The sequence below is a fragment of the Balaenoptera physalus genome (genome assembly GCF_965194825.1).
Source record: "Balaenoptera physalus genome assembly, contig: HAP1_SCAFFOLD_690, whole genome shotgun sequence".
Classification (NCBI taxonomy): domain Eukaryota; kingdom Metazoa; phylum Chordata; class Mammalia; order Artiodactyla; family Balaenopteridae; genus Balaenoptera; species Balaenoptera physalus.
The window spans coordinates 266,507-516,474 of record NW_028126069.1 but is presented as its reverse complement, the minus strand read 5'-3'; the positions used below and the strand labels follow the sequence as shown (position 1 = coordinate 516,474).

The 249,968-nt window shown below is 38.7% G+C and overlaps 1 protein-coding gene, 2 long non-coding RNA genes and 2 pseudogenes across 5 annotated transcripts; 2 read left to right on the top strand and 3 right to left on the bottom strand.

Annotated features, from left to right (window-relative positions):
* Window positions 1-2,375: 2,375 nt before the first annotated feature.
* Window positions 2,376-5,898, top strand: LOC309653622. The gene is made up of 2 exons (XR_014259282.1): window positions 2,376-4,171; window positions 4,942-5,898. It is a non-coding gene; the product is annotated as an uncharacterized lncRNA (long non-coding RNA).
* Window positions 5,899-73,214: 67,316 nt separating this feature from the next.
* On the bottom strand, window positions 73,215-77,694 carry LOC309653619 (UDP-N-acetylglucosamine--peptide N-acetylglucosaminyltransferase 110 kDa subunit pseudogene; annotated as a pseudogene). Its single transcript has one exon. The product of its transcript is annotated as a UDP-N-acetylglucosamine--peptide N-acetylglucosaminyltransferase 110 kDa subunit pseudogene (transcript).
* Window positions 77,695-78,590: 896 nt separating this feature from the next.
* Window positions 78,591-91,143, bottom strand: LOC309653618. Its single transcript, XR_014259281.1, has 2 exons — window positions 88,764-91,143; window positions 78,591-88,728 (listed from the first exon to the last, which is right to left on the bottom strand). It is a non-coding gene; the product is annotated as an uncharacterized lncRNA (long non-coding RNA).
* A 3,828-nt stretch (window positions 91,144-94,971) lies between these two features.
* Window positions 94,972-229,358, top strand: LOC309653613 (glucocorticoid-induced transcript 1 protein-like). The gene is made up of 3 exons (XM_082478496.1): window positions 94,972-96,023; window positions 135,328-135,472; window positions 222,370-229,358. The coding sequence occupies exons 1-3, from the start codon at window positions 95,452-95,454 to the stop codon at window positions 222,466-222,468; spliced, it is 816 nt and encodes a 271-aa protein (XP_082334622.1). The 5' UTR covers window positions 94,972-95,451; the 3' UTR covers window positions 222,469-229,358.
* Window positions 189,995-196,302, bottom strand: LOC309653611 (UDP-N-acetylglucosamine--peptide N-acetylglucosaminyltransferase 110 kDa subunit pseudogene; annotated as a pseudogene). Its single transcript has one exon. The product of its transcript is annotated as a UDP-N-acetylglucosamine--peptide N-acetylglucosaminyltransferase 110 kDa subunit pseudogene (transcript).
* Window positions 229,359-249,968: the final 20,610 nt, after the last annotated feature.

Below are 249,968 nucleotides of genomic sequence, written 5' to 3'. Positions count from 1 at the left end.
TGGGGGAAATGTTCCAATTTTAACTATTTTGCCACTTTTCAAACATGTAGGGTCACTGATCCCATAGTAAAAATAAGATCTGTGAAGTCCAGATAAAAATAGTTTTGTGTCACCCTGACAATCACATAACACAAAAGAAAAAACTATTATGAGATAAATTTTACTGAGTTTCATACTTATCAAGAAGTGTTTCTATGTTAAACTTCTGAGTCTTATTCTACAAGTTCTTTAGGAACAAACACTTCAAATATATTCATAGAAAACCCTCTTTATTTATAATTTCATTCTTCCAATATTTATAGTTACTATGACAGGCCATTTCTCCATGTCCCATCCCATGATTCTCTGCTCCCATTGAACATTTGGAAATTGGTGGCATGAGCAGGAAAGTGAAGCAGTTTTTGAGATTACTGAATAATGTTGACGTTATAAAGACTGCTTTCTTCCACAGTTGACAAACTTATTGTGGTACCGATGGTTGGATACTACTCTTAGAGATGAAAAAGGTCTTAAGGAATCTTCCATATTCCATTCACCAATCTGTGTTCTTGTTCAAAGCAAAATTAATTCCTTTCAAAATTCACATATTAGCTTAATAATAATTTTTAATCTTAAAATAATCTATCTGTGAGAATGGGAATTTTTGGTGGGAAAAAGTGACAGAAGATGGGAGAAGAAGAGAATTCATAGAAAGACAAAACAGAATTTTTTAAATGGTGGGTACAAACTTCTGTTTCCAACTATATCAGTTTACCTTAGGAAAACATACTAGAAAGGCCAGATAAATCATAAGCAACATTTGACTGTGAGCGTTAGAAAGCTACTGAGGTAGCCATGACCTAGAAGAGTAAAGTAGAGAAAGAAACTCACTGAAGTGAGAACAATATTGTGCACATGCTTTTCTAGTCCAGTCATTTAGAAACTACCGATGAAGAGCAAAAGTCTGAGAAACCAAATGTGACTCCTAAGAGGCAGAAAAGCCAGTAGATCTTAGGACAATGTCATAGGACTAAGGAAACCAGAGTTGGAATTGAGAAAAAACAAGGCAGCTAGAATTTTAAGGACCAAAATCACAGAGAGAGTAAAGATTCAGAGAACTGAGCTGGATTCAGCAACAGTGTTCCCTTGCAGTAGTTTCCATGTATAAGTAGGTAGACAAGGCAAGATGCTAAGAAGTCAAACAAAAGCTAACTGAAGTCAAAGCAAAGACTTAGTTGGCTCATAATGCTGAAGAGACAAAACGGGGGTTCAGAACCTATGAAAGATTTCTGGCCCAGTGGAAAACTAATGATATGAACTAGGACATTGAAAGTCTGTACATATGTGTGTGTGTGTGTGTGTGTGTGTGTCTGTGTGTTAGGAAGGTTGATGCAACGTCTACATTGAACCTGATAAAGAAGGAAAATGAGTATGAAGTTGGTCCAGTGACTGAGGTGATCGTCCCCTCTGCTCCCTACCTAAGAATAGGAAATTCTCTCCTCAAGAAAATACAGTTGACCCCTTGAACAATGTAGGGGTTAGAGACGCTGACTCCCTGTGCAGTCAAAAATCCACATATAACTTTATGGTCGGCCCTTCTTATCTGTGGTTCTGAATCTGAGGATTCAACCAACCACAGATCATGTAGTACTGTATTACTTATGGAAAAAAAATCCATGTATAAGTGGATCTGTGCAGTTCAAACCCAGGTTGTTCAAAGGGCAACTGTAATGTCATTCAGATTCTCTACAACTTGTCATATCCCAAGTCTGGTATTCATTCACTGAAGAACCACCAAGACTACCAAGAAAAGGAGAATTAAATGAATGAAAAACAAAACAGAATCAGAATCATAGATGACCTAAACATTAAAGTTCATACATATTTTGGTAAATGTTATCAAGTTCAAGAAAATAGATGACAAGGTGGAGAATTTAACTTGACAACCAGAAAGTAGAAACTGATTGAAGTTGAACTGATAGAAATAAAAATTATACGAAATTTAAAACTCGGTAGTGGATTGGACACAGGTAAAGAGAGGTAAGTGAACTGGAAGATAGAGTAGTAAAAATATTAAGACTAAAGCATGGGAAACGAAAAGAATAAGAAGTACACAAAAGCGCATTTGAGACATATGGGCCACAGGAAACATTTTTATCATATGTGTAAACTGGAGTCCAAAGAAAAAAGGAGAGAGAGATTGGGATGAAAACAGTATTTCAGAAATAACAGCTGAGAGTTGTCTAAAACTAAAAAGAATATATGGAGCCATACATTCAATAAGCACTAAAAAAAATGCAACAAGAATAAATACAAAGAAAACCACACCTAAGATCACCACAGTACAATTCATGAATAACAAAGAAAAACATGACATCTTAAAAGCAGCCCCAGGAAAAAAGAGATTCCTTTCAAAGGAACAACAGGATTAAGATTACAGCTTACTTCTCAACGAAACTGATTGGATACTAGAAAATAATGGAATAACATTTTTAAGTGCTAAAGAAAAGAGCTGCCCATTGGGAATTCTAGACGCAGAGAAAATGTTGTTTGGAAGGAAAGATGAAATAAGGAAATTTGCAGACAAACAAAATTTAGAAAATATGTTCTCATCAGAACCGACTGAATTAAATTATAAATGGAGACCCGCAGGCAGAAGGAAGGTTATCACAGATGAAAATAAGGACTTTATAAAGAATTATGTATAACAGAAAGGATAAATAAGTGGATAAACCTAAATAAAATCTAACTGCACAAAAGAGTAATAATAAAATATATCAAAAATTAGAATGCATTAAAAACAAATGGAAGAGGAAAAAAGTAGTCAGAAATTTAAGATCTCAGCATTGCTTGAGAAGCAGTAAAAAAGCTAATAAGTCATGGTACATGTGTAACTGCTACTTATGTAAAAATAACAAGCTAATACAAGGGAAAATGGAATTTGAAGAAATCTAAAAGGAAGAAAGAAGAGCAAAAGGAACATAACAAGGTGGGACAAATAGTAAACAAGGAGTAAACGGTCTATAAGAAAATACATTAACTGTAAATACTCAAATTAAAGGACAAGGATTATTGGAACAAACAAAAAACCTAATTCTATGCCACTTACAAGAGACAAGAGTCAGACTGTAAATTAAAGGATTCAAAAATTATGTCATAACAACAATAAATACAATTGAAGATTTTTTAATGTTAACACAGATTTGAAAGCAAAAATTATCACTGGCGATAAGGCAGGATAATAAAACCCACTGTTACTTTACAAGGAATATATTATATATCTAAACTTCAATGCAGTATATGAAGGGAAATTCCAAAAAACTAAGTCGAAATAGAATAATCTAAATTACCTAGATCAGTAACATAGAACCACAACAACAAATCAGCAGGTGATAGAAGATCTGAATACCATCATTAAAAACTCTGGCCTAAATTTACATAAAACCCTGCACCAACAATGATGGAATATATATATTACGCAGAAATTTTTAGGTGCACGTGGCACATTTATAAAACTGACTATATGCTGGTTATAAAACAAGACTCCGAATAAGCAAGAAATTAAAAAATATATAACCAATATTTTACCAAATAGTTGGATATTAAAAACATACTTCTGATCATTATGTAGGTCAAAGATAAAGTTGCAATGGGAATTAGAATTTTATTAATTGAATGATAATGAAAATATGCCATAACAAAACCTGTGGGTTGCAAATAAAGCTGTGGTCACAGAGAAGTTTATGTATTCAAATTATGTTCTCTAAATGTAAGAGGGAAAGGAATAAAGCAACTAGAAGATAACCTGTCACCCTGAGGTAGGCAGCTCCTGAACTGTACCTGGTGGGGAAGGCAGGGCAGAACTTCAGAAGGCCAGCTGAGAGCACGGTGAACACCATGTCAGGAGCAGTCTCCAAGAAAGAGCATTTAATGTACAAAAGGATGACTAAAATATATTTAAGAGCTAGCACCCTGACTCCTCTTAAGGATGACTTACGTTGCCGGGGAAAAAATAAGAAGTGCTCAATGTAGAAGGTGAATAACTTTGTAATTCCCAGGAAAATCTTGGTACCAGGACCGCAGAATGAAGAACTTGGAGTCCCCGTGGCTAATCCAGCGGAGGGAAAAGGAGAAACACAGACGGGAGAGAAAATAAAGGGAACCCTTGGTGCTGCTGCAGGCCCAAGTCCAGGTATGTGCTCTCTATCTCCACATCTTAAATAAAAGCCACCATGTTCCTCAGTCTTTCAGGTACTTAGAATTTCTCTTTAGAACCTGAAAATGGGGTCAGGTTTCCTGTCTGCATTGCTACAGTACAAAATAGAGGCAGGATGCTTGAAATAGTTCTCCATCTGGCAGAGGAGGCCTTGAAGCTGTGAGCCACTCACTGGGAACCAGCAGGACATGAAGGATTCTTGAGCAGATCTGAAGCTACTGGGAGGCCTTTCAGGAGTTAAATCCCATAGTAAATACTGTACCTTCAATGGCCCCTTCTCCCTCTCTGTCCAGTCTTCCTCCACTCGCGTGGGGGCCCAAAGGGGTTAAATGAGCACTCTTTGACTTGTACTTGGTGGTCCCAGAACTTGACTTGGGCTTGGAGACTTCCATGAAAAGTCTGCCTTCCATCTGCTGGCTTGCGTTTCTTGGTCTCTCTGCTCCAGGCTAATTCCTTCAACCTGCTTTTTCTATTTCTGCCAATACTCCCCCTCTCCAGACCTTCCTAATGCTCTTCTGGGGCGGGAGGAGGCTTACTGAGGGCAATGTGTATTTCTAGAGGGAGAGGTGACCACATGACTTCACAGTGCTCGTCCCCTTGATTATTCAGTTTCTGTCTGGATTAGTCGTGGGTGTTTGTGCACCCCAGCCTCACCCCCAGGAGGCTTTAGAACACTGTCCTTATCTCAGCACTGAGCCTCTCTCTAGCCTCCTTCCCTCTCTCTCCTTACCCACCTTTACCCACAGACTCGCAGGCTTTCTGGACCTCTGAGGAACAGAAGCACTTCACAGAACCTCTGCTACAGAACCAAACATATTGAAATGACTCTTTACGAAGATATTGAAACAACAGGAAAAGAATACATGACGATTGTTTCTCCTGAGAGTTCAATTACCTAGGGGGCCTTTAGCAAACTTTGATTGATACATCTAACCCTTCCTTCCTTGGCAATAGCTGATCACACTGTGAGGAAAACAAATTAGAGAATGGAAAAATAATATTTGGATTTCAACGAAATAATAAAAATGCAGGGAGTATCTTTGACTTTTGCAAGGTGAGAAGAGAGTTTACATTTTGATTATTTGATGGCAGGAATCCCTTTTAAAACAGGGCCAGTCTGCATGATGCATTTAAAAATCAACCTTTTCAAATATAGCCATAACCCCCACAAGATTTCTTGATTTCTCTGGGGTCAGATAAACCATCACATATCACAGTGGTGCCCTGTACATGAAAGTGATAAACATAATCTGGAAGCACAGCAGTGGCTAAAAATATGGAGCTGGCAGCCATTCGCTGAAATGATTTTTTGCTTTTAATTCATTGCATAAAATGCTCATGTCCAAATTCAGGCAGGTAGATCTTACCAACCATCAAGAGCTTCAACCCTGCTAACAGTTAAGTATGCACTTTTAAACCCTACTTTGACTGCTCCAGAAACTTACTGGGTTTCTTTAATGCCTCTGTTACTATTTCCTTTGTGTCATTTTGTTTTTCTTTCAAAACATAGCTGTGTGACCTTGGGGAAGTTATATTATTTCCTTGAGACTTGGTTGCCTTCTCTGTGAATATCTGGGTATAATTTTAGTATTGCTCAATAGAATTTTCAGTGATAATGAAAATATTCTATATCTGTACCATGCAATGCAGTACTCAGTAGCTACATGGAGCTAGTAAACATCTTTGAAATATGGCAAATGCAATTGAGGAACTGAATTTTTAATCTTATTTTTAAATTTGTTTAAATATAAATAATGCCATGTGGCTAGCATCTGTTGACAGTACAGATCTACATAATATTTTAAGGACACTCTCCACTCAAAAACTCTACCATTCATTAACTCAACCTAAATATTTTTGCCCTGTGACAAACAGAAAATAATTTATGCTTCCCTTGAAATTATCTGTCAAGACCTTTATCAGTTTGGGGTCATTCTATTCTTAAAATTGACTTGGCTTTATGAAACTTTAATAATGTTGGAGTTTCCTGCCCTTGGTACCACCTTTGTGATGATGGGAAATATTGTGGATGATCAAGGACCATTTCAAGAGATCATGGAGAGAAACCTCCTCCTGGATTTAATTTCATTATGAGGATGTCAAAATGCTAAATTACTTAAAATAAAACCCGTACCGTTTTTATGCTAAGTTATATTCTACATGTAGCTGGAAAAATGTTAAAAATATTTTTAAAGAACTGCACATCTATTTTTGAAGCTGATTTGGCTGTTCAAGGCTTGCTAGCACTTTATCCATCTCAGTACTATTTCACTTCGTAAACAAATGCAGTTGCCATAATTGCTGCATATGTGTCTGTGTGTGTTCCCTTCTAGGTTATATGTTTTTGAAGTTGGAAACTATACTTATATCACAGCCCCTATGTAGAGCACAATATCCATTGCTAATTCAGATTGTGTTTTAAGATATGAGACAAAATTTAAGACTTTTATTATAGTCATAAACATCTAGCAAACCAACCAGAAAATAAAAGCTAATTTTCGATTGGTTGGCCAAGAACAAAAAAGAGAGGAATACCTAGTGCAAAACCATATCTCTAATAACTACTGTTGGATTTAGAGCACACACATGCTAATAAACTTATTTTAAAATAACTTCTTATCAAAGATTTGAGGTTGGACCTGAAAAATTATATCAGAAGTGAAAGTAATCATGTGGGCTGACCAGCCAGGATCACACAAAGTAAGTGTATACTATATATAAAATAGATAAAACTACGAGGTCCTACTGTATAGCGCAGGCAACTATATTCAATACCTTGTAATAACCTATAATGGAAAAGGATCTGAAAAAGAAATATATATATCTGAATCACTTGGCTGTACACCTGAAACACAACATTGTCAGTCAACTATACTTCAAGTAAAACAAAACAAAACAAAGTAAGTGTAAAGGGAAGTATAGTTTTATAAATTCACCTCTGATATCCAATGGACCAACTGAAAGACAACAGAAACTACCACTTTCTAGGAGACAGGACACGGCCAGCAAACTAGGCCGTTACCCTCGGTAACGGTCATACCTGCCAAAAAATATACAGACTAGCCTGCATTCATGAATACATAGGAATTCTTCATTTATCTGGCATTATTAGGCAATGAGGTATTGTATGTTAGGAGAAGTTTTTTTTAAATGACAACTTTAAGAGGAGTTATTTTAACCTTCACTCGGTAATTTTTTTCTAAAATTAAGAAATGTATCCACTGGTGTATCTAATATTTCCTTGATAACTCGGGGTCATCAGTTCAATCAACATTTGCATGAATAATGCGAATGGAAACAAGACAGGCATGCTTACTGAAACTGAAAATGACATAGCACTGGCTGGAATAACTGATGAGACAGCAAGATAAAAACAAAAATGAAAACAAACCGTGATCAAGAAACAATCAGTCAGGTTCTGACTTTCTGTACTTCGTTTCAAAAAGCGATACCACAAATCCCAGCGAGAGACTCCAGCATCATTAGCTTTCTTTCTCCTTTGTTTCCACTTTCCTTTCCTTTTTCTTCTACCCTAGATTGTTCCAGGAAGTGTTTATAGTTGCTCGCCAGACAAATTCTACTACTTGCTTTCTCTCACGCAAACTTCACCATATGTCCATGTGATAAACAGTGTGGAGGTAAAAGACAATTCATCACAGGGACATCTCCTATGAAAAGAAAATTAGAAACTAGCTTCTAAACATGCAGAGAGAAGGGCATGGTGTCAGGCCCTAATTTCCTTGCGAATTCCTCTCCCTTTCTAATAGACGTTCTTATTTACCCAGATCCCTTTTTATTGGAGTCCTATTCCAGACTGCTCCACTCCGCCCATCCTCATCCTGTAAAATACATTCACACTCTTTTGTGACCCTACTTATTTGCCCATTAAATAATCAATCATAGAACTGTCGGAATTAAATAGAGAGAGAAATTAAAACACTGGAGTCACTTGGAGGGTTTAAGCAGCTCCACCAGAAAATACCGGGCATGGATGTAAAGAGGCTGCACGGGACTTGCGCTTGTCCAAGTTCTTTCTCAAGAAGTACCTGAAATAAGCCTAAATTCAGAGTTAATCAGATTGGCCTGCTTTCTCAGGTGAACTGGAATTCATTGCTCTTTCCCCTCAACTCCCTGATGTCAGTGGCACTTTCTGGAGATGAGGGGGACTTCTCTGCCTACTGCAGAAGCTCAGTTCCCCCCACCGGGCCCACTCCCTGTCTGAAATCCCACACTTGAGGCCAGATGCCAGCCTTCCCAGAACATTCGTGGTCTCCTTTCAGTTTTTGAACTGCTCAGATTGAGTCCCTGTAGACTCTTTCTCAGCCTGAAACCTGATCTTCAACCCCTTTCCCTGACCTCGATGGTTACCTTCCTACTTTACGCCTCAGGTGCTTTAGCCATAAAATGATATATTTGCCCTTAATTCTAAAGTCTTCTTTCTAAAGCTCTACAATGTGGTGGCTCCTTGAAAATGTTTCTCTTGCTGGTTTGAATTCTGTAGAGAATTAAAACCACAGCTACTCTAAAAGACAGTAAGTTACGTTGGATAAGGAAAGTGTGCTTTTGTAGTTAGAGTAACAGGGATGGAAGACGACTTAGTATGTTTTAAGATACTTCTAATCCATTCTCATGAGAGTCAGGGGAAGAAGGGGAAGAGAGTTAATAAAACACCAAACGATTGTGACAAATTAAGTTCACCAAGATGTAGCTGATCAGTTACTACTTGAATAAGCCACACATATCCAATTCAAGTTTTCCTTTATTTTTCTGAGAAGGGATCCCAGTGAACTGAGTCCCATGTTCAGTAACTCCACGTTCAATGGCTTAGTCTTTAAAAACTGTTATGTTGCTGGAAGAAGAAATATTGCCCATCAGTCCTAACTGATGTTTAGCTATCACACACATTTGAAGTAAATTTATTACTTTGCCTGATCTCAGGGTAATACATTCCAAAGGGGCAAAGAGCACACGAAAATTTATGGAGTCTCCATCTTCTACACTAAAGTGTGCAATAAATTACATATTATTTGGCCGTGAAATTCACAAGCCATAGGAACCACACCATTAGCAATGTATACAGTGGTCAACAGCAGGTAATGATAATGATATAAAACAAAATAGACTGTGTATGTTGGCACTGCTGCCAATAAAGCAATCATTAAATGCATTCATACGCATCTACGTACGCTAGGTAAGCTCTTTGAGGGCTATTGCTATGAATTCGACATACCTGTCAGGATATTATAGCCCAGTTTCTATGGCCTGTACTCAAAGACGCTGAGAAAGGGTTCCTGTGGGTAAATTCAGACCTTTTCTCAATATAGAATTTGGTCAACATGCATTCTGAACAGCAACATTTCACACTGCTTTCAATTTTCCTACACTAATTGCCACCTCAACAAATGCAGGATTAAGTATAATGGATTATAAGAAGTTAGGAAGGAAAGATGGAAGAAGAGAAGGAAGGTAGAAAAAAGGTGGGTATGGAGTACTTCAACATTTATGTAAAGAGTGGACCTAAAACTAACCTGAGGTTACCCTCAACTATTAGCATATGCTATAGAAACTTAAATGAAAAAATTTTAAAAACCTGCAAGGGAAACTCAAAGAGTCTTTGTTTTTTTTTACTTTACTGCATATACACGTCCATTTTAAATAGTCTATGTGCTTATATCCAATAAGAGAGCATTGTTTTGCAAGGCTATTTGGGTTCTATCAGCATGTAAAGGTCGGACAACTCAACTTGAGCAGAGTTAGCCTTCAGATGAATAATTGCTTCTTTCAGGTTGTGAGCATTTGAATTTTCCAGAAATGTTTCCCAAAAATTTAAAACTAAAAGAGTCCTAGGACAGCGTCCTTTAGAAGTTTTATAGTATCAAGGTTTTTGGGGGAAGAGTATCCTTGTCAATTATCAACACAATGATTCCAAGCAGGTCAATTTATGCTGAGAATATTACATAACGGAACCCACTTCACCTCCAGTATACTGACAATGATCTTCCTTACTTCAACCTTGTGCTTCTTAGTAAAGTTGAAAATACTGAGCCAAGAACAGACAGTGACAATGCCAGAGACCCAGATGTACCTGTAGGTGCCTTCAGACAAAATCAGCCACCCAGGCTGAAGTCCTGGTTTAAAACATCCCAACATGAATGAATCTCAAAAACCATATGCTGAGCAAGTGAAGCCAGATCAAAAGGGCACCTACTGTATTATTCAACTGACATGAAATTCTAAACTGGGCAAAATTCATCTCTAAAGATAAAAAACAGATCAGTGGTTGCCTTGGGGTGGGAGATGGGGATACTTTTGCAAAAGCCTAGGAGGAAACTTTCTCGGGTTTTAGAATTGTTATCTATCTTTATGGGGGTGGTAGGTATACAAAGGTATACATTAATTAAAAGCCACTGAACCGTTAGCTAAAAATGTCTGCATTTTGTTGTATGCAAATGATACCTTAGTAAGGTTGACTACAAAATGAACCCAAAACAAAACAAAGCAGAAGAAAAACCTCTCAAGACCTCAAAGGAAATACACTGTTTTCTTCCAGGGTACCAGATTGGAAATAAGGCATTGGTCTGTTCTACCCTCAGATTATCCCTAGGATTATGTAGTCTATTTTAAAGCACTAGAGTCCCCTATCAGAAAAACTCACCCCATGTTTAATTACTTTGATTTCTTCTCTGCCTCTTCTCCCAACACAGTGAAGTCATTTACGGAAGAAAAACCAGCTTTTTCCAACTTTGCATCATCACATATTCTTTCCAAAGCTATTATTTATGGAATAAAATTTGGCTACACTTTGTAAAAATCTAGCTTTTTGAGCCTTACAAATCTTAACGGTTAACCTATTGCCTCCATTGGAATTTGGGGAAAAAATTATTTTGCAAATGAATAGCTGAGATTTGACATTTTTGTTTTTTTGTGATTTTCTCTTCCCCTAAGAGAGAAGTGAGTAGGAATGAGAAACACATACATAAAGAAAAAAAATTATCTTGCTGCCTTTGCATGGTTATAATTTATAGGAGGCCCTCTTCAACAATAATCTATCATCAGAATCAATAAAATATAATCTCCATGAAGGCCAGGCCAGGATATTTGTCTCTTTTTCAGCAGATTGCAATACAAACCACATTCATGGATATGCTTCGTGATGATCTTTGTAATACTGTAACGGTTGACCATTTCCTCATGCCTTTTCACCTTAACTTAAACCTGCTTTTTCACTGATGACCTCACATTTCCTTCTCTATCACTTGGTTGTCGGCCTCTTTTCCAACTCCAACTCCAACTCGCATTTCACTCTGGAACCAAAGGAAGACTCACACCTTCCTGCTTTTTAGTGATACCTCAAGGTCATTACCGTATTGTGATCACCCTGAAGAATAGCCAGACAATTGTTATTTCAGAGCCATCTGACAGTTTGTAGCTCTAAAAATTAACTAAGGACTGCATTTGTCAAAAATATCCTAGTTTAAGATTTTGGTAATACAGCAACAGTAATTCTGAAGTCACTGATGACAATCAGCGTGGGAAGCACCCTCCTTCGGGAAGATCCTTTGCCATACAACACTCTTTCCCTGTCAGATGATAAGGAAGCATGGCCGCGGAAAGTAACCTTTTGTGGAAAGAAATACTTGGCTTCAAGAAGGCTTGAAGTTCATACATTTTTCTTGAATTAGATTCCCCATTAATTACTTGATCCACAAAGAGGTAATTATCAGAATTATGTAAGCGATTAAGGAGATGCTACTCCACATTCTTTCAGCTTGTTGACCTTTCTCACCTTATTTCATGTGGCTATCTGAAACATCAGTGATTTACATGTCTTTTTTTTTTTTTTTAAACAGATTTCTGTGTGTGTGTGTCCCCCCCATGATGAAAACATCATTACAATAAAATCTCATGAATAGACTCAAGAAGCAGAGTCTACTTGAAGTCCTGGAAAATGTGAAAGCACTAATATTCATGGCCAACTCTACACTCTGAAAGTTACTGCAAATTTTGTTGATGTCTATTTTGTCTAGGAGTTTTTCAAATTTTCTACCACGATCAATTGTTAGTTTTATCATTACATAATAAAGGCATTACATCATACAATCTTTTGTTATCCATTGCAGTTTTAAAACTATTCCTTTCCTTGTCCTCAGCAGATATGTCATAGATTATTAGTACACAAGCAAACACTTTCAACGTAACAGTACTTTATAGTGAGAAGAACTATACTGAGCTATCTCTATCCTAAGACAATGCACTAGAAAAGCACTAGGAATTCTTAAGCACTAGGAATACAGAGACGATCAAGGGGCAAGTTCCTTGCCTTCGAGTATACATAATCATTATAGCAAATGCTTAAATAGCACTTAGTATATAACTCACCACAGCAGTCTTATTATACTCCTTTTTAATAGGTGAGCAGAGGAAGCCACAGGGAAGTCATAGGGTAAAGCCAGAATTTGAACCTACGTAGACTAGTACACTCTTCATGGCTTTAACTACTACGTTAAAATATATATATATAAAAGTTATATATATATATATATATATATATATATATATATATATATATATATATATATAACTCCAAGTATTCCAAAGTTACAAAACACTTATCTACCAAAATTCAGAAAGGAGCACACAAACTTGCATAGAAAATAAACATGTAAAAGTTCATAAATAAACCACAATATAACCTGCTCCACATAATATACTGACTGCAGTGTCCTGGGCCTCTCCCATCCTTAGGTAGCCGGAAATTACAACAAAATAATACTTTTCACCTTTGGAAGCCACACCATCTCTCATACCAACCAACCAATTACTTGCTTAGGGAGAAGAGGAAATTAACCTGAATATCATATATATATATATATATATATATATATATATATATATATATATATATATATATATATATATATATATATATAGCATTACTGATGTAGAATCATTGTTTAAAGACAATAACTTCAATAGCAGAAGGAACTTTACCATTGCAGGCTTCAGATTAACTCTATATTTCTCAGATTTCGTGCTAAATCATAAGATGCCATATTGTGTCCGAAGCTATATTTTCAATACTCCATTTTCTTAAATGGACTAGCAAAGCAGTAAATACTGAGGAACATTTTGGCTCCCAAATCCTAAAGCCATTCTGATTATGCCTGGGTGATCATGGGGACATCATTGGAACTACCAGAGGACTGGCTGAAATACCAGTGTTCTGGCCAGCTTATAAATTAGAAATTATACAGAATCCAATTTTAGTTTTTTGTTAAGTAATTCCTATGAGGCTTTTGGGCTGTCAGTGTAAAGTCCTTTGATGTGTAATCTTTATCGATTAGATAGGGAACAGTGCCAATCCCCGGCATAAATACTTTCACAATCTGACACTGAAAACCCACTGTAGGGCATAGGACCTGCAAATAGGATATGAATCACACACATCCACTCATTCAGACAATCCACAAATATTCATTTTTAAGTCTACTATATGCCAATAATGTACTGGGCTCTAAGATGCTAAACCATGCTAAATGCTGAAACAGACATACTCAGTTCTGGCCCTCCTGGAACTTATTACCTACAGAAGTGCCTTCATTGTAAATGGTCAGGTCTCAGCCAATGCTATTATCAGAAGGTGACCAAATGATAGAGCTTGCTTTCTAAACAAGCTCCACACTCTTTGCTTTCAACATTTTTGCTTTCCTTCAAGGCACATAATCCAGTGGTCAATTTCTCCCAGTTTGGGAGGTTTGGGGAAAATTTACCCAGTGAACAATTCCTTGTGGCCTCACCCTTTCCTCACGCTCTCATCTGTGCTCTTGAGCTAAAGAGACCTGGATTAAAGTCACTTGCTCTAACCTTATTATTTTAAAATACGGCTGCTCCTGCTTTGAGGATTTCCACTGGACCAACACGGTAGCAAAGCAGCACTGAATCAGAAGCAGGTAAATTTCAAAATGACAGCTCTAAAAAGATCCACTTTCCTTTTGTTCTCCTCCTATCCCTTTGCTCTGAACACCTTTGCCCTGAGGCTTTGCCTTTACCCTTCTCTGATTACTGCTCCAAAAGGGTTTCCAAGAGCCGGGAGTATTTATGGTTTCATTTGCTCCCAAGTCCTTGGTAGAAAAGGATGCTTGCTTCCTGATTCTTACTAATTGTGGAATTCACATCATGAACACAAAAATCATCATTTAAAAAAAAAAAATTTCCTCAGCTTCCTATTTCTTCTGGGCCAACACTGAAAGAATATTTTCAAAGAAACAATATCCTCTCTCCTTTGCTCTTCTGAGTTTCACGTTCTTACCTCTAGTCTCATTTTCAACCCTTATTACGGGATGCATCACAAAAATAGAAGAAAGTTCTTTGTGCTTTCCCTGTACCAGCCAATTATTCTAATTTGTTCTGTCTCTAACGAACAGAATGCAAAATCAACACAAAGCCTGATTATGCGACCTCTTCCAAGGGAAAGGTCTGAGAGTTGTCTATTTACTAATGAAGCTCAGTGTGTATTAAGGGTTGACTGAAGCAATCATCAGGAATTTTCATCCCTTAAATTAGTGTTTTCCACCAGATGCACATCTTTCATCTAGGATAATATAACTTTTAAGTTCAGGAGACAGCTCGAGAAAAGAAAAGAACAAAAGGTAACCAACACAACATTTTAAGTAATAACACAGTAACAGCTATCATCCTTCCCTGAGGAATTCAGCCTACTTTATGGACACAATTTAGTACAAACTCATAAGAAAGCTAACAAAACCCAAAACCACTTCACAATAGCGTAGAGAGGTAAAGGTAAAAGTGTGCCTGAGAACCTAAACATACCCATCTCACAGCTTAAGATTCTGTTGCCTAAAAGGAGCAGAAATTCTGTTTGGTTCCAGGATTTTCTTGCCTTACACACATATTTTTCAATCAACTTATATTTTTCAAAGCCTAAGAAATCAAAAATTATATACACTCACCAAGGAAATAAAATTTCAAACTGCTAAGGGAAACTAGAGTTAAAGGACTGAAATATCCAATAGATAAAGGCATCTAAAGAAAAGAAACACAAATATTCAAATCAGCTCAGATAAGAAGCCTGCTTGCCCACAGTTAAGAAAGAAAACCCACATTCAGAAAGTTAAACACATTCCCAAGCTTGGGGTCTAGATACCCAGGTTGAGATATAACCCCCAAGGTGGGTCAGTCCCTGGTGAAGGAGGGTAGGGACACCTGAGCAGTCACTGCAGAGAACTCTACTCACATTCTCACAAGTGAGGAAACTCTCAGGCAGATTCAGTTTAAGATCCGACTCAAACTCCCAAATTCGTAAACTTTTTGTCCAGGAGACAGAACTCCTGACCACAGACTTTTTTAATACACAAAATACACTCCGAGTGCACCTATATCATGGATGCAGAACTCAAACATAAAACATCTAGGCCAAAGAAAACCCCCCTACTGCCGGCTCCAGATGGGAACTTTAGTTTGGAGTCACTGGCCTCAGGCCTCTGCTCCAGTCACAATACTTTGGATCACCATTGGTAATTTAAATGACATAAACCCAGTGTTTCAATAATCCAGAAAAATCACTCAACCCAGTGTTTACGTGTAAAGGAAGAGAGAAGACTGTAAGGCAATTTTATTTGTTCAACAGGAAAATCCCAAAACATCTATTCCTATCGGAAAATGAAGATGTCAATGACTTATTTCCAAAAAAAGAAACTGATTTGTAAACAATCGTATTGGAACACTTCTAGATTTTGCAAGTCTAAGTCCTGATATGCCATTGGAAATCACCCAAAAGACTTCAGAATATTACTACATCCACTCAGGGTGAAAAAAAAGGGAAACAAAAATTTTAATACACAGAATGTAATAATGAAATATTTTTCTGAAATTCACCTTTCTTGCCTCTTTGGAACAACTTTATACTGTCTCCCCAGGTCTACTGAATAAATAAAATTTACATTTATTGAAAAACTGAGTCTCAAATAAGTGAATAAATCTTTTCAAAGAGAGAAACTCAGGAACAGAGGCAGTGCTGAAAAAAGATCACCCAGGAAAGTTTCTCAAGAGGACCCTTCACCCAAAGGTCTTCCCATAGGTTGTCCATGACCAAGAAAGATTTTGAGAGGAGAGGCACAAGCATTCCATATAACATATTCCAGGTGGTGGTTCTCTGCTTTCCTCTCAAGTAAAATAGCCATAAAAATAAATCTTTAAATTAAAGAGCCATCCATGGCTCTGTTGATAAATGAGTAAACAATTAAAATACTGCATCGGTTTGAAACGCACCATGGAGAAAAACAGTTAATAGTGATACTATGAACTGCAGAGGGGAAGATGGCATTTGGGAATGCAGGGAAACATCTGTAAATTTAGGGATTTATTGCCAGCCCTAGGAAGAGCTAGGCTGGGGGGACAGGGTCGTGGATTTGAGATCTTGCTCCTCAAACATTTTAAAAAGTGAGAGTAAAATGATTCCCCTGGAGAGAAAGGGGGAACCGGACACCCCCAGACCACAGCTGTTCCCACGCGTGTACCCTGGAGACCGAGTCAGGATTGCCCCTAGTCCCTCCCTATGGCCACCACGCCATGTGGGGGTGACGCGGGTTCACAGGGACAGGACAGGACACCCGGGGGTCCCGGCTGTCGACCCAGCCCTAGGCTGTGTGGCGCACCACCGGCTGACTCGGGTCTGCAGACTCTGGAGTTGGCCACATGGGAGGCCTGGTTCCATCAGTCCCACCGACCCCCTCTCCCAACAACCAACCCCGCACACTCACCATTTTTCGGTTTCTGGAGTTTCCGGTTGTCCACCCCATGACCGCCGCGGCAAGTGCCGGTCACAGTGACACAGAATGCGGCATAACCACCTGGAGCCTTAAAGGGCAGCAGGAGCTGATGCGGCCACTGCCAGAGCCAGCGGCACTGAGCATGCAGTCCGCGCCTCTGCCGTCATCGGAGCAGCGCCGCCACATAAAATAATCGGCGACTCCCCTGATCGGACAGTTCACAGGGCCCCGCCCTCCCATGCCTGAGTGACAGGAGGTCGGAAGTCGCATCTTTGAGCCGACCTTGTCCTGCCAGTGGGTGGGAAATGTTCTCTCCAAGGACCCAGTGTCAAACCATAAGGCCACTGAGGCCTGGCACAGAACTGTGACCCTTCACAAACATGGACACTTTTGTGTCCTCACTATTCGGTAATAATGAGGCTGTTCCAGGATTTCCCTGGCCGTCCAGTGGTTAGGGCTCCGTGCTTCCACTGCAGGGGGCACAGGTTGGATCCCTGGTCTGGCAGCCAAGGTCCCGCAAGCCCCGCAGAGCAGCTCCCACCCTCTCCACCCCACCCCCAAAAAAGACTGTTCCACTTTCATCTTTCACCATTTCCTTCAGGAGAATTCTGTCCCTCCCTCCCCACCCCCACTCATTTGGTTCTTTAAAAAGTCCCCTTGCCTCAGGGGCACTTGGCTCTGGTGGGAGGATGAACCCCACAGTCCTAGGCCAGCCCTGAAGCTCCAGACACTAGCATGTGTGAAACACAGGCAGAGAAACCACCGGAAAACCTTTTCAGTGGAATTCCATTAATACTCGTTTGTTGAAAGGTCAAAGGAGGTAAAACTGAAAGAACGCTGCTGAGTGAAAAATAATATTTAGATGGTAAGGGTATGTAGATAAACTAAATATCAGGACAGTGGTCATGAATGGGGCAGGATGGAGATGAGTCAGGGATGGGAAGGTCCGGACACTCTCATCACTGCCCACAGGCCATTTAAGAATCTTCAGGATGATTCTAAGGATGTGTATATTATTACTAAGTCTTACCACAAAACATTTTGTACATTTTTTCCCTGAATATATTTTATGATAAAAATTTTAAGAAGAAATTCAGGGGCTTCCCTGGTGGCATAGTGGTTGAGAATCTGCCTGCCAATGCAGAGGACATGGGTTCGAGCCCTGGTCTGGGAAGATTCCACATGCCGCGGAGCAACTAAGCCTGAGAGCCACAACTATTGAGCCTGCGTGTCTGGAGCCTGTGCTCCGCAACAAGAGAGGTCGCGATAGTGAGAGGCCCGCACACCGCGATGAAGAGTGGCCCCCGCTTGCCACAACTAGAGAAAGCCCTCACACAGAAAGGAAGACACAACACAGCAATAAAATAAATAAATAAATAAATTTTTAAAAAGAAGAAATTCGGAGGAGGAAACAAGATGGGGGAGTAGAAGGACATGCTCTCACTCCCTCTTGTGAGAACACCAGAATCACAACTAGCTGCTGGACAATCATCAACAGGAAGACACTGGAACTCACCAAAAAAATACCCCACATCCAAAGACAAAGGAGAAGCCACAATGAGATGGTAGGAGGGGCGCAATCAGAGTAAAATGAAAACCCATAACTGCTGGGTGGGTGACTCACAGACTGGCAAACTCTGATACCACAGAAGTCCACCCACTGGAGTGAAGGTTCTGAGCCCCATGTCAGGCTTCCCAACCTGGGGGTCCGGCAACGGGAGGAGGAATTCATAGAGAATCAGACTTTGAAGCCTAGTGGGAATTGATTGAAGGACTTTGACAGGACTGCGGGAAACAGAGACCCCACTCTTGGAGGGCACACACAAAACAGTGTGTGCATTGGGACACAGGGGAAGGAGCAGTGACCCCAGGGGAGACTGAACCAGACCTACCTGCTAGTGTTGGAGGGTCTCCTGCAGAGGTGGGGGGTGGCTCTGTTTCACCCTGGGGACAAGGACACTGGCAGCAGAAGTTCTGGGAAGTACTCCTTGGCGTGAGCCCTCTCAGAGTCTGTCATTAGCCCCAACAAAGAGCCCAGGTAGGCTCCAGTGTGGGGTTGCCTCAGGCAAAACAACCAACAGGGAGGGAACCCAGCCCCACCCATCAACAGTCAAGTGGATTAAGGTTTTACTGAGCACTGACCACCATAGCAACAGTCAGCTCTACCCACCACCAGAGACTCCCATCAAGCCTCTTAGATAGCCTCAACCACCAGAGGGCAGACAGCAGAAGCAAGAAAAACTACAATCCTGCAGCCTGTGGAAAAAAAACCACATTCACAGAAAGATAGACAAGATGAAAAGGCAGAGGGCTATATACCAGATGAAGGAACAAGATAAAACCCCAGAAAAACAACTAAATGAAGTGGAGATGGGCAACCTTCCAGAAAAAGAATTCAGAATAATGATAGTGAAGATGATCCAGGACCTTGGAATAAGAATGCAGACAAAGACCGAGAAGATGCAAGAAATGTTTAACAAAGACCTACAAGAATTAAAGAACAAACAAACAGAGATGACCAATACAATAACTGAAATGAAAACTACACTAGAAGGAATCAATAGCAGAATAACGGAGGCAGAAGAACGGATAAGTGACCTGGAAGACAGAATGGTGGAATTCACTGCTGTGGAACAGACTAAAGAAAAAAGAATGAAAAGAAATGAAGACAGCCTAAGAGACCTCTGGGACATTAAATGCAACAACATTCGCATTATAGGGGTCCCAGAAGGAGAAGAGAAAGGACCACAGAAAATATATAAAGAGATTATAGTTGAAAACTTCCCTAACATGGGAAAGGAAATAGCCACCCAAGTCCAGGAAGTGCAGAGAGTCCCATACAGGATAAACCCAAGGAGAAATACGTTGAGACACATAGTAATCAAATTGGCAAAAATTAAAGACAAAGAAAAATTATTGAAAGCAGCAAGGGAAAAATGACAAATAACATACAAGGGAACTCCCATAAGCTTAACAGCTGATTTCTCAGCAGAAACTCTACAAACCAGAAGGGAGTGGCATGATATACTTAAAGTGATGAAAGGGAAGAACCTACAACCAAGATTACTCTACCCGGCAAGGATCTCATTTAGATTTGATGGAGAAATCAAAAGCTTTACAGACAAGCAAAAGCTAAGAGAATTCAGCACCACCAAACCAGCTCTACAACAAATGCTAAAGGAACTTCTCGAAGTGGGAAACACAAGAGAAGAAAAGGACCTACAAAAACAAACCCAAAACAATTAAGAAAATGGTCATAGGAACATACATATCGATAATTACCTTAAACGTGAAAGGATTAAATGCTCCAACAAAGAGACACAGGCTTGCTGAATGGATACAAAAACAAGACCCATATATATGCTGTCTACAAGAGACCCACTTCAGACCTAGGAACACATACAGACTGAAAGTGAGGAGATGGAAAAAGATATTCCATGCAAATGGAAATCAAAAGAAAGCTGGAGTAGCTATACTCATATCAGACACAATAGACTATAAAACAAAGAATGTTACAAGAGACAAGGAAGGACACTACATAATGATCAAGGGATCAATCCAAGAAGAAGATATAACAATTATAAATATATATGCACCCAACATAGGAGCACCTCAATACATAAGGCAACTGCTAACAGCTATAAAAGAGGAAATTGGCAGTAACACAATAATACTGGGGGACTTTAACACCTCACTTACACCAATGGACAGATCATCCAAAATGAAAATAAATAAGGAAACAGAAGCTTTAAATGACACAATAGGCCAGATAGATTTAATTGATATTTATAGGACATTCCATCCAAAACCAGCAGATTACACTTTCTTCTCAAGTGTGCATGGAACATTCTCCAGGATAGATCACATCTTGGGTCACAAATCAAGCCTCAGTAAATTTAAGAAAATTGAAATCATATCAAGCATCTTTTCTGACCACAACGCTATGAGATTAGAAATCAATTACAGGGAAAAAAACGTAAAAAACACAAACACATGGACGCTAAAAAATACGTTACTAAATAACCAAGAGATCACTGAAGAAATCAAAGAGGAAATCAAAAAATACCTAGAGACAAATGACAATGAAAACACGACGGCCCAAAACCTATGGGATGCAGCAAAAGCAGTTCTAAGAGGGACGTTTATAGCTCTACAAGCCTACCTAAAGAAACAAGAAAAATCTCAAGGAAACAATCTAACCTTACACCTAAAGGAACTAGAGAAGAAGAACAAACAAAACCCAAAGTTTACAGAAGAAAAGAAATCATAAAGATCAGAGCAGAAATAAATGAAAAAGAAACAAAGGAAACAAGAGCAAAGATCAATAAAACTAAAAGCTGGTTCTTTGAGAAGATAAACAAAATTGATAAGCCATTAGCCAGACTCATCAAGAAAAAGGGAGAGGACTCAAATCAATAAAACTAGAAATGAAAAAGGAGAAGTTACAACAGACACCGCAGAAATACAAAACATCCTAAGAGACTACTACAAGCAACTCTATGCCAATAAAATGGACAACCTGGAAGAAATGGACAAATTCTTAGAAAGGTATAATCTTCCAAGACTGAACCAGGAAGAAACAGAAAATATGAACAGACCAATCACAAGGAATGAAATTGAAACTGTGATTAAAAATCTTCCAACAAACAAAAGTCCAGAACCAGATGGCTTCACAGGTGAATTCTATCAAACATTTAGAGGAGAGCTAACACCCATCATTCTCAAACTCTTCCAAAAAATTGCAGAGGAAGGAACACTCCCAAACTCATTCTATGAGGCCACCATCACCCTGATACCAAAACCAGACAAAGATACTACAAAAAAAGAAAATTACAGACCAATATCACTGATGAATATAGATGCAAAAATCCTCAACAAAATACTAGCAAACAGAATCCAACAACACATTAAAAGGATCATACACCACGATCAAGTGGGATTTATCCCAGGGATGCAAGGATTCTTCAATATACGCAAATCAATCAATGGGATACACCATCTTAACAAATTGAAGGATAAAAACCATATGATCATCTCAATAGATGCAGAAAAAGCTTTTGACAAAATTCAACACCCATTTATGATAAAAACTCTCCAGAAAGCGGGCATAGAGGGAACCTACCTCAACATAAGAAAGGCCATATACGACAAACCCATGGCAAACATCATTCTCAATGGTGAAAAACTGGAAGCATTTCCTCTAAGATCAGGAACGAGACAAGGGTGTCCGCTCTCACCACTATTATTCAACATAGTTTTGGAAGTCCTAGCCATGGCAATCAGAGAAGAAAGAGAAATAAAAGGAATACAAATTGGAAAAGAAAAGTAAAACTGTCACTGTTTGCAGATGACATGATATTATACATAGGGAATCCTAAAGATGCCACCAGGAAACTACTAGAGCTAATCAATGAATTTGGTAAAGTTGCAGGATACAAAATTAGTGCACAGAAATCTCTTGCATTCCTATACACTAATGATGAAAAATCTGAAAGAGCAATTATGGAAACACTCCCATTTACCATTGCAACAAAAAGAATAAAATACCTAGGAATAAACCTACCTAGGGAGACAAAAGACCTGTATGCAGAAAACTAGAAGACACTGATGAAAGAAATTAAAGATGATACCAACAGGTGGAGAGATATACCATATTCTTGGATTGGAAGAATCAATATCGTGAAAATGACTATACTACCCAAAGCAATCTACAGATTCAATGCAATCCCTATCAAATTACCAATGGCATTTTTTACAGAACTAGAACAAATCATCTTAAAATTTGTATGGAGACACAAAAGACCCCGAATAGCCAAAGCAGTCTTGAGGGAAAAAAACGGAGCTGGAGGAATCAGACTCCCTGACTTCAGACTATACTACAAAGCTACAGTAATCAAGACAATATGGTACTGGCACAAAAACAGAAACATAGATCAATGGAACAAGATAGAAAGCCCAGAGATAAACCCACGCACCTATGGTCAACTAATCTATGAGAATGGAGGCAAAGATATACAATGGAGAAAAGACAGTCTCTTTAATAAGTGGTGCTGGGAAAAGTGGACAGCTACATGTAAAAGAATGAAATTAGAATATTCCCTAACACCGTACACAAAAATAAACTCAAAATGGATTCGAGACCTAAATGTAAGACTGGACACTATAAAACTCTTAGAGGGAAACATAGGAAGAACACTTTTTGACATAAATCACAGCAAGATCTTTTTTTTTTTTTTTTTTTAAAACAGAAACTATGCTGGCTATTTTTTTTTTAATATTTTATTTATTTATTTTTATATATTTATTTTTTTTTGGCTGTGTTGGGTCTTCGTTTCTGTGCGAGGGCTTCTTCTAGTTGCGGCAAGCGGGGGCCACTCTTCATCGCGGTGCGCGGGCCTCTTCACTATCGCGGCCTCTCTTGTTGCAGAGCACAGGTTCCAGACGCGCAGGCTCAGTAGTTGTGGCTCATGGGCCCAGTTGCTCCGCGGCACGTGGGATCTTCCCAGACCAGGGCTCGAACCTGTGTCCCCTGCATCAGCAGGCAGATTCTCAACCACTGCGCCACCAGGGAAGCCCCAGCAAGATCTTTCTTGATCCACCTCCTAGAGTAATGGAAATAAAAACAAAAATAAACAAATGGGACCTAATGACTTCAAAGCTTTTGCACAGCAAAGGAAACCATAAACAAGACGAAAAGACAACCCTCAGAATGGGAGAAAATATTTGCAAACGAATCAACGGACAAAGGATTAATCTCCAAAATATATAAACAGCTCATTCAGCTCAATATTAAAGAAACAAACAACCCAATCCAAAAATGGGCAGAAGACCTAAACAGACATTTCTCCAAAGAAGACATACAGATGGCCAAGAAGCACATGAAAAGGTGCTCAACATCACTAATTATTAGAGAAATGCAAATCAAAACTACAATGAGGTATCACCTCACACCAGTTAGAATGGGCATCATCAGAAAATCTACAAACAACAAATGCTGGAGAGGGTGTGGAGAAAAGGGAACCCTCTTGCACTGTTGGTGGGAATGTAAATTGATACAGCCACTATGGAGAACAATATGGAGGTTCCTTAAAAAACTAAAAATAGAATTACCATATGATCCAGCAATCCCACTACTGGGCATATACCCAGAGAAAACCGTAATTCAAAAAGACACATGCACCTCAATGTTCACTGCAGCACTATTTACAATAGCCAGGTCATGGAAGCAACCTAAATGCCCATTGACAGACGAATGGATAAAGAAGATGTGCTACATATATACAATGGAATATTACTCAGCCATAAAAAGGAACAAAATTGAGTCATTTGTTGAGACGTGGATGGATCTAGAGACTGTCATACAGAGTGAAGTAAGTCAGAAAGAGAAAAACAAATATTGTATATTAACGCATGTATGTGAAACCTAGAAAAATGATACAGATGAACCGGTTTGCAGGGCAGAAGTTGAGACACAAATGTAGAGAAGAAACGTGTGGACACCAATGGGGGAAAACTGCAGTGGGGTGGGGATGGTGGTGTGCTGAATTGGGCGATTGGGATTGACATGTATACAGTGATGTGTATAAAATTGGTGACTGATTAAAAAAAAGAAGAAGAAGAAGAAATTCAGTTTGGAAAATAACATAATTTGTATATGTTTGTTTGCCCTGTAAGGTGGCAATCTGAGTTTTCATTCATGGTTTTGGCAGCAAAAATTAGTAATATCGACTGAAAAAAGTGCCCAATATAAAAGTTGAGAATTATGTTTTATTTGGCGGACTTTCTGAGGACTCAAGCTTGGGAGGCTGTCTCTCAGGTAGCTCTGAGGGACTGCTCCAAAGAGGTAAGGGAGAAGCCAGGATATACAGGAGTTTTGAGATAAAAACCAGGTAGTGGAACATCAAAAAATTACTGTTAATTAAAGAAAACCAGATATCTCAAGTTAATGAATTTAGCGCTTTTCTACACGTGGGAAGATGCGAGAATCTGGGCTCACTGAAAACATTCCTTTGATATGCACTTTAACTATCTAGGGCCAGTATCCTTTTTTCCACCCTGAATCCCCTCAGGGTGCACAGTTGGGGATGGCTTGATGGCTGATGACTTGATGGCTGCACATCCTTTGTTTATTGATATGGCAGGCAGCATTTTTCATCCACAGTAACAGCCATGTATCTATTGGGTTGGTCAAAAAGTTCGTTTGGGTTTTTCCACCTTATGGAAAAACCCAAACAAATATTTTGGCCAACCCAATATTTAGAAAAAATGGATTACATAAATTCATCATCATATGTACCTTTTAAAAATAAAGGGTGGCATGCATTGATACGTAAAAATCTGGAGTATTTATCAATAGAACAATTAAGCAAAGTGTATTGATAAAGATACTGAGAAATAAAATATTGCCTGCCATATCAGTAAGTAAAGGATGTCACAATCATCAGCAATTGCAGCATCGCAACAGAGAGCTGGTGAGCCCGGAGGAAACTCAGGATGTGAAAACACAGGATACTGGCCCCAAACAGCTGAGATGCATATCAAAGGAATGATTTCAAGTTGTTTGGCATAGTGTGTCCAGCACTGTAGCTTGCTGGTCGCTAAGTGAAGCTGGGTCTTGGTGTTGAGATAGAGATCTCTGGGAGATTTTCGCCGTTTGGTATTACGTGGAGCTGGGAGGTCTCTTGTGGACCAGTGTCCTGAAGTTGGCTGTCCCACCTCAGAGGCACAGCTCTGATGCCTGGCTGGAGCACCAAGAGCCTTTCATCCACATGACTCAGAATAAAAGGGAGAAAAAATAGAAAGAAAGAAAGAGGATAAAATAAAATAAAGTAAGATAAAATAAAATAAAGTTATTAAAATAAAAAATAATTATTAAGAAAAAAATTTTTTAAGTAAAAAACAAAACAAAACAAAACAAAAAACGGACGGACACAACCCTAGGACAAATGGTGAAAGCAAAGATATACAGACAAAATCTCACTACAGAAGCATACATGTACACACTCACAAAAAGAGGAAAAGGGGAAAAAATTATATATCTTTCTCCCAAAGTCCACCTCTGCAATTTGGGATGATTTGTTGTCTATTCAGGTATTCCACAGATGCAGCGTACATCAAGTTGATTGTGAAACTTTAATCTGCTGCTTCTGAGGCTACGGGGAGAAATTTCCCTTTCTCTTCTTTGCTCGCACAGCTCCCGGGGTTCAGCTTTGGATGTGGCCCCACCTCTGCGTGTAGGTCGCCTGAGGGCGTCCGTTCTTCACTCACACAGGACAGGGTTAAAGGAGCCGCTGTTTTGGGGGCTCTATGCCAAACAACTAGCAAGACAGGAACATAGCCCCATCCGTTAGCAGAGAGGCTGCCTAAAATCATAATAAGGCCACAGACACCCCAAAACACACCACCAGATGTGGACCTGCCCACCAGAAAGACAAGACCCAGCCCCATCCACCAGAACACAGGCACTAGTCCCCTCCACCAGGAAGCCTACACAACCCACTGAACCAACCTTAGCCACTAGGGACAGACACCAAAAACAACAGGAACTACGAACCTGCAGCCTGCAAAAAGGAGACCCCAAACACAGTAAGATAAGCAAAATGAGAAGACAGAAAAACACACAGAAGATGAAGGAGCAAGGTAAAAACACACCAGACCTAACAAATGAAGAGGAAATAGGCAGTCTACCTGAAAAAGAATTCAGAATAATGATAGTAAAGATGATCCAAAATCTTGGAAATAGAATAGACAAAATGCAAGAAACATTTAACAAGGACCTAGAAGAACTAAAGAGGAACCAAACAACGATGAACAACACAATAAGTGAAATTTAAAATACTCTAGAAGGGATCAATAGCAGAATAACTGAGGCAGAAGAATGGATAAGTGACCTGGAAGATAAAATAGTGGAAATAACTACTGCAGAGCAGAATAAAGAAAAAAGAATGAAAAGAACTGAGGACAGTTTCAGAGACCTCTGGGACAACATTAAACGCACCAACATTCGAATTATAGGGGTCCCAGAAGAAGAAGAGAAAAAGAAAGGGACTGAGAAAATATTTGAAGAGATTATAGTTGAACACTTCCCTAATATGGGAAAGGAAATAGTTAATCAAGTCCAGGAAGCACAGAGAGTCCCATACAGGATAAATCCAAGGAGAAACATGCCAAGACACATATTAATCAAACTATCAAAAATTAAATATAAAGAAAACATATTAAAAGCAGCAAGGGAAAAACAACAAATAACACACCAGGGAATCTCCATAAGGTTAACAGCTGCTCTTTCAGCATAAACTCTGCAAGCCAGAAGGGAGTGGCAGGACATATTTAAAGTGATGAAGGAGGAAAACCTACAACCAAGATTACTCTACCCAGCAAGGATCTCATTCAGATTTGATGGAGAAATTAAAACCCTTACAGACAAGCAAAAGCTGAGAGAGTTCAGCACCACCAAACCAGCTTTACAACAAATGCTAAAAGAACTTCTCTAGGCAAGAAACACAAGAGAAGGAAAACACCTACAATAACAAACCCAAAACATTTAAGAAAATGGGAATAGGAACATACATATCGATAATTGCCTTAAATGTAAATGGATTAAATGCTCCCACCAAAAGACACAGACTGGCTGAATGGATACAGAAACAACACCCATATATATGCTGTCTACAAGAGACCCACTTCAGACCTAGGGACACATACAGACTGCAAGTGAGGGGATGGAAAAAGATATTCCATGCAAGTGGAAATCAAAAGAAAGCTGGAGTAGCAATTCTCATATCAGACAAAATAGACTTTAAAATAAAGACTGTTACAGGAGACAAACAAGGACACTACATAATGATCAAGGGATTGATCCAAGAAGAAGATTTAAGAATTGTTAATATTTATGCACCCAACATAGGAGCACCTCAATACATAAGGCAAATACTAACAGCCATAAAAGGAGCAATTGACAGTAACACAATCATAGTAGGGGACCTTAACACCCCACTTTCACCAATGGACAGATCGTCCAAAATGAAAATAAATAAGGGAACTCAAGCTTTAAATGATACATTAAACAAGATGAACTTAATTGATATTTATAGGACATTCCACCCAAAAACAACAGAATACACATTTTTCTCAAGTGCTCATGGAACATTCTCCAGGATAGATCTTATCTTGGGTCACAAATCAAGCCTTGGTAAATTTAAGAATATTGAAATCATATTCAAGTATATTTTCCGACCACAGCGCTATGAGACTAGATATCAATTACAGGAAAAGATCATACAAACACATGGAGGCTAAACAATACACTACTTAATAACGAAGTGATCACAGAAGAACTCAAAGGGGAAATCAAAAAATACCTAGAAACAAATGACAATGGAGACACGATGTCCCAAAACCTATGGGATGCAGCAAAAGCAGTTCTAAGAGGGACGTTTATAGCAATACAATCCTACCTTAAGAAACAAGAAATATCTCAAATAAACAACCTTACCTTGCACCTAAAGCAATTAGAGAAAGAAGAACAAAAAAACCCCAAAGTTAGTAGAAGGAAAGGAATCATAAAGATCAGATCAGAAATAAATGAAAAAGAAATGAAGGAAACGATAGCAAAGATCAATAAAACTAAAAGCTGGTTCTTTGAGAAGATAAACAAAATTGATAAGCCATTAGCCAGACTCATCAAGAAAAAGAGGGAGAGGACTCAAATCAATAAAACTAGAAATGAAAAAGGAGAAGTTACAACAGACACCGCAGAAATACAAAACATCCTAAGAGACTAGTACAAGCAACTCTATGCCAATAAAATGGACAACCTGGAAGAAATGGACAAATTCTTAGAAAGGTATAACCTTCCAAGACTGAACCAGGAAGAAACAGAAAATATGAACAGACCAATCACAAGCACTGAAATTGAAACTGATCAAAAATCTTCCAACAAACAAAAGCCCAGGACCAGATGGCTTCACAGGTGAATTCTAACAAACATTTAGAGAAGAGCTAACACCTATCCTTCTCAAACTCTTCCAAAATATTGCAGAGGGAGGAACACTCCCCAACTCATTCTACGAGGCCACCATCACCCTGATACCAAAACCAGACAAAGATATCACAAAGAAAGAAAACTACAGGCCAATATCACTGATGAACATAGATGCAAAAATCCTCAACAAAATACTAGCAAACAGAATCCAACAGCACATTAAAAGGATTATACACCATGATCAAGTGGGTTTTATTCCAGGAATGCAAGGATTCTTCAATATACGCAAATCAATCAACGTGATACACCGTATTAACAAACTGAAGGAGAAAAACCATATGATCATCTCAATCGATGCAGAGAAAGCTTTCGACAAAATTCAACACCATTTATCATAAAAGCCCTGCAGAAAGTAGGCATAGAGGGAACTTTCCTCAACATAATAAAGGCCCTATATGACAAACCCACAGCCAACATCGTCCTCAATGGTGAAAAACTGAAACCATTTCCACTAAGATCACGAACAAGACAAGGTTGCCCACTCACACCACCATTATTCAATATACTTTTGGAAGTTTTAGCCACAGCAATCAGAGAAGAAAAAGAAATAAAAGGAATCCAAATCAGAAAAGAAGAAGGAAAGCTGTCATTGTTTGTAGATGACATGATACTATACATAGCGAATCCTAAAGATGCTACCAGAAAACTACTAGAGCTAATCAATGAATTTGGTAAAGTAGCAGGATACAAAATTAATGCAGAGAAATCTCTTGCATTCCTGTACACTAATGATGAAAAATCTGAAAGTGAAATTAAGAAAACAATCCCATTTACCATTACAACAAAAAGAATAAAATATCTAGGAATAAACTTACCTAAGGAGACAGAAGACCTGTATGCAGAAAATTATAAGACACTGATGAAAGAAATTAAAGATGATACAAATAGATGGAGAGATATACCATGTTCTTGGATTGGAAGAATCAACATTGTGAAAATGACTCTACTACCCAAAGCAATCTACAGATTCAATGCAATCCCTATCAAACTACCAATGGCATTTCTTACAGAACTAGAACAAAAAATCTTAAAATTTGTATGGAGACACAAAACACCCCAAATAGCCAAAGCAGTCATGAGGGGAAAAAACAGAGCTGGAGGAATCAGACTCTCTGACTTCAGACTATACTACAAAGCTACAGTAATCAAGACAGTATGGTACTGGCACAAAAACAGAAATATAGATCAATGGAACAGGATAGAAAGCCCAGAGACAAACCCACACACATATGGTCACCTTATCTTTGATAAAGGAGGCAAGCATATACAGTGGAGAAAAGACAGCCTCTTCAATAAGTGGTGCTGGGAAAACTGGACAGGTACATGTAAAAGTATGAAATTAGAACACTCCCTAACACCATACACAAAAATAAACTCAAAATGGATTAAAGACCTAAATGTAAGGCCAGACACTATCAAACTCTTAGAGGAAAACAGAGGCAGAACACTCTATGACATAAATCACAGCAACATCCTTTTTGACCCACCTCCTAGAGAAATGGAAATAAAAACACAAATAAACAAATGGGACCTAATGAAACTTCAAAGCTTTTGCACAGCAAAGGAAACCATAAACAAGACCAAAAGACAACCCTCAGAATGGGAGAAAATATTTGCAAATGAAGCAACTGACAAAGGATTAATCTGCAAGATTTACAAGCAGCTCATGCAGCTCAATAACAAAAAAACAAACAACCCAATCCAAAAATGGGCAGAAGACCTAAATAGATATTTCTCCAAAGAAGATATACAGATTGCCAACAAACACATGAAAGAATGCTCAACATCATTAATTATTAGAGAAATGCAACTCAAAACTACAATGAGATATCATCTCACACCGGTCAGAATGGCCATCACCAAAAAATCTAGAAACAATAAATGCTGGAGAGGGTGTGGAGAGAAGGGAACACTCTTGCACTGTTGGTGGGAATGTATATTGATACAGCCACTATGGAGAACAGTATGGAGGTTCCTTAAAAAACTAAAAATAGAAATACCATACGACCCAGCAATCCCACTACTGGGCATACACCCTGAGAAAACCATAATTCAAAAAGAGTCTGTACCAAAATGTTCACTGCAGCTCTATTTACAATAGACAGGACATGGAAGCAATCTAAGTGTCCATCATCGGATGAATGGATAAAGATGTGGCACATATATACAATGGAATATTACTCAGCCATAAAAAGAAACGAATTGGAGTTATTTGTACTGAGGTGGATGGAGTTAGAGTCTGTCATACAGAGTGAAGTAAGTCAGAAAGAGAAAAACAAAAACAGTATGCTAACACATATATATGGAATCTAAGGAAAAAAAAAAGGTCATGAAGAACCTAGTGGCAAGACGGGAATAAAGACACAGACCTACTAGAGAATGGACTTGAGGATATGGGGAGGGGGAAGGGTAAGATGTGACAAAGTGAGAGAGTGGCATGGACATATATACACTACCAACCGTCAAGTAGATAGCCAGTGGGAAGCAACCGCATAGCACAGGGAGATCAGCTCTGTGCTTTGTGACCACCTAGAGAGGTGGAATAGGGAGGGTGGGAGGGAGGGAGATGCAAGAGGGAAGAGATATGGGAACATATGTATATGTATAACTGATTCACTTTGTTATAAAGCAGAAACTAACACACCATTGTAAAGCAATTATACTCCAATAAAGATGTTAAAAAAAAAAAGGAATGATTTCAGTGAGCCCAGACTCTTGCATCTTCCCGTACATAGAAAAGCGCTAAATTCCTTAACTTGAGATACAGTAAGTCCCTGCAAACAACCCTTCAAGTTTCGAACTTTCAAAGATGCAGATGAGCGTTCCATCAACGTTAGGTGTGAGTGAAACTGCAGCTTGCTCTCCACCTCCTATTGCTGACGATCCTTCAGCTCTACAATCTCCCACCTCCTCTCCCTCCTCCAGTCAGTAACTCTTTTTGCCTGTTCACTCGATGCCAGCCCCTGTATGCCAGCTGTTCTACTGTACTACTGTACTTTTCAAGGTACTGTACTGTAAGATTAAAAATGTTTTATTTATTCTTTGTTTTTTTATGTATTATTTGTGTGAAAAGTATTATAAACCTATTACAGTACAGTACTATTATAGCCGATTGTGTTAGTTGGATACCTAGACTAACTTTGTTGGACTTACAAACAAGTTGGACTGATAAACGTGCTCTCAGAATCAGAACTCATTCTTATGTACGAGACTTACTGTACCTAGTTTTCTTTTATTAACAGTAATCTTTTGTTCCTACTACCTGCCCCTTGTTGCAAAACTCCTATATATCCTAGCTCCCTGCCTCGCCTCCTCAGAGCAGTTTTCTCAGGGTTACTTGAAATGCTGCCTCCCGGACTTGAAGTCCTCAGTATGTCCACTGAAGAAAACACAACTCTCAATTTTCAGGCTGTGAATATTTTTTTTCAGTTGACAATACCTTACCCCTTCTATAACTGTTATGGTAACCTACTGTGTTAGGTGGGTCCCTACCCTAGGTTTGATTGACAACACATTACTGCCAAGAACATATGAAAGAGTTTATTACTTCCATAATGGAAGTGTCTGGGGAGGGCAGGGAAGGCCTCTTAAGTAGGTGGGAAGTGCCTTGACAGAACAAGGAAAGGAGCCTGGCCTGAGTTTTTTGTTTTTTGTTTTTTAAATTTTTATTGGAATATAGTTGATTTACAATGTGTGTTAGTTTCTGCTGTACAGCAAAGTGAATCAATTATACATAAATATATATCCACTCTTTTTTAGATTCTTTTCGCATATAGGTCATTACAGAGTCCTGAGTAGGGTTCCCTGTGCTATATAGTAGGTCCCTATTAGTTATCTATTTTATTTAATTAAAAAAATTTTTTTGGCCGCACCACACAGCACATGGGATCTTAGTTCCCAGACCAGGTATTGAACCTGTACCTCCTGCATTGGAAGTGGAGAGTCTTCACCACTGGACCACCAGGGAAGTCCCCCTATTTTATATATGTTAGTGTGTATATGTCAATCCCAATCTCCCAATTTAACCTTCCCCACCCCCCTTTCCCCCCAGTAACTGTGTTTGTTTTTCACATCTGTGACTCTATTTCTGTTTTATAAATAAGTTCATTTGTGCCATTTTTTTAGATTCCACATATAAGCGATATAATATATTTGCCTTTCTCTGTCTGACTTACTTCACTCAGTATGAGAATCTCTAGGTCCATCCATGTTGCTGCAAATTTTGGCCTGAGGTTGTTTGTTTGTTTGTTTGTTTGTTTGTTTTAATTGAGATTAGGAGGTGGGCTAGTGTGAGATATTGCACACAAAGGCAGGGGCTACCACGGATTTAATCTCTTACCAGCACCAAAGAAGTAAGCACCCAGGGCTTCTTGTCATCTTGTACCGATGTGGGGCACCAGGAGAAGGAAGGATGAGGCTTTAAAAGTTGTCAGCAGTCAAACATTAAAAAATGGAGTCAGACTTCTAGATTCTCATCTGGCATGTAAAGAGCTTAGAAGGTGACATTCCTATAATCCTCACCAGAAAAAAGCAAACAAACTTAAAATTAACGACTCGGATCTATCAAACCATTAATCACAGGGCCGACTGCTGTCTCCAAAATTGGAGAGACAGTGAAATAGAAATTGTGAAATATGCCCACAATATTCTGCTCTTAACAATGCCTGTCCTCAAAAGATTCTGTTTTACCAGTGCCTAACTGACATGGTGGGAGGGTGAACTAGGAGATAGATGGGCCCCTGGGCCAGACAGCTGGTGTTTGTCAAGTGGAGCAAAACTGAAGTTTTGTCCTCAGCCAGACAAGAATGATGCCCGTTTCCCTTCCTCCACTGATATGGAGGGAATGAACTGGCAGTGGGGAATTTGTTGCAGCAAAAATAGAAATGGAGTTTTTCCTCTCCTGAGAACAAGGAAAGTAAAGGGAACAGTGATCAGCCTAGAGGAGAAACCAACAGGCCTGAAAGAGTTAATCACTCCTAGCTATATTTTAACTGTTACTAATCTGTAGTGTCTGTAACTAGATTCATCCTTCACAAAGCTAACCTATCACTACCTGACACTATGTGAATTACATCCTGCACCTATCACCCCCTAACTCTGTGTGATGTAAATTACATCCTGCACCTGGTGTTTAAGCTCCCTGCACTCCCTTGTAACAAGTCACCCCTTGTCGCTTTTTGCATTTCAGAAAGAAGGTCACAGGCCAATAAGCCAGAGACAAACAGGCCCAGTTACCGGGTCGGGCCGCCTGACGCCAGATGTGACTGTTTTGAAATAATGCAAGAAGAAGAAAAATGCAAGACCTTCATGACTTCGATCCTTATCATACACCCCCGGACTTCAAGCCCCACCTATAAGATCTCCTCTGATTCCTCGGGAAGTGAGGGCACAGTTCTTGAGGCACTAGCCTGCTGTGTTTTCCCCTTTGCCTGGCAAAGAATTAAAAGCTATCTTTCTTTTCCTCCAAAAACTCTGTCTCCATATTCCTGTTCAGCATCAGTGCACAGAGAGCCAAGGATTTTTTGGCAACAGGGGAAATTGCTAACTTGAGTCTCCTCCAGCCTTTCTGCTTGACCTAAGTTGAGGGAGAGAGGGACCTCAGAAAGAGTTGTGAGGTTGAGAGTTTTGTTTTGTTTTGTTTAAACCCCAACAGCAAACACATGGTGTGTTTTCCGAAACCACTTCACCAGCTCTCCAATTCCAACTGGGTGTCTTACAACTCAATTCTACCACTAACCAAAATTAACACCAGATTCCACAGTTGAAGGGCCCAGTCCTGTTGTTGGGGGAACCTCTGACCATAACTGCCCACCCTGGCCAGACACGATAGTAACCACTTGCAATGAGTTATCTTACAACAGGAGGTTCTGGTAAGGAATGCAGAACTAACAAGCTACCACCAACCGTAAGAATTCGGGAAAGGTCAAAAGGAGAGAAGAGGTGCCAGTCCATATATCTTACCAACCTCCCAGAATCCTTCTCACTGGAATCCATCTTGGCTGAGCGATGGGCGTGCCACCAGGAAGGACCCTGAGTCAGAATGATCGGCCAGAGACAACCCAGACACGAACCCCATTACTATAAAACGTGAGACTTTGAGCTATGTGGCAGAGCAGTTCTTCTGGGTTCCCTTACCCTGCTGCTCTCCACCTGGGCGCCCCTTCCCAATGAAATCTCTCGCTTTGTCAGCATGTGTGTCTCCTTGGACAATTCATTTCTGAGTGTTAGACAGGAGCCCATTCTTAGGCCCTGGAAGGGGTTACCCTTCCTGCAACACCACAAGACTGCCCCCATGTCAGATGCCAGCTGCAAATGCAAGGCCCAGGCCACACACATTTCTGGATGGCTGACTACAAATTCAGAAGTTCCCTATAACCCCTCATGTTTGTTCATTTGATAGAACGACTATTAGAACTAAGAAAAATGCTTTACTTATTATTATCAGTTTATTTTAAAAGATACAAGTCAGGCACAGCCAAATGGAAAGGGTGCACAGGGCAAAGTAGGGGAACAGGGGTAGGAAGGTTCCATGCCCTCTCCTGGCATGACAGCCTCCCAGCACAGTGATGTGTTCACCAACCCAGATATCTCTGAATCCCAAAGTTTAGGGGTTTTGATGGAGTTTTCAACACTGGGGGCTTGAGGGTGGGCTGGGCTGGAAGTTCTAAGCCTCTAATCATAGCTTGTTCTTCCTGGTAACCATCCCCCATCATGAAATCATCTATGGGTCTGGAAACAGTTGCCTCATTAGAATGTAAGATGTTACTATCACATGAGAAATTCCAAGGGCTTTAGGAGGTCTTTGCTAAGAACCATGGACAAAGACCAAATATCTTTCTTATACCATAGAAGGTCACAGTCTATGGTCACATACTGAGACCCAATCATGGGACTATAAAACATTTCCTTTCCACCCTCAACGTACCACCACATCAAGAAGACACCTAATAACAGTATAAAACACTGACAGAACTGTATGTTTCAGAACTTATTTACAAGTCTCTATAGTACTCCTAAAGATGACATGGGAGACAAAAGCAAGGACACCTGAAGATATTTTAGCCTCTGACAGCCACAGCAAATAATAAACAACTCCAAACCCTAGTCAGATAAACCTAAAATCTCATACTACAGGCCTAAAAACCTCAGTTCCTTTTCACGGTACGTCATGTCTGGTATTCAACAAAAGATTAAAAGGCACAATAAAAGACTTAAAAAACACATCTCCTAAAAAAATAACCAAAAAAAGGAGGGGAAAAAAAGAGAGAGAAAAAAAAAAAACCCCAACACATCTCTGGGATTAGGACAAGCAAAAGAACCTGATTCAGATGTAGCAGATATATGCTGGAATTATCAGACCAGTCATTTAAAGCAACCATGATTCATATGCTAAGTGCTCTAACGGAAATAATGGATGACTTGCAAGAACAGATAGGTAACATGTGCAGAGCTGGAAACTCTAAAAAAGAACCAAAGGGAAAGCAAAGAAATTTTTAAGAAAACAAAAGAACAGAACAAAAATAAAGAATTCCTTTTGGGGGGGGACCTGACCATTACAGTGGAAATGTGTGAGAAAAAAGAATCAGCAACCTTGAGGAGCCGTCACTAGAACTTTCTGAACTGAAATGCAAAGATAAGAAAAGGGTAAAAAGACAGAACAGAAATCCAAGAGCTTTGGGACAATTAAAAAAGGTGTAACATATACAAAATGGGAATACATGAAGCAGAAGAAATAAACAGGATACGTAAAACAATGATGAGTGAGATTTTCCCCCAGATTAATAATGGATACCAAAATAGAGATGTAGGCAGCTCAGAGGTCACCAAACAGGATAAAAATCCTAAAAATGCACACCTAGAAATATATATTCAAACTCAAGAAAACTCAAAAACAAAAAAAGTCTTGAAATGTCAGGGAAAAAAAAACCTTAGTTACAGAGAAACAAGGATAAGAAGTAAATTGGACTTTTCTTTTCAGAAACCATGCAAGCAGGAAGAGAGTTTTGTGGAACACAGTGTGTTGAAAGAGAAACCACCCAACTAGAATTTTGTGTCAAGCAAAATTATCTTTCAAGTGAGGGAGAAATAAAGACTTCCAAAAAAATTGAGGGAATTTGTCACCAATACCCCTGCTTTGCAAGAAATGTTAAAAGAAATTCATCAGGAAGAAGGTAAATGATAAAGGTTAAGTGTTAGAGAAGGAACAAATGAAGGTAATAATTAAATTGTTTTTGTTATTCTTAATTAATCTGACATAACATTTTGTTGAAAATAATAATAGCAGCAACATATTCAGTAATTATAGCTTTTGGATGAGTGAAATGAATGACAGAAATGTTACAAGGGGCAAGGGAGAGAATTTGCACATCCAGTGAAATGTTATGGTATTACTTCAGAGAGGAGTTGGGTTAGTTGTAAATGTATACTACAAACTCAAGGGCAATGACTAAAAATGTAAAAAAAAAAAAAAGTTATAATGATATGCTAAGAGAAGAGAAAAAATGGAATCAAGTAAAATGTCCCCTAAAAGGTAGAGAAGACAGAAGAAAAGTGGAAGACAAAAGAGAAACAAAGAACAAGGGCAACAAATAAAAAATGGTAAAAATATGGTAGATATTAATCGAGCTATATCAATAATCACTTTAAACATCAGTGGTCTAAATACAATAAGTGAAACAAAAAAAACCTGTCACAGTGGATTAAAAAACAAAACAAAACTAAACTGGGCTTCCCTGGTGGCACAGTGGTTAAGAATCCACCTGCCAATGCAGGGGACATAGGTTCGATCCCTGGTCCGGGAAGATCCTACATGTCATGGAGCAACTAAGCCCGTGCGCCACAACTGCTGAGCCTGCGCTCTAGAGCCCGCGAGCCACAACTACTGAAGTCCGCGTGCCCTAGAGCCCGTGCTCCGCAACAAGAGAAGCCACCGCAATGAGAAGCTCACGCACCGCAATGAAGAGTAGCCCCCACTCGCCACAACTAGAGAAAGCCCGCGTGCAGCAAAGAAGACCCAACGCAGCCAAAAATTAATTAATTAATTAATTAAAAAAAAAAAAAAGAATACCAAGGGGGTCAGCATGGATGAGTGGCTGGAAGGCTGGTACCAGGAAGTCATGAGGACTCACACCAACCAGGGCTTGGAAATCCAAAAAAGGGCTGCAGACCCTACTAATTGCTCGCTAAATGCATCAGGAGCCTTGTACACCAGCTGCTTGGGATACTCTGCCTGCAGACACTTCCAACTGGCCCATGGGCACACCCAGTGCTCCATATACATCAACCCACACCCTATGTCTGGCTCCTCACATGACCCCCAGATGAGGAGCGCAAGACTGCACAGTAAACACACACCTGTAGCTCATAAGCACACACATGTAGCCGGCTTGACTAGGTGGGATTGGGAAGACATACAAACGTGAGCATTTCAGGGGAAGCAAACACAGCACCCAGCCTGGATGTGAGGGATCAAGGAAAGGCATAGAATCTTAAGAATTCTGTCCAAAAGAGGGAACAAGAGACATGAAGTGGGCATCCACAGAAAAAGCCTGAGAGAAGCTCAGAATATCCATCTGGGTTGAATGGTGAAGGTGTTTCTCTCCCAAAGCCAGTCAGTAAAAAGTGGAAGAGGTGACTGTTTCTTCAAATGCAAAGACAGCAACACAACACTTCGTGGAAAATGAAGAAGGAAAAAAAAAATGAAGATTGTAAGGCATTCTACTAGCTCAACAAGAAAAGCCACAACATGGACATATATACACTACCAAACGTAAAATAGATAGCTAGTGGGAAGCAGCCGCATAGCACAGGGAGATCGGCCCTGTGCTTTGTGACCGCCTGGCGGGGTGGGATGGGAAGGGTGGGAGGGAGGGAGACACAAGAGGGAAGAGATATGGGAACATATGTATATGTATAACTGATTCACTTTGTTATAAAGCAGAAACTAACATCATTGTAAAGCGATTATACTCCAATAAAGATGTTAAAAAAAAAAAGAAGAAGAAAAGCCACAAGTATCTATTGATTCCAGAAAATAATGATGCTGGTTATTATTTCCATGGCAAGAAACTGTTTTGTAAACAATCATACTTGAGCACTTCTGCTCTGCAAGCCTAAGCCCTGGAATTATTGATACATTCGAAAGCACCCAAAAGTAAGCAATAGACTTCAGAAACACCCGCTAAGGGCAGGAAAAAAGGGAAACAAATTTTAACACAGGCAATGTACTAATGTTATATTTTACTTTTCTGAAATTCACCTTTCTTTAGTTTACAGTTACTGTAAAACGGTGACTAAAAAGTGAATAAAACTTTTTAGGGTGACAAACCCATGGAGGAGCAGGAACATTTCTCAAGGGGTAGCTACACCCAAGGGCTTCCCATAGGATACGGATGTCTGTGCCCAGGAAAGACTCTGGGGGAAGACACCCAAGGATTTCATACAGCCTAGTTACAGGTGGTTATTCTCTGCTTTCCTCTCGTGGTAAAGTATCCACAAACCAAAAACTACACCTTTAAACATGAGCCATTCATTGGCTGTGGGAAAATGACAAAATTCCGCATCCCCCTCTGCCAAAGAGTAGCTGTGGGACCTTGTGTAAGAATTTAACTTCTTGGATCCTTCAATGTTTGCTTCTAAAAAGTGAGCTTAATATTTATTAGGTGTTAGGATTAAATGAGATCTGTGTAAGGTGTATGCACAGTCCCTGATATATGGTGAGCATTAAATAATTTTTATTTCCATTAATAATACTATTGATTTTATTACTAAATAAATGAACGCATAAATTTTCCGCCCTGGAAAAAAAAAATACCGCGTCTGTTTGACATGCACCACGGAGGACAAATATTTGATAATGATGCTGTGAATTAGAGACACAGTTGGCTTTGGGAAGGCGGGGAGGGACCTGGAATTTATGGATTTAATGCCAGCCCTAGGAAGAGCTAGGCTAGGGCGACAGGTTCGTGGATTTGAGACTCTGCTTCCCCAAACATTTGGAAAACTCCGGAGAAAACGGGTCCTCTTGGGGAGAAAGGTGGCACTGGGGTCCCCACAGACTAAAGCTCCACCCACACTTAAAGACCAGACACAGAGTCTGAAGACTCTACCCGAGGTCAATGCACAATCTGAGGAGAGACGGGTTGCGGGCGCAGAGCTGCCCAGAGAGGCTCCGGGACCAAAGTCACCACGCACAGTGATGGGACAGGACGCCCGAAGTCTCGGCTGCTGGCCCAGCCCCCGCGCTGAGAGCTGGAGGGGGCTTAGGTCTGAGCTGAGCCCCGGGCGGACTTAGGTCTGCAGACTCCGGAGTTGACCGCAGCAGGGTTCGGGTCCCACAGTGGCAGGTTCCGACTCAACCCCTCCTCCCTGTCCTGGGACACCTGGCCCCTCAACTCACCATTTCCTGGCTTCTGGGGTCCCCCTGGGGTCCTCCCTTCCACTCCTGCCGCCTCTGCAGTTCACAGCATCATATACGCTGCAGAGAGACACCTGGGAACCGGGAGAGCAGATGAAACGCGACACTGAGCACCTCCAGGAGCCCCTATGTGGTCGGCTAAGTGTTGCCCCACCCACCTTCCCATGCTGCGCCCCTGATTGGACAATTCATGAGAACCCACCCCCTTTCCCTGAGTGACAGCAAGGCAGAAGGTCACGTGGTTGAACATAATGAGTTTCAGCCAGTGGGCTGGAACTTGCCCCCTCCAGGGAAGTTTGCTTTTAAACAAGGCTTTTTCATAGGTGTTCCTAACCAATATTATGCATAATCACACAGTGAAAGCCACAGGGCTTATGGGAAAAATGGGATTGGGTGGGGTTCAACACTCAAAACTTGTCACTGACATTGAAAAAGAAAAGGAATCTAATAAAAGAGCATCTTACCTATATTGAATGGTTAAGAAATACAAAAGCACTACAAGAAACAGAGCACTTTACCTTGAAAGAGGCCTGTCCTTTGCTTGTAGAAGTGATCATTAGAAGTATTGACACTTGTGAGTTATAATGAAGAGGTGGAAGGAGAGTTACCTAAAATCACACAGAAAGTCAGAACCCAGATGGATATGGGGATCCTTCATAACACCTGAGAGGCACTGAATGAGCTGGCAGTGTCTTGAGCTGTGCGCATGTGTTCTGTGTATTTCTGAGCAGCTAGGTTCACCTGGGTGCAGTTTTCTGCAGTTAACTCCAGTTTCTCTTGTGTGCCTTGCAGATGAAATTGCACATAAGCAAACATAAAATTTACATTATGTTCAAATTGTTTCCAAATTTATCTATATCCAGAAAAATATCATGTTTTCAAAAAAGCATTATAGCAGAACTGACTGCATGTAGATGTAGATATAATTTTTTTCTGAACCATTTGAAAGTTGAAAATATCATGACACTTCACCATTAAATATATCAGCATGAATCACCCAGAATCAGGACATTGTCCTGTGTAACCATAATACCAATACCACGCTTCAAAAGTTGAGACTATTTTGGTATCATCTAATATTCAGTCCATATCAAACCAAGCAGAACCTGTGGGGACTTTACAGGGATACCCCTGTATCCCCCACCTGATGTTTATATTGTAGAAAATCTTTAGCCTCCTAGGCCTTCCCGGAGTTCCAAAGAGCAAATTTAATAAGAGAAGGGGGAGAATGCTGAAACAAAGGAAAAGGGTCAAGCAAGACAAAATAATAATAGTTTAGCCAGAAAACAAAGTCAAGGACCTGAGTTCCTCCTCAAGGGTATATTTAATAATCTGAGCTGTATCTTTGAGTTGTTTTTCTGATAATAAAACTCCCACCAGGTGGAAGAAGTTAACTGTATGCTGACCACAAACACATGGACCCCAGAGTGGCTGGAACCAGAAAGTTGATGCTGTTAACTCCTGAAATACCACCCTGTTACCTCACCATCCACTAATTAGAGAATTGTGCAGCATGACCCTCTTCCTCACTTTGTCTATAAAACATTTCCCTTAAAGCCACTGGGGAGTCCAATTTGTTCATAAGTCCAACAAAGTTAGCCTAAGTACCCAAGTAACACAATTGGCTATGTAGTACTGTACTGTAATAGATTTATAATCTTTTACACACAAATAATACATAAAAAACATCTTTTTGCCTCCACTCTCTCAATTATTTTCACTTTTTTTTTTCATTTTTATCCCTTGGTGCTTCTTTGCTGTACCAGCTACATCACCGCTGCTTTTACACTTGCTTCCAGACATCTGGGCTTGAAATAAAGATGCTGTGCTACTGTACTCGATACGGTACTGTACAGTAAAGTACACAAAAGCATAACCACTTGTAGAGGATGCACGCACGTGACAATGTATGCCAGACACGTGAACTAACTTACATGATTGGACATGCGAACCCATGTTTGTATCTTTGAAAGTACTCAACTTCAAGGTTTGTGTGTAGGGGACTTACCGTATTCCAATATTTCCTTTTTGTAGGTGGCTTTTTTCAAACTAGGATTCAATCCACCTTCCTATAACAATTAGGTTATTGACTTTTTAGTGTCTTTTGATTTAGTCCTACTCAGAACCTCACCTCCCCCCCCACCCGCCCCGCTGTTTTTTATTATGTCATTGACTCTTAAAGACGCCAGAACAGAATCTGGCTTTGTCCGCTTGCTTGAAATATACTCTTGAATAAAACTATACTTGAAAGGAATTATTCATAGAGTAAGTCTTATTAAATGAGAAAATTGGGTAAATTGGAAAAAAATGTTAGTGGGCAAATTGCTCCTCAGGCAAGTTCTCAAATGAGGCATTGAAGGATAAATGTGCCCAGGAGTGTCCTCAAAGGTGCCCTGGTAGGAGGAAGAAACGGGCTCAAGCCAAGACTAGTTGTTCTTCCTGACTACCTATTTCTCACATGTTCCCATGCCAATCCAACCCAGCATAAGGGTTTTGAAATATTTCAGGGTTGAGCAAGAAAAAAGATATGACCACACACAAGGTGGCAGCAGCACACACAAGGTTTACTAGGCAATACTTGGACCAGTATGCATGCAGGGGAAGTACCTGGGAGTATGACATTTTGAAGAGGTTATGGCATGGAAATCACTACTCAGAAGGGTAGAAGGGCAAGGGAACTCTCACTAGAGAGAGGGGAGGTGGTCAGTGAGGAAACTTACATGTCTAGTTGATGTCACTCAGCAGCCTCGTGGGGATCTCTGGCTTAGATAGCTCTAAAGGACATCAGGGATTAAGGCATTTTACAGCCACAGGGTTTATCTTTTTTATGGAATCACATGTTGTGTGCAGTTTCACAGGGTATGCAAAGCAGGCAGATTCTAAACGAAATGGCAACTTTATCAAACAGTAAGCCTCTATATTAACAAGGGATTGAGTCTAGAGCCTCTGTATTCTTATTCAGTATTTTGGTTTTTTCCTCTGATAATGAACTCTGGAGATTATTTTGGTATATTACTATTTTCCATATTCTCTCTCATGTTCCCCCACCTAAAATGTCTTAGTTCTCCTTGAAAAATTCCCTTCCTTGTGAATTTGAGAATCTACATCTTTACTTCCTAAAAATTACATTATGGTTTTAACTATATTACATTAAATCAAATATTTGGGGTGAAAATCAGCTCTTTCCAATATTGTAACCATTGATAAAGATGGTATGTCTCTACTTAATCAGGGATTTTATTTCCTGTCATATTACTTCATCATAATGTGTTCTCTTTTCTCTATTGTATTTGTTAATTTATTTAAAAATATTTATTTATTTGGTTGCTGGGTCTTAGTTGCAGCAGGTGGGCTCGTTAGTTGCAGCTCCAGGTCTCCTTAGTTGCAGCTCCAAGGCTCCTTAGTTGCAGCACATGGGCTCCCCAGTTGCAGCATGCAAACTCTTAGCTGTGGCATGCATGTGGGATTTAGTTCCCTGACCAGGGATTGAACCCGGGCTCCCTGCATTGGGAGCACGGAGTCTTTATCCGTTGTGCCACCAGGGAAGTCCCTGTTGTATTTGTTTAGAATTCATTGATTTGTCATTATTTTTATGATTACTTTCCTTCCAATCCTCCAAATTTACTCTTCTCTTCTTTTTAAAATTTCCTAAGGCGGAGCTCAGATTATTGATTTCAGACATTTCTTCTCTTCTAACATAAGCATATAGTGCAATAAGTTTCCCTCTTGGCACTATTTTATTTCCATTCTACAAACTTTGAAGTGCTGTATTTTCGTGTTCATTACTTTTGTCTATTTAAAAAATTTTTTTTGAGGGTTTCAATTTTTACCATAGGTTATTTATAAGTGTGTTGAATAATTTCCAATTATTTGGAGATTTTCTAGTCATTTTTATGTTATTGCTTTGAAATTGGTTCCATCATGGTCAGTGAACATCCTCTGTATGATTTCAATTCTTTTATATTTCTTGAGTGCTTTTTTAATGGCCCAGAATATGTTCTATTTTGGTGGATGTTTTATGGGGGCTTGACAGTAACGTGTATTCTGATGTTGTTGAATGGAGTGTACTATAAATTTCAACCCAGTGTTCTATAAATGTCAACATGATACTGATGTTTGATAGTTGCTCAGTTTTCCTATATTCTTGCTGACTTTTTGTTGAGTAACACTGTCACTTCCTGAGGGGGGGTACTGAAGTCCCTAGTTATAATTTTGGATTACTCTATTTTTACTTTCAGTTATGTCAGTTATTTTTTTAGATTTTGATTTTATCGTGAATATTTTCAAAAGTACAGAAAACCTCAAAGAATTTTAGGTGAACACCTGCATACTCACAACATAGATTTTACCATTTTTAATACTTGCTTTGTCTCATAGCTATGAACAATATATCAATGAAACCATGTTATGTTTTGATGTGTCTCACTCTTTTTTTCCAGCTTTATTAAGGTAGGATTGACAAATTCAAATTATGTTACTTAGGTTGTACAATGTGGTTTCTTTTCTTTTTAAGATACACAATATCATGATATATCTTTTTTTGTTTCGTGTATTGGGTTGGCCGTTCGTTCGGGTTTTTCTATAAGAGCTTACAGAAACCCAAAGGAACTTTTGGGCCAACCCAATATTTTGATTCTCTGTTGTAATCACTATGTTCTTGGTGGATTGACTTTTTATCATCAGGTAATGTGCTTTTTTGTTCCTAGTAATTTTTTTTGATACAAAATATACTTTATTTCACGGATACAGATACTCGGGATTTTATTATTACTATTGGGTTGACCAAAAAGTGACTTTGGTTTTTAAGTAAAAATAAAAGACACATTTTTCATTTTCACCAAGGACTTTATTGAACAATGTATTCACCTTTTTGTTCCACTACCCTCTGCCATTTTCAGGCAACTTCATAATTCCATCTTCCCAAAACTTTTTATCTTTTTGAGCAAAGAATGTTCCAGGTGCCTTTTACAGTCTTCCAGGGAATTGAAATTTTTTCCATTAAGAGAATTTTGTAAAGATCGAAATAAATGGAAATCCAAAGGTGTAATGTCTGGTGAATACGGTGGATGAATCAGAACTTCCCAGCCAAGCTGTAACAGTTTTTGCCTGGTCATCAAAAAAACATGCGGTCTTGCGTTATCCTGATGGAAGATTATGCGTTTTCTGTTGACTAATTCTGGACGATTTTCGACAAGTGCTGCTTTAAGTTGGTCTACTTGGGAGCAGTACTTGTTGGAATTAATCATTTGGTTTTCCAGAAGGAGCTCATAATAGCGGACTCCCTTACAATCCCACCCTATGCACAACATCACCTTCTTTGGATGAAGACTGGCTTCTGGTGTGGTTGGTTCATTTCGCTTGCTCCATGATCTCTTCCATTCCATGTTATTGTACAGTATCCACTTTTCATCACCTGTCACAATTTGTTTTAAAAACGGAACATTTTCATTATGTTTAAGTAGAGAATCGCATGTGGAAATACGGTCAAGAAGGTTTTTTTCGATTAACTTATGTGGAACCCAAACATCAAAGTGATGAACATAACCAAGCTGGTGCAAATGATTTTCAACACGTAATTTGGATATTTTGAGTATGTCGGCTATCTCCTGCGTGGTATAACATTAATTGTTCTCAATTAATGTCTTGATTTGATCGTTATCAACTTCAACAGGTCTACCCAGCCGTGGAGCATCATCCAGCAAGAAATCTCCAGCACGAAACTTTGCAAACCACTTTTGACATGTTTGATCAGTCACAACACCTTCTCCATACACTGCACAAATCTTTTTTTTTGCATTTCAGTTGCTTTTTTACCTTTCTTGAAATATTAAAGCATAATATGCCGAAAATGTTGCTTTTTTCTTCCATCTTTAATATTAAAATGGCTACACAAAAATTCACCAATTTTGATAAGTTTTTTTTTGAATGGACACTGATATAACAGCTGTCACAATACAATCTAACAAAACTGTCTCGAATGAAGTTAAAGACAACCAAGTGCTACTAGAGCCATCTTATGGAAAAAACAGAATGAACATACGGCCAATCCAATATTATTATTGTTTACATGTTATAACTTTTCCAATACATACAGTAAATTTACACTTGTTAAAATTGAAATTAGATTTGAAGAAAACCACGTTCCATTTATTTTTGAGGGGTATCCCACTGTAGTAACGGGTCCTGTTGATTATCCATTCATGCAGTGAAGGATGTTGGAGTACCATCCAGGTTTTGGCAATTATAAATTGAGCTTCTAAGAAGCATTTCTACCTGCAGTTTTTCATGAATGTAAGTTTTTATTCCTGAAAAGAAACTATCTTGAGTGGGAAAGTTGCATCAATTGTTGTGTGATATAATAGTATAAAAGAAAATACTGCACCGATATCTCAAGTGATTGTACTATTTTGCACTCCCACCAGCAGTGGATGAGAGATCCAGTTGCTCCATGGCTTAAACAGCTTTTAGTATCGTCAGCAATTTTCATTGTGGCCATTTTTATGGGTATGTATTATGCAATTAATGTGCTTCTAATATGGAAGTTTGAAGGCATAAATAATATAATGATTCCATCCAGTAATCCCACTCCTGGGCATATATCTGGACAAAACTATAATTCAAAAAGACACATGTACCCCAATTATCATAGCAGCACTATTCACAATAGCCAAGTCATGGAAGTAACCTAAATGTCCATTCACAGACAAATGGATAAAGAAGATGTGGTACATATATACAATGGAATACTTCTCAACCATAAAAAGGAATGAAATAGTGCCATTTGCAGCAACATGGATGGACCTAGAGATTATCATACTAAGTGAAGTCAGTCAGAAAGAGAAAGACAAATACCATATGATATCACTTATATGTGGAATCTAAAATATGACACAAATGAACTTATCTGGGAAACAGAAACAGGCTCACAGACATAGAAAACAGACTTGCAGACTTGTGGTTCCCAAGGGGAAGTGGATGTGGGGGAGAGATGGATTGGGAGTTGTGGATTAGCAGATACAAACTATCATATAGAGAATGGATAAACAATAAGGTCCTACTGTATAACACAGGGATCTATTGAATATATTCAATATCCTATAAAAAAACCATAAGGAAAAGAATATAAAAAAGAATATATGTATGTATAACTGAACCACTTTGCTTTACAGCAGAAATTAACACAATATTGTAAATCAAATGTACTTCAATAAAATAACTTAAAAAGAACATAATGATTCTACATTAAAAAGGAAGATAGGATAATATATTTTGAATGTTTCTATTTGTGAACAGCAAGGAACTGTAAAACTGTCAGAAATTCCTAAAATTTAAAAACTGCAATGAAAGTAGAAGGACGTGCTCTCACTCCCTCTTGTGAGAACACCAGAATCACAAATAACTGCTGGACAATCATCAACAGGAAGACACTGGAACTCACCAAAAAAGATACCCCACATCCAAAGACAAAGGAGAAGCTACAATGAGGCTGTAGGAGGGGCGCAATCACAGTAAAATCATATCCCATAACTGGTGGGTGGGTGACTCACAGACTGGAGAACACTTATACCACAGAAGTCCACCCACTGGAGTGAAGGTTCTGAGCCCCACGTCAAGCTTCCCAACCTGGGGGTCTGGCAACGGGAGGAGGAATTCCTAGAGAATCAGACTTTGAAGCCTAGTGGGAATTGATTGCAGGACTTCAACAGGACTGGGGGAAACAGAGACTCCACTCTTGGAGGGCACACACAAAGTAGTGTGTGCATCGGGAACCAGGGGAAGGAGCAGTGACCCCGGGGGAGACTGAACCAGACCTACCTGCTAGTGTTGGAGGGTCTCCTGCAGAGGCGGGGGGTGGCTGTGGCTCACCATGGGGACAAGGACACTGGCAGCAGAAGTTCTAGGAAGTAATCCTTGGCGTGAGCCCTCCCAGAGTCTGTCATTAGCCCCACCAAAGAGCCCAGGTAGGCTCCAGTGTTGGGTTGCCTCAGGCAAAACAACAAACAGGGAGGGAAACAAGCCCCACCCATCAACAGTCAAGTGGATTAAAGTTTTACTGAGCTCTGACCACCACAGCAACAGCCAGCTCTACCCACCACCAGTCCCTCCCATCAAGCCTCTTAGATAGCCTCCTCCACCAGAGGGCAGAGAGCAGAAGCAAGAAGAACTACAATCCTGCAGCCTGTGGAACAAAAACCACATTCACAGAAAGATAGACAAGACAAAAAGGCAGAGGGCTATATACCAGATGAAGGAACAAGATAAAACCCCAGAAAAACAACTCAATGAAGTGGAGATAGGCAACCTTCCAGAAAAAAAATTCAGAATAATGATAGTGAAGATGATCCAGGACCTTGGTAAAAGAATGGAGGCAAAGATCGAGACCATGCAAGAAATGTTTAACAAAGACCTAGAAGAATTAAAGAACAAACAAACAGAGATGACCAATAAAATAACTGAAATGAAAACTACACTAGAAGGAATCAATAGCAGAATAACTGAGGCAGAAGAATGGATAAGTGACCTGGAAGACAGAATGGTGGAATTCACTGCTGCGGAACAGACTAAAGAAAAAAGAATGAAAAGAAATGAAGACAGCCTAAGAGACCTCTGGGACAACATTAAACACAAGAACATTCGCATTATAGGGGTCTCAGAAGGAGAAGAGAGAGAGAAAGGACCAGAGAAAATATTTGAAGAGATTATAGTCGAAAACTTCCCTAACATAGGAACGGAAATAGCCACCCAAGTCCAGGAAGCGCAGAGAGTCCCATACAGGATAAACCCAAGGAGAAACACGTCGAGACACATAGTAATCAAATTGGCAAAAATTAAAGACAAAAATTCTTGAAAGCAGCAAGGGAAAAACGACAAATAATATACAAGGGAACTCCCATAAGGTTAACAGCTGACTTTTCAGCAGAAAATCTACAAGCCAGAAGGAAGTGGCATGATATACTTAAAGTGATGAAAGGGAAGAATCTACAACCAAGATTACTCCAACCGGCAAGGATCTCATTCAGATTCGATGGAGAAATCAAAAGCTTTACAGACAAGCAAAAGCTAAGAGAATTCAGCACCACCAAACCAGCTCTACAACAAATGCTAAAGGAACTTCTCTAAGTGGGAAACACAAGAGAAGAAAAGGACCTACAAAAACAAACCCAAAACAATTAAGAAAATGGTCATAGGAACATACATATCGATAATTACCTTAAACGTGAATGGATTAAATGCCCCAACCAAAAGACACAGGCTTGTTGAATGGATACAGAAACAAGACCCATATATATGCTGTCTACAAGAGACTCACTTCAGACCTAGGGACACATACAGACTGAAAGTGAGGGGATGGAAAAAGATATTCCATGCAAATGAAAATCAAAAGAAAGCTGGAGTACCTATACTCATATCAGATAAAATAGACTTTAAAATAAAGAATGTTACAAGAGACAAGGAAGGACACTACATAATGATCAAGGGATCAATCCAAGAAGATATAACAATTATAAATATATATGCACCCAACATAGGAGCACCTCAATACATAAGGCAACTGCTAACAGCTATAAAAGAGGAAATCGACAGTAACACAAAAATACTGGGGGACTTTAACACCTCACTTACACCAATGGACAGATCATCCAAAATGAAAATAAATAAGGAAACAGAAGCTTTAAATGACACAATAGACCAGATAGATTTAATTGATATTTATAGGACATTCCATCGAAAAACAGCAGATTACACTTTCTTCTCAAGTGTGCATGGAACATTCTCCAGGATAGATCACATCTTGGGTCACAAATCAAGCCTCACTAAATTTAAGAAAATTGAAATCATATCAAGCATCTTTTCTGACCACAACCCTATGAGATTAGAAATGAATTACAAGGAAAAAAACGTAAAAAAAACAAACACATGGAGGCTAAACAATACGATACTAAATAACCAAGACATCACTGAAGAAATCAAAGAGGAAATTAAAAAATACCTAGAGACAAATGACAATGAAAACACGACGGCCCCAAACCTATGGGATGCTGCAAAAGCAGTTCTAAGAGGGAAGTTTATAGCTATACAAGCCTACCTCAAGAAACAAGAAAAATCTCAAATAAACAATCTAACCTTACACCTAAAGGAACTAGAGAAAGAAGAAGAAACAAAACCCAAAGTTAACAGAAGGAAAGAAATCATAAAGATCAGAGCAGAAATAAATGAAATAGAAACAAAGAAAACAGTAGCAAAGATCAGTAAAACTAAAAGCTGGTTCTTTGAGAAGATAAACAAAATTGATAAGCCATTAGCCAGACTCATCAAGAAAAAGAGGCAGAGGACTTAAATCAATAAAATCAGAAATGAAAAAGGAGAAGTTACAACAGACACCGCAGAAATACAAAGCATCCTAAGAGACTACTACGAGCAACTCTATGCCAATAAAATGGACAACCTGGAAGAAATGGACACATTCGTAGAAAAGGTATAACCTTCCAAGACTGAACCAGGAAGAAATGGAAGATATGAACAGACCAATCACAAGGAATGAAATTGAAACTGTGATTAAAAATCTTCCAACAAACCAAAGCCCAGAACCAGATGGCTTCACAGGCGAATTTGATCAAACTTTTAGAAAAGAGTTAACACCTATCCTTCTCAAACTCTTCCAAAATATAGCAGAGGGAGGAACACTCCCAACTCATTCTATGAGGCCACCATCACCCTGATACCAAAGATAAAGATTTATTCCTCAGATAAAGATTTAACAAAAAAAGAAAACTACAGGGCTTCCCTGGTGGCGCAGTGGTTGAGAATCTGCCTGCCAATGCAGGGGACATGGGTTCGAGCCCTGGTCTGGGAAGATCCCACATGCCGCTGAGCAACTAGGCCCGTGAGCCACAACTACTGAGCCTGCACGTCTGGAGCCTGTGCTCCGCAACAAGAGAGGTCGCGGTAGTGAGAGGCCTGCGCACCGCGATGAGGAGTGGCCCCCACTTGCTGCAACTAGAGAAAGCCCTGGCACAGAAACGAAGACCCAACACAGCCAAAAATAAATATAAATAAATAAATAAATTAAAAAAAAAAAAAAAAAAAAAAAGAAAACTACAGGACAATATCACTGATGAACATAGATGCAAAAATCCTCAACAAAATACTAGCAAACAGAATCCAACAGCACATTAAAAGGATTGTACACCATGATCAAGTGGGGTTTATCCCAGGAATGCAAGGATTCTTCAATATACGCAAATCAATCCGTGTGATACACCATATTAACAAATTGAAGGATAAAAACCATATGGTCATCTCAATAGGTGCAGAAAAAGCTTTCAACAAAATCCAACACCCATTTATGATAAAAACTCTCCAGAAAGTAGGCATAGAGGGAAACTACCTCAACAGAATAAAAGCCATATATGACAAACCCACAGTCAACATCGTTCTCAATGGTGGAAAACTTAAACCATTTCCTCTAAGATCAGGAACAAGGCAAGCTTGCCTACTCTCACTACTATTATTCAACATAGTTTTGGAGGTTTTAGCCACAGCAATCAGAGAGGAAAAAGAAACAAAAGGGATCCAAATCGGAAAAGAAGTAAAGCAGTCACTGTTTGCAGATAACATGATACTATACACAGAGAAGCCTAAAGATGCTACCAGAAAACTACTAGAGCTAATCAATGAATTTGGTAAAGTAGAAGGATACAAAATTAAGGCACAGAAATCTCTTGCATTCATATACACTAATGATGAAAAATCTGAAAGAGAAATTAAGGAAACACTCTCATTTACCACTGTAACAAAAAGAATAAAATACCTAGGAATAAACCTAACTAAGGAGACCAAAGACCTGTATGCAGAAAACTATAAGACACTGAAGAAAGAAATTAAGGATGATACAAACAGATGGAGAGATATACCATGTTCTTGGATTGGAAGAATCAACATTGTGAAGATGACCATACTACCCAAAGCAATCTACAGATTCAATGCAATCCCTATCAAACTACCACTGGCATTTTTCCCAGAACTAGAACAAAAAGTTTCACAATTTGTATTGAGACACAAAAGACCCCAAATAGCCAAAGCAAACTTGAGGAAAAAAAAAAAAAAAACGGAGCTGGCGGAATCAGTGCCCTGACTTCAGACTCTACTACAAAGCTCCAATTAAGAAAATAAGTCATTAAGACAACATGGTACTGGCACAGAAATAGAAATATACATCAATGTAAAAGGATAGCAACCCCAGAGATAAACCCACGCACATATGGTCACCTTATCTTTGATAAAGGAGGCAAGCATATACAATAGAGAAAAGACAGCCTCTTCAATAAGTGGTGCTGGGAAAACTGGACAGCTACATGTAAAAGTATGAAATTAGGACACTCCCTAACACCATATACAAAAATAAACTCAAAATGGATTAAAGACCTAAAATGTAAGGCCAGACACTCTATAAAACTCTTAGAGGAAAACATAGGCAGAACAATCAATGAAATAAATCACAGCAAGGTCCTTTTGACCCACCTCCTAGAGAAATGGAAAGAAAAACAAAAATAAACAAATGGGACCTAATGAAACTTCAAAGCTCTTGCACAGCAAAGGAAACCATAAACAAGACAAAAAGACAACCCTCAGAATGGGAGAAAATATTTGCAAATGAAGCAACTGACAAAAGATTAATCTCCAAAATATACAAGCAAGTCATGCAGCTCAATATCAAAAAAACATCCCAATCCAAAATATGGGCAGAAGACCTAAACAGACATTTCTCCAAGAAGATATACAGATTGCCAATAAACACATGAAAGGATGCTCAACATCACTAAGCATCAGAGAAATGCAAATCAAAACTGCAATGTGGTATCACCTCACACCAGTCAGAATGGCCATTATCAAATTTTACTTAATTTTTAACTACTACAAAACTATATATTTTTTTAAAAAGGCATATTCAAGTGTGTCACATACAAATGTTACTACAGAAGAGGCCAACAACATGCTTACTGGCCTCGCCAGGTTAACTCTCTTGGTACAGCCCTCAGAACAAATGAAGCTTCCCCTTGTTACTTAGAAATTGAATGGTATCCTTAGATCACAAGGCAACTTGTTTAAAAACTCTATTTTTTACCATTTCCAACAGTTTATCATTGTAATCAAGAAAAATCTTGATAATATGCAAGAAGTTAGAAATCACAGAAATCAATTGGTTGCTGAAGCTCACGTAAGATAATTGTCATTAATCCCCTAATTTTAATTATTGGCGTTCATCAAAACAGGCTCGTTTTTTCATTGAATTTGAATAAATATGATAAATCTGAACTAATACAATGTTTACTAAAAATATTCTTCCTATCTGTTTTATATATTTGTGATTCTTCATAAGAATCCTTCTGAAAAGAGGGTTCTACTCCTAAAAAGTCTTTTAAAAAACTGAATGTAAAGTGTTACACTCCTTCTTTTTCTACTGACTTTCGTTTCTGAGATTGTTAAGCAAATCTTCCATTTATTGGACTCATTTAAGATTCTAAAACCATCTTTTCTCTCTTCTCACACACATCCATATTTTTCTCCCTGCTCCCCACTTCTCCCTCTGAGCTTGGTGTTTGTGTAAGACAATAACAGGAACAATCTGATTTGGCAGGATAATAATCAACCAAAATGTGCCTCTTCTGTTTCTCATTTTGCTTGATTACAACATCAAAATGCTAGAATGGGTGAACTATTTTGAAGTCTGGGCTTTGAAAACACCTGTTTAGTGATGTGGATGTGTGAATTTTTCTATTGAACAATAATAGCAGCTTACTCTGTCACTTTCACACTTTGATTACAAAAACAGTGGTCTGGACATATCCTGGCAAAATATATTCGGAGGGTATGTTAGCAGTTGAAATTCTCATGGAAGAATAAAAATGTGCATTAGGACAATTTACACTTATTTTACTTGTTATACAATCTTATATAAGCAATGATCAACTCCTCTGTCCTAAGTAACTTTTTAATGTGTTATGTGAGCTTCATCAGCAGCTTCTTGATTGGGTCTCAAGCACTAATCAGGCCCCTCACAAGTACATTGGATGCTTAGACGTCTTGCCTCCATCACGAAGAGTAAGTAGGATCATAGTGACTAATCACATTAGCATGATTTAAAAATGCAGAGCGTGAATAGCTTTTCCCCCCAAGATTTGTAGTAAAAACATACACACGATAAGACTGCAATAATTCATTACACCATTGGCTTGTTTATATTATAACATATTTATGTGCCCAGAAGAATGAAACCAGAAAACCACCATTAACAAGCAGAGGAAAGAGATTGTTTTTTTAACTGAATTCAGGATGAACATATAAAAAAAATATTTCAAAGAAGGGAAACTGCTCTCTTGTTATGTCCTCTAAGACATTACAAAACCCAGTCTCACTAAAGATCTTTTTAGTAACCTATATTTTGTACTTCCCACTAAGAACCACTTTCTGCCCATAAAGCCAAACAGTGAGTTCCAGGTGAAGTCACTGCAAATCACAGAAGCAGGTCACTAAGGGAAAATTCATTCCCGTGAATTTTCATGGGAAATTTCCTATGTTTCCCATGAAAGCAAAAACCCTTACCTTCGGGGGAAGATATCCCATTTACAAATAGTATATTGCCACCCAAATGGATGTAAATTCACTGACTCCCTCTCAGGACTTGGGGTGTCTGCTTTAGGGCTGAATTGGTCTGCTAAATATTAGATAGGTACTGAGCAAGGTGCCTTAGATGCAACTATGAAAAATGACAAACGGTTCTTGCCTTCTACAAGCTTACCATCTAGTGAGGAAGGCACTAGATACTAATGATAGTATCAAGAGTTCTGTCCTGGAGGGTGTAATGACAGTGTTGATACCTGGAAGGTAACAGGAGTTCAGGGGAAAGGACATAATGATGCACAGTATTCCAGGCAAAGTATTCCATTACAAGGAATGTTTAAGGAAATGAGAATAGTTTGTGATCAAATGATTATTGAATATTTGTTGAGTGCATACAGCTAACCTATAGATTACAAGGGAGAAAGTGGTGAAAAACAAAGCCAAAAGGGATTCAGGGGCCAGATTTATCAACTTAAACATTCAGGGGCCAGGGGCCTATCAGTGCAAAAGATAGACATGGTATCTGCCCTCAGGGAGCTAATAGTTTAGTAGGAGAAAAAGATTTTTAAAAATCAACACTAATGTCAAATTGTGATGAATACAATGAAGAAAACAAATGGGTGTGAGGAGAGAGTAACAGGAAGAATCTGCTTAAGATGGGCTCAGAGGAGACATCTCTGAGGAGGTGAGATTTGCAGGATGAAAAAGGGTCAGATCATGAAGGGCCTGGTGAACCTGATTAGTGAGTTGTGGGTTTTGTGGGGGTTTTTTTGAATTTTGTTTTCTTTTATACAGCAGGTTCTTATTTGTTATCTATTGTATACCTATTAGTGTATATATGTCAATCCCAGCCTCCCAATTCATCCAACCACCCCCTCCCACTTTCCCCCGTGTGTCCATACGTTTATTCTCTACCTTTGTGTCTATTTTTGCCTTGAAGACTGGTTCATCTGTACTATTTTTCTAGGTTCCACATATATGCGTTAATTTACGATCTTTGCTTTTCTCTTTCTGACATACTTCACTCTGTATGACAGTCTCTAGGTCCATCCACGTCTCTACAAATGACCCAGTTTCATTCCTTTTTATGGCTGAGTAATATCCATTGTATATATGTAGCACATCTTCTTTATCCGTTAGTCTGTCGATGGGCATTTAGGTTGCTTCCATGACCCGGCTATTGTAACTAGTGCTGCAATGAACATTGGGGTGCATGTGTCTTTTTGAATTATGGTTTTCTCTGGGTATATGCCCAGTAGAGGGATTGCTGGGCCATATGGTAATTCTATTTTTAGTTTTTTAAGGAACCTCCATACTGTTCTCCATAGTGGCTCTACCAATTTACATTCCCACCAACAGTGCAAGAGGGTTCCCTTTTCTCCCCACCGTCTCCAGCATTTGTTGTTTGTAGATTTTCTGACGATGCCCTTTCTGACTGGTGTGAAGTGATAGCTCATTGTAGTTTTGATTTGCATTTCTCTAATAACTAGTGATGCTGAACAGCTTTTCACGTGCCTCTTGGCCATCTGCATGTCTTCTTTGGAGAGATGTCTATTTAGGTCTGGGAGTTGGGGTTTTATCTTGACGGTTATCCATGTTTAAAGGTTTTAAGTAGAGGAGACATGCAATCAACTTGTATTTCAGACAAATCATTCTGGCTGCTATGCAGAGTCTGGAGATGAACAAGGCAGAAGGAAGAGGTAGGGAGATCAGCTGGATGGCTTTTCCAGTGAACTGGGTGATAAAGAATTTCCCAGTGCCAGAATATTTTAGTAACAGTGCTATTAGGTAGAGGTAATATTAAATTATTTAACAATCAGTTTGGCATGAGCACTAACTCATCAGGATGGATGGTAGCTTCAGCACTGAGCAGGGTCTGCAGACGTCTCTCTGCTGGGCCAGGCTGGATAGACAGGTGGAACCCAGAGGTGAGGCCAACACAACTGGGGCGTAGACTAGCAGCTCTTTGCAACCAGTATGGAAGTATTTCAATATTTCAGCACCAGACGAAACTGTAGTAGTCTGGGAATTTGGTATAGCGAGCCAGGGAAAGATTCAGGAGATGGTCAGGAAAGAGAAGGCTTACATGTGGGGAATGCGTGAGGTGAGCAAAAGGGAGGGGTTAGCGATTAGGCTCTGGGCTCTGCTTGGGCAACCAGGGAAACTCATTTATTTATTCAGCACTTTATGTTTAAGACACCTGAGAGATTTGAAATGTCAAGAGGGCCGTTGGATATGTGAGGCAGGAACGCGGGAAAGATGTGGGCTGCAGAAATAAATGTGGGAGTTTTCAGTACATCATTTGAAGCTAAAGAGTGGATGAATCCCCAAAGGAGAGACAATAGAACCCAGGATGGAGGCCTGAGCAACTCTGCCATTTAGAGTTTGTCAAGAGGAAAAGGAGCCTTTGATGGCAGGAAGAGTGGCTACTATTGTACAAGGAAAACGAATCCTGTGAGGTTTCGGAAGCTAAGAGCGGAGAGTGTTTCCAGGAGGAGGGAGTGGCCGGCTGTGTTCTAAGCTGCGGAGAGAGTGAGTAAGAAAGAGAGGACTGGAGACTCTCAGGGATTTAGCAGCACAGAGATTGTTGGTGACCTTGATAAGAGCAATTTCAGTGGGCGGTGAGCACAGAGGTCAGACTGTCTAGCACTGGAGGTGAATGAGAGGTGGGGAGGTAGAGATGGTGTGTCCAAGACAACTTCTTGCAGTGATGTGGGACTTGGATTTTTTTTTTTTTTAAACGGAAGAGGCTTAAGCAAGTTTAATTGCTAGTAGGAGAAGCAGTAAGGTATTTTAATAGATTCCAGGGGTCAGCAAACTAGGGCTACTGCTTGTTTTTATAAATAAAATTGTATTGGAACCCAGCCACTCCCATTCATGTATGTATTATCGATGACTGTGTTTATGCTGTCACAGCTTACTTACTTTAGTAGTTGTGAAAGACACCCTGTGACACAAAACCAAAAATATCTACTCTCTGACCCCCTTACAGAAAAAGTTTGTTAGCCCCTGGGTTAAACTAAAGTATTACATGCCCTTTTAATTTCCACAGAAATGCAAATAAATACAGACCATATATAAATGCATACATAATGACATACACTAACAATTTCCCAAGTCAAAAGTGCTACGGAAATTCTCCTTCATTAGTTTACCAATTTATCAATTAAAAAAAAAAGACAAAAAGACGTAGCTACTGCTCTTCTGCGCATACTACATACCTGTTGTTGACAATATAAAGTAAAGACATTTTATTCACTGCAGCACACCTAGTACCTGGCGCTGAGCCTGACATGTGGTAGGTGCCCAATAAACACTGGTTGAAGCAAAGAAGAGAAGGAACCAGGTGCTGTACTAGGGAATTGTCTGGGGCAAGGGGTAGGGGAGCTTTTGAGATTGGGGTAAATAGCAGAGGATTCCCTGTGTACATGAAATTAGAACCATCCCAGTGAGGTTTGTGGGGGCTGGAATAGATCACATTCCTCTAGAATTAATCTGGAAAGTGAGGGGGAAATGGCCTGGGGAGATCTGGCTAAAGCTGAAGAGTATCCTTGATGTGAAAACAAAATCACAAAGTGGCAGTTTGTAGTTTGGCAGCAGGAAAGGGCAGTCTGCACAGTTCTTTATTTGTTGTGATGAAACAGAAAGTAGAGATGAGCTGAATTTATGTACAGTTCAAGCCAACTTATTCCTCAGGAGCATGTGTTGCTCTGTTACAAAGTAGATTAAAGTAACAAGTCAAAAAATGAAAATTTCCAAAAACATTTTGTTTCACTGAAAACAAGCATATATAAGTTGCCCAATCTTTTGACACAGGAGCAAGGCTTTTGAGCACAGGGCATCACTCTTGAATAAAGAACACCCATAACATTAACTGAGATTTAAAGTATGGGTGTCTTTAAAGGAGAATGAAAACTTATAGATGAAGGGGAAGCGATCTGAGTGCAGAATTCTTCTAGAGTTTTTCCCACAATCTTTTGCAGCTATATCGCTCACACTTTAGGAAGCTTTTGACTTCTTCACTAGAAAATACTCTTTGTCTTCATATTTCATCTATTTATGTAATATTTAATGATATCACATCATTAAAATAACAAAATGAAAGTGTCCTAAACAGACGTAGGAAACAACTGCTTCACAGGGAGGATACAATTCATATCAGAAGGTAACCTACTAACCTTGTTCTGTGGTGGGAATGCTGGGGTACAAAGGGAATAGACGGTGATTCTGGTGACTCCAGGAAAAAGAGGCAAGTTAAGAGGGTTTCTCAGGACTTCCCTGGTGGCGCAGTTGTTGAGAATCCGCCTACCAATGCAGGGGACACGGGTTTGAGCGCTAGTCTGGGAAGATCCCACATGCCGCAGAGTAACTAAGCCCATGTGCCACAACTACTGAGCCCACGTGCCACAACTACTGAAGCCCGCATGGCTAAAGCCTGGGCTCCACAACAAGAGAAACCACCACAATGAGAAGCCCATGCACCACAACGAAGAGTAGCACCCGCTCTCCACAGCTAGAGAAAGCTCACGCGTAGCAACGAAGACCCCACGCAGCCAAAAATAAATAATAAATAAATAAATTTATTTTAATAAAAAAAGACTGTTTCTCTGTGAGTGTGGTACAAGCATGTTACAGGGCCCCAGCTGGTGCTCCTTGAGTCACTGACAAGCTGCCAGCATGGCTGGGTCCCCTGATTATTGACTTGGGGCAGCTGTCCCAAGTCATCACACTCTAGGGACTGTGCAGTATTGTGCCCTGGAAAGCATGCATTAAACACTTGCTTTAGCTTCTTCTGGAATGTAGTATGTGGAATAATAGATGACTCCTCTTAACAATGCAACTACCAGAGAATTACAACTGATGAGAGACCAGCCTTATATATCCCATAGCAGATTTAGCTTTGCAAGGCACATTTAACGTTCTCAAACTGCTGAATCTAGAGAGAGACAGTAAAATCTCTGTAAGCATATTCTGGCAGCAAGTCACCGGGTAACTAACAAAGAACACCCAAAATAGCAGGCAAAGATGACTGAACAATATAAAAGTCGAGAATCAAAGCAGTGGTTAATATATTACCATGAACTGAGACTGGGGAGCCCACGTTTTGCAGCAAAGGCCCAGCCAGCTTTCTAATTTATTTTATGCTAAAATTGGGTTGATAAAAAATGACCCTATTCTCTGCTGTCAATACTTTGGAAACATTTTCCCATAGTTTGGAAAGGAGGGAAATAAGATTTCCCTGAGAGAGTTAACTGTAAAACCAAGAATGTCATTGATTACATATAGATATGCAGTCACTCAAGAGATCGAGTATTTCCAATATGAAACCTTTTCATATTGTTCTCTATCAAGGCCTAATTAATGGTAGAACTTGAAGGGGCCTAAAAGGTTCAAATGTTAGGACTCAGAAAGGTTACATGATATGTTCAAGGTCCTAAGGTCAATTATGAGTTAATCCAGCCTATGACCTAGGTCTCCCAGGTCGTAGTCTCATGTTTTTCTCATTATAACACCCACCTTCTAGTTGGAATTTTCTGATTAGCTGGGGTCACTGTATCCTTAGAGATATGGTTACTATAGCTGAGGACCAAATTACCCTACAAATCAATGAGGTAAAACAACTGTTTATAATGCTTATTGGGTCTGTGGGTCACAATTCAGACAGGGGCTGTGGAGATGACTTGGGGCTAAGATCCCCTGAAGACTCACTCACTCACTCACTCACACGTCTGCTGACTGATGGTGGCTATTGCTGGGACCTCAACACCTACAAGCAGCCTCTCTATGTAGCCTGAGCTTCCTCACAACATGGTGACTGGCTTCCAAGAGTGGGCATCACGAGACAGTCAGGCAGAGGCTCTATTGCCATTTATGGCCCAGCTGGGAAGGCATGCAACATGACATCCACCCCATCCTCTTTTTGTTGGGGCAGTCATAAAGTTCTACCCCAGTTCAAGGGGAAGGGAATAGACTTCACCTCTTGACGGGAAGTGGCAAGGTCCTGGAACAGCGTGTGGGGTCAGAAATATTGCTGTGGCCACTTATGGAAATGACAATCTGCTACAACTAGAATTAAATGCCTTCTTTACAAGAAAAAATTAGAGGGAGAAAAGAGGCAGCAGAAGAACAACTAACAAATCACACCTGAAGTCTGAGTATGCCTGCTCCCATTTCTCTCCCTCTGGGGAACTTTGCAATCTGTGCTTACTGCAAATTGAATGGGAATAAAGCATGTTAACTCAACATGATTGAAGCTTTTATTTCATTTAAATATCTAGTTTGGTGTGTTGGAAAGTATGTTTCCAGCTTTTATGCTAGGGATAAGATGTATCCTTCACAATGAGGAAAAGGGGAAAAACTATTTTAATTGAAGAACTTATTTTTTAAAATAGATCATGTACTAGACTATAAAGAAAACATCAACAAATCTCCTAAAGCACAAAGTGCACAGACATTCTCTGACCACAGAGCAATAAAACTATAAATTAGGAACATTTAAACAAAAATTTCCCACCCACTTGGAAATTCAAAAATACCCTTCTCTATATCTCTTGGGCACAACAGGGGAAATATGATTGCAATCATAGAATATTTAGAAAATAAAAATAATGAAAACACTACAAATCAAAACTCATGGGATACGGCTAAAGCTATATTTTAAGAGGCACATAAATCAGTAAGGAATGAATAATGACAAAGCCAGCAGGAGCAGCAATGGCTAACACGTTCTATTCTAGGAACCTTATATGTATGGACTCATTTAATCCTCACAGCAACCTACAGGTAGATGCTATTATTTTCATTCTCATTTTACACAGGAACAAATTGTGACACAGAAGGGATGAGTGATTTGCGCGAGATCATGCAACTAGCCCCTGTCATTCCAGGCACTGGGGTTACACAGTGACCTAGAAGGCAAAGTGTACGCTCTCTTACAGCTGTGAGCTCCTCATTACTGCTGGGCAGGTGTGGGAGTGCCAGCTTCTCACGAGGCCTTCACGGATGCCTTCCTGGATGGGAGGGGCAGAAGTGCCTCGTTACCGCCGGGTGGTGGCAAAAGCCCTGAAGCTCCCCTAGGCCTTCTCTGGCAGTACCCCATCTGGGATGGGGAGAGAGGCCTTGTTACTGCCAGTGGGGGTGGAAGTCCAGGCTCCCCGTGTGGTCTCCACTGGTACTGTGGAGAGGGGAGGGAGGAGAGTGTGTATCATGCCTGGTGGGGATGAAAATCCCAGCTCCCTATGTATCCTTCTCTGCCACCACCTTGGCAGGTGTGTTGGGGTGCCTTGGTACAGCCTAGCGGAAGGCTGAAGTCTAGTCTCCCCTCTAGGACTTGGCTGGCATGGGTGGGAGTGGGGCCACAGTTTTGTTTTGCTTTTTTTCTGTGGTTTTTGGCTGGAGTAGAGCTGCTTAGATAATTCTAAAAGTTTTCTATTTCACTAGGCTGACCTATTCTTGGTTCTCTGGCTAAGCAGAGCACGCTTTGGTTGAAGGTTTTTTGTTTTTTTTTTGTTTTTGTCTGTGCCTGTTGGCGTTTACAGGTTGCTAGCTTCTTCAGCTCCAAGTCTGGGATATATGAGGTAAACAAACAAACAAGGTAGGAACTAACCATGTGTCATTCCTCAGGTCTCAAAGTCGCTAGCTGATCTGCCTTCCTCTCTCTACCTTTCAGCCTTCTTATGTTTCTTTTATATGTAATGTCCAAGGGTGTTAGTTTCACTTAGCTGGAGGAATATGGGAAAGTACATCAACTTCATCTTCCCAGAAGAAGTTGTCTCTTATGTTAAGAAAAAAAAAATCTGACAGGATGTGTTCATTCCCAGAGCAGGAGGAGAGTCAGAATGACAGAGAACCACTGATAGGGGTGGAGGGGAGAAAAAGGGGGTGGGATCCTGTGCACAAGTGGAAAGGATGGCCGTAGATGTGAATATGGAGAGTTCATCTGAAGTCACAAGAGGAAAAGTTGAGCATCTATTAAACGTGCAGGGAGTTTGGTGGTGAGTGGATGAGGATGTCTCCATGGAATAAGGGAAGCCACCAACTGAGAAAGGGGGCCGGGGTCAGGGAAGGCTGGGGATTTGCAGAGAGAAGCTGCTTTGAAAGGTGGTGGAGAGAACTGACTAGAGGAATACAGAAGGATTTCTCTACATCCTGAAGCCACATAAATTTAGAAGGAAACCAGTTATCCTAGTTGCTTGTTTTCCTCCAGAACTAGGTACAGAGTAGGCAGATAAATGTGGGTTTAATCAATAACTGCACCAGATCAGATGAGAGAAGCAGGAAGAAAAAAAAAAAAAAAGACATGGAGGGTGAGAGGGCAGACAGCAGAAGCAAGAAAAACTACAATCCTGCAGCCTGTGGAACAAAAACCACATTTACAGAAAGATAGACAAGATGAAAAGGCAGAGGGCTATATACCAGATGAAGGAACAAGAAAAAACCCCAGAAAAACAACTCAATGAAGTGGAGATAGGCAACCTTCCAGAAAAAGAATTCAGAATAATGATAGTGAAGATGATCCAGGACCTCGGAATAAGAATGGAGACAAAGACCGAGAAGATGCAAGAAATGTTTAACAAAGACCTACAAGAATTAAAGAACAAACAAACAGAGATGACCAATACAATAACTGAAATGAAAACTACACTAGAAGGAATCAATAGCAGAATAACTGAAGCAGAAGAACGGATAAGTGACCTGGAAGACAGAATGGTGGAATTCACTGCTGTGGAACAGACTAAAGAATAAAGAATGAAAAGAAATGAAGACAGCCTAAGAGACCTCTGGGACAACATTAAAAGCAACAACATTCGCATTATAGGGGTCCCAGAAGAAGAGAGAGAGAAAAGACCAGAGAAAATATTTGAAGAGATTATAGTCGAAAACTTCCCTACAATGGGAAAGGAAATAGCCACCCAAGTTCAGGAAGCGCAGAGAGTCCCATACAGGATAATCCCAAGGAGAAACATGCCGAGACACATAGTAATCAAAGTGGCAAAAATTAAAGACAAAGAAAAATTATTGAAAGCAGCAAGGGAAAAACGACAAATAACATACAAGGGAACTCCCATAAGGTTAACAGCTGATTTCTCAGCAGAAACTCTACAAGCCAGAAGGGAGTGGCATGATATACTTAAAGTGATGAAAGGGAAGAACCTACAACCAAGATTACTCTACCCGGCAAGGATCTCATTTAGATTTGATGGAGAAATCAAAAGTTTTACAGACAAGCAAAAGCTAAGAGAATTCAGCACCACCAAACCAGCTCTACAACAAGTGCTCAAGGAACTTCTCTAAGTGGGAAACACAAGAGAAGAAAAGGACCTACAAAAACAAACCCAAAACAATTAAGAAAATGGTCATAGGAACATACATATCGATAATTACCATAAACGTGAATGGATTAAATGTTCCAACCAAAAGACACAGGCTTGCTGAATGGATACAAAAACAAGACCCATATATATGCTGTTTACAAGAGACCCACTTCAGACCTAGGGACACATACAGACTGAAAGTGAGGGGATGGAAAAAGATATTCCATGCAAATGGAAATTAAAAGAAAGCTGGAGTAGCTATACTCATATCAGATAAAATAGACTTTAAAATAAAGAATGTTACAAAAGACAAGGAAGGACACTACATAATGATCAAGGGATCAATCCAAGAAGAAGATATAACAATTATAAATATATATGCACCCAACATAGGAGCACCTCAGTACATAAAGCGACTACTAACAGCTATAAAAGAGGAAATTGACAGTAACACAATCATAGTGGGGGACTTTAAATTTATTTATTTATTTATTTATTTTGGTTGTGTTGGGTCTTCGTTTCTGTGCGAGGGCTTTCTCCAGTTGCGGCGAGCGGGGGCCACGCTTCATCGCGGTGCGCGGGCCTCTCACTCTCGCGGCCTCTCCCATTGCAGATCACAGGCTCCAGACGCGCAGGCTCAGTAGTTGTGGCTCACGGGCCTAGCCGCTCCGCGGCATGTGGGATCTTCTCGGACCGGGACACGAACCCATGTCCCCTGCATTGGCAGGCGGACTCCCAACCACTGCGCCACCAGGGAAGCCCAATAGTGGGGGACTTTAACACCTCACTTACACCAATGGACAGATCATCCAAAATGAAAATAAATAAGGAAACAGAAGCTTTAAATGACACAATAGACCAGATAGATTTAATTGATATTTATAGGACATTCCATCCAAAAACAGCAGATTACACATTCTTCTCAAGTACACACGGAACATTCTCCAGGATAGATCACATCTTGGGTCACAAATCAAGCCTCAGTAAATTTAAGAAAATTGAAATCATATCAAACATCATTTCTGACCACAATGCTATGAGATTAGAAATGAATTACAGGGAAAAATACGTAAAACACACAAAGACATGGAGGCTAAACAATACGTTACTAAATAACCAAGAGATCACTGAAGAAATCAAAGAGGAAATCAAAAAATACCTAGAGGCAAATGCCAATGAAAACACGACGACCCAAAACCTATGAGATGCAGCGAAAGCAGTTCTAAGAGGGAAGTTTATAGCTATACAAGCCTAACAAAAGAAACAAGAAAAATCTCAAGTAAACAATCTAACCTTACACCTAAAGAAACTAGAGAAAGAAGAACAAACAAAACCCAAAGTTAGCAGAAGGAAAGAAATCATAAAGATCAGAGCGGAAATAAATGAAATAGAAACAAAGAAAACAATAGCAAAGATCAATAAAACTAAAAGCTGGTTCTTTGAGAAGATAAACAAAATTGATAAGCCATTAGCCAGACTCATCAAGAAAAAGAGGGAGAGGACTCAAATCAATAAAATCAGAAATGAAAAAGGAGAAGTTACAACAGACACCGCAGAAATACAAAGCATCCTAAGAAACTACTACAAGCAACTCTATGCCAATAAAATGGACAACCTGGAAGAAATGGACAAATTCTTACAAAGGTATAACCTTCCAAGACTGAACCAGGAAGAAACAGAAAATATTAACAGACCAATCACAAGGAATGAAATTGAAACTGTGATTAAAAATCTTCCAACAAACAAAAGTCCAGGACCAGATGGCTTCACAGGTGAATTCTATCAAACATTTAGAGAAGAGCTAACACCTATCCTTCTCAAACTCTTCCAAAAAATTGCAGAGGAAGGAACACTCCCAAACTCATTGTGTGAGGCCACCATCACCCTGATCCCAAAACCAGACAAAGACACTACAAAAAAAGAAAATTACAGACCAATATCACTGATGAATATAGATGCAAAAATCCTCAACAAAATACTAGCAAACAGAATCCAACAACACATTAAAAGGATCATACACCACGATCAAGTGGGATTTATCCCAGGGATGCAAGGATTCTTCAATATACGCAAAATGTGATACACCATATTAACAAGTTGAAGAAGAAAAACCATATGATCATCTCAATAGATGCAGAAAAAGCTTTTGACAAAATTCAACACCCATTTATGATAAAAACTCTCTAGAAAGTGGGCATAGAGGGAACCTACCTCCACATAATAAAGGCCATATAGGACAAACCCACAGCAAACATCATTCTCAATGGTGAAAAACTGAAAGCATTTCCTCTAAGATCAGGAACGAGACAAGGATGTCCACTCTCACCACTATTATTCAACATAGTTCTGGAAGTCCTAGCCACGGCAATCAGAGAAGAAAAAGAAATAAAAGGAATACAAATTGGAAAAGAAGAAGTAAAACTGTCACTGTTTGCAGATGACATGATACTATACATAGAGAATCCTAAAACTGCCACCAGAAAACTGCTAGAGCTAATTAATGAATATGGTAAAGTTGCAGGATACAAAATTAATGCACAGAAATCTCTTGCATTCCTATACACTGATGATGAAAAATCTGAAAGAGAAATTATGGAAACACTCCCATTTACCATTGCAACAAAAAGAATAAAATACCTAGGAATACACCTACCTAGGGAGACAAGAGACCTGTATGCAGAAAACTATAAGACACTCATGAAAGAAATTAAAGATGATACAAACAGATGGAGAGATATACCATGTTCTTGGATTGGAAGAATCAACATTGTGAAAATGACTATACTACCCAAAGCAATCTACAGATTCAATGCAATCCCTATCAAATTACCAATAGCATTTTTAACGGAACTAGAACAAATCATCTTAAAATTTGTATGGAGACACAAAAGACCCCGAATAGCCAAAGCAGTCTTGAGGGAAAAAAACAGAGCTGGCGGAATCAGACTCCCTGACTTCAGACTATACTACAAAACTACAGTAATCAAGACAATATGGTACTGGCACAAAAACAGAAACATAGATCAATGGAACAAGATAGAAAGCCCAGAGATAAACCCACGCACCTTTGGTCAACTAATCTATGACAAAGGAGGCAAAGATATACAATGGAGAAAAGACAGTCTCTTCAATAAGTGGTGCTGGGAAAACTGGACAGCTACATGGAAAAGAATGAAATTAGAATACTCCCTAACACCATACACAAAAATAAACTCAAAATGGATTCGAGACCTAAATGTAAGACTGGACACTATAAAACTCTTAGAGGAAAACATAGGAAGAACACTCTTTGACATAAATCACAGCAAGATCTTTTTTGATCCACCTCCTAGAGAAATGGAAATAAAAACAAAAATAAACAAATGGGACCTAATGAAACTTAAAAAAAAAAAAAAGACATGGAGGGTGTGTATAAAGGAGTGATTATGATGATGAAACACAAAGTCAGTACCATAGCATGGCACAAGTACAGAAGGCACTATTTTTATTGTATTTTGCAACACAGAGACCTAGCGTAGACTCTAATGTGGATGAGGAAGAACCTGAGTAAAGGGCCAGTGAATATTTGGGGGTGATTGAATTGGGAGTCCTAATAGGGCTGGAGAATTGTTAAGGTGGGACTGGTAAATTAGAGGCACCCAAAGATAGGAGATGATGGCCATAGAGAAGATATTTGAAATTGAGATTTAGGAGGTGAAATAGATATTGGAAATGAAAGATCTAGGATATGAGAAGGTGTAGCTGAAGTGAGGTGGGGGGTGCTTAGGTAACTACATGCCCTTCACAAACTTCCCATTGAGAATAACTAAAAACAATGAATAAAATATAGAAATATATATATTTTTAAAGGCATCAGGGACCTGCTAATAAAGTAAGGCCAAAAGGAATTCTAAGCAGGGCCCAAGTGAGATGACCCAGGCACTGCTAATGGCCTTTGCACTGAGGACTTTTGACAAATCAGGGGATCTTGAGATCCAGTGTTCACAGCCTTGTGAAATATGGATGATAGTTGACAAAGCCTAGGTCCAGCCCAAAGAGGGCAGCATAAAAGACAATCCTACATAAAGCTCGAAGGGGTATACTAGAAATAAAATTGCCCCCATTGCAGACAACAAGGACATTTGCTTATGTTAAAATTTGGCGCTGGTAAAGGAGAAGAAAAATCTTTCCTGAAAGTTTCTAAGTACAAGCTAGCCCTCACGTGTGAGTTTTGTTGCCAGAGTTGCACTACCTGGGTGGTCTGGAAAACCTTCAAGCTGAGAATTTAGTTTAAAGTGGCCCTCCTTCAGTAGTACCCATGAGCATCTGGCAGAAACACATGCAAATCCTTTTTAAATGAACTCCCTTCTATCTAGGCTTCAAAGAATTCCCATAGAAATATGAATTCACAATTAGAAAAGAAAAGCATCATGAGCGAGACCCAACAAAATAACAAGCAACTCACATCACCCACAAAAAGTCAATCAGGTGTTGGAAATATCAGATAGTATAAAATTTATATACAATTTATAATGATTAGAGAGCAGAAACTAGGGAGTCATCTGCAGGAGATAAGATTTTTACATATACATAAAAATACATATTAAAGATGGGGACGTTGCTGGTGTAGTCTTTTTATAGGTTTTATAAACCACTTGAGCCTATATCAGTCATTTTAGTGTCTGACATGTTTGGAACTATCAGTGCTTTGTTGGTTTATGGCTTAAATTCTTTTTCTGGTCCGTTTCCTTCTTCCCTTCCCCCCACTTTAAAAATTTTCCTATACATAAAAATAGAATTAAGATTTTTTTTAGTAAAGTTGATACTTATAAGGTCAATATTTTAAAAATGCATTTCTATATACCAGCAACAAAAAATTAGAACGTGTAATAAAAAACAGATGCCATTTACAGTAGTATCAAAAATATTAATTACCTAGGAAGAGATTTAACAAAATATGAGTAAGACCTATATACAGAAAATCATAAAATGACTGAGAGAAATCAAAGGAAATTTAAATAAATGGAAAGAGATACTATGTTTATGGGTAGGAAAATTCAATATTATAAAGTTGTCATTGCTTTTCCAATTGATCCATAGATTTCTTTTATTACATTTCAAATCCCAACGAAGTATTTATTTTGACTGGTGGGCATTGAGGAATGGATAGTGGAACTTGGCAAGTTGATTCTCAAGTGTATCAGAACGGACACTGAAAATCAGTTGAGAAAGTATGAGCTTTAAATAACTGATGCTGAGACAACTGGGTATTCATATAGAAAAGAAGGTATCTGAACCCCTACTTCACACCACATGCCAAAAATCAATTCTAGGTGTCTAAAAGACTCAAAATTAGGTAGAGTTTTTAAACTTTTTGAAAGTAATAAAAGAAAATGCCCTTTTCAATTAACGGATGAGAAGAATCTCTGAGGCGAGACAGAAAAGCACAGGGAGTAAAGTAAATTACTATTAAAGTCAATTACATTAAAGTGAAGAACTTCTGTTCATCAAGATATACCATAACAGAAGTGAAAAGGTGAGTCACACACTGGGAGAGGGTATTTGCTATACCCATATGACAAAGGGTTAGTATCCAGACCATATAAAAACTATAAGCCATTCAGAAAACTACAACCTAATTTATTTTAAAGGGGAAAAAGATTTGACTGGGCATATCACTGAAGAGAGAACACAAATGGTAAAATAACATATGAAAATATGTTCAACTTCATTTGTAATCAGGGAAATGCAAATTAAAACCACAGTGGCATATTATTTCAATCTCATCAGCTTGACAAAAATTTTTAAATGTGGAATACCAAGAATTAGAGATGTGGAACCACTGAATTCTTATACAGTGTTTGTGGGAGAGTCAATTTATTTCAACCATTTTGGAAGATAATTTGCATTATCTATTAGGTTGAAGGTATGCATGCCTTTTGACTCAGCAATTCTACTCTCTGATGTTTGGCCTAGAGAAACTCTTGTACACATGTAGTGGGCGGTAGGTACAAGATGTTCATAGTAGCATATCTGTAAGAGCAAACACTAGAAATAACCAAGATATTCACCAACAGTAGAATGGAGTAAAATTCTGGTATATTCATATAATTGAATACTATACAGAAATAAACATGAATAAACTGTAGTTATTTGCAACAACGTGGATGCATCTCAGGAACATGTTATTAAGTGGAAAAAGTATGTCCCAGAAAGACCCATATGGTAAATTCCAATTATCTGAAGTTCAAAAGCATGCAAAAATCATATATACATACATATATAGGTATATATACATACACACATACACACACACATATATATATATATATATATATATATATATAGAATGATTAGGAAGGATGGGATTGGAGAGGGACACATAGGGGCTTAAATGTTCTATGTCTTAAATGGGACAGTAGGTGCACAAGTGATCATGTCATTGTTACTTTTCTTATCCTTAAACATTTATTTTATAAATATTCTTTTGTATATATCCGATACTTAATAAAATGTCAAGGCTCTTTGGAATTGAGGAGGTAAAAAGAGCTTTATCACAGAATGATTTCATGCTGGAAAGTTAGAAACAACAACAACGGTCCCCAGTAAAGGTCTGGTTAAATAAATTAAGGTACATCTGTATAACAGAATAGCATCCAGCAATGAAGTGCATACACTGACATGAGATGTTCCTTGTATAGTAGATGAAAGAAGTTACAGAACAGTATGATACCTCATTTACATAAGAAATATAAAAATACACATACATAAGAATATAAAAAGCGTTGAGTGAGTACACCAAAAAGTTTACTGGAATCTGGGTTTGACTATTAGAATTATATTTAGGGTTTTTTTTCTTGATTTCTTCTCATTTTTTTCTACCAGAAACATATATTACTATTATACCAAAAAAAGTCAGAGAAAGAGTAGCAAAAAATATCTAAGAAACATCAGAAAGAAGAATGTAAATATAAAATGTTTGGAAACGACCTTCACAAAATATATTAACATATTATTTGAAGAAAATGGTTACACTTTTATTAGAGTTAAAAATGAGATTTGAAGATAAATGGATTTATCTATCTATCTATCAAGTTTCTGGCTAAAAGGCAATATAATAAAGATTTAACTTCTTCCCAATTTAATTTACAGGATTAAAATAATCCCAAACAAAATCACAATGAAGTTTTTTGTTTTTTGTTTTTAAGGGCAAATCATTCATTTATTGTTTAAAGATTGCAAGATAACATCTGAATTTCTGTAGCACAATGTAAATGTTTTACTTTTTTGATAAAGCAGAGTATAATAGAAAAAACAATTAGTTTCCAGTAATATCTATATCTCTATTCAGAATTAAGCCTTCCACAGACATGTTACCTGGAAACAAAAGCCTGTTACAATAAGCAAAGCTTCAACCAGAGCGGCTATTTTCGGGCAGGGAAAGGTTCATCCCTCTAGGGGGATGCTGTGCTATGTAAAATGGCTGCAAGGTCACAGCCTTGAGGGCGCTGGAAGTCTATTCTCCACATTAAGTAGTTTGGTGAACTTCAAACGTCCGTTCATCTGCAACCAAGCTGGCAACCTTTAACTGATTCTTTCAAGCAGGTAAAAAATAAATTAAAAGAAATCCCTACACTGTTGTTCCTTGATTTACACTGTTAAATCGTTCATTAACATGTAATTCTGGCTAAGAATTACATTTGAGACTCCTTGCTCAGATTTTGGTTAACAGTACAAATCTTTCCGAAATTCAAGTTCTTATTAATCAATAATTTGTCAGCTAGGATACATTCAGGCATCAGCTGCAACTACAGAATAGATGCACTGCCTCAGCACTTTGGAAAGACAGAATCTAGAACACTACTAGCAGACAAAATATCTGTTACTAGACAGCATATGTGCAGTACAGCAAGACAAAAACATATATTCATATGTTGGCTTGTTTAAGCCTCAAGCCCTCAATCCTTTGTTGAAATACAATAATTTCATTTCTATGGTTTTCAATACCAAAAACTCAACCCCCAGGAGGGCTAAAGTCTAATTTATACTCCAAACCAAGTAACAGTGCAGTTCGCTACTACTGAGGCTGAATCCATAGACTTCAAGACCACGTCCAGAAGACAAGTTATTATATGTAACACTCTAGAAGGTCTGAAACATAATAATCATATACATAGCTGGTCCTCCAGAGCTTTTTACCTATAACATGTTTTTTGATGAAAGTTATTTAATGCACTGGAGATAACTGTGACTTACTGATCAAATATTTGAATACTTGTACTTACCTGGGATTTCATTTCTGCTGAAAGAAAAAGGAAGAACAGGACTCACTTTAAAAAAAAAAACAAACTTTAGAAGTGAAAGTAAAAATCTTATCACACACTATCACTTTTGGAAGCAGCACAGAGGGGCAGTCAACGGTAAAACACTGGTGAAATAGGTCAAAACTCTAGGCCAAAAATCCATTATTATTCATCAGTGACAGTACCACAACTGTGCCCTTCATAATTAATAATCACTCCTAAGAATCTTCATTTGGCACCAGATGATGTGCTTAAGAGAAACACTCTGGGAGGTTTTGAATCAGACTTGGTTTTTTGTTACCCAAGTTACAGGAAAATGTTTAAAGTGGGGGGAAGGGAAGAAGGAAACGGACGAGAAAAAGAATTTAAGCCATAAACCAACAAAGCACTGATAGTTCCAAATATGTCAGACACTAAAATGACTGATATAGGCTCAAGTGGTTTATAAAACCTATAAAAAGACTACACCAGCAAAGTCCCCATTTGTCTGTAGAGTTCAGAAACTAAAACAAGGAATATTTTAGCTTAAAACCTTATCTCAAAAGAATCATATACACTTCACATGAATAAAACCTGAAACCAAACATTTTTAATAGCTCCAATACCCCAAATATAAAGAAACAATTAATTCAGAAGACTGGGCAATCTCTATCTCCCCTCCACACTAACCACCCATCCCATGGAAGACCAAGGGAGATCAGACCTTCCAGACTTAGGCAACACCTGGCTGCCGCAAAATTCTACGGAGACTCCTTGTGGAACAGCAGTCTCCCATCTCTTGTGTCTCTCCCTGTCATGATCATGCAGGAAGCAAGTCTGGCTGTGCTATCTGTTATCACTGTCTGTCACCCATCTGCAACATGATATTGCTACAAAGGTAAGTACAAAGTAACGTATCTAGTTCCCTTTCCCCCAGAAGGTTGAGGCTCAGGTACAGGGGTAATTCTCCTGCGCACACAGTCATTATTTAGGCCGACTCAGTGACTTCAACAGGCTTCATCATGTGATCAGGTTTGTTGCCAGCTGCATAATGCTCCCACATCTGTAGATAGAGGCGCTCTAGTTCCATTGTGTATTGTTTGGTGTTGAACAGAGGGCTAGATATTCTCTGCTTCCAGACTTTGCCACGAATTCTCTTCAGGTATTCTAGATCAGTTCCCAGTTTCACAGCTATGTCTTCATACTCTTGTCTATTTTTAGCAATAAGCTCAAGACAGCCTAAACAAGTGAGCTGGGAAGCTGCAACTCGGGAAGCAAGAGTCTCTCCTGGCATAGTCACCATGGGTGTCCCCGACCAAAGGACATCCATCCCTGTGGTGTGTCCATTACAGAGTGGAGTGTCCAAGCAGACATCAGCCAGCTGGCCTCTCCGAACATGTTCCTCTTTAGGAGCAACAGGTGAAAAAATGATACGGTTCTGGGGAAGGCCCATATTTTGCGCGTACTGTTGAATATTAGGTTCTCCTACTGCTGGGAAACGCAACAGCCACAGTACGCTATTGGGAACACGCTTCAGAATATTTGCCCACATCTGCAAAGTAGATGGGTCAATTTTATATAACTGATTAAAGTTACAGTACACAATGGCATCTTCCGGTAACCCGTACTGAGAACGTGTGGTTACAATAATGGTACGGGGAACCTCCTCTCCAGTGGCAGCCTTATTGTTGATCTGGGTAGTTGCCAGTCCATTGGTAATACTGAATCCATTAATTGTTATCTGAATTTGTCCTCTGTTAATCATTTCAATAACTGCTTCTGCAGTCGTATTCATAGGAATGACAGGCATATTAAGATCTATATTACTGCTGTCTGTTTTGTCTCCTCCATCAGGACATTTCATCTTGACAATTTTCACGTCTGGTAGACTATCAAGAAATGCTTTGAGGTCGATGCCATTCAGCACAATTCGATTGTCATAAATGTGCCCATTGGACTTAAAATCGATGACTGCTTTTTCCTTCAGGTGAGGGAACATATTAGCATGATCACCAATAAAGAAAGTACGGGGCATATAAGCCAGTTTCTCAGAATACTGCTCAGCAACTTCAGCAGGTGAAGTTTCCTGATCAGTGATGATATAATCCATGAAAAGCGCGCCACTAGTCCCAGGGTACCCCAGCCACATTGCCTGAATAGGAGCTGGCCTGAGCGCAAAGAGTTCATTTCGAGCACCCCTGGTATAACCATTCAGATTTACGAGGACGTGTATACCAGCTTGATGGATGCGATCAGCTGCTTTTCCGTCGCATGGAATCTGAGAAAGATCAACGAAATGATCGGCTTCTGCCATCACCTTCGCTCGGAAGTTTGTGCCATCATCTGGGCTCAGGGCATAACAGAATACCTCAAATTTATCACGATTGTGCATGCCTGGAATAGACTGCATAAGATGAGAAGTAGGATGGTTCCCAAAGTCAGAACTCACGTATCCTACACGCAGTCGACCATCACTGAGCTTCAAGTCCTTTGGATGTTCATACGGTGGTTTATGAAGGACACTGATGTTATCCAGGCAGAGGTGCCCATGCCTCTCGGCAATAGCTTTCCTGACGCCGTGAGGAAGAGGATATAACATGCTGTGATGAGGCTGCACGGAAGGCAACCTGTTCTTCTCTAACTGGTCAGCCACTACGCTGACCAACCTCTTCATGCGCTCATCATAGTCTGTCCAGTCACAGACAGTCTGCAGGCAATGAGCCAGATTACAATAAGCGTCAGGAAAATCAGGTTGAAGCTTCAGAGCAGTGCGATAAGAAGCAATTGCTTCTGAAATATTACCCAAATCCTTGTGAATGGAAGCCAGATTGCTGTGGGCTTCCGCAAATGCAGGGTCAATCTGAATGGCACGTGTATAACACTGCAAGGCTCCCTGAACATCCTGCATCCCCGTTAGAGTGTTTCCCATATTACAGTAGGCCTCAGCAAAGGTAGGACTGATTCGAATAGCCTCCTTATAATGCATCAGAGCTTCCTGCACTTTTCCCTGCTGCTGCAATACACTTGCTAAATTTGAATGGGCAGCAGCAAACTCTGGGAAGACTTCTAATGCTTTACAATACAAGCGAACTGCCTCTTCAATGTTTCCCTGTTCTCGCTTGATATTGGCTAGGTTATTCAGAGAGTCTGCATGGGTGGGACACAGCCAGAGAGCTGTATTATAACAATCTTCTGCTTCGGCAACACTGCCCTTCTCTTTGAGAGCGTTGGCTAGGTTGCAGTAAGCGTCCGGGAAGTGTGGTTGCAATTCAATAGCTCGCCTGTAGGTGTCTATTGCCAGATCTATCAGGCCTTGCTCATAGTATACACAAGCCAGGCTGCCATGTACCACTGCATGATTTGGACTCAAGCTTAGGGCACGAAGGTAAGCTGCCACAGCTCGTTCAAAAATCCGTGCCTCTTTGAAGACATTTCCTAAATTGATATAAGCATCCAGAAAATTGGGGTCATGGGTGACAGCCTTTTCAAAGTGATGAATTGCAAGCCAAATCTCCCCTTGTGCATTGAAAACACAGCCAAGATTACTCCAAGCTACTGCAAAGTTCGGTTGCGTCTCAATTGCTTTCAAATAACATGCCTTGGCTTCTTCCAAGCGACCCAGGGCTTTGAGCAGGTTCCCCAGGTCACTGCAAACACAGTACAGATCAGGATTGTACTGAAGAGCAGAGGCGTAAGCTTGTACTGCCCCTTCCATGTCGCCTGCTGCTACCAAAGCGGCTGCCAGGTTAATATAACCATCAGTGAAATCTGGTTTGAGACGCAATGCATGCCGGTAATGCTGGATTGCTTCCTGCAACTGCCCGCTTTCCTTGTACACATTCCCCAAATTCGAATAGGCTTCTGCCAGAAGAGGGTTCTTTTTAATTGCCAGAGTACTAAAGTGGGCAGATCCGTCCAGCCTTCGACACCGGAAGTGAATAGATGAAAGTAATAAAAGTACACCAGTATTGTCTGGCTCTTGTCTCCAGAGCTGCATGCAGTGTCTCTCAGCTGCCTCAAAATCTCCCACCTGATAGGCTCGATGTGTCAACTCTGCTAACCCTTGGAAGGAAAGCATACGTTTCGTTGGGTCTGTGCTGTCGGCCACATTGCCCACGGAAGACGCCATCTGGAGCTTCTGGAGGGAGTGCGAAAAGAGGGTAATTGAGTCCCGCTGCCGCCACTACTGGCAAGAATGTTTCTAGAGGTAGCAAATACAAGGGCAGCAGCCGTACCACTGCTTTGGCAGGCTTAAGCGGCGGCAACAGTTACATACACTGAACCTTAGGAACTCTGGTTGGCCATCTATCTCTCACGGTCTTGCAAAAATCACCATGAAGTTTTTTTTAATTGATAAGATGGTTCTAAAGTTTATCTGGAGATGCAAGAGGGAAGAGATGTGGGGACATATGTATATGTATAACTGATTCACTTTGTTATAAAGCAGAAACTAACACACCATAGTAAAGCAATTATACTCTAATAAAGATGTTAAAAAAATATAGAGTTTATCTGGAAGAATAAATGGGGCTATTGATAATAGAATTCTGAAAATTAAAATTAAGAGGTTAGACTTGTTCTAATGGATCAATTTTAAAATGAATGCTAAAGCGACAACCATTGAACCACTATGATACAGTCAAATAGAAAGCTCTTAAACATCTAGTAGAAAGTGCTCAAACATCTCTTTATATTTTTAGAAACAGTGAATGTTGGAGGAAATAATGGTAATAGAGAAAGTATAAAATAAATAATGTTGGAATAATGGTTAAGGAAGGGTAGTTAATTTTTACCTTAAAATACGTTCTAAAACAAATTTGACTGTATTTACCTAAGATAAATTATAGATAAGTTAATGTAAAAAAATTTAAATCATTGTTCAGAGGGAGCACAGAAAATATGTAACAGATTCACGATGGTATAAGTCACTAAATCCAATGACTTTGCAGGACCAACTGATAATCTTGACTACCAACACTCTTTTTCTTCCCTTTGCCTCCTTTGACTTCTATGACACACACTGCCCTGATTTTTCACCTCACTTTGGTTGCTACTTCTCCAGTTCCTTTGCAAGATTATCCTCCTCTGAAAGCCATTACGTGTTTGAGTTCCTCAGGGCCCATTCCTTCTCTACACTGTCTCCCAAGATATTCACATTTACCCACGGCTCCAATGACCACCTCTACTCAGGTGACTCAAATTTAACTCTCCCCCAGGCATTTCTTACCTATCAGTATAAGTCAGAATCCCTGAAAGAGAAAGGTGGCACACTCAAATGTACCGTAATTAAGGAGACTGTAGTCAAGAGATCATTTGCAAAGGGTTTGGGGAAAACAAGAGAGGACAGTAGTCCAGCATCTCAGGGAGCTTTTACTGCCTAGGCTTAAAGGAGGAGGTTAGGGACTTCCCTGGTGACTCAGTGGTTAAGAATCCACCTGCCAGTGCAGGGGTTCAAGCCCTGGTCCGGAAACATCCCACATGCCACGGAGCAACTGAGCCTGTGTGCCACAACTACTCAGCCTGCACTCTAGAGCCTGCGAGCCACAACTACTGAGTCCGTGGGCCACAACTACTGAAGCCCGCGTGCCGCAACTTCTGAAGACCGGGCACCTAGAGCCCGTGCTCTGCAACAAGAGAAGCCACCGAAATGAGAAGCCCACTCACTGCAACGAAGAGTAGCCCCCACTTGCCGCGACTAGAGAAAGCCCGGGCGCAGCAAAGATCCAATGCAGCCAAAAATTAATTAATTAATTTTTTAAAAAAGGAGGAGGTGGAAATGATTACTGGATTCGAGAGAGAAAAAAAGAGGAAGAGGTGGGAGGAAGAAGAGCAGGAGGAGCAGGAGGCAGAGGAGGAGGGTTTGAAGGAGGCAGGGTGGAAAGAGGAGGAGGTGGGGAAGAGGAAGAGATGATGCAGGATGTATATCGTATTGAGTAAATACTCAGCCTTCACGCTTCTTCCTTCATGTACCTCCTATGGGCTGAACGCAACTAGAAGGCAGAGCACACGGGAGCAGGTGCTGGGGATACATGGAATCTTGACATCCCACACACGTTAATGTCTCCAGGCAGGGATCAGCGTAGAGATGGGTGGAGAGTGGCTCTAGATGGGGAGGCAGAAGATATCTACCTAACAGACACCGCCTGCTTGGCTTCTTCTCTAGGACATCCCAGGGATATTTAAAACTCAGCAGGTCCAAGATTAAACTCATGAACTGCCCACTCCACAACCTCTCAAGAACAAGACTAATGAAAAACAAACTGGTCCTCTTTCAGTGTTTTCTGTGTCATCAAATGGTATCAAAGTCAGGTGTGTCTCCCCATAACTGTGCAGGAATGGATTGGAGTGGGGCAACAGTAGGTGCAAATAGATCATTGAGGATGCTATTCCCCTAGTCCAGACACAAATGATGATAGAATGGGCTGAGGAAGTGTTGGTAATGACGAACAGAAGTGGATGGATTGAAGTGGATAGACTGAAGAGATATTTCGAAAGCAAAATTGTTAGGACTTGTTATGAGATTGGATGTTTGGAGGTAAAAGTAATGTGGTTGTCAAAGATGACACCTTCAGTGATTTCCCATAGATCTTAGGAAGGAGACACAACTCCTTAACATGGACTTACTGGCCCTGCGTGGTCAGCATCCCCCACTTCCCACCCTTCAACCTTCCGCCTTCACTTACACCAGGCCCCTCTGAGGATGTGGACCATGTCCTACATTCTTTCAGTCCTTCCTCTTTCCTATGCTTGCCCATGAGCAGGACCTTTGCACCTGCTCTTTCCACTGCTTGTAATGCTCTTAGCCCACTACCTAAGTCCTCTTTATCATTCTTAGCTCAGTCACCACTTCCCCAGGAAAGCTTCCCCTGACTTCCCTAACTAGACCTAACCCTTCTATGAAAGCGCTCCTAGACTGGGTCCTTCCCTCTGTAGCCTCTATCCTTTAGTAGCTTACACACACTTGTGTGGCTTTTCAGTAAACGTCTAACATATTCTCAATCCCCCACCAGGATATGAACTCCACGAGGACAGGGGCTGTGTCTTTCTTGTCTCACAATAAATAGTCTTATTGCCTCTCGTAGTGCTTGGCACCTTGTAGTACACACACACACACACACACACACACACACACACACTCTTTATTGAATGAATGAATGAATAAAAGTAAAAGCAATGGAATACATCATGCAGAAACACACTGATGGATTTAATAGACTTAAATTATAATCTTCTCTATATTAAACAAGAGTAAGGAGTAAATGATAAGTGATAAACTTAGAGATATATTCATAATATAAAGACAAGAAGACTATATCTCAGTAGAGTTCTTGCCACATCAACAATACAAATAATACCCAGCAGGAATTGACAAAAACAAAACAAAACAAAAAAACCCCTAGAACAGAAAGAGTTATGACAACTTTTCACTGTAAAAATTGAAACTCCAAATAAAACTGGCCTAAACAATAAGGAAACCCACTGTATCACGTAACCAGAAGGATAGGATGGCTTCCCTCAGGATCATGAGACGGTACCCAACGATCACCGGGGACAGCATGCTTTCTTGTGCACATTCATCAGAGGAGAAATGCAGTCTCTTTGTTAGCAATACAATACAAATCCTGGGCTTCCCTAGTGGCGCAGTGGTTGAGAATCTGCCCGCCATTGCAGGGGACACGGGTTCAAGCCCTGGTCTGGGAAGATCCCACATGCCGCGGAGCAACTAGTCCCGTGAGCCACAACTACTGAGCCTGCACGTCTGGAGCTTGTGCTCCGCAACAAGAGAGGCCGCGATAGTGAGAGGCCCGTGCACCACCATGAAGAGTGGCCCCCACTTGCCGCAACTAGAGAAAGCCCTTCCACAGAAATGAAGACCCAACACAGCCAAAAATAAATAAATAAATAATAAAAAAATAAAAGGAATTCCTTTAAAAAAAAATATTTAAAACGTGAAATTTTGATGACGCTTTAAAAAAAAAAAAAGCATATTCAAGGAAATATAGAAACCTGTGATCTTTGGTGGAATTAGTTTACCTAGCTGTGTACTGAAAGGTAATGGTCTTTTGAGCCCCCTCTCTCACACTATCCTGCCCCCTGGGGCCACAGATAAACCTGTTAGCTAGAAAGCAAGCTGGTTGAGGCTGGGCAAAGATTTATGTATATCACCCAGGGCAAACTTTTTTCTGAAAAGGTGGGAAAAGCCTCAATAGCTATGAGGAAGGTGGATTCCAGAAGGCATGAATTAGCAATGGTCCTGAAGGGAATCCTGCAAGGGAATTCGGAGAAGATGGTCAGAGAATGAGGGCCGAGCTAGGAAGGGGCAGGATTGATATATGAGCCATAGTCCTTCATTGCGTTTGGAAATGGCTGCATTTGGCAGAAGACATCCTTATTCTTCAACGAACAGAAACATTTGCTTCCAAGTCATCTGGATTGTTTGCTCCCCTAAATAAATACTTCTGGATTCAATCAGAGTGGGAGACAAACAAATTTAGTTGTTTAAAATCCCACTCATATTTCTGAGCCGTTTTCTTATCAATTATCATTGGAGTATCTTTCACTTAGTAAGTAACTGAGGTGCTAATTCTTGGTCTTGAAATGTGATACCAGATCCAAGCCATATTCTTTGAAATGATTGGGTTAATGTGTCTTCATCTAGAAATGTGACTCCTCCTAAAACGATTTCCCTTAAAAACTGTGGGACATTGAACCATTCCAATTACCACTGGGCTCGCCAGTGATACAGATGGTGGGAAATTCCACCATACTTTATATATTATCTCATTGCCACTATAGCAAGAACTTGCTGAATTCTTTAGAGATTATGATGTTATTAACTCAGGTTCCATTTATAGGCCAGCATGACAAGGACAACTGCTTTCCTGTGTTGCATTTATTTCTTGATACTGATTCTTCCTCTTGCTTAGAAGCAGTTCCTTCATTGTTTCAAGTTAGTTTCATTAATTTGGATCCGTTTTCCAATGTCAGACTATTTGCTTTTAATCATATGGTCTTGTCATCTGCATGTGTACTTTATTCTTAAGTTACTGATTACATTTAGAGGTAAATGAGTTAATATGCACCCTCACAGATCAACAAGAAACCATTACACATCTAGGCAGTAGTGACATAGAAATAAAGGCTACCTCTTTTGTAAGCAGTTTTTTTTTAATGTGAGTCCAGTAGCACTGAAAGTTTCTTCAGCCTTACATATTTGAGTAGATTTTAGTATGTCATCTGTGTGGATTATGAGTTTGTAGGCTTTGGCTCTGAAAGCTGTAATTACCAATGTTTGAAAGACATCTGTGAGGGTGAGGATATGGAGAAGATAAGCCAAAAGCAAGATATATAATTACCATACCCTGTCTTCCTATTGGGAACTCTGGATGTTTTAAGCAATTAGGACGTTTTACACAGGTCCTTCTCCTATCAGAGTGCAATATCAGGTTGCTCTGAATGTAAGTCATCAATCTTTCAGGCAGGAAGTGTCCTCTCTCACATACACTATCAGCTCATAGGTCCTTCAATGACTAGGGGTGGAAAAGATCCATACTTCTCTATCACTGAGTGAACATATTCCTGACTGTCCTGCTATAAAGGCAATTTTTATAGAGGGAAAAACACTGGGCCTGGAGTCAGGAGAGCTGATTCCCAGCTCTGAATCTCTCATGTGCTGTGACCCTGGCCAAGGCTTCAAGCCTCAATTTTCCCATCTGAAAAATGGAAATAGTATAACTACCTCACAGAATGATCACAAGCAAAAAGGTCATATTTATGAAAGTGCTTTAAAAATACTATGAAATTTCTATACAATTCAGGATATAGAAAATAAAAAATCATGTAGAGTTGCACCATTTCTTTGGAATGTTAAATATTTGTTTCTGTTTTCATCTCTGGTTAAATACTGAACATATATGCTTTCAATATTTAGGAATGCATTGAATGCATAGCTCCGCTATGAGTAGCTATGACTTGGAAATATTGGGAGAAATGACAAGATTCCTTGTTATTGATAATTAACAAAGGAACCCTTTCTTTCAAAGGTAAGGGTAGCTTAAACCTGACTCACAGTACTTTGCTCTGCCTGATTTTCTTTAAGGAAAACTGCTGAAAAGTTGTCTAAGAATAAGTGAGGTGAGATTGGCCCTTGAGTAAGGAGAGTGGGCAGCTAAAGCCTAAAGCTTCTTTCTCAATAACAAGTTTAAGTGCCTTGTTTATTTTCATGGGATTAAGTGACACTTGTATAAATACCTTACTGAGTAATGGTGCTGTGGCAAAAGTGAAGTTTATTTAAGACACTGCTCCACCCAAGGTGAGGAATTAAAGCAGGTATGTAAACTAAGTCACCTTTGGCTTCTCTACTCAACCCGATGAGTAAGTAGTACTAGAAAGGAAAAATGGTGTGGGGTATATGGCATGGCTGGAGGTGGGAAGAAATAGGAAGGCAGAAGAAGCCTCCCTGAAAGAATGAAGGAAGTGTGAACGGTGGTAGGGAAACTATAACAATTGAAAATTGATTCCGACTATTGATATCAGTCTATCAAGTTAATGCAAATTAAGGTGGCATGAGATTTCTTTAAAAAAAAAAAAAGCCTTTTCCCCATACAGTGTAATAATAACCACCTTATTTTAAACGTAGCCAAGAAGGGCTGTGTTTGCTCATGTGATAGGGTTTCCATACTTCCCACACCTGGGGAAGTATCAGCTAATATTGATTTAGCACTAATTTATACCTGATGGTCAAGACCAACTAGAATAGAGGAAAACTGGTACAAATTAGTGAGGCCCTGTGGTCCCAGTAAGTGGTCTGGGGCCCAACTGTTGTATATCAATACAAATAACTCTTTCTGGGAAGGAATGGAAAAAATATTTTAAATGGATCTGAATCTGCTCTCAGAAGCTCTAGTGCTATCAGGCTAAAGATCTCCTCTAAGAATGCTAGGAATGGGTAAGATCAAGTTACATTCTTAGATTTTTATTATGTTTAGCTTATTAATTTGGGAGGTAAGCAAACTAGAAGCAGAACAGGCTTTAAAACATCTGAGTTTGTTATTATATTATGAATAATAACTGTTAGCTGGTCCATTCCATTTACCTTTTCCTCAATGAAATTCTCTATAAAGAAATATCCATAAACTAGTCTTACATTTTAAATATCGCTGCAGATTATTTGGAACCATAGAATTAGATACCAATCCACTGAAAACTGCTTTCTTTGGGTAATTTCCACGAATTGACGTCAGTTATCCACAAATCTTTGTATTTGGCTAAACACTGAGAAAATATGTGGGGCCTGCAATTAAACTTAGTGAACTTTTAATCATTTCTAATCCACTGTTTCCCAAATTTGCCAAATCATAAACATCACCTGGGGAACTTTTTAAAAATTGTACAATCCTACCCCTCCTGCTCCCAGACCTGCTGAATTAGACTCTCTAGGGAATGAGGCTGAAATCTGTATTTTTAGAAGGGCCCCAAGAATGCCTGATGAGATATATGTTTGGAAAACAATTCTATGTCCTTGTTGTATTCCTCATGATGTCAGAGCTCTTCAAACCCCAATATTCCCTTCTGACTACCCCTCTCCTCAGTGATCGCAGGCTTTTTTTCTGTTCCACCCCACCTAAGAAAGGCACATTCCCACCAACCACTGTGGCCCTCAGCAGCAGTGAGTCTCTGCGGCAGTTGCAGTGGAGGGCATCTACCATCTTGGGTGGGGAGGTCATGGAGTAAAGGGATGGAGGTGTGGTCTGGAAAAGTCTTTCCAGAGATTCCCCTTGACAACCAGTTGTAGATGACATTGCTACCTCCTCAAATGGCCACGCTCAACTTCCTTTGCTCTACATAAATTTTTTCTTTATCTTCACTCTCTTAACGTCCCTTCTTCCTGTAAATGGAGGGGGAAACATTGTCCCGTTTTGTCAAACTTGTGCTCTTGATCAAATCCTCTACTGCCTCATGGAAACTAAATCTATTAGTCCTCCTCATTCCAACTTCATTTTTTTCTCTTTTGGCTTCTATTGGCATATCAGTAGATGTTTCTTCCCTATTCTTTTTAAACTAAAGCAACATATACTTTCTTGGACTCTGATGAACCCCAAGATCCCATTTGACTTCATGCCTTCTGTTTACTGTCAGATTTCTCAAAAAGAGAATTCTACATTACTTGCATTCATCTTCTCACCCTTCTCATCAACCCAACTGTACCCTGGCTTCCACAGAGCCACATTTTATGGACACTATTGGTGTGAAGATTTCCAGTGATGAGATCCAATGACTTTGCTTAGCCCTTAACCTTCTTCCCCATCTAACAGCTTTTGACATTGCTGATCACCACATCCTTTTAAAGACTTTATCAATTAGTCATCATTTAACTATAAGAACAAAAACCTATTCAAATGATTGAAACAGCAAGGGGGAGGGTAATATAAGACCAAAGAAACTCTCTCACAGAAAGTATAATAGGGCTGCACAGGGATTAGCATCAGGAACTAGGAAGCTATCAGTAACCAATAAAGTTTTAACAAATAATTCTCGGGCACCTGCTATATTCCAGGCACTCCTAGGTGTTCAGTGACCAAGTAGTCAACAGAAGAGACAAGGTCCCTGCCTTGAGAGACTTTATAATCTAGTGGGGAAGGCTTACATAAACAGGTAAACAATTGTGTATTAACACCGTATAATGAGCACTACAGATGAAACAAACTGACCTAATGATACATTATTATAGGTTATTAGTGATAGGCAAGGACTCAGAAAGGATACTCTGAAGACAAGGCATTTAAACTGAGATCTGAAGAATGGGAGGGAGCCACTCAGGGCAACTGAGGATTGGGGCTGTGGAAGGAGTGTTTTAGGCTGAGGATACACCTGTGTGCAGACCCTGCAGTGCTGTTTCGGGGGAAGTGAAAGGAGGCCACTGTGGCTGGAACTTAAAGGGTGAGGGGGAGAATCAAGGGAGGTAAGGTTGGAGAAGGAGGCAGAAGCCAGAGCAGGCCAGGCCTTTTACGTATTTAAAGGAATTTGGATCTCATGGCAAACTAATTGGAAAACATTGAACTGATTTAAGCAGGAAACAACAGGGTCCGATGTATTTCCAGGTTTACCCTGACTGATGAGCAGAAAATAGATGAAAGGAGGCAAGAGTAGAAGGTAGAAGACCAGTTGGCAGCTACAGCAATAGCTCAGGTAAGAGATGATGGCAGTTTGGTTTAATGTAGTAGCAGAGGAGATGGAGAGAAGTGGATGGACTACACATCTATTCACGAGGAGCAAATAAGAGGACCAGCTGATAGGTTAGAGTTGGGGAGGGAAGGAGAGGGAAAAATCAAGAATATTGCCTGGGTTGTCTTGTTTACAATAACTGGGTGAATGGTGATAACATTTACTGAAGTGGGAAAAAGTAAAGATAGAATTTCTTTTTAATAGTGAGGGGAGGAAAGCAGGTTGATACAAATTGAGAGTTTAGTTCTATTTCAGATACATTAATTTCAGATATTCACGGAGACTTGACATGTCATACAGACAAATGAATATCTGAATACAGATTTTGGAGGAAATGTCTAGGCTAAAGAGATTAATTTGCGAATTTGTTACCATTTTTAGTATTTAAAGCTATGGGAATGACTGAGATTACCAAGAAGGTGAGTTCACAGACAAGAAAGCAGAGAATAGAGCCCAGTTTTTAGAGGGCATTAGAGGAGGAAAAACCCCTGAAGGTCACTGAACAGCAGTGGTTAGAGAATTAGGAGACAGACCAGCCAATAGAAGAGATTTGGTTTTCAAAAAGTTGAGCCTGACCAACTGTGTTGAAAACTGCTAAAAGTTGGAGTAGGATGAGGTTCAAGGAACATCCACTGGGTCCAGCAATATGTAGGCTGTTGACAACATGGATTAGCAGTTTTCATTGGCGTGGTGGGGGTGGAAGTCAGATTCGAGTAGATTGAATAGGAAATCAGAGTTAACCTGTAGACATCTCTCTCAAGAAGGTTGCTGTGAAGGGATCAGAGAATTAGTATTACAGATGGAAAGGGATAGCATCAGAATCTTTGTTTTTTTCTAAATGTTAGGATGGAGCATGTTTATACATATTGGGGATAATCAAGAATTTGATGATGAACAAGAGGAAGGGAATAACTGAAGAAATGAAACCCCTAAGAAGAGGGGAAGGAATTTAAATCATAAGTAGAGGAATGGCTTTTGACAGGAGAGGAAGAAAGAAAGGAGAGATGGGTCCAAATGCCAAAAAATTTGTAGATTTGATGGTAGGAATATACTGGAGTCGCATCAGGGTAGGCAGGTGTGGGGATGGTTTTAGAAGATTGAAGAAAAGGGATAAGACAGAAAATAGTCGTCATGGGAAAATAAGCATACTCTCAGTTTCTCTCTCTCTCGCTCTCAGGTCATCTGTTCTCATTTTGATTTTCTGCAAGTCACTTCATTCGTTTCTTTCAGAAGGCAGGTTTCCTCCACTTTTCTGTTTCTGTGACAGAAGATGGCCACCCCATACACAGGTTTCTGTGATCACCCAGTTCATGCCCTTAATAGAATAACATTGTATTTCTTAATTCCAAATTCCCAGGGGAGAAAACCTGATTGGTGCAGCTTTGGTCAGTTATCGAACTCAGGTCAAACCAACCATGGTCAGAAGAACAAGGTCAAATCGTACAAACATAGCTGTCAGGCCCAAACCCTCTGTGTGTTGGCGGAGGATGAGTTCTTAGAGAAGGGGACGTGAGCTCCCAGATATCCCACAGACATCTACCAAACATCCTCTGAGACACCAAATTCTTTAATTAAGAAGTTCTTCCCTTCTGCCTTCTTTCCTAGTTTTGTTTTCTTTGGATTGTTTATTTGCTTACTTTTCCTCCTCCACTAATGTATAATTTCTCAAAATTTTCGCCTTGATCCTCTTTTTCTTTATTTCTATATTTTTCTCCCTCGCCAACTTCATTTGTGCCCATGGCTTCAACTATCATATGTACATGGATAACCCCCCAAACCATACCTATGCTCTTCTCAACTATCATTTAAAAACTGCTCTTAAAAACTCCAAACGAGTTTTTTTCTCTTTTTTCCCCTTGTATCAAAATCAGATGATGAATGATAACTCAACTAGTTACGGTAAACATTTCATAATATAGGTAAGTCAAGTCTTTACGCTGTACACCTTCAACTTATACAGTGCTATATGTCAATTATATCTCAATAAAACAAAGGAAAAAACTGTCTCCACTTGAATAGCCTCTGGTTGTCTTATTTATAGATGAGTTCATTATCTTCTCCCAAACCTGCTCCTTCTCTTGGCTCCCTATTCCTGTTAAAGCCACCACTATCCTCTTAGGCATCCAAGCCTGAAGCTTCAGAGCTGTCTGACGTCCTACTTTCAAGGTCCATCAGCTAAGAAGGAGTATCACCTGCATCTTTTCCTCCCCTCCATGTCCCCTATCATTCTCCTAACTCTCATTACCTAAACTCCATGGACTATTCTCAAAGTCTACTAAATCATCTTCCAGTTTACAGTCTCCATCCAGGTTGTAAACTATTCTTGCATTAATATTCAAAAAGCCCAGCTCCATTCATGTTCTCCCCACCCGCTCAAGAATCTTCAACAGCTCCTCCCTGCATACTCGATAAAGGGCAAGCCTTGCCTGGCAACCTCCATGACATGCCATCAACAGACCAAGACTTATCTTCCGTTTACCATCAGTCGAGGCACACTGCTCGATCATCTCCTAACACAGCCTGTGTATCCCTAGTGACAAGATTTCCTCATACTCTTCTTTCCTGAAGCCTTTCCTCAAAAGTGATCTTTCCCTCCCATTGCTTCCATTGGCTTCATTTGCATCTCTCTTATGGAAGACCTATGTTTAGACATGGTTTCTACCTTTATCTGTAGAAATTACCTTTTTACCTCTGAGAGACTACAATTTACCAAAGTATGAAAACAAGGATCTCTTACAGGCTATACAAGAGCGTTGCACTTTGAAGGCATTTAATAAGTGACTTGATGAGGAGTTACTAAGGCCTGATGCTAGTATTATTGCTATTAAATGCTCATGTAGGCCTATTAAATATATTAATATGAACCTTTTCAATAGGATGCTTGGTAGGACACTGGAAACCTTCTCAATAGGATGCTTGGTAGGACACTGTGCTATAAAAAGTTTAAAATAATTTTAATAACTTCTCTAGTCAAGCGCTGCTGATGAGTTGATTGCACCTTAACAGCAGTCACTCAACACACTTATATGGTAAAAAGTAAAATTCAGTCACAGAGGAGGAAATTAATCGACACATTTTAATCACTCCAAACTCTCACTTAAAAAAAATAGTATTATGATAATCAAGCACAGTCTCTTCATAGGACCACTACTGCTCTCATGTACTGTTGACACCATGTTTGGAACTAAAACAAATGAAATGTCACAGCAAAGAGAGAATATTTGCAGGTTTCTGATCCCCAAATCTTTATTTAGCCTCTGAATGTGTTGGCTTTGTACAATATAGTCTTTTAGTTAAATGATAAAACTCTACTTATGTATCAGCTTAGGGGATGTGCCCCTGGCATCATAGTTGGTGATAGGAATTGCTGTGGAGATGAAAGCTGAAAAATTGGTGGTCCTCGTCACTATTTTCTATCCAGGTAGGAATAATTGCATACATACTCTTTTGATATTTATCACTTAAAAAACAAGATACCCCCTCTTTCTCTTGCCTCTTCTGAACTTCTTTTAAAAACAAAGCATAGGGACTTCCCTGGCGGCGCAGTGGATAAGAATCTGCCTGTCAATGCAGGGGACACGGGTTCAATTCCTGGTCCGGGAAGATCCCACGTGCCGCGGAGCAACTAAGCCCGTGCAACACAACTACTGAGCCTGCGCTCTAGAGCCTGTGTGCCACAACTACTGAGCCCACGCGCCGCAACTACTGAAGCCCACACGCCTAGAGCCTGTGCTCCTCAACAAGAGAAGCCACCACAAGGAGAAGCCCGTGCACCGCAATGAGGAATAGCCCCTGCTCGCCACAGCTAGAGAAAGCCCGTGCACAGCAACGAAGACCCAGCGCAGCCAAAAATAAATAAAGTTAAATCTTTAAAAAAAAAAAAAAAAGCATAGGGAAAAGCTCCTTGACATTAGTCTTATCAAGGATTTTATGGTTATGACACCGAAAGCATCACAACAAAAGCAAAATCAACAAGTGAAACTACATCAAACTAAAAAGCCTTCTGCACAGCAAAAGAAACAATCAACAAAAACGAAAAGACAACCCACAGAATGGGAGAAATATTTGCAAACAACATATTTGATAAGGGGTTCATATCCAAAATATATAAGCAACTCATGCAATAGCAAAAAACCAAAACAATCCCATTAAAAATGGGCAAAGGATCTGAGTAGACATTTTTTCCAAAGAAGATATTCAAACGGTCAACAGGTATATGAAAAGGTGCTCAACATCACTAATCATCAGAGAAATACAAATTAAAACCGAAATGAGATACCACCTCACACTTGTTAGAATGGCTATTATCAAAAAGTTAAGCAATAATAAGTACTGGTGAGGATATAGAGACATGGGAACCCTTGTGCACTGTTGACGGGATTGTAAACTCGTGCAGCCACTATGTAGAACATTATGGAGGTTCCTCAAAAACTTAAAAATAGAACTACCATATGATCCAGCAATTCTACTTCTGGGTATATATCTGAAGGAAATGAAATCAATATCTCAAAGAGATATGTGCATTCCCATGTTCATTGCAGCACTATTTACAACAGCCAAGATATGAAAATAACCCAAGTGTCCACTGATGGATGAATGGAAAAAAATTGTGGTATATATACACAATGGAATATTATTCAGCCATAAAAAGAATGAAATCCTGCCATTTGTGATGACATGGATGAACCTTGAGGGCATTATGATACGTGAAGTAAGTCAGATGGAGAAAGACAAATACTATATGATCTCACTTACATGTGGAATCGAAAAAAATCCAAACTCACATAAACAGAGAATAGGAGCAGGGGCTGGGGAGTGGGAGAAATGGGTGAGGGTGGTCAATGGTACAAACTTCAAGTTATAAGATGAATAAGTTCAGGGACGTAATGTACAGCATGGTGACTATAGTTAACGACAGTATATTGTATATTTAAAAGCTACTAAGAGAATAGATTTTAAAAGTTCTCATCATAAAAAAGGTTTATAACTATGTGAGGTGATGGATGTGTTAAGTAACCTTATCGTGTTAATCATTTTGCACTAAATACCCATATCAAATCATTACATTACACGCCTTCAACTTACACAATCTTTTATGTCAATTACATCTCAATAAAGCTGGGGGGGGGGAAAGAAACAAAGTAAAATATTTATTATTTACATGAAATGTTCCTTTCTACTTAATTAAATATATATATTTTTCAGTTTCCTTACACAGGCCTCTTGAGAATTGCTCCTAACAGAGAGATAGAACTAACTACACATCAGCAGATGTCACTCTGTAAGATCCTCCTCAACTGTCCTTCTCTGTCAGTTTCAGTTGGTTATTTTTTTTTCCTGCAAATTTCAACTGCCTTTTCTCCATTACCAATTTCAGTTTCCATTTTCAACATCTGATGAGCCTCCAAGAGCCACTAGGACTAGTATTTTTTTTTTAAACATCTTTATTGGAGTATAATTGCTTTACAATGGTGTTAGTTTCTGCTTTATAACAAAGTGAATCAGTTATACAGATACATATGTTCCCATATCTCCTCCCTCTCGCGTCACCCTCCCTCCCACCCTCCCTATCCCACCCCTCTTAGGACTAGTATTTTTCACTTTGCCTGTATAAGGATCATAATACAAGATATGCTTCCCTTTTGAATGCTGGCCCCAGTGCGAATATCTGTTTAGTTTAAAAAGCCACATGGAACATTTTTCTACTCTGTGGCTATGTCTTTGCAACAGTGATATACTTCTTATTATCCTTTTTTTTTTTTTCTGATGAAAGGCACAGTTTAGTTCATGGGACAAGCACTGGTTAAAATTTGCTACTCTTTTCAACAACATTGAGCAAATATTGTCTACCAGGTACCAAGCACTATTGTGGAGAGTCAGCAGTAATAAAACAGATAAAAAGTCTTGCCTTCATGGCTCTTACATTCTACACGGACAGAACAAAAAATAATTAAAATATACAATAGGTGGGTGGTGATGTGTGCTCTGGGGAAAAAAAAAGGAAGAGAGTAGGGAACATCTAGGGGGTGCTTGCAATTTTAAAAAAGAGTTTTCAGAAAAGCTTTCATTGTGAAGGTGATGACATCTGAGTGAAGACCTGGAGGAAATGAGGGAGCAAGCCATGTGGGTAACTGGGGTAGGAATTGCTCAGGCAGAGGGAACACCTAGTGCAAAGGTGCACGTAGCCTGTCACAAGCAGTAAGGAGTTTTACTGTAAGCATCTGCCAGGGACAAAAATTCAGGCAAGGCTCTTTTTGTTGCTGCTCTAAAGAATCCACCTACAAGAGAGTTTAATCAGCTGAAGATGAACATCAGTGCAGATCTGTTTAGTGTTCTCTCTCAGCCGTGACCTCATTTCTGATACTGACAGCCTGGACTGCCTCTTAGATTTGGTTGGGGCTTGGATGCATCCCCTGGCAAACCTGGATGAAACTAGAAGAGGGAGGTTTTGGTAGCTCTGTAGGCCCGTTAGTTATCTCATTCTCTCTTCACATGGGGCTACATATTAATCAGAGGTAGCCAATGATTCCAAGTTTTAATGGAACCTAAAGTATAGTCCATTACCATATATGAACCAAGAAGTAAGTGTAATAGTTCTACTTCAGATTAGCTAATGGTGGAATCTTGTTCCACAAACAGCCAAGACGCGGGTTACTGAGAACAAAGGTGTTTCCCATGCCACCAAATTGTGCTTTCAGTGTTGTCTTCTTCTAGGTAGGTCAAACTAGTAAAGAGGTCATCACCAACATTAACATATATAGAACTTCCAGGGATTGTTACACTTATATTCAACAAATAGAGATAATCTGCACAGGACCTAACCATCCCATAGCTAGCACAGTCGGGTAACAATGCTCTTCTCGCCCAGCAATCCACACTTCCTTCTAAGGGGGGTCCCAATTTACTGAGGGGTATGTTTTCCTAAAGCTTCTTTTCATACCCTTGGAGCCCACTCCCAAACTCACTAAGAATAAAATACTGTTAAGAACTCAACAAATGGACATTGGAAAGCCGATACTGGGTTTAGTTGATTTTAGCCCACCTTTGATTTGTTTGGAGACTGAATTCCTTACACATAAAGATCAGTATTTATTTCATGGGTACAAAGGTTTAAGAGGCAACCAAGATATATTTAGTAAAGAGAAGGTGATTGAACCTCCAAATAGGTCATGGTGACTTATCAGCAACTGAAAATAGTATTTTAAGATCATACTAGTTCTCTGTGTGTGTCATTTAGATTTGTTTTGGTTGTCTGATTTAAGTTGGCGTTGGCAGTTTTGAACAAACACAGAAAGACTTTAACATATGGCTAGGTAGGTTGTTTTAGATCCAAATCAGGTATTGATCATTAGGACTGTGGCTTGGTATAAATTTAGAATTACTGTAATCTAAAGTGTTGGGGTCGTTACATACTTATATTTAGGAGTGGCCAGAGATAACATTTCTATTTTGAAACCATGCTGTCATCAAATCGACAACTTGGCAATTTACCAGCATTTTTAAACACTTCACATATTTTAATCCGTCAATTTTTGTTCTTGATATTCTGAAAAAGTCATCAGAAAGAAGCCATTTATCATTCTTTTTCCCCATGAAGGAAGGCAATTTCCTAATGAATGAGGAAATCTTTCATTTTAGATGGAAAAAATAACACAATAGGTCAATTACACTGAATTGAAAAGAGCAAAGTTTTTACTACATTTATATTTAATATATGTTATTCTCGAAAGCAAATACATGTGAACACAATGGGGATAATAGCAGTATCGTACCTTGTGGATTATAGGAGGATTGAAGGAATTAACACATAAAACATTCTTACAACAGTGGCTGACACATGAAATGCTCAGTAAATGTTAGCTGTTATTCTACTATGTGATAAAGTGAGGAACTGTCACTAGTATTCATGGGTGCAATTCTTGCATTTTACAGAAAAAGTGGTTTCATCCACTTTTTACAGAACCTACTATGCTTTCTGTTCTGAGGGCACAATGAAGCTGAGAGGGATGGCTCCTCTAAGTGAAATTGACCCCTGCATTTAATGCCTGAAATCAGAGGAAGCTTGTCAGTGTGGGCAGACACCAAGAGTAGACCAATCTGATCTCCCACTTCTTTTTTCTCTCATGGAAACGAATGGAGGGTATCTGATGTGGACCCTTCAATCAATTGTTCCTGCTTAATGTTTCAAACCTTGGTTTACTGTGGGGTAAACTTCGGTTCCTGACAGTCATCCAAAATCTTAGTTTCTCTTAAGTTCCACCGCAGAATAAAAACTAAATTTACCCCAGTGGATTATTACATCAAGTCTGGTATTATTTCTCCCAAGAGGCCATCTGCTTCTGGGAAAAGACAACAGGGCGTGCCCTCCATCACACCTCCATTTAACTGACGGTGCAATGATGGACAAGTCCTTGTTGACCCCTGCAATTCAGAGTTATTGTCTTGGAACAGAAGATTTGATGATCTCTTTTCACTCCATAGGATAACTGTAAAAGTATCCACCCAGGGTTCAATCCAACCCCCAGACATTGCTTCTGATGGCCTTACATTCTTTTGATTAGTCTACTCAACACAAAAACTCAGATTACTAAAATTAGTGGGCAAGGGATGGCTTCTTCTCAAACATCCCACCACCAGAACAGGTGTACTTGCAAAGTCAAGTTTGCCTGATGTATCCTCTGTCTCAAGTGGTACAAACGGCCCTGGAGGGTGGAGTCCTCACAACCTGCTTCCGTGGGCGTGCGTGTCTGTGGGTGTCGGGGTACGCGCAGGACACACACGGACCCACTGTCCCAGGGCAGCCCAATCACGGTCCCCCTCTCACCTCAAAGCCTGTCAACTCTCACGCCCCTCTTTGAACGCACAGCCCCTTTCTCCGCCTTCGCTCCTTCGTATCCCGCCTCCAAAGTAGGACGCCCACTTTCGTTGGCCGGTGCTCCTCTCACTCCTACCCGGAAACCAATCACTCGCGTTCTGGTGGAGAGTGACGGAGACAATGGGCATTCTCGTTGCGTCATCTGCCCGCCCCGAGCGCCGGGAGGCGGTGCAGGGGGCGGGTTACGGGTTGCGGGGTTAGGTGCCTTATGGAGTGAGGAGCGGGCAGAGGAGGCGGGGGCTTGGCTCTGCGTTCAGCCAGGCACCTCGAGGCCCTTTCCCCCTACCAGGTCCCCAGAAGCAGGGATCCCGGCCCTCCCTGCAGCTGCCGGGCTCTCGTGCGCGTGCAGCCCCGCGCGTCTGCGTGATGCCGGCGGCTGCCCCTTTCCCCTGTCAGCGCGAGGCCCGGGGCGGCGGCGGCGGCGGCGGCTCCGGGCTCCTCGCGGCCCCGGCCGTAACCGCCACACCCAGCCCGGTCGGGTGGTTGGGGCCGTTGGATGTTCGTTTTCGCAGCCTTCCCCTCCCCCCCTCGCTGAGGCGGCGGGGGTGCGCGTTGCGCAGGGGGAGCCGAGAGACTCCTCCCCCTCCACGATCCCCCCCGCCCCTCCCCCTTACACACTCGCATGCACTAGCGCGCCGGCTCCCACACGCTCGCGCGCCTCCCGCTCCGCGCCTCGGTGTTGGCCGGCATCGTCCAGGGCCCGCGGAGCCACCATGTGCACTGCCTCCTCCTCTTCCAGTTCCTCTCAGACTCCTCATCCCCCGCCGCAGAGGATGCGGCGCAGCGCCGCGGGTTCCCCGCCCGCCACTCCCGCCGCCGGGAGCGGGAACGGTGCGGGCGGCGGTGGCGGCGGCGGCGGCGGCGGCGGCGTGTACTGCGCCCCGGTTGCGGGAGCCGGCCGGCTGCTGCAGCCCATCCGCGCCACGGTGCCCTACCAGCTCCTGCGGGGCAGCCAACACAGTCCCACGCGCCCGCCCGCCGCCGCCGCCTCGCTGGGCAGCCTCCCGGGGCCCGGCGCGGCTCGCGGCCCCAGCCCGCCCGGCCCGACGCCGCCGCCGCCGACCGCGGCCCCGACCGAGCAGGCGCCGCGGGCCAAGGGCCGCCCGAGACGGTCCCCAGAGAGCCACCGGAGGAGCCACTCACCTGAGCGCCGGAGCCCCGGCTCGCCCGTGTGCAGAGGTAGCGAGCCCAACCGTTGCGTCCTCCCGGGCTGCGTCTCCCCGACGGTGCCCTCCATGGAAACTTCAGCCTCTCCGGGCTTCTCTTTGCTAGTGCATTACGGAAGGTGTGAAAGTGGCTTTGGGAACCTCACCCGTCTGCGCTCGCTGCGGGGCTTGGATGAGCGAACTGCGGAGCAACTTTTATTTGACCCTCCTGCCGCCCCTCAGCTTTATATCTTCCATCACTCGCCTGGATCGAAAGGTTTTTCAGTTTAAGAGCTGATTAGCTCACTCATGTGTTTGCTGTTTGTAGTGGGAGAAGGAGGAGCTGGGCGAAACACTTAAAAACAACACGCACACAAACTCTCCGGCAGCAGGTAAGGTGGTGGTTGTAATCTGTACAGCCTCTTTGTGCTTTCCTACAAAGTTCCTATAACGTGTCTGTGCCTACCGGGATAATTTTTTTTTTTTTCTTTTTTGGGGGTGGGGAGGTGGAGGCACCAGTTATGATGTAAGGATATCCTGTTGGGTGTGTAGACGGGACAGTTTTGGATGTGCAATTGAAGTGTATAGTGTTTGGTTGGGCTTTTTTTTTGGAGGGGGGCTCCCTCTTTTCTCTACTTTATATAGTCATATGCATCAGGGCGGTACTGCACTGGAAACAGTTTATGCCCAACTCAAGACTTTCATGGTAAATTTCTAAGGACCTATTTGTGGAGTGTGCTCCCTTTTTCCCTTCTATTTTTAAGTACACTTAACAGTTCAGTTGAGCTGTTAAAGGATCTCAAGTTTCGTTTTTCTTAGGTGTCAAAGGTAATGGTGAGCTGGTGGATGCTGTCGGCTTCCCTTAATGTTTTGTGTTTTGGTGTGGTTTGGTTTATGTTTAGGGACACGGTGAATGATCTAGTTTAGTCCTGGGGGAGGAAAGGAAGTTTAGCCAAAACAGGGATGTAAAGCTCATAAGGGAGGGAGGAGGAGCTCATGTTATTAGATGCCACGCTAGGGCTACAGATGCTGCTGCTGCGTTGTGCAGAGAACGGATCATACCGAGGGGAAAATCTCTGCTTGGAAGGGAATCACTGTGGAGCCTGTGCAATGTTTATGGGGTGTGTGTAATTTTTTTAATGGAGTTTTCTTGATGAAGGTCTTAGACTTGGAGAAAGTGACTGTGTTAAGATAGATTGCAGTTTTGGTGTTTTGTTTTAATATTTCTGACCTGTAATTAGCATGTTGCTAAGGCCCTTGTTTTCAGACCACTTGATGGTGAGGCAGGGTAGGATGTAGTGCAGTGGTATGTGTCCAGGAGCACCGAGAAATGCATCCTGTAATCATAATGCACCGGAAGGAATTTGCTCCCCCACTCCTCCCCCAGGTCAAGCCAGCTGCAGAAACTGACATCCTCCAGCAAATCCTGAATGAGTGAATGAAAACAACGTGATCGCCCTAATAATGACCACAACTGAACACACATCTTTGGCTGTATTTTATAGAAAAGGCCACCGTTTTCTAACAGATTAATGCCATATGCAACTCCTTTGCACATTTTCTAGAACTGTATGAAATGAGAGGTAACAGAATGAAAAGAAGGCAGCAGTTACATAAATTTTTGAGTGATTTAGTTTCAACAGTACATAAATTGAGTTTTGGGATTTTCTTTTAGGGACTAATGTAAGAGCCATAAAATAAGCACTGCAGAAAGACTGTGTTCAGAGGGTTTTGTGGGCATAGTGAGTAGTTTCAGCAATTGCTGCAACAATATATTGGTCATCTAGTACCTCCTCCCCTTTTGTTGATAAACACATCTTACAACAGTTCTTAGTACAACTTGTTTTTCTGCATCCTTCAGAAGTCTTAATTGCTTAGGAATTACAAGGTCCATCATCAAGTAGTTTTAATGAAATTTGTGACCAGGCTTAAACTGGCCTCTTTGTTGTAGTATGTCACATCTGAGTTGAATGCAATTTTAACGCAATCATGGTGAAAACACTTCTCTGAGTCTGGTTGTTCAGGAGACAGATTTGCATCAGAGAGCTTGTATTGGGAATAGAAGAGGCCTTTCTGCTGTTTTTAACACCAGGTGGTTTTGTCAGTTTCTTACATTGAAATGATTTTGAATGTAGGCTCTTCTGCCCCCGGTTCCCTGATGATATTAACCTTTCTGTTACTTCTCCACATCCCACCTTGCTCCTCTCTACCTAAGTTAAAACGATACAACTAATCTATTCTTTTTACTTATCTATTTAGAATTCATGCTATGAACAGTTGAACAATTTTTCAAACAATTATCTACTCAGTTTCTTTTGAATTCTGCAAGGTTCTGACTTCAGTGGATTGTAGCCTCCACAGGTCAAGGCTTCTGCCGCTGCTGCTGCTGCAGACACTGACGTCACTATACTGCATGAATGAAAAACAACAACGTGCTCCATTTCTGGCTCTCCACCTCCTTCCTTTTCTGCACACTCCGTGTGTGTGTGTGTTTAAGATGGTATTACGCTGCATTTGAAACTACATTTAAAACTGTTAAATTAGGTAGGTAGTGGCTCAGGGATATGTGTTTAGTATAGAAGCATATTGCTTACAAAAAGCTTCAAGTGCTATGAGCATTTGGACTAGAGGTGACATAACAGCATTCAGTATTTTTTTAATCTGGACTGGTGGTTATGGAAGAGAATACAGAAGATGTAAACAATTTTCTTTGTAATTGCTTTACCAAAAACAAGTTATGAGAGTGTAATTTCTTAACATGTTAGATCATTATTATCTCCCTCTGAAACATTCTTTTTTTTTTTTTTTTTTCACACACACACACTGTATTTTATTTTTACAAGAGATAAATAGACTGACACCAAGCATTGTACATGGATAACCACAACAAAAGCAACAATGATTGCAATTACCAAACATGAAACACACTCATACTATGTCATAATATTGACATTCAGTCCAGTAATCCTCCACTGTAACAGCTCCTTTACTTTGCAGTGAAAATTGATTTGTATATTCTTTGCCTCTGAGTCCTTGTGGGATTTTTTTTTTTTTTAATTCAGACAGAAAGTCACAAAAATTATACTCATCCTCATCAGTTCACTCAGTCCCATGTAATTAATTTTTTTTTTCATCTTGATCTTTTGTTAGCACTTTTATGAGTTCATCAGTTTTTCATTAGAGTTCTGAAAATGCTTATTCATTCAGTTCAGCAGTACAATCAGTTACCAGAAACCTGTACTTGTCAGAGTCTTTTCCATGACTTTCTTGAAGATGAAACCCTTTTATAGGAACATATTTGCAAAATCATCAGAGTACACCCAGAACTGTCTGTAAATGACAAAAGACTTAAAAATGACCACGGTTAAAGATTTGATGAAAGTTCATAATAATGCAGTTGACAAGAAAATTAGTTATTTCTGAGAAATACATTTTAAAGTAATAACTAGGATTATTACTTATAACATTATACCAGAACATATAAGATTTTTAGAAATTTCATGTAATGTCTGAAACATTTATATTAACATATTTCCATACATATTTCCATACAAATACAAATATAAGATTTTTAGAAATTTCATGTAATGTCTATAACATTTATATTAACATATTTCCATACAAATAGCCCAATGAAAGTTTAGTATTAGTTGTTCTGTTTGTTTTTTTATACTGCAAGTTCTTATTAGGCATCAATTTTATACACATCAGTGTATACATTTCAATCCCAATCGCCCAATTCAGCACACCACCATCCCCACCCCACCGCAGTTTTCCCCCCTTGGTGTCCATATGTCCATTCTCTACATCTGTGTCTCAACTTCTGCCCTGCAAACTGGCTCATCTGTACCATTTTTCTAGGTTCCACATACATGCATTAATATACGATATTTGTTTTTCTCTTTCTGACTTACTTCACTCTGTATGACAGTCTCTAGATCCATCCACGTCTCAACAAATGACTCAATTTCGTTCCTTTTTATGGCTGAGTAATATTCCATTGTATATATGTACCACAACTTCTTTATCCATTCGTCTGTTGATGGGCATTTAGGTTGCTTCCATGACCTGGCTATTGTAAATAGTGCTGCAATGAACATTCGGGTGCATGTGTCTTTTTGAATTACAGTTTTCTCTGGGTATATGCCCAGTAGTGGAATTGCTGGGTCATATGGTAATTCTATTTTTAGTTTTTTAAGGAACCTCCATATTGTTCTCCATAGTGGCTGTATCAATTTACATTCCCACCAACAGTGCAAGAGGGTTCCCTTTTCTCCACACCCTCTCCAGCATTTGTTGTTTGTAGATTTTCTGATGATGCCCATTCTAACAGGAGTGAGGTGATACCTCATTGTAGTTTTGATTTGCATTTCTCTAATAATTAGTGATGTTGAGCATCTTTTCATGTGCTTCGTGGCCGTCTGTATGTCTTCTTTGGAGAAATGTCTATTTAGGTCTTCTGCCCATTTTTGGATTGGGGTGTTTGTTTCTTTAATATTGAGCTGAATGAGATGTTTATATATTTTGGAGATTAATCCTTTGTCCGTTGATTCATTTGCAAATATTTTCTCCCATTCTGAGGGTTGTCTTTTCGTCTTGTTTATGGTTTCCTTTGCTGTGCAAAAGCTTTGAAGTTTCATTAGGTCCCACTTGTTTATTTTTGTTTTTATTTCCATTACTCTAGGAGGTGGATCAAAAAAGATCTTGCTGTGATTTATGTGAAAGAGTGTTCTTCCTATGTTTTCCTCTAAGAGTTTTATAGTGTCCAGTCTTATATTTAGGTCTCTAATCCATTTTGAGTTTATTTTTGTGTATGGTGTTAGGGAGTATTCTAATTTCATTCTTTTACATGTAGCTATCCAGTTTTCCCAGCACCACTTATTGAAGAGACTGTTTTTTCTCCATTGTATATCTTTGCCTCCTTTGTCATAGATTAGTTGACCATAGGTGCATGGGTTTATCTCTGGGCTTTCTATCTTGTTCCATTGATCTATATTTCTGTTTTTGTGCCAGCACCATATTGTCTTGATTACTGTAGCTTTGTAGTATAATATGCACATTTATAGGGTTAAGTCTAGAATAATAAAGAAATGATACTCAGATTATTTCACAAGGCTGAGGAAAAGCTGAATTATGTAACTAGGCACAATTTTAATATGATATTTATAAAATTTAGCAAGAAGATGGTAATTTTCTTTATTTTTGTAGCACAGTTTTAGATAATTTCAATGGGTATCATAATAGAAGATACATACATCTCCAAACACCTTGCTCTGTATAGAGAACATGGAGTTTTAAAAATTGAAATTATCTTGTTTATGCATATGATCATATTTTTGTTTGCATTTTTAAAATTTTCTTTTCTATTTTTAGAACTTCAGAGTTTGTTATTTATATTCATTTCTTCTGCCTTTAGCAAAATGTCCCCCTCCCCCTTGTTCAGTTCTGAAGGGTCTTGAAGTGGTGAATGACAAGCTACTGAATGCATCCTCAGGCTCCCTGTGATGTGTTTTTAATAGATGTAAAATCATGAAGTATTATGCAAATAGTTATTGTTTTGTAATGGTAATACATAAGTTTAACATTGAGATAAATAGAACAACCCAAATGAGAATATAGCAGGATGTTGTGTTAAAATTAATGATCTTTAAGCTAAAATCATGAGTAACAATGAAAATATAATAAAGTTGCTTCTTTCTGAAAACTTCATAAAGCAAAACCTATGAATTCAAAAACAGAACAAATACAATTTTATTGTGCTAGACAGTAAATAGCAATTGCAGGTGCTTTTGTGGTTTTTTGTAAGGATTGAGCATGGAGATGAATTATAAATTCTGAAAGATATAAAAACCGTTGCGTTAGAGCACTCGATGTAGAATACCGCTTATTTTTAAGTGTACCAAACCTAATAACAAAAACATGGAAGAGCTTGTAATTTATATAGTTCCTGCTATGGAAAATAGCATGTATTGATTCCTGATTTAACATGCCTAATATCACTAACTCTAGAGTGAAATTTGATAAGAATTTTTCATGAGTACCTTGAGAGCCTTATTGTTTTATACATTAAGAAGTCATGATTACATTTTAAAAGAAAATACAAAGCCAGCTAGCATATAATGCTGAATGACTGCCTGCAGTGTGTGTGCATGTATGTGTGTGTGTGTGTCTGTGTTTTGATCAAATAATTTGCTTTCAGTTTTTTATTTTTCATTAAATTTTCCCTCGAGTCCTTTTTACTGCTATGCTCAGTTTGTGGACTTCCAACATTTTAAATTACTTTTTTTCTCTCTTTTTAAAGATACTCAGACATTCTCTTATAAAGTTACTTCTCAGGCCGATATTGTTGAAAATTAAGGTCCTCCTCTTGTCCCCCCCCTTTTAAAAATAGTTTTCCTTGAGTGCTTAGAGTTAACTTGTTTCAAAGCTTTCTTATACTAGACTGAAAACAGTTAAAGCTTTGACTGTTTTTCCTAAAGAGACAGGTTTCAGATACTGATTTTTGGGAAAGGTTTTCAGCCTTTGAGAACTACACTAAGTATCAGCAGCGTTCATTAACTAAATTTTCCCATTAATTATGGTACGTAAAATTTCTCCATCCGTGGGTCAGTAGCAAAATAGGTAAGTGAATATATAGAAGTTTTTTATTCTTAAACTGTTTTATGTTCAAAGATTATATTCCTTTCAAATAACTATTATTCTAAGCATATTGAATATTGTATACCTAGGGTGCATAAAAGCACCTTGGTCAGTTTAACTGTATGTAAATTCGTGTATATATATTGAGCTAAAAATTCTTTCATTATTTACAGTACTTTTTACAGAAGGACGTTTCATTCACTGCAATGTATGTTGCTTCAAGGATTTAATGCAAATTAGGATTTATACATTGGGGAAGTGTTGAAGGGTAATGGTATCCTTGTGATTTTTATTTGTGATACTGTGGACTAAATGTGAATAAGAAATCAAAGGAGTAATTGGGCTCCATGGCAATGAATAACAATGGAAATAAACGGCAGTGTTCAACAAATGGCGAGTAGGAGAGGATTTTTCTTAAATCTGAAATTTAAAACATTGCTAAAAGCCTGTTTTATCAAAGCTTCCACATACAGCTAATAATCTGCCAAGAAGTATATACTAATGACTTTGTTATTCTTTATTTTAGTTTAGTCTTTTCTCCAGAGTTTAAATCCCCAGACACCACCACGATAGGCTTTTTCACAGCACCTGTCCTGGGTCTGTGCCTGGCACTGTTGTTTTTTGTCTTCAATATATAATTTTGTTCTCTCATTAAATGTCAAAGAAACCAAATCACTGATGCTGTTTCTGTCCTATATTCTATTTATTTTAACAAGAGGTTGAGCTTCTCTGATGCTGGTCTAACTGGGTTTGTCCAGAGTCAGTGGAGGAAAGAGAGAACACTGCTCACCTATTGATATGAAAAACCTGAGTGAGAAGCTGATGGAAGAGCCAGGAGCCAATCTCCTTCCCTTTCTGCCTCTCATCTGAACCCTAGACCTGACCATGACTCCATGGGTCATCCAGTTGATTCTAGAAGGATAATACTTGTGCTTCTTCTGCAAAACAAATTATGATGATTTATAGAAATTCTAAAGAAAACAGGATTATACTTAATTATGAACAAATTGTGGAAAAATACTTTGCTAGTATTCCATTTTTGTAGGAACAAACATGGCAGATCCCTTTAAGCAGTGTTGTTTACCTCAGGTGAATGTTATTGTGGCAGCTTGCAGGACGAGGCAAGTTCATGAATACCTGAATAACCTCCCCAATATTACGTTGTATCTCTAATTGTTGTAGGTAGAAAGGAAGAAAACATCTGAGTGCTTTGCTATATATAAGGCAATATATACTTTCATTCATCAAGAAAGTGGATTTCAAATCATATCTTCTGATTCCAGGTACAGCGTTCATTCCACAGGATTATCCTATTTCTCCTAATTAAAAAGAGACTGATATTGGTCATCAGCTGTGATTTCTGAGCTCTAAGAATTACTGAAGAATAGGTTTTCTATTGGTTCCACAGCACTATTACACTGTGCTGGGGTATGCTTTGACATTTTCAGAATGTCTAAAAATGTGTCAGAGAGAGAGAGGGAGAGAGACAGAGAGGAGGGTATGAGCAACAGTGTGTGTGAGAGAAATCCTGGTTCCTGAGGGGTCAAGGATATGGACTTGGTTGTATGTGGCCCTGTGTACTTCTAGAATCTGTGCTGTTCTTGAATCGTATTATAGTGAGGAGTATGTTTCTCCATGATTATTAAAAGTTAGTTATACATGGTGGTAAACTGGTAAATGCTTCAGGAATGACTAAGCAGAGATTCTGGTCTCAAGTGATTGTCCTGGCAACTGGTACTAGGTTAATTTAGCCCCACCAAGAGCTAATAGTTATCACTGCAATTTGTGGGTTTGAACTCTGTATATTGTAACTTAATGCAATGCAACTATGGTGCACCTTAATAATGGCTCACCAAAAATAAGGATGAGTTAAAGAAACTAGTGAGATCCATTATTGTGTGGGAAGGTTGACGTCCAAAATTGTCTTCCGAGTTATTAGAATTCAGAAATCCATTAAACTTCTGGATGTTTCATAACAAGAAGGCAAAAACTGCTAAGACTTGCTGCCTAGTGTCTAAAGATAAAATACCTATCAACTACTGACAGTAATATCCCCTTATTTAGCCAGTATGGCCACAGGGTGAACTTCCGTTAGTAGTCCCTATAGCTAATTTTAACTTTTATATTACTAAAAGATCAATTATTTAGGTAAACATTTTCTAACATTATTATACAGTTGTTTTCTTGAGCAGCACAAACAAGATATGAGTGAACTCTTTGTGGCTTAATTACCTTTGTTAATACCGATGATATACCTAATAAAATGATTGCTGTTGATACTCCTGAATATAGGATTGAATGAGCACTGACTGACAACTAGAGTTGCCCTATAACTGATTCTATACATTTGCTTTGGGGATTATCTTATTTCTGGTAAAGGTGGAATGAAGCAGTGAGTGGCTACATTTATTCCTTAATGGAATAACCTGGCTTTTTTCTCTAGAATTAATTATCAAGTTAAAGACCAAAGAAATGATTTTCCAAATGGTTCCATAAAAGAGGCTTAGAAACAGAAAGGTATACTGAAAAATATGAGATTTGGAGTCAAGAGACTTGGGTTCTATTTCCACTTCTAACATTTGACTTATAGTAAGTTCTTAACTCTTTGCATCTTATTTTCTCTATCTTTAAAATGATATAGGTGGGCTTTTTAAGAGTTTGGTTGGGTAGGGGAAAGATTCCGCTGTGGAAAGGAAAAGTAAGTTTATTAAAGGAAAAGTAAGTTTATTAAAGGAAAAGTAAGTTTATTATTTACTGAGGTATAACTGACAAATAAAAGTTCTATATATTTTAAGGTATACAGTGTGATGATTCGGTACACATTTACAATGTGAGATGATTACCACAATCAAGATAATTAACATATCCATCACCTCACATAGATGCCTTTTTTTTTTTTTTGATGTGTGATGAGAACACTTAAGATGTATTCTTAGCAAATTCCAAGTATACAATACAGTATTATCGACTGTAGTCACCATCTGTACATTAGATTCCCAGAACTTACTCCTAACTGAAAGTTTGTACCCTTTGACCTCCCCACTTTTCCCACTTGCCAGTCCCTGGCAACCATCATTCTACTCTCTGCTTCTATGAATTAGACATTTTTAGATTATGCACATCAGTGAGATCATATTTGTTTTTGTTTTTCCCTGTGTATTTGTTTTTCTGTCTGGCTTATTTCACTCAGCAAAATGTTCTCCAGGTTCATCTATGTCGTTATGAATGGCAGGATTTCCTTCTTTAAAAGACTGTATAATATTCCATTTTATATGTATATCACATTTTCTTTATCCATTCCTCCGTGAGTGGACACATAGGTTCTCCACATCTTAGCTATCGTGGATAATGCTGCAAAGAACATGGGAGGGCAGATATCTTTTCAAGATACTGATTTTACTTCCTGTGGGTATATACTCAGAAGTGAGATTGCTGGATCATATGATAGGTCTATTTTTAAGTTTTTGAGGAACCTCCATACTGTTTTCCATTCCCACCAATTTATATTCCCACCAATGTTATACAAGGGTTCTCTTTTCTCCACATCCTCACCAACACTTCTTATTTTCTTGTCTTTTTGACAATAGCCATTCTAACAAGTGTGAGGTGGTACCTCATTGTGGTTTTAATTTGCATTTCCCTGGTGATTAGTGATGTTGAGCACTTTTTCGTGTACCCTCATTAGCCATTTATATGTCATCTATGGAAAATGTCTAGAGATCCTTTGCCTATTTCTTAATAAGGTTATTTGTGTTTTTGCTACTGAGTTATATGAATTCCATATATATTTTGGACATAGCAAATGTATATATCCAAAAAACCATACACTTATCAGATGTATGGTTTGCAGATATTTTCTCCCATTCCATAACTTGCCTTTTTATTTTGTTGATTGTTTCCTTTACTATGCAGAAGCTTTTTAGTTGCTTGTTTATTTTAGCTTTTGTTGCTTGTGTTTTTGGTATCATATCCAAAATATCATTGACAAGACTGATGTCAAGGAGCTTTTTCCCTATGTTTTCTTCTAGGAGTTTTATAGTTCCAGGTCTTAAATTTAAGTCTTTAATCCATTTCAAGTTAACTTTGTGCATGATGTAAGATAAGTGTCCAGTTTCATTCTTTTGCATGTGGATATCCAGTTTTCCCAGCACCATGTATAGAAGAGACTGTCCTTTTCCCATTGTATATTCTTGGCACCCTTGTCAAAGATTAGTTGACCATATATGCGTGGATTTATTTCTGGGTCCTCTGTTCCATTGGTCTATGTGTCTGTTTCTATTGCCAGTACCATATTGTTTCTATAGCATTGTGTAGACTAGATGATTCTTAGTAAAATTAGTTATTTACTGAGCTTTTATGTCAGCAACTAGTCTTCACCGGAACTCAATATAGAACACTTTTATAATTTCTCTTTCTCTCTTGAGAAGTTAAGTAATCTGCCCAAGATCAGGTGGCATGCACAGAAGGCCCAAAGGGCCGTGTAACTCTCTACATCCTGACCTCAGGTCAGGTGAGAGTTGCTTTTGGAACCCAATTAATTATGGGGCAGGAAAGCATGCACAATGGGTTATCCCATTGCTTATACAGTTAAGTCACAGAAAGGCCAAAATTAGCTTTGGTGGGGTGTGAAGAGAAAGCTAAATGGAACTCAACTCTAGGGTCCATAGAACTTAAAATAGCTGCAGGTATTCCCAGTGATTCAGGCCTCAGATATGTATATAAATATGTCATAGCACTTCAAAACCTTATTATGTCATTAGTAAGCCTTCCCCTTGGTCCTTAAAGTACTTACCACTTTGTTAAGGCAGAGTTTAGATTTAATTTTTAAAATTGCCTTTCACATGAAATCTTAAAATCTGGGTAGAATGAGTCTTTTGCATTTTCCTATTTGATAAGGTAAGCTTTACATTTATAATAAAGCATCATAAGGCTCCATTCAACCATAACATTGTGATTCATAACTTTTACCATTCTTTGATAATTTAGCAGCATTCAAAATAGTATCTTTTTATATTTCACTCTCATGGCAAAGCAGCAAGGTGCAGTATCGTCTCAATTTATGCCTCCTTGGGCTCTTTTCCATTTTCTAGGTTTGCTGATGTGATGTATAATAGAAAAGATATTTCAATCTCCATTTTAACAATTTCTTTCAGGATGTAGTGGCGTTTTTCAGTGTCACTTGTGCTTACTCTAAGCCCTCTTTGATAGTCAGTGTGGACCATGAATCCTTTCATAAGTAACATTAGAAATGGTATTTTTATTGTTATTGTTATGATACTGAAAGTGTTATATAGAGTCTATGTGATGAAGTTTCTCATGACTTTTCTTGTGTAATTACTTTACTAGTGAAATACATCAGTTTATAAGTTGGATTAATGAAGTAATATTTGTATCTTAGAAGATAACAAAAACTAGTAGAGCTCAGTTGCTCAGTTACCTTAAAGATCTTTGCTATACTTATGTAAACCTGTGAAATGATCTTCCCACGAATGTGGAAAAGGATCATAGTAAAATACAGATTTGTTTATATATTAGCTGGTAGTCTATAAACAAATTATGATATTTTTGAGTGTTCTGTGACAGTGTCATCTTCTTTCTTCCGAAGTGTTTTGGAGGTACTCTGGTGCATCTCCCTGAAAAGAATCAACTGTCCTTTTCCTGCTTAAAGTCAGGTTATTTCATTTAAGTGTCTACTACTTACTAAACAGGGATTAGCAAACATTGCTAAATGCAGTTTCATTAGCATTGTAAATTAGGGAGTTAGGCTGTGCTCAGAAATCAGGTTTTGGAAAAAAGCTACAATATTCTGCAACATTTTGATCCGATAGCTTTAAAAAACTTATTTTAAAATTCTGTTCTTTCTTTGCATATTGAAGTGACCTGTTATTGAAAAACACCTGGTCAGTTGATTGCATTTGCCCACTCCTTGTCTTTTTGGTTAACACATGGCCAAAGATGAGTGTAGCTTTAATGTAATTTCAGTGATAACTGTTCATTCAAGAAATTTTTGTTTTCAGGTATTGTAGTTGTTGGCAGTATGTTGATGAGTAAAACTAATGCATTTTCTCCCCGTTTCACACAATAAATATTTATTGAGTCCCCGCTATGTCTGAGGAGCTCCGTTTAACCCTCCCAGAATACGCATTCTAGGTGCAATTGGGGTGCTCACGTTCATTTTTCTCAACAAGGTCAAGTCATTTAAAATCTGCCAAGAATTTGACCCACTATTTTCTCTGAGGTTTGGACTTCATTTGGGAATTATTATGTTCTATGCTTATCTTTCAAGATTAGGTTGCACTTCTTGGTATTCTTTTTTGAATACCAAATACTTGTTTATATGTGTTTTTCCCTTATTAGAGGAAGCTTAGGAGAGCATTACCTTGTGGCTTCTATATTACATCTAGGTCTAAGCTATATTGCTGCCTGGACATATTATAATATTCTGCTAAAGTCTGGCCTAACATGGTGGGATTAACATGGAATCAGCTTCTGAAGCTGTTATATTTGGAGAAATTCAAAAAACCATCATGCCAAAAATTTGGTGGGCATTTTCAATTAAAAATCTAAATGTTTTTAGATCTGTCATAAAGATTATGATTATACTAAGCAAGCAATGAGAATATAAATTACATATTAATTTGTTCTTTATTTCAATGTAAAACTTTTAAAGTGTAGAGCAGATTTTGGGGTGGTTGTTTGCTTTAGAGAATATCTAATTTACGTGCAAGTAAAATTATTCGATTTAGCAAAGTGTTATTTACACAAACTTTTTAGGAAGTCAGTTACACAAGATTGAGGTTCATCTGAGGTTGTAAAAATATATTACAGAATAGTGTAATTTCTCATTGCTGCACAAAATGTTCTACTGACATTTAGCAGGATTAACTAATATCCTAAGAAGTTGTTATAAATGAACATGAATAGATCTTTTCCATTTCCTTTCTAGTCTGAGTTTTAAAATTCTAAGAAATTTTGTATTCAGTTAACCCCTAAAAGGGAAAGAATTCATATGTACTAATGATTTTATTTCTCACATTTCTCTGTGGAAAGGTATGCTTTCAAATTAGATAAATATTCCAAGTTTTTTTCTGGATTATTTTGTCCTTATAAAAAGAAAGTTATTACTTGAGTTATAATTTCCTACCACACTGTTCCTAACCAGCTTAATGGAGGAAATATTTCTTCCTTGATGAAAAACTTTCACCAAACCTTCTACTGTTATCAGTGTCAGGAGGACAAGGCAATAAGTAAGCATAATTAGACTAGAAATATGATTAGTACTGTGGATTATGATTTTATTTATAATTGTATAATCCTACAGTCTGATTTTCACTTAAAGTTTCTGTATATACTTAAGGACGAAGAAATTAATTGGTCACCCATATACACACTACTGTATATAAAATAGATGACTAATAAAGACCTACTGTATAGCACAGGGAACTCTACTCAATACTCTGTAATGGCCTATGTGGGAAAAGGATCTAAAAAAGAGTAGATATATGTATAAAAGATTCACTTTGCTGTACACCTGAAACTAACACAACATTGTAAATAAACTCTACCCCAATAAAAATTTAAAAGTCAATAAATAAGTATACATTCTCAGGAAGTTGCAAAGACAATACAGAGAGCTCCCACGTATCCTTCACCCACTTTTCCGTTAACAGTTATATTTTACAAAATTATAGTATGACATCAAACCAGGATTTTTATATTGGTGTGTGTGACTGTGTGTGTGTGTGTCATTTTATCACATGTGTAGATCTGTGTAGCCACCAGTAGAATCAAGATAGAGACCTGTTCTATCACAGATGTCAGATGCCACTCAGATCTCCCTCGTGCTGCCCGTTGCAGTCACACCACTCCCTCCCCCTACCACCCTGACCCCTGGCAATCACTGATCTGTTCTCCATCTCTATAATTTTGTCATTTTGAGAATGTTAAATAAAAGGAGTCATACAGTATGTGACCTTTTGAGCTTGGCTCTTTTTCACTCAACATAATGCCCTTGAGATCTATCACAGTTGTTCAGAGTATCAATAGTCTGTTACCCTTTATTGCTGAGCAATATTCCACAGTATGGATGTACCACAGTTTCCTTACCCATCACTTAGTGGAGGACATTTTGGTTAAGGTTGGGTCTGTTACAAATAAAAATGTTAAAAAAATTTGTGTACAGAATAAGAAAAAATTAATTGGTCACCTAATTTGATTATACCTAAGGGCTACACAATATCTGTGTGCGTGTGTGTATGTGTGGTGTGTATGTATGTATATAAAAGAGAGAATGCTGTAAAGTTTGCATTCCTTTCTCAGCAATCACTGGATAATCACTGGCTCCTGATACTTTTTCCGTGTAGAGTAGAAATTCATGGTCATCTTTTCATAATGCTATAAGTAATTTTAATATACTAACTGGTAGTGACTTAGGGACTTAACTTATCTCATGTAAGATAAAACCAATGGACAACTAACTAGATGAGAATTCTGAACATCTTCCTTGTGGTTATGGGGAAATTCGCTATTTATAATACAATTATATTTACTTCGGGAGGCATGTCTTAAATGCTGAACTCTTTGAAGTATTTATTTAAGGATTATTTGGTAAAAAGTTGTTGGATGGGTTTGGAGAAACAAATTAATCAGTTTACATATAAATTCCCTTTTCTGAATCATTTAACATAATGTAGAATGACAATCCAGTTATCTACAGTTTAATTTTCTTAGTAAGCGTATGATCATTTTCTCTGCTGGAGTTGGCTTTGTGATTTTTGAGCAGAATATTATGTTGGTATTTAAATTCAAAGTTGAAAGAAGTGTTGAAAGCTGTCGTTATTGCAATTCTACTGACTAGAGTGGGTGTTCTTATAGGTGGTAAGTGTATATAGCAAATTAAAACAGACATGATGCTTACATCCTGCAAGTCTACATATCCAAATATTTTAAAATATCATTATAATTGTCTTTGGATGTTTTGCTCATGCTCTTTACCTTCTTGCTGATCTTGTTACCATCTGTATAAAAAGTTTTAATTTAAAGTATATTCCACCGATGTTTCACGTAGAATATATCATACTCCCTTAGGTAACATGCTTTGAAAAAGTGGCCTAGTGTATTTTTCTATGCTACTAACAGAAAATCAATAATTTATTAATAAGACTTTCAGACCCAGAGCATCATTGGGTTGGGTTCTTAACTTCCTTGCAGCATAATTATTAACTTTTCCTCCTCTCTCATTTCTCTCATCCTACTGATCACCATATCTTATCCCATCTCCTTAGAATTATGTCCTGAATCTGGTAGCTTCTTTCCATCCCCTCACGGCTCCGTTATTACTTATTGCTTGATTTGTTAGAACTGCTGCCTCTTAAGTGGTTCCCCCACCATTAGTCTCCCCTCTCTAATTGACCCATTGCACAGTCTTTCTTTATAAACATAGTCTTTCTTTTAAAAAAAAAAAATTCTGCAGTTCACAATCCTTTGCTTGACATAAAAGACTCACCTCAGCATCCTCGATGGTGTACCTCAAGTTCTTTGTAAACTGAACTCACTTTGTATTGAAAATGCTATTATCTTTCAATAGCTCCATACTTGTTCCTTGTCAGGCAAGGATTCCGTGTCAGTGTAAAGTAATCTACTGATTACTGTAAATTAGATTAAGTTAGATCATTCTATTTATGCTGACAATTGTAATAATTTATCAAGACTGACTCTACAATTTGGCTCAAACCATCTCCAAGGTAATTCAGACAAAGGGAGTTAAGCCCTTCTATAGTAGAGACTTCTAAGTATTTACCAAACCCTGTTTTGTCTCCCTCTTTTCCCTACCCCTCCTTAAAATTAGATAAGGCTTTGTGATATATAACATTTTCATCTGTGTTCAATAAAAAAGCACTAGTTTGATCCTGGTCATTCATTCTCTTCCCTCATCTGCCAGCTGGAAGCAGAGAATCTAGCAGTGGACTCCAACCAAGGCCCTGGGGGAATGGTGGAGCCATAAGATGAAGGAAGTCTGAATCGCTGAATGATCATATAGAAGGCCATCTGTCAGCCAGGAAGATACACATTGGGTTTTTATTGTGATTAGCCACGAATTTTTAAAAATGGTAGCTGTTAGCATTAGCAACTTTACTGCACCTAACAGTTTAAAGAAAGGTGGTCTACCAGCTGCTACTACTGGAGCCACTTTGAAAATTCACCTTGGGAGTCTCACTCTTACCTCGTGTGATCCATCACATAGGCAAGTGTGGTTCATTGTTATCAGTGCTTCTGTCAGTATGCAAGAGATCCTTCATCAAGTTGGATTGTGTGATCTTGGTGGAATGTATTTAGTTTTATATAATTTGCTATTTCGTTAACTGAAGATGCTATAACTACTCTTTGATTAATAATTTAAGAGACTATTTTCAAAGAAATTTGGAGACGTTATAAGAATTGATAGCCATGTGGAAATAAATCCATTGTCTCCCAGAGTGCCTGGCAAGACACGAAGTTTAGTGGTCTTATTAAGTGGTCTTGTTATTTTATATAAATATGTTATTGTTCTTGGCTATGCACTATATGAAGAGTTATTTATTATATGAACCTATCTTAATGAGCTGTTTGTGAAATACCTAAGCATGGAAATCATAGCCTTTTATGTAAATGTGGAAAATGGGATGATAGAGATCTGAATTCAAGTTATTTTTGTCACTGTCTTGCACTTTATTCACAATGATTTTAGATGAGCCTCACATACAGAAGATTAAAAAGAAACGTGGAGCCATTCTATTTGAGGCTCTTCCAGAAAGCCTCCTTTACTAATGAGTTCCATAATATATGCCAGGTGATTTCTAGTTTTTGAGTATTAATTTATTTAAAAGTAAGGAAAGGATGGATAACTGATATCCACAGGTTCAACAAAACTAGAGTAGTTGTGCTAGGTGTTAGAGAAACAAACAGAAAAAGACAAGAGCTTTACTTTTAGGAAGGAGCCTACCCTCTGGTAGATAAGTTTTACATTTATCATTTAAGTATAAGCAAAATAGTGAATCACATTAGGTTTCCCTTTCTTATTTCATTCTTAAATGAAAGTAAAATAGCGAAAATATGGGGCGGGGGAAGAGACAGATACATGAGTGATTTGACATATCCATGAAAAAGAAGTTAACTGTATTATTCATAATGTTTGAATATATATTGTTCGTACTTGTCCTGTCTCAAACACTACATAGAAAGGATTTAAAAAATTCTGGTCAGAGGTGAAGAAGGAAAGAATGGAGAAAAAAGGCAGACAAAAATCCAGTTGACCCATCTCTTTTCTATAGTGTGGTTTTGTTTTCTTCCCATGTTGAGATGAGTCTTTTTAGTACATCTGGAAGTGTTGTTCAGGTTTTTATTACAAATGCCCTAGCTATTGGAGGTGTTGTTAATGATTCAAGCTATATCCAAAAGTGTAGTCTGATATTTGTTCGCTCATTTCCTGGGCTTTTGGATTGAACAATGTTCTTTCATCATTTAAGGGAAAAAATTAACTTAGATGCTAATAACAAACTCTGGAACTTTGTGACTTCAGTCCATTTGTAGCTCCTGGGCAGTGCCATTTTGATTGAAGTCCCGTTCAATCAGTAATATCAATAGACTATTTTTGGCTAAGATTATAATGGCCAGTTCTATGCCTGTTCTGGAAGAATAAAATATGATGCTCTTCTAAAATATTTTATGACACTTTTCCCCTACACTTAGTCATGCCACTAGTAGTTTTATTTTATTTTTTCTGAAGTTGATCCCAGTCCTTGGCAGTGTTTCCTGGCAACCTTTTATGCACAATATTTGTAGAATTGTTGAGGTGGAAGGTGTCCTGTGTATGCAAACACGGAACTGGTTTTTACCATGTTCTGTTTTACTCCATGGCCTCTACAAAGGTATCATTTGTATAAGACCTTTTCCTTCAGGATGTTTCCTGCAGCTTTGGGCCATATCCAGCTTTAATGAAGCATCCAATTTTGGATACATTACTGCTTCACAGCTACATATTTGATTCTTTGCTGTCAATATTTATGAAAGTAAATGCTAGAATAAACATCTGTGTTTCCTTATTTCTGAAGCCTTCATTCTGTTGAGCCTATTGATTTTGGGTTTATTCTACAGAAGCGTAGTTATATATTTCCCAGTCAACAATATATTCACCATTGCTGGATTTGGAGACACAATGTGGGGGAAAATACAGCTAGTCGGCTAGATTTAATTAACTAGATTCTTTTGCATGAAGCAAATCCGTGGTATCCAGATGTATTTTCAGTTCAGAGTTCTGTTTATCATTTGCCTACCATCAGTAAATTAGCTTGACTAGCAGTCATATCTTCTTGAGGTTAAGCAGTTACTCTTTTCCTAAGCCTTTCTCCTTAATCTTTTCTACTTAACCATAGAGTTAACTGTTTACCCTATTATTATGCTATTATGAGCTAATCTGTAGGTTTTAGTACCTAAACAAAATGTTTATAACTTAGACTTAAATGCTTGAATCTTATTTTCATTATAAATTGTATGTTGTTAAAATGTATTTGGATTTAGAATTCTACAAATTTTCAGTCTAGATTTAAGAAGAGATATTTACTTGTCTAGGAGACTGTTGTGCTTTCTCTGCCATATTAAGTCATTATTCTTTATTCAAATAAGAGATGAGAAAGCTGATAATTTTCAGATTCTTTTTCAGGATCAGAGGAACTATGGTCATCATACAGATTTCATCATAAAGATCTTGTATTACATGGTAAAATTTGGTTGTCCTTTTGTAATAGTGGTAAGACCCTGATTCCATAATGTTAATAGTCAATCAGTTCTTTCTTGGTCTTGACAATTATTTGAGGACTTTTTGTTCTTTATTGACCTGTCCCATAGATACTGGGATGATGTGGACAGAGGCTGCTTACTTTTCTTCCTTCAGAAAGCAGATCCTTATAGATTTAGCTCCTTGCAAGGTGAAGGTACTCTTCAAGGCTTCTTTCCATCTTGTTTTTTTCCAAATGACTCTCTCTTCAAGCCCCTCAGCCCATTATTCTACCTTTTCCCCTGGTAAACTCCACCTTTCCCCGTAAGAGGAATTCCCGTTCCTTGATCCATTCCTGGTTCTTGCTGCAGGCTTCTGTAGGACTGACTTTCAAACTTTACTCTGTAATTGCCAGCTCTAGAGGAAGGGGAAGGGCAAAAATTCTATTAATGGAGTGACTGTGTATTCCCCATTTCAATTAGTTTCTTCACTAGGTTGGGCAGGAGCTAATTTCTCTACTAGGTTACCTAGGAAGAAAGTATACCTCTCTAAGACTAACATTAATTTTTCTCAGAGTTAACACAATAAAATATTGGAGGAATATTAAAATGTTTAAAAATATATGTACATATATATCTGGTTCTATAAGAAATTTAATAACTACATTTGGTTATCAGATATTCTGGAAATTCTTAGTCTTACAGTTGTGCTGAGAGAATAACTATATGAATTTCCAATCCTTCTCTGGTCATTTCTTTCATGGAATGATGGAAGACTTACCTGAGAGATATTGAGCATTCTGCTACTCTCTTCCCCTTTGAAAGTTACTACCTGAATGGCTCACACATTCCAGGAGCCCTTATGTTAATTCCTTTCCAAGCTGTTGGTTGTTTGAAGCTTATTCTCTGGTAGATTCTTCAGGACAGACTTATGGGAACAATATTCCTTGAGTTCTCATGTATTATGTAGCAAGAATATACAAGACTATAAGAAGTTTTCATCTATGGGTTTTTATACTTGAAGGTCACTCTAGCTTCATTAAAATGTGTTCGATTTGGGCTGTATCATTTTCTCAGATACATGTATAGTCTTTCAATATGTAGTTTGAAGTTATCTTTTATTCCAGGAGAGTTTTATTATAGTTTTTAGTGTTTTTTGCTTTGTTGCTTTGGTCTTCTTCAGGGACTCCTACTAAACATATATTGGACAGTCTTGCTTATGTTACATATTAATTATTGTCTCTTAACATCTTTTTACCTCTTCTTTTTCTTTAATTCTAAAATTTGTCTTATGTTCCATTTTGTACTTTTGGTAAGGCATTAACCCACTGTGCTTTTTGTTGACTTAGTCTTCTTTCCTGAAATAAGTTTTTCTTTTATTTCTAGATCTTTCCTGAGTTTGATCACCTCGCTTTTCATATCTTCCTTGCTCTCAAACACAACATTTTTCAGTTTTTCTAATTCTGAGTTTTTCGTTGCTTCTGTCATTTAAAGAATATTTTTAGCTTGTTTTGAACTATTAGATCACAGTTTTCCCTACTTTAAAAATCAAGGAGTTTGATCAGTAATATTGCTTGTCATACTGTGGTAAAGATATAGCCCATTCTGTAGCCTTTATTATAGTCTTTTTTGTTAGTTTTTTTTTTTTTTAATTGGGATATAATAGTGGATCTGTCTCATTTGGTTAAAAATTTTCTAAGCTCTACCACTGCTTTAACTGGAAGTTAAGTGCTTTGAAACAAAATTTTGTTAAACATTTTGTCTTCTGGTTAAGGAATATTTGCTTTCCTTTCACTTACTGTATTAATATCCATTTTTGGTCATCTGATTTTGGTTGTTTTATAGTTGCTAATACTTTGTGATCATTTCTTTAACATTTGAGACCATTAGTTATGTAAGATTTTAGATGTTTGGAAGCTCTATTAATCGAATTCATTGGAAGTTCATAAAGTTTATAGAATGTTCTTCTACTAATTATGACTTTGCCAGGGTTCCTTAAAGAAATAGCATTTTCCACCAGAAAAAAAATGAACTTGAAAATCTTTATCATCCTAGCTGCCATATATGTAATTTCTTTATAGATATATTCCAGATGTCAGAACTCCATCTTAATTTGTTGTGTATTCCTCCAGTGCTTGTCACCAGCCTTCATGGCCATCTTGGTGAAGTTTTCTTTTACAACCTTGATACAAGAAGATACTCTCTTGGGTTTTCTTTGAAAACAGGCTGAAGGCCTTCCTCCAAATGTCGCATCTCAATTTATGTATCATTTGACACAAATTTGAGTGAGCTATGACCTAGAGAAGAATCATTCCTAAATGGTTGCTTGACTACATTTTTTTGTTTGTTTTTCTTGACAGACCTCAGGTTCCAGGCTGTGTCAGGCCTCATTTGGTGAGAAGCATGTTTGTTTCTCTTGTCAGCTTCTTGACTGGTTCCTTTCCAGATTTCTGCAGGGCAGCCATATGGTCATTTCGGCATGTTTTCTAGATTGCTTCTATGGCAGGATTCCAGGTCTTGATTAGTGTTTCAGAATCTACTCACACTGAGAGGGCTTTAGCTTTTGCTCTTCAGTTTTATTTCAGATGCATATTCAGATCTGGTGTCCTTCCTGTCTCATCTGAAGTTCATTTGATTTTGATGATTTTATTTTATGTGGCCCATGTATTTGGCTAACTTTTTATCTTCTTATATTTTAAGCAAGAAAGGCCCATAAAGGCCGTTGGTGAGGTGCCTAGACTGTGCTGATTTTGGAAAACTGAATGTAACAATAATTCTATTAGATGATCAGTATTAATGTGCATTAGATTGGCTAGAGATGTATACCAGTCTCCTCCTTTCTACTTTTTTTATTCTTAGTTACATAGTTCTTTAAATTTGTTTTTTTCCTGGTGGGGGGGCAGGGATTTATTTTGAAAATTTCTCTCTGTAACCGTGAGGCAAGGAGAAAATTACTCATAATGTTGGTAGTGATGTTTAAGAAAAAATTGTTCATGACACTTATAAAGATTAGTAAAGCAGACTTTATTCAGGGAGACTATCACGATAGTTGTAGGGACCACTGCAATGTGGTTTTGCAGTGGAGGAGAGAGATTGGGCTCAAACTTGGAATACAACTAGGAGAACTGGGGATGTATAGCCAAGTAGAAGGGTGGGGTAAAAATTACTAAGAGGAAAGAAACATGAAAATAAGGGGGATTCTGGCTACACAGACCTAAACAGGATTGTTGATGAAGGCAGGCCAGGTGGTCAGATATTACATGGGGGATGGTAGAGATGAGGAACCTAATCAGATATCCAGCGTGATCAATATTGAGGGTGGGGGATTCTGGTTAAACTGACATAGTAGGATTCTTGCTAAAATTGGACAATGCAGAGATGAACACAGAAGCCCAAAAGTTAGGGCCTAATTGGAAAGAGTTCAGAGGAGCCTGACTAAAGTTTGGTCAAGGAGAGACTCTTCAACAGTGATAATAAATTTAAAACTATAACTTTCAAGGAAGTAACTCTCAATACAGAAATACTGAAGCAAATCTCTGTTAACAAAACAGACCTTTAGGAGCTTCCCTGGTGGCACAGTGGTTAAGAATCCGCCTGCCAATGCAGGGGACACGGGTTCGAGCCCTGGCCCGGGAAGATCCCACATGCTGCGGAGCAACTAAGCCCGTGCACCACAACTACGGAGCCTGCGCTCTAGAGCCTGCAAGCCACAACTACTGAGCCCGCGTGCCACAACTTCTGAAGCCCGCGCGCCTGGAGCCCGTGCTCCTCAACAAGAGAAGACACTGCAGTGAGAAGCCTGTGCACTGCAATGAAGAGTAGCCCCCGCTCACCGCAACCAGAGAAAGCCCACACACAGCAACAAAGACCCAACGCAGCCAAAATAAAAATAAAAAATAAATAGATTTATAAAAATACAAAACAAAACAGACCGTTAGTTAAGTTCATGCTTAACCTCAGTGAACCAATAGCAAGATATTCTCTACCCGTATTTACTTTTGGTTATTTTTGATCCCTAAATTAGGAACTATATCATTTCAGGTTTTTTTGAAGTTGAAGAAAAGCAACTTAATGTCTTATATTCAGTCTCCGCTCCATGAATTTGTTATTTTGATTTCAGTGATAAGGATTGAAATTATAATATGAAGGAGCAAATTCAGACATCATGAAACACTTATTTTCTCTTAAAAGATAAAGGTTTTAAATAAACAGGCTATAAAATACTGTAATATTTGGAGACTCAGGCTTAAATTCTTTAATCAAATTAATTATTAAAATCTAAATTTTACTCTGCTTATATATTTTATTTAATTTTTCTTTGACAGTTTGATTTTATAAAAAGGAACCTACTTAATGTATTTTTTCAGAATTTCTTGTATTTTTTTAGGAAGCATATTTTATTGTAGTTAACTTGTGTGTGCAAAATGCCCTGTTTGGGTGGGAGGGAATCTTTCCAAAGAAGCTGTATTGAACTTTTTGTCTGTTATCTCATCTTTCTAAGAAAGCATTCCTAAGCATTCTGTCTAGAGTGCTTTGTATTTAGGTTTGAAGGTTCTTATTGTCATGGCTGGCACTCAGTTTAGAAAGTGACCTTTTTGAAGGAGATGACTAGAAGTTTAAATTTACTAGATTCTAGAAGGTTAGCTGCTAAGTGCAGATTTCGAAGAATTGTTTGACTTTTTTGCAGCAGGATATTTTCTTGGATTTATATTCAAACTTTCAGTGCCTCTAAATGGAGTAGATTATAATCAACAAAATGATTTTATTTTTGAGCACCTGCAGCTCTAAAGGATCTAGTCCCAATCCTTTAGACATAGGTTCTGAAGCTTTTAGTACCAGTAGATTCACTTGAGATACGTGTTTAAAATTCACATTGTTTGGTCCCACTAGCAGAGAGTCTCACATTGTTGATGAGAAATTGGGCCCGGTATTGAGCATATTTAACAAATGTCTAACACTTTGAGAAACATTGCTTTAGGACCTCAGTGGTTCCCAAGGCTGATGATGCATCTGAATTAATTTGGTCTGGTTTAAAAAGTATGTTGAGGGCTTCCCTGGTGGCGCAGTGGTTGGGAATCCGCCTGCTAGTGCTGGGGACACGGGTTCGAGCCCTGATCCAGGAGGATCCCACATGACGTGGAGCAACTAAGCCTGCACGCCACAACTGCTGAGCCTGTGCTCTAGAGCCCGCGAGCCACAACTCCTGAAGCCCGTGCGCCTAGAGCCCTGTGCTCCCGAACAAGAGAAGCTACCGCAATGAGAAGAAGCCGGCGCACTGCAACAAAGAGTATCCCCCGCTCTCTGCAGCTAGAGAAAGCCCGCGTGCAACGACGAAGACCCAACGCAGCCAAAAATAAATAAATTAATTTTTTAAAAAAAGAGAGAAAAGAAAAATTAAAAAAAATACGTTGATACCTGGTTCCACCCTATAGCTACTAAATTAGAATCTCTGGGAGTGTGGCCCGGTAACGTGCATGTTTAACAAGCTGCCTGGTGATGCTTATACAGAGAGCCACATCTCAGGATCCCATCTTTGAGATCCATTGCTTAGTTCCACCTATGCCTGAGGGCCTTGAGTCTTTTTGTTCTAGGATCTCCCAAGATCTAATTTCTGGGTGATACACTGTATTAGAAAGCTTTTGCTATTACTTCTCAGACATGCCCAGATGTTGACACTGTACTGACTAAAAAGTATTGCCTTGTTTTTTAAACCATTCTTTAACATTTTTCTAATCAATACTAGGTGATTTAAGGCATATACACACACACGTACACCTTATGGGATTTAATGGCAGCTTCTTTTTGAACATAATTGTAAAAACATAAAAAGATTTTACACACTTTAGGAACTTAAATTCAAGACAAAGTATTATTATATATTTGTGTTTTGATACTACTGACTAACATTGTTAATGGATATTTTTATGTAAAACTAGTTACTTAATGTGAGTTCTATGTAGAAAGGTCTGGAAAAATTGGTATTTGTTACTTAGTTATCTTAAGCATTTTGCTGAATTGTATGGCTTGAGGATTCTTTAGAGTTGTAATAAATGTATGGCTTGAGGATTCTTCAGAGTGGTAATCAACTTTGAATAAAGTAAGAAGCAGTTTATTCTTGGTGGTGGTGTTACAATGGCTAAGTTTCATGCAGTTATAGTCTTTACACAGTAGTTGAAGGAATAATAGCTCTTTTTCAAAAGGTTTAAATGCTTTCTTAAGTTTAGATGTGCTTTGCTTGTATAATCAGTGTTTAATGGAGAGCTTTGGCGAATAATCTTTCTTGAGAGCTAAACACAGAGAATCAACAATTTTTATTTTTTAGTTACTTATGCACACTGAACCTATGAAAAAGGTTGGAGTGTGTTAAAGTCCAAGAAAAGAATGTGAGCACTTTTTATTACGTGTGTTAGTTTACATTCTGTGTGGCTACATTATGTCACTCAAAAATATTGCATCCTCTTTACCACCTGTTAAGGTTGGTTTAGAAGGCGTAGTGGCTTGTTTCATATTTCTCTGTAGCTAAAGTTCTTAAAGTTTCTAATAATAACTTTTTTTTAATTTGCAGAAATTCCACTTAACTTTGTTAATTTTCTCCTTCAGGTGAGCTTCTTAATCCATCAGATTTCCAAACTCACTAACCAGTCAATCTTCAGTCACTGCTACTAAAGTAAAAATTGTTGGGAACAATTAGTTTAACATCATCTTACAGTGCTCTGGCAGTTAGATATTAAGCAGTTTTGCCTATTTAGAGTAATGCCTTGTATGCTATTCAGATGCAGAGTTATCTAATACAGCTCCTTGTTTTTAAACCTATTATACTATTATCACTTTAAAGTTAAATTTCCAATTGGCTGTTAGAAAGCAATAATTATTTTGTATAGTCCTCAGTAGGAACCCCAGAGGAACCGCAGGCCTACCACTGCTCCCTCATCAGGGAGGGGAATTGGAGGGGGAAAGTACAACCTGTAGATGGATATAATGAGCAAGTGTTTTTGCAGAATGCTACATGAGGAGTCATTTTCTGGTCCTAACAATGATGATAGTACTGGAAATAGATGTGATTTTTTTCTAACCATCATATTTTATTGCTGAATTTAGTTATTCTCTATTTTATCCTCAAATATTTAAGTAGGCGATGTTAGCAACAGGATTATAAGTGGCATGGTAAGAGCCTTACTACTTGAAAGTTTCCCTTGTTGTAGTTGGAGTACATCATTCTAGCTATCTGCTGCCTCATTTATTGTTTGCTTCCTGTCCTTCATTGGTGTGCATGTGCCATAATATACCACTTTATATTATAGTTTAATTGTACATATTGTATCTCCCTCAACCAGAATGTAAATTCCTTGAGGAGAGTCTGAAACTTATTTTGTAATTCCTCTTGGTACACGGAACAGTGCTTTTCATATGTAGTAGTAGACATTCAGCAAGTTTTATTTAGTGGTAGTGGTTACCTGGTTTCACTACCTATGAAATTACTATTTTCCTGATGCCTGTTTAGCTTAAGTAATGATGATAAGTATTTATTTAATTGATTTTCTTTCATACTTTAGAATATTTATTTTAGCAATTTTATTGCTAATATTAATTTTTTATTCAATGTTATTATTTAAGCTCTTGTAAATTCAAAGATTGTTTGAGTATACTAATGTATGTTTCTAATTGATAAGGTATCCTCTTGTTTAATCTTCTTGAATTGAGGTAATTTTGTAATAATTAGTAGAGAAATACTGTGATCAGTTAAAAACTAAATACATATTCTAATCACAACTGTAATCATGAAATAAGAAACAATTTATTGTGTTGAATATATAAATAGTATAGACCTCCCTTATCCACAGGGGATATGTTTCAAGACCTCCAGTTGAATGCCTAAACCTGCAGATAGTATTATACCCTGTGTATCCTATGTTTTTCTTATACATACATACTTATGATAAAGTTTATTTTATAAATTAGGCACATTAAGAGATTAAGAACAATTAATAACAAAATAAAAGTTATAAGTATATGCTGTAATAAAAGTTATGTGAACATGGTCTCTTTCAAAATATCTTATACAAATATAATGCCTTTTCCATTTTAACTTAGTACTTATCACACACTGTGGCCGTAACTTTTGCAGTTTGAGGTACAACAGCAAAGCAAGCCAAATTTCTTTTTCCTTCTTCACAATTTCACAGATAAAAGATTTGTTCTTACCATAGATCTTAGCAACCAGAGCATTTAATTTTTTTCTTCCTTTATTAAGTTGAGAACTTTGACATTTTCTCTTCAAGGGAACGCTTTACAGCTTCCCTTTGGCATATCCAGATTGCCAGCTTCACTAGTCTGGTGCTTTGGGCCATTATTAAGTAAAATATTTGTTATTTACACACAAACACTGTGATACCAAGACAGTCAATTCAATAACTGAGACAGCTAGTTAAGTGACTTAACAGGTGCGATATGCTGGAGAAAGGGATGATTCACGTCCCGGGCTGGATGAAGCAGGATGGTTCTCATCACACTACTCAGAATGGTGCACAACTTTAAACTTATTATTTTTAAACATCTTTATTGGAGTATAAATGCTTTACAATGTTGTGTTAGTTTATGCTGTACCACAAACTGAATCAGCTATATGTATACATATATCCCCATATCCCCTCCCTCTTGAGCCACCCTCCTTTTCCCATCCCTCTAGGTGATCACAAAGCACTGAGCTGATCTCCCTGTGCTATGTAGCAGCTTCCCACTAGCCATCCATTTTACATTTGGTAGTGTATATATGTCAGTGCTGCTCTGTCACTTCATCCCAGCTTCCCCTTCCCCCCCATGCCCTCAAGTCTGTTCTCTTTGTCTGCGTCTTTATTCCTGCCCCGCCACTAGAATCGTCAGTACTGCTTTTATAAATTCCATACATATACGTTAGCATGCGGTATTTGTTTTTCTCTTTCTGACTTACTTCACTCTGTATGACAGATTCTAGGTCCATCCACCTCACTACAAATAACTCAATTTCGTTCCTTTTTATGGCTAATATTCCGTTGTATATATGTGCCATATCTTCTTTATCCAGTCATCTGTTGATGGACATTTAGGTTGCTTCCATGTCCTGGCTACTATAAATAGTGCTGCAGTGAACATTGTGGTACGTGTATCTTTTTGAATTATGGTTTTCTCAGGGCATATGCCCAATAGTGGGATTGCTGGGTCATATGGTAGTTCTTTTTTTAGTTTTTTAAGGAACCTCCATACTGTTCTCCATAGTGGCTGTATCAATTTACATTCCCACCAACAGTGCAGGAGGGTTCCCTTTTCTCCACACCCTCTCCAGCATTTATTGTTTGTAGATTTTTTGATGGCCATTCTGACAGGTGTGAGGTGATACCTCACTGTGGTTTTGATTTGCATTTGTCTAATGATTAGTGATGTTGAGCATCTTTTCATGCATTTGTTGGCCATCAGTCTGTCTTCTTTGGAGAAATGTCTATTTAGGTCTTCTGCCCATTTTTGGACTGGCTTGTTTGTTTTTATAATACCGAGCTGCATGAGCTGCTTGTATGTTTTGGAGATTAATTCTTTGTCAGTTGCTTCATTTGCAAATATTTTCTCCCATTCTGAGGGTTGTCTTTTGGTCTTGTTTATGGTTTCCTTTGCTGTGCAAAAGCTTTTCAGTTTCATTAGGTCCCATTTGTTTATTTTTGTTTTTGTTTCCCTTACTCTAGAAGGTGGGTCAAAAAGGATCTTGCTATGATTTATATCACAGAGTGTTCTGCCTATGTTTTTCTCTAAGAGTTTTATACTGTCTGGCTTTACATTTAGGTCTTTAATCCATTTTGAGTTTACTTTTGTGTATGGTGTTAGGGTGTGTTCTAATTTCATTCTTCTACATGTTGCTGTCCATTTTTCCCAGCACCACTTATTGAAGAGGCTGTCTTTTCTCCATTTTATATTCTTGCCTCCTTTGTCAAAGATAAGGTGACCATATGTGCGTGGGTTTATCTCTAGGCTTTTTATCTTGTTCCACTGATCTATATTTCTGTTTTTGTGCCAGTACCATACTGTCTTGCTTACTGTAGCTTTGTAGTATAGTCTGAAGTCGGGAAGCCTCATTGCTCCAGCTTCATTTTTCTCTCTCAAGATTGCTTTGGCTATGCGGGGTCTTTTGCATTTCCATACAAATTGTAAAATTTCTTGATCTAGTTCGGTGAAAAATGCCATTGGTAATTTGATAGGGATTGCACTGAACCTGTAGATTGCTTTGGGTAGTATAGTCATTTTCACAATATTGATTCTTCCAATTCAGTAGAATGTTATATCTCTCCATCTGTTTATGTTATCTTTGATTTCTTTCATCAGTGTTTTATAGTTTTCTGAGTATAGGTCTTTTGCCTCCTTAGGTAGGTTTATTCCTAGGTATTTTATTCTTTTTGTTGCACTGGTCAGTGGGATTGTTTCCTTAATTTCTCTTTCTGACTTTTCGTTGTTAGTGTATAGGAATGCAAGAGATTTTCTGTGCATTGATTTTGTATCCTGCAGCCTTACCAAATTCATTGATTAGGTCCAGTAGTTTCCTGGTGGCATCTTTAGGGTTTTCTATGTATAGTATCATGTCATCTGCAAACAGTGACAGTTTTACTTCTTCTTTTCCCATTTGTATTCCTTTTATTTCTTTTTCTTCTCTGATTGCCATGGCTAGGACTTCCAAAACTATGTTGAGTAAGAGTGGCGAGAGTGGACATCCTTGTCTTGTTCCTGATCTTAGAGGAAATGCTTTTAGTTTATCACCACTGAGAATGATGTTTGCTGTGGGTTTGTCATGTATGGCCTTTATTATGTTGAGGTAAGTTCCCTTTATGCCCACTTTCTGGAGAGTTTTTATCATAAATGGGTGTTGAATTTTGTCAAAAGATTCTTCTGCATCTATTGAGATGATCATATGGTTTCTATTCTTCAATTTGTTAATATGGTGTATCGCATTGATTTGCGTTTATTGAAGAATCCTTGCATCCCTGGGATAAATCCCACTTTATCATAGTGTATGATCCTTTTAATGTGTTGTTGGGTTCTGTTGGCTAGTGTTTTGTTGAGGATTTTTGCGTCTATGTTCATCAGTGGTATTGGTCTATAATTTTCTTTTTTTGTGATATCTTTGTCTGGTTTTGGTATCAGGGTGATGGTGGCCTCGTAGAATGAGTTTGGGAGTGTTCCTCCCTCCACCATTTTTTGGAAGAGTTTGAGGAGGAGAGGTGTTAACTCTTCTCTAAGTGTTTGATAGAATTCACCTGTGAAGCCATCGGGTCCTGGATTTTTGTTTGTTGGAAGATTTTTAATTACAGTTTCAATTTCATTACCTGTGATTGGTCTGTTTATATTTTCTAATTCTTCCTGGTTCAATCTTGGAAGGTTGTAGTTTTCCAAGAATTTGTCCATTTCTTTCAGGTTGTCCATTTTATTGGCATATAGTTGCTTGTAGTAGTCTCTTATGATCTTTTGTATTTCTGCAGTGTCAGTTGTAATCTCTCCTTTTTCAATTCTAATATTATTGATTTGAGTACTCTCCCTCTTTTTCTTGATGAGTCTGGCTAAAGGTTTACCAATTTTGTTTATCTTCTCAAAGCAACAGCTTTTAGTTTTATTGATCTTTGCTATTGTTTGGTTTGTTTCAATTTCACTTATTTCTGCTCGGATCTTTATGATTTCTTTCCTTCTACTAATTGTGGGTTTTCTTTGTTCTTCTTTTTCTAGTTGCTTTAAGTGTAAGGTTAGAAGTTTTATTTGAGATTTTTCTTGTTTCTTGAGGTGAGCTTGAATTGCTATGAACTTCCCTCTTATAACTGCTTTTGCTGCATCCCATAGGTTTTGGATCGTCATGTTTTTGTTGTCATTTGTTTCTAGGTATTTTTTGATTCCCTCTTCAATTTCTTCAGTGATCTCTTGGTTATTTAGCAGCGCACTGTTTAGCCTCCATGTATCTGTGGGGTTTTTTTACTGTTTTTTTTACTGTAATAGATCTCTAATCTCATAGTGTTGTGGTCGGAAAAGATGCTTGATACAATTTCAATTTTGTTAAATTTTCCAAGGTTTGATTTGTGACCCCAAATGTGATCTATTCTGGAGAATGTGCTGTGTGCATTTGAGAAGAAAGTGTATTCTGCTTTGGGGTGGAATGTCCCAACAATATCAATTAAGTCTGTGTGGTCTCTTGTGTCATTTAAAACTTCTGTTTCCTTATTTATTTTCCGTCTGGATGATCTATTGGTGTAAGTGGGGTGTTAAAGTCCCCTATTATTGTGTTACTGTCGATTTCTCCTTTTAAAGCCATTTACATTTGCCTTATATATTGAGATGCTCCTACGTTGGGTGCATAAATATTTACAATTGTTTTGTTTTCTTCTTGGATTGATCCATTGATCATTATGTAGTGTCCTTTCTTGTCTCTTGTAACGGTCTTTATTTCAAAGTCTATTTTATCTGATATGAGTATTGCTGCTCCAGCTTTCTTGTGATTTCCATTTGCATGGAATATCTTTTTCCATCCCCTCACTTTCAGTCTGTATGTGTCCCTAGGTCTGAAGTGGGTTTCTTGTAGACAGCATATAGACAGTCTTGTTTTTGTATCCATTCAGCCAGTCTGTGTCTTTTGGTTGGAGCATTTAATCCACTTACATTCAAGGTGATTGTCGATATGTATGTTCCTATTACCATTTTCTTAATTGATTTGGCTTTGTTTTGGGGGGTCTTTTTATTCTCTTGTGTTTCCCACTTAGAGAAGTTCCTTTAGCATTTGCTGTAAAGCTAGTTTGGTGGTGCTGAATTCTCTTAGCTTTTGCTTGTCTGTAAAGCTTTTGATTTCTCCATTGAATATGAATGAGATCCTTGCTGGGTAGAGTAATCTTGGTTGTAGGTTTTTTCCCCTTCATCACTTTAAATATGTCCTGCCACTCCCTTCTGGCTTGCAGAGTTTCTGCTGAAAGATCAGCTGTTAACCTTATGGGGATTCCCTTTTATGTTATTTGTTGCCTTTCCCTTGCTGCTTTTAATATTTTTTCTTTGTATTTAATTTTTGGTAGTTTGATGAATATGTGTCTCGGCATGTTTCTCTTTAGGTTTATCCTGTATGGGACTCTCTGCGCTTCCTGGACTTGATTGACTATTTCCTTTCCCATGTTAGGGAAGTTTTCAACTATAATCTCTTCAAATATTTTCTCAAACCCTTTCTTTTTCTCTTCTTCTCCTGGGACCCCTATAATTCGAATATTGGTGCGTTTAATATTGTCCCAGGAGTCTCTGAGACTGTCCTCAATTCTTTCATTCTTTTTTCTTTATTCTGCTCCCTGGCAGTTATTTCCACCATTTTATCTTCCAGCTCACTTATCTGCCTTAGTTCTTCTGCTATTGATTTCTTCTAGAGTATTTTTAATTTCAGTTATTGTATTGTTCATCACTGTTTGTTTGCTCTTTAGTTCTTCTAGATCCTTGTTAAATGTTTCTTTTATTTTCTCCATTCTGTTTCCGAGATTTTGGATCGTCTTTACTATCATTACTCTGAATTATTTTTCAGGTAGGTTGCCTATTTCACCTTCATTTATTTGGTCTTGTAGGTTTTTACCTTGCTTCTTCATTTGTAACATATTTTTTGTCATTTCATTTTTTTTTCTTTGATGGGTGGGACTGTATTCCTGTCTTAGTGATTATTTGGCCTGAGGCATCCAGCACTGGAGTTTGCAGGCAGTTGGATAAAGCCAGGTCTTGGTGCTGAGATGAGGACCTCTGGGGGGCCTCACTCCGATTTATATTCCCTGGGGTCTGAGGTTCTCTGTTAGTCCAGCAGTTTGGACTCGGAGCTGCCACCACAGGAGCTCGGGCCCAACCTGTAGCCTGGGAACCAGATCCCATAAGGCATGTGGTGCGGCAAAAAAAAAAAAGAAGAGGAAAAGGAGCAATACAATAACAAAGAATAAAAAACAAAATAAAATTAGAAAGATCAAAAATATATTAGGAAAAATAATAATATAATTGAAACAACTGCAACAAGGTAAAATAAAACTGTAACAGAAAAAAGAAAAAGAAAAAAGGGGGGTGGGGGAACAAGCCAAAAGGAGCAGAACAATAACAAACTATAAAGAATAAAATAAAATTAGAAAAATAAAAGATTTATTAGAAAAATAAACATATAAATGAATGAAGAACAAGTAATCAACAGGGTAAAACAGAACCCCAATCTAAAACAGGAAAAAAGGAAAGAAAAAAGCCTTGGCTATGGGGGGCGGAGTTTAGGCAGGGTTGGAACGTAGGCAGTGGCGGGGGTTACGGTGGGGCAGGGCCTAGGCTTAGTACCCATGCAGCCAGAAAAGGTCTTGGGGGCGTGGTCTGGGAGGGTGATGTTCAAGTGTCGGGCAGGGCCTCTACTTAGGACCTACAGAAGGGGAGAGGCAGCACGTCCAAAGGAGGGCCTTCAGAGTGTGGAGTTTTGGGGTTTGGAGGCAAGGCCGTGGGTGAGGGTGTGTGGGTGCGGTTTAGGCCCAGCCCATTGGAGGGGTTCTCTGAGTGTAGAGGTAGGGCCCTGGGTGGGGGTGTAGGGGTGGGGCTTGGTCTCTGTGCAGCAGGAGGGAGGCGCTGAGGGCAGAGAATTAGGCCCAGGAGCCCAACAGGTTCTCTGGTACCTAAGTGGACAGGGAAAGCACTGGCTGCGTTCCCTTCCATTCCTCCACGCCCCCACTCCCCATCTCCCCCGGGGTCTCCCCAGTCCCTGCTGGACCCCTAACCATGGGTGTGTCCTGCTGGGTGTAGGAACTCCTCCCCTCCCCCAGCCACCCCTCAGGGGTTCCAGTCCAGTAGGTCTGGCCTTTACTTTTGCTTTCCCTTCCCTCCCGCCCACTCCCTCAGGACCCATGCAGCTGGAGGGGACCTTCGTGGGCATAGGATCAGGACCGGGATCTCAGCAGGCTCCTGGGGGCCCAAGTGGGCAGGGGAGAACTGGCCATGCTCCCTTTTGATCCTCTGCCCTCCCAGTGGTCCCCCAATTTCCCCCTTTTGGGGTGGGATCCCTTCCCCTCCAGCAGCCACCCGTTACGGGCGCCAGTCCCATCCCACCTCCACTTCTCCCCCTCTCACTCCCCCCATGCCCCACGTCCTACCTGGTCACTGGGGGTTTCTCCCCTCCCCTTAGGTGTCTGTGGTCCCTCACCGGTGCCTGGTAGGTGCCCTAGTTGTGTGGAGACGTGAATTCCATGTCCTCCTAGTCCGTCATCTTGACTCTGCCCCCCAATCTTAAACTTATGAATTATTTCTGGAATTTTCCATTTAATATTTTCAGACCATGGTTGACTGTGGAAAGTGAAAGTGAGGATAAGAGGGGACTACTATAATGCAAAACCAGTGTTGATTTTTATTGTTGCACTAAATTGTAAAACCTGAATTGGTAGGCAATAATACCGCAAATTAAATAAATAAAAATTTGGGAGAATCAAGGCTTAGATGTTGAGGCAGTTAAAATCTAACTCATTGCCATGATAGTTTGGATAATAGGAATAAGTCGTGTTATTTAATAACTTATCTAATAAGTTAAAGTAGAATCGCACTGCTTATGATGAATGTGTTGGTAAATAAGGCCCTACTGATATTTGGTTAAGTGGGGTTATTATGGCTAATCATATCTTGGAAGAGTACTATCCTTGCCAATTTTTAAAGTTATTTTGAATTTTCACCCTTCAAATAACTTACGTGGAAATTACTAACAACTACATTTCTTTGAAATTTTCCTTGTGTGAGCAATGGTGAGAATCTTTTAAAGCATATGTTTGAAATATAACCTTTCAAGTATATTTACTTCATATACTATAATTTTTTAAAAAATCATGACTGGTAGAGCCAATTTTTTTTAATATTTATTTATTTATTTATTATTTATCTCGGCTGTGCTGGGTCTTAGTTGCGGCACACGGGATCCTCCTTGCAGTATGTGGGCTCCCATTTGTGGCATGCGGACTCTTAGTTGCGGCATGCATGTGGGATCTAGTTCCCCGACCAGTTATCGAACCCAGGCCCCCCGCATTGGGAGCGCAGAGTCCCCCACACTAGTCCACCAGGGAAGTCCCTGGTAGAGCGAATTTTATAACAGGATATTGATACCATGTTGTCCTACCTTATTCTTTCTATTTAAGGCAGACCGTTTTTGTTATTTTGGTATTGGTAATGTGTGATGCTTGTTTACACATTCTTAACACAATTAAGCAATAGCATTATATCACAGAATTAGAGCTAACTGGCCAATCTGTAGATTGAATTTAGCACCCAATTCATATTTTTCCCTTTTATTACATTATGTTTATGGTAACCACATGGAGATATAAATTTCAGGAAGTTTCCAGTTCAAAAACCTCAGGCTCTCACCCAACATAACACATTTATACAACATTTAAAAGTACAAAAGCTCCTTTTGGTTAAGGGAAAATACAAGAAAACTCATAAATTTAATGACACCAGAAGTTCTGGTCCGTGCTGTCCCAGAAAAAGGTTGCCAAATCTGTTTCTTGGCTCTCTCGTTGGTAAGAATGTCCCCCTCTGATACTCAGCACAAGGTGAGTGTTTCTACACCAAATGTTGGAGCCTAGGTTTTCAGAGTCCAAGCTGATGACTGCCACTGCTCCTTGGGCCTTGGGAGCACCCAATTTAAAGTCCCTTATCCCAGTGGTCTTCACACTGAAGTAAGGCCACCCACTTATGAGATACAGGAAGAAAATGTAACTTCCATTTTTTTATACATATTTTTATTTTTTATATCATGTGCAAATTTCTACTTAGGTTTACACTATATATAACATATTAGTCATATAATATATACCTCATTTATAAATAAATAACTGCACATATTGCTGCATACTTAGCTATTTACTATTAGGAGTACTCAGTCAAAATAACATAAAGACCACAATTCTGACAGTAGGTAATCAGAGAGAATGGACACTAAGGGGAGAAATGGGATCCTTTGAAAGGGATAGACAAAGGTCCAGTGATTAATAATATAATAAAGTATAGATTAGAATATTATATGTATCAAGGGATTTGTTTATAGATTCTTTATATACTTATTATAAAACATAAAAATGATCCCTATTGTTCACCAAGTTAACAGGAGTTTTAATAACTATAAGTAGACTACATACAACTTTCATAATAGTTTGGAGCAGTTTAAAGTTCAGGCACAAGTTTTTCGCATATAGTGGCTTTTCATTTTCTGGTTGTGGCTGACCTTTATGTAGGCCTTTTTTATTGCTATAAATGTTCTTTTTCAAGGGATACACTGTTTTTGTCTTTTTGTTCTTGGTGGAGGGAATGTAAAGTAACTTTAAAAAGTTTTAAACAAATTATTATAAATCAGATTATGAGAGACATGTTAATTTTCCATGTTTCCTGAAGTTGCTAAAATTTGTGCATATTGCTTTTATAGCCAGAAAAAATATTTAAAAGCATTAATAGAAGTAACTCCTAGTAATAGAAATAAAAACAATCTGCATATCTTCTAAATTACCTATGGTAGGGGAAAAGGTAAGAAGGGAAAAAGAAGTAAACAGTAAAACATAGAAAACAAGTAGCAAGGAAGCATTTATAAGAGGAAGAAAAAAGTTATGACAGGTTTAATCAAGTTTGTTATAACAATAAATATAAGTGGGATGAACATACCTTTTATAAGGAGAAGACCTACTCTAAAGTTTTTTCAAAAAGCCTAATTACATACAGTATACAAGAGTCGCACCTAAACAGCATGATTGAAAGAAATTGAAAAGAAAAGAATAGGCAAAGCAGATACATTATAATAGAAGGAAAGCATAAAGGGGTGATAATGTTCAATTTGACAGAGCTTAAAAGTAATAAATGGAACAGACTACAATGGTGAAGCATATAAGCCATAATGATGATGTCATGAATCAATATGGAACCAAATTATACAGAACTAAATTTCTATAAACTTTTTTTTGTTTGTTTCTTGTTTTTGGCCACACAGCGCAGCTTGCGGGATCTTAGTTCCCCGATGACCAGGGATTGAACCCATGCCCCCTGTAGTGGAAGTGCAGAGTCCTAACCACTGGACTGCCAGGGAATTCCCCAGAACTAAATTTAAATGATAAAAATTGCAAGAGATAAAGAGAATTGTTATATCTCAAGAGTAGTTTAGAAACTTGAGTAGTTCTCTAAGTCTGTGACAGATAAAGATAATAATTTTATTATTACTATATTCTATATTTTTATTTCAGCTGATGTACAAGAAAAATAACTATTCTGAAAACAGAAAATATATGTTCTCCATGACTCATGAAATATTTATGAAAATTGACCATGATTTTTGGTCACAAATAAAATTTCAGCTGATTCCAAAGAGTAGAAATAGATTGTCCTAGACTCTCTGCCTATGGCAAAATAAAATTAGAGCTAAGTAATAAAGATAGGAAGGAAATTGTGTAATTTTCAGATCTTCTCTAACACTCTTGGGTCAAAGAAGAAATCAGAACTGCAGTTGTAAGATAAAGTTGGCCCTCCAGCCCTCTGTGTCCAAGGATGTGGAACCCGGAGAGGTGGATGGCCAAATATAAGGGATTTGAGCTTCCTCAGATTCTGGTATCCGTGAGGGTCCTAGAACCAGTCCCCCACAGAACTGAGAACGACTGTATGTAAATAATATGATAGTTCACAGTATGCTGCATTTTCTTTTGTTTTCCGATTTAAAAAGCCCAATTTTGTATTTTGGTTTCAGAAGGATAGTTAAAGGACAGTATTCAATAACAAATGTTTCTTGGCCCTCTGTAATGTGCAAGACATTTTGTTTGATGTGAGATATAACTCTGAGTAAGACTGAGCCTTGGTGCTTGTAATCCACTGGATTTTATTATTCAATGCACATTAGTAGTATAACTTATTTGAGATTCATATATGAAAAATCCTTTATAGTTTCTTTGTAATGAAACTAAAGAGTTCAGTATGATCATTTTAATTTTCAGCAGAGGTACCTATGGTACCTATATGGAGAGGAGAACTAGATTATTACTGTAGACTGATTGAACTGTGTAGAATGTCTGGAGATCTTGGTTCCTTTTTACCTCTATCACCTGTTAGCAGTTCTGTTTCATTGGACAGTTTAATTTTATCCCTCTGGGTTTCAAATTCTTCATCCATAAATGAGGAAGCTGAATTAAAATATAAGATTCTTTATACATGTTATTTTTGTGTAGCTGTGAATAAATTCGTAAGTATTGAGCATCAAGTTCTTTTCAATCTGTAGGGACCAAACGTATGCTCTAGTTGGGGAAGAAAGACAAATTTAGGGCTCCAGGCAAGCAGAGGAGAGTGCATATATCTTTAAAAAGGACAGAGATGGAGAAAAGAAGAGCATTGGGAAAGGTTTCACAGAGGCAGTGTGACACCTGAGCTGATCTTGAAGATAAGTTTTTGTCAAGTGAACAGGGAAGGAGAACATTTTAGGTGCAGGAGATAATAGAAGGTATAGAGGCAGAGAAGTGAGCGTTTTACATTTGGGAAATTGCAGTTAGTTTGTATGGCATTTCGTAGTTAACATGGGTTTATGGAGGAGTAGCAAGACATCAAGTATTGATGTATATGGGAGCTGAATTGTGAAAAATAATGGGCTTTAAGTTAAAGACAGTGAATAACCATGGAAATTTTTTTAAGCAGTGGAGGGAGGTGGCACTGTAAGATTTAGTTAGGGTGGACGCAGAGATAGCATTTAGGAAACTGGCAGTTGAGACATGATGAAGTCTTAATTAAAGTAATGGCAGTGGAGATGATATACAGGTTTTAGAATAGGTCTCTAAAATGGATGGGCTTTGTGGGGTGTGAGAGCCCTGGAAGTGTGTGCAAAATTTAATATGTGAATGTATTTTCCTCTGGGAGAGGGTCTATAAATTTCATCACATCATGCAGGAGGGCTATTAGGGTAAATAAATATTGTAGGGAAAATTCACAGAGTGATATTTTACAAACTATGAAGGTTAAATAATTTTAAGTTTTACTTTATTCATTAGTGACTAATCTAATCTTTTTTCACTTTTTTAGAGTGGACAGGCCAAAATCTCATCAAGTTCGAACCTCTGGTACAATAAGGCGAACCTCTTCTTGGATACGACCTTATCTCACAGGACAGTGGCCACGAGATCCTCATGTTCATTACCCTTCATGCATGAAAGATAAAGCTACTCAGGTAAAACAAGCAAATCAAAATCAGTTTTATTGTCCTACAGTTCTTCTATTTTGATCACCGTAAAGAAAATTAATTTAATCAAATTTTCCCAGTTATTAAATATATTCAACCAAAGAAGAAAGCCATTTCTTTTAATAAACTTTAGACTAAGTATTTTTATCATCTCGGTTTTGAAAGTTTTAAAATTATTTAATATTTAATAAATAGCACATCAGTCTACATTGTGTGGTTTTTGAGACTTATAGTTTTAGGAATTATTTGCCTACAGAAATTAATGACTAGTAACTGTATTAGAAAATACAGGCATATCTCGTTTTACTGTGCTTTGCTTTACTATGCTTCTCAGATATTGTGTTTTTTTTACAAATTGAAGGTTTTTGGCAATCTTGCATGGAGCAAGTCTATCGGCGTCTTTTTTCCAACAGCATTTGCTCACTTTACGTCTCTCGGTCACATTCTGGAAATTCTTTAAATATTTCAAACTTTTTCATTATTATTATATTTGTTATGGTGATCCGTCATCAGTGACCTTTTTTGTTACTATTGTAAAAAGATTATGACTTGCTGAAGGCTCACATGATGATTAGCATTTTTTAGCAATAAAGTATTTTTAATTAAGGTATGTATATTGTTTTTTTAGGATGTAATGCCTTTGAACACTTTAATAGACTACAGTAATAGTATAAACATAAATTTTATATGCACTGGGAAACCAAAAATTTGTGTGACTCTCTTTATTGCGATATTTGCTTTATTGTGGTGGTCTGGAACCGAACCTGCAGTATCTCCAAGGTATGCTGGTATAAGTAGTTTTTGAAGAAAAGCTTGTACAGTTCCTGGAAATAATTTATAAAGTATTAACACATGGCTAAGGAAATATATGTTAAAGGGTTTTTTTTCTGTTTAAAGCCAAAACTAAAATCCATGAGAGAGAAATAGAAAATTTCCTGTTTGTCACACCTTCTCTATTTGTGGATCACAGCTTTTGGCTTGAAAAGTTTTCCTTCCATGTCAGAAAAAGATCTGAAAACATCTTAATTTATAATTTCTGAATTCTTGACCATATCTTTATAGCAGTAGTCGATTAGCATTATGTAGAATACGAAAAGTATAAGAGATGGTTATTGGCCTTAAAGAACTTACAGAAAAGTTAGGAAAATAAGATGTAAATGTAAGAAAATTGGTAATAGAAGATAGAGTATTATTAGGTGTTAGATGAATGGAGCATTTAAATGTAAGGGAATTCAATGGAATGGGAACATTTTTGGCTTTGTGGGTTAGGGAAATAGAAGGATTAGAGTTTCATGTCTGAAGAATGAGGAAAAGGGGAGAAAACTTTAGACATGATCTATGAGAATCTTCTCCAGTTTTGTAATTTTCTCAGGCAAGCTTGAAACCATAAAATTAGCTTCTTTATCATGCATCCTATTAATTTTGTCTGTGTAACATTTTATGTCACCCACTCCCAGTCTTTTGCTTTCCATTCTTTGTGAGGGAAAGGAGGAGTTTGATATGGTATGCAGTGGGATTCTCAAGCAGAAAGTACTAGCAAAACTTAGAGATGTGGGCCTGCACACTTAGAAATGGTCACAGATAATTCAAAACTATCTTTCTGGAGGAGTTGGACTCCCAAGTGTGACAGAGTGTAGGTATAGAGTAAAGAAAGAAGGTCAAGAGATCAAGGACTTAGTTTTTAGAAATGCACACAAGGGAAGGATAAAAAATTAATGTATTCACCTGGTAGCAACAAGGAGAGAAAGGAGTTTAACATTTACTGACTGTGTACCATGTACTTTGTGTTTTTATATCCTGTGTTTCGTTTAATTCTCACAAGAACATTATAAAATTACACGATGGGGAAGCAGAAGCTCAGGGAAGTTAAGTGACTTAGTATCCTAAACCTAGGAATTGTTGGAGCCTGGTTTCTAATACAGGTTAATTTGTCAGCCAATCTGAACTTCGATTGTATGGTGCTTTTAGGATAAATGGAATAGTGTGTGTGCCTGTGTGTGTATCACCTAGTAGAGTAATTGACACCATTCTTAAAAATGGTAGCTATTCTTTTTAGGTTAAAAAGAAACCCTACCTCTTATTGAATATATGCTTTATGCTGACAGTCTCCAAAAACATGATCTTATTCATTCTTCACCAAAACTCTAACAAGAGGAGACAGAAAAAGAGCAAAAGCTAAGAGAAGAAATGAAATAGTCTAGCCTTAGAAACCAAAGAGAAAGTTGTTTTAAGAAAGGAAAAATTATTAACAGTATCAGGTGCTACCAACAGGTCATGGAAAATAGGGAGTAGATTTAGGGATTAGGGGCATATTGTCTTGGAGAGTGAAATATTGATAATATGTTAGAGAAGGAAGCTCAGCTATTTGGGAGTTAAGAAGAGAGTGATATGGTGATAGAAGATAAGGGCGCTGGGTAGGTTTCTTCACCACATGTTTCTTTATCTGCACAATGGGATTAATGAAACCTAACTCATGGTAATGTTGTATGACTAAATAGGGTAATATTTGAAAGTGAATATGGCAATACACATGTTAGGTTATTAGTAGCAGATACAGGCAGGCCCATTTGTAACATCTGCAGGATCTGGAGCAAATATAAATGTAGACCTACATACCATATACATACTAAGTTAAATTAACAAACTGTTACATAAAATTCCCCCAAAAGCCTGAGGTCCAGGGTAGGGGCTTCTCTTGCCTGGGTCTGCATGTAGATCGTCTATTTGAGAAACCTGACATTGATAGGAAGGCCAAATATAGGCCTTATTTTACATATGATATACTGAGGCTTAGAGAAGTTTAACTTGTACATGGTTCTATAGCTAAATAAATATGAAGAGATCTGAATCCAGATTTGGCTGATTCCAAAGGTTTTGTGTTTTCCTCAAAACACAGTGTTCCTCACTGCCTCTCATAGTAATCACTAAAGTGTATAGCACTTGACCTAGTGCTTGCCTTACAAGCCTAAGAAATGGTCTTGCCCTGAAGCATTATTAGTTTAATTGAAGGTATAAGAGATGAACATATGAGATGGTTGTTATTGTCATGTCCATACCTCCTTGATTAATTCTTTAACTCTTGGGGAAGGAAGTAGAGATTTGTATTTATTCAGTGGAAATTAGTAAACAAAAAGTGATACAGTCATTGTGCTACAGATATTAAATACCTAGGCTGTCTGGCTTTAGTGGAGGGAATCTCTAGTATTTTCTACCTTTCATATTTCCATATTTCAGCTACCTTAATTATTGAGGGTTAGAAATAGAATTCTTATTGCTTCATGTATTTATACATTGGGCCTTTTTAAAAGAAGTAGCATAGTGTTGTGGGAAAGACTGTGGACTTTAGAGACTTTAGAGATCTTGTGTTCAAATCAAGACCCAATGTGAGGGAACTTCCTGGGATAATGGAATTGTTGTATATCTTGATAGAGATTTTGGTTACATGGGTGGATGTATTTATTAGAACTTACGCAAGTATACACTTGTGCGTTCTAATATATAACTTAACTTTTAAAATACAGAATATAAATACCGAAATCTAATTAAGATGTTTAGAGGTGAAGGATAGTGCTGTCTGCAACTTACTTTGAAATGAATAAAAAATAAGATCAATAGATGATAGATAGATGAATATATATGTGATGAAGCAAACGTAGCAAAATGTTAAATATAGATTCTAAGTGTTGGCTTTCTGAGTATGCACTGAGAAGTTTTTTCAACTATTCTATTTGTTTGAATTTTTAAAATAAAGTGTTGGGGGGAAAATCATGGCCCATTGAATTAACTGCTATGTGTCTCACACTTCAGTTTCCTTTTTTACAAATTGCACTTAATAATACCCAGGTTGCACATACACATATTTATTCTGAGGACTAAAAGAGACAGCTTCACATTTTTGAGGCCAATGGGGAGATGGATAATTGCCAGTTTATTAGACTAATCTGTGTAGCTTAATAGAAAAACTAAAAACCATTTGTAGAATTTGATGTTACTTTATTACATTAACCCTGCTGATACAACCTTTTTAAAACAAGTTTATTACCGACACTTAAAATTGAACTTGTAGTTAAGGTTACTATAATCAGACAGTAGCATTTCCTCAGTTTTCACCCCACAGTCCAAAGTATAAATCTTCATCTATGGACAGATATGAAATCTACATGTGAATGTGTTTTTAAATGATAAAGTAACATATGCTCTTTGTAAAGTGGTCAAGCAATAAAAGTAATATAGAGTAATAATCAGAGGTGTTTCCTCTGACTTCCCAGGTAGAGTAATGATTAGAGCTGTTAACAAATATTCTCATCTTCTCTCCTTGGCATATGATAAGATTATACTTCTCTGCCCACTTGAAGTTAAGTGTGGCCATGAGACTTGCTTTGGGAAGAAGCTTTAAAGAGCTGGTGCACCAAAACTGGACAAGTAACACCGCAAGAAAGAAAATTACAGGCCAGTATCCCTGATGAACATCAATGTAAAAATCCTCAGTGTAATATTAGCAACTCAAGTTCAACAATACATTAAAAGGATCATACACCATGATCAAGTGGGATTTATTCCAGGGATGCAAGGATGGTCCAACATGTGCAAATCAGTCATTATGGTACACTACATTAACAAAATGAAGGATAAAAATTATACGATCATCTCAATAGATGCAGAAAAAGCATTTGACAAAATTCAACATCTCTCAACAAAGTGTGTATAAAGAGAACATACCTCAACATAATATAGGCCGTATATGATAAGACCACAGCTAACATCATACTCAATGATGAAAAATTGAAAGCATTTCCTTTAAGATCAGGAACAAGACAGGGATGCCGAATCTTGCCACTTTTATTTGACATAGTATTGGATGCCTCACCCAGAGCAATTAGGGAAGAAAAATAAATGAAAGGAAGAATTAAAACTGTCACTATTTGCAAATGACAATTTACTATATATAGAAAACCCTAAAGACTCCACCAGAAAACTGTTAGAATTAATAAATGAATTTGGTAAAGTTGCAGGATACAAAATCAAGATACAGCAATCTGTTGCATTTCTATACACTAATATCAAACTATCAGAGAAATTAAGAAAACAATTCATTTACAGTTGCATCAAAAATAATAAAATATCTAGGAATAAATTTAACCAAGAAGGTGAAAGACCTGTATGCTGAAAACTATAAGACATTGATGAAATAAATTAAAGAAACAAGTAGAAAGATATTTCATGCTCATGGATTGGAAGTATTAATATTGTTAAAATGTCCATACTATTCAAAGCAGTCTACAGATTCAGTGCAATCCCTATCAAAATTCCAATGGCATTTTCACAGAACTCACACAATTCTGAAATTTGTATGGAACCACAGAAGACCCATAGCCAAAGCAATCTTGAGAAAGAACAAAGCTGGAGGCATCATACTCCCTGACCTGAAATTATGTTACAAAACTATAGTAATCAAAACCGTATAGGCATAAAAACAGACACATAGATCAATGGAACAGGATAGAGAGCCCAGAATTAAACCCCCGTATATATGGTCAATTAATTTATGACAAAGGAGCCAAGAATATACAATGGGAAAAGGATAGTCTCTTCAGTAAATGGTGTTGGGAAAACTGGACAACCACATGCAAAAGAATGAAACTGAGCCACTGTCTTACACCATACACAAAAATTAACTGAAAACGGATTCAGGATGTTCAACATACGCAAATCATTGTGATAACACCACAGCAACAAAAGAGAAGACAGAAATCACATGTTCATGTCAATGGATGCCGAAAAAGCATTTGATAAAATTCAACATTCATTCATGGTAAAAAAAAAAAAAAAAAACTCACCAAAGACGGTATAGGAGGAATATATCTCAACATAATAAAAGCTATTTATGAGAAACCCACAGCCAATATAATACTCAACAGTGAAAAGCTGAAAGCCTTCCCTGTAAAACCTGGCACAAGACAAGGATGCCCACTGCCACCACTTCTATTCAATGCAGTATGGGAAGTCCTGGCCACACCATTCAGACAAGAAAAAGAAATAAAAGGTATCCAAATTGGAAGGGAAGAGGTAAAATTGTCATTATATGCAAATGACATGATACTTTATGTAGAAAACCCTAAAGACTCCACACAAAAACTATTAGAACTGATAAACCAAATAAGCAGGGTAGCAGCCTACAAGATTAACATACAGAAATCCATTGCATTTCTTTACATTAACAGTGAAATATCAGAAAGAGAAAGTAAAAGAAAAATTCCATTTAAGATCGCATCCAAAAAAGAAAAAAAATACCTAGGAATAAACCTGACCAAGGAGGTGAAAGACTTATGTGCTGAGAACAATAACACATTGATTAAGGAAACTGAAGGTGATTCAAAGAAATGGAAAGGTGTCCCAGGCTCTTGTATTGGAAGAATTAATATCATTAAAATGTCCATACTACCCAGAGCAATCTACAGATTTAATGTGATCCCTGTCATATTACCCATGACATTTTTCACAGAATTATAACAAATCATACTAAAATTTATATGGAACCACAAAGGACCCAGAATTGCCAAAGCAATCCTGAGGAAAAAGAACAAAGGTGTAGGCATAACCCTCCCAGACTTCACACAATACTGCAGTGCTACAGTAATCAAAAAAGTTTGGTACTGGCACACAAACAGGCATATGAATCAATGGAGAGCAGAATAGAGAGCCCAGAAATAAACCCACACACCTACGGTCAATTATATCTTTGACAAAGGAGGCAAGAATATACAATGGAGAAAAGACAGTTCTCTTCAGCAAGTGGTGCTGGGAAACTTGGACAGCCACATGTAAATCAATGAAGTTAGAACACTCCCTCACACCATACACAAAACTAAATTTGAAATGGCTTAAAGACTTAAATATAAGATGTGACGCCATAAAACTCGTAGAAGAGAGTATAGGCAAAACATTCTCTGACATAAATCATACCAATGTTTTCTTAGGTCAATCTCTCTAGGGGCAAAAGAAATCAAAGCAAAAATAAACAAATGGGACCTAATGAAACTTAAAAGCTTTGCACAGCAAAAGAAACAATAAAGAAAATGAAAAGACAACCTATGGAATGGGAGAAAATATTTGCAAATGATGTGACCAACAGAGGCTTAATTTCCAAAATATACAGACACTCATACAACTCAATAACAAAAAAACAAACAACCCAATCAAAAAATGGGCAGAAGACCTAAATAGACATTTCTCCAAAGAAGACATACAGATGGCCAATAGGCACATGAAAAGATGCTCAACATGCTTAATTATTAGAGAAATGCAAATCAAAATTACGATGAGGTATCACCTCACACCAGTCAAAATGGCCATGATCAAAAAGTCTACAAATAATAAATGCTGGAGAGGGTGTGGAGAAAAGGGAACCCTCCTACACTGTTGGTGGGAATGTAAATTGGTACAGCCATTATGGAGAACAGTATGGAGGTTCTTTAAAAAATTAAAAATAGAGCTACCATATGATCCAGCAATCCCACTCCTGGGTATATATCCAGAAAAGACAAAAACTCTAATTCGAAAAGATACATGTACCCCAATGTTCATAGCAGCACTATTTACAATAGTAAAGACATGGAAGCAACCTAAGTGTACATCAACAGATGAATGGATGAAGAAGATGTGGTATATATTATATAATGGGGGCTTCCCTGGTGGTGCAGTGGTTGAGAATCTGCCTGCCAATGCAGGGGACACGGGTTCGAGCCCTGGTCTGGGAAGATCCCACATGCCACGGAGCAACTAGGCCCGTGTGCCACAACTACTGAGCCTGCGCGTCTGGATCCTGTGCTCTGCAACAAGAGAGGATGCAACAGTGAGAGACCCGCGCACCGTGATGAAGAGTGGCCCCCGCTTGCCGCAACTAGAGAAAGCCCTCGCACAGAAACAAAGACCCAACACAGCCAAAAATAAATAAATAAATAAATAAATGTATTAAAAAAAATTTTTTAAGTAACGTTATTTTCTTTAATACTTTAAAAAAAAATTTAAAAATAAATGCTCCAACCAAAAGACATAGACTGGCTGAATGGATAAAAAAAGCAAGACCTGTATATATGCTGTCTAGAAGAGACCCACTTCAGATCTAGGGACACATACAGACTGAAAGTGAGGGGATAGAAAAAGGTATTCCATGCAAATGGAAACCAAAAGAAAGCTGGAGTGGCAATATTCATATCAGACAAAATAGACTTTAAAATAAAGACTAACGTAAGAGACAAAGAAGGACACTACATAATGATCGAGGGATCAATCCAAGAAGAAGATGTAACAATTGTTAATATATATGCACCCAACATTGGAACACCTCAATATATAAGGCAAATACTAACCGCCATAAAAGGAGAAATCAACAGTAACATAATAATATGCAGTGGGGGACTTTAACACCCCATTTTCATCAATGGACAGATCATCCAGACAGAAAATCAGTAAGGAAACACAGGCCTTAAATGACACATTAAACCAGATGGACTTAATTTATATTTATAGAGCATTCCATCCAAAAGCAGCAGAATACACATTCTTCTTAAGTGCACATGGAATATTCTCCAGGACTGATCACATGCTGAGCCATAAAGCGAGCCTTGGTACATTTAAGAAAACTGAAATCAGATCAAGCATCTTCTCTGACCACAATGCTATGAGATTAGAAATCAACTATAAGAAAAAAAGACTGTAAAAATCACAAACACATGGAGGCTAAACAATATGCTACTAAACAACCAATGGGTTATTGAAGATATAAAGAGGAAATGAAAAAATACCTAGAGACACATGAAAATGAAAGGATGAATCCAAAACCTATGGGACACAGCAAAAGAAGTTCTAAGAGAGAAGTTTATAGCAATGTAATTGTACCTCAGGAAACACAAAAGATCACAAATAAATAACCAAACCTTACACTTAAAGCAACTAGAGAAAGAAGAACAAACAAAACCCAAAGTTAGTAGAAGGAAAGAAATCATAAAAATCAGAGCAGAAATAAGTGAAATAGAGACGAAGAAAACAATAGCTAAGATCAATAAAACTAAAAGCTGGTTCTTTGAGAAGATAAACAAAATTGATAAACCTTTAGCCAGACTCATCAAGAAAAAGAGGGAGAGGGTTCAAATCAATAAAATTAGAAATGAAAAATGAGAAGTTACAGTGGACACCACAGAAATACAAATGATCATAAGAGACTACTACAAGCAACTATATGCCAATAAAATGGAAAACCTAGAAGAAATGGACAAATTTTTAGAAAGATACAATCTCCCAAGACTGAACCAGGAAGAAACAGAAAATATGAACACACCAGTCAAAAGTACTGAATTTGAAACTGTGATTAAAAACCTCCCAACAAGGACTTCCCTGGTGGTACAGTAGTTAAGAATCCACCTGCCAGTGCAGAGGACATGGGTTCGATCCCTGGTCTGGGAAGATCCCACATGCCACGGAACAGCTAAGCCCGTGCGCCATAACTACTGAGCCTGCACTCTACAGCCCATGAGCCACAACTACTGAGCCCACGTGCCTAGAGCCCATGCTCCACAACAAGAGAAGCCACCATAAGGAGAAGCCCACACACCGCAACGAAGAGTATCCCCGCTCGCCACAACTAGAGGAAGCCCACGTGCAGCAACAAAAACCAAATGTAGCCAAAAAAACAAAAAAACTCCCAACAAACAAAAGTCCAGGACCAGGTAGGTTCACAGGCAAATTCTATCAAACATTTAAAGAAGAGTTAACACCTATCATTCTGAAACTATTCCAGAAACTCGCAGAGGAAGGAACACTCCCAAACTCATTCTATGAGGCCACCATCACCCTGATATCAAAACCAAAGATATCACAAAAAAAGAAAATTACAGGCCATTAGACACAAAAATCCTTAACAAAATACTAGCAAACTGAATCCAGCAATACATTAAAAGGATCATACACCATGATCAAGTGGGATTTATCCCAGGGATGCAAGGATTTTTCAATATCTGCAAATCAGGGTGATAAACCCCATCAACAAATTGAAGAATAAAAACCATATGATCATCTCAATAGATGCAGAAAAAGCTTTTGACAAAATTCTACACACATTTATGGTAAAAACTTTCCAGAAAGTGGGCATAGAGGGAACATACGTCAACATAATAAAGGCCATATATGACAAACCTACAGCTCAATGGTAAAAAAGCTGAAAGCGTTTCCTCTAAGATCAGGAACAAGACAAGGATATCCACTCTTGACACCTTTATTGAACATAGTTTGGAAGTCCTAGCCATGGCAATCAGAGAAGAAAAAGAAGTAAAAGGAATCCAAATTAGAAAAGGATGTAAAACTGTCACTGTTTGCAGATGACATGATACTATACATAGAGAATCCTAAACATGCTGCCAGAAAACTATTAGAGCTCATCAATGAATTTGGTAAAGTTGCAGGATACAAAATTAATACACAGAAATCTGATGTATTTCTATACACTAACAATGAAAAATCAGAAAGAGAAATTAAAGAAACAATCCCATTTACCATCACATCAAAAAGAATAAAATACCTACCTAAGGAGACAAAAGTCCTGTACTTCAAAAACTGTAAGCCCCTGATAAAAGAAATCAAAGATGACACAAAAAAGATGGAAAGATATACCATGTTCTTAGATTGGAAGAATTAATATTGTCAAAATGACTATACTACCCAAGGCAATCTACAGATTCAGTGCAATCCCTATCAAATTACCAATGGCATTTTTCACAGAACTAGAACAAAAAATCTTAAAATTTGTATGGAGACACAAAAGACCCCCAATAGCCAAAGCAATCTTGAGAAAGAAAAACGGAGCTGGAGGAATTAGGCTCCCTGACTTCAGACTATACTACAAATCTACAGTCATCATAACAGTATAGTAATGGCACAAAAACAGAAATATGGATCAATGGAACAGGATAGAAAGCCCTGAAATAAACTCATGCACCTATGGTCAATTAATCTACAACAAAGGAGGCAAGACTATACAATGGAAAAAAGACAAGTCTCTTCAATAAATTGTGCTGGGGAAACTGGGCAGCTACATGTAAAAGAATGAAACTAGAACATTCTTTAACACCATATGCAAACATAAAGACCTAAATGGATTAAAGATATGTGGCTCAATATCCAAAAAACAAACAACCGAATCAAAAAATGGGCAGAAGACCTAAATAGACACTTCTCCAAAGAAGACATACAGATGGCCAAGAGGCACATGAAAAGATGCTCAACATCACTAATTATTAGAGAAATGCCAATCAAAACAACAAAGATATCACCTCACACCAGTCAGAATTGCCATCATCAAAAAGCCTACAAACAGTAAATGCTGGTGAGGGTGTGGAGAATAGGGAAACTTCCTACACTGTTGGTGGGAATTTAAATTGGTACAGCCACTATGGAGAACAGTATGGAGGTTCCTTAAAAAAGCTAAAAATAGAGCTACCATATGATCCAGCAATCCCACTCCTGGGCATATATCCAGAGAAAAACCTGATTCGAAAGGATACATGCACCCCAATGTTCACTGCAGTGCTGCCTACACTAGCCAAGACATGGAAGCAACCTAAATGTCCATTGACAGATGAATGGATAAAGAAGAAGTGGTACATATATACAGTGGAATATTACTCAGCCTTTAAAAAGAATGAAATAATGGCATTTGCAGCAATATGGATGGACCTAGAGATTCTCATACTAAGTGAAGTAAGCCAGACAGATAAAGGCAAATATCATATGATATTGCTTGTATGCAGAATCTAAAAAAATGATACAAATGAACTTAGTTACAAAACAGAAAGAGACTCACAGACTTAGAGATTGACTTTATGGTTACCAGCAGGGAAGGTTGAGAGGGGTAACAGATTGGGAGTTTGGGATTAACATGTACACACTGCTATATTTAAAATAGATAACCTACAAAGACCTGCTGTATAGCACAGGGAACTATGCTCAATATTCTGTAATAACCTAAATGGGAAAAGAATTTGAAAAAGAATAGATACATGTATAACTGAATCACTTTGCTGTATACCTGAAACTCACACAACACTGTTAATCAACTATACTCCAATATTAAATAAAGATTGTTTAAATGATTAAAAAATACTATATTGCTAAAAAATGCTAACCATCAAAACAAAACAAAACAAAAACACCACTCCCTTATAACATCTTATAACAGCAACTATTTGGCTGATGCAATTTAAGTCTTGCAAACTCAGGAGAAAAAAAAAAAAGGAAAAAAGAAAACAGTATGTAGAAAGAAATATTTTCTAAAATTCCCAGAGACCTGATTTGTTATCATTCTAAAGGACAGAATGGAGTAGCAAAGAAATAATCTCATCCATGTTCTAAAACAGTGGTGTATGGACCCTACCCCCTTACCTCTCATGATAACAACTGATCAATAAATGAACACTGTAATCTAACAAAGAGTATGTTACCTTCAGAGGTTAATACATTGTCTTATTAATAATGTCATTAATAACATTCACATGCAATATAAGTATATTGGATATGTGGTTGAAGGATGTTACACCTTTTAAGCTGTCGAGAAATACGGGTTTGTGGATATTATCTTTTGAGCATTAGTGTCATATTACTAAGGGCATGACCTAAATATTATTGGGAAATCCAAAATTTTCACAATAAGTTTCATGTCATTTACACTCCATTGGCCTGAAAGACAGAGAATTCTTATGTGTCAGGAAAATGACTCTTTATGCCATATAGTTTGGTGGATAGGTGGGGTGAAAAAGAGAAAAAGAAAGATGCATAGGAACTCTGCTACAGTCAATATAGCAATATGTTGATCACTTTTTTTTTAATTTAAGAAATGTTTTATTTTAGAATACATAGTTACAGATTTATTAAAAAGTTACGAAAATAGTGCAGAGTTCCTGTATACCTCTCACCCAAGGTTCACTATTTTGAACATCGTACATTAATTACTACGATACGTTTGCTACAACTAAGTAATTGAGACATTACTATTAACTAAAGTCCACACTCTATTTAGATTTCTGTTTTCTTCTAATGTCCTTTTGCCCTTCCAGCATCCCATCCAGCATAACACTTTCCATTTAGTCATGTCTCCTTAGCCTCCTTTTGGCTGACAATTTCTCAGACATTTCTTGTTTACGACAGCCATGACAGTTTTGTGGAGTACCGGTCAAGTGTTTTGTAGAATGTCCCTCAACTGGGGTTTAACCTAATATTTTCAAATGATGAGACTACGGTTATGGGTTTTGGGAGGAAGACTGCAAAGGTAAAGTGCCCTTCGATGAGATCATATCATATCAAGGATACATGCTATCAACATGACATATTGATGTTAACCATTATCACCTGGCCAAGGTCATGTTCGCCAGGTTTCTCCACTGTAAAGTACCTCTCTCCCCATCCTTTTCAAACTCTACTCTTTGGAATTAAATCGCAAGGCATAGCCAACACTGAAGGGATAGGGAATTAAGCTTCACCTTCTTGAGGGGTGAATAGCCACATAAATTATTTGGAATTCTTCCCTATGAGAGATATGCCTCTTCTCTCCTATCTACCTATCTATCTATTTCTTTCATTCTTTCTCAATCACTTACTTTTTCATATTGGAACTCATGATTATGCAATCCGTTTTCCCCCCAAATATAAATCAGTGATGGCCAAGATACACATTTACATTTTTATAAAAGTCAATAAAGATAATTTGGAACATTTTATGTGGTGCAGGTGAATATTATTTGACATTGGATATGATAATATATTCTATAATTTCCCCAGAATTCATCTTCCTATAAATATCAGATGTGTTTTTCCTTAACTGGCCATGACTGTAACTGTGTCCACAATAGACCTTCCCTGCAAGGCTACAGGTGTTGCATTGTGAGTGGAGCCCTCTTAGATACTTGGCCTTTTCCCATCTCATTCCCGTGATGATTGCATCTTACACATAATGCCATTCTTCAGCAAGTGGTGTGGAGGCAAGTTTATAGTGTAACCATGTTCCTCTTTAAAGAACCAAGAGAATTCATGATACAAAGAGCTCTTCTCGGAGCATTAACCAAGATGGCAGAGTAGAAGGACGTGCTCTCACTCCCTCTTGCGAGAGCACCAGAATCACAACTGGCTGCTGGACAATCATTGACAGGAAGACCCTGGAGTTCACCAAGGAGGATACCCCACGTCCAAGGACAGAGGAGAATCCACAGTGAGATGGCAGGAGGGGCGCAATCAAAGTAAAATCAAATCCCATAACTGCTGGGTGGGTGACTCACAGACTGGCGAACACTTATACCACAGAAGTCCACCCACTGGAGTGAAGGTTCTGAGCCCCACGTCAGGCTTCCCAACCTGGGGGTCCGGCAATGGGAGGAGGAATTCATAGAGAATCAGACTTTGAAGCCTAATGGGAATTGATTGCAGGACTTCTACAGGACTGGGGGAAACAGAGACCCCACTCTTGGAGGGCACACACAAAGTAGTGTGCGCATCGGGACCCAGGGGAAGGAGCAGTGACCCTGGGAGAGACTGAACCAGATCTACCTGCTGGTGTTGGGGGGTCTCCTGCAGAGGCGGGGGGTGGCTTTGTTTCACTGTGGGGACAAGGACACTGGCAGCAGAGGTTCTGGGAAGTGCTCCTTGGCGTGAGCCCTCCCAAAGTCTGCCATTAACCCCACCAAAGAGCCCAGGTAGGCTCCAGTGTTGGGTTGCCTCAGGCAAAACAACCAACAGGGTGGGAACCCACCCCACCCATCAACAGTCAAGTGGATTAAAGTTTTACTGAGCTCTGACCGCCACAGCAACAGTCAGCTCTACCCAGCACCAGAGCCTCCCATCAAGCCTCTTAGATAGCCTCAACCACCAGAGGGCAGACAGCAGAAGCAAGAAAAACTACAATCCTGCAGCCTGTGCACCAAAAACCACAGTTACAGAAAGATAGACAAGATGAAAAGGCAGAGGGCTATGTACCAGATGAAGGAACAAGAAAAACCCCCAGAAAAACAACTAAATGAAGTGGAGATAGGCAACCTTCCAGAAAAAGAATTCAGAATAATGATAGTGAAGATGATCCAGGACCTCGGAATAAGAATAGAGGCAAAGATTGAGAAGATGCAAGAAATGATTAACAAAGACCTAGAAGAATTAAAGAACAAACAAACAGAGGTGAACAATACAATAACTGAAATGAACAATACACAAGAAAGAATCAATAGCAGAATACCTGAGGCAGAAGAATGGATAAGTGACCTGGAAGACAGAATGGTGGAATTCACTGCTGTGGAACACAATAAAGAAAAAAGAATGAAAAGAAATGAAGACAGCCTAAGAGACCTCTGGGACAACATTAAACGCAACAATATTCGCATTATAGGGGTCCCAGAAGGAGAAGAGAGAGAGAAAGGACCAGAGAAAATATTTGAAGAGATTATAGTCGAAAACTTCCCTAACATGGGAAAGGAAATAGCCACCCAAGTCCAGGAAGCGCAGAGAGTCCCATACAGGATAAACCCAAGGAGAAACACGCTGAGACACATAATAATCAAAGTGGCAAAAATTAAAGACAAAGAAAAATTATTGAAAGCAGCAAGGGAACAACGACAAATAACATACAAGGGAACTCCCATAAGGTTAACAGCTGATTTCTCAGCAGAAACTCTACAAGCCAGAAGGGAGTGGCATGATATACTTAAAGTGATGAAAGGGAAGAACCTACAACCAAGATTACTCTACCCGGCAAGGATCTCATTTAGATTTGATGGAGAAATCAAAAGCTTTACAGACAAGCAAAAGCTAAGAGAATTCAGCACCACCAAACCAGCTCTACAACAAATGCTAAAGGAACTTCTCTAAGTGGGAAACACAAGACAAGAAAAGGACCTACAAAAACAAACCCAGAACAATTAAGAAAATGGTCATAGGAACATACATATCGATAATTACCTTAAACGTGAATGGATTAAATGCCCCAACCAAAAGACATAGACTGGCTGAATGGATACAAAAACAAGACCCATATATATGCTGTCTACAAGAGACCCACTTTAGACCTAGGGACACATACAGACTGAAAGTGAGGGGATGGAAAAAGATATTCCATGCAAATGGAAATCAAAAGAAAGCTGGAGTAGCTATACTCATATCAGATAAAATAGACTTTAAAATAATGTTACAAGAGACAAGGAAGGACACTACATAATGATCAAGGGATCAATCCAAGAAGAAGACATAACAATTATAAATATATATGCACCCAACATAGGAGCACCTCAATACATAAGGCAACTGCTAACAGCTATAAAAGAGGAAATCGACAGTAACACAATCATAGTGGGAGACTTTAACACCTCACTTACACCAATGGACAGATCATCCCAAATGAAAATAAATAAGGAAACAGAAGCTTTAAATGACACAATAGACCAGTTAGATTTAATTGATATATATAGGACATTCCATCCGAAAACAGCAGATTACACGTTCTTCTCAAGTGGGCACGGAACATCCTCCAGGATAGATCACATCTTGGGTCACAAATGAAGCCTCAGTAAATTTAAGAAAATTGAAATCATATCAAGCATCTTTTCTGACCACAACGCTATGAGATTAGAAATGAATTACAGGGAAAAAACGTAAAAAAGACAAACACATGGAGGCTAAAGAATACGTTACTAAATAAACAAGAGATCACTGAAGAAATCAAAGAGGAAATCAAAAAATACCTAGAGACAAATGACAATGAAAACACGACGACCCAAAACCTATGAGATGCAGCAAAAGCAGTTCTAAGAGGGAAGTTTATAGCTATACAAGCCTATCTCAAGAAACAAGAAAAATCTCAAGGAAACAATCTAACCTTACACCTAAAGAAACTAGAGAAAGAAGAACAAACAAAACCCAAAGTTAGCAGAAGGAAAGAAATCATAAAGATCAGAGCAGAAATAAATGAAATAGAAACAAAGAAAACAATAGCAAAGATCAATAAAACTAAAAGTTGGTTCTTTGAGAAGATAAACAAAATTGATAAGCCATTAGCCAGACTCATCAAGAAAAAGAGGGAGAGGACTCAAATCAATAAAATCAGAAATGAAAAAGGAGAAGTTACAACAGACACCGCAGAAATACAAAGCATCCTAAGAGACTACTACAAGCAACTTTATGCCAACAAAATGGACAACCTGGAAGAAATGGACAAAGTTTTAGAAAGGTATAACCTTCCAAGACTGAACCAGGAAGAAACAGAAAATATGAACAGACCAATCACAAGTAATGAAATTGAAACTGTGATTAAAAATCTTCCAACAAACAAAAGTCCAGGACCAGATGGCTTCACAGGTGAATTCTATCAAACATTTAGAGAAGAGCTAACACCTATCCTTCTCAAACTCTTCCAAAAAATTGCAGAGGAAGGAACACTCCCAAACTCATTGTATGAGGCCACCATCACCCTGATCCCAAAACCAGACAAAGACACTAAAAAAAAAAGAAAATTACAGACCAATAGCACTGATGAATATAGATGCAAAAATCCTCAACAAAATACTAGCAAACAGAATCCAACAACACATTAAAAGGATCATACACCACGATCAAGTGGGATTTATCCCAGGGATGCAAGGATTCTTCAATATATGCAAATCAATCAATGTGATACACCATATTAACAAGTTGAATTATAAAAACCATATGATCATCTCAATAGATGCAGAAAAAGCTTTTGACAAAATTCAACACCCATTTCTGATAAAAACTCTCCAGAAAGTGCGCATAGAGGGAACCTACCTCAACATAATAAAGGCCATATATGACAAACCCACAGCAAACATCATTCTCAATGGTGAAAAACTGAAAGCATTTCCTCTAAGATCAGGAACGAGACAAGGATGTCCACTCTCACCACTATTATTCAACATAGTTCTGGAAGTCCTAGCCACGGCAATCAGAGAAGAAAAAGAAATAAAAGGAATACAAATTGGAAAAGAAGAAGTAAAACTGTCACTGTTTGCGGATGACATGATACTATACATAGAGAATTCTAAAACTGCCACCAGAAAACTGCTAGAGCTAATCAATGAATATGGTAAAGTTGCAGGATACAAAATTAATGCACAGAAATCTCTTGCATTCCTATACACTAATGATGAAAAATCTGAAAGAGAAATTATGGAAACACTCCCATTTACCATTGCAACAAAAAGAATAAAATACCTAGGAATAAACCTACCTAGGGAGACAAAAGACCTATATGCGGAAAATTATAAGACACTGATGAAAGAAATTAAAGATGATACCAACAGATGGAGAGATATACCATGTTCTTGGATTGGAAGAATCAACATTGTGAAAATGAGTATACTACCCAAAGCAATATACAGATTCAATGCAATCCCTATCAAATTACCAATGGCATTTTTTACGGAGCTAGAACAAATCATCTTAAAATTTGTATGGAGTCACAAAAGACCCCGAATAGCCAAAGCAGTCTTGAGGGAAAAAAATGGAGCTGGAGGAATCAGACTCCCTGACTTCAGACTATACTACAAAGCTACAGTAATCAAGACAATATGGTACTGGCACAAAAACAGAAACATAGATCAATGGAACAAGATAGAAAGCCCAGAGATTAACCCACGCACCTATGGTCAACTAATCTATGACAAAGGAGGCAAAGATATACAATGGAGAAAAAACAGTCTCTTCAATAAGTGGTGCTGGGAAAACTGGACAGCTACATGTGAAACAATGAAATTAGAATACTCCCTAACACCATACACAAAAATAAACTCAAAATGGATTAGAGACCTAAATATAAGACTGGACACTATAAAACTCTTAGAGGAAAACATAGGAAGAACACTCTTTCACATAAATCACAGCAAGATCTTTTTTGATCCACCTCCTAGAGTAATGGAAATAAAAACACAAATAAACAAATGGGACCTAATGAAACTTCAAAGCTTTTGCACAGCAAAGGAAACCATAAACAAGACGAAAAGACAACCCTCAGAATGGGAGAAAATATTTGCAAACGAATCAACGGACAAAGGATTAATCTCCAAAATATATAAACAGCTCATTCCGCTCAATATTAAAGAAACAAACACCCCAATCCAAAAATGGGCAGAAGACCTAAACGGACACTTCTCCAAAGAAGACATACAGACGGCCACGAAGCACATGAAAATATGCTCAACATCACTAATTATGAGAGAAATGCAAATCAAAACTACAATGAGGTATCACCTCACCCCAGTTAGAATGGGCATCATCAGAAAATCTACAAACAACAAATGCTGGAGAGGGTGTGGAGAAAAGGGAACCCTCTTGCACTGTTGGTGGGAATGTAAATTGATACAGCCACTATGGAGAACTTATGGAGGTTCCTTAAAAAACTAAAAATAGAATTACCATATGACCCAGCAATCCCACTACTGGGCATATAACCAGAGAAAACCGTAATTCAAAAAGACACATGCACCCGAATGTTCATTGCAGCACTATTTACAATAGCCAGGTCATGGAAGCAACCTAAATGCCCATCAACAGACAAATGGATAAAGAAGCTGTGGTACATATATATACAATGGAATATTACTCAGCCATAAAAAGGAACGAAATTGAGTCATTTGTTGAGACGTGGATGGATCTAGAGACTGTCATACAGAGTGAAGTAAGTCAGAAAGAGAAAAACAAATATCGTATATTAATGCATGTATGTGGAACCTAGAAAAATGGTACAGATGAGCCGGTTTGCAGGGCAGAAGTTGAGACACAGATGTAGAGAATGGACATATGGACACCAAGGGGGGAAAACTGCGGTGGGGTGGGGATGGTGGTGTGCTGAATTGGGCGATTGGGATTGACATGTATACACTGATGTGTATAAAATTGATGCCTAATAAGAACCTGCAGTATAAAAAAACAAACAAACAAAAGAACTAATACTAAACTTTCATTGGGTTATTTGTATGGAAATATGTTAATATAAATGTTTCAGACATTACATGAAATTTCTAAAAATCTTGTATTTGTATGGAAATATGTTAATATAAATGTTTCAGACATTACATGAAATTTCTAAAAATCTTAAAAAACAAAAAACAAAGAGCTCTTCTCTACAATAGATACACGGTTTTTTTTTAAAGTAATAGCAAAGACAAAGTTGTAGCTCCTTAAGTTTCTAAAGAAAGAAATGGTTCATTTTCAACCTTTAAGAAGTAATTTTAAGAAGCAGTATAAGGAAACTCAGTCTTTTATCAGAGGGGGGAGGTGCCCAAGAAACTCTTATTTTTACTTCTGATTAACCAAAACACTGTGTGCTAAAACATAAAGTTGATCTCATCCAATTTCTGTGATGAAAAATACCAATCAAAGCAAAAAGCATCTTATTTGTCCTTGGAAGAAACCTGAATATAGTTCTTTGTCAAGAATTTGCCCAGTCCCAATTTTCACCCCTACAAAGGAAATAAATTCCTTACAATCAAAGGTAAGGCAAAGGATAACTGCATCCAGAACAACACATCAGTATTGCTAACTCTGAACCAGGCTCACAGACAGCTTGTTAGTGACTACCCAGGCCAGAGAGGGAGTCAGACAACAGACCATTTCAGAGGCCAGTTAAGGAGACGGCCTCCCACTTAGGAGTGCTGCCAGAGGCATACAATCCAGTGTCTGACATCTGGGTTCTGCAGCTGCCAAGTCTGCCCCTTGTGTGGCCACAGGTGTTAGCTATAACTCTGAGACACATGCAAGAAGGAACAGTTTCGTCGTGCATATGTGTGTTTATGTGTATGGTTTTTTCTTTTAATTTTGTTTCCCAAAAGGTACATAATTTATTTTGTTTCACAATTAATGTATTTCTGCATTATGACAAGGAACATTTGGGAGGCTAACAAAGAAGAAGTTTTTGTTCAAGAACAAGGGCAGAACAAAGCCAAGTTCTTACACCTACAGGGTATGCTGTACACTCATATGCTGTGTGGGGCATTGTTAGCTTAGTCATTTGAATAGGCCTTCTCAGGACCAGCAAGGCAGAAATGGATGTGGAAAAGCAAACAGGCAGTTGGGCTAAGACAAAGCCTAAATACTTATTTTCCTCCTGTAGTCTCCCCTGCCATCCTTGTTTTGGATCATCATGAGAATGTGTGTTTATCAATGGGTATTTCTGAGCCCGGGACAGACTGTATCTCGTTTTCTATCTCACACTATGCCAGCTATAACCATCACTTAACACAGCTTAAGGCAGTAACGCTAAGCTCTCCTCTTCCCCTTTCAGGAGACTTGGCTCCTGTTTATGAGGCAAATCTAGAAGTTGCTATCTCAGATAGGTATTTGAGGTTCCTAAGCCTAAAGTTATGGGCAGTAGTAGAAATGGGTTGATTAAGAGAAGGGAACTAAACTGGTAAGAACAATGAAGAGCTAACAGTCAATCGCATTTATATCTGTATTTCCATAAACATCCACGTTCTCCTTGTTTTGCCTGCTTCATAGCCTGTAATTAGAAATTGAATTTAATGGAGGAGGAATGAATCTTCAGATTTCATCTTACTGAATCTTTTCTAAAGAGAAATACCTGAATCCTTAGGCCAGTGGTTCGCCACCTTTTAAAGCCAATGTGCCCTACAATGTCTTTTACACAGTATCCTCTCTATATTCCAACAGCCAAGAAGAATTGTGACAGGTTTTACTGTGTATTTTCTATTCCAAAGACAGTAGAGGAATTGAATATGCTTTTTCCAAGCACAGCCACCACCCCATTTTCCTTAAGAACCTGTGCTCTCTTGTTGATGTTCTGTCAGACTATGCTTAGCGCATAATAAATCCTCCATCAGGATTCGTTGAATGGTTGAGTGAACCAATGAAGTAAATCATGAAATTATCTATACAGGAGACTTCCCAAAAGCAAAGGAATAGAATTTCAAAACTTTTGTCGTTTTTCAGGCCCCAGTAAGTTCCCCAAGGTATCATGCTATGTTTCCACAGCTGAAAGTAATGCTTAGTTTACCAAGCTTCTACAAATTGTGCCTTTTGTCTGTTTGGGGTATTCTCCATGTTTTTCAGGTTGTGTTTTCCTCTGCCCATAATGACTATGTGTGTCCTCATGATGAGTAAGAACTGATGCTAGACAACACAGTGTATTTTGGTGCTGTGGATTAACTCATTTGAGGTTTTATCTAGCAGCCTACTTTCCCTTGTATGTTTTTGGTTGTGTTTGTGTATATTCCTGTCCCAGAGTTTATTAATCCTATCTGACCTGTTCTTGAAAATGTTTTCCTTTTTCACATGGTTTCCTTTGAGCACATTTGGGTTTAAGTGAACTTGCTTTAGAAAAAAAAATGTTTTTCTAGAAGCAGTACTGCACCTTTTTGTTAGTACTCTTCTGTACCTGTCTCACATCTCCTACTCAACCACTTCTCTTCCCTTATAGAGACATGTTTAGATCTTTCTACCCCAACTCCAGCTATAAACTTTTTTCCTTCTCTTCAGTGTCAAGCTTCTCAGGAGAGTGGTTTGTATTTGTGTCTCCACTTCCTTTCTATTCACTCATCAACTTTCTGTAATCTGATTTCCCATCCCTGCTTAGAACCTCCATGGAGCTGGTTCATATGAGAGTCACCTCCAACCTGCCAAATGCCTTATCTCTGTTTCTTCGAGGCAGTTATCACTGTTGATTAAGTCTACTCTCCTGAAATTGTCTTTACCCTTGATTGCTGTGACACTGCTTTTCTGGTTTGCCTTCCATCTCTGAGACCATTCCATCTTGGACCATTGGGGACTTCTTTTCCTCACTCCAGCATTCCATCTTTGGCTCTCTTCTCTTCCCTTTCTGCCTTCTCCCTGCACAATCATATTCAGGCCTATCTGCCAGTGTTGACACCCAAATTGATCTCTAGCCCAGAACTCCCTTAACTTCCATATCCATAGCCATAATTTGCTATCAGACATCTCTCTTGACTCTTACTCTCAGCTTGTACAGCAGACCATGGTAGCTGTTGTTTCTGCTTGCTCCACAGTCCTTCTCGCATACCCAGCCCCCTCTTCTGCTTCCCTTTTCTTTGGGAAATTCCTTCTTCACTCCATGTGGTCCTGATGGGAAGTAACTATGTGTCAGGCAGACACATAGCCTGACCTGGTCCAGTCAGCATCCCTCCCTCAACTGATACTAGATGTGAGGAGAAAGCAGCACGTCTCTTGCTGGCATACTGCTGACAGCCATCCTTTCCTCCAAGTTTCAAAGTCCTGACCATATCATTTGAGGCCCTGGATTACTCAAGCAGGAAATCTAGGAGTCTATCCATTCTTCCTTCCTACACCCCTCCAAACTAAATCGCTGATAAACTTTTGTTAATTATATATCTTAAAGACTTGTCTCTCAAACGGGTACTCTCTTCTCCATACCTACTGCCCCTACTTGGGTCCAGGCTGGTGTCATTTCTCCTAACTGATCTCCCTGTACCCAGTTTAGCACTCTCCTATTCATCCTCTACACTAAAGCCAAAAGGAACTTATTGAAAAACAGATTAAATCCCTCAATAGCTTTCTGGTATCTTCCGGAGAATTGAAGCAACTTAAGGCCAATAGGGGCCCCCACCTGCTCTCTAACCTCACCTTGTGCGCTTCCTACCCAGTCCTCTGCATTCTTGCCCTAGTGAGCAATGCCCTACACTCCTGAACACGCCCTGCCTTCTCTCACCATCCTTACATTCTCTTCTCTTTGCCTGTACTGCCCTGACCTTCCTTCTTCTTATTGTTTGTTTGTTTTGTTGTTGTTTATTTGTTTTCCAGTCATAAAATACTTATTAAGGGATGCTCTATGGAATATAGTGAATATACATTTAGGATCACAATATGAAGCAATTCCAGTCCTGTCAAAAGTCAGCCCAGCCTTCAATGCTCTGCAGGTGTAAAACCACTGGCGAGACTCACTAAAAGCAGTTCATCACAGAAGAGGCTTTTTGTGAACACTGAAAACTAGAGCTTCTGTTAAGTGCAAAACCACATCACATTACACTTATGCAGCAACAATGCACTAACATGTTTTCATTAGTCACTAGTCCTCAACTTGCATAAAACACCAGCACAATAGAGCTCATAAAATGGTCTAAAAAAATGAATGTGTCCTTGCAAAACACACACTGTAACGGAAGAAGAGACATTTTTTTTTTAAAAAACATCTTTATAATTGCTTTACATTGTTGTGTTAGTTTCTGCTGTATAACAAAGTGAATCAGCTATATGCATACATATATCCCCATATCCCCTCCCTCTTGAGTCTCCCTCCCACAAGACATTTTTTAAAAGTATTATGCGCCCTACAGGAACTGCATCCATTCCAACGATCTCGAGTGACCCAACCTGTGGTAAATTCTTTTACAAGGTTTCAACCAGGCAGCACCTCCTCTGGGAAGCCTTTTCTTACTCCTCCTAAGCTGGACTGGATGTCCTTCCATGGTTCTGTACTAACCTGTGTGCTCTTCTTCCAAGGTTCTTGACCCACAGGTATTGTAATTGTTCACTTGTCTACTGCATAGCTCTGTGAATGGATCCTAACATATGTATACTTCCATGCTTAATGATGCCTGACATACAGTGTGTGCTCAGTACAAGTTGGTCAAATGGGCACATGATGGAATCACCACTGATTCAAGGAAAATGTATGAAGTTATTATTCATCTATATTAGAATCACCATTGATTCAAGGAAATGTATGAGGTTATTATTCATCTATATTTGCCTTTGAGTCTCTGTCGGAGGCCTTTCGCAACATTTCAGATGTTTTGTACTAGAATATACTACGTTTCCTTAATGTTGCCAAATTTATCTCGAATCCTAAATAATTAAGCTCTTGAATTTTATGAAAGTAGAAATATACATTTGGTTTGGTTAGCTGTATTCGTACTAATATAATATAACCTTTTAGACAGTGTTGATTAAGTCTTTAGATTAAATCTGGGGGGTTTAAGTGACTGTGCATCCATCTATCATAACTTGGGTTTTATTTTTTGGTTTTCCTTAATGTACAGAGAGCAGGAACTTTCTTCTGCCTTCTATTAAATCAACCCTGATTAATACTAATTAAATTACATGGCTCTTTTTAAATCATAGATGTGTGTAGATTTAAATATATACCATAAAAATTAAATGCCTGCTTTTTTTAAAAAATATTTTTAGATTTATTTATTGATCTATTGATTGATTGCTATGTTGGGTCTTCGTTTTCTGTGCGAGGGCTTCCTCTACTTGTGGCAAGCGGGGGCCACTCTTCATCGCGGTGCGCGGGCCTCTCACTATCGCGGCCTCTCTTGTTGCGGAGCACAGGCTCCAGACGCGCAGGCTCAGTAATTGTGGCTCACGGGCCTAGTTGCTCCGCGGCATGTGGGATCCTCCCAGGCCAGGGCTCGAACCCGTGTCCCCTGCATTGGCAGGCAGATTCTCAACCACTGCGCCACCAGGGAAGCCCTAAATGCCTGCTTTTGTAATGGGCTGTGGCATTTGTTTTTATGTAACCTAATCTTACTGAAGGTTTTAGAAATATTAACCCTTTTGGCAGTAGTCCACATTCATGAAGGACAAGCTCATTTTACTTTTTTTTTTTTTTATTTTACTTTTGAGGAAAAACAAATAATTACCTAAGACAACCATCATGTTGATTTTTCATGGAATCTAAACATTCTAAAATATTCTTTAACTGGTCCATTTCTTTTGTAGCCAGTTTACTGCATGAATTCAACTTTTTAATTTCTGTAATGGATTATAATGATTTTGTACAATATTAGTCAATCAAATTTCTAACCACTGTGGTCACCACATAAATTATTGCAACCTCTAAAGTTCATCATTTTCATGGATACTTCCTTCTCCCTAGATGTAAAGATGAAGATATACATCGTTTTCAACAGATGGAGAAAATAATAGTAGCCAATCTCTTAAAACTTTCATTTAGTCTATAAAAAGCAAAAGGAAAAAACCACTGTGATGCTGGTTAACAAAATTCTGCATTTCTGTTGTCTAAATAACAGCTTGCGAATACTTTATAACATCAAGAAGTAATAGAATTTTTCATTAGACACCTTTTCAGCAAAGCAGTCTCCCAAAATAAATTTGAAAGGAAGTTCTTAATCTTTATTACCTTCCTATTCTTCATATGAGTATCAAGGGTCAACAGTTTCTTTTCTTTTTCTAATTGAAAGACTGTCTCCTGAAACTATCTCTACTCATCTTAGGTTTACCACCCTAGAAACTTTATTTTATTTTTTATTATTATAATTTTTTTACTTTTAAAAGAAAGCTATATTTGATTAGGGGGAGAAAAAGGAAGAAAAAATTAACATTAGCCACTGTGGGATCAATTTTCTCTACTTGCTCTGTTTAGTAAACAGTCGAAGTAATGCCTTCCAAGGATGATTGATTTTTTTTTTTAACATCTTTATTGGAGTATAATCGCTTTACAATGGTGTGTTAGTTTCTGCTTTATAACAAAGTGAATCAGCTATACATATACATATATCCCCATGTCTCCTCCCTCTTGCGTCTCCCTCCCACCCTCCCTATCCCACCCCTCTAGGTAGTCACAGAGCACCGAGATGATCTCCCTGTGCTATGCGGCTGCTTCCCACTAGCTATCTGTTTTACATTTGGTAGTATATATATGTCCATGCCACTCTCTCACTTCGTCCCAGCTTACCCTTCCCCCTCCCCATATCCTCAAGTCCATTCTCTATGTCTGCATCTTTATTCCTGTCCTGCCCCTAGATTCTTAAAAACCTTTTCTTTTTTTTTTTTTAGATTCCATATATATGTGTTAGCATACGGTATTTGTTTTTCTCTTTCTGAATTACTTCACTCGGTATGACAGACTCTAGGTCCATCCACCTCACTACAAATAACTCAATTTCGTTTCTTTTTATGGCAGAGTAATATTCCATTGTATATATGTACCACATCTTCTCTATCCATTCATCTGTCGATGGACACTTAGGTTGATTCCATGTCCTGGCTATTGTAAATGGAGCTACAGTGAACTTTGTGGTACATGACTCTTTTTGAATTATGGTTTTCTCAGGGTATATGCCCAGTAGTGGGATTGCTGGGTCGTATGATAGTTCTATTTTTACTTTTGTAGGGAACCTCCATAGTGTTCTCCATAGTGGCTGTATCAATTTACATTCCCACCAACAGTGCAAGAGGGTTCCCTTTTCTCCACACCCTCTCCAGCATTTATTGTTTGTAGATTTTTTGCTGATGGCAATTCCGACTGGTGTGAGGTGATACCTCACTGTACTTTTGATTTGCATTTCTCTAATGATAAGTGATGTTGAGTATCCTTTCATGTGTTTGTTGGCAATCTGTATATCTTCTTTGGAGAAATGTCTATTTAGGTCTTCTGCCCATTTTTGGATTGGGTTGTTCGTTTTTTGGAAATTGAGCTGCATGAGCTGCTTGTAAATTTTGGGCATTAATCCCTTCTCAGTTGCTTCATTTGCAAGTATTTTCTCCCATTCTGAGGGTTGTCTTTTCGTCTTGTTTATGGTTTCCTTTGCTGTGCAAAAGTTTTTAAGTTTCATTAGGTCCCATTTGTTTATTTTTGTTTTTATTTCCATTTCTCTAGGGGGTGGGTCAAAAAGGATCTTGCTGTGATTTATGTCATAGAGTGTTCTGCCTATGTTTTTCTCTAAGAGTTTTATAGTGTGTGGCCTTACATTTAGGTCTTTAATTCATTTTGAGTTTATTTTCACCACTATTATTCAACATAGTTTTGGAAGTTTTAGCCACAGCAATCAGAGAAGAAAAAGAAATAAAAGGAATCCAAATCCGAAAAGAAGAAGTAAAGCTGTCACTGTTTGCAGATGACATGATACTATACATAGAGAATCCTAAAGATGCCACCAGAAAACTACTAGAGCTAATCAATGAATTTGGTAAAGTTGCAGGATACAAAATTAATGCACAGAAGTCTCTTGCATTCCTATACACTAACAATGAAAGACCAGAAAGAGAAATTAAGGAAACAATCCCATTTACCATTGCAACAAAAAGAATAAAATACCTAGGAATAAACCTACCTAAGGAGGTAAAAGATCTGTACTCAGAAAACTATAAGACACTGATGAAAGAAATCAAAGCTGACACAAACAGATGGAGAGATATACCATGTTCTTGGATTGGAAGAATCAATATTGTGAAAATGACTGTACTACCCAAAGCAATCTACAGATTCAATGCTATCCCTATCAAATTACCAATGGCATTTTTTACAGAACTAGAACAAGAAATCTTAAATTTTGTATGGAGACACAAAAGACCCCTGAATAGCCAAAGCAACCTTGAGAAAAAAAAAAAACAGAGCTGAGGAATCAGACTCCCTGACTTCAGACTATACTACAAAGCGACAGTAATCAAGACACTATGGTACTGGCACAAAAACAGAACTATAGATCAATGGAACAGGATTGAAAGCCCAGAGAGAAACCCATACACATATGGTCACCTTATTATTGATAAAGGAGGCAAGAATATACAATAAAGAAAAGACAGCCTCTTCAATAAGTGGTGCTGGGAAAACTGGACAGCTACATGTAAAAGAACGAAGTTAGAACACTCCCTAACACCATACACCCTAGTAACTTTAAGTGACTCTAAGTTTCTATGCTTGGCAATGTACACCTATCAGAGAGCGACTGTAGGATTAAAACCCTCATTAAGCAAAGCACTTGTCTCCTGGGTGTAGGTTATTTCCACTCAGGCTTTTCTAGTGTTCATGGAGATACACTGGAGGCACTATTTCTTTTTTCATGTAGATTGTGATAAAAGCCTCATTTCCCAGGGCCGTCTATCACTACCCTACGGGTCAGAGACCACTGGGCTTTCTACCTTTGTTGTGCCAGAGGCCAGCAGATGCCATATCCTTTGGCCCGGGCCTGCTTTGTTACACTTGTTACGTACGAAATGCCAGAAGTATACCCAGCATTTGACAAAACATAAAACACAAGAGACTCTATTGTTACCACTTTTCATTCCAGAGTATAAAATAGCCAGTAGCAATCACAGTATCAGCTGGAGCACCAGTGACAGGTTAGATTATCAGGAAATGCCAGGTAAGTGAGCCAATTTAAATGAAAATCATGTAAAGATATGACTGGGAGGGTGTGTGGTAGTTATTCAGAGGAGCCCGAGAAAATTTGTTGGGAGCTAGTTTATTTTTTTGAAACATGAATATTTTTCCCCTTGCCTAGAGTGTGTGAGATGAAATACAACAAGATATGAAAAAAGTGGTCAGGGGAGGGACTAGTGAAACGGAATGAGAATCTCCAGCACCTAGAAATGAAGCCATATTATCTTGTGACTGACCTGAAAATAATGAGCTACTTAGTGCCTGTCTCTTTCTGGGCACCACTCTCCCCATTAAGCCTTATTTGTCGTGGTGGTCCAGTCAGGCCAACCTCTTACTGCCTAGTCAGCCCACCACCTCCTTTCTAGTGCTCTGTCATTCCTCTATTGGTGATATTTCCTTTCTTTCCTGCATGCCAACCACTACTCAGTGCAGTTCAGTTTCTAGCTCCCTCACGAATGTTCTCTAAGCGTGGAGTTCACGTACCATCTCAGACCCCCGTGGCATTCTTATTTCCTCACTATTTCTTCCACTTGCTTTCTGAAGATATTGTGTGGGTGGATTTTGACTAAATAAATTGTAAGATACACCAGGGCAAGCTGATAATTATCTTATGTTATAAAACACATTGCACATAGGAAATGCTCCTTGAATACCTCACTTCCAAACATTCCAGTAGTTGATCTTAAATGTTGACCATCCACACTCATCTAAAAGGTCTTCTATGCCAAAGTAAGATCTGCTATCACCACTGACATCAGATTTACTATCATTTCCTCCTCCACACATTTTTCCTACTCCTTGTTTTAATGTGCTCGTCAGTATAAGCCCCCTCCCTACACCAGATTCTCTCCCAAAAAATTTATCTCTCGCCAGCTAAAAAGTTGGCCTGCTGTGCACACATCTCTACTGTCTGCCTATCCCTGTTACTTGGAGGTAGAAGTTTTTCTCACTTAGGCAATGGCATTCTTCCTGGAACCAGTCATGACAGTCACTATACCAAGCTTTTATTTTGTACCTTGAGATATTAGGTGTAAAGGATGAAAGTCAACAATATTTATGAATCTGTTTAAAAAGTACTTAGCAGGATGAGGACTTGATAAGGCAGGCGCCTGGTTCATTGATAACTCTGGAGAAATAACACAGTCCTAGAGACATTTTTGAAGCTCATGACTGAGTGTAGAACTATTCCATAATCACCAAAAATGTTTATTAAGCACCTCCTTTTCTTTGTCTTTTTTAACAAATCAATTATGTGTCACTTCCGCTTAGGTTTGAAGCATAGGATTTCTCCCATAGGAGGTGCTCAATAAATTCTAAATGGATAGATGTATGGAAGGATGAATGGATAAATGAGTGTGGGTTGCTGTCCGTCACATCTGCACATGGTCACAGATCCATGAGAGTATCATTTGCTTTGAATTGTACAGTAGGTTCTGATCACAGTTTTATGCCAGTGCACATACATACTAGTACATTCCCCCTTGGAACAAAAGACAGTTGACAGGGTGGATGTGACAGGCTGGTATTTAGTGATAGCAGTAATAATTTTAGCTTACATTTGCTAAGTTCTTCTTAGGTACCAAGCACTGTTCTAAGTGCTTTAGGTATATTATTTCATTTAATCTTTTAAAACCCTGTCATTGCCAAAAGGTGGAAACAACCCAAGTTCCCATCAACAGGTGAATGGATAAACAAAATGAGGAATACATTGGAATATCATTCAGCCATGAAAAAGAAAGAAGTTCTGATATGTGCTACAACATGGGTGAACCTTGTAAACATTATACTAAGTGAAATAAGCCTTGTGGATCAATATTGTATTATTACACTTATATGAATTGTCTAGAATAGACAAATTCATAAAAACAGTAAATGGGTTAGAGGTTAGCAGGTATTTCAGGTTGGGGAGAAGGTGGATGACACTTATTACTTAATGAGCACAGAGTTTTTGTTTGGGGTGTTGAAAAAAATTGTAAATAGATAGTGGTGATGGTTGCACAACATTGCAAATGTATTGTAATTGATGCCACTGAATTGTACATTTAAAATGGTTAAAATGGCATATTTTATTATGTATTTTACCTCAATAAAAATTAGTGAAAAAACCCTATTATTATCCTAATTTTACATTTGAGTATATCAGGAATGTTTAAACAAATAGGAGTTATATATTCTAACATCACAAGAAGTACAGGAGGGTGATATTACATTGGTTCATGGCCTCAACAATATCTAGGTCATCCTGTGTTTGAATCTCTTGCCTTTCCCTAACGATAGTAAGAAGATGGCTGCAACTCTATATATTTCTTCCACATTTGAGATAGAAAGCAGCTAAGAAGGGGATGACACCAGTCTGATCTGTTTCTTGTCTCAGGAAAAAAACAAAGCTTTCCTTATGCCTCTAATAGATTTCCACTTATCTCTTACTGGGCAGAACTGTGCCTCCGGGCTATCCCTAGCTGCAAGGCAAGGGAGGCTGGCAAAATAAGTATTTCGTGTTTGCAACCTCTTCAGTGGAGGCAACAAGGAGATGGATTGGAAATGTCTGTTAAGGAATGAACGCCATCTGGCACAATGACAAAAATGAGCAGCAGAGAAGTTAAATCAAAGTTTCTCAACCTGGCAGTGGACATTTTGGACTGGATGATTCCCTTTTGTGAGAGGCTGACCTGTGCATTGGGGGACGTTTAGCAGCATCCCTGGCCTCTACCCATTAGGTAACAGTAGTCTTCCACCCCCAGTTTTGATCATCAAAACTGTCTCCAGACATTGCCAAATGTCTTCGGGGGAGGGTGCACAAAGTTGCCCCCAGTTGAGGACCACTAGGTTAGATGATGGGCCAAAGTCTCATTGCTGAGAAGTGGTGGGGCTGAGGTTTGAACCCGAACATCTGACTTTACAGCCTTTCTTCTTCTGAGCAGCCTATGCAGTTGAACAAATGGCCTTGTAGTTAACAGGAGCTATGGATCAACTGGACTAACTTGCTATACACTGAGTTAATGAGACACCCATGAAATGCTATGCTGACCATCCATATGCTTTTCCTGGGCGCTTGTTATTTAGCCAGAACCCCTTACGGTTTAGAAGTAATAGCAGATCTAGGATGTAGGAGAAGGGATCAAGTAGCTTTATAACCCAGACATTCTCAACAGGGCAACCTGTTTCTTGGGAAGCAGATATGTCTTAGATATGAAATGGTCTGTGGCCCTCCTTACCCAACAGATCTTATCCCAGTATTTCATTTCTGTATAAGGGAGCATTTAAATTATTTTTTTTCTCTCCGAGGTAGCAAAATTAAAAAAAAAAAGGTTGAGAAATATTGTAATAGCCTGAGCAACTAGGTGGAGCAAGGAGTATTTTTCAGAAAAAGTGAGAAATACTATTACCTAAAATAAGATAATGTGGGATCTCTAGATGGTGAATGGTGAGTGAATTTTAGGCATCCTGCTGGGTGTTTTCATTAGACGCATCCCTTTGACTATGGTTGCAGTCACTAGTCATCCCAGTTAATTCAGTTTCATGTCTCTCTATTCATGAATGTAATACCTTTTTATGTTTGTCTCTTTTTCATCACACTAGTTTCACTGGAATATGCCTTTCAAACAAGTAAATTTCCCCCTCCCCTTTTCTTCATGTCTGCATTATTCAAAGAGGCGTCTCTCTAATGTTTTCTTTAAGAAATAAGGTCTAGAAATACACCCACAGTATTAAAATGTGTCTGGATCAGCAGCTGATTACTCACATCATAAAATAATAAGTAAAGATAGTGAGGCAAACAAGTTTATGAGCCATGAAATTCAGTAGGTCTAAGTTTGATTCCTTGACGTTGGACAAGTTATAGGACCATTTTCTTATGAAATGGGCATAATGTTTACTTCACAGTGTTGAGGTAAGCATTAAAGGAGATATTATATGTCAACTGCTTAGCAGAGAAACTAGCCAGTAGTTAAGTGGCAAATATGTGGCAACTACTGGCAATAGTGTCTGTAAATAATATTTAGTAAAGCAATTTTTTTCTGATAGAAAAAAATAGATGGTAGTATGAGAATGGACTGGCTCCAATCAAAGTGATCTAAAAGGTTCCTCTTCACTCAGTGGTTGCCTCAGGACTGTACGCCAGGATTGACTCTACCTGTTCTGCATCTAACCATGGTTCCTGCCAAGCACAAAGACAAGATGCCTAATGTCCACGTAGAAAAGAGGCAACACTGGACCCTATCTCCCTTGTCCTCCTCCCTAGAGCTGATGCTGTCCACCACTTTCGGCAAGTCACTTAACATCTGTTTATCAGCGTCCTCCTTTAACAAATTAGGAGGATGGTACCTGCCTTTCTCTCCTCATGAGATTGTTTGTGGAGAGCAAATGAACTCATTCATGTATATCTATTCTGTTTAAGGCAGAATAAGGCACAGTCCCTACTCACACAGAGTTTACATTTGATCCACTGGCCAGAGGATCTTTCTTATTTATTTAAAACCCTTTGCTTAGTGCTTAACACATAGTAAACCATCAAAAAAAAAAAAAATGACAATTGTTTATTTGTTGTTTTGTTATTCTCCAAAACATTATCAATTTAAAATACACCTTAGCAATGTCATGCTGACTGATGGCCTGAGGGAAGTGGGTGCCCATTGTTGCCTGGGTGCCTGAAGTAGGTGGTTTATATGAAGAACTAGCTATGCTCCTGGGTACACAATTCAGTTGCCTATTGATTTTGTATAATAAAGTGTTCAGAGAATAGATGCCTTTTATAACAGATCACTTTAGCAGTCACTTTTATACTGACCATACTCGTTTAAAATCAGTATAACAACTACAAACCACTTTATTTGCTAGAAAGGCACATATTCTAGACTAAATTTTGGCTTAGGGAACTGCTATTAATTCCAACACATGAAGAGTCACAGGATAATCTTACAAAATGTTCATACCTAAGCACTGGATTTATCTTCTTTGACACTGTACCAGTCCTTAAAGAATTTCTTCTGGCTTAGAGGTGGCTGGTACAAATACTCCCAGCTTTTGAATTGAAACTGTTGCTGGTCCCAACTCTGGGACTTGGAAATCTTATTGCCTTTTAGCCATCATCTCAAAAAACATAACTGAGTATGTGTATTCATCTCTTCTGAAACATTTTCCTTCAAATTAACCTAATTCACCTCTTCTCTCATCTCCTTGTAGTATTAATTTTATCACATACCAGCTTTTTTTTTTTTTTTTTAACTGCAGGAGTGGAATTGTCTGACTATAAAGTTGAAAGCACAAAAGTCATGAAATGCTAGGCGAAAGCTCTCCCAACAACAGTAAATCCCCCTTATGGCCCTTTCTGCATCCTTCAGTACTCATTTAATAGCCCAACTCATCATCTTCCATCCTTTATAGGAAAACATTAATTTTTGGCTTCCTGGCTTTTGCATAATTGTGTTCAACCATTTCTTTTACTTTGGAATTTCTGGTTCATTTTTTTTCTTTCTGCCTTATCTCCTTTATTCTAAGGTGCAGTGGGGTTGGAGATGATTTATATTGAAGAAGAAAAACATACAGCCCCAAACAGGAATTTCACAAAATTTGAGGTAGGTTTCTTTAGACCCAGATGGAACTCTTTGTCTAGATTTATCCATCCCTTTTTGGTTTCTTGGATATGGTAAGGAATTCTAACACCTCGGCCTTTGGGATGGAGTAAAATGAATAGAGGTGCTCAGGAAATATCTCTTAATATAATAATAAATGCTCCTTTAACTGTTTACTTTATTCCCATACCTTCTATCATTTGACACACCATGCAGTTTCAGTTCTGCCTGCTGGATGCCTGTGCCTTGGGGCTGCGTGGTATCATTGTGCTTAGGACATCCTACAGCACCGTATCAACCTAGCCAAAGAACAATTATTATTTTCTCCTATAAAATAAAACTTTGTTGTATCACATAAATACAAATGGAAAGGAACATTCTGTTTAATTAAAAGCCACACAGTAAAACCTACACTCTACATTTTAAACATACTTTTTATAAAAGTCATATATAGTGCTAAGACTAAAGAAATACATGTATCCCAGGTACCAATAAGTACCTCACTAACATTTAGCTATTCTCAGTCACTGTAATCTAAACTCACTGTTTCTCTGGGCTTATGTAGGTCCCAATTTAAATAGCCTTCCAGGGCTTCTCCATCTGAACCTCTTTGAGGAAGTTTCTAGAAAGCCTTACATTTCTCTCTAGTAACAATGATCTTTGCCTGCTGGTTCTCAGTTTCAAAGAGAGGAAAAGCTTATTTGCCATTCCAAGAATAAAGACCCATTTGCCTTCCTAGGCTGCTACTTTCTCATCTAACCTAAAACATATAGAAAGTCCAAAAACAGCTAGTACCACTACACTTAATCAAAAGGAATCTCATTGCCACTTCTCAAATCCCTACAACTTCCCTGTACCTACGTTGGCCTAAGTCTGCCTTATTTTTAAGATTAATCTCTTTCCTCAGAACCTTTTTCTTAAATTCACAAAGGTACAACATTACATAGTATTAAAGTTGAAATATTAGTATGGCGGTTCCTTCAGAAACTAAAAATAGAGCTACCATATGATCTGGCGATCCCACTCCTACGCATATATCCAGAGAAAAACATGATTTGAAAGGACACATGGACCCCAGTGTTCACTGCAGCACTGTCTACAATAGCCAAGACATGGAAGCAACCCAAATGTCCATAAACACATGAATGGATAAAGAAGTTGTGGTACATATATACAATGGAATATTACTCAGCCATTAAAAAGAATGAAATAGAGATAGCCTCATCCACCAGAGGGCAGACAGCGGAAGCAAGAAGAATAAAATAATGGAGCCTGTGAAACAACAACCACATTCACAGAAATATAGACAAGATAAAAAGGCAGACGGCTATGCACCAGATGAAGGAACAAGATAAAACCCAGAAAAACAACTAAATGAAACAGAGATAGGCAACCTTCCAGAAAAAGAATTCAGAATAATGAAGTGAATAGTGAAGATGATCCAGGACCTCGGAAAAAGAATGGAGGCAAAGAACGAGAAAATGCAAAAAATGTTTAACAAAGACCTAGAAGAATTAAAGAACAAACAAACAGAGATGAACAATACAATAACTGAAATGAAAAATACACTAGAAGGAGTCAATAGCAGAATAACTGAGGCAGAAGAACGGATAACTGACCTGGAAGACACAATGGTGGGATTCACGGCTGCGAAACAAAATAAAGAAAAAAGAATGAAAAGAAATGAAAACAGCCTAAGAGACCTCTGGGACAATATTAAGCACAACAACATTTGCATTATAGGGGTCCCAGAAGGAGAAGAGAGAGAGAAAGGACCAGAGAAAATATTTGTAGAGATTATACTCGAAAACTTACCTAACATGGGAAAGGAAATAGCCACCCAAGTCCAGGAAGTGCAGAGAGTCCCATACAGGATAAACCCAAGGAGAAACACGCCAAGACACAAAGTAATCAAATTGGCAAAAATTAAAGATGAAAAATTATTGAAAGCACCAAGGGAAAAATGACAAATAACATACAGGGGAACCCCCATAAGGTTAACAGCTGATTTCTCAGCAGAAACTCTGCAAGCCAGAAGGGAATGGCATGACATATTTAAAGTGATGAAAGGGAAGAACCTACAACCAAGATTACTCTACCCATCAATGATCTCATTCTGATTTGACGGAGAAATCAAAAGCTTTACAGACAAGCAAAAGCTAAGAGAATTCAGCACCACCAAACCAGCTCTACAACAAATGCTAAAGGAACTTCTCTAAGTGGGAAACACAAGAGAAGAAAAGGACCTACAAAAACAAACCCAGAACAATTAAGAAAATGGTCATAGGAACATACATATCGATAATTACCTTAAACGTGAATGGATTAAATGCTCCAACCAAAAGACACAGGCTTGCTGAATGGATATCAAAACAGGACCCATATATATGCTGTCTACAAGAGACCCACTTCAGACCTAGGGACACATACAGACTGAAACTGAGGGGATGGAAAAAGATATTCCATGCAAATGAAAATCAAAAGAAAGCTGGAGTAGCTATACTCATATCAGATAAAATAGACTTTAAAATAAAGAATGTTACAAGAGACAAGGAAGGACACTACATAATGATCAAGGGATCAATCCAAGAAGAAGATATAACAATTATAAATATATATGCACCCAACATAGGAGCACCTCAATACATAAGGCAACTGCTAACAGCTACAAAAGAGGAAATCGACAGTAACACAATTATAGTGGGGGACTTTAACACCTCACTTACACCAATGGACAGATCATCCAAAATGAAAATAAATAAGGAAACAGAAGCTTTAAAAGACACAATAGACCAAATAGATTTAATTGATATTTATAGGACATTCCATCCAAAAACAGCAGATTACACTTTCTTCTCAAGTGTGCATGGAACACTGTCCAAGAGAGATCACATCTTAGGTCACAAATCAAGCCTCACTAAATTTAAGAAAATTGAAATCATATCAAGCATCTTTTCTGACCACAACCCTATGAGATTAGAAATGAATTATAGGGGGAAAAACGTAAAAAAAACAAACACATGGAGGCTAAACAATACGTTATTAAATAACCAAGACATCACTGAAGAAATCAAAGAGGAAATAAAAAAATACCTAGAGACAAATGCCAATGAAAACACGACGACCCAAAACCTATTGGATGCTACAAAAGCAGTTCTAAGAGGGAAGTTTATAGCTATACAAGGCTACCTCAAGAAAGAAGAAAAATCTCAAATAAACAATCTAACCTTACACCTAAAGGAACTAGAGAAAGAAGAACAAACAAAATCCAAAGTTAGCAGAATGAAAAAAACCATAAAGATCAGAGCAGAAATAAATGAAATAGAGTCAAAGAAAACAATAGCAAAGATCAATAAAACGAAAAGCTGGTTCTTTGAGAAGATAAAATTGATAAACCATTAGCCAGACTCATCAAAAAGAAGAGAAAGAGGACTCAAATCAATAAAATTAGAAATGAAAAAGGAGAAGTTACAACAGACACCGCAGAAATACAAAGCATCCTAAGAGACTACTACAAGCAACTCTATGCCAATAAAATGGACAACCTGGAAGAAATGGACACATTCTTAGAAAAGGTATAAGCTTCCAAGACTGAACCAGGAAGAAATGGAAAATATGAACAGACCAATCACAAGTAATGAAATTGAAACTGTGATTAAAAATCTTCCAACAAACCAAAGCCCAGAACCAGATGGCTTCACAGGCGAATTCGATCACACATTTAGAGAAGACTTAACACCTATCCTTCTCAAACTCTTCCAAAATATAGCAGAGGGAGGAACACTCCCAAACTCATTCTATGAGGCCACCATCACCCTGATACCAAACCCAGATAAAGATTTAACAAAAAAAGAAAACTACAGGACAATATCCCTGATGAACACAGATGCAAAAATCCTCAACAAAATACTAGCAAACAGAATACAACAGCATATTAAAAGGATTGTACACCATGATCAAGTGGGGTTTATCCCAGGAATGCAAGGATTCTTCAATATACACAAATCAATCCGTGTGATACACCATATTAACAGATTGAAGGATAAAAACCATATGATCATCTCAATAGGAGCAGAAAAAGCTTTCAACAAAATCCAACACCCATTTATGATAAAAACTCTCCAGAAAGTAGGCATAGAGGCAACCTACCTCAACAGAATAAAAGCCATATATGACAAACCCACAGCCAACATCGTTCTCAATGGTGAAAAACTGAAACCATTTCCTCTAAGATCAGGAACAAGGCAAGCTTGCCCACTCTCACTACTATTATTCAACATAGTTTTGGAGGTTTTAGCCACAGCAATCAGAGAGGAAAAAGAAACAAAAGGAATCCAAATTGTAAAAGAAGTAAAGCTCTCACTGTTAGCAGATAACATGATACTATACACAGAGAAGCCTAAAGATGCTACCAGAAAACTACTAGAGCTAATCAATGAATTTGGTAAAGTAGAAGGATACAAAATTAAGGCACAGAAATCTCTTGCATTCATATACACTAATGATGAAAAATCTGAAAGTGAAATTAAGGAAACACTCCCATTTACCACTGTAACAAAAAGAATAAAATACCTAGGAATAAACCTACCTAAGGAGACCAAAGACCTTATAGAAAACTATAAGACACTGAAGAAAGAAATTAAGGATGATACAAACAGATGGAGAGATATACCATGTTCTTGGATTGGAAGAATCAACATTGTGAAGATGACTATACTACCCTAAGCAATCTACAGATTCAGTGCAATCCCTATCAAACTACCACTGGCATTTTTCCCAGAACTAGAACAAAAAGTTTCACAATTTGTATTGAGACCCAAAAGACCCCAAATAGCCAAAGCAATCTCGAGGAAAAAAAAAAAAAAAACGGAGCTGGCGGAATCAGTGCCCTGACTTCAGACTCTACTACAAAGCTCCAATTAAGACAATAAGTAATTAAGACAATATGGTACTGGCACAGAAATAGAAATATAGATCAATGTAAAAGGATAGCAAGCCCAGAGGTAAACCCACACACATATGGTCACCTTATCTTTGATAAAGGAGGCAAGCATATACAATAGAGAAAAGACAGCCTCTTCAATGAGGGGTGCTGGGAAAACTGGACAGCTACATGTAAAAGTATGAAATTAGAACACTCCCTAACACCATATACAAAAATAAACTCAAAATGGATTAAAGACCTAAAATGTAAAGCCAGACACTCTATAAAACTCTTAGAGGAAAACATAGGCAGAACAATCAATGAAATAAATCACAGCAAGATCCTTTTGACCCACCTCCTAGAGAAATGGAAATAAAAACAATAATAAACAAATGGGACCTAATGAAACTTCAAAGCTCTTGCACAGCAAAGGAAACCATAAACCAGACAAAAAGACAACCCTCAGAATGGGAGAAAATATTTGCAAATGAAGCAACTGACAAAAGATTAATCTCCAAAATATACAAGCAAGTCATGCAGCTCAATATCAAAAGAACAAACAACCCAATCCAAAATATGGGCAGAAGACCTAAATAGACATTTCTCCAAGAAGATATACAGATTGCCAATAAACACATGAAAGGATGCTCAACATCACTAATCATCAGAGAAATGCAAATCAAAACTGCAATGAGGTATCACCTCACACCAGTCAGAATGGCCATTATCAAATTTTACTTAATTTTTAACTACTACAAAACTATATATTTTTTTAAAAAGGCATATTCAAGGGTGTCACATACAAAATGTTACTACAGGAGAGGCCAACAACATGCTTACTGGCCTCACCAGGTTAACTCTCTTGGTACAGCCCTCAGAACAAATGAAGCTCCCCCTTGTTACTTAGAAATGGAATGGTACCCTTAGATCACAAGGCAACTTGTTTAAAAACTCTATTTTTTACCATTTCCAACAGTTTATCATTGTAATCAAGAAAAATCTTGATAATATGCAAGAAGTAAGAAATCACAGAAATCAATTGGTTGCTGAAGCTCACGTAAGATAATTGTCATTAATCCCCTAATTTTAATTTTTGGCATTCATCACAACAGGCTTGTTTTTACATTGAATTTGAATAAATATGATAAATCTGAACTAATACAATGTTTACTAAAACTATTCTTCCTATCGGTTTTATATATTTGTGATTCTTCATAAGATTCCTTCTGAAAAGAGGGTTCTACTCCTAAAAAAAGTCTTTTAAAAAACTGAATGTAAAGTGTTACACTCCTTCTTTTTCTACTGACTTTTGTTTCTGAGATTGTTAAGCAAGTCTTCAATTTATTGGACTCATTTAAGATTCTAAAACCATCTTTTCTCTCTTCTCACACACACCCATATTTTTCTCCCTGCTCCCCACTTCTCCCTCTGAGCTTGGTGTTTGTGTAAGACAATAACAGGAACAATCTGATTTGGCAGGATAATAATCAACCAAAATGTGTCTCTTCTGTTTTTCATTTTGCTTGATTACAACATCAAAATGCTAGAATGGGTGAACTATTTTGAAGTCTGGGCTTTGAAAACACCTGTTTAGTGATGTTTAGTGGATGTGTGAATTTTCCTATTGAACAATAATAGCAGCTTACTCTGTCACTTTCACACTTTGGTTACAAAAACAGTGGTCTGGACATATCCTGGCAAAATATATTCAGAGGTTATGGTAGCAGTTGAAATTCTCATGGAAGAATAAAAATGTACATTAGGACAATTTACACTTATTTTACTTGTTATACAATCTTATATAAGCAACGATCAACTCCTCTGTCCTAAGTAACTTTTTAATGTGTTATGTGAGCTTCATCAGCAGCCTCTTGATTGGGTCTCAAGCACTAATCAGGCCCCTCACAAGTACATTGGATGCTTAGACGTCTTGCCTCCATCATGAAGAGCAAGTAGGATCATAGTGACTAATCACATTAGCATGATTTAAAAATGCAGAGCGTGAATAGCTTTTTCCCCCAAGATTTGTAGTAAAAACATACACACAATAAGACTGCAATAATTCATTACACCATTGGCTTGTTTATATTATAACATATTTATGTGCCCAGAAGAATGAAACCAGAAAACCACCATTAACAAGCAGAGGAAAGAGATTGTTTTTTTAACTGAATTCAGGATGAACATATAAAAAAAAATATTTCAAAGAAGGGAAACTGCTATCTTGTTATGTCCTCTAAGACATTACAAAACCCAGTCTCACTAAAGATCTTTTTAGTAACCTATATTTTGTACTTCCCACTAAGAACCACTTTCTGCCCATAAAGCCAAACAGTGAGTTCCAGGTGAAGTCACTGGAAGTCACAGAAGCATGTCACTAAGGGAAAATTCATTCCCATGAATTTTCATGGGAAAATTCCCATGTTTCCCATGAAAGCAAAAACCCTTACCTTCGGGGGAAGATATCCCATTTACAAATAGTATATTGCCACCCAAATGGATGTAAATTCACTGACTCCCTCTCAGGACTTGGGGTGCCTGCTTTAGGGCTGAATTGGTCTGCTAAATATTAGCTAGGTACTGAGCAAGGTGCCTTAGATGCAACTATGAAAAATGACAAATGGTTCTTGCCTTCTACAAGCTTACCATCTAGTGAGGAAAGCACTAGATACTAACTATAGTATCAAGAGTTCTGTCCTGGAGGGTGTAATGACAGTGTTGATACCTGGAAGGTAAGCAGGAGTTCAGGGGAAAGGACATAATGATGCAAAGTATTCCAGGCAAAGTATTCCATTACAAGGAATGTTGAAGGAACTGAGAATAGTTTGTGATCAAATGATTATTGAATATTTGTTGAGTGCATACAGCTAAACTATAGATTACAAGGGAGAAAGTGGTGAAAAACAAAGCTAAAAGGGATTCAGGGAGCCAGATTTATCAACGTAAACATTGAGGGCCAGGGGCCTATCAGTGCAAAAGATAGACATGGTATCTGCCCTCAGGGAGCTAATAGTTTAGTAGGAGAAAAAGATTTTTAAAAATCAACACTAATGTCAAATTGGGATCAATACAATGAAGAAAACAAATGGGTGTGAGGAGAGAGTAACAGGAAGAATCTGCTTAAGATGGGCTCAGAGGAGACATCTCTGAGGAGGTGAGATTTGAAGGATGAAAAAGGGTCAGATCATGAAGGGCCTGGTGAACCTGATTAGTGAGTAGTGGGTTTCGTGGGGGGTTTTTTTGAATTTTGTTTTTTTTTATACAGCAGGTTCTTATTAGTTATCTATTTTATACCTATTAGTGTATATATGTCAATCCCAGCCTCCCAATTCATCCGACCACCCCCTCCCCCTTTCCCCCCTGTGTGTCCATACGTTTGTTCTCTACCTCTGTGTCTATTTTTGCTTTGCAGACTGGTTCATCTGTACCATTTTTCTAGGTTCCACATATGTGCGTCAATTTACGATCTTTGCTTTCCTCTTTCTGACATACTTCACTCTGTATGACAGTCTCTAGGTCCATCCACGTCTCTACAAATGACCCAGTTTCATTCCTTTTTATGGCTGAGTAATATCCATTGTGTATATGTAGCACATCTTCTTTATCCGTTAGTCTGTCGATGGGCATTTAGGTTGCTTCCATGACCCGGCTATTGTAACTAGTGCTGCAATGAACATTGGGGTGCATGTGTCTTTTTGAATTATGGTTTTCTCTGGGTATATGCCCAGTAGTGGGATTGCTGGGCCATATGGTAATTCTATTTTTAGTTTTTTAAGGAACCTCCATACTGTTCTCCATAGTGGCTCTACCAATTTACATTCCCACCAACAGTGCAAGAGGGTTCCCTTTTCTCCACACCGTCTCCAGCATTTGTTGTTTGTAGATTTTCTGACATGCCCTTTCTGACTGGTGTGAAGTGATAGCTCATTGTAGTTTTGATTTGCATTTCTCTAATCACAAGTGATGTAGAACAGCTTTTCACGTGCCTCTTGGCCATCTGCATGTCTTCTTTGGAGAGATGTCTATTTAGGTCTGGGAGTTGGGGTTTTATCTTGATGGTTATCCATGTTTAAAGGTTTTAAGTGGAGGAGAGATGCAATTAACTTGTATTTTAGACAAATCATTCTGGCTGCTATGCAGAGTCTGGAGATGAACAAGGCAGAAGGAAGAGGTAGGGAGATCAGCTGGATGGCTTTTCCAGTGAACTGGGTGAGAAAGAATTTCCTAGTGCCAGAATATTTTAGAAACAGTGGTATTAGGTAGAGGTAATATTAAACTATTTAACAATCAGTTTGGCATGAGCACTAACTCATCAGGATGGATGGTAGCTTCAGTACTGAGCAGGGTCTGCAGACGTCTCTCTGCTGGGCCAGGCAGGCTGGATAGACAGGTGGAACCCAGAGGTGAGGCCAACACAACTGGGGCGTAGACTAGCAGCTCTTTGCAACCAGTATGGAAGTATTTCAATATTTCAGCACCAGACGCAACTGTAGTAGTCTGGGAATTTGGTATAGAGAGCCAGGGAAAGATTCAGGAGATGGGTAGGAAAGAGAAGGCTTACATTTGGGGAATGCTTAAGGTGAGCAAAAGGGAGGGGTTAGCGATTAGCCTCTGGGCTCTGCTTGGGCGACCAGGGAAACTCATTTATTTATTCAACACTTTATGTTTAAGACACCTGAGAGATTTGAAATGTCAAGAGGGCCATTGGATATGTGAGGCAGGAACGCGGGAAAGATCTGGGCTGCAGAAATAACTGTGGGAGTTTTCAGTACATCATTTGAAGCTAAAGAGTGGATGAGGTCCCCAAAGGAGAAACAACAGAACCCAGCATGGAGGCCTGAGCAACTCTGCCATTTAGAGTTTGTCAAGAGGAAAAGGAGCCTTTGATGGCAGAAAGAGTGGCTACTATTGTACAAGGAAAACGAATCCTGTGAGGTTTCAGAAGCTAAGAGCGGACAGTGTTTCCAGGAGGAGGGAGTGGCCGGCTGTGTTCTAAGCTGTGGAGAGAGTGAGTAAGAAAGAGAGGACTGGAGACTCTTAGGCATTTAGCAGCACAGAGATTGTTGGCGACCTTGATAAGAGCAATTTCGGTGGGCGGTGAGCACAGAGGTCAGACTGTCTAGCACTGGAGGTGAATGAGAGGTGGGGAGGTAGAGATGGTGTGTCCAAGACAACTTCTTGCAGTGATGTGGGACTTGGATTTTTTTTCTTTTTTTTAAAGGGAAGAGGCTTAAGCAAGTTTAATTGCTAGTAGGAGAAGCAGTAAGGTATTTTAATAGATTCCAGGGGTCAGCAAACTAGGGCTACTGCCTGTTTTTATAAATAAAAATGTATTGGAACCCAGCCACTCCCATTCATGTATGTATTATCTATGACTTTTTATGCTGTCACAGCTTACTTACTTTAGTAGTTGTGAAAGACACCCTGTGACACAAAACCAAAAATATCTACTCTCTGACCCCCTTACAGAAAAAGTTTGTTAGCCCCTGGGTTAAACTAAAGTATTACATGCCCTTTTAATTTCCACAGAAATGCAAATAAATACATACCATATCTAAATGCATACGTAATGACATACACTAACAATTTCCCAAGTCAAAAGTGCTACGGAAATTCTCCTTCATTAGTTTACCAATTTATCAACTAAAAGAAAAAGACAAAAAGACGTAGCTACTGCTCTTCTGCGCATACTACATGTCTGTTGTTGACAATATAAAGTAAACACATTTTATTCACTGCAGCACACCTAGTACCTGGCGCTGAGCCTGACATGTGATAGGTGCCCAATAAACACTGGTTGAAGCAAAGAAGAGAAGGAACCAGGTGCTGTACTAGGGAATTGTCTGGGGCAAGGGGTAGGGGAGCTTTTGAGATTTGGGTAAATAGCAGAGGATTCCCTGTGTACATGAACTTAGAACCATCCCAGTGAGGTTTGTGGGGGCTGGAATAGATCACATTCCTCTCGAATTAATCTGGAAAGTGAGGGGGAAATGGCTTGGGGGGATCTGGCTAAAGCTGAAGAGTATCCTTGATGTGAAAACAAAATCACAAAGTGGCAGTTTGTAGTTTGGCAGCAGGAAAGGGCAGTCTGCACAGTTCTTTATTTGTTGTGATGAAACAGAAAGTAGAGATGAGCTGAATTTATGTACAGTTCAAGCCAACTTATTCCTCAGGAGCATGTGTTGCTCTGTTAAAAAGTAGGTTAAAGTAACAAGTCAAAACATGAAAATTTCCAAAACATTTTGTTTCACTGAAAACAAGCATATATAAGTTGACCAATCTTTTGACATAGGAGCAAGGCTTTTGAGCACAGGGCATCACTCTTGAATAAAGAACATCCATAACATTAACTGAGATTTAGGTGTCTTTAAAGGAGAATGAAAACTTATAGATAAAGGGGAAGCGTTCTGAGTGCAGAAATCTTCTACACTTTTTCTCACAATCTTTTGCAGCTATATCGCTCACACTTTATGAAGCTTTTGACTTGTTCAGTAGAAACAACTCCTTTCTTTGTCTTCATATTTTATCTATTTATGTAATATTTAATGATATCACATCATTAAAATATCAAAATGCAAGTGTCCTAAACAGACGTAGGAAACAACTGCTTCACAGGGAAGATACAATTCATATCAGAAGGTAACCTACTAACCTTGTTCTGTGGTGGGAACGCTGGGGTACAAAGGGAATAGGCGGTGATTCTGGTGACTCCAGGAAAGGGAGGCAAGTTAAGAGTGTTTTTCAGGACTTCCCTGGTGGCGCAGTTGTTAAGAATCCGCCTACCAATGCAGGGGACATGGGTTTGAGCGCTAGTCTGGGAAGATCCCACATGCCGCAGAGCAACTAAGCCCGTGTGCCACAACTACTGAGCCCACGTGCCACAACTACTGAAGCCCGCATGGCTAAAGCCTGGGCTTCACAACAAGAGAAACCACCACAATGAGAAGCCCATGCACCACAACAAAGAGTAGCCCCTGCTCTCCATAGCTAGAGAAAGCTCAGGCGTAGCAACGAACACCCCACACAGCCAAAAATAAATAATAAATAAATAAATTTATTTAAAAAAAAAAAAAAGACTGTTTCTCTGTGAGTGTGGTACAAGCATGTTACAGGGCCCCAGCTGGTGCTCCTTGAGTCACTGACAAGCTGCCAGCATGGCTGGGTCCCCTGATTATTGACTTGGGGCAGCTGTCCCAAGTCATCACACTCTAGGGACTGTGCAGTATTGTGCCCTGGAAAGCATGCATTAAACACTTGCTTTAGCTTCTTCTGGAATGTAGTATGTGGAATAATAGATGACTCCTCTTAACAATGCAACTACCAGAGAATTACAACTGATGAGAGACCAGCCTTATATATCCCATAACAGATTTAGCTTTGCAAGGCACAGTTAACGTTCTCAAACTGCTGAATCTAGAGAGAGACAGTAAAATCTCTGTAAGCATATTCTGGCAGCAAGTCACCGGGTAACTAACAAAGAACACCCAAAATAGCAGGCAAAGATGACTGAACAATATAAAAGTCGAGAATCTAAGCAGTGGTTACTATATTACCATGAACTGAGACTGGGGAGCCCACGTTTTGCAGCAAAGGCCCAGCCAGCTTTCTAATTTATTTTATGCTAAAATTGGGTTGATAAAAAATGACCCTATTCTCTGCTGTCAATACTTTGGAAACATTTTCCAATAGTTTGGAAATGAGGGAAATAAGATTTCCCTGTGAGAGTTAACTGTAAAACCAAGAATGTCATTGATTACATATAGATATGCAGTCACTCAAGAGATCGAGTATTTCCAATATGAAACCTTTTCATATTGTTCTCTGTCAAGGCCTTAATTAATGGTAGAACTTGAAGGGGCCTAAAAGGTTCAAATGTTAGGACTCAGAAAGGTTACATGATATGTTCAAGGTCCTAAGGTCAATTATGAGTTAATCCAGCCTATGACCTAGGTCTCCCAGGTCGTAGTCTCATGTTTTTCTCATTATAACACCCACCTTCTAGTTGGAATTTTCTGATTAGCTGGGGTCACTGTATCCTTAGAGATATGGTTACTATAGCTGAGGACCAAATTACCCTACAAATCAATGAGGTAAAACAACTGTTTATAATGCTTATTGGGTCTGTGGGTCACAATTCAGACAGGGGCTGTGGAGATGACTTGGGGCTAAGATCCCCTGAAGACTCAGTCACTCGCTCACTGACATGTCTGCTGACTGATGGTGGCTCTCGCTGGGACCTCAACACCTACAAGCAGCCTCTCTATGTAGCCTGAGCTTCCTCACAACATGGTGACTGGCTTCCAAGAGTGGGCATCACGAGACAGTCAGGCAGAGGCTCTATTGCCATTTATGGCCCAGCTGGGAAGGCATGCAACATGACATCCACCCCATCCTCTTTTTGTTGGGGCAGTCATAAAGTTCTACCCCAGTTCAAGGGGAAGGGAATAGACTTCACCTCTTGACGGGAAGTGGCAAGGTCCTGGAACAGCGTGTGGGGTCAGAAATATTGCTGTGGCCACTTATGGAAATGACAATCTGCTACAACTAGAATTAAATGCCTTCTTTACAAGAAAAAATTAGAGGGAAAAAAGAGGCAGCAGAAGAACAACTAACAAATCACACCTGAGGTCTGAGTATGCCTGCTCCCATTTCTCTCCCTCTGGGGACCTTTGCAATCTGTGCTTACTGCAAATTGAATGGGAATAAAGCATGTTAACTCAACATGATTGAAGCTTTTATTTCATTTAAATGTCTAGTTTGGTGTGTTGGAAAGTATGTTTCCAGCTTTTATGCTAGGGATAAGATGTATCCTTCACAATGAGGAAAAGGGGAAAAACTATTTTAATTGAAGAACTTATTTTTTAATATAGATCATGTACTAGACTATAAAGAAAACATCAACAAATCTCCTAAAGCACAAAGTGCACAGACATTCTCTGACCACAGAGCAATAAAACTATAAATTAGGAACATTTAAACAAACATTTCCCACCCACTTGGAAATTCAAGAATACCCTTCTCTATATCTCTTGGGCACAAAAGGGGAAATATGATTGCAATCATAGAATATTTAGAAAATAAAAATAATGAAAACACTACAATCAAAACTCCTGGGATACGGCTAAAGCTATATTTTAAGAGGCACATAAATCAGTAAGGAATGAATAATGACAATGCCAGCAGCAGCAGCAATGGCTAACACTTTCTATTCTAGGAGCTTTATATGTATGGACTCATTTAATCCTCACAGCAACCTACAGGTAGATGCTATTATTTTCATTCTCATTTTACACAGGAACAAATTGCGACACCGAAGGGATGAGTGATTTGAGCGAGATCATGCAACTAGCCCCTGTCATTCCAGGAACTGGGGTTACACAGTGACCTAGAAGGCAAAGTGTACGCTCTCTTACAGCTGTGAGCTCCTCATTACTGCTGGGCAGGTGTGGGAGTGCCAGCTGCTCACGAGGCCTTCACGGATGCCTTCCTGGATAGGAGGGGCAGAAGTGCCTCGTTACCGCCGGGTGGTGGCAAAAGCCCTGAAGCTCCCCTAGGCCTTCTCTGGCAGTTCCCCATCTGGGATGGGGAGAGAGGCCTTGTTACTGCCAGTGGGGGTGGAAGTCCAGGCTCCCCGTGTGGTCTCCACTGGTACTGTGGAGAGGGGAGGGAGGAGAGTGTGTATCATTCATGCCTGGTGGGGATGAAAATCCCAGCTCCCTATGTATCCTTCTCTGCCGCCACCTTGGCAGGTGTGTTGGGGTGCCTTGGTATAGCCTAGTGGAAGGCTGAAGTCTAGTCTCCCCTCTAGGACTTGGCTGGCATGGGTGGGAGTGGGGCCACAGTTTTTTTTTGTTTGTTTGTTTGTTTTTTCTGTGGTTTTTGGCTGGAGTAGAGCTGCTTAGATAATTCTAAAAGTTTTCTATTTCACTAGGCTGACCTATTCCTGGTTCTCTGGCTAAGCAGACCAGGCTTTGGTTGAAGGTTGTTTTTTTTTTTTTTGGTCTGTGCCTGTTGGCGTTTGCAGGTTGCTAGCTTCTTCAGCTCCAAGTCTGGGATATATGAGGTAAACAAACAAACAAGGTAGGAACTAACCATGTGTCATTCCTCAGGTCTCAAAGTCCCTAGCTGATCTGCCTTCCTCTCTCTACCTTTCAGCCTTCTTATGTTTCTTTTATATGTAATGTCCAAGGGTTTTAGTTTCACTTAGCTGGAGGAATATGGGAAAGTACATCAACTTCATCTTCCTAGAAGAAATTGTCTCTTACGTTAAGAAAAAAAAAATCTGACAGGATGTGTTCATTCTCAGAGCAGGAGGAGAGTCAGAATGACAGAGAACCACTGATAGTGAGGGGTGGAGGGGAGAGAAAGGGGGTGGGATCCTGTGCACAAGTGGAAAGGATGGCCCTAGACGTGAACATGGAGAGTTCATCTGAAGTCACAAGAGGAAAAGATGAGCATCTATTAAAAATGCAGGGAGTTTGGTGGTGAGTGGATGAGGATGTCTCCATGGAATAAGGGAAGCCATCAACTGAGAAAGGGGGCTGGGGTCAGGGAAGGCTGGGGATTTGCAGAGAGAAGCTGCTTTGAAAGGTGGTGGAGAGAACTGACTAGAGAAATACAGAAGGATTTCTCTACAGCCTGAAGCCACATAAATTTAGAAGGGAACCAGTTAGCCTAGTTGCTTCTTTTCCTCCAGAACTAGGTACAGAGTAGGCAGATAAATGCGGGTTTACTCAATAACTGTGCCAGATCAGATGAGAGAAGGACAAAGGAAAAAAAAGACATGGAGGATGTGTATAAAGGAGTGATTATGATGATGAAACACAAAGTCAGTACCATAGCATGGCACAACTACAGAAGGCACTATTTTTATTGTATTTTGCAACACAGAGACCTAGCGTAGACTCTAATGTGGATGAGGAAGAACCTGAGTAAATGGCCAGTGAATATTTGGGGGTGATTGAATTGGGAGTCCTAATAGGGCTGGAGAATTGTTAAGGTGGGACTGGTAAATTAGAGGCACGCAAAGATAGGAGATGATGGCCATAGAGAGAAGATATTTGAAATTGAGATTTAGGAGGTGAAATAGATATTGGAAATGAAAGATCTAGGATATGAGAAGGTGTAGCTGAAGTGAGGTGGGGAGTGCTTAGCAAACTACATGCCCTTCACAAACTTCCCATTGAGAATAACTAAAAACAATGAATAAAATATAGAAATATATATATTTTTAAATGCATCAGTGACCTGCTAATAAAGTAAGGCCAAAAGGAATTCAAAGCAAGGCCCAAGTGAGATGATCCAGGCACTGCTAATGGCCTTTGCACTGAGGACTTTTGACAAATCAGGGGATCTTGAGATCCAGTGTTCACAGCCTTGTGAAATATGGATGATAGTTGACAAAGCCTAGGTCCAGCCCAAAGAGGGCAGCATAAAAGACAATCCTACATAAAGCTCGAAAGGGTATACTAGAAATAAAATTGCCCCCGTTGCAGACAACAAGGACATTTGCTTACGTTAAAATTTGGCGCTGGTAAAGGAGAAGAAAAATCTTTCCTGAAAGTTTCTAAGTACAAGCTAGCCCTCACGTGTGAGTTTTGTTGCCAGAGTTGCACTACCTGGGTGGTCTGGAAAACCTTCAAGCTGAGAATTTAGTTTAAAGTGGCCCTCCTTCAGTAGTACCCATGAGCATCTGGCAGAAACACATGCAAATCCTTTTTAAATGAACTCCCTTCTATCTAGGCTTCAAAGAATTCCCATAGAAATATGAATTCACAATGAAAAAAGAAAAGCATCATGGGCGAGACCCAACAAAATAACAAGCAACTCACATCACCCACAAAAAGTCAATCAGGTGTTGGAAATATCAGATAGTATAAAATTTATATACAATTTATAATGATTAGAGGGCAGAAACTAGGGAGTCATCTGCAGGAGATAAGATTTTTACATACACATAAAAATACATATTAAAGATGGCGACGTTGCTGGTGTAGTCTTTTTATAGGTTTTATAAACCACTTGAGCCTATATCAGTCATTTTAGTGTCTGACATGTTTGGAACTATCAGTGCTTTGTTGGTTTATGGCTTAAATTCCTTTTCTTGTCGGTTTCCTTCTTCCCTTCACCCCACTTTAAAAATTTTCCTATACATAAAAATAGAATTAAGATTTTTTTTTAGTAAAATTGATACTTATAAGGTCAATATTTTAAAAATGCATTTCTATATACCAGCAACAAAAACTTAGAACGTGTAATAAAAAGACAGATGCCATTTACAGTAGTATCAAAAATATTAATTACCTAGGAAGAGATTTAACAAAATATGAGTAAGACCTGTATACAGAAAATCATAAAATGACTGAGAGAAATCAAAGGAAACTTAAATAAATGGAAAGTGATACTATGTTTATGGGTAGGAAGATTCAATATTATAAAGTTGTCATTGCTTTTCCAATTGATGTATAGATTTCTTTTATTACATTTAAAATCCCAACAAAGTGTTTATTTTGACTGGTGGGCATTGAGGAATGGATAGTGGAATTTGGCAAGTTGATTCTCAAGTGTATCAGAACGGACACTGAAAATCAGTTGAGAAAGTATGAGCTTTAAACAACTGATGCTGAGACAACTGGTTATTCATATAGAAAAAAAGGGATCTGAACCCCTACCTCACACCACATGCCAAAAATCAATTCTAGGTGTCTAAAAGACTCAAAATTAGGTAGAGTTTTTAAACTTTTTGAAAGTAATAAAAGAAAATGCCCTTTTCAATTAACGGATGAGAAGAATCTCTGAAGCGAGACAGAAAAGCATAGAGAGTAAAGTAAATTACTATTAAAGTCAACTACATTAAAATGAAGAACTTCTGTTCATCAAGATATACCATAACAGAAGTGAAAAGGTGAGTCACACACTGGGAGAGGGTATTTGCTATACCCATATGACAAAGGGTTAGTATCCAGACCATATAAAAACTATAAGCCATTCAGAAAACTACAACCTAATTTATTTTAAAGGGGAAAAAGATTTGACTGGGCATATCACTGAAGAGAGAACACAAATGGTAAAATAACATATGAAAATATGTTCAACTTCATTTGTAATCAGGGAAATGCAAATTAAAACCACAGTGGCATATTATTTCAATCTCATCAGCTTGACAGAAATTTTTCAATGTGGAATACGAAGAATTAGAGATGTGGAACCACTGAATTCTTATACAGTGTTTGTGGGAGAGTCAATTTATTTCAACCATTTTGGAAGATAATTTGCATTATCTATTAGGTTGAAGTATGCATGCCTTTTGACTCAGCAATTCTACTCTCTGATGTTTGGCCTAGAGAAACTCTTGTACACATGTAGTGGGAGGTAGGTACAAGATGTTCATAGTAGCATATCTGTAAGAGCAAAAACTAGAAACAACCAAGATATTCACCAAGAGTAGAATGGAGTAAAATTCTGGTATATTCATATAATTGAATACTATACAGAAATAAACATGAATAAACTGTAGTTATTTGCAACAACATGGATGCATCTCAGGAACATGTTATTAAGTGGAAAAAGTATGTTCCAGAAAGACCCATATGGTAAATTCCAATTATATGAAGTTCAAAAGCATGCAAAAATCATATATACATACATATATAGGTATATATACATACACACATACACACACACACATATATATATATATATATATATATATATATATATATATATATATATATAGAATGATTAGGAAGGATGGGATTGGAGAGGGACACATAGGGGCTTAAATGTTCTATGTCTTAAATGGGACAGTAGGTGCACAAGTGATCATGTCATTGTTACTTTTCTTATCCTTAAACATTTATTTTATAAATATTCTTTTGTATATATCCGATACTTAATAAAATGTCAAGGCTCTTTGGAATTGAGGAGGTAAAAAGAGCTTTATCACAGAATGATTTCATGCTGGAAAGTTAGAAACAACAACAACGGTCCCCAGTAAAGGTCTGGTTAAATAAATTAAGGTACATCTGTATAACAGAATAGCATCCAGCAATGAAGTGCATACACTGACATGAGATGTTCCTTGTATAGTAGATGAAAGAAGTTACAGAACAGTATGATACCTCATTTACATAAGAAATATAAAAATACACATACATAAGAATATAAAAAGCGTTGAGTGAGTACACCAAAAAGTTAACTGTACTGGAATCTGGGTTTGACTATTAGAATTATATTTAGGGTTTTTTTTCTTGATTTCTTCTCATTTTTTTCTACCAGAAACATATATTACTATTATACCAAAAAAAGTCAGAGAAAGAGTAGCAAAGAATATCTAAGAAACATCAGAAAGAAGAATGTAAATATAAAATGTTTGGAAACGACCTTCACAAAATATATTAACATATTATTTGAAGAAAATGGTTACACTTTTATTAGAGTTAAAAATGAGATTTGAAGATAAATGGATTTATCTATCTATCTATCAAGTTTCTGGCTAAAAGGCAATATAATAAAGATTTAACTTCTTCCCAATTTAATTTACAGGATTAAAATAATCCCAAACAAAATCACAATGAAGTTTTTTGTTTTTTGTTTTTAAGGGCAAATCATTCATTTATTGTTTAAAGATTGCAAGATAACATCTGAATTTCTGTAGCACAATGTAAATGTTTTACTTTTTTGATAAAGCAGAGTATAATAGAAAAAACAATTAGTTTCCAGTAATATCTATATCTCTATTCAGAATTAAGCCTTCCACAGACATGTTACCTGGAAACAAAAGCCTGTTACAATAAGCAAAGCTTCAACCAGAGCGGCTATTTTCGGGCAGGGAAAGGTTCATCCCTCTAGGGAGATGCTGTGCTATGTAAAATGGCTGCAAGGTCACAGCCTTGAGGGCGCTGGAAGTCTATTCTCCACATTAAGTAGTTTGGTGAACTTCAAACGTCCGTTCATCTGCAACCAAGCTGGCAACCTTTAACTGATTCTTTCAAGCAGGTAAAAAATAAATTAAAAGAAATCCCTACACTGTTGTTCCTTGATTTACACTGTTAAATCGTTCATTAACATGTAATTCTGGCTAAGAATTACATTTGAGACTCCTTGCTCAGATTTTGGTTAACAGTACAAATCTTTCCGAAATTCAAGTTCTTATTAATCAATAATTTGTCAGCTAGGATACATTCAGGCATCAGCTGCAACTACAGAATAGATGCACTGCCTCAGCACTTTGGAAAGACAGAATCTAGAACACTACTAGCAGACAAAATATCTGTTACTAGACAGCATATGTGCAGTACAGCAAGACAAAAACATATATTCATATGTTGGCTTGTTTAAGCCTCAAGCCCTCAATCCTTTGTTGAAATACAATAATTTCATTTCTATGGTTTTCAATACCAAAAACTCAACCCGCAGGAGGGCTAAAGTCTAATTTATACTCCAAACCAAGTAGCAGTGCAGTTCGCTACTACTGAGGCTGAATCCATAGACTTCAAGACCACGTCCAGAAGACAAGTTATTATATGTAACACTCTAGAAGGTCTGAAACATAATAATCATATACATAGCTGGTCCTCCAGAGCTTTTTACCTATAACATGTTTTTTGATGAAAGTTATTTAATGCACTGGAGATAACTGTGACTTACTGATCAAATATTTGAATACTTGTACTTACCTGGGATTTCATTTCTGCTGAAAGAAAAAGGAAGAACAGGACTCACTTTAAAAAAAAAAACAAACTTTAGAAGTGAAAGTAAAAATCTTATCACACACTATCACTTTTGGAAGCAGCACAGAGGGGCAGTCAACGGTAAAACACTGGTGAAATAGGTCAAAACTCTAGGCCAAAAATCCATTATTATTCATCAGTGACAGTACCACAACTGTGCCCTTCATAATTAATAATCACTCCTAAGAATCTTCTTTTGGCACCAGATGATGCGTTTAAGAGAAACACTCTGGGAGGTTTTGAATCAGACTTGGTTTTTTGTTACCCAAGTTACAGGAAAATATTTAAAGTGGGGGGAAGGGAAGAAGGAAACGGACCAGAAAAAGAATTTAAGCCATAAACCAACAAAGCACTGATAGTTCCAAATATGTCAGACACTAAAATGACTGATATAGGCTCAAGTGGTTTATAAAACCTATAAAAAGACTACACCAGCAAAGTCCCCATTTGTCTGTAGAGTTCAGAAACTAAAACAAGGAATATTTTAGCTTAAAACCTTATCTCAAAAGAATCATATACACTTCACATGAATAAAACCTGAAACCAAACATTTTTAATAGCTCCAATACCCCAAATATAAAGAAAAAGTTAATTCAGAAGACTGGGCAATCTCTATCTCCCCTCCACACTAACCACCCATCCCATGGAAGACCAAGGGAGATCAGACCTTCCAGACTTAGGCAACACCTGGCTGCCGCAAAATTCTACGGAGACTCCTTGTGGAACAGCAGTCTCCCATCTCTTGTGTCTCTCCCTGTCATGATCATGCAGGAAGCAAGTCTGGCTGTGCTATTTGTTATCACTGTCTGTCACCCATCTGCAACATGATATTGCTACAAAGGTAAGTACAAAGTAACGTATCTAGTTCCCTTTCCCCCAGAAGGTTGAGGCTCAGGTACAGGGGTAATTCTCCTGCGCACACAGTCATTATTTAGGCCGACTCAGTGACTTCAACAGGCTTCATCATGTGATCAGGTTTGTTGCCAGCTGCATAATGCTCCCACATCTGTAGATAGAGGCGCTCTAGTTCCATTGTGTATTGTTTGGTGTTGAACAGAGGGCTAGATATTCTCTGCTTCCAGACTTTGCCACGAATTCTCTTCAGGTATTCTAGATCAGTTCCCAGTTTCACAGCTATGTCTTCATACTCTTGTCTATTTTTAGCAATAAGCTCAAGACAGCCTAAACAAGTGAGCTGGGAAGCTGCAACTCGGGAAGCAAGAGTCTCTCCTGGCATAGTCACCATGGGTGTCCCCGACCAAAGGACATCCATCCCTGTGGTGTGTCCATTACAGAGTGGAGTGTCCAAGCAGACATCAGCCAGCTGGCCTCTCCGAACATGTTCCTCTTTAGGAGCAACAGGTGAAAAAATGATACGGTTCTGGGGAAGGCCCATATTTTGCGCGTACTGCTGAATATTAGGTTCTCCTACTGCTGGGAAACGCAACAGCCACAGTACGCTATTGGGAACACGCTTCAGAATATTTGCCCACATCTGCAAAGTAGATGGGTCAATTTTATATAACTGATTAAAGTTACAGTACACAATGGCATCTTCCGGTAACCCGTACTGAGAACGTGTGGTTACAATAATGGTACGGGGAACCTCCTCTCCAGTGGCAGCCTTATTGTTGATCTGGGTAGTTGCCAGTCCATTGGTAATACTGAATCCATTAATTGTTATCTGAATTTGTCCTCTGTTAATCATTTCAATAACTGCTTCTGCAGTCGTATTCATAGGAATGACAGGCATATTAAGATCTATATTACTGCTGTCTGTTTTGTCTCCTCCATCAGGACATTTCATCTTGACAATTTTCACGTCTGGTAGACTATCAAGAAATGCTTTGAGGTCGATGCCATTCAGCACAATTCGATTGTCATAAATGTGCCCATTGGACTTAAAATCGATGACTGCTTTTTCCTTCAGGTGAGGGAACATATTAGCATGATCACCAATAAAGAAAGTATGGGGCATATAAGCCAGTTTCTCAGAATACTGCTCAGCAACTTCAGCAGGTGAAGTTTCCTGATCAGTGATGATATAATCCATGAAAAGCGCGCCACTAGTCCCAGGGTACCCCAGCCACATTGCCTGAATAGGAGCTGGCCTGAGCGCAAAGAGTTCATTTCGAGCACCCCTGGTATAACCATTCAGATTTACGAGGACGTGTATACCAGCTTGATGGATGCGATCAGCTGCTTTTCCGTCGCATGGAATCTGAGAAAGATCAACGAAATGATCGGCTTCTGCCATCACCTTCGCTCGGAAGTTTGTGCCATCATCTGGGCTCAGGGCATAACAGAATACCTCAAATTTATCACGATTGTGCATGCCTGGAATAGACTGCATAAGATGAGAAGTAGGATGGTTCCCAAAGTCAGAACTCACGTATCCTACACGCAGTCGACCATCACTGAGCTTCAAGTCCTTTGGATGTTCATACGGTGGTTTATGAAGGACACTGATGTTATCCAGGCAGAGGTGCCCATGCCTCTCGGCAATAGCTTTCCTGACGCCGTGAGGAAGAGGATATAACATGCTGTGATGAGGCTGCACGGAAGGCAACCTGTTCTTCTCTAACTGGTCAGCCACTACGCTGACCAACCTCTTCATGCGCTCATCATAGTCTGTCCAGTCACAGACAGTCTGCAGGCAATGAGCCAGATTACAATAAGCGTCAGGAAAATCAGGTTGAAGCTTCAGAGCAGTGCGATAAGAAGCAATTGCTTCTGAAATATTACCCAAATCCTTGTGAATGGAAGCCAGATTGCTGTGGGCTTCCGCAAATGCAGGGTCAATCTGAATGGCACGTGTATAACACTGCAAGGCTCCCTGAACATCCTGCATCCCCGTTAGAGTGTTTCCCATATTACAGTAGGCCTCAGCAAAGGTAGGACTGATTCGAATAGCCTCCTTATAATGCATCAGAGCTTCCTGCACTTTTCCCTGCTGCTGCAATACACTTGCTAAATTTGAATGGGCAGCAGCAAACTCTGGGAAGACTTCTAATGCTTTACAATACAAGCGAACTGCCTCTTCAATGTTTCCCTGTTCTCGCTTGATATTGGCTAGGTTATTCAGAGAGTCTGCATGGGTGGGACACAGCCAGAGAGCTGTATTATAACAATCTTCTGCTTCGGCAACACTGCCCTTCTCTTTGAGAGCGTTGGCTAGGTTGCAGTAAGCGTCTGGGAAGTGTGGTTGCAATTCAATAGCTCGCCTGTAGGTGTCTATTGCCAGATCTATCAGGCCTTGCTCATAGTATACACAAGCCAGGCTGCCATGTACCACTGCATGATTTGGACTCAAGCTTAGGGCACAAAGGTAAGCTGCCACAGCTCGTTCAAAAATCCGTGCCTCTTTGAAGACATTTCCTAAATTGATATAAGCATCCAGAAAATTGGGGTCATGGGTGACAGCCTTTTCAAAGTGATGAATTGCAAGCCAAATCTCCCCTTGTGCATTGAAAACACAGCCAAGATTACTCCAAGCTACTGCAAAGTTCGGTTGCGTCTCAATTGCTTTCAGATAACATGCCTTGGCTTCTTCCAAGCGACCCAGGGCTTTGAGCAGGTTCCCCAGGTCACTGCAAACACAGTACAGATCAGGATTGTACTGAAGAGCAGAGGCGTAAGCTTGTACTGCCCCTTCCATGTCGCCTGCTGCTACCAAAGCGGCTGCCAGGTTAATATAACCATCAGTGAAATCTGGTTTGAGACGCAATGCATGCCGGTAATGCTGGATTGCTTCCTGCAACTGCCCGCTTTCCTTGTACACATTCCCCAAATTCGAATAGGCTTCTGCCAGAAGAGGGTTCTTTTTAATTGCCAGAGTACTAAAGTGGGCAGATCTGTCCAGCCTTCGACACCGGAAGTGAATAGATGAAAGTAATAAAAGTACACCAGTATTGTCTGGCTCTTGTCTCCAGAGCTGCATGCAGTGTCTCTCAGCTGCCTCAAAATCTCCCACCTGATAGGCTCGATGTGTCAACTCTGCTAACCCTTGGAAGGAAAGCATACGTTTCGTTGGGTCTGTGCTGTCGGCCACATTGCCCACGGAAGACGCCATCTGGAGCTTCTAGAGGGAGTGCGAAAAGAGGGTAATTGAGTCCCGCTGCCGCCACTACTGGCAAGAATGTTTCTAGAGGTAGCAAATACAAGGGCAGCAGTCGTACCACTGCTTTGGCAGGCTTAAGCGGCGGCAACAGTTACATACACTGAACCTTAGGAACTCTGGTTGGCCATCTATCTCTCACGGTCTTGAAAAAATCACTATGAAGTTTTTTTTAATTGATAAGATGGTTCTAAAGTTTATCTGGAGATGCAAGAGGGAAGAGATGTGGGGACATATGTATATGTATAACTGATTCACTTTGTTATAAAGCAGAAACTAACACACCATAGTAAAGCAATTATACTCTAATAAAGATGTTAAAAAAATATAGAGTTTATCTGGAAGAATAAATGGGGCTATTGATAATAGAATTCTGAAAATTAAAATTAAGAGGTTAGACTTGTTCTAATGGATCAATTTTAAAATGAATGCTAAAGCGACAACCATTGAACCACTATGATACAGTCAAATAGAAAGCTCTTAAACATCTAGTAGAAAGTGCTCAAACATCTCCTTATATTTTTAGAAACAGTGAATGTTGGAGGAAATAATGGTAATAGAGAAAGTATAAAATAAATAATGTTGGAATAATGGTTAAGGAAGGGTAGTTAATTTTTACCTTAAAATACGTTCTAAAACAAATTTGACTGTATTTACCTAAGATAAATTATAGATAAGTTAATGTAAAAAAATTTAAATCATTGTTCAGAGGGAGCACAGAAAATATGTAACAGATTCACGATGGTATAAGTCACTAAATCCAGTGACTTTGCAGGACCAACTGATAATCTTGACTACCAACACTCTTTTTCTTCCCTTTGCCTCCTTTGACTTCTATGACACACACTGCCCTGATTTTTCACCTCACTTTGGTTGCTACTTCTCCAATTCCTTTGCAAGATTATCCTCCTCTGAAAGCCATTACATGTTTGAGTTCCTCAGGGCCCATTCCTTCTCTACAATGTCTCCCAAGATATTCACATTTACCCACGGCTCCAATGACCACCTCTACTCAGGTGACTCAAATTTAACTCTCCCCCAGGCATTTCTTACCTATCAGTATAAGTCAGAATCCCTGAAAGAGAAAGGTGGCACACTCAAATGTACCGTAATTAAGGAGACTGTAGTCAAGAGATCATTTGCAAAGGGTTTGGGGAAAACAACAGAGGACAGTAGTCCAGCATCTCAGGGAGCTTTTACTGCCTAGGCTTAAAGGAGGAGGTTAGGGACTTCCCTGGTGACTCAGTGGTTAAGAATCCACCTGCCAGTGCAGGGGTTCAAGCCCTGGTCCGGAAACATCCCACATGCCACGAAGCAACTGAGCCTGTGCGCCACAACTACTCAGCCTGCACTCTAGAGCCTGCGAGCCACAACTACTGAGTCCGTGGGCCACAACTACTGAAGCCCGCGTGCCGCAACTTCTGAAGACCGGGCACCTAGAGCCCGTGCTCTGCAACAAGAGAAGCCACCGAAATGAGAAGCCCACTCACTGCAACGAAGAGTAGCCCCCACTTGCCGCGACTAGAGAAAGCCCGGGCGCAGCAAAGATCCAATGCAGCCAAAAATTAATTAATTAATTTTTTAAAAAAGGAGGAGGTGGAAATGATTACTGGATTCGAGAGAGAAAAAAAGAGGAAGAGGTGGGAGGAAGAAGAGCAGGAGGAGCAGGAGGCAGAGGAGGAGGGTTTGAAGGAGGCAGGGTGGAAAGAGGAGGAGGTGGGGAAGAGGAAGAGATGATGCAGGATGTATATCGTATTGAGTAAATACTCAGCCTTCACGCTTCTTCCTTCATGTACCTCCTATGGGCTGAACGCAACTAGAAGGCAGAGCACACGGGAGCAGGTGCTGGGGATACATGGAATCTTGACATCCCACACACGTTAATGTCTCCAGGCAGGGATCAGCGTAGAGATGGGTGGAGAGTGGCTCTAGATGGGGAGGCAGAAGATATCTACCTAACAGACACCGCCTGCTTGGCTTCTTCTCTAGGACATCCCAGGGATATTTAAAACTCAGCAGGTCCAAGATTAAACTCATGAACTGCCCACTCCACAACCTCTCAAGAACAAGACTAATGAAAAACAAACTGGTCCTCTTTCAGTGTTTTCTGTGTCATCAAATGGTATCAAAGTCAGGTGTGTCTCCCCATAACTGTGCAGGAATGGATTGGAGTGGGGCAACAGTAGGTGCAAATAGATCATTGAGGATGCTATTCCCCTAGTCCAGACACAAATGATGATAGAATGGGCTGAGGAAGTGTTGGTAATGACGAACAGAAGTGGATGGATTGAAGTGGATAGACTGAAGAGATATTTCGAAAGCAAAATTGTTAGGACTTGTTATGAGATTGGATGTTTGGAGGTAAAAGTAATGTGGTTGTCAAAGATGACACCTTCAGTGATTTCCCATAGATCTTAGGAAGGAGACACAACTCCTTAACATGGACTTACTGGCCCTGCATGGTCAGCATCCCCCACTTCCCACCCTTCAACCTTCCGCCTTCACTTACACCAGGCTCCTCTGAGGATGTGGACCATGTCCTACATTCTTTCAGTCCTTCCTCTTTCCTATGCTTGCCCATGAGCAGGACCTTTGCACCTGCTCTTTCCACTGCCTGTAATGCTCTTAGCCCACTACCTAAGTCCTCTTTATCATTCTTAGCTCAGTCACCACTTCCCCAGGAAAGCTTCCCCTGACTTCCCTAACTAGACCTAACCCTTCTATGAAAGCGCTCCTAGACTGGGTCCTTCCCTCTGTAGCCTCTATCCTTTAGTAGCTTACACACACTTGTGTGGCTTTTCAGTAAACGTCTAACATATTCTCAATCCCCCACCAGGATATGAACTCCACGAGGACAGGGGCTGTGTCTTTCTTGTCTCACAGTAAATAGTCTTATTGCCTCTCGTAGTGCTTGGCACCTTGTAGTACACACACACACATACACACACGCACACACACACTCTTTAATGAATGAATGAATAAAAGTAAAAGCAATGGAATATATCATGTAGAAACACACTGATGGATTTAATAGACTTAAATTATAATCTTCTCTATATTAAACAAGAGTAAGGAGTAAATGATAAGTGATAAACTTAGAGATATATTCATAATATAAAGACAAGAAGACTATATCTCAGTAGAGTTCTTGCCACATCAACAATACAAATAATACCCAGCAGGAATTGACAAAAACAAAACAAACAAAAAAAACCCCTAGAACAGAAAGAGTTATGACAACTTTTCACTATAAAAATTGAAACTCCAAATAAAACTGGCCTAAACAATAAGGAAACCCACTGTATCACGTAACCAGAAGGATAGGATGGCTTCCCTCAGGATCATGAGACGGTACCCAACGATCACCGGGGACAGCATGCTTTCTTGTGCACATTCATCAGAGGAGAAATGCAGTCTCTTTGCTAGCAATACAATACAAATCCTGGGCTTCCCTCGTGGTGCAGTGGTTAAGAATCTGCCCGCCATTGCAGGGGACACGGGTTCAAGCCCTGGTCTGGGAAGATCCCACATGCTGCGGAGTAACTAGGCCTGTGCACCACAACTACTGAACCTGTGTTCTAGAGCCCGCGAGCCACAACTCCTGAAGCCCATGCGCCTAGAGCCCTGTGCTCCGCAACAAGAGAAGCCACCCCAATGAGAAGCCCGTGCACCACAACGAAGAGTAGACCCCGCTCACCACAGCTAGAGAAAGCCCGTGTGCAGCAACGAAGACCCAACGCAGCCAAAAATAAAATAAATAAAAATAAATAAATTTATCAAAAGAAAAAAAATACAAGTTCTTCTCTTTAGCTTCACTGAGTCACTTTAGGACCAAGCTGGATCAATTCTGCTGTCAGAGGATGCCATGTTCTCATTTTGAACCACTCACTAGCAAGAGAGATTGGATCACCATGTTTGGTTTGTGTTAATCAAGACCCGTTCCTGGCACTAGGCTCAATTCCAGAAACCACACTGTTGTTGAGGAATCAAATACAAGGTCCACTAATATTGGCCACAATCATGGGGGGAAATGGTCAGCCTTAGGAGTGAGGCAGATGCAAGAAAACAAACATGGCAGTGAGGTATCATTGTTCAACTTGCAATTTTAAAGTTTGTTTGCATTTTAAAAAATTATTCATTGAAAATGGATTATAAATTGATTTAATCTTTCTGGCGGGCAATTTGGCAAAATACGAAAAAACCTTGGAAACATTTATGACAAATTTTGGAAAGTATACATGTGTGTAGAAATAAGGAGGAAACACAAAAATGTTCTTGTGGTTGTTACTGGCTGGCAATTTTATGGGTGACTTTTTCTTTTAAATGTTTTCCAAATATTCTTTAGCCTAATTTTGTTTATTTAAACACAAAGGAAACGAAGGAACCTCTTATTTCAGAACGTGGACCACTTTCAGTCAGGAATATCCTCTGGAAGCTTAAGCAGTAGGCAAAGGAGTTGCAGGGTTTCATTGCTCCCTTAAGGTAATGAAGAGAAAATAGCAAACGATGTGAATCAAAGATTCTGAGTTATGGAATTCTCTGCTTCTAAAGTTCTAGTTTGGCCCAATTGGTCTGTAATCCAGGGGGAAAAAAAAAAGAAGGCATAAAACACTGCAACCTCTAACCTCTAACTCAACTCCATAGGCTCTTGGCTATAGGCCTTAGTGAGGAAACAGTTGAAGCTACACGACCAGACTTAGCTTGATCTACTGTCACTTTTGTTGAGGAGAATAGGTTGGACAGTTTTAAAAACTTGAGCATAGGAAAATATCTGAACTCACTTTTAAGTTAAGAGTCTGAACGTCTGGGATAAAGGAACGTGTGTTAGCGAACTGGGATTTCCAACAGATCTTTAACCGTGAGGATCAGTGACGCTGTTCTTTCTCCAGGTTTAATTTGATAATTTCCCCCATTCTTCTCAGACCCCTCTTTTGGTTCTCTTTCTGCCTTTATAGTCACCCTTCTGAGTAACCTTGGGCAAGTCATTTAACCTCTGCTGTAGCCTTTCTGAAAGAGCCTTCCATCGTGGATTTCCCTCTGTTTAAACATCTCTAAAGCTTCCTTGGAGTGACAGATCAGGAAAATCTATGAATTTAGGATAGCCCTTAGGCTAATGAGGGAGTACTGCATTTTTACACAGTCCTCCTTTTAAGGGCTTAAAACCAGATCTTTCACCTAGATAAGAAGGGAATGTGCCAGCATCAGATTCTACCCCATCAGTCTCCCAGCAGTTACAGCAAGCCAACAGCTCAGCCTGTGCCTAAATTGGCCATGAATAGACAAGTAAGGACAGTAGAGAGGCAGGAAATGGGGTTAGGTTGATTTTTATCTATTAGCAGCAGCTTAAACTGGTACGCTGGGCAGCTCTGTCTCCCATTGGCTACAGCTGCTGAGAGCAGCAGGGTGAGGGCTGACCTCTATCTGTCGGGTGTAAGTCAAACCCTGAATACGTTTGTAGCAAACTTCAGTGCTCCAGAACGCCAAGTTTAACTTACGCCCAACCACATACAATATTTTTATCAGGAACCGTGATATTCTCCACCTGCGAGGAACTTACATCTGTGGCTTTCCCCCCTCCTAGATTTTTTTTGCTTTCTTTCTCACTGCCTCTCCCTCCTGTCACCCTGTGACCAATTTTGTCCCCCTGCATCTGTGTTATCTTCTGGCTGGGAGGGGCTGTGATGGTCACAGCTGTGCTCCTTCCAGCAATCATGGTCACACCGGCCCTTCTCTGCCTGCCCCAGTTTCCATCTGACCACGTTGTGCCCACCCCTGGCACTTGCAGTTGTTACCCAGGTTGGCACCGCCTCATGATCACGTGTGCCCTTCTGGGCCAGCGCGAGTTTCAGAATGTGTCTGTTGCTAATACAACTGCAGCTGGAGACAGACAGAAATATGTTCAAAACGTGAGTTCTAAACTTCCTACACAGTAATTGTTTCTTAATAGTTTTTGAAGACCAAATAGTCTTTTTTTTTTTTTTTAAGATAGTGTTTAAGTATTTGGACGTTTATTTTCCTAGATGAGAGAATAAACTACTTGAACTTTCACGTAGGCAGCTAACCATCCAAATGTGGCAAAGCTCCTTTCCTTTGTCTTGGGTCTCAATCAGTACATGGATGTTGTTTTGTCTCAATCAGTATGTGTATGTATTTATTTACACTGACATCACAATGTGAAATTTAACCTACTCAGTTCTGCTGTCACACTAAAGCATCGGCACACTTAGGCTTCTGTTTATAATGCAGAAACTGCTGTCCATGACCTATTATCATCTCTTCACTGGGGCCCTGTAGTAGCAGAAAAGAAGCCCAGATGATGCAAAATTATTCTAGCAACTCAGATCCCCATGCACACAAGCCACACTGCAGTAATTTGAGATGGAAAAGACCTATTAAGTCATCCCACTGATTCTCTGAGGGCATGTGGTGGTTTTTTCCCTCTCCAATACGCTGATCTACGTTTCAGTGCCTTTCCCAATTGCAAATGGCACAAGTGACGGGGCCTCCATCCCTCCTGGGGGACAGGGCAGCACAGTCTATAATAGATCTCTCCATTAGGGCATGAGTCTTGCTCAGCTGCCTGATTTATCTTTGTTTTGACTCTCATTTCCATCACTCCTCCTGCCGTCCCCTTGGACCACACGAAATAATTTCTCCCCGTCCCCGCTATTTACACCCTTCAAGTCCTTGCGGCTGATGAGCCAGTCCCTGCTAGCTAGAGCCAGTGGTCAAGCTGGGAGACCTGTCTCTTTCCTCTTCCCTCTGGAGGCAGTCCCTTCAGGCTGATAAATCATATTTGTTGCTCTTCGATGAACGCTCATCAGTTTCTCAATCATTTGCCTCATTTCTTTGTCACTCAGGCTGCTCAGGAAAATCCCCTTTGTTTGTCTCCGTTGTTGCAAAAGAAGATAATGGTGGTAGAACCTCTGCTTACAGCAAACAGAGCACATCTCCTCAGCCACCAGGCACCCTCCTGCCCCCAGGACACTGGCGTCACCTAGTCCGTTGTCTTTAACTCTCTTCCTTGGGGTGTGGAGCTACTGTGTTAACAGGACTGAGGTGTGTTTGTAGAGACAGGAAGAGTTGATCTGTATTTCACCTGACCAGCTTTCCTTGTTGTATATTTAGTTAATGCCCATTAGCTGTTTAAATCGTAGTTTGCTGCCCATCTCAATTCCCCGTTGGAAAAGCTTCCTTGAACTCCCTCAAGAGAATGCTAACCTCCTTTCCATTAATACTCCCACGTTTCCTGATATTAAAGTGGACGACATCAGTCACCATAGCAGACATCTTTGCCAAACGGGGAATTCTGTTGCTATGGGAGGGGCAGGATGGCCCCTTTACCTTGAATGAGCTGAATGTCACCGCAAACCAGGAAATTTGGGGAGTGGCTTTTGCAGTGCCAGCATCAACAGTGTTCAACCTGTCCCTTCTCTAACTCCCCAGGTAATGGCTCCCCTGAGTGCTAAAGCATCCCATTTCATAAGGTCTTTCCTAATGTGCTCATATTTATGCAATAATAATAACCAACATAGTGCTTTACAAACTCTTTTCATCTAATTACATCATCCTACTTAACAGTCACAGCCATCCTGTGAGAAAGGAACTCTCTTCTTTATTTTACCAGGGAGGAAACTGAGGCTTAGGGATGTTCCACTGACCAATTTCACAAATATTCAGTTAATTATCCTTTCCATTCCCTTTTGGTTCTCCTTCTGAAATCATTGGAAACAATGCTCCATGAACACTATGTGAAGGGGCGCTCACTGTATACAGGTTCCTAAAGTCACTGGGATGCTGGCCATTGCATAATATTCTTCTGTGCTCTTAGTTGGCAAAAATAGAGTGAATAGACATCATCCACAGTTCAGTATGAGTCCTATGGTTTACCAGTAGGATAACTCAGTTGTTATTCGATGACAGAAAGAGTATATTAAAATTTATAAGACATAGCCTGCTATCTCTTTCTAAACAATAATGTAATGTTATTAGGCATGAGCTAAAAGTGAGCTTATCTCCTCCAATACCAGATCAGACCCTGAGGGTATCTGTTTTTCCTGCAAAGCTGATAAAATTATATACACCTAAGATAAAAGAAGAAAGAACTATATATGTCAATACATGTTAATAACATGATTTGAAGAAACAAAGGACCTGAATAATACTGACTTTTTTGAGTAATTTAAAAAGCAGAAATATAATTTGCTACCAAATACATGGTCAAGGAAGCACAACATCCTAATATTGTGCTAACAGCTAAGCAAAAGATGATGTTTATTGCATCACTTATTTTCAAGGAGTGCTTAGCAATATTTTTAATTTGGCACAAATGTGATTACAGTAGGAGAAACACCTGTACTGAAGGGTTTTTATGCTTTAAGGGATTGAGGCAACATCCAAATAAAAGTCTCATCAGAGCCAGCATTTTGAACAAAATCCAGATCAAGAAATGTATGCTGTTAAGTGAACTGCTCCTTGCTGTGTCCTGGCCAGAGAAAGCAAATTGCGTGTGTACACATAAACTATCAACGCACAGAAACACGCAGAAGTCTCCGTCTCTATCAAGACGGAAGGCAGAATTCTTTTTTCTCCATCTCTATTAAGACAGAAGGCAGAATTATTCCTTCTGCATCAGCTTGTGAGCCCTCACTGTCTCATGTGTAACTAACTTTAAACTGTACTTAGTGGCTGGAATGGATGGTGCCTGTAACTTTCTTGCAAGAAATTATTAAGCAAACGCAACCTTGAAGATGCACCCTTGAAATTCCAGCTGTATTTCATCGTACCCAGGGTTTAACTGTAAAAAAAACTCTTATTGCTTATTTTTAATTACTGCAAATTCAAACACATGTTTACCATGGTGAAGTTTAAAAATACAATGAGAAAAAAGAAACCAATAGTTTTTATTTAGAACACCTAGTGCAAAGGTGCACGTAGCCTGTCACAAGCAGTAAGGAGTTTTACTGTAAGCATCTGCCAGGGACAAAAATTCAGGCAAGGCTCTTTTTGTTGCTGCTCTAAAGAATCCACCTACAAGAGAGTTTAATCAGCTGAAGATGAACATCAGTGCAGATCTGTTTAGTGTTCTCTCTCAGCCGTGACCTCATTTCTGATACTGACAGCCTGGACTGCCTCTTAGATTTGGTTGGGGCTTGGATGCATCCCCTGGCAAACCTGGATGAAACTAGAAGAGGGAGGTTTTGGTAGCTCTGTAGGCCCGTTAGTTATCTCATTCTCTCTTCACATGGGGCTACATATTAATCAGAGGTAGCCAATGATTCCAAGTTTTAATGGAACCTAAAGTATAGTCCATTACCATATATGAACCAAGAAGTAAGTGTAATAGTTCTACTTCAGATTAGCTAACGGTGGAATCTTGTTCCACAAACAGCCAAGACGCGGGTTACTGAGAACAAAGGTGTTTCCCATGCCACCAAATTGTGCTTTCAGTGTTGTCTTCTTCTAGGTAGGTCAAACTAGTAAAGAGGTCATCACCAACATTAACATATATAGAACTTCCAGGGATTGTTACACTTATATTCAACAAATAGAGATAATCTGCACAGGACCTAACCATCCCATAGCTAGCACAGTCGGGTAACAATGCTCTTCTCGCCCAGCAATCCACACTTCCTTCTAAGGGGGGTCCCAATTTACTGAGGGGTATGTTTTCCTAAAGCTTCTTTTCATACCCTTGGAGCCCACTCCCAAACTCACTGAGAATAAAATACTGTTAAGAACTCAACAAATGGACATTGGAAAGCCGATACTGGATTTAGTTGATTTTAGCCCGCCTTTGATTTGTTTGGAGACTGAATTCCTTACACATAAAGATCAGTATTTATTTCATGGGTACAAAGGTTTAAGAGGCAACCAAGATATATTTAGTAAAGAGAAGGTGATTGAACCTCCAAATAGGTCATGGTGACTTATCAGCAACTGAAAATAGTATTTTAAGATCATACTAGTTCTCTGTGTGCGTCATTTAGATTTGTTTTGGTTGTCTGATTTAAGTTGGCGTTGGCAGTTTTGAACAAACACAGAAAGACTTTAACACATGGCTAGGTAGGTTGTTTTAGATCCAAATCAGGTATTGATCATTAGGACTGTGGCTTGGTATAAATTTAGAATTACTGTAATCTAAAGTGTTGGGGTCGTTACATACTTATATTTAGGAGTGGCCAGAGATAACATTTCTATTTTGAAACCATGCTGTAATCAAATCGACAACTTGGCAATTTACCAGCATTTTTAAACACTTCACATATTTTAATCCGTCAATTTTTGTTCTTGATATTCTGAAAAAGTCATCAGAAAGAAGCCATTTATCATTCTTTTTCCCCATGAAGGAAGGCAATTTTCTAATGAATGAGGAAATCTTTCATTTTAGATGGAAAAAATAACACAATAGGTCAATTATACTGAATTGAAAAGAGTAAAGTTTTTACTACATTTATATTTAATATATGTTATTCTCGAAAGCAAATACATGTGAACACAATGGGGATAATAGCAGTATCGTACCTTGTGGATTATAGGAGGATTGAAGGAATTAACACATAAAACATTCTTACAACAGTGGCTGACACATGAAATGCTCAGTAAATGTTAGCTGTTATTCTACTATGTGATAAAGTGAGGAACTGTCACTAGTATTCATGGGTGCAATTCTTGCATTTTACAGAAAAAGTGGTTTCATCCACTTTTTACAGAACCTACTATGCTTTCTGTTCTGAGGGCACAATGAAGCCCTCAGAGGGATGGCTCCTCTAAGTGAAACTGACCCCTGCATTTAGTGCCTGAAATCAGAGGAAGCTTGTCAGTGTGGGCAGACACCAAGAGTAGACCAATCTGATCTCCCACTTCTTTTTTCTCTCGTGGAAACGAATGGAGGTTATCTGATGTGGACCCTTCAATCAATTGTTCCTGCTTAATGTTTCAAACCTTGGTTTACTGTGGGGTAAACTTCGGTTCCTGACAGTCATCCAAAATCTTAGTTTCTCTTCAGTTCCACTGCAGAATAAAAACTAAATTTACCCCAGTGGATTGTTACATCAAGTCTGGTATTATTTCTCCCAAGAGGCCATCTGCTTCTGGGAAAAGACAACAGGGCGTGCCCTCCATCACACCTCCATTTAACTGACGGTGCAATGATGGACAAGTCCTTGTTGACCCCTGCAATTCAGAGTTATTGTCTTGGAACAGAAGATTTGATGATCTCTTTTCACTCCATAGGATAACTGTAAAAGTATCCACCCAGGGTTCAATCCAACCCCCAGACATTGCTTCTGATGGCCTTACATTCTTTTGATTAGTCTACTCAACACAAAAACTCAGATTACTAAAATTAGTGGGCAAGGGATGGCTTCTTTTCAAACATCCCACCACCAGAACAGGTGTACTTGCAAAGTCAAGTTTGCCTGACGTATCCTCTGTCTCAAGTGGTACAAACGGCCCTGGAGGGTGGAGCCCTCACAACCTGCTTCCCTGGGCGTGCGTGTCTGTGGGTGTCGGGGTACGCGCAGGACACACACGGACCCACTGTCCCAGGGCAGCCCAATCACGGTCCCCCTCTCACCTCAAAGCCTGTCAACTCTCACGCCCCTCCTTGAACGCACAGCCCCTTTCTCCGCCTTCGCTCCTTCGTATCCCGCCTCCAAAGTAGGACGCCCACTTTCGTTGGCCGGTGCTCCTCTCACTCCTACCCGGAAACCAATCACTCGCGTTCTGGTGGAGAGTGACGGAGACAATGGGAATTCTCGTTGCGTCACCTGCCCGCCCCGAGCGCCGGGAGGCGGTACAGGGGGCGGGGTACGGGTTGCCGGGTTAGGTGCCTTATGGAGTGAGGAGCGGGTAGAGGAGGTGGTGGCTCGGCCCCGCGTTCAGCCAGGCACCTCGAGGCCCTTTCCCCCTAGCAGGTCCCCAGAAGCAGGGATCCCGGCCCTCCCTGCAGCTGCCGGGCTCTCGTGCGCGTGCAGCCCCGCGCGTCTGCGTGATGCCGGCGGCTGCCCCTTTCCCGTGTCAGCGCGAGGCCCGGGGCGGCGGCGGCGGCGGCCCCGGCCGTAACCGCCACACCCAGCCCGGTCGGGTGGTTGGGGCCGTTGGACGTTTGTTTTCGCAGCCTTCCCCTCCCCCCCTCGCTGAGGCGGCGGGGATGCGCGTTGCGCAGGGGGAGCCGAGAGACTCCTCCCCCTCCACGATCCCCCCGCCCCTCCCCCTTACACACTCGCACGCACTAGCGCGCCGGCTCCCACACGCTCGCGCGCCTCCTGCTCCGCGCCTCGGTGTTGGCCGCCACCATCGTCCAGGGCCCGTGAAGCCACCATGTGCACTGCCTCCTCCTCTTCCAGTTCCTCTCAGACTCCTCATCCCCCGCCGCAGAGGATGCGGCGCAGCGCCGCGGGTTCCCCGCCCGCCACTCCCGCCGCCGGGAGCGATAACGGTGCGGGCGGCGGTGGCGGCGGCGGCGGCGTGAACTGCGCCCTGGTTGCGGGAGCCGGCCGGCTGCTGCAGCCCATCAGCGCCACGGTGCCCTACCAGCTCCTGCGGGGCAGCCGACACAGTCCCACGCGCCCGGCCGCCGCCGCCGCCTCGCTGGGCAGCCTCCCGGGGCCCGGGGCGGCTCGCGGCCCCAGCCCGCCCGGCCCGACGCCGCCGCCGACCGCGGCCCCGACCGAGCAGGCGCCGCGGGCCATGGGCCGCCCGAGACGGTCCCCAGAGAGCCACCGGAGGAGCCACTCACTTGAGCGCCGGAGCCCCGGCTCGCCCGTGTGCAGAGGTAGCGAGCCCAACCGTTGCGTCCTCCCGGGCTGCGTCTCCCCGACGGTGCCCTCCATGGAAACTTCAGCCTCTCCGGGCTTCTCTTTGCTAGTGCATTATCGAAGGTGTGAAAGTGGCTTTGGGAACCTCACCCCCCTGCGGTCGCTGCGGGGCTTGGATGAGCGAACTGCGGAGCAACTTTTATTTGACCCTCCTGGCGCCCCTCAGCTTTTATCTTCCATCGCTCGCCTGGATCGAAAGGTTTTTCAGTTTAAGAGCTGATTAGCTCACTCATGTGTTTGCTGTTTGTAGTGGGGGAAGGAGGAGCTGGGCGAAACACTTAAAAACAACACGCACACAAACTCTCCGGCAGCAGGTAAGGTGGTGGTTGTAATCTGTACAGCCTCTTTGTGCTTTCCTACAAAGTTCCTATAACGTGTCTGTGCCTACCGGGATAATTTTTTTTTTCTTTTTTGGGGGTGGGGAGGTGGAGGCACCAGTTATGATGTAAGGATATCCTGTTGGGTGTGTAGAGGGGACAGTTTTGGATGTGCAATTGAAGTGTATAGTGTTTGGTTGGGCTTTTTTTTTGGAGGGGGGCTCCCTCTTTTCTCTACTTTATATAGTCATATGCATCAGGGCGGTACTGCACTGGAAACAGTTTATGCCCAACTCAAGACTTTCATGGTAAATTTCTAAGGACCTATTTGTGGAGTGTGCTCCCTTTTTCCCTTCTATTTTTAAGTACACTTAACAGTTCAGTTGAGCTGTTAAAGGATCTCAAGTTTCGTTTTTCTTAGGTGTCAAAGGTAATGGTGAGCTGGTGGATGCTGTCGGCTTCCCTTAATGTTTTGTGTTTTGGTGTGGTTTGGTTTATGTTTAGGGACACAGTGAATGATCTAGTTTAGTCCTGGGGGAGAAAAGGAAGTTTAGCCAAAACAGGGATGTAAAGCTCATAAGGGAGGGAGGAGGAGCTCATGTTATTGGATGCCACGCTAGGGCTACAGATGCTGCTGCTGCGTTGTGCAGAGAACGGATCATACCGAGGGGAAAATCTCTGCTTGGAAGGGAATCACTGTGGAGCCTGTGCAATGTTTATGGGGTGTATGTAATTTTTTTAATGGAGTTTTCTTGATGAAGGTCTTAGACTTGGAGAAAGTGACTGTGTTAAGATAGATTGCAGTTTTGGTGTTTTGTTTTAATATTTCTGACGTGTAATTAGCATGTTGCTAAGGCCCTTGTTTTCAGACCACTTGATGGTGAGGCAGGGTAGGATGTAGTGCAGTGGTATGTGTCCAGGAGCACCGAGAAATGCATCCTGTAATCATAATGCACCGGAAGGAATTTGCTCCCCCACTCCTCCCCCAGGTCAAGCCAGCTGCAGAAACTGACATCCTCCAGCAAATCCTGAATGAATGAATGAAAACAACGTGATCGCCCTAATAATGACCACAACTGAACACACATCTTTGGCTGTATTTTATAGAAAAGGCCACCGTTTTCTAACAGATTAATGCCATATGCAACTCCTTTGCACATTTTCTAGAACTGTATGAAATGAGAGATAACAGAATGAAAAGAAGGCAGCAGTTACATAAATTTTTGAGTGATTTAGTTTCAACAGTACATAAATTGAGTTTTGGGATTTTCTTTTAGGGACTAATGTAAGAGCCATAAAATAAGCACTGCAGAAAGACTGTGTTCAGAGGGTTTTGTGGGCATAGTGAGTAGTTTCAGCAATTGCTGCAACAATATATTGGTCATCTAGTACCTCCTCCCCTTTTGTTGATAAACACATCTTACAACAGTTCTTAGTACAACTTGTTTTTCTGCATGCTTCAGAAGTCTTAATTGCTTAGGAATTACAAGGTCCATCATCAAGTAGTTTTAATGAAATTTGTGACCAGGCTTAAACTGGCCTCTTTGTTGTAGTATGTCACATCTGAGTTGAATGCAATTTTAACGCAATCATGGTGAAAACACTTCTCTGAGTCTGGTTGTTCAGGAGACAGATTTGCATCAGAGAACTTGTATTGGGAATAGAAGAGGCCTTTCTGCTGTTTTTAACACCAGGTGGTTTTGTCAGTTTCTTACATTGAAATGACTTTGAATGTAGGCTCTTCTGGCCCCGGTTCCCTGATGATATTACCTTTCTGTTACTTCTCCACATCCCACCTTGCTCCTCTCTACCTAAGTTAAAACGATACAACTAATCTATTCTTTTTACTTATCTATTTAGAATTCATGCTATGAACAGTTGAACAATTTTTCAAACAATTATCTACTCAGTTTCTTTTGAATTCTGCAAGGTTCTGACTTCAGTGGATTGTAGCCTCCACAGGTCAAGGCTCCTGCCGCTGCTGCTGCTGCAGACACTGACGTCACTATACTGCATGAATGAAAAACAACAACGTGCTCCATTTCTGGCTCTCCACCTCCTTCCTTTTCTGCACACTCTGTGTGTGTGTGTGTGTTTAAGATGGTATTACGCTGCATTTGAAACTACATTTAAAACTGTTAAATTAGGTAGGTGGTGGCTCAGGGATATGTGTTTAGTATAGAAGCATATTGCTTACAAAAAGCTTCAAGTGCTATGAGCATTTGGACTAGAGGTGACATAACAGCATTCAGTATTTTTTTTATCTGGACTGGTGGTTATGGAAGAAAATACAGAAGATGTAAACAATTTTCTTTGTAATTGCTTTACCAAAAACAAGTTATGAGAGTGTAATTTCTTAACATGTTAGATCATCATTATCTCCCTCTGAAACATTCTTAATATGCACATTTATAGGGTTAAGTCTAGAATAATAAAGAAATGATACTCAGATTGTTTCACAAGGCTGAGGAAAAGCTGAATTATGTAAATAGGCACAATTTTAATATGATATTTATAAAATCTAGCAAGAAGATGATAATTTTCTTTATTTTTGTAGCACAGTTTTAGATAATTTCAATGGGTATCATAATAGAAGATACATAAATCTCCAAACACCTTGCTCTGTATAGAGAACATGGAGTTTTAAAAATTGAAATTATCTTGTTTATGCATATGATCATATTTTTGTTTGCATTTTTAAAATTTTCTTTTCTATTTTTAGAACTTCAGAGTTTGTTATTTATATTCATTTCTTCTGCCTTTAGCAAAATGTCCCCCTCCCCCTTGTTCAGTTCTGAAGGGTCTTGAAGTGGTGAATGACAAGCTACTGAATGCATCCTCAGGCTCCCTGTGATGTGTTTTTAATAGATGTAAAATCATGAAGTATTATGCAAATAGTTATTGTTTTGTAATGGTAATACATAAGTCTAACATTGAGATAAATAGAACAACCCAAATGAGAATATAGCAGGATGTTGTGTTAAAATTAATGATCTTTAAGCTAAAATCATGAGTAACAATGAAAATATAAAGTTGCTTCTTTCTGAAAACTTCATAAAGCAAAAGCTATGAATTCAAAAACAGAACAAATACAGTTTTATTGTGCAAGACAGTAAATAGCAATTGCAGGTCCTTTTGTGTTTTTTTGTAAGGATTGAGGATGGAGATGAATTATAAATTCTGAAAGATATAAAAACCGTTGCGTTAGAGCACTCGATGTAGAATACCGCTTATTTTTAAGTGTACCAAACCTAATAACAAAAACATGGAAGAGCTTGTAATTTATATAGTTCCTGCTATGGAAAATAGCATGTGTTGATTCCTGATTTAACATGCCTAATATCATTAACTCTAGAGTGAAATTTGATAAGAATTTTTCATGAGTACCTTGAGAGCCTTATTGTTTTATACATTAAGAAGTCATGATTACATTTTAAAAGAAAATACAAAGCCAGCTAGCATATAATGCTGAATGACTGCCTGCAGTGTGTGTGCATGTATGTGTGTGTGTGTGTGTCTGTGTTTTGATCAAATAATTTGCTTTCAGTTTTTTATTTTTCATTAAATTTTCCCTCGAGTCCTTTTTACTGCTATGCTCAGTTTGTGGACTTCCAACATTTTAAATTACTTTTTTTCTCTCTCTTTTTAAAGATACTCAGACATTCTCTTATAAAGTTACTTCTCAGGCCGATATTGTTGAAAATTAAGGTCCTCCTCTTGTCCCCCCCCCTTTTAAAAATAGTTTTCCTTGAGTGCTTAGAGTTAACTTGTTTCAAAGCTTTCTTATACTAGACTGAAAACAGTTAAAGCTTTGACTGTTTTTCCTAAAGAGACAGGTTTCAGATACTGATTTTTGGGAAAGGTTTTCAGCCTTTGAGAACTACACTAAGTATCAGCAGCGTTCATTAACTAAATTTTCCCATTAATTATGGTACGTAAAATTTCTCCATCCGTGGGTCAGTAGCAAAATAGGTAAGTGAATATATAGAAGTTTTTTATTCTTAAACTGTTTTATGTTCAAAGATTATATTCCTTTCAAATAACTATTATTCTAAGCATATTGAATATTGTATACCTAGGGTGTAGAAAAGCACCTTGGTCAGTTTAACTGTATGTAAAGTCGTGTATATCTATTGAGCTAAAAATTCTTCCATTATTTACAGTACTTTTTACAGAAGGACGTTTCATTCACTGCAATGTATGTTGCTTCAAGGATTTAATGCAAATTAGGATTTATACATTGGGGAAGTGTTGAAGGGTAATGGTATCCTTGTGATTTTTATTTGTGATACTGTGGACTAAATGTGAATAAGAAATCAAAGGAGTAATTGGGCTCCATGGCAATGAATAACAATGGAAATAAACGGCAGTGTTCAACAAATGGCGAGTAGGAGAGGATTTTTCTTAAATCTGAAATTTAAAACATTGCTAAAAGCCTGTTTTATCAAAGCTTCCACATACAGCTAATAATCTGCCAAGAAGTATATACTAATGACTTTGTTATTCTTAATTTTAGTCTTTTCTCCAGAGTTTAAATCCCCAGACACCACCACGATAGGCTTTTTCACAGCACCTGTCCTGGGTGTGTGCCTGGCACTGTTGTCTTTTGTCTTCAATATATAATTTTGTTCTCTCATTAAATGTCAAAGAAACCAAATCACTGATGCTGTTTCTGTCCTATATTCTATTTATTTTAACAAGAGGTTGAGCTTCTCTGATGCTGGTCTCTAACTGGGTTTGTCCAGAGTCAGTGGAGGAAAGAGAGAACACTGCTCACCTATTGATGTGAAAAACCTGAGTGAGAAGCTGATGGAAGAGCCAGGAGCCAATCTCCTTCCCTTTCTGCCTCTCATCTGAACCCTAGACCTGACCATGACTCCGTGGGTCATCCAGTTGATTTTAGAAGGATAATACTTGTGCTTGTTCTGCAAAACAAATTATAATGGAGTTATAGTAATTCTAAAGAAAACAGGATTATAGTTAATTATGAACAAATTGTGGAAAAATACTTTGCTAGTATTTCATTTTTGTAGGAACAAACATGGCAGATCCCTTTAAGCAGTGTTGTTTACCTCAGGTGAATGTTATTGTGGCAGCTTGCAGGACGAGGCAAGTTCATGAGTACCTGAATAACCTCCCCAATATTATGTTGTATCTCTAATTGTTGTAGGTACAAAGGAAGAAAACATGTGAGTGCTTTACTCTATATAAGGCAATATATACTTTCGTTCATCAAGAAAGTGGATTTCAAATCATATCTTCTGATTCCAGATACAGCGTTCATTCCACAGGATTATCCTATTTCTCCTAATTAAAAAGAGACTGCTATTGGTCATCAGCTGTGATTTCTGAGCTCTAAGAATTACTGAAGAATAGGTTTTCTGTTGGTTCCACAGCACTATTACACTGTGCTGGGGTATGCTTTGACATTTTCAGAATGTCTAAAAATGTGTCAGAGAGAGAGAGGGAGAGAGACAGAGAGGAGGGTATGAGCAACAGTGTGTGTGAGAGAAATCCTGGTTCCTGAGGGGTCAAGGATATGGACTTGGTTGTATCTGGCCCTGTGTACTTCTAGAATCTGTGCTGTTCTTGAATCGTATTGTAGTGAGAAGTATGTTTCTCCATGATTATTAAAAGTTAGTTATACATGGTGGTAAACTGGTAAATGCTTCAGGAATGACTAAGCAGAGATTCTGGTCTCAAGTGATTGTCTTGGCAACTGGTACTAGGTTAATTTAGCCCCACCAAGAGCTAATAGTTATCACTGCAGTTTGTGGGTTTGAACTCTGTATATTTGTAACTTAATGCAATGCAACTATGGTGCACCTTAATAATGGCTCACCAAAAATAAGGATGAGTTAAAGAAACTAGTGAGATCCATTATTGTGTGGGAAGGTTGATGTCCAAAATTGTCTTCCAAGTTATTAGAATTCAGAAATCCATTAAACTTTTGGATGTTTCATAACAAGAAGGCAAAAACTGCTAAGACTTGCTGCCTAGTGTCTAAAGATAAAGTACCTATCAACTACTGACAGTAATATCCCCTTATTTAGCCAGTATGGCCACAGGGTGAACTTCCGTTAGTAGTCCCTATAGCTAATTTTAACTTTTATATTACTAAAAGATCAATTATTTAGTGAAACATTTTCTAAAATTATTATACAGTTTTTTACTTGAGCAGAACAAACAAGACAAGAATGAACTCTTTGTGGCTTAATTAGCTTTGTTAATACCTATGATATACCTAATAAAGTGATTGCTGTTGATACTCTTGAATATAGGATTGAATGAGCACTGACTGACAACTAGAGTTGCCCTATAACTGATTCTATACATTTGCTTTGGGGATTGTCTTATTTCTGGTAAAGGTGGAATGAAGCAGTGAGTGGCTACATTTATTCCTTAATGGAATAACCTGGCTTTTTTCTCTAGAATTAATTATCAAGTTAAAGAGCGAAGAAATGATTTTCCAAATGGTTCCATAAAAGAGGCTTAGAAACAGAAAGGTATACTGAAAAATATGAGATTTGGAGTCAAGAGACTTGGGTTCTATTTCCACTTCTAACATTTGACTTATAGTAAGTTCTTAACTCTTTGCATCTTATTTTCTCTATCTTTAAAATGATATAGGTGGGCTTTTTAAGAGTTTGGTTGGGTAGGGGAAAGATTCCGCTGTGGAAAGGAAAAGTAAGTTTATTAAAGGAAAAGTAAGTTTATTATTTACTGAGGTATAACTGACAAATAAAAGTTCTGTATGTTTTAAGGTATACAGTGTGATGATTCGGTACACATTTACAATGTGAGATGATTACCACAATCAAGATAATTAACATATCCATCACCTCACATAGATGCCTTTTTCTTTTTTGATGTGTGATGAGAACACTTAAGATGTATTCTTAGCAAATTCCAAGTATACAATACAGTATTATCGACTGTAGTCACCATCTGTACATTAGATTCCCAGAACTTACTCATAACTGAAAGTTTGTACCCTTTGACCTCCCCACTTTTCCCACTTGCCAGTCCCTGGCAACCGTCATTCTACTCTCTGCTTCTATGAATTAGACATTTTTAGATTATGCACATCAGTGAGATCATATTTGTTTTTGTTTTTCCCTGTGTATTTGTTTTTCTGTCTGGCTTATTTCACTCAGCAAAATGTTCTCCAGGTTCATCTATTTTGTTATGAATGGCAGGATTTCCTTCTTTAAAAGACTGTATAATATTCCATTTTATATGTATATCACATTTTCTTTATCCATTCCTCCGTGAGTGGACACATAGGTTCTCCACATCTTAGCTATCGTGGATAATGCTGCAAAGAACATGGGAGGGCAGATATCTTTTCAAGATACTGATTTTACTTCCTGTGGGTATATACTCAGAAGTGAGATTGCTGGATCATATGATAGGTCTATTTTTAAGTTTTTGAGGAACCTCCATACTGTTTTCCATTCCCACCAATGTTATACAAGGGTTCTCTTTTCTCCACATCCTCACCAACACTTCTTATTTTCTTGTCTTTTTGACAATAGCCATTCTAACAAGTGTGAGGTGGTATCTCATTGTGGTTTTAACTTGCATTTCCCTGGTGATTAGTGATGTTGAGCACTTTTTCGTGTACCCTCATAGGACATTTACATGTCATCTTTGGAAAATGTCTATTCAGATCCTTTGCCTATTTCTTAATAAGGTTATTTGTGTTTTTTGCTATTGAGTTATATGAATTCCATATATATTTTGGACATAGCAAATGTATATATCCAAAAAACCATACGCTTATCAGATGTATGGTTTGCAGATATTTTCTCCCATTCCATAACTTGCCTTTTTATTTTGTTGATTGTTTCCTTTACTGTGCAGAAGCTTTTTTTTTTTTTTTTTAAAGTTTAATTTTTATTTATTTATTTATTTATGGCTGTGTTGGGTCTTCGTTTCTGTGCGAGGGCTTTCTCTAGTTGTGGCAAGCGGGGGCCACTCTTCATCGCGGTGCGCGGGCCTCTCATTATCGCTGCCTCTCTTGTTGCGGAGCACAGGCTCCAGACGCGCAGGCTCAGTAGTTGTGGCTCACGGGCCTAGTTGCTCCGTGGCATGTGGGATCTTCCCAGACCAGGGCTCGAACCCGTGTCCCCTGCATTGGCAGGCAGATTCTCAACCACTGCGCCACCAGGGAAGCGCGAAGCTTTTTAGTTGCTTGTTTATTTTTGCTTTTGTTGCTTATGCTTTTCGTATCATATCCAAAATATCATTGCCAAGACTGATGTCAAGGAGCTTTTTCCCCTATGTTTTCTTCTAGGTGTTTTATAGTTCCAGGTCTTAAATTTAAGTCTTTAATCCATTTCAAGTTAACTTTGTGCATGATGTAAGGTAAGGGTCCAGTTTCATTCTTTTGCATGTGGATATCCAGTTTTCCCAGCACCATGTATAGAAGAGACTGTCCTTTTCCCATTGTATATTCTTGGCACCCTTGTCAAAGATTAGTTGACCATATATGCGTGGATTTATTTCTGGGTCCTCTGTTCCATTGGTCTATGTGTCTGTTTCTATTGCCAGTACCACGTTGTTTCTATAGCATTGTGTAGACTAGATGATTCTTAGTAAAATTAGTTATTTACTGAGCTTTTATGTCAGCAACTAGTCTTCACCGGAACTCAATATAGAACACTTTTATAATTTCTCTTTCTGTCTTGAGAACTTAAGTAATCTGCCCAAGATCAGGCGGCATGCACAGAAGGCCCAAAGGGCCGTGTAACTCTCTACATCCCGACCTCAGGTCAGGTGAGAGTTGCTTTTGGAACCCAATTAATTATGGGGCAGGAAAGCATGCACAATGGGTTATCCCATTGCTTATACAGTTAAGTCACAGAAAGGCCAAAATTAGCTTTGGTGGGGTGTGAAGAGAAAGCTAAATGGAACTCAACTCTAGGGTCCATAGAACTTAAAATAGCTGCAGGTATTCCCAGTGATTCAGGCCTCAGATATGTATATAAATATGTCATAGCACTTCAAAACCTTATTATGTCATTAGTAAGCCTTCCCCTTGGTCCTGAAAGTACGTACCACTTTGTTAAGACAGAACTTAGATTTAATTTTTAAAATTGCCTTTCACATGAAATCTTAAAATCTGGGTAGAATGAGTCTTTTGCATTTTCCTATTTGATAACGTAAGCTTTACATTTACAATAAAGCATCATAAGGCTCCATTCAACCATAACATTGTGATTCATAACTTTTACCATTTTTTGATAATTTAGCTGCATTCAAAATAGTATCTTTTTATATTTCACTCTCATGGCAAAGCAGCAAGGTGCAGTATCTTCTCAATTTATGCCTCCTTGGGCTCTTTTCCATTTTCTAGGTTTGCTGATGTGATGTATAATAGAAAAGATATTTCAATCTCCATTTTAACAATTTCTTTCAGGATGTAGTGGCGTTTTTCAGTGTCACTTGTGCTTACTCTAAGCCCTCTTTGATAGTCAGTGTGGACCATGAATCCTTTCATAAGTAACATTAGAAATGGTATTTTTATTGTTATTGTTATGATACTGAAAGTGTTATATAGAGTCTGTGTGATGAAGTTTCTCATGACTTTTCTTGTGTAATTACTTTACTAGTGAAATACATCAGTTTATAAGTTGGATTAATGAAGTAATATTTGTATCTTAGAAGATAACAAAAACTAGTAGAGCTCAGTTGCTCAGTTACCTTAAAGAACTTTGCTATACTTATGTAAACCTGTGAAATGATCTTCCCACGAATGTGGAAAAGGATCATAGTAAAATACAGATTTGTTTATATATTAACTGGTAGTCTATCAACAAATTATGATATTTTTGAGTGTTCTGTGACAGTGTCATTTTCTTTCTTCCAAAGTGTTTTGGAGGTACTCTGGTGCATCTCCCTGAAAAGAATCAACTGTCCTTTTCCTGCTTAAAGTCAGGTTATTTCATTTAAGTGTCTAATACTTACTAAACAGGGATTAGCAAACATTGCTAAATACAGTTTCATTAGCATTGTAAATTAGGGACTTAGACTGCGCTCAGAAATCAGGTTTTGGAAAAAAGCTACAATATTCTGCAATATTTTGATCAGATAGCTTTAAAAAATTTATTTTAAAATTCTGTTCTTTCTTTGCATATTGAAGTGACCTGTTATTGAAAAACACCTGGTCAGTTGATTGCATTTGCCCACTCTTTGTCTTTTTGGTTAACACATGGCCAAAGATGAGTGTAGCTTTAATGTAATTTCAGTGATAACTGTTCATTCAAGAAATTTTTGTTTTCAGGTATTGTAGTTGTTGGCAGTATGTTGATGAGTAAAACTAATGCATTTTCTCCCCGTTTCACACAATAAATATTTATTGAGTCCCCGCTATGTCTGAGGAGCTCCGTTTAACCCTCCCAGAATACGCATTCTAGGTGCAATTGGGGTGCTCACGTTCATTTTTCTCAACAAGGTCAAGTCATTTAAAATCTGCCAAGAATTTGACCCACTATTTTCTCTGAGGTTTGGACTTCATTTGGGAATTATTATGTTCTATGCTTATCTTTCAAGATTAGGTTGCACTTCTTGGTATTCTTTTTTGAATACCAAATACTTGTTTATATGTGTTTTTCCCTTATTAGAGGAAGCTTAGGAGAGCATTACCTTGTGGTTTCTATATTACATCTAGGTCTAAGCTATATTGCTGCCTGGACATATTATAATATTCTGCTAAAGTTTGGCCTAGCATGGTGGGATTAACATGGAATCAGCTTCTGAAGCTGTTATATTTGGAGAAATTCAAAAAACCATCATGCCAAAAATTTGGTGGGCATTTTCAATTAAAAATCTAAATGTTTTTAGATCTGTCAGAAAGATCATGATTATACTAAACAAGCAATGAGAATATAAATTACATATTAATTTGTTCTTTATTGCAATGTAAAAATTTTAAAGTGTAGAGCAGATTCTGGGGTGGTTGTTTGCTTTAGAGAATATCTACATTTACCTGCAAGTAAAATTATTCGATTTAGCAAAGTGTTATTTACACAAACTTTTTAGGAAGTCAGTTACACAAGATTGAGGTTCATCTGAGGTTGTAAAAATATATTACAGAATAGTGTAATTTCTCATTGCTACGTAAAATGTTCTACTGACATTTAGCAGGGTTAACTAATATCCTAAGAAGTTGTTATAAATGAACATGAATAGATCTTTTCCATTTCCTTCCTAGTCTGAGTTTTAAAATTCTAAGAAATTTTGTATTCAGTGAACCCCTAAAAGGGAAAGAATTCATATGTACTAATGATTTTATTTCTCACATTTCTCTGTGGAAAGGTATGCTTTCAAATTAGATAAATATTCCAAGTTTTTTTCTGGATTATTTTGTCCTTATAAAAAAACAGTTATTACTTGAGTTATAATTTCCTACCACACTGTTCCTAACCAGCTTAATGGAGGAAATATTTCTTCCTTGATGAAAAACTTTCACCAAACCTTCTACTGTTATCAGTGTCAGGAGGACAAGGCAATAAGTAAGCATAATTAGACTAGAAATATGATTAGTACTGTGGATTATGATTTTATTTATAATTGTATAATCCTACAGTCTGATTTTCACTTAAAGTTTCTGTATATACTTAAGGACGAAGAAATTAATTGGTCACCCATATACACACTACTGTATATAAAATAGATGACTAATAAAGACCTACTGTATAGCACAGGGAACTCTACTCAATACTCTGTAATGGCCTATATGGGAAAAGAATCTAAAAAAGAGTAGATATATGTATATGCATAACAGATTCACTTTGCTGTACACCTGAAACTAACACAACATTGTAAATAAACTCTACCCCAATAAAAATTTAAAAGTCAATAAATAAGTATACATTCACAGGAAGTTGCAAAGACAATACAGAGAGCTCCCACGTATCCTTCACCCACTTTTCCTTTAACGGTTATATTTTACAAAATTATAGTATGACATCAAACCAGGATTTTTATATTGGTGTGTGTGACTGTGTGTGTGTGTGTGTGTGTGTCATTTTATCACATGTGTAGATCTGTGTAGCCACCAGGAGAATCAAGATAGAGACCTGTTCTATCACAGATGTCAGATGCCACTCAGATCTCCCTCGTGCTGCCCGTTGCAGTCACACCACTCCCTCCCCCTACCACCCTGACCCCTGGCAATCACTGATCTGTTCTCCATCTCTATAATTTTGTCATTTTGAGAATGTTAGATAAAAGGAATCATACACTATGTGACCTTTTGAGCTTGGCTCTTTTTCACTCAACATAATGCCCTTGAGATCTATCACAGTTGTTCAGAGTATCAATAGTCTGTTACCCTTTATTGCTGAGCAATATTCCACAGTATGGATGTACCACAGTTTCCTTACCCATCACTTAGTGGAGGACATTTTGGTTAAGGTTGGGTCTGTTACAAATAAAAATGTTAAAAAAATTTGTGTACAGATTAAAAAAATTAATTGGTCACCTAATTTGATTATACCTAAGGCCTACACAATATCTGTGTGTGTGTGTGTGTGTGTGTGTGTGTGTGGTGTGCATGTATGTGTATAAAAGAGAGAATGCTGTAAAGTTTGCATTCCTTTCTCAGCAATCACTGGATAATCACTGGCTCCTGATACTTTTTCCGTGTAGAGTAGAAATTCATGGTCATCTTTTCATAATGCTATAAGTAATTTTAATATACTAACTGGTAGTGACTTAGGGACTTTACTTATCTCATGTAAGATAAAACCAATGGACAACTAACTAGATGAGAATTCTGAACATCTTCCTTGTGGTTATGGGGAAATTTGCTATTTATAATACAATTATATTTCCTTCAGGAGGCATGTCTTAAATGCTGAACTCTTTGACGTATTTACTTAAGGATGATTTGGTAAAAAGTTGTTGGATGGATTTGGAGAAAGAAATTAATCAGTTTACATATAAATTCCCTTTTCTGAATCATCTAACATAATTTAGAATGACAATCCAGTTATCTACAGTTTAATTTTCTTAGTAAGTGTATGATCATTTTCTCTGCTGGAGTTGGCTTTGTGATTTTTGAGCAGAATATTATGTTGGTATTTAGATTCAAAGTTGAAAGAAGTGTTGAAAGCTGTCGTTATTGCATTTCTACTGACTGGAGTGGGTATTCTTCTAGGTGGTAACTGTATATAGCAAATTAAAACAGACATGATGCTTACATCCTGCAAGTCTACATATCCAAATATTTTAAAATATCATTATAATTGTCTTTGGATGTTTTGCTCATGCTCTTTACCTTCTTGCTGATCTTGTTACTATTTGTATAAAAAGTTTTAATTTAAAGTATATTCCACTGATGTTTCACGTAGAATATATCATACTCCCTTAGGTAACATGCTTTGAAAAAGTGGCCTAGTGTATTTTTCTGTGCTACTAACAGAAAATCAATAATTTATTAATAAGACTTTCAGACCCAGAGCATCATTGGGTTGGGTTCTTAACTTCCTTGCAGCATAATTATTAACTTTTCCTCCTCTCTCATTTCTCTCATCCTACTGATCACCATATCTTATCCCATCTCCTTAGAATTATGTCCTGAATCTGGTAGCTTCTTTCCATCCCCTCACGGCTCCGTTATTACTTATTGCTTGATTTGTTAGAACTGCTGCCTCTTAAGTGGTTCCCCCACCATTAGTCTCCCCTCTCTAATTGACCCATTGCACAGTCTTTCTTTATAAACATAGTCTTTCTTTTAAAAAAAAAAAATTCTGCAGTTCACAATCCTTTGCTTGACATAAAAGACTCACCTCAGCATCCTCGATGGTGTACCTCAAGTTCTTTGTAAACTGAACTCACTTTGTATTGAAAATGCTATTATCTTTCAATAGCTCCATACTTGTTCCTTGTCAGGCAAGGATTCCGTGTCAGTGGAAGGTAATCTAATGATTACTGTAAATTAGATTAAGTTAGATCATTCTATTTATGGTGACAATTGTAATAATTTAGCAAGACTTACTCTAAAATTTGGCTCAAACCATCTCCAAGATAATTCAGACAAAGGGAGTTAAGCCCTTCTATAGTAGAGACTTCTAAGGATTCACCAAACCCTGTTTTGTCTCCCTGTTGGCCCACATCAAGACTCTTTTTCCTACCCCTCCTTACAATTAGATAAGGCTTTGTGATATATAACATTTTCATCTGTGTTCAATAAAAAAGCACTAGTTTGATCCTGGTCATTCATTCTCTTCCCTCATCTGCCAGCTGGAAGCAGAGAATCTAGCAGAGGACTCCAACCAAGGCCCTGGAGGAATGGTGGAGCTACAAGATGAAGGAAGTCTGAATCCCGGAATGATCATATAGAAGGCCATCTGTCAGCCAGGAAGATACACATTGGGTTTTTATTGTGATAAGCCACGAATTTTAAAAACTTGTAGCTGTTAGCATTAGCAACTTTACTGCACCTCACAGTTTAAAGAAAGGTGGTCTACCAGCTGCTACTACTGGAGCCACTTTGAAAGTTCACCTTGGGAGTCTCACTCTTACCTCGTGTGATCCATCACATAGGCAAGTGTGGTTCATTGTTATCAGTGCTTCTGTCAGTATGCAAGACATCCTTCATCAAGTTCGATTGTGTGATCTTGGTGGAATGTATTTAGTTTTATATAATTTGCTATTTCATTAACTGAAGATGCTATAACTACTCTTTGATTAATAATTTAAGAAACTATTTTCAAAAAAATTTGGAGACATTATAAGAATTGATAGCCATGTGGAAATAAATCCATTGTCTCCCAGAGTGCCTGGCAGGACACGAAGTTTAGTGGTCTTATTAAGTGGTCTTGTTATTTTATATAAATATGTTATTTTTCTTGGCTATGCACTATATGAAGAGTTATTTATTATATGAACCTGTTTAATGAGCTGTTTGTGAAATACCTAAGCATGGAAATCATAGCCTTTTATGTAAATGTGGAAAATGGGATGATAGAGATCTGAGTTCAAGTTATTTTTGTCACTGTCTTGCACTTTATTCACAATGATTTTAGATGAGCCTCACATACAGAATATTAAAAAGAAACGTGGAGCCATTCTATTTGAGGCTCTTCCAGGAAGCCTACTTTGCTAATGAGTTCCATAATATATGCCAGGTGATTTCTAGTTTTTGAGTATTAATTTATTTAAAAGTAAGGAAAGGATGGATAACTGATATCCACAGGTTCAACAAAACTAGAGTAGTTGTGTTAGGTGTTAGAGAAACAAACAGAAAAAGACAAGAGCTTTACTTTTAGGAAGGAGCCTACCCTCTGGTAGATAAGTTTTACATTTATCATTTAAGTATAAACAAAATAGTGAATCATATTAGGTTTCGCTTTCTTATTTCATTCTTAAATGAAAGTAAAATAGCTAAAATATGGGGCAGGGGAAGAGACAGATAAATGAGTGATTTGACATATCCATGAAAAAGATGTTAACTGTATTATTCATAATGTTTGACTATATATTGTTCGTACTTGTCCTGTCTCAAACACTACATAGAAAGGATTTAAAAAATTCTGGTCAGAGGTAAAGAAGGAAAGAATAGAGAAAAAAAGGCAGACAAAAATCCAGTTGACCCATCTCTTTTCTATAGTGTGGTTTTGTTTTCTTCCCATGTTGAGATGAGTCTTTTTAGTACATCTGGAAGTGTTGTTCAGGTTTTTATTATAAATGCCCTAGCTATTGTAGGTATTGTTAATGATTCAAGCTATATCCAAAAGTGTAGTCTGATATTTGTTCGCTCATTTCTTGGGCTTTTGGATTGAACAATGTTCTTTCATCATTTAAGGGAAAAAATTAACTTAGATGCTAATAACAAACTCTGGAACTTTGTGACTTCAGTCCATTTGTAGCTCCTGGGCAGTGCCATTTTGATTGAAGTCCAGTTCAATCAGTAATATCAATAGACTGTTTTTGGCTAAGATTATAATGGCCAGTTCTATGCCTGTTCTGGAGGAATAAAATATGATGCTCTTCTAAAATATTTTATGACACTTTTCCCCTACACTTAGTCATGCCGCTAGTAGTTTTATTTCATTTTTTCTGAAGTTGATCCCAGTCCTTGGCAGTGTTTCCTGGCAACCTTTTATGCACAATATTTGTAGAATTGTTGAGGTGGAAGGTGTCCTGTGTATGCAAACACGGAACTGGTTTTTACCATGTTCTGTTTTACTCCATGGCCTCTACAAAGGTATCATTTGTATAAGACGTTTTCCTTCAGGATGTTTTCCTGCAGCTTTGGGCCATATCCAGCTTTAATGAAGCATCCAATTTTGGATATATTACTGCTTCACAGCTACATATTTGATTCTTTGCTGTCAATATTTATGAAAGTAAATGCTAGAATAAACATCTGTGTTTCCTTATTTCTGAAGCCTTCATTCTGTTGAGCCTATTGATTTTGCGTTTATTCTACAGAAGTGTAGTTATATATTTCCCAGTCAACAATATATTCACCATTGCTGGATTTGGAGACACAATGTGGGGGAAAATACAGCTGGTCGGCTAGATTTAATTTACTAGATTCTTTTGCATGAAGCAAATCCGTGGTATCCAGATGTATTTTCAGTTCAGAGTTCTGTTTATCATTTGCCTACCATCAGTAAATTAGCTTGACTAGCAGTCATATCTTTTTGAGGTTAAGCAGTTACTCTTTTCCTAAGCCTTTCTCCTTAACCTTTTCTACTTAACCATGGAGTTAACTGTTTACCCTATTATTATGCTATTATGAGCTAATCTGTAGGTTTTATTACCTAAACAAAATGTTTATAACTTAGACTTAAATGCTTGAATCTTATTTTCACTATAAATTGTGTGTTGTTAAAATGTATTTGGATTTAGAATTCTACAAATTTTCAGTCTAGATTTAAGAAGAGATATTTACTTGTCTAGGAGACTGTTGTGCTTTCTCTGCCATATTAAGTCATTATTCTTTATTCAAATAAGAGATGAGAAAGCTGATAATTTTCAGACTCTTTTTCAGGATCAGAGGAACTATAGTCCTCATACAGATTTCATCATAAAGATCTTGTATTACATGGTAAAATTTGGTTGTCCTTTTGTAATAGTGGTAAGACCCTGATTCCATAATGTTAATAGTCAATCAGTTCTTTCTTGGTCTTGACAATTATTTGAGGACTTTTTGTTCTTTATTGACCTGTCCCATAGATACTGGGATGATGTGGACAGAGGTTGCTTACTTTTGTTCCTTCAAAAAGCAGATCCTTATTGATTTAGCTCCTTGCAAGGTGAAGGTGCTCTTCAAGGCTTCTTTCCATCTTGTTTTTTTCCAAATGACTCTCTCTTCAAGTCCCTCAGCCCATTGTTCTACCTTTTCCCCTGGTAAACTCCACCTTTCCCCGTAAGAGGAATTCCCGTTCCTTGATCCATTCCTGGTTCTTGCTGCAGGCTTCTGTAGGATTGACTTTCAAACTTTACTCTGTAATTGCCAGCTCTAGAGGAAGGGGATGGGGAAAAATTCTATTAATGGAGTGACTATGGATGCCCCATTTCAATTAGTTTCTTCACGAGGTTGGGCAGGAGCTAATTTCTCTACTAGGTTACCTAGGAAGAAAGTATACCTCTCTAAGACTAACATTAATTTTTCTCAGAGTCAACACAATAAAATATTGGAGGAATATTAAAATGTTTAAAAATATATGTATATATATATATATCTGGTTCTATAAGAACTTTAATAACTACATTTGGTTATCAGATATTCTGGAAATTCGTAGTCTTACAGATGTGCTGAGAGAATAACTATATGAATTTCCAATCCTTCTCTGGTCATTTCTTTCATGGAATGATGGAGAACTTACCTGAGAGATATTGAGCATTCTGCTACTCTCTTCCCCTTTGAAAGTTACTACCTGAATGGCTCACACATTCCAGGAGCCCTTATGTTAATTCCTTTCCAAGCTGTTGGTTGTTTGAAGCTTATTCTCTGGTAGATTCTTCAGGACAGACTTATGGGAACAATATTCCTTGAGTTCTCATGTATTATGTAGCAAGAATATACAAGACTATAAGAAGTTTTCATCTATGGGTTTTTATACTTGAAGGTCACTCTAGCTTCATTAAAATGTGTTCGATTTGGGCTGTATCATTTTCTCAGATACATGTATAGTCTTTCAATATGTAGTTTGAAGTTATCTTTTATTCCAGGAGAGTTTTATTATAGTTTTTAGTATTTTTTGCTTTGTTGCTTTGGTCTTCTTCAGGGACTCCTACTAAACATATATTGGACAGTCTTGCTTATGTTACATATTAATTATTGTCTCTTAAAATCTTTTTACCTCTTCTTTTTTTTTAATTCTAAAATTTGTCTTATGTTCCATTTTGTACTTTTGGTAAGGCATTAACCCACTGTGCTTCTTCTTAACTTAGTCTTCATTCCTGAAATAAGTTTTTCTTGTATTTCTAAATCTTTCCTCAGTTTGATCACCTCTCTTTTCATATCTTCCTTGTTCTCAAACACAACATTTTTCAGTTTTTCTCCTTCTGAGGTTTTTCGTTGCTTCTGTCATTTAAAGAATATTTTTAGCTTGTTTTGAACTATTAGATCACAGTTTTCCCTACTTTAAAAATCAAGGAGTTTGATCAGTAATATTGGTTGTCATACTGTGGTAAAGATATAGCCCATTCTGTAGCCTTTATTATAGTCTTTTTTGTTAGTTTTTTTTGTTTTTAATTGGGATATAATAGTGGATCTGTCTCATTTGGTTAAAAATTTTCTAAGCTCTACCGCTGCTTTAACTGGAAGTTAAGTGCTTTGAAACAAAATTTTGTTAAACATTTTGCCTTCTGGTTAAGGAATATTTGCTTTCCTTTCACTTACTGTATTAATATCCATTTTTGGTCATCTTATTTTGGTTGTTTTATAGTTGCTAATATTTTGTGGTTATTTCTTTAACATTTGAGACCATTAGTTATGTAAGATTTCAGATGTTTGGAAGCTCTATTAATCGAATTCATTGGAAGTTCATAAAGTTTATAGAATGTTCTTCTACTAATTATGACTTTGCCAGGCTTCCTTAAAGAAATACCATTTTCCACCAGAAAAAAAATGAACTTAAAAATCTTTAGCATCTCAGCTGCCATATATGTAATTTCTTTATAGATATATTCCAGATGTCAGAACTCCATCTTAATTTGTTGTGTATTCCTCCAGTGCTTGTCACCAGCCTTCATGGCCATCTTGGTGAAGTTTTCTTTTACAACCTTGATACAAGAAGATACTCTCTTGGGTTTACTTTGAAAACAGGCTGAAGGCCTTCCTCCAAATGTTGTATCTCAATTTATGTATCATTTGACACAAATTTGAGTGAGCTATAACCTAGAGAAGAATCATTCCTAAATGGCTGCTTGACTACATTTTTTTGTTTGCTTTTCTTGACAGACCTCAGGTTCCAGGCTGTGTCAGGCCTCATTTGGTGAGAAGCATGTTTGTTTCTCTTGTCAGCTTCTTGACTGGTTCCTTTCCAGATTTCTGCAGGGCAGCCATATGGTCATTTTGGCATGTTTTCTAGATTGCTTCTATGGCAGGATTCCAGGTCTTGATTAGTGTTTCAGAATCTGCTCACACTGAGAGGGCTTTAGCTTTTGCTCTTCAGTTTTATTTCAGATGCATATTCAGATCTGGTGTCCTTCCTGTCTCATCTGAAGTTCATTTGATTTTGATGATTTTATTTTATGTGGCCCATGTATTTGGCTAACTTTTTATCTTCTTATATTTTAAGCAAGAAAGGCCCATAAAGGCCGTTGGTGAGGTGCCTAGACTGTGCTGATTTTGGAAAACTGAATGTAACAATAATTCTATTAGATGATCAGTATTAATGTGCATTAGATTGGCTAGAGATGTATACCAGTCTCCTCCTTTCTACTTTTTTTATTCTTAGTTACGTAGTTCTTTAAATTTGTTTTTTTCCTGGTGGTGGGGGAGGGATTTACTTTGAAAATTTCTCTCTGTAACCGAGAGGCAAGGAGAAAATTACTCATAATGTTGGTAGTGATGTTTAAGAAAAAATTGTTCATGACACTTATAAAGATTAGTAAAGCAGACTTTATTCAGGGAGACTATCACGATAGTTGTAGGGACCACTGCAATGTGGTTTTGCAGTGGAGGAGAGAGATTGGGCTCAAACTTGGAATACAACTAGGAGAACTGGGGCTGTATAGCCAAGTAGAAGGGTGGGGTAAAAATTACTAAGAGGAAAGAAACATGAAAATAAGGGGGATTCTGGCTACACAGACCTAAACAGGATTGTTGATGAAGGCAGGCCAGGTGGTCAGATATTACATGGGGGATGGTAGAGATGAGGAACCTAATCAGATATCCAGCGTGATCAATATTGAGGGTGGGGGATTCTGGTTAAACTGACATAGTAGGTTTCTTGCTAAAATTGGACAATGCAGAGATGAACACAGAAGCCCAAAAGTTAAGGTCTAATTGGAGAGAGTTCAGAGGAGCCTGACTAAAGTTTGGTCAAGGAGAGACTCTTCAACAGTGATAATAAATGTAAAACTATAACTTTCAAGGAAGTAACTCTCAATACAGAAATACTGAAGCAAATCTCTATGAACAAAACAGACCTTTAGGAGCTTCCCTGGTGGCACAGTGGTTAAGAATCCGCCTGCCAATGCAGGGGACACGGGTTCGAGCCCTGGCCCGGGAAGATCCCACATGCTGCGGAGCAACTAAGCCCGTGCACCACAACTACTGAGCCTGCGCTCTAGAGCCCGCGAGCCACAACTACTGAGCCCGTGTGCCACAACTACTGAAGCCCGCGCGCCTGGAGCCCGTGCTCCTCAACAAGAGAAGACACTGCAGTGAGAAGCCCGTGCACTGCAATGAAGAGTAGCCGCCGCTCACCGCAACCAGAGAAAGCCCGCACACAGCAACAAAGACCCAACGCAGCCAGAATAAAAATAAAAAGTAAATAGATTTATAAAAATACAAAACAAAACAGACCTTTAGTTAAGTTCATGCTTAACCTCAGTGAATCAATAGCAAGATATTCTCTACCCGTATTTACTTTTGGTTATTTTTGATCACTAAATTAGGAACTATATCATTTCAGGTTTTTTTGAAGTTGAAGAAAAGCAACTTAATGCCTTATATTCAGTCTCTGCTTCATGAATTTGTTATTTTGATTTCAGTGATAAGGATTGAAATTATCATATGAAGGAGCAAATTCAGACACCATGAAACACTTATTTTCTCTTAAAAGATAAAGGTTTTAAATAAACAGTCTATAAAATACTGTAATATGTGGAGACTCAGGCTTAAATTCTTTAATCAAATTAATTATTAAAATCTAAATTTTACTCTGCTTATATATTTTATTTAATTTTTCTTTGACACTTTGATTTTATAAAAAGGGACGTACTTAATGTATTTTTTCAGAATTTCTTGTATTTTTTAGGAAGCAAATTTTATTGTAGTTAACTTGTGTGTGCAAAATGCCCTGTTTGGGTGGGAGGGAATCTTTCCAAAGAAGCTGTATTGAACTTTTTGTCTGTTATATCATCTTTCTAAGAAAGCATTCCTAAGCATTCTGTCTAGAGTGCTTTGTATTTAGGTTTGAAGGTTCTTATTGTCATGGCTGGCACTCAGTTTCGAAAGTGACCTTTTTGAAGGAGATGACTAGAAGTTTAAGTTTACTAGATTCTAGAAGGTTAGCTGCTAAGTGCAGATTTCGAAGAATTGTTTGACTTTTTTGCAGCAGGATATTTTCTTGGATTTATATTCAAACTTTCAGTGCCTCTAAATGGAGTAGATTATAATCAACAAAATGATTTTATTTGTGAGCACCTGCAACTCTAAAGGATCTAGTCCCAATCCTTTAGACATAGGTTCTGAAGCTTGTAGTACCAGTAGATTCACTTGAGATACGTATTTAAAATTCACATTGTTTGGTCCCACTAGCAGAGCGTCTCACATTGTTGATGAGAAATTGGGCCCGGTATTGAGCATATTTAACAAATGTCTAACACTTTGAGAAACATTGCTTTAGGACCTCAGTGGTTCCCAAGGCTGATGATGCATCTGAATCAATTTGGTCTGGTTTAAGAAATATGTTGAGGGCTTCCCTGGTGGCGCAGTGGTTGGGAATCCGCCTGCCAGTGCAGGGGACACGGGTTCGAGCCCTGATCCAGGAGGATCCCACATGACGTGGAGCAACTAGTCCCGCACGCCACAACTGCTGAGCCTGTGCTCTAGAGCCCGCGAGCCACAACTCCTGAAGCCCGTGCGCCTAGAGCCCCGTGCTCCCGAACAAGAGAAGCTACCGCAATGAGAAGCCGGCGCACTGCAACAAAGAGTATCCCCCGCTCTCTCCAGCTAGAGAAAGCCCGCATGCAACAACGAAGACCCAATGCAGCCAAAAATAAATAAATAAATTTTTTAACAAGAGAGAGAAAAGAAAAATTAAAAAAAAATATGTTGATACCTGGTTCCACCCTATAGCTACTAAATTAGAATCTCTAGGAGTGTGGCCCAGTAACGTGCATGTTTACCAAGCTGCCTGGTGATGCTTATACAGAGAGCCACATCTCAGGATCCCATCTTTGAGATCCATTGCTTAGCTCTACCTATGCCTGAGGGCCTTGAGCCTTTTTGTTCTAGGATCTCCCAAGATCTAATTTGTGGGTGATAGACTGTATTAGAAAGCTTTTGCCATTACTTCTCAGACATGCCCAGATGTTGACACTGTACTGACTAAAAAGTATTGCCTTTTTTTTTTTTTTAACCATTCTTTAACATTTTTCTAATCAATACTAGGTGATTTAAGGCATACACACACACGTACACATTATGGGATTTAATGGCTGCTTCTTTTTGAACATAATTGTTAAAACATAAAAAGATTTTACACACTTTAGGAACTTAAATTCAAGACAAAATATTATATATATGTGTTTTGATACTACTGACTAACTTTGTTAATGTGATATTTTTATGTAAAACTAGTTATTTAATGTGAGTTCTATGTAGAAAGGTCTGGAAAAATTGGTATTTGTTACTTAGTTATCTTAAGCATTTTGCTGAATTGTATGGCTTGAGGATTCTTTAGAGTTGTAATAAATGTATGGCTTGAGGATTCTTCAGAGTGGTAATCAACTTTGAATAAAGTAAGAAGCAGTTTATTCTTGGTGGTGGTGTTACAATGGCTAAGTTTCATGCAGTTATAGTCTTTACACAGTAGTTGAAGGAATAATAGCTCTTTTTCAAAAGGTTTAAATGCTTTCTTAAGTTTAGATGTGCTTTGCTTGTATAATCAGTGTTTAATGGAGAGCTTTGGCGAATAATCTTTCTTGAGAGCTAAACACAGAGAATCAACAATTTTTATTTTTTAGTTACTTATGCACACTGAACCTATGAAAAAGGTTGGAGTGTGTTAAAGCCCAAGAAAAGAATGTGAGCACTTTTTATTACGTGTGTTAGTTTACATTCTGTGTGGCTACATTATGTCACTCAAAAATATTGCATCCTCTTTACCACCTGTTAAGGTTGGTTTAGAAGGCGTAGTGGCTTGTTTCATATTTCTCTGTAGCTAAAGTTCTTAAAGTTTCTAATAATAACTTTTTTTTTAATTTGCAGAAATTCCACTTAACTTTGTTAATTTTCTCCTTCAGATGAGCTTCTTAATCCATCAGATTTCCAAACTCACTAACCAGTCAATCTTCAGTCACTGCTACTAAAGTAAAAATTGTTGGGAACAATTAGTTTAACATCATCTTACAGTGCTCTGGCAGTTAGATATTAAGCAGTTTTGCCTATTTAGAGTAATGCCTTGTATGCTATTCAGATGCAGAGTTATCTAATACAGCTCCTTGTTTTTAAACCTATTATACTATTATCACTTTAAAGTTAAATTTCCAATTGGCTGTTAGAAAGCAATAATTATTTTGTATAGTCCTCAGTAGGAACCCCAGAGGAACCGCAGGCCTACCACTGCTCCCTCATCAGGGAGGGGAATTGGAGGGGGAAAGTACAACCTGTAGATGGATATAATGAGCAAGTCTTTTTACAGAATGCTACATGAGGAGTCATTTTCTGGTCCTAACAATGATGCTAGTACTGGAAATAGATGTGATTTTTTTCTAACCATCATATTTTATTGCTGAATTTAGTTATTCTCTATTTTATCCTCAAATATTTAAGTAGACGATGTTAGCAACAGGATTATAAGTGGCATGGTAAGAGTCTTACTACTTGAAAGTTTCCCTTGATGTAGTTGGAGTACATCATTCTAGCTATCTGCTGCCTCATTTATTTTTTGCATTGTTTGCTTCCTGTCCTTCATTGGTGTGCATGTGCCATAATATACCACTTTATATTATAGTTTAATTATACATATTGTATCTCCCTCAACCAGAATGTAAATTCCTTGAGGAGAGTCTGAAACTGATTTTGTAATTCTTCTTGGTACACGGAACAGTGCTTTTCATATATAGTAGTAGACATTCAGCAAGTTTTATTTAGTGGTAGTGGTTACCTGGTTTCACTACATATGAAATTACTATTTTCCTGATGCCTGTTTAGCTTAAGTAATGATGATAAGTATTTATTTAATTGATTTTCTTTCATACTTTAGAGTATTTATCTTAGCAATTTTATTGCTACTATTAATTTTTTATTCAATGGTTTATTAAATGTTTTTATTTAAGCTCTTGTAAATTCAAAGATTGTTTGAGTATTTTAGGTATTTTATTCTTTTTGTTGCAATGATCAGTGGGATTGTTTCCTTAATTTCTCTTTCTGATTTTTCGTTCTTAGTGTATAGGAATGCAAGAGATTTCTGTGCATTGATTTTGTATCCTGCAGCCTTACCAAATTCATTGATTAGTTCTAGTAGTTTCCTGGTGGCATCTTTAGGGTTTTCTATGTATAGTATCATGTCATCTGCAAACAGTGACAGTTTTACTTCTTCTTTTCCCATTTGTTTTCCTTTTATTTCTTTCTTCTCTGATTGCCGTGGCTAGGACTTCCAAAACTATGTTGAGTAAGAGTGGCGAGAGTGGACATCCTTGTCTTGTTCCTGATCTTAGAGGAAATGCTTTCAGTTTGTCACCACTGAGAATGATGTTTGCCGTGGGTTTGTCATATATGGCCTTTATTATGTTGAGGTAGGTTCCCTTTATGCCCACTTTCTGGAGAGTTTTTATCATAAATGGGTGTTGAATTTTGTCAAAAGAGTCTTCTGCATCTATTGAGATGATCATATGGTTTCTATTCTTCAAATTGTTAATATGGTGTATCACATTGATTTGCGTTTATTGAAGAATCCTTGCATCCCTGGGATAAATCCCACTTTATCATAGTGTATGATCCTTTTAATGTGTTGTTGGGTTCTGTTGGTTAGTATTTTGTTGGGGATTTTTGCGTCTATGTTCATCAGTGGTATTGGTCTATAATTTTCTTTTTTTGTGATATCTTTTTCTGGTTTTGGTATCAGGGTGATGGTGGCCTCGTAGAATGAGTTTTGGAGTGTTCCTCCCTCCACCGTTTTTTGGAAGAGTTTGAGGAGGAGAGGTGTTAACTCTTCTCTAAATGTTTGATAGAATTCACCTGTGAAGCCATCTGGTCCTGGATGTTTGTTTGTTGGAAGATTTTTAATTACAGTTTCAATTTCATTACCTGTGATTGGTCTGTTTATATTTTCTAATTCTTCCTGGTTCAATCTTGGAAGGTTGTACTTTTCCAAGAATTTGTCCATTTCTTTCAGGTTGTCCATTTTATTGGCATATAGTTGCTTGTAGTAGTCTCTTATGATCTTTTGTATTTTTGCAGTGTCAGTTGTAATCTCTCCTTTTTCAATTCTAATTTTATTGATTTGAGTACTCGCCCTCCTTTTCTTGATGAGACTTGCTAAAGGATTACCAATTTTGTTTATCTTCTTAAAGCAACAGCCTTTAGTTTTATTGATCTTTGCTTTTGTTTGGTTTGTTTCCATTTCACTTATTTCTGCTCGGATCTTTATGATTTCTTTCCTCCTACTAATTTTGGGTTTTCTTTGTTCTTCTTTTTCTAGTTGCTTTAGGTGTAAGGTTAGAATGTTTATTTGAGATTTTTCTTGCGGTGAGCTTGAATTGCTATGAACTTCCCTCTTATAACTGCTTTTGCTGCATCCCATAGGTTTTGGATCGTCATGTTTTTGTTGTCAATTGTTTCTAGGTATTTTTTGATTCCCTCTTTGATTTCTTCAATGATCTCTTGGTTATTCAGCAGCACACTGTTTAGCCTCCATGTATTTGTGTTTTCTTTACTGTTTTTTTCCTGTAATAGATCTCTAATCTCACAGTGTTGTGGTCGGAAATGATGCTTGATACAATTTCAATTTTCTTAAATTTTCCAAGGTTTGATTTGTCACCCCAAATGTGATCTATTCTGGAGAATGTGCCGTGTGCATTTGAGAAGAAAGTGTATTCTTCTGCTTTGGGGTGGAATGTCCCAACAATATCAATTAAGTCTGTCTGGTCTCTTGTGTCATTTAAAGCTTCTGTTTCCTTATTTATTTTCCGTCTGGATGATCTATTGGTGTCAGTGGGGTGTTAAAGTCCCCTATTATTGTGTTACTGTCGATTTTTCCTTTTAAAGCCATTTGCATTTGCCTTATATATTGAGGTGCTCTTATGTTGGGTGCATAAATATTTACAATTGTTTTGTTTTCTTCTTGGATTGATCCATTGATCATTATGTAGTGTCCTTTCTTGTCTCTTGTAACAGTCTTTATTTTAAAGTCTATTTTATCTGATATGAGTGTTGCTGCTCCAGCTTTCTTGTGATTTCCATTTGCATGGAATATCTTTTTCCATCCCCTCACTTTCAGTCTGTATGTGTCCCTAGGTGTGAAGTGGGTTTCTTGTAGACAGCATATAGACAGGCTTGTTTTTCTATCCATTCAGCCAGTCTGTGTCTTTTGGTTGGAGCATTTAATCCATTTACATTCAAGGTGATTCTCGATATGTATGTTCCTATTACCATTTTCTTAATTGATTTGGGTTTGTCTTTGTGGGTCTTTTTATTCTCTTGTGTTTCCCACTTAGAGTAAGTTCCTTTAGCATTTGTTGTAAAGCTAGTTTGGTGGTGCTGAATTCTCTTAGCTTTTGCTTGTCTGTAAAGCTTTTGATTTCTCCATTGAATATGAATGAGATCCTTGCTGGGTAGAGTACTCTTGGTTGTAGGTTTTTTCCCCTTCATCACTTTAAATATGTCCTGCCACTCCCTTCTGGCTTGCAGAGTTTCTGCTGAAAGATCAGCTGTTAACCTTATGTGGATTCCCTTTTATGTTATTTGTTGCCTTTCCCTTGCTGCTTTTAATATTTTTTCTTTGTATTTAATTTTTGATAGTTTGATTAATATGTGTCTTGGCATGTTGCTCTTTGGGTTTATTCTGTATGGGGCTCTCTGTGCTTCCTGGACTTGATTGACTATTTCCTTTCCCATGTTAGGGAAGTTTTCAACTATAATCTCTTCAAATATTTTCTCAAACCCTTTCTTTTTCTCTTCTTCTCCTGGGACCCCTATAATTCGAATGTTGGTGCGTTTACTATTGTCCCAGGAGTCTCTGAGACTGTCCTCAATTCTTTCATTCTTTTTTCTTTATTCTGCTCCCTGGCAGTTATTTCCACCATTTTATCTTCCAGCTCACTTATCCGTTCTTCTGCCTTAGTTCTTCTGCTATTGATTTCTTCTAGAGTATTTTTAATTTCAGTTATTGTATTGTTCATCACTGTTTGTTTGCTCTTTAGTTCTTCTAGATCCTTGTTAAATGTTTCTTTTATTTTCTCCATTCTGTTTCCGAGATTTTGGATCGTCTTTACTATCATTACTCTGAATTATTTTTCAGGTAGGTTGCCTATTTCACCTTCATTTATTTGGTCTTGTAGGTTTTTACCTTGCTTCTTCATTTGTAACATATTTTTTGTCATTTTATTTTTTTTTTTCTGATGGTTGGGGCTGTATTCCTGTCTTACTGATTATTTGGCCTGAGGCATCCAGCACTGGAGTTTGCAGGCAGTTAGATAAATCCGGGTCTTGGTGCTGAGATGAGGACCTCTGGGAGGCCTCACTCCTATTTATATACCCTGGGGTCTGAGGTTCTCTGTTAGTCCAGCGGTTTGGACTCGGAGCTGCCACCACAGGAGCTCGGGCCCAACCTGTGGCCTGGGAACCAGATACCGTAAGGCATGTGGCATGGCAAAAAAAAAAAGAAGAAGAAGAAGAAAAGGAGCAATACAATAACAAAGAATAAAAAACAAAATAAAATTAGAAAGATCAAAAATATATTAGGAAAAATAATAATATAATTGAAACAACTGCAACAAGGTAAAATAAAACTGTAACAGAAAAAAGAAAAAGAAAAAAGGGGGGTGGGGGAACAAGCCAAAAAGGAGCAGAACAATAACAAAGCATAAAGAATAAAATAAAATTAGAAAAATAAAAGATTTATTAGAAAAAATAAACATATAAATGAATGAAGAACAATTAATCAACAAGGTAAAACAGAACCCCAATCTAAAAGAGGAAAAAAGGAAAAAAAAAAAAGCCTTAGCTATGGGGGGCGGAGTTTAGGCAGGGTTGGAACTTAGACATTGGTGGGGGTTATGGTGGGGCAGGGCCTAGGCTTAGGACCCATGCAGCCAGAAAAGGTCTTGGGGGCGTGGCCTGGGCGGGTGATGTTCAAGTGTCGGGCAGGGCCTCTACTTAGGACCTACAGAAGGGGAGAGGCAGCACGTCCAAAGGAGGGCCTTCAGAGTGTGGAGTTCTGGGGTTTGGAGGCAAAGCCGTGGGTGAGGGTGTGTGGGTGCGGTCTAGGCCCAGCTCATTGGAGGGGTTCTCTGAGTGTAGAGGTAGGGCCCTGGGTGGGGGTGTAAGGATGGGGCTTGGTCTCTGCGCAGCAGGAGGGAGGCTCTGAGGGCAGAGAATTAGGCCCAGGAGCCCAACAGGCTCTCTGGTGCCTAAGTGGACAGGGAGAGCACTGGCCGCATTCCCTTCCATTCCTTCACGCCCCCACTCCCCATCTCTCCCGGGGTCTCCCCAGTCCCCGCTGGACCCCTAACCGTGGGTGTGTCCTGCTGGGTGTAGGAACTCCTCCCCTCCCCCAGCCACCCCTCAGGGGTTTGAGTCCAGTAGGTCTGGCCTTTACTTTTGCTTTCCCTTCCCTCCCTCCCACTCCCTCAGGACCCATGCAGCTGGAGGGAACATTCATGGGCAGAGGATCAGGACCAGGATCTCAGCAGGCTCCCGGGGGCCCAAGTGGGCAGGGGAGACCTGGCCATGCTCCCTTTTGATCCTCTGCCCTCCCAGTGGTCCCCCAATTTCCACCTTTGGGGGTGGGATCCCTTCCCCTCCTCCAGCCACCCCTCAGGGGCGCCAGTCCCATCCCACCTCCACTTCTCCCCCTCTCACTCCCCCCATGCCCCACATCCTACTTGGTCACTGGGGGTTTCTCCCCTCTCCTTAGGTGTCTGTGGTCCCTCACTGGTGCCTGGTAGGTGCCCTAGTTGTGTGGAGACGTGAATTCCATGTGCTCCTAGTCTGCCATCTTGACTCTTCCCCCCAATCTTAAACTTATGAATTATTTCTGGAATTTTCCATTTAATATTTTCAGACCATGGTTGACTGTGGAAAGTGAAACTGAGGATAAGAGGGGACTACTATAATGCAAAACCAGTGTTGATTTTTATTGTTGCACTAAATTGTAAAACCTGAATTGGTAGGCAATAATACCGCAAATTAAATAAAAAAAAATTTGGGAGAATCAAAGCTTAGATGTTGAGGCAATTAAAGTCTAACTCATTGCCATGATAGTTTGGATAATAGGAATAAGTCGTCTTATTTAATAACTTATTTAATAAGTTAAAGTAGAATCGCACTGCTTATGATGAATCTGTTGGTAAAAAAGGCCCTACTGATATTTGGTTAAGTGGGGTTATTATGGCTAATCATATCTTGGAAGAGTACTATCCTTGCCAATTTTTAAACTTATTTTGAATTTTAACCCTTCAAATAATTTACGTGGAAATTACTAACAACTACATATCTTTGAAATTTTCCTTATGTGAGCAATGGTGAGAGTCTTGTGTGTGTGTGTGTGTGTGTGTGTGTGTGTGTGTGTGTTGTTGTTGTTGTTTTAAACATCTTTATTGAAGAACAATTGCTTTACAATGGTGTGCTAGCTTCTGCCCTATAACAAAGTGAATCAGTTATACATATACATATGTTCCCATATCTCTTCCCTCTTGCATCTCCGTCCCTCCCACCCTCCCCATCCCACCCCTCTAGGTGGTCATGAAGCACCGAGCTGATCTCCCTGTGCCATGCGGCTGCTTCCCACTAGCTATCCATTTTACATTTGGTAGTGTATATATGTCCATGACACTCTCTCACCCTGTCACATCTCACCCCTCCCCCTTCCCATATCCTCAAGTCCATTCTTCAGTAGGTCTGTGTCTTTATTCCCGTCTTGCCACTAGGTTCTTCATGGCCTTTTTTTTTTCCCTTAGATTCCATATATATGTGTTAGCATACTGTATTTGTTTTTCTCTTTCTGACTTACTTCACTCTGTATGACAGACTCTAACTCCATCCACCTCATTACAAGTACCTCCATTTCATTTCTTTTTATGGCTGAGTAATATTCCATTGTATATATGTGCCACATCTTCTTTATCCATTCATCCGATGATGGACACTTAGGTTGCTTCCATGTCCTGGCTATTGTAAATAGAGCTGCAATGAACATTTTGGTACATGACTCTTTTTGAATTATGGTTTCCTCAGGGTATATGCCCAGTAGTGGGATTGCTGGGTTGTATGGTAGTTCTATTTTTAGTTTTTTAAGGAACCTCCATACTGTTCTCCATAGTGGCTGTATCAATTTACATTCCCACCAACAGTGCAAGAGGGTTCCCTTTCCTCCACACCCTCTCCAGCATTTATTGTTTGTAGATTTTTTGATGATGGCCATTCTGACCGGTGTGAGATGATATCTCATTGTAGTTTTGATTTGCATTTCTCTAATGATTAATGATGTTGAGTATTCTTTCATGTGTCTGTTGGCAATCTGTATATCTTTTTTGGAGAAATGTCTATTTAGGTCTTCTGCCCATTTTTGGATTGGGTTGTTCATGTTTTTGTTATTGAGCTGCATGAGCTGCTTGTAAATCTTGGAGATTAATCCTTTGTCATTTGCTTCATTTGTAAATATTTTCTCCCATTCTGATGGTTGTCTTTTGGTCTTGTTTATGGTTTCCTTTGCTGTGCAAAAGCTTTTAAGTTTCATTAGGTCCCATTTGTTTATTTGTGTTTTTATTTCCATTTCTCTAGGAGCTGGGTCAAAAAGAATCTTGCTGTGATTTATGTCATAGAGTGTTCTGCCTATGTTTTCCTCTACGGGTTTGATAGTGTCTGGCCTTACACTTAGGTCTTTAATCCATTTTGAATTTATTTTTGTGTATGGTGTCAGGGAGTGTTCTAATTTCATAATTGTACATATATCTGTCCAATTTTCCCAGCACCACTTTTTTTTTTTTAATTTTATTTATTTATTTATTTATTTATGGCTGTGTTGGGTCTTCGTTTCTGTGCGAGGGCTTTCTCCAGTTGCGGCAAGCGGGGGCCACTCTTCATTGCGGTACGCGGACCTCTCACTATCGCGGCCTCTCTTGTTGCGGAGCACAGGCTCCAGACGCGCAGGCTCAGTAATTGTGGCTCACGGGCCTAGTTGCTCCGCGGCATGTGGGATCATCCCAGACCAGGGCTCGAACCCGTGTCCCCTGCATTGGCAGGCAGATTCTCAACTGCTGCGCCACCAGGGAAGCCCCCCAGCACCACTTATTGAAGAGACTGTCTTTTCTCCACTGTATATGCTTGCCTCCTTTATCAAAGATAAGGTGACCATATGTGCGTGGGTTTATCTCTGGGCTTTCTATCCTGTTCCATTGATCTATATTTCTATTTTTGTGCCAGTACCAAACTGTCTTGATTACTGTAGCTTTGTAATATAGTCTGAAGTCAGGGAGCCTGATTCCTCCAGCTCCATTTTTCGTTCTCAAGATTGCTTTGGCTATTCGGGGTCTTTTGTGTTTCCATACAAATTGTGAAATTTTTTGTTCTAGTTCTGTGAAAAATGCCAGTGGTAGTTTGATAGGGATTGCATTGAATCTGTAGATTGCTTTGGGTAGTAGAGTCATTTTCACAATGTTGATTCTTCCAATCCAAGAACATGGTATATCTCTCCATCTATTTGTATCATCTTTAATTTCTTTCATCAGTGTCTTATAATTTTCTGCATACAGGTCTTTTGTCTCCTTAGGTAGGTTTATTCCTAGATATTTTATTCTTTTTGTTGCAATGGTAAACGGGAGTGTTTTCTTAATTTCACTTTCAGATTTTTCGTCATTAGTGTATAGAAATGCAAGAGATTTCTGTGCATTAATTTTGTATCCTGCAACTTTACCAAATTCATTGATTAGCTCTAGTAGTTTTCTGGTGGCATCTTTAGGATTCTCTATGTATAGTATCATGTCATCTGCAAACAGTGACAGCTTTACTTCTTCTTTTCGGATTTGGATTCCTTTTATTTCTTTTTCTTCTCTGATTGCTGTGGCTAACACTTCCAAAACTATGTTGAATAATAGTGGTGAGAGTGAGCAACCTTATCTTGTTCCTGATCTTAGTGGAAATGGTTTCAGTTTTTCACCATTGAGGACAATGTTGGCTGTGGGTTTGTCATATATAGCCTTTATTATGTTGAGGAAAGTTCCCTCTATGCCTACTTTCTGCAGGGCTTTTATCATAAATGGGTGTTGAATTTTGTCAAAAGCTTTCTCTGCATCTATTGAGATGATCATATGGTTTTTCTCCTTCAATTTGTTGGTATGGTGTATCACGTTGATTGATTTGCGTATATTGAAGAATCCTTGCATTCCTGGAATAAACCCCACTTGATCATGGTGTATGTTCCTTTTAATGTGCTGTTGGATTCTGTTTGCTAGTATTTTGTTGAGGATTTTTGCATCTATGTTCATCAGTGATATTGGCCTGTAGTTTTCTTTCTTTGTGACATCTTTGTCTGGTTTTGGTATCAGGGTGATGGTGGCCTTGTAGAATGAGTTTGGGAATGTTCCTCCCTCTGCAATATTTTGGAAGAGTTTGAAAAGGATAGGTGTTAGCTCTTCTCTAAATGTTTGATAGAATTCTCCTGTGAAGCCATCTGGTCCTGGGCTTTTGTTTGTTGGAAGATTTTTAATCACAGTTTCAATTTCAGTGCTTGTGATTGGTCTGTTCATATTTTCTATTTCTTCCTGGTTCAGTCTCGGCAGGTTGTGCATTTCTAAGAATCTGTCCATTTCTTCCAGGTTGTCCATTTTATTGGCATAGAGTTGCTTGTAGTAATCTCTCATGATCCTTTGTATTTCTGCAGTGTCAGTGGTTACTTCTCCTTTTTCATTTCTAATTCTATTGATTTGAGTCTTCTCCCTCTTTCTCTTGATGAGTCTGGCTAATGGTTTATCAATTTTGTTTATCTTCTCAAAGAACCAGCTTTTAATTTCACTGATTTTTGCTATTGTTTCCATCATTTCTTTTTCATTTATTTCTGATCTGATCTTTATGATTTCTTTCCTTCTACTAGCTTTGGGGTTTTTTTGTTCTTCTTTCTCTAATTGCTTCAGGTGCAAGGTTAGGTTGTTTATTCGAGATGTTTCCTGTTTCTTGAGGTAGGCTTGTATTGCTATACACTTCCCTCTTAGCACTGCTTTTGCTGCGTCCCATAGGTTTTGGGTCGTCGTGTCTCCATTGTCATTTGTTTCTAGGTATTTTTTGATTTCCTCTTTGATTTCTTCAGTGATCACTTCGTTATTATGTAGTGTATTGTGTAGCCTCCATGTGTTTGTATTTTTTACAGATCTTTTCCTGTAATTGATATCTAGTCTCATAGCGTTGTGGTCGGAAAAGATACTTGATACGATTTCAATTTTCTTAAATTTACCAAGGCTTGATTTGTGACCCAAGATATCTATCCTGGAGCATGTTCCATGAGCAGTTGAGAAAAATGTGTATTCTGTTGTTTTTGGGTGGAATGTCCTATAAATATCAATTAAGTCCATCTTGTTTAATGTATCATTTAAAGCTTGTGTTTCCTTATTTATTTTCATTTTGGATGATCTGTCCATTGGTGAAAGTGGGGTGTTGAAGTCCCCTACTATGATTGTGTTGCTGTCGATTTTCCCTTATATGGCTGTTAGTATTTGCCTTATGTATTGAGGTGCTCCTATGTTGGGTGCATAAATATTTACAATTGTTATACCTTCCTCTTGGATCGATCCCTTGATCATTATATAGTGTCCTTCTTTGTCTCTTGTAATAGTCTTTATTTTAAAGTCTATTTTGTCTGATATGAGAATTGCTACTCCAGCTTTCTTTTGATTTCCATTTGCATGGAATATCTTTTTCCATCCCCTGACTTTCAGTCTGTATGTGTCTCTAGGTCTGAAGTGGGTCTCTTGTAGACAGCATATATATGGGTCTTGTTTTTGTATCCATTCAGCCAGTCTGTGTCTTTTGGTGGAGCATTTAATCCATTTACATTTAAGGTAATTATCGATATGTATGTTTCTATTCCCATTTTCTTAAATATTTTGGGTTTGTTATTGTAGGTGTTTTCCTTCTCTTGTGTTTCTTGCCTAGAGAAGTTCCTTTAGCATTTGTTGTAAAGCTGGTTTGGTGTTGCTGAACTCTCTCAGCTTTTGCTTGTCTGTAAAGGTTTTAATTTCTGCATAAAATCTGAATGAGATCCTTGCTGGGTAGATTAATCTTGGTTGTAGGTTTTTCTCCTTCATCACTTTAAGTATATCCTGCCACTCCCTTCTGGCTTGCAGAGTTTCTGCTGAAAGATCAGCTGTTAACATTATGGGGATTCCCTTGTGTGTTATTTGTTGTTTTTCCCTTGCTGCTTTTAATATGTTTTCTTTATATTTAATTTTTGATAGTTTGATTAATATGTGTCTTGGCGTGTTTCTCCTTGGATTTATCCTGTATGGGACTCTCTGTGCTTCCAGGACTTGATTAACTATTTCCTTTCCCATATTAGGGAAGTTTTCAACTATAATCTCTTCAAATATTTTCTCAGTCCCTTTCTTTTTCTCTTCTTCTTCTGGAACCCCTATAATTCGAATGTTGGTGCGTTTAATGTTGTCCCAGAGGTCTCTGAGACTGTCCTCAGTTCTTTTCATTCTTTTTTCTTTATCTTGCTCTGCAGTAGTTATTTCCACCATTTTATCTTCCAGGTCACTTATCCGTTCTTCTGCCTCAGTTATTCTGCTATTGATCCCATCTAGAGTATTTTTCATTTCATTTATTGTGCTTTTCATCATTGCTTGGTTCCTCTTTAGTTCTTCTAGGTCCTTGTTAAATGTTTCTTGCATTTTGTCTATTCTATTTCCAAGATTTTGGATCATCCTTACTATCATTATTCTGAATTCTTTTTCAGGTAGACTACCTATTTCCTCTTCATTTGTTAGGTCTGGTGTGTTTTGACCCTGCTCCTTCATCTGCTGTGTGTTTTTCTGTTGTCTCATTTTGCTTATCTTACTGTGTTTGGGGTCTCCTTTTCACAGGCTGCAGGTTCGTAGTTCCCGTTGTTTTTGGTATCTGTCCCCAGTGGCTAAGGTTGGTTCAGTGGGTCGTGTAGGCTTCCTGGTGGAGGGAACTAGTGCCTGTGTTCTGGGGAATGAGGCTGGATCTTGTCTTTCTGGTGGGCACATCCACGTCTGGTGGTGTATTTTGGGGTGTCTGTGGCCTTATTCTGATTTTAGGCAGCCTCTCTGCTAATGGATGGGGCTGTGTTCCTGTCTTGCTAGTTGTTTGGCATAGGGTGTCCAGCACTGTAGCTTGCTGGTCGTTGAGTGAAGCTGGGTCTTGATGTTGAGATGGAGATCTCTGAGAGATTTTTGCCATTTGGTATTACGTGGAGCTGGGAGGTCTCTTGTGGACCAGTGTCCTGAACTTGGCTCTCCCACCTCAGAGGCACAGCCCTGATGCCTGGCTGGAGCACCAAGAGCCTTTTGGGAGGTCTGACGTTTTCTGCCAGCGTTCAGTGGGTGTTCTGTAGGAGCAGTTCCACGTGTACATGTATTTCTAATGTATCTGTGGGAAGGAAGGTGATCTCCGCGTCTTACTCTTCCGCCATCTTCCGAGAGTCTTTTAAAGCATATGTTTCAAATATAACCTTTCAAGTATATTTACTTCATATACTATAATTTTTAAAAAAATCATGACTGGTAGAGGGAATTTTTTTTTTTATATTTCTTTATTTATTTATTATTTATCTTGACTGTGCTGAGTCTTAGTTGCGGCACACGGGATCCTCATTGCGGTATGTGGGCTCCCATTTGTGGCATGCGGGCTCTTACTTGTGGCATGCATGTGGGATCTAGTTCCCCGACCAGGAATCGAACCCAGGCCCCCCGCATTGGGAGCGCAGATTCCCCCCCACTAGGCCACCAGGGATGTCCCTGGTAGAGCGAATTTTATAACAGGATATCGATACCATGTTGTCCTACCTTATTCTTTCTACTTAAGGCAGACCGTTTTTGTTTTTTTTGATATTGGTAATGTGTGATGCTTGTTTACACATTCTTAACACAATTAAGCATTAGCGTTATATCACAGAATTAGAGCTAACTGGCCAATCGTAGATTGAATTTAGCACCCAATTCATATTTTTCCCTTTTATTACATTATGTTTATGGTAACCACATGGAGATATAAATTTCAGGAAGTTTCCAGTTCAAAAACCTCAGGCTCTCACCCAATATAACACATTTATACAACATTTAAAAGTACAAAAGCTCCTTTTGGTTAAGGGACAATACAAGAAAACTCATGAATTTAATGACACCAGAAGTTCCGGTCCGCGCTGTCCCAGAAAAAAGTTGCCAAATCTGTTTCTTGGCTCTCTCGTTGGTAAGAATGTCCCCCTCTTATACTCAGCACAAGGTGAGTGTTTCTACACCAAATGTTGGAGCCTAGGTTTTCAGAGTCCAAGCTGATGACCGCCACTGGTCCTTGGGCCTTGGGAGCACCCAATTTAAAGTCCCTTATCCCAGTGGTCTTCACACTGAAGTAAGGCCACCCACTTATGAGATACAGGAAGAAAATGTAACTTCCATTTTTTTCATACATATTTTTATTTTTTATATCATGTGTAAATTTCTACTTAGGTTTACACTATATATAACATATTAGTCATATAATATATACCTCATTTATAAATAAATAACTGCACATATTGCTGCATACTTAGATATTTACTATTAGGAGTACTCAGTCAAAATAACTTGAAGACCACAGTTCTGACAGTAGCTAATCAGAGAGAATGGACACTAAGGGGAGAAATGGGATCCTTTGGAAGGTATAGACTAAGGTCCAGTTATTAACAATATAATAAAAAAGTATAGATTAGAATATTATATGTATCAAGGGACTTGTTTATGGATTCTTTATAGACTTACTATAAAACATAAAAATTATCCCTATTGTTCACCAAGTTAACAGGAGTTTTAATAACTATAGGTAGACTACATACAACTTTCATAATAGTTTGGAGCAGTTTAAAGTTCAGGCACAAGTTTTTTTGCATATAGTGGCTTTTCATTTTCTGGTTGTGGCTGACCTTTATGTAGGTCTTTTTTATTGCTATAAATGTTCTTTTTCAAGGGATAAATTGTTTTTGTCTTTTTTTTTCTTGGTGGAGGGAATGTAAAGTAACTTTAAAAAGTTTTAAACAAATTATTATAAATCAGATTATGAGAGACATGTTAATTTTCCGTGTTTCCTAAAGTTGCTAAAATTTGTGCATATTGCTTTTATAGCCAGAAAAAATATTTAAAAGAATTAATAGAAGTATCTCCTAGTAATAGAACTAAAAACAATCTGCATATCTTCTAAATTACCTATGGTAGGGGAAAAGGTAAGAAGGAGAAAAAGAAGTAAACAGTAAAACATAGAAAACAACTAGCAAGGAAGCATTTATAGGAGGAAGAAAAAAGTTATGACAGGTTTAATCAAGTTTGTTATAACAATAAATATAAGTGGGATGAACATACCTTTTATAAGGAGAAGACCTACTCTAAAGTTTTTTCAAAAAGCCTAATTACATACAGTATACAAGAGTCGCACCTAAACAGCATGATTGAAAGAAATTGAAAATAAAAGAATAGGCAAACCAGATACATTATAATAGAAGGAAAGCATAAAGGGGTGATAATGTTCAATTTGACAGAGCTTAAAAGTAATAAATGGAACAGACTGCAATGGTGAAGCATATAAGCCATAATGATGATGTCATGAATCAATATGGAACCAAATTATACAGAACTAAATTTCTATAAACTTTTTTTTGTTTGTTTCTTGTTTTTGGCCACACGGCGCAGCTTGCGGGATCTTAGTTCCCCGATGACCAGGGATTGAACCCATGCCCCCTGTAGTGGAAGTGCAGAGTCCTAACCACTGGACTGCCAGGGAATTCCCCAGAACTAAATTTAAATGATAAAAATTGCAAGAGATAAAAAGAATTGTTATATCTCAAGAGTACTTTAGAAACTTGAGTAGTTCTCTAAGTCTGTGACAGATAAAGCTAATAATTTTCTTATTAATATATTCTATATTTTTATTTCAGCTGATGTACAAGAAAAATAACTATTCTGAAAACAGAAAATATATGTTCTCCGTGACTCATGAAATATTTATAAAAATTGACCATGATTTTTGGTCACAAATAAAATTTCAGGTGATCCCAAAGATTAGACATAGATTGTCCTAGACTCTCTGCCTATGGCAAAATAAAATGAGAGCTAAGTAATAAAGATAGGAAGGAAATTGAGTAATTTTCAGATCTTCTCTAACACTCTTGGGTCAAAGAAGAAATCAGAACTGCAGTTGTAAGATAAAATTGGCCCTCCAGCCCTCTGTGTCCAAGGATGTGGAACCCGGAGAGGTGGATGGCCAAACGTAAGGGACTTGAGCTTCCTCAGATTCTGGTATCCGTGAGGGTCCTAGAACCAGTCCCCCACAGAACTGAGGACGACTGTATGTAAATAATACGATAGTTCACAGTATGCTGCATTTTCTTTTGTTTTCTGATTAAAAAAACCCAATTTTGTATTTTGGTTTCAGAAGGGTAGTTAAAGGACAGTATTCAATAACAAATGTTTCTTGGCCCTCTGTAATGTGCAAGACATTTTGTTTGATGTGAGATATAACTCTGAGTAAGACTGAGCCTTGGTGCTTGTAATCCACTGGATTTTATTATTCAATGCACATTAGTAGTAACTTATTTGAGATGCATGTATAAAAAATCCTTTATAGTTTCTTTGTAAAGAAACGATAGAGTTCAGTATGATCATTTTAATTTTCAGCAGAGGTACCTATGGTACCTATATGGAGAGGAGAAGTAGATTATTATAGTAGATTGATTGAACTGTGTAGAATGTCTGGATATCTTCGTTCCTTTTTACCTCTATTACCTGGTAGCAGTTCTGTTTCATTGGACAATTTAAGTTTATCCCTCTGGGCTTCAAATCCTTCATCCATAAATGAGGAAGCTGAATTAAAATATAAGATTCTTTATACATGTTATTTTTGTGTAGCTGTGAATCAATTCATAAGTATTGAGCATCAACTTCTTTTCAATCTGTAGGGACCAAACGTATGCTCTAGTTGGGGAAAAAAGACAAATTTAGGGCTCCAGGCAAGCAGAGGAGAGTGCATATATCTTTAAAAAGGACAGAGATGGAGAAAAGAAGAGCATTGGGAAAGGTTTCACAAAGGCAGTGTGACACCTGAGCTGATCTTGAAGATAAGTTTTTGTCAAGTGAACAGGGAAGGAGAACATTTTAGGTGCAGGAGATAATAGAAGGTATAGAGGCAGAGAAGTGAGCGTTTTACATTTGGGAAGTTGCAGTTTGTTTGTATGGCATTTCGTAGTTAACATGGATTTATGGAGGAGTAGCAAGACATCAAGTATTGATGTATATGGGAGCTGAACTGTGAAAAATAATGGGCTTTAAGTTAAAGGCAGTGAATAACCATGGAAATTTTTTTAAGCAGTGGAGGGAGGTGGCACTGTAAGATTTAGTTAGGGTGGATGCAGAGATAGCATTTAGGAAACTGGCAGTTGAGACATGCTGAAGTCTTAAATAAAGTAATGGCAGTGGAGATGCTATACAGGTTTTAGAATAGGTCTCTAAAATGGATGGGCTTTGTAGGGTTGACAGCCCTGGAAGTGTGTGCAAAATTTAATATGTGAATATATTTTCCTCTGGGAGAGGGTCTATAAATTTCATCACATCATGCAGGAGGGCTATTAAGGTAAATATATATTGTAGGGAAAATTGACAGAGTGATATTTTACAAACCATGAGGGTTAAATAATTTTAAGTTTTACTTTATTCATTAGTGACTAATCTAATCTTTTTTCACTTTTTGATAGTGGACAGGCCAAAATCTCATCAAGTTCGAACCTCTGGTACAATAAGGCGAACCTCTTCTTTGGATACGATAACAGGACCTTATCTCACAGGACAGTGGCCACGAGATCCTCATGTTCATTACCCTTCATGCATGAAAGATAAAGCTACTCAGGTAAAATAAGCAAATCAAAATCAGTTTTATTATCCTGCAGTTCTTCTATTTTGATCACAGTAAAGAAAATTAATTTAATCAAATTTTCCCAGTTATTAAATATATTCAACCAAAGAAGAAAGCCATTTCTTTTAATAAACTTTAGACTAAGTATTCTTATCATCTCGGTTTTGAAAATTTTTAAATTATTTAATATTTAATAAATAGCACATCAGTCTACATTGTGTGGTTTTTGAGACTTATAGTTTTAGGAATTATTTTCCTACAGAAATTAATGACTAGTAACTGTATTAGAAAATACAGGCATATCTCGTTTTACTGTGCTTTGCTTTACTATGCTTCTCAGATATTGTGTTTTTTTACAAATTGAAGGTTTTTGGCAATCTTGCATGGAGCAAGTCTATCGGCGTCCTTTTTCCAACAGCATTTGTTCACTTTATGTCTCTCGGTCACATTCTGGCAATTCTTTAAATATTTCAAACTTTTTCATTATTATTATATTTGTTATGGTGATCCGTCATCAATGATCTTTTTTGTTACTATTTTAAAAAGATTATGACTTGCTGAAGGCTCAGATAATGATTAGCATTTTTTAGCAATAAAGTATTTTTAATTAAGGTATGTATATTGTTTTTTTAGGATGTAATGCCTTTGAACACTTTAATAGACTACAGTAATAGTATAAACATAAATTTTATATGCACTGGGAAACCAAAAATTTGTGTGACTCTCTTTATAGCGATATTTGCTTTATTGTGGTGGTCTGGAACCAAACCTGCAGTATCTCCAAAGTATGCTGGTATAAGTAGTTTTTGAAGAAAAGCTTGTACAGTTCCTGGAAATAATTTATAAAGTATTAACACATGGCTAAGGAAATATATGTTAAAGGATTTTTTTTCTGTTGAAAGCCAAAACTAAAATCCATGAGAGAGAAATAGAAAATTTCCTGTTTGTCACACCTTCTCTATTTGTGGATCACAGCTTTTGACTTGAAGAGTTTTCCTTCCATGTCAGAAAAAGGTCTGAAAACATCTTAATTTATAATTTCTGAATTCTTGACCATATCTTTATAGCAGTAGTCGATTAGCATTATGAAGAATACGAAAAGTATAAGAGATGGTTATTGGCCTTAAAGAACTTACAGCATAGTTGGAAGATAAGATGTAAA

Coding starts and splice junctions, on each gene's coding strand:
- LOC309653613 (XM_082478496.1), top strand. CDS start 95,452: ATGTGCACTGCCTCCTCCTCTTCCAGTTCCTCTCAGACTCCTCATCCC. Junction 96,024..135,327: donor TTGCTAGTGCATTACGGAAG/GTGTGAAAGTGG, acceptor TCACTTTTTTAG/AGTGGACAGGCCAAAATCTC. Junction 135,473..222,369: donor TGAAAGATAAAGCTACTCAG/GTAAAACAAGCA, acceptor CTCATCTGCCAG/CTGGAAGCAGAGAATCTAGC.